The 273,141-nt window shown below is 42.9% G+C and overlaps 9 protein-coding genes across 21 annotated transcripts; 5 read left to right on the top strand and 4 right to left on the bottom strand.

Moving 5' to 3' along the window:
• Nucleotides 1–36,168: 36,168 nt before the first annotated feature.
• Nucleotides 36,169–123,236, top strand: LOC119197408 (RNA-binding motif, single-stranded-interacting protein 3-like). The gene is made up of 14 exons (XM_037453675.2): nucleotides 36,169–37,548; nucleotides 64,580–64,767; nucleotides 74,117–74,175; nucleotides 79,758–79,849; nucleotides 98,396–98,553; nucleotides 99,891–99,970; nucleotides 108,567–108,673; nucleotides 111,174–111,217; nucleotides 114,401–114,497; nucleotides 115,213–115,263; nucleotides 119,556–119,672; nucleotides 119,944–120,030; nucleotides 120,477–120,598; nucleotides 120,871–123,236. Exons 1-14 carry the CDS (start codon nucleotides 37,474–37,476, stop codon nucleotides 120,872–120,874), a joined length of 1,281 nt encoding a protein of 426 aa, XP_037309572.1. The 5' UTR covers nucleotides 36,169–37,473; the 3' UTR covers nucleotides 120,875–123,236.
• On the bottom strand, nucleotides 123,215–134,274 carry entpd3 (ectonucleoside triphosphate diphosphohydrolase 3). 4 transcript variants are annotated; one of them, XM_037453674.2, is made up of 11 exons: nucleotides 132,366–134,272; nucleotides 130,875–130,913; nucleotides 128,863–129,003; nucleotides 128,406–128,523; nucleotides 128,070–128,229; nucleotides 127,548–127,707; nucleotides 127,237–127,464; nucleotides 126,465–126,728; nucleotides 126,280–126,390; nucleotides 125,631–125,768; nucleotides 123,215–124,964 (listed from the first exon to the last, which is right to left on the bottom strand). In XM_037453674.2, exons 3-11 carry the CDS (start codon nucleotides 128,995–128,997, stop codon nucleotides 124,776–124,778), a joined length of 1,503 nt encoding a protein of 500 aa, XP_037309571.2. In that variant the 5' UTR covers nucleotides 128,998–129,003; nucleotides 130,875–130,913; nucleotides 132,366–134,272; the 3' UTR covers nucleotides 123,215–124,775. The 4 variants fall into 4 exon arrangements, with proteins under 4 accessions (XP_037309571.2, XP_062421406.1, XP_037309566.2 ...); XM_062565422.1 differs by having other exon boundaries at nucleotides 128,863–129,000; XM_037453669.2 differs by lacking the exon at nucleotides 130,875–130,913 and having other exon boundaries at nucleotides 132,366–134,274.
• Nucleotides 134,275–143,741: 9,467 nt separating this feature from the next.
• On the bottom strand, nucleotides 143,742–155,991 carry ddc (dopa decarboxylase). The gene is made up of 14 exons (XM_037454849.2): nucleotides 155,874–155,991; nucleotides 154,306–154,513; nucleotides 154,002–154,115; nucleotides 153,798–153,917; nucleotides 152,050–152,184; nucleotides 151,307–151,450; nucleotides 150,747–150,813; nucleotides 150,310–150,404; nucleotides 148,876–148,943; nucleotides 148,087–148,163; nucleotides 146,502–146,521; nucleotides 146,307–146,405; nucleotides 145,026–145,127; nucleotides 143,742–144,918 (listed from the first exon to the last, which is right to left on the bottom strand). Exons 2-14 carry the CDS (start codon nucleotides 154,504–154,506, stop codon nucleotides 144,721–144,723), a joined length of 1,440 nt encoding a protein of 479 aa, XP_037310746.2. The 5' UTR covers nucleotides 154,507–154,513; nucleotides 155,874–155,991; the 3' UTR covers nucleotides 143,742–144,720.
• A 2,580-nt stretch (nucleotides 155,992–158,571) lies between these two features.
• grb10b (growth factor receptor-bound protein 10b) lies at nucleotides 158,572–206,470 on the bottom strand. 3 transcript variants are annotated; one of them, XM_037453908.2, is made up of 17 exons: nucleotides 206,224–206,470; nucleotides 193,208–193,333; nucleotides 188,057–188,153; nucleotides 184,013–184,301; nucleotides 182,507–182,651; nucleotides 169,910–170,066; nucleotides 166,704–166,819; nucleotides 166,421–166,495; nucleotides 164,920–165,057; nucleotides 164,556–164,666; nucleotides 164,170–164,268; nucleotides 163,993–164,070; nucleotides 163,770–163,886; nucleotides 163,493–163,559; nucleotides 163,299–163,386; nucleotides 163,088–163,181; nucleotides 158,572–162,653 (listed from the first exon to the last, which is right to left on the bottom strand). In XM_037453908.2, the coding sequence occupies exons 2-17, from the start codon at nucleotides 193,256–193,258 to the stop codon at nucleotides 162,507–162,509; spliced, it is 1,869 nt and encodes a 622-aa protein (XP_037309805.2). In that variant the 5' UTR covers nucleotides 193,259–193,333; nucleotides 206,224–206,470; the 3' UTR covers nucleotides 158,572–162,506. The 3 variants fall into 3 exon arrangements, with proteins under 3 accessions (XP_037309805.2, XP_037309806.2, XP_037309807.2); XM_037453909.2 differs by having other exon boundaries at nucleotides 163,493–163,556; XM_037453910.2 differs by lacking the exons at nucleotides 182,507–182,651; nucleotides 184,013–184,301; nucleotides 188,057–188,153; nucleotides 193,208–193,333; nucleotides 206,224–206,470 and adding an exon at nucleotides 171,248–171,314.
• Nucleotides 206,471–209,168: 2,698 nt separating this feature from the next.
• cobl (cordon-bleu WH2 repeat protein) lies at nucleotides 209,169–248,819 on the bottom strand. Of its 6 annotated transcripts, none has more exons than XM_037453642.2 (18): nucleotides 248,703–248,819; nucleotides 248,351–248,467; nucleotides 239,232–239,426; nucleotides 237,114–237,324; nucleotides 235,543–235,771; nucleotides 234,663–234,707; nucleotides 233,899–233,987; nucleotides 233,503–233,574; nucleotides 228,490–228,672; nucleotides 221,513–222,074; nucleotides 216,193–216,496; nucleotides 215,057–215,175; nucleotides 214,725–214,904; nucleotides 213,059–214,611; nucleotides 212,748–212,981; nucleotides 212,448–212,564; nucleotides 211,551–211,850; nucleotides 209,169–210,783 (listed from the first exon to the last, which is right to left on the bottom strand). In XM_037453642.2, exons 2-18 carry the CDS (start codon nucleotides 248,377–248,379, stop codon nucleotides 210,688–210,690), a joined length of 4,518 nt encoding a protein of 1,505 aa, XP_037309539.2. In that variant the 5' UTR covers nucleotides 248,380–248,467; nucleotides 248,703–248,819; the 3' UTR covers nucleotides 209,169–210,687. The 6 variants fall into 6 exon arrangements, with proteins under 6 accessions (XP_037309539.2, XP_037309540.2, XP_037309543.2 ...); XM_037453643.2 differs by having other exon boundaries at nucleotides 248,723–248,819; XM_037453646.2 differs by lacking the exon at nucleotides 233,503–233,574 and having other exon boundaries at nucleotides 248,703–248,813.
• Nucleotides 248,820–250,407: 1,588 nt separating this feature from the next.
• Nucleotides 250,408–253,482, top strand: LOC119198064 (C-C chemokine receptor type 1-like). 2 transcript variants are annotated; one of them, XM_062565610.1, is made up of 4 exons: nucleotides 250,408–250,591; nucleotides 251,244–251,423; nucleotides 252,444–252,602; nucleotides 252,698–253,482. In XM_062565610.1, the coding sequence occupies exons 2-4, from the start codon at nucleotides 251,417–251,419 to the stop codon at nucleotides 253,480–253,482; spliced, it is 951 nt and encodes a 316-aa protein (XP_062421594.1). In that variant the 5' UTR covers nucleotides 250,408–250,591; nucleotides 251,244–251,416. The 2 variants fall into 2 exon arrangements, with proteins under 2 accessions (XP_062421594.1, XP_062421593.1); XM_062565609.1 differs by having other exon boundaries at nucleotides 252,429–252,602.
• A 2,505-nt stretch (nucleotides 253,483–255,987) lies between these two features.
• LOC119198065 (C-C chemokine receptor type 1) lies at nucleotides 255,988–262,699 on the top strand. 2 transcript variants are annotated; one of them, XM_062565606.1, is made up of 3 exons: nucleotides 255,988–256,101; nucleotides 260,852–261,007; nucleotides 261,100–262,699. In XM_062565606.1, exons 1-3 carry the CDS (start codon nucleotides 256,095–256,097, stop codon nucleotides 261,990–261,992), a joined length of 1,056 nt encoding a protein of 351 aa, XP_062421590.1. In that variant the 5' UTR covers nucleotides 255,988–256,094; the 3' UTR covers nucleotides 261,993–262,699. The 2 variants fall into 2 exon arrangements, with proteins under 2 accessions (XP_062421590.1, XP_062421592.1); XM_062565608.1 differs by lacking the exons at nucleotides 260,852–261,007; nucleotides 261,100–262,699 and adding exons at nucleotides 256,942–257,097; nucleotides 257,191–258,764 and having other exon boundaries at nucleotides 256,024–256,101.
• A 758-nt stretch (nucleotides 262,700–263,457) lies between these two features.
• Nucleotides 263,458–266,486, top strand: si:cabz01093077.1 (C-C chemokine receptor type 2). Its single transcript, XM_037454378.2, has 4 exons — nucleotides 263,458–263,591; nucleotides 264,726–264,868; nucleotides 265,210–265,382; nucleotides 265,690–266,486. The coding sequence occupies exons 1-4, from the start codon at nucleotides 263,587–263,589 to the stop codon at nucleotides 266,407–266,409; spliced, it is 1,041 nt and encodes a 346-aa protein (XP_037310275.2). The 5' UTR covers nucleotides 263,458–263,586; the 3' UTR covers nucleotides 266,410–266,486.
• A 724-nt stretch (nucleotides 266,487–267,210) lies between these two features.
• cabz01093075.1 lies at nucleotides 267,211–270,820 on the top strand. The gene is made up of 3 exons (XM_037452751.2): nucleotides 267,211–267,358; nucleotides 268,142–268,236; nucleotides 268,785–270,820. Exons 2-3 carry the CDS (start codon nucleotides 268,163–268,165, stop codon nucleotides 269,881–269,883), a joined length of 1,173 nt encoding a protein of 390 aa, XP_037308648.2. The 5' UTR covers nucleotides 267,211–267,358; nucleotides 268,142–268,162; the 3' UTR covers nucleotides 269,884–270,820.
• The last annotated feature ends 2,321 nt before the right edge of the window (nucleotides 270,821–273,141 follow it).

Here is a 273,141-nt window from a genome sequence, read left to right as displayed (position 1 = left end):
TATAATGTTAACATTAGCTTACGCTAATGCTAAAAAAACGTTAACAAACTTCGCCGGTATTTTTGCACATGCTTAGCTAAGATACGGTAAAGTGACTTCAGCTAACACTGCTTAAAATACAAATGTAACATTAATGTTTTTCTTATTGGCTATTCATCATATTTACGTAGTTTATGAGCTCATAGGTATAGCAATGTGACGTTAGCTAGCTAGGGTTAATTGTGAACTGTTATCATCAAACTATTGTTAGTTATGATGAAAAATGTTAAAACTGTTGCTACAACTTTTTAAAATCATGATACCTCTATACAATAATACATGAATAGTTCATGTGCTTTCATAAAATACCACTTTTTGTTTTTATGATTTCTACCGTTGGTCTTGAGGTGTATTCCACCTAGGATAGTCACTCCTTTTAGAATGTGCATTTTGCATTAATCGGCAAATAATTGCTAAATGTGCAATATAAATCTCTTCAGCAGTCCGAGAAAGTGGGAAATACAACCCCAGTGGCTTTGCTTTGGAGGAAGCTGCAAAGATCGGTGACATGACATGTGAAGAGGAGCCTAAGACCTGCATCTTAAAGACCCGCGAATGTAAGTCCACCACTTGCATATGTCACCTCAATAGTTTATGTTTTTTACAGGATTACTAAAAAGGCTTTTCAATCAAGCTTTTATTATTTTCCAGAAGGATAGATTCCAATAAAAGCTGCCCATCCATTTTTGATGTTCTAAATAACCACATGTGTTATATTCAGTCCAACCCTTTGGGAATAAGCCAACAGGCAATACAAGTTGCATTTCACTACAGTTTGAACGGTTATATAACTTTTTGGGACTGAGAGATGTTCTTTACATGCCTGCAGCAAGCTCGGTACGACTTCTGTTTTCTTTCATGTCATTGCAGTGTTGTCTAAGGCTCAGTTGCTGATGGATGACATAGAGGAACTGCTGGACTTGTGTACATCAAGAGGCCCCTCCAACCCGAAACAACACACAATGGTAGTTACGGGGTTGGGGGTGCAAATTCTCAGACAAACCTAATGGAACCATGTGAACATGAACATGACCACAGTGTTTCCCTTTACAAAGTATTATTATTGGTATAAGCTTAAATGATATCTATTGGTCATGTGGCTCCATGAGATCTGTCTTTCTTCTTGTTTTCTGTCTTTGTTCTCTCCCCCCCCCCCCCCCCACTGATACTGCAGCTCTCATGTTTTGGGTCGACCAAAGAGGTCTGTTTTCTTAATTAATCTCATCCTGTCTGTGAAGGACATAATGAAGCAGATAAGGCTATTAGATTCACTCAATACTGGGGTCAGAAGTGGTCAGGCTACATGTGTTGCATACAGTTGCATAGCAACACCGTTAATTTGCAGCCTGAGATTCCAACTAAATTGCCATCAATGTAGTTTTCAGATGACAGGTTTCCATCAAAGTCTGATCAAGGCAAGACAAAGAACTATTCTCCAGCCAGAAAAAAACAGTCATTCCTGAAAGGCGTCCCAACAAAACGTGAGACGTAGGCGCTCATTCAGAAGTCAGGAACCATGCTTGCGAAACACTAATGGTAGTGAGGACTTATTTAAAGAATTTATTCTTTTTAAACACACACATATTCACACATTCTGCATATTCCACGTTACTGCACAAGTCAGTTTTTAACTGCAAAAGGCTTGTCTTGTATGTGCTCTGGCGTGCCGTTCACAGTGTGATCTAGTTTCCATGTTGTTGTTGTGACCGATTCAGCCGGAGTGTCGGGCCAGCATAGAGGAGGACGGAGAGACCTTGATCATCGAGGGCTTCAGGTTTGAGAGTGCGGTCAGCAGGGAGGACCTGATGATGCTGAGATCTCCGGCTGGTAGAAGAGCAGAGCCACAGCTGAGTGATGGCTACCTGAGTGGTTTGATCACACAAAGTCAAGCGGGTCAAAGGACTGGCAGAGGTAACAATGACAAACGGAAGGCTAACAAAACACACCTTTTGAAATGATGGGAGAAAGGCCGTGTGTGTAGCTCTTTACAACGGAGTTTGACACAAAGATGTATTGAGGGTAGAGATAGTTCTGTTGTTGATAAGCTTTCCAATTGTTCCTAAATGTTTGCATAGACACAAGACATACGTTATTTGTTCATTGTTGCATGTTTTCATATAAATAATCTTTGGGAACTTTGACAGTTTTTTGTTGCCGTAACTTAACGTTTGCATGTATTAGTGTTGCACATGTATTGCGGTGCAATATTATATAAGGGAGAATATTTCAAGTTAAAGTTCGAATGGCATTGTAGGATAATGGTGATGCTTTTGCATTATTCATCTCACTACTCTTGTCGGAGCCAGCGTAGTGCATTTTGCAGTTTCAGCAGTGTGATCTGAATAGAACAGTAGCTCACCAGCATCCCATCCTGTGGGACGCTCACACACGCACACACACCTTCCATGTCCCGTATACATCAGCACACTGTGTAGGTTAGATGGAGACACATGTTTCTGTTTGATGACACAGGGCTGTCGGATTATTCAGTGTCCTTGCTGTTTGTACGCTATTGTAAATCATCTCCATGATGTATCAACTCTAAATGGGAACAAACAACATCGTTTTTTTTATTGATTACTCATTTAAACATTCGATCTAAATAATAATAAAAGTATATCTTTCAATTTAATCATTTTATTGCAGTCTGCAGTAGTAATGGCAACTTAGCAAAATGCCATCACATAAACTTGAGCCAGATTGGGTGAAGGGAAGCCAAATGCAGTATTCCTGAACTCATCAGCCCTTCATTACCGTGTAAATCCATCGACTGTGTATAGTAAGGGGGAGAGTCCGTGCGGCTGTAGTCTGCGATTCTGAGTACACAGTCAGCATATTTTTGTGAACCCCCACACAAGAGTAGCATAATCAAATCTCACGAGCATCTCGTCAAATAGATCCCTTCGATGACAAAACCCAGACGCAACAATGAATCTATTTCTCAGAGGAACGACCTGCGTGAAGTGAGAGATTGGGATGTTTGGTTCTGAAGTGAAGAAACGAGACCTGCCGCTAGATTAACAAGTGTCAGAGCAACAATGTAACTAATTAACAGACTCCCAATTAGAATGACTGCTGAACCATTGAACCCAGACGTTTACTGAGCATTAACATACTAAACAGACCGAAATAATGCGATGCACATACGCTCATTATATCACGTGTGCCAGTAATGACTCATTTAAAGTACGTGGATGTGTTTGCAAGCATGAGCTCTATGACAACATATTACAGAAATAATGGTCACTTTAAAAATCGTATTAATTTGTCTTCCAGCTATAGTATATTTAACAAAGAGCTTGAATCATTTTTAGCTACCATCCAAAGCTTTTGCATACAAATCTCCTATTTATAGGAATTCGAAAAGGGCTTGAAAAGATCATAGTTTGTGCTTATATTATGCACCCAAACACTGTCATCATCGAGCAATCAGGCCAAGCGGTAGAAAAAATGGCAGAAAAGCATTCAGCAGATGGTGAATTAATAATGACAGAAGTTTCAGATTGACTGTGTTGATTGTCAAGACTTTTTCCTAAAGTGTTGCATGAATTATTTATGTCCGATCCCTTGTAATTAGATGCTGATGGGAAGAGACTGGACCAGGAAAAAAAGAGCGCTTGCTGTTCTTCGGAGATCATTAATCAGCCGCTTGGGTCTTTATCACTTTTGACAATTTTAGGACTCTGGCACTCTTCAAACCGTCCATGGCCACTTCTGCACGACAGATTGACACTGCCGTATTTGAGTGGCGTTGGTTCATGATCGCCGTTGTGCTTCGTTTGATCATCTCGTGCCTGCTTCTGGTTTTTAACATATGCTGCCCATAAATCTACATCAATTGACCCCAAGGGCAACAGCAGACGCAAGCTCCATTCTCAACCAGCAGAGGGTGCTGTTCCTTTGTTGTTTACTCGGTCCCTGCACCCAGACGTAAGCACTATAATAGATGACTGTGAGACATTCAAAGGCACATTGTAGGAGGCTAAATGTTGGACTATGTCTGTTGTCCTTTGCTACATTGTTAAACGTCGAGGTTACAACCTCATGACCAGTAAGATGTACAGACATGCAGAACATACTCACCTGTGTGGCAAAGTAGAACGTATTCCCCTTTAAACCAATCGCCAGCGGGTCAGGCTTGTGTACCGAGGTCACAGCACACCCTCCATGATCCCTTTCCTCCGCTATATAACACCCCATCAACTACAGCGGCACCGCTGCAGTTAAAGTGAGGATCAGCGATGCCAGCAGCGCGGCCATACATCACGCCGCCGTCAGCGGAGTTGTTTCACACCGCTGAACTAAAGTGCACCGACACAAATTACACCAACAGCCACAGACATAACTCCAGCACTTCTCTCTCTACATTTCAAAACACCGGGGGACGCCTTGACAGCCGTGGATTGCCGCGATGTGGTGAAGTCTCATCAGTCGCTCGTCAAGCCGCACTGGGAGGAATGGTGTCATGGTGTTTTGCTGGAGGAGGGTGTTTTCTTTCTTTCTTTTTTTTTTTCCCCCCGATGCAAACACACGCTCGATGAGAGAGAAATTAGGCCGGAGCCAACGCTCGTTTCAGAACACCACGGGGCGTTTTCCCCTCGCACTCCAAAACGGTTGTGAAGTGAAGTGCCCTCGCCAGCTTACTGATTCTTCACAGAGCCTGGAAAGTGTAATCAGGAACTGGCCTTCTTTGGACAGCGCACAGGTCAGCCATATCCAAGGCCCCCTGTATGTGTGTTGGTACAGCGGAAGGCTTCCCCGGAGACCGAGCGAGCATCCAAGGCCCTCCTTTTGTTTAGGCTGAGCCAATTAGAGAGAGATAGCATCTGCTATGAAAGGCGAACAATGGCTTGTTTGAGTCCATAAGCAGAAGTGTGTGTGTGTGTGTGTGTGTGTCTGTAGGCTAGTTAGTAATTATGCGTGCGTGTTCCTGTAGATACACTACATGAGCATGCGTGTGTTGAACAGTAATAAGAGGGAGGGGAGTATTGAACACAGCAGAGGAGAGGACACAGTCAGCCTGCCGGAAAAGTATGACGGACAGCATATGGCTTCATCTGCTGTGATTCAGTTAAACCACACACACACACACACACACACACACACACACACACACACACACACAGCAAATCACCACAGGGGCAAATATCCATTTGGAAGACTTCTTGCATTTATGCGTTGAAGCACATACAATGCTTGTAATTAAAAAGGCAGCGCTGCTAGTTTGTTTCCTCGCTCCCAACTCCGGTAAAAACTTTTTGACAGGAAGTGTGGTCGTGATTTCACAGTTGGCCATTACACTCCATCTCGCCAAAGGACCTGAAGGTCACCAACCCCTACCTGCACAGTTTGATGACTCTTCTTTTCTAGCTCAGGAGTGAAAAGAGGGAGGTGTGTGTGTGTGTGTGTGTGCGTGTGCGTGCACACGTATGTGTTTAGCAGAGCTAGCTAGCACCCCTGGCTCGGCCAGCCGGCTCCACCATATGGCCTCATTTATCATGTATCTCGCTATTCATTAAGACTGCCCTTGCTGGCTGCAGACACACTGTTGGGGGTCTTCACCTTAGAAATGACTGCAATCCGCTGAAATTCCAGGAGTGGATGCGTCGATACGGGATGGTGTCGACAAACCCTATGAACCACAGCGTTTTTTTTTTCTTCTCCACAGGAGGCCCCGCGTTGCAATAGAGGGGAGCAGTGATTAAAATGGAGTTTGAATTCAATTATACATGATAATACTAATAATAACGGTCTCACGGGTTGTTGCTAAAATATGTGATTAGCGTTTTAAAGCACGAGGAGGCAGAGATCAGTTATCTGTAGAGAGAGTCCCCCAGAGTGTGCAGAGCCTCCCGGTTGGGGAAAATACTGCATCTTCATTACTTTTGCAATGCTGTCGTTGTACAGTAATCTGTCGCTTTTCACCTACTAGGGTTTTCTTTAACCAAAGTCCGTTTCAGTACATATTGATCACAACGGAGTCATAAATCGCACTTTAAGGTAGACACGCCAATGAAAGATTGCATCACATACGTATTTGCGGCTGTAATGGCGACGCCCCTTTGTGGGCATTAAAAGCTTCTCCCGTGTGAAAATGACATTTCTTGTTACATGAAAAGAAAAGAAATTCACACTTTAGACATGATGCATTAATGGATGGTTTCCAGCATCCCATTAACATATTAGTGTTGCTCCCTGAGCTGACTGCCGCTGCAAAAATAATGACCTGAGCGCGGGATCTTTTGATTATTTACACAAACCACACACGGTCTCATCTCTTCTCATCTCGGTTGTTCCCATTGTGTTAGTTTGTAGTTGATTCTGTGGCCCCTGTTTAAAGACAGAGATGTAACTTATGGCTGACAGTGAAACCCACCATCTTTAGCGGGGGGGGGGGGGGACAGGAAACCAATGGCACACTAGCTACTCTGCATCTTACAGGCTGCTACTCATTGCCTTGGTTGAATTGGTGGAAGGTCGGTACTGTCAGTGATGGATATAACAAAAAGAATCAAACATCCTTAGGAGCGTTACATCTTGATGTGGTGTTAAACTCGATGATTACCGCGATGATGATGATGCGGCACCCACCAACACGAGAAGCTTACGCAAATGTATTCAAAACGTTTTTATGTCAAATCAGCAAATGTCAGGCTTGTCAAATTGATGTCCAATCATATAGTTATAATATGCATACATTGTCTGTGACCTTAAGATATTCACGGATGTACAGAGTTTTGTGCTGACTTCATTGTGTAAAAAACGGGTGGGGAGCTCAAACATAGCGCTGGTCTAATGTTTACTTCTCGGGCGTCTATCTGCTGACATCCTCGCTCCAATGGCAACAATTGTAAACTCTCCTGCCAAAGAATTTATTGAAAGTGGTGAAAAAGAAGGCCTCGGTGGACGGTAGCACAACATTTACAGCACATTTCTTTCTGGTTTCACATGATAGCGGGAATTCTGGGGCAGAGCGTTTCAAGCCCTTTCCTCAATGGGACATTTTGAATGAGATACGTTACAACTCCGGAGACAACGCTGTATGGGGGACATCATCATTTATACATATTGTTGTAACACGAGCTGTGCAGGGAGTACCTTCATATCTGCAGCATCGGCGTGCAGACAGTGATGGTAGTGACGCAAGAAGCGTTAAGCCGAAGATCTAGATGGATGTGATCTGCAGCGGGATTTGTGATGAGCTCATTGGACAGCTGGTCTTGGTGAAAACAGGAGGGGGGGGGGGTTGAAAGTGGGTGGTATCAATGACAGCTGAAAGCAGCATAGAGAGGAATGAATTTTAACCGCAACAACATGATCGGCCAATGAGATTGTTAAAAAATCTGACCACTATAATGAACTAGAAGCAGGATATTAACTCTATTTGCCTAATATTTGAGCCCATATCTTCACCCTCCACCATTTCATGTAACGCTCTGAGTGTGAGTTATCTCCCTTTGTCCCCTAAACTACAGAATTCTCCCAATGCTACAAAAACAAGTTGAGTAATTGTAGGTCATGCTGGATCTTGATGTGGCCTCCCCTCCCTTGAGTTGGTGACTGCATCAGCAGGTCGGCCGCACTTACTGCAGCTGCTGCAGAGTCGGTGAGGCGCCTCCGTGAAGCATCGGAAAACATTAAACGCAGAGCCCAACTGCCCTTACAAAATCACAGACTGTTGTTGTGCCTGTCATTGTTATCTCAGGAAGAAGTCTTTGCATTCCACTCCCACTCCGTGTGGCACACTTGATTTTCTCTCATCCTGCCTGTCCGTCTCCCTCTGTCTCTTCTTGACGGTTTGACAGGGCGACAGCGAGGAAGAGACGTCTTCAGTCATGTGGGGGGGGGGAGGGTGTCAGCGGGAGTGAGATGTCTGTCTTGGCACCACTGATTGCTGTGTGTGTGTGAGGGAGGAAGGGGGGGGGGGGGGGGTCCATGCTTGTGGGAATTTCATGCTTTCGTTACTTTTGTCCTGCTGAATATTGGTTGCATACCGTTGTGTCTTGGCACTGTCACTGTTGATTTGGTTCATTTCACCGAACATCGCAAGAACATTCAAACCCTCGAAGCACGAGCTGTATTCTCAGGTTATAATGATGTGAACTACACGCCTTAATGAGGAGCATTTCTATGCAGCTTGTTATTCCTAATGCTATATAATACTAGTACCTCGCTGTGCAGTTACCTCATCTGGTACTTTAACTCTTTTTTGCCAATTATTGAAAAGACAAGGTGTGGTTAGCAGTTTGTAAAATCCCATTGCTATGGATTTTTACATGCATACATCTAAAAAACAGTAGATGCGAGTGTACCCTCAATGCTGTTTGCTCCCACATACAGTCCTACCGCAAATGAGTGGTGGCTTACGACCTTCCTGTAGCCAACAGGCAATGGTTTCTGGAGTCACAGCAGCGGGCGGACTTGTCATTAACACGCCAGCGCGGAGCAGCTCTGGGATCTTTTCTGGAAAGATCTGGGACTCACTTTTGTATTATTCTGGTAAATTGCAGAGTGTGTTGTTTATGCTCAGATATTTCACCACTGGCTTCGGATAAGCCGGGTTTAAAAAAAAAATAACCTCAATCTAATTGAATTGGTTTGGCAACTGGCTTCTGTGCTTAACAGCAAGAGAGTACAACAAAGCAACACTGTTAAGATCAGACTCCTTATTAATATCTGCGACAAAGGGCTTTGGTTTGACCTTACGCTCACGCTGCTTTGATGGTGCAATAAAAAGCAACTGAAATGATATTAAGTGAATATATTTAATGAGAAGAGAGAATTTCTCTACACAAGCGCTGGACTTTATTTTCCAGGAGTGCTGTACTTTCTGCTCGGGGGTAATAGCCCTGGTAATTCAGAGGTCACATGGGCAGGATTGGGGGGGGGGACCAGCCGGCGTGGTTTCCTGTGCAATAAGGCCGCCGGCAGAGCGGCGTGCCGCGGCATACGAAACCAGCGTAATGAGAGGACGTGCAGATAAGGATGAGAGTGAAAACCGTGACCTCGGTATGGTATTAATGACAGACACAATCACATCTAACCTTTGACGGCAAAAAGAGGCTCTCGTTACTGCGGGGAGGGGAAACCCCTCTGAGGGTGGTGTCTGCGCTCTGAAAACGATTAACTCATCACCATTTATGTGTGACGGAGTTTTCAAGCGCGCTGGAATTTCCCAATCCTTCAATTCCTATCAGTGGAATTACCCTTCGGGACACCTGATGCCCCCACTACACGTCTAACACACACACACACACAGAGAGCCAGGTCTTGTCTGAGTGAGAGAATTATTTGTCTGCTCGTGTCTCTTTGGTCGGAGCTTCGATGTTGGGTTCAATGCCCTCAGATGTCATACCGATATGACGCAGCATACGACGTGTTGCACTAATATGAAGCAATATAAAAAGCAGAATCTGCCGTCCGTAGAGGCTCTAAACCGTCTTATTAGAGGTTGTCCGTTCTCTTTGTGTTTTAGATCCTACAGGAGCGGATTTAAAGCTCATTTCCACCTGCAGTTTTTTTTAACTTATTTGAGTGTTAATGAATTCCACAGTTATTCACCCATATAGATGAATTTGATAGTCAATGAGAATCATTATACTGCAGTTAGGAGTTAATAATATATATATATATATATATATATATATATATATATATATATAACTAATTGCAGACTTTGAAATGCATTCATCTCAATTTATCACAATGAATGATGTCGTTGTTACAATGTTGTTTTTACTGAATGTTTGTTTTTCTTCTAAAGATTAAATCGTACAAATAATGAGTAATCACTTTACGAAACGTGTATTTTAGACACTGTTGTTTAATTGTTCATTTTATTCTAAACTACACACATTTGATCATCTTGGAGGCAGAATTCCACAGGCTGGAACATGTTGAACTAGCAACTCTCACTCAATGATAAAATCGCCTGTGAGCAAGCCAAAAGATAAAGACGGTGTAAATTATAGTTATTAAGTGAAAGAAAAGCGTTAAAACAAGTTGTGAGCAATAACTTCCTATGATCTGGGATCATACATCAACATCCTGACACAAGTATTGTTAGTTTCAATATTCTTATCTAACTTTTAAAAGAAAAGGAAATAAGCAAATAAAAAAAAAAGGTATTACGGATATACAGAAGCTGAGGAACAGTCCCATTTCACCACCTAAACCATTTATCCACATTATAGTTTGTAGTTGTAATGTAACCTGTAACGTGATCCTCTAGAACCTCTAGAATCTAAACACTGTATTGAATGCTCACTCATCAAAGTGACAGATTCCTCAGGGACGGGCCTGGGTGACACGTCAGTGTCCCATCAGCCCCGCTGTGGATTACTGGGCCCGTGCGGTGGTGTTCATAACATCTTGGTGTGAACACGCAGGACTACACGAAGGCATTGTTGTGATGCCGATTCGTGGCCACTTAATGCCTCCGGCGCTTCGGTGTTTGAACACGCTTTCTGTACGGGGCCCTGATCAAAGCCAGCTTCAGCCGCCCTGCCGGCACCCGCACACAGAGACTCGAGTATGATGTTGTTTTCCAGGCTGAGCTAAGTGTTTCTGGGCCGCAGTTCTCTCTCTCTCTCTCTCTCTCTCTCTCTCTCTGGACTTTGCTCTGTTGCGCGACACCGCCTCGGGTCCCTTGGAAGGCTCTAATGAAGAGTTATGAGAAGCTGGATGCCTCGTGGCTCGGGATATGGGGCTTGGGGGAGATGGATGGATGGAAGACAGGAGTGACGCAGAGGAGGGCGAGGAGGGAAGATAGGGGAGAAAGGAAGGAAGGAAGGAAGACGGCATGCAGCGAGGCAGAAAGATGGATGGAAGGAAAGGAAGCGTGAGAGGCTTCGGGGAGGCGCTCGCTGCACCCTTGGAAGTCCCTGCAGGCCTCAAGCATTCTGCAGTACACTGCGTGTGTAGGGGGCATGCGTAGTGTACTACATGTGACATGTGCCCTTTCAGTAGAATGTGGTGAAAATGAAGATAATATGAGCCTGGACTTCTACATGGTCATGCAGGGAGACGGTTGGTTTTCTGTAAACACAACATCCCTTTGGGGTTCAAACCTGCTGGCCCGCGTGCTCGGGAATGCTAACATGAATTATCCTCCTATCGCACAAGTTGGCTGTTTATGTGCTTTCTCCCTATTGGCCCGCCTGCAACTACGAGCTTATTCTTTAATATTTATTTTGCCCCCCCCCTATTTCTCTCTCTGTCTGATAAATATCCGCTTGCAGAGTGATAACATTTGTGAATGTGCAGACCTCTGAGCCCTATTGCTGTTGTTCTTTTCCCTGTTTGTGTGTGTGTGAGAGGAACAGTAAGTATCCTGTTTTCACTCTGACCCATTGTGGAGATGCCGAAAAACATCAGCCAGATTTAAAAAGCAAATTTCTGCGTCAATTTTCGAACCGCAGATGAATGCACCACATGTTCATATGTGCATATTATTGGTGTGTTAATGTTTTTTAGCGTCACCTTTTTCTCATTTTGATAAGCAGTTCTTCTAATCAAAATCCAAGTACAGCAAGTCTTTTTTGATCCTTAAAGTAAGGAGGGTTTATGGAAATCAGCCACACATCATTTTTTAGAATTGCAGAAGTCTAAAGTGTTGGCTGTCACAAATATAGAAGATTATTCCAAATGAAATGAAGCCTTGAAACGTTCCCAGCATCTTCCTGAGTTGTTTCCAAAATAGTCTGCTACATTATTCTATATTTGTGGTAGCAACGTGGCTTTTACCATTTGCATAAATCACAGCCAAACAAAAACGTAAGGAGAGAAGTCCGTGGAGGCCACTTTCAGTGTTTCTTGCCTACATAACAAAAAGCTTTCCCTGTGGCTACAGCGGGACCCCCCCTACATGAATGACAGAGCAGCTCCAACCATTCGGATTTGAGATGCGGTTCAGCGGGTCACGCCCTTGGAGGGTCGTGGAAAGTCTCTGCGTTCCTTTCCTTTCTTTGACTTTGCCTCTTCCCTCTCTCTTCACTGCAGCCTAAATGTCAGCCAGCCTGAGAGAGACAGACAGACAGAGAAAGGGAGAGGGGGGGGGGTCCGTGGTCTGCTGGGAGAAAGCCATTGAAAGCGTATACGAGGACCCCCGAATTCAGTCTGATGAGCAATTGAAAAGCAGGATGACATTTTAAAATAAAACATCATATAGCTCCAGAGGTTAGGGGGATGAAACATTATTCATAAATATGTGATGCCTGGCATTTATTGACGCGTCAGTGGCTACATTTGCTTTCAAATCGTCCTTTTATTTGTGAGCAAAAAGCCTCACTTTGACAACGAGACCGACCATAACAGTGAGCTTTGCTGTGCCGATGCCGTGACGCGATTCCTAAGGCGTCTCCTAACGTAAAGTGTGAAAAACGATCCGCTCCGTGTGGCGTTTAGGGGGGAGCACGCGCACGATTCCGTGCCCTAGTTACGGAGTAGATCCTGCCGCGTCGGTCCGCACACCAGGCAGCCACGTCGGTCTCAGGCGAAGGTGAAATGAACAATATTTAGTTGACGTGGTTTCCCAGGAGAAGCGTCTCTGCTGACGGATCAGCATGTGCCCTTTGGAGCTGCGCAGCACTAACAGTCTGCGATTGGGGGGGGGGGTTCAGATCTGCTCGGCAACGTCAGAAAAGCCGTGCTATTGTGCCCGTCCTCTCTTCCCAGCGCGCCTCCCTCTGGCCTTTTACCCCTTTTTCACCTCCCTCTCTGTGTCGCCCTCCTTCACCATTCCTCCCTTTGGTGGCGCCAATTTAGCGCGAGGGGGGGGGGGGGGGGGGGGGTCTAGATTAACGCCATTCTCCTCCAGATCATTTCAGCAGCTGCAGCGATGGTTGGTGCGGCCCGACATCTGAAGCCTCTCGACTCCTGAGAGACTCTGTTGGTTGAATATCTGTCGCTTCAGATCAGCCTAGCTGGAGAAAACACTAAACAGGCACGTTTAATTCACTGCGGCCCCCCCCCCCCCCCCCCCAACCCCCTCCCCCCCGCTCCCGGTGATGTTCTGGCCACACAATGCTTGAGCTGCAGTATCAACAAAGAATTGACTGTTGCATAGGGAGGAAAAGAGATGGTACCGAAGGGGCCTTCAATTCAATTTGAGTTGCTGTCTGAAGAGAGCAAGCCGGCTGTTTGTTTTGGATTATCTAAGTGTGTTTGTGGCTTTATTACCCTGTAGGGTCAACTGGAATGTGTTCTTCTTAGAAGAGCTTCAATAACAAAAATGAAACAAAAGAAGGGAGGTATCCCCCCCCCCCAATTTCATGGTAGGAGAGATACTAATGTATTTTAAATGTATATGTAACGTGAATATGTAGTTGAGTTTGATAGGAAATTGTTTAAGCACCAATTCCCTCTTCTCCCAATTTGGCCTGTTGTTCATTGGGTGTGTGATGTCACTTTTCAAAAGTTTTGGAACGCTGGTTCAATCCATCTCTGGGTAAGCGAGCCAAACTATCCCTCTTTCTTTGGGGAATCTTAGGTGGGACATATCCAGGACCACAACCTTTTTTTCACTTTTTTTTTTTTCTTTGCAAACTTGTTTGGTCTCTGCAGACACAAAAATGATCAAAGACACCATTGTTCTGTTGTCCCAGCCCTGTGAGCACTGCGCTCAGCTGCAGGACGGCAGCCAGCGTCGTTGGCAGTTCTGCCCAATCGCCTGTGTGCCGTGTTTGTGTTGGGTTGGTGTTGGTTTTGGGTTTGTCCTTGTAAATACTGTATTTTGGAAGCCAGTGTCTCACTGAAAGCCGCATCGAGTTGTTGGACGGTATCAGAGGGGAGCGAGGTGTGCGGGGCAACGCAACGATATTTCAGCAAGTCAGAGAGAGAGAGAGAGAGAGAGAGAGAGAAATGTGAGCCATAGAACGAAGGAAGTCTGCAGAATAATAGGAAGTATTGAATGCGCCGAGAGAGGAGAGAGGTGAGACAATGGGTTACAACCTGTGAAAAATGAAGGCAGAGGAATAAAAGGGGGCTTCACCGCACAGTTCACTCTTACTTATATGAACATATGGACACACCAGCTCACCTCGAGCCGACCAGGCAAGGTTCAGGGTCCCCCCGCGCCCCCCCCCCCCCCCCCCCCTCCTTCCCGATGCTGCTCGCACACTAAACTAAACTACGTGGATGATTTGACCTCCAATGAAAACATCAGATCAGCATCTTAAAAACCGGAAGGGGAGGAAAAGAAAAGTTAAGAAAAGAAAGGACCAACATTGTGAAGCCATGTTAAGGGTAATGAACACCAACCGGTTTCCTTTGCTCACTTAAGCCAGACAACACAAAGGAAATCATTAAAGACAAAGGAAAATGAATAAAGACGGATTGGTGCTTCATCTCGCTTGATGACTGTGGTGTGTCGTTTTAGGAAAATGAGACAATGCGAGATAAGTGGTTCTCTTAGTGCTTGTTTTGTCTTTAATTAAGGGAAATTACAGACTTTGGTTCACTTAAACATCCACTGGAGACCCTTCCACATCCAGACTTAGGCTTTGTTACAAATGGCAAATAAACCAGAAACCTGTTATCCACTTGAAAATTTAAAATGTATTTGATTTAATACAAAAACAATTTCTTACAATTTTCTCTCCATTTTTGATGTTAAAATGAGCGCTGTCAGTTAAACGCGTCATTAACAACGTTAATCCAAACCCATTTTAACAACGTTAATTTGAACGGTTCCTGATCATCAAAACAAGTCCCCTACAAAAATGGCAATGGGATGTTAAGTGAGACGAAAGGTCTGTTACAGTTTGAGGCTGCATTAGTGGTCCTGACTAGATAGATGGCACACGGAGCTCATCCTGAAGCACTGCCCGGTCTGCCCCCTCCTCCATTTATTAAATGATGTTGCTGCAGTTACATAGCTGTGTAAATGTCAGCTGACATGTGGGTGAAACTCCATTTAGAGCCTGTCACAGAGATTTATCAGGGTATTAAAAACGTAAAACTATGCTGTTTTTTACAGCTTTCGTGATGTGTCATAGACCTCCAGAGCTGTGTTTTGTTAAAGCAAATTAACACCGTATATTTACCTCCTGCAAAGTGATCCACAGTGTATTCAATTAGTGTGGGCTATGCAAATACAAAAGTTACTACTTCCACTGGTCTTTAAATATGAATTGTATGATGAAGTATTAATTGCTGCTTTATCAGCAGAGTACAGTAGATATCTACAGTAACAACCAAAACGTGACGCGACCCTAACGTTTGAGCGTTGGCCTGCACAGGAGACCGAAGGTAGACCAATGGCTCAGAGACTCGTGTGAAACACATTCGCCGCTGGGCTCCCTTTGGTGACAAATGCGCGTTGACTCAGTCGACTAAGCGCAAATGAGCCACAACAAGGCCATCGCTGAGCCACACTTTCCAGACATACCACGCTCATATGTTCCACGCCCTGCGTCGTGTGTCGGCTGGTGCATAACTATGACAGCAGTGTCATTTTTATGATCCTTATTCCGGAATTAGGGCTGATGCAACAGCTTTCTGTCATGATGGCTGCTGTGGGCATCGTAAAAATTCCCCCTGGTGCCTTTACACAGACTCACACATACACACACACACACACATATTGTGTCCTCTCGTTTACTCCTGCACATGGCCACAGACTGTGGACCATTGGATTTATGATGTGTGAACAGCACAGTTTTTCTTTTTGGAGCCTATTTTACGAGGGGTTTAGACAAACAGTTTTTGGACCCAATGGATCGTTATGCTTTACATAATCCCATTTGCGGGAACACGTTTCTCTTTTGGGCTGAAACTTGGCATAAACTGGAGAGTGGACATGACACACACACAGTCAACAAAACACACAAGTTTCTGCGAATGTTGGTATTTGGAAAAAAAACTCAGTTATTAGTTTGTCATTTGGTTTTGACAATTGACGAAGCAAGAATATGCATTAGTGCAAAAATGCATTAGTGCAACATGCACGTGCAGCCAAGATGCTTATGCCTAGTTGTTATACATGCGTCATGTATGTATGTATGTATGTATGTGCACCTATCCAACAGGTGCACATACATACATACACTGACATGTTCTTTTAATGTGGTGCTGCATCAGACATTGTCCTGCATGAATGAAAGAATCCCATCGCTGACTAAGGGTCTTTGAGCTAGTTTTTCAAATTATTTTTTGCAGATTATAATAATGAAGGTTTTATAGATATTAAAAATGGGGAAGTGCGAAGAAGTGCAATGTAATGTTATTATTTTCAGCCATATTGGTTTGTCTTAAAATAATCCCCAAAATCATGACTCAATATTGTTGGTAATTTGCCAGGAGAGAACATTGTTTTTCCAATTGTTTGTTGTGAGTCAGTTCTGACTTACAAAAGAAATATGAATATTCACATTGCCAGGAATTCTGTGGCTGTTTATATCTTTACGCAGTACACACCAAACCAAATTGAATACGGCACATTTATACAAATTGTTAAATTTCTGTTTAGTACATTGCTGCAAGCACATGCCAGTATACTTACTAACTAGTAGCAGTTGTGTCCTTCTTAGAATCACCTCCTTGATATTTGCCTTTTAAATGCAAGAAAAAGAAAAACATCACTGCACGGGGCAGACTGTCAAATATTCCTGCAGTAAAATGAGCCGCACTTTGCTCTCAGGTTCTGGGAAACACCACCTCTTCTTGTCCTTGGGAACCACCTACATTAACAGTTTCACCACAGTAGCTTTAATTGAGCCCAGTCTGTAAGAACAAGGGCAATGGTTGTGTAGTTTATTTGCACGGCGGCTTTCTGTCCGGTTTAGAAGCTTTTGTTCATTTGCATGAGATGGATGTGGCACAAGAGATTTGCCAATCCTCAAAGTAAAGAAAAGTGAGAAGCAGAAGCCTACACTACGCCCCTCTGCCGCCATTGTGTCTTCAGTCTAGACGAGGAACAAGGGACTTAAATGACTCCTGGTTAATGCATTGGCGGCAACGAGTGGAGGCTTTAGGAAAAAATGAACAAAGTTCAGGCCGGTGTGCTCGGTAAATACAGCGATTCGAGAACAACGGCACTGTTCCACCTGCGCAAACACATCCCATTTCACTGTGCTGCATTAGTAGAGGTCGTCCATCCTTATCGCACAGCTGTACACTCTACCAATGGAGTAGTCACTCTTACACCTGACTGGCTTAGCCTCATTAACTCGGCAACATTTGATGAAATAAAAGTCCGGGCCTGGGAGCTTAATTAAATATAAGGGGTGAGGAAATGCCTATGCGTACGTGTGTGTGTGTGTGTATGTGTGTGAGAGTGTTTTAGTGCCTGCATCTACACATCTGGGTATCTAAGTGTTAGTGCATTTGTGCTAGTCAACAGTATAAGTGGGTGGATGGTGTCTGAGTGTGTATCTGTGTGTTTGCGAGAGTGCAGGTGCACGCATGATTGCGTTTGTGTGTTTAAGTACGGCTGTTTGGGAGTGTGTGTGTGTGTGTGTGTGCGTGTGTGTGTGTTTTCATAGCTGGTTGCTAAGCAAGGGATGAGATAAAGTGTTTAACTGAGACACAGGAGATTTCCAACATGCTCCTCCGTTGAGCTGCTGAACAAACAATAGGAGGGAGTTCAGCAAAGTTCACTTCTGACTGCTCACTGCGCGCTCCATGAATATGGATTTGTGTTAGTTTGTCTGATTATTTTCCCTCATAAAAATGAATTAATTATTCAAAAAAAGCCTTGCAGCCAAAACAAACAGGCAGCAATGTTCATGCACAAGGTAGGACCACTCATGCCCCAAGGACTTTGAACCCCCTACTTGACATTGACGGAGCTCAGGCAGATATTTGAAAATAGTTTACACAGTTACTCAGTGTTTTGACAAAATGGCCTTCTCAAAGGCTAATTTGCATGTGCCCCTTTTGTGCGTGTCTCCTTTGTTAAGACAAATGATATTTATAAAAAAAAAAAAGTATCCGCAGTAAGTCAAGAAACCAAATCAAATCAAGTATTGACAAAGAACTTTTTTCTGTCCCCATTCTGCTCTTTGACGTGGGGCCAGCCTTGTTGCAGCCACAGCGCAAGATGAGATCCATATGTCTATGTAGCCTGCAGGTGGTCACCCCGAAGCCTGGGAGTACACTCGGACATAGTTGCACCGTTGCTTCCCTGCTCATGTTCCACGAACATCCGTGACCAGACGCCCATCATCTTGACCTTCTGGCATCCTCTGTGCTGTGATTAGTTGTTTAGCTTTTGTCTTTTGTCTCGTTTTGGGATTTTTCCGGAGGTGGATTGAGAGAGCAGAGCAGTAGTTTGTACAACATAAACGTGTTTATGTTGTACAAATAATGCATTGTTGAAGTCATAGATGAATGTTCAAGTCTTGGGATAATGTTTTATTGGATTGGGCAGGTTCCACAGGATTTCTCCTTTGACTTGCTGTATGGACATGGACCTATAGGAGCCCATTTGATCCACGCCAAGAACCAATAAAAATGGAAATCATTATATCCCGGACATGTGAGCTCCATATACTAGTTCAAATAGTGCCGGAGAAAACCACCAGCATCTCTCCTAAGGTCATCCAGACGATGTCCCTCTTTCTGTTTTCTGTTCCCTCAGGGACAACGGTAGACACGTGTCTCCACTGCTTGCACGAATGCCCACAATGCTTTACCAACTCGTGCACATGTCGCTGCACTTTGGTAGCTTATATAGCTCACTGCCACCTGCTGCGATGAGATGTTCATCTGCCGTGACAGCTGGCAAGCAGAATATAGAGTACTTTGAAGTGACAGAAGTGGATGGTCACATGGGTGGCTGTCGACCTCCCCCGCCGCCGGTGAGCAGGCTATTTGCTACGCTCTTCATTTTCTTGCGCGGTTAAGTAATTCAAATGTATTGTCCCCTTCAAATGTCACCAGGAAAGAATATCTGCAAGGCATACCAGAGAAATCCAGCAGTTTCCCGGGACAGTGGCTCGGTGCTGCATTGTGCTCAGTACGGGCGCGCAGTATTTCTTCAGAGTGACGGCTGGCCAATAGAGGGACAGGTGACATCCCGTCTTCCTGCGCGTTCTGGCTGTGCTGGGGGCAAGCTAACGATTGCCCCCAGAAGGCGGGTCTAAGAAGCACTGGTTTTGCTGGGCGGGGAACTAAACAGAGACAGAAAGTAAAGTGGCTTTTAAGAATAAAACAGGAAGTTATTCTTTTCAGGCTCTTCCAGGGGTCACGGTTTGTGCTGAGGGTTGGCGCGTGGCGGCTGCCTTTGTTTGATAACGTTGATACGGGTAACACCCTGTTCCTCGTGAGAGCCTCTCCTCTTTCTTCTTCCATCTCTCCCGTTTCTCTGCTCGATCCCCTCTGATCTTTTTCTAGCCCCTCGCTCCGCCCCGCTCCCCTCCTCTCCTCTCCCCTCCATCTTGGACTTTTTCCACCTCCTCTGGGGACAGGGTGATGGATTAAGCCCAAACAAACTCGTTCATCTTTCAATTAGAGCCCGTGTTGAGGAGGTGCCAGCCATTATGAAGCTGTCTAGGTGACTTGGGGCGAGGGAGCGTTGGAGAGAAGGAAGACCAAAAGCGTGAGAGTGAGTTATGGGATTAGAGTGAGAGAGCGAGATGGAGAGGTTTGTGCGAGAGACTGAGCGAGAAAACAGGTGAGAAAGGAATATTGCTCCCTCAACCAATAGCTGTTTTGGCAAAGGCCGCTATTGGTCGAGGGAGCACATAACCAACTATTAAAACATCACTCCTGTGCCGCCGTCAGAACTGAACTCCCATGCCCGGGCCGACCACCCACGGTCCAGCTCCCCACGTCATCACCAGCCCAGCTTGCACTTTTACGCAACATTGCCTTTCACTGATTTGATTTTTTTTTTTTTTTCCCTCCTCCATTGTTGTCGTCGTTCCTTATGAGTGTGATGGATTTGTTCTGAGGGGCTCGCTCGCAGAAACCCGAGGGCGGCGCTGTGTGAGTGCCGATAGGCCTCTGCGTGCACACGCGGCTGCAGATGTAAGCAGAGATGTTAGTCTGCTGACATGTGTGCTTATGCTCGTACATTAGTGTGGGTGCATCCATATTTATTATGGCGTATGGATGCAGTTTGTGTATTCCTTTACAACAGAGTGTGCGTGGGTGCATGGGAGGGAGAGGACCACGTTGTATGAGGAGGCTGTTATGACTTTTTACCCCCGCCTTCTCTCCCAGAAACCAATACTTTTCTCCATTTTCCCTCTTCTTCTTCTTCAAGGGAATATTATGTACTGTAGGCATAGAGGGACAAGTTCTAATGAATTTGAATGAGCGTCTCAATTTATTTTCAATGTTTTATTTATTTTTCCAGGGTTTGGGGAGTAAATTGAATCGACGGCGGTGATGCGTGCGCTAGTCAGGAGCAATATGGGGGACCCGCTGTTCTGATTAAGTTCCTGTTATGGAGCCGTTCATTATTGATTTCATTTCTCCTCACTTCTCCTCCCTCTCACATTCGCATTCGCTCCATATCTCTTTCTTCTCAGCGGGTCTCTCTGTGTCTTTCTGCACCACTTATTATCCCCCTCTTTGCTGACAGCTCTCATTTAAAAGAACCATGTTGTTCTCTACATTTCAATGCTAAAGTATTGTATTGTTTTTACAACATGCTGCGGAGGCCCCCCCCCCTTTTGCCTCATAGGAATCATGTTGTGCGGCGATTTCACTCACTCTGATAAGTTGACTCAGACTGCATCCACGGTTTGTTTACCAACCAGTTAGACACACAGCTCAAGCTCTGAGCTGAGTTCTATTTTGCTGATTTTCTCTCTGTGCTGATAAGTGAGTTGTGTTGGAAGGACGACCACCGGCATTTGGGTTGAGACAAGAATTTGCACAATTTACAGTAAAGAATGGTTAAGAATGGTTCAGTTTACGTGTATTTAAGTGTATTAATCTCATCTTGACGCACGTTAGAACAGAATCCTTCTGCTGCAGTTATTTCGACCACACCAGTAGTATTTCAACAATGGGTTTTAGATTTGATCACTTATGGTTACTTTATTAGCTAAATAAAATTTCTTTCGGTTATTTATTTGTATTTTGTTTTGGTCTGAAATAAGATCTGTGGCTAACACAAGCGTTGAAGATGTTTACTTAGTTTAGTTAGCTGCAGCCATTGTTGTCCCACTTGTGAAAAAAGTGAAAGCAAGCCTTAAAATCCATTCAAGAATCCATTTAGAGTTGTAATTAAAACCAAGTCAACCCAAGCACTGCTTGAGTCCGTTTTCCCTGCATGGATCTTTAGGTTTCCACAAAGATGGTATGACTCCATTGGCTCTGCCGTTAGCTAATCTGATAATAGATCGCAGGTTAGATTGATAGGGCTATCTCTTTAAGAACTAGTAGGCACTCACATAAAACTGCACTCCCTTTAAGGAGTCTGCACTTAAATCTCTTTTGTGGAGGATTAAGAGGGGCAGCTCCAGTAGAGCCAGAGGCCAGCAGCTGTGTGGAGCCCGAGCTGTGGTTAGGAGGCAAACTGAAGGCCCCTGTCTGCTTGTGTTATTATGACTAACTTCCTACAACCCGACCTCTCCATGAGTCAAAAGCCGCCCCTCGGGGAAAAGAACGCAGCGACAGGTTCCATGGAAAAATGAAGAGGAGAACCTGTTGTTTTAGTGTCTGGCCTTTTCCGGCTGTCTGGCTGCTTTGCTGCTTGCCGGCTGTGTGGGAGGCAGGCCGGATCGCACACAGGTCCTCTCATGTCTTTGGTTCTTTGGTTCTTCCTCGCTGGCTCCCTGCTGACAGCGCGGTTGGATCCTGGGTTGCCGGGGATTTTATTTTATTTGAGTAGCCAAATGCGACGCAAGAATTTCTTCCAGTTGATTATCTATTATTTTTGTGCACGTTTGAGCCGCGTGTTGTGCTGCTACTAATAAAACAAAAGCTGTGATTCATCAAACGGGTATCTCTTTTAAAACTAAATTGAATATTTTCCTGACCTATTTAAGGAGGCGTAAGGTGAGGCAGAAAGTCAGTGCTTTGTCATTGAAAAAAGAACAACGGGGCGCCCAGGAAAAAGGTCTGGGGAACCGTGGAGATAATCTTAAAAGCAACGCTTCAATCGTATGTTTCTTTTATTTCCTCCATTCAGGGGGAAATACCATGTCCAATTTCTGGACGGGTCTAAAGTCAGACAAAGAGTCGCAGCCTGCTGAAACATCTGTGGTTCCGGCTGGGAATTAATGACTACGGATAGACGGGGATTAACAATCCTGGACGGGAGCTCTGGGTTGACAGAGAAATTGGCCGCGGCCCGGGGGGGGGGGGGGGGGGGGGTTGAGTGTGTGGAAATGAGGACGCTAGAGGAATGGAGTTGAAAGTATGGGATCGGTTGAGTGCAGGACGAGGGGAATTCGGGGTGAAGAGGGATGGATACGGGAGGGCTGAAGGGAGGCGGGACACTGAGACCAAGCACGTGGAAGCATTATTGAATGTTTTTTAACCCAGTTAGAAAAACTAAATGGACGAAACTAAGACTACATTTTTGTTTTACCTCTTAAAATAAGCAATGCAATAAATGGCCGTGTTATAATTTATTAGGACAAGAACAAATGCGTTGTGTGGTGTGGAGACTGCAGCTGGTTTATGCTCCGCGAATTACATTTTCTTTTAAGGTAGAGTTGAGTGTTTTTTCAGTTGGGCGCTGATTTCATACTGAATAGATAGATGGTTTACAGATACATTGGAATACAAAAAGAATTTAAACTGAGCTGGAACATGTTAGAGTGGAGCTGCTTTCACTTTTGGAGAAGCCGATATTATGGACAATATGGAGAAGATGATGACAATGGTTCCCTGGTACCCTGTGAAGCCCAAAGTGGCTGGTTGGTCACCATAGAGAGAGACAGAGGGAAGTGTGTGTGAGAGAGGAAGATGAAAACCAAGGAGAAGAAAAGAACACATGGATCCACTGGAATGTGCCGGAAGTAATAATTGTGGTTCATGGGGAAAAAAAGCATCATGTTTTCTCCGAACAATTTGTTAATATAAATATCCCCAAAAAGTTAACCAATGAACACAAATAACTCATGTCTGATGTCACTTGGCTTCAGATCTGCGTCGTGTTGACTGACGCAGTAATAATGTATTCCTTGCAACAGAACTGTGCGCCTGGTTTCAGATTAAAAAAGTAAAACGAAAAGGCAGTTGGAACTAAAAGGTCCTTCCACAGATGTTTGGAGGTAAAAGCTCCAAATTCCAAACAAAACATCAGAATCAATGGATATTCCATTACCTATCATGACTAATTGTGAATATTGGGTGCAGCCGCGTCCCATGAATTGAGCTGAGAAGAGTCCCTGCCTGAGGCTTGAGACGTTTCTTCCAAGTGCACCTGGTCTTTTCATTTAAATGTCCCTTGAGTTATTTCTTCATTAGATGAATCAGAATTACAACGTATTTGCAAAATCTGCCCGTAGCCAACTAATAGTCTGCTGGTGGGATTGCAAACAGGAGAATATTGCAACCCCATAGTTGATGGTAAGATATCTAATTGTTGCAGGACTGCACTCGGTGGCATGCTTTGTAGAAAAACAGAGGGTTTGTGGGAAATGGCGTCTTAGGGTTGTGGAACATCTCTACCAAGGTTTCACGGTCAACAACACCCTCTCGAATGTGATGATGTATTATGGGTGAAATATCTAACCCTTTCTCTTGGGCTCTTTGCTGTTATTAGGGCTGTCGTTGCGTCTCTGATACAGTATTCGCTCCGTTGTCCTGCCAAGCGGACGTGAAGGGGTCCAAAAACGAGCCCGGGATCGGCTTGAGGCTGAAGTCCATATGCTGCACCTCCTCTGCTACGAGGCACAACTCAAATGAAGCAAAGGGTCACGCGGGAGGATGTACAGCCTCCAATTTTCATGCATAGCATTGCTGGCTGCTTGCCTGATCAGAAATTGGCTCTGTGAACAATCTTCTATTCCTCCATTTTTCCAGAACTTTAAATGAACACGCCACAAAGTATCTTTGTAGGGATGTTATCTACTGGCCCGTTTTCTTTAAGCACTCCCTCTAACGTATGGTAATACAGTTTTAAGTGCAGTTTTTATTTAAACGAAAAGAAAAATCCTTCTTTTACTAGAAACCTGTCATATCAAAAATTTGATGAGAATCAACAGCACAGCAGAATCATTAAATAGTGAAAAAAGCCACGATACCCACCTGTAGTGACATATAATCAAGGTACCTTGGCCAATGTCTCAGGATTCACACTCACTCCGTTGTCGGTCTGGCCGAAGAGAAGAACAGATGAGCACAAAAGTGCTGACTCTACCCCTGAGCTCCTGGTATCATGTACCTTCCAAACTTTTTCAGTGTAGCAGTGACCTTGAGCGGCGCAGAACACAGCGAGCTAGTGAGTGACTGTGGAGAAACAGGAGAACACCAGAGAGAGAGAGAGAGAGAGAGAGAGAGAGAGAGATTATCTGTCGAGAACCCTCCAACCGGCTTCTCGAAAGATAATCTTTCAACCCCCTCCCCACTGGTCCCCAGACTCATGGTATATACGGCACACACACACACACATGTGCTACCTAGAGCACACACACACCTCTCAGCAGCAGCAGCAGCAGCCCTCGCCCACAGAGAGGTAGTTGGTGGAGAACGTGCAACTGTCCTCTCCTCCTCTCCCCGGAGCTCTTTGCGCCTCCCGTTTATCCCGTTGTTTATTCGGGTACCTCCTGAGGAGGAGGAAAGAAAAAAAAAAAAGGTTAATCAGTGAAGAAGGGCCTCTGTGGAGAACACACACTGGTCTGTCTCGGTACAAGCTGGAAAACTCTTGATTATATCAGCCGCGTGAAGCGCTGTAACGAGCATGTGAAACATGGCCCGGCGTGAATTTCGCGAGTGAAGTTGCGAACTATTGATTAGCTCCCCGATCGTTCAGAAACCGACCGCAGCAGAGGGAGAGGGAGAGGGAATATCACGCTCGCATTCTGCTTGTGTCAGAGGTCTCCTGCAGTCCTTCAGCATTCTCATGTAGGATGGACCACACACACACACACACACACACGGGTACAAACATATGATGGGCATGCATACGGACTACTGGTCCCAGGGGCCCCTCACGCGCTGAAATATATATACTAAGGAAACTCCTACATATAAGTCAGTGAGCCACAGCATCCCACACTCTACTACAGATACTGCAGTTAACTTTGGCGTCATTTTTTTTTTTCTTCATTTTCTTTCTCCTCGAGTAGGTTGGATGCAAAATGGGTCAGTCTAGGTTGACACTAATTGGCAATCCTGCAAAGTGCACAAACGCATCGCAAAGACGCCAGATGAGTCACACCTCGCATCCAAGATGATAATTGCACTCACTGACTCAATTACAATGTTTGGATTTTAATTATTTCCGTGGAGGTTGTTTCACATGAAGTGAACAGACACACCGTGGGCCCAGAGACTATGAGGGAGATAGGAAATGAACGCAATGAGCAAGATGGCGGTCGTGAATGTGTGCGAGGGATGGATTTGGAATACAGAGTAGGGATATCTCCTCCACCGCCCTCAGACCATTACGGCTCGTACTGTTTGTTCTCGACGTCTTCCCCCCTTTCTCGTCCATCTTTTTGCCGACTTAATTTTCCCGACTTAATTTCCCTTCTATGTGACGGTTAGATTTATCGACGCGTTCCCCCCACCAAGCCTCCGCGGGAGGTGGAGCAGCACAGATGTGATGAAGCACTGTCCAGAATCCAAGAACTACAGTCCACTTCCCATTCTGTGCCAAGAGCCACGTGGGTTGATGAGGTGTCGGTGAGAGAGGCTGAAACTTCTAGAGATGCTGTGGCTAAATTCAATTTAACATCTGTGGTGGGAGATGTCCAGTTGGTGATTAGTATCGGGCTGGGAGTGGGCTGTTTATGGGATTTAGTGCTGCTAATGTTGAACGTTAAAGGAATAATTCACCATCAAACCCCCCCGCCCCCCCACATAACTAGCATGATCTTAACACCAGTGAGGTGTGTAATAGAAGAAATGAGATACTCCAAAGAGCTTACAATTTGTACACTGTCTAGATGACATGGCAGATGACATCCAGCTTTTTCTACTAATGTGGCTTAGAGTGCTACAATTAGGGAATATTTTCCATTTCTGGCCTCTCAATGGAATTTCTGTAATATTGTTGCAGTACTTTGAGTGAATGTGTTAAAAGGAAATAATACAATTGCTTATCCATTTGCTTATTCTCTTACTCAGTTTGCTCACATGCCTTTGTATGAATCTGTTTTTTCTTATTATAGATTTCAACTGTATGTTATTTATAGCTCAGTCACTTTTGAAGATAATTGAACTAACGATACAGTGCTGATAGTTAGAGCTATCATTTTATTGTGTGATAATCGACCCATGGAAGATCCTGTTTTTTTTTAAGGATATTTGATAAAGCAACTGTAATTTTTATTTGATGGGAAGTACACTGTCTGCCTGAAATGGATGTCTCTCAGATGCACAGTTTTAGTCACTGAAGCAGCTCAATAATCCCCAACATGGACCAAATAAAATGACAAATCCGGCATTTCACAGTAAGGCAACGTAACAGACAGTAACTTCTGCATTCATCAGATGGCAAAACAGAAGCACTAGCTGATGCTTAATGAAGCAATGAATTTCATTTCTAGCATTGTTTCTCCTCCTCCCTGCGATTTCAATGTAGCTTTTTACTCGATGTATGTGAAGTGCAGCAGAGCAGCGGATCTACACAGTTTCACATAGAGCTCTGAAGCAGGGCCTCAATGTTCAGAGGGGGCTGGTAATGAAAGTCACTGTGTTTTTGCATGCATGCATGTGTGAGTATGCACCCGTGTTCATGCAAAACTATACACACTGTGGTTGTATTTCTCTGCAGGGTTGAAATCTAGAGATTAAAAAAATAAAAATAATTTAGCCTATAGCTACTTCAAAGAAAATAAAATAGTCCATAAAACTATGCCGGAAATGTGTGCAACCTTCCTCCTCCACCTCTTGCTCGCCCCTACGCTGGTGCGGTATAAAGTGCACATAAGATATGGCATGTAGAAAATGAATCGTGGCTGCTTTCACTGTCTTTTCATGTAGTGTAATCTATGTCTATGTACAGTATGTGCATTCATGTAGACATACTCGTGTGTGTGTGTGTGTGTGTGTGTGCGTGCACGTTTGCTGGTGCCGGTATGAGTCTCTTCACATCTTTGTATGAGCGAAGGGCATATTTGTATTGGTGCTAATTAGTGTGTCCATTAGAAACAGGAAGCTATTCCCAGTCTGTATAGATGAAAGGCATTCAAAATGTGTCCAGCATTTCCTCCCCGGTGTGTTACGTTACACTGCAGCTCACAATGAGACCACGACAAAGACGGGGGGGGGGGAAACAGAAGAAGAAGAATGACTGTTGCAGGGTTCCGAGATTTCCATTTCGCTACAGCATCAGAGCGAAAGCCTTCCTGAGATAAGTGAAGGTTATTTGCAGTTAATAATGGCACATGCAATATAGTATTTTAACCTTATTTACCTCAACTTGCAGTGCTGCACAGAATTTGACCTGCTACTAAACTGTGTAGTGTAGGGTGAACGTGAAAGATAAGCTTTAGATCTAAACAAACGGGGAAAATTAAACGGCTAAATTATTAAAAGCACGGGGAATAATCAAAATATCCAAATTGTGTATGTGTGTGTGTGTGTGTGTGTGTGTGTGTGCATGAAACTCTGCTAGGATGTAATGGAGTCGCCCGGCTTGAGCCATGTTTAATTACTTTAAAGGAAAGATTGATGCACTTGTTTGATTACATTTAATTGAGGTAAATGTTGCCATAACATTGTTTTTCAGAAACACATAGGTGTGATGTTAGATGTTAATGTATGAGTGTCATTTTGTAATGCTGCTTTAATAGGAATCTAATTGCTTTCAGTTTCTTTCTTTTGAAATCTCTCCATCCAGCTCAACTGTGGAGAAAAAAGTCAAATTGTATATCAAGTTTTAAAGTTAATACTTATATAAAAGCTGATAATGTAGAATATAAATAACACAGCACATCGGCCTGAAGTCCTTTTATAATTAAATTTGTAAAGGATTGTATTTTTTCATGCTAACGTGACAGAAGTGGCTGAAGGGGACAACTCTCCCAGTCTAATTAAACAAAGAACCTATTCATAATATGAAATATTTATTATGTGTCCCAGACACACACTCTCCAAATTTCCCCTCACAATGTTATTTGAGGCACAGCTAAAGACTCTCAGTTGTACCTACATGCCCTTGCAGCACTATTCTCTCATTCAAGGTTGTCATTTGATTTAAGGGGGAGATTTTTCCTGCAGAGGGCTCCCCAACAACGCGTGCTGTTTGTCAAATATTCCGTCTGGGTCGGGCCTTTCGTCAGACCCAGGGGAACATTACTTAAGCAGATTATTTAGCCACATTCCTCCCCCGCGTGATTAACAATCGCTGACTCAGCGCCGAGTCCTGTGAGATAACGGACAGTGGAGGGACGTCGTTTCATGGTTTCATAAAGCGCGCCGCTTAAACGACACAGCTGGGCGACAGTAAAACATAATGGCTCCTTTTTTACCGCATTCGCAGGGTCCTCGCCGCGGCCCCCAGTGAGCCATAACTTTATATTCAGCAACAAGGACAGCAGAGGAGGTAAAATATTGTTTTCACAGATTTTTCTTTTAAAGTTAACAAGGGCAATGCATGACATATTTTGTGTTAACAAGGGAGATGCTGCCCCCCCCCCCCCCCCCCCCCCCCCCCCCAACACACTCAAATTGCCCCTCTACTGATAAAAGCCAGCAGGGTATGAAGCAGAAGCCGTCGCCGTGAGGAATGAAGGCCATTGAGTTAAGCTTGTTGAGTTTAATGGAGCAGGAAGGCTACCATAGAAGTAATGGCTGAGGGTGAGCTTAGCTGCAGGCCTGTCAGGTACCAAAGGGAGGGAGGAGGAAGGTTATATTCCGCACGCATGTGATGTATTTCATTTCTGAATTGAGTACTTTCATTGTTTCGGTAGCCTTTTTGGCTTTTGTACTATCGCAAAACTGGAAAGACAGCAATGGCATTAGTTAGAGCAACATATCTGAATTTCTGCAATTACTCCAAATTGCAGCTAATTGTTAAGTGTTATTGGTTGCCTTTATGCCTATAGTCCTAAAAAGAGATAAACCATTAACCCTAATCATTACCTCTTGGTATTAAGACCCGAAATGGTTGCCACAACGGCCAATTAAGAGCAGATAAACATCTGGCTGATGTGGTCAAATTAGCTGGATGTTGCTTTTCGTCACCGACGGTTTATGTCTGCGTGATGGTGATATCGGGCAGCTGTTGCGGTCACTAATGTTCAGTTTTATGTCTGATGTAGTTTGTGCCGGCGACGGCCGTGTGTATCTGTGTGGGTTGGGGAAAAGTAGGTGAGGGATGGCGGAGTGCTATTAAAAGTCCGGGCCTCTTGGTGATGCTCTTCTGCACCCTCACTGTCCGAATAAGTGCTGCTCATCGAGGAGGCTCGCACGCAAACACACACACACACACACACACGCGCACAACATGATTGCTCAGCAAATATGTCGAGAATCAGTCATTATCTTAATCTCCCATTCTCATACAGTAAACAAGCCCCTCAGCGCCACTGTAGCTATGGAAACCCTTTCTGCCGCAGGTCACTCACATGGCCGCACTCGTCTGCTCTGCACTAGTTGTCCCTGCCGAGCACCGAGGCAGGCAGAGGGCTGTCATACGTTGCCGCAGAAGCCGTAAAAGGCTCCTGTCTTACAATCCGGCAGATCTATAAGCCCCGGGGCTTGATGTCACACGGTTATATATGTCTAGCTGTGAAAACACTGACTCGGAGGTGAGCCGTGTAACTTGCTTTGGCAGGGCGTACAAAGCACAGCTCTAATAATCTGGCGCCCCGATAGCGTCGGGGGGCAAACAGGGCGGTTTACACAGGACTCGGCTGACCGAGTGCTGAGTGACTGCTGGTCTCTGGGAATGCAGAGAGGCGGCAGAAGGGAAGTTACATGCAGTGGAGTAATAGTAATCCTACACTGAGGGAACTTCGATATGCTCAAAGCAGTGGGTGTTGAGTGATTGTGCTGCAGTATGTGTGTGAAGGAGCATTTAAACAGGTCCTGATGGGCTGCATGGTATAACTATGTGTGTGAATGGGTGAATGTTGACATATAGTGCAAAGACAGGAACATTTAAGGAAAATGTAGGCTATTAACTATGACCTTTACCTACTTGATTAGGTTTAGGAAAAGGTCGACAATTGTTCAGGTTGAGGGCAACACTACTACTTATTTAGGTTCAGCGCTACATGCGTTTGGCCCGAAATATCTGCCGAAGTGCAGTTACTAAAGAACATAAATTAGGGGACAACTGAAGCTCAGTTCATACCAGCCGTAGTGAAGCTGGTCGCGAGGCGCGAGCCAGAAAACGTCTTAATCACGGAAGGTACGTGGCCGCTCGGTTGTGCGCCTTTACATGTTTGTAACGTGGCATGCTTGGTACGTTTTTTTCTTAAACGTCAAGACATTGCCTCTAATAAACGGTGTACAGTGGCTGCCGGGGACAATGCACTGATTATTCCTTACAACATTGGGGTGTATTTGGCAGAACCTAATATATATTTAGAATATCCAATTAAACTCTGAACTTGAATAAAATCATCTGACTAGAGCACCACGACCATGTTTTCGTCCACGGTGCTGCACATAATTAGCAATGACTGTGCTGTCCTTTGATGACGCCCGATGAGATGAAGTGAAATCCTTCATGCATTGTAATATTTTGTGGTGTGCGACAGCGTAGGCGTTGAGAAAATTAACGCCATGAATATGGATGTTGGGAGAGCATCATGAGAGTAAATGTGCTTACTCTATTGATTAAATCTCCCATCAGTCACGTAACAGCACGGTCTCCCGTCCTCTCTCTCTCCCCCTCTCTGTCTCCCACATCTCTCCACTCATCTCTGTCAAGGCGAGCTCAGTGGAGTGGTTAAATTGTCCATAGCGCGTAAGCGCTCGTTTATAAAGGCCGACAGACGTGGCGGTCGTTTGCTGAAATTAATTACCCCTCGGAGCCACAGCAGGCGTGGGCCCTAGTCAGTCAGCCATGGTCCACCACCTCCCAGGCCCTGTACCTGCAGAGAGGGAGAGAGAGACGCAGGGAATAACTTTAGGCTTACGGCAATCAATTTGAAAAAAGACACGGGATTGCCACATCTTGAGCGTCTGGATATACAGGATATGTGTATATGTTCATGTTATTTATTTTTCCAAACTGGAAAGCGTGACGGCAGCAGACAGAACCCAAACCAGCAAACTAGTAAAAAGCTAATGCGTCATTACTCCAGATTGCACATTTTCTATCTGTGAAATATCTAAATTTCTCGAGCTAAAGGTCTGCGGGGAGTTTTGCGCTGACGCAGCCCGGGACGATGATATGATACACAGCATGGTGACATCAAACTAATCAGAATGTATTCATCTTCAACTAGAGCAACTTAATGAACTCCAGCACTATCTGATGCAACACTTCTCTAACATTAATAAAAGCTTCATCTCCTGTCTGATTTGCATAATTGTTGAAATGAATCCTTTAATGCTCTGCTTTTTCTTCTTCTTTTTTATTAAAGTGCTGATTTGTGTTAAAGTGAGCTGCGGCTTGCCGCTGAGAGGAGAGGGGAGGAGGTGGAACAGCGCAGAATGGGAGGAGCGGGATCTGCAAAGGGCCCGAGGTGATTTGTCACCATTTTGATTGGGCCATGTAATTAAGCGTTCTGTGTTGGACAGGGCTTTATTGGATGGCACTTATTCCTCATATGGCGTTATGGCTACCTGGATAGCTTAGGATCCGTTTCTCACATCACGTAACTTGTCTGCATGTCTCATTGAGTGAGATACCTACTAGTTTCCCTTAATCCATTTATTGTTGATGTCCATTGCCAGCCAGGTGCAACCCATTTCCGATCCCTTGGTATTGCTTGTGCCGCAGCCTTTGTCAGCCACACATTCTGAGCGCTCTATGAATGAGTGCCAAATTACTGTCATCAAATGGCATCCTTCGCTTCTTTATTATGAAAGATTTATCTAGTCACTACATGTGTGTATTGCCATTTGTTTAAATATTCTGGTACCCGATCCTTACCAAGACAACTGGTGTTTGTAGGTCTCTGCTCCAGCAACGCAAAGCAAAGCAAAGCAAAGGCCCTTTACTAAGGGAGACTTAAATGCCCTTTGTTCCAGCCCCTCAACACCTTGCTATGCGAATGTTTTCCACGGAGAGCAGGGTTATGTGCTCCTTCTCTGATAACCTTCTTACAGTACAAATAGACAAGCTGGGAAAAACAGCCTACTGGCTGGGTTTGACTGTCTTTGTTGGTTACTTGACCCTCCACTTGAAGTTTGCATTGAGTTTGTAAGAGTTTTTTATGTCACAAGGGGGCATTAGTCCAGTCTCAACAATATGAGCATGTTTCCACCTGTATTGTTGTATTTTCATGTCCCTAATCAAAGAAAACCTACATTTTTCATTCTACGTCTCCAGTCTTTGTGTTTGGATGGCAGTGGACTTGCAAACAGGCAAATTCTCTCATGCTGCGCATGGCAATTGGATGTAATAGTCCATTTACCACTGTGAATCTGTGAGTGTGTGTCTGTGTTTGTTTGTCTGATGATCATAGCCTGGCAGGAGTTTCCTTTAAAAAATGAACCAGAGCAGCTTCCGTAAAATGGGACCGCTGTTATTGAAACGTCTTCTGTTTGACTAGCTGTACGTCAGCTAAGATGTGAGGCTGCCACTGCTGCTTTTGTTCTTTCAGAACGTTTGAAATGCATCTGGTGGTCAGCGGTGAGAAGAACGCATCCCGGAGTCACAGCACGGCCTTTCCTGGCCCGTTTGAAGACTGCTATGGTGAGCGGGGGCATTAAGAACCCTACAAAAACACTCTAGACCTGGTTAATGGTGTCCCGCCTAAGATGAAGGACCTTTTTGCAAATGAATGCAGATGCTGCAGTTCCACATTTAGTCTTCAGAAACAAGTAGGCAATTAGATTATGCATAATCGGAGTCTGTTAAACATTAGAAGGAGAACAATTAACCAGTGTGTATTTACAAGCACCTTGATGGCAGTCTTGTCACTATGCAAGGTAATTAGAAAGCGTTATTCTTGCAGCAGATGTAAAGATTGTGCCTCTCACAATGGGACTTTGCTGTGCAGTTGGAAGAACCAATTCCTTCTCTTTGTTTTTCTAAACTGCGGTCTCAGCAGAATCTTTATTTTTTTGTGTGAAAACTTTGGCAAGCGCGCTACTCTGCCATACCCTAGTGGAAACACAAGCACACACACGCAGTATGCCAGTATCCCTCATCATTTGGCAATGCACACGTTCCTTTAAACTACCTTTCCTCCATCTAACTGCTCTGCTGGGATAATGAAAACCTTCTGACTGCAAAGATTCAGGTGTGCACACTCCGCAACTACAAGTGCATCACAATCAAGAGAGCCGGCTTTTGCTAGCAGCGGCCCTACGGCGCACGTTCACTGTGAAGTCCCGGTTGAAATTACTGCAAAATGAGCTTGCGCAGCTCCTCCTCTGCCATCTACAGTCAAAGAGTGTAGCTTATAGCTAAAGTGTAACTGGTTAGGATATGGGTTTGGTTCATTCTCCCGAAGGAAATGTACAAAATTATATATTACATTCTCATGAATAAAATATTTGCAATGTAATACAATATAGGTAACTATGTTTTAATCAGAGAATAATCACCTGAAACTAATCCTATCGTATTTGTTAGCTTGTAAAAGGTGATTTATATCCACGCAGGTCGTCTTCTGTGGACTTAGCCATCCTCCTTCACCATCTTTCTACATCAGCCCAGAACGGGGACTGGCTCCAGCCTCTGGCTTTATCTGAAGGTAGGGATACTTTCCAAGTCTCAGTATCGAACTGGCCGGTTCCAACTCAACCCATAAGTTCCTTATCGGTTTTGATGTTATTCATCATCAGATTGCAGCGCACAAATGGTGGAGAGCTTCTCCCACTACACACACACACACACACACACACACACACACACACAAACATCTGCGTGATGCGCAAACAGATATGAGGATGTGGTGACGTGAATCCGGGGAAGTGAAGGACACTTGAGTTGACACCAACAGCTTGTTACTGTAGGTGGAATCAAATTCTTTATTAATCTGTGAACATGCAAACAAAAGGGGACGCCAATTGTTTTGTATACTATACAGTTATTTAGTCATGTGGAAAAGCAGAGTATTGTGAGGAGAAGTTCCCAGTAGGGTACAGAAAAGGGTGAAGATAGCGCTCCTGGCCCCTACCTGAAGGCCTCCGTAGGTCTCCGACAAGCTTGGATAGGCAGGTATTTAGTTGCAATTTGCTGCACAAAGCTTTACTACACGTGTGATTTAGTGGCTAGTCTTTGCTAACTGTCCCTAACCATATACATCAATAAATAAATAAATCTTGCACACTGGGCCTTTAACTCTGTTATAACCGATCTAGGCAGAGCAGCAATTCATGACCAACTTCAAGCCTGTCCTCCTTCCAGTGGTGTAAAATGTCTGCTACTCTTGATACATGGTAATTCTGATCATAAAGCGTGCTATCACAAGATCATTCGGATCGCTTTTATAGTTCATGTAAATGGCCTTATATCAACCAGGTTTTAGGGTAAACTGTTGCACAAAACTCTGTCCCAAACAAGGGGAACGATGCATAACTGTGTACAAATTACAGCATATCCTGAAAACAGACATGTGTCAGTCTGTGGAATAAATAGATTCCATTTGCCCCATTGTAATACAGATTTACAGTAAAGAATACAGGGGATTCACAGGCAGAGCCAGGGCTTCCTGAAAGACATTGTTATTTAGGGAGGTGTTTCACACCCTGTTGAAGTAAGGAAGGAGAGCTGGGAACTTGACAGAGCCCACCTCAAACTATAGTGACAGTTGTGAATGGAATGTATCCTGAGTGGTGCACACAATGTTTACCCACCTCTCACACCTGGAGTGGTGTTTCCAGTCAACCCCTCAGAGCGTTTCCTGCATAATTTACACCGATTAGTATGTCGTTAAGGGGGTAGAGTCAGGGTCTTTGTTGTTCTTTCTCCTTATCTGGCGTGGCAGTTCCCAGCTGAATATGACATCACAATATAATTGAAAAAACAAAAAATAGTTGCATATCAAATCCCTTTTTTTTTTTAGATATCAGACTTTTCTTTATGGCCCATTGGAAGTTTCATTGTTAGTACATTTGTCAGGAGAAAGACGCGTTAGAAAAGTGAGCCGATTATGGCGATTCGTTTTTTCCTGCAGCCGGTAAAGTTTGTAAAGTTTAATTGCCCACAAGAAATAAAGCCCTCATCTTACAGCAGGATTTTCGCGTTTGCATTCCATTCTCGTGCCCCTTTTTTCCATTGCAGTGAACTTGCATTGTCTGCCAACCCATGTCTATTTTTTACACACGCACAACTTGAGTCAGAGGGCAGAGCTGTCTTTTCATGCATGGCTCACTATGCTTATGTAAGAGCACTACTTAAACCTGGTTACATCACAGGACAGGCGGCACTGTGTCAGTGGGTCACTGTGCCACACAACCACTGATCTGTATACGCACTCTGTGTTGGGCCCCTCAAAGGGCACGTGTGGATGAGGCATGCGTGCTCTGGCGGGTCATTCGTGCATGTTTGCACGCATGCGTTTATATTTGTCAGCGTGTCGGTTGTGCTGATAAAATACGATCCAATACTGGCCAAAACGAAATGGAAAATTGGAATATGTGGCTTGGTTTACTTTAGTAGACCCCTTCCAAAGATATATCTAAATTATACTTGCGTGTATCCTCTCCTCACCCTTAGCCCCTGCTCCTCATACTCCCTCCCCAGCCAGCAGAACAGCCCATCTCTGTCTTTTTCTCTCAGTTTCTATTTAGTACACACACACACACACACACACGAGGCCAGGACCAACTCCTCCCACTGGTCTATAGTCCCATGAAAAAAACAGAGTGAGAGAGGCCCAGACAGAACAGAACACAGAGAGAGAGAGAGAGCGAGCGAGGGGGAGAGAGAGCGGCAGAGAGGGAGGAGCATAGCTGCACTGAGGCCGAGCCCCTCTATGCTTCAGCACGCAGAGTGGAGCAGACGGCAGCAGCCACACAAACACACTCCACACACCACCACCACCACCACCACCAGCACCAGCGCCGCCACCACCACACACACACACACACACTGTGACGGCTGCAGGCGCAGTGGGGAGCAAGCCGTCAGGGAGAGAGCTTGAGAAGCAAGAGAGGGATCGCAGAGGGAAAAAGAGAAGAAACCAGTTGAAGGAGGCACCTTGTGGATCAGAGGGGATTTTCTGGATAGGACTATCTGCTTCTCCCTGAGCAAAAGGAGTTCCTACCCAGGCTTTTTCTTTCTGCTCATCCTCCAAGCGCCGCGCTCCAGCCATATCTACCTATCTATCCCGGAGCTTACCAAAACAGGGAGGGAGTGTGTGTGAGAGAGAGTAAGAATAAAGGCAGTCACAGCTTCAGCTCAAGACCACCCTTTCCTTGTCGCCCCCCCCCCCCCCCCTCCTCCTCCTCCTCCTTTTCTCTCTCTCTAGCTCCACATCCATGCGTGAGTTCATTGCTGATTTCACTGTCTTTTGAAGATAGAGCAGAGGACAGCTCGCATTCTCCGGGATACAGCCGAGCCCCCCGGTGGGATCGGTGTGTCTGGTCTGGTGTGTGAGAGAGAGAGAGAGAGAGAGAGAGAGAGAGAGAGAGGGGAGCGAGAACCAGACAGGAAAACTGATACACAGGAAGAAGGAAAGAGACGGAGAGAGACAAGAGTCAGGGACGCCGGAGAGAGCACATTGAGGGGCATGTTCAGGGCAGCAGAGAAGAAGAGTCAGTCTGATCTCTAGAGGGAAGAGTGCAAAGAACCGGCAATCGGATCCCATCCATAGCTCCCTCCTCCTCCTCCTCCTCTTCCTCATCGTCCTTTTCTTCTCCCCTCTCCTTGTACCCTCTCTCCGTCCTCCGTCGCTCCTAAATCCCCCCCTTTTGTTTCCGTGGATGCCTCCTACAGACCTTTTTAACATCTTCCTTTCCACACCTCCTGCCCCCCGAAGCTCTTTTTTTTTTTTGTTGCGGCCACTCCGGATTTCCCTCTGTCCCTCTCACCGGACCTGTCTCTCTTTGTGAGCTTCAGTGTCACAAGTAGAGTGACTGAAATCCCAAGTGCTCTCTGTCCTCAGCGTCCCTCCCTTCCTCTGTGCGTTCATCAGATAAACGCACACCTTAATAGAAGGAGAGCGTTCCCCCTCTCTCTCTCCATCCTCCGCTCTTGGAAGCAGTCGTCTGAAGGATCCACGCCGCCTTCCCCTGCCGGCTTCCATCTGCAGCCTCCTGCACCTTCAATTGGATTCCAGCTACATGGGAAAACGTTTGGAGCAGCAGCAAATGTACCCCCACTACACCTACTATTACCCCCACTATCTCCAGACCAAGGTAGGATGGTCGGGCCCGGTTGACCTATTTTAAGAAACTCTGAGGGGAAAAAGAACTGTTTGTGCCTTGAAAGTACACATCTGCTTTTCATCCTGTTCCTGTCTTACAACCATCTCGCAACCCTCCTTTTGATTCACTCTTTCTGCTGTCTCTTTAGTTTTCTTTCCTATATTACTCTCCCCCCAAGAATGTTGGATTTCTTAATCGATGCACCAAGACCCCAAGAGGGATCAGTCTAAAGACCCAAATTTGGTTAAAAAAAGGCCAAGTAGATGCCGAAATTGTCTTGCACGACAGCATGCCAAATGACACCACGACCCTTCGCACCCATCTGTCAGGGTGGCAGTATTGGTGTCACTCAGCTTTTCCACTCCGGCTGAGCACTTGACCCCATCCTCCTCCCTCTAACCCCACCAGCTCCAAGTTCAAGTTCAGGGCAAGAGGCCCACCCTTCCCTCAGCCTCATGTTTTCTCTCCTACTTTGTCCCTCTCCCGCTCTGTCACTCTGACCCCCCCCCCCCAACGGCCCTTCTGCCCCTCCCTTCACTGCCCCCCCCCCCCCCACTCACCCATGATCCCACGCTGCAGACGAACCTAATACACTTATCCGTTTATCTAGAGTACAGAACACAGAGCCTTTTTTCTTTGTTCTTTCCCTACATTCCTACTTAGTGTGCATACACAGATCATCACACACACACACACACACACACACACTAACAATATATTACACTCTTCTACCACCAAGAATGGGAAAATGGATTACTAAGGCTTGATCGATGGCTACTGCATCATATTGCCAGGCCAGCCATTCCCTCTGTTTACTGTGATTCATTTGTTTTTCTTTTGTGTGATAGTAAGTGTGAGGAGTTGGCAGGTTTGTTGGATTTTTTTGTTGTAAATGTGTGTATGTCAGTAGGCAAGAGAGGTGGAGAGAGATACAAAGACAAAAGTGTAGGAGTGGGATGCTGTGAGAGATCGTGGTATCAGGTGGACAAAGTGTGGGAAGAACAGGTACAAAAAGGATTGCTCCACTGTTAACAAAATAGGCCGTGGCAGTATATCTAGTACAACTGTGAAGACCTAAATACCAAAAAAATAACACATTGCGTTAAATGGTCTCCCCAAATCTAATCCACAACAAAAAAAGTTGGAGAGGATGTTTGTCTGCTTTCAATTTTCTAATTTAGGAGACTGATCCTCATCAACCAAACGATGGCTGAACTCAATCCCATCGCTCCATCATCGGGGATGGATTAATTGTAGTTTTGACATGATTATGCGGTTGTTACACATTTTTTAAAATCGAATAAAAGTATTTTGGGATGAAAAGATATTCTCACTTATTGGGCACAGCTAAGTGCTTGCTGGCCCAATTGAAGCAGCTCCATTGTAGCAGCTCTTCAACTTTTGCTCACAAAATAAGATTCATATTTCCAATTAACTACATGGTATTTTTTGCAAGTGACCTTTGCAGCACGTCGACATTACAGACGTATTTGCTGATCACTTACATCTGTGCCCTGTCTGATGTTTTTAAGAAGATGAGCAATAAGATGTTGGTACCGTTTGTCATGACAAGCAAGTCTCTCATTTTCTAATCTGGAAGAGTAAATGTGTTTCTGTGCCTGGATAACACAGAACATTTTCTTGTTTCTTGTTTAAAAATCCACCCTGTCAGTTGATCAAGTGGTATCCACGCACAGTGTGATTGTAGATGTATTACTCAAGCTATTAAGCTGTATCTACACGTACGTTAGATTAACTTCAACATTTGATGCGCGTCCGTTTTATGTGTGCAGATGTCACCGTGTCACACTGCTGCTCTTTGATTTATCGATCAGTTCAAGGTCAAGTCATTTTTCTGAAGTATCTGCAACAGGAATATGGCCCAGACCATCGCTTGATTCCTTGCACTCCATCCATCCATCCCTGCCTCACATCAGCCCTCCCTCTGTCCCTCTGCCTTCAAGGTCAAATCAAATTGGATCCTACCCTCCCTAGTGTTTCCTGTCGATGGTGCCTGGGTTTGTGTGTGCGTGTGTGTCCGCATACCCATCCACGTATTCATTATCTGTGTGTCAGCTCTGTTTACGTGACTGTACATGAGCCGGTCAATGAACGTGTGAGCAAGGACTGATTATATTTGCTCACGGTCACGCGTGTGCAGGTCTGTAAGTTCATGTGTGTGTGTGTGTGTGTGTGTGTGTGTGTGTGTGTGTGTGTGTGTGTGTGTGTGGCCTCTGAACATTGACTCCTTCTGACCCCTCCTCTGTGCAGCTTGTTGTCATTAAAGTCCCAGCGAGTCCCAGAGGATCCGTTCTGTGTGTGTGTGTGTGTGTGTGTGTGTGTGTGTGTGTTTCAGAGGCCCCACAGAATATTCCATTATACGTCTATATGGACCCTGACAACAAGCCAGTATTTGATCTGCCTGTGATGCTCTCTGACTTTAAATATGTGAGGTGTGTGTGTGTGTGTGTGTGTGCAGGTGGTTGTAAGACTCTTTTTGTGCAATGAACAAGAGCAGATAAATACTTGGCCTCTTTTCAGATCAATCCCCCCCCCCCCCCCCCTCTCTGTTTGGCTTAGAGATCTGATTGAAGATGTAAATGGCCTCTTCAATCATTTGTGTGTGTGTGTGTGTGTGTGTGTCTGTGCGTATGTGCCCCCCTTAAATGTCTTAGAATAGTAATCGCAAGCTCACTCAAAAAGTGCACACATGCAGCAACGTCCAACTAAGGCAGTTTTGAAACGACTAGCTACAACTAGCAATGCTTAGCTGGGTGACAACGTGTGGCCATTAAGCAGAGAGGTACAGGTGATGTGCATTAGTAGAAGGTCATGACGCCATGCCCTCTTACGTCCGCCTTAGCAGCGCCTCAAGAAGGGCTCGGACTCAATGCACAGCTGCATCTGTTTGGGGTTTTCTTAGTTTCAGTTTGCGTGTTGTTGATTCCCATTCTTTTTGACACTTGCAGTCTATAAATTCCCTAATTGGACCAAATAAAAGTCGCCGAAACAAATTATTGTAGCTTGTGATTGTTGCTGTGACATTTTGAGCGTGTCCCTGTGGTTTTGGTGGAATGTGTCATAACTGGGAATTACATAATAAATAAAATCTTTTTTTTAACTGTGGAAAATTTACATTCATGACATCAAGCTCTGACAGTTGGAAAGTATATATATATATAAAGGTATAGTTATCTCCCTTAATTCCTCCATTTCTCTTAGCTCAAGCATGGTTGGCTCTACTTTTTAGGGATTTCTTGTTTCTCTCATTATCAATTCATTTATATTTAATTTGCGAACTTGTCTCATGTGCAGGCGTGTGAATATCACACCTACTGGTTAACATTTTGAAATCATTGAACTAAAGCACTTGGTTAGTGTAGGTAAACGGTCATTGTTTAGGTTAAAATGAGTCCTTTACGCATAAATTGACATTCATGTGTTATTCCCACTATGCGTTAATACCCGGATGTTTTCTGTACAGATGATTGAGCCTCTGAACTGTTGAAGCGCTATCACTGTTTTAAATAAGCGCAGCCTCTCTCGATGATGAGTGACTGAGGGCACACATCTTTCATGATAGTCATTAGGAGTAAGATAAGAAAGGGAGAAAAAAAAAGTTGCATTATCAATCAGTGGATCGTTAGTCGTTAGCGTGCTAATATGCTCAGTGGTACACGAGGAGCTTCAATCAGGGTAATGAGCAACAGCATTCGGCTGATATCAAAGCAGTGGCACATGTGGACACGCCTGGATGCCTGAAAAGAATATTTCATCTTTCAAAAAATGAGATTTCCACATTAAATGACTCTCTGTTACAGTACGCGCTCAATAAATGTGGTCAGTTTTAGGGCCGAGCTGTTGCGTAAACACCATGAAGATAGGGGGGAGACAAGGGTACAAACATGGAGATTCTCACGGGGCAAAGTCATTCACTTTACGTCCTTCCTTTATTATCACATCCTTCCTTCCTTCCTTCCTTGTTTACTTCCAAGCTTCTCTTCCTCTTCATGTCAAACAATGAAGTACTTTTCTTTAGCAGAAAAAGCCAGCATAAATTATGCAGCGCGCACACACACACACACACACACACACACACGCGCATACAGAAAGTGAATACTGTGTGTAGTGCAGTGTGCAAAGTAAACCATGGGTATGGGTTTTATAGCGTTGCATGCATTCTGCTCATGCCCTGTTTGCCCTTTTGCATCTGCCCGCCTGCTCCAGTTGAGGTTTTTACAAGCAACACCATTGTCATGTGCTCGTTGTTTAAGACGGAGCTTTTCTGTTTACATCTCAGCGCTGCTCTTGAGAGCATCATATGCCAATGTGGAGAACGTAGAAAAGCCCTGTGTTGCCTTCTTTTAAAGCCGTTCCCAACACTCCTGCTCACTTCTTCCCCTGTTTTTTCTCTACTCTCTCTCTTTTCCTGCCTCTCTCCCACTGTGTTCTGGGCTCTCTCTCTCTGTCTCTCTCTCTCTCTCTCTCTCCTACCATCTGTTCGGTTTGCCAGACCCGGGTAGTTTTTTACTGCTTAAAAGGGACTCTCCACCACCACTAACCACCCATATATGTCCATTTATTATTCTCCGCGGGCTGTTCTATTCTGGTCCCGGTACAGTAGCGGACGCTGACCCGTGCCTTGCTATGTTGAATAGGAGTCAAAGAGCTTAGGAGGGTTGAGAGGGGCTACCGCAGTCTGCAGTGGAACACAGGGAAGAGGGAAAGGTGTACGGAGGAGAAAAAAGGGATGTGAAGGAGAGCGGAGGAAGATGTATCAGAAAGAGAACAGATGGTGGTAGCAAAAGGAATTTGAAATAAGAGATAGAGGTCAGAGGGGAAATGACGAGCGATGCAGTGAAGGAGAAAGAAGTTGTCGGTCGGGTTAGGGAATAATGGTGCTGCTGCATTTTTAATAGTTGGCCACTTTGTAGCGACCCCGGTCTAATGGATTCAGTACCTTAAAAGCGCCTGTCGGGGCCCTCTACCTCACACCAGGGGGGGCGCCAGAGGTTTTGGGGACAAGCCCATATCTTACTCAATCCCCGCACCTCCAGAGCCGTGAGGCTTGCAGCTCTCTTTCAATCCAACGATTACTACACAATCGTTACTGACAAAGAGTTGAGTTGAAAAAAAAAAAATGAAATAATGAATAACTGTGGAGACACACATGTAGTATTCCGTACGCACTTCCTGCCCACCTCGCTTTAGGAGCAGAGCTGGTTCAGTGGTAGGAGGATGAGGACGGAGAGATGGGTTCTCGGGCCTGGCACAACCCAGTAGCCCACTCGTTATTACAGACTACAGATAGTACAAAAACAGTAAATATATAACAATAAAATACAAACAGGGTCACAAGATGAGTACATAGACCTACTAAGGCCTTATGATGCCTTATTGCATTGATTGAATGTCGACTCTTTGAGATGTACTCTTCCGTTGTGCCGTCTTTAAGAAAAAAGGTGCAAAGTGGCTGACCAAGACTTCATCTGCGGATGAAAAGAGAGACAAAGAGCACGACCTAGCTGCTAGCTGTTTTAAGTGTGTGTGTAATGTGTCGAGGGTTCGGCCCATGAGCGCAAAGCTCATCTTCGTTCTGGAGATGGAAAAACATTCAGTCACTCTGTATCAGTGCATTATATGGACTGGCCTTCAACTATACACTGAATGCTCAGACTCCTCGCATCCATTCACTGACTAAATATATTATAAATATTTATAATGTTTATGAAAGTGTGCAGTGAGCTGATACTTTTGTGTATTCAGAATGATTGGAGGTCAGATTGTACGGATGTAAAGATGAGCAGATAATGAGCTGCAATCCTCACTTCTCCGCTCTGTGTTAACATAGCTGGGCCGTGGTGTCACTTTATATATGTTTGACACCAAATTAATGAAGTTTTACTGAAATAAATAACGTATTTTATTTAAATTTGCCAAAATAGTAAGAAAATTAGATGGAGTTTAGTGCTCTAATGAAGGTTTTCTATAGAATTGTTCTTTAAAATGCTTTATCCAGGTTTCAACACACATCCTTGTTCACTTGACGTTATAAACTACAACTCAAGCTTTCTTTTTTTCTTTTTCTTAGAGTAGTCATCGAGTCTTTTTAAATAATAGCAAACAATTAATGACTTCTACGTGTTAAGAATTAAGAAATGTGTTTTGATAAAAAGCGATTGTTATAATTTGGGATTGTGTTGGTTCATAGGGCCCCTACCTATCGTATTAAGGCTCATTAGCTGACCTGTGAACCTTTATACACAAAACCTGTTGACAACCTAAATTGGTCCAGTATAATCCGAAGGCTTGTTTTGTTTCTTCGTAAATATGAATTTTCAAATGAAAGCTGGTCATCAGTACTGCTCTTGTTAAGACTTAACCACATCTATCAGTCTTCTGTAATGAATTGTGCCTTTAGGTAACCCATATCATCCTGGTCCAAATTGTCCACGATAAAAATATGTTGGAAAGAACAATTACCAACGTTCTAGTATTCAGTTCTTGTGTAAACGAGAAACACGATAACATCTTGTGTTCACAGACCGAATATATTCATATAATTGAAACATTCATCCGTTATTTGCATGCAAACTGTGCATAAAATGTCATTATTACCATCAGCGCTAGGATTGCTTATCATTATTGGGTGTGAGGTGGTGATGTGGGTGGGGGGGGGGGGGGGTTGTGCGTTGGTGGGTGAGTGATCCCTACACAGGGGACCAGAAACATAATTGAAAGAATCTCCTGAAGGGATTTCCCCCTCATGTGTTGTTCTTTATCCTCCTTTTATATCCTTCCTCTCTATTTTCCAATCATACTCTCACCCCTCGCTTTCTTTCTCTTCCTGTTTCTATTTTTGTCCCAGAGCCCTGCAGGTCAGACAATGTTTAAGGAATTTTCAACCCCTGAATGCTTTTCATACCGTTAGTATCAATTCAACTTAATGTGCCAGTTATGTTGTGATTCATTCTTCTTCCTTCTGCTACTTCACTCCCTTTTCACCTCGAAGAATGACTTTTAACATCCTCCAATAAAGTGGACCTTTTTGTTTCCATCTATTTGCGGGGTGCGTGGAGTAATTAAGGTAGTGGTAGCTGTAGAGTCTGACTCTTCAGTGGAGAAAAAAAAAGAAGATAAAACTAATTATCTTTTGCCACACATCATGGAAGAAAGCCTCCTCGTCTTGGGGACTTGATGGCATAAGCCTGAACATGTTTTTTCCTCCTCTGCCAGTTGGTTCACTACACCTGGTCCCAGTAAACACGTGCAGGTCACCAATGGATATAAATATATCTGTGTTTTATGCACTTCATTTCACACACATTATTATATTCTGTTGGTTAGCCTTCTCTATTTCTTTTCACATTGCACAAGTATAACTCCAATAAATGTTTTACTACGTACTTACTTTCTAAAAAAATGACAATACAATTTCACTGAAGCTGACACTCAAATATTCAATATTTTATCTAGATGTGGGCATGGACCAGAATGGTTAAACGTGCACATGAAAGGGAAATATCAAATTCAATTTCTAATTCTACATGAAGGGGTTATGCTGTAGCTAACCAAGCAATGCTAAACATGCTAAACATGCATTATGAGAGAAAAAGGCTAAGTTTCCTTTTCAGGAACACAGATCCCAAACCGTTTTCTTTTCAAACATAGCCGCTCACCTCAATCACGGTCTGATATTTATTCTATAAAACATTCCCAGCACGGCTCATATCACAAAGTAGATAGATCTGTGTAGTGTGAGTGCTATCAATGGATGCAATTTGACACTGAACAATAAGTGCAAAGATAACCCTGAGGGATCAGCGTCGGGACTCTGGATAAGCCCTTGTCTTAAGGTTGAGAGTTATAACTCTCACAGTTACATCCTTGTATTTTTACATCATGAGACAATAGTTTAAGGTAAAGCCCACAATAATGTCCTGTAATGCACAGGGATTTCTCACTAAAGTCTTCCCTGGGCCAAATAACTACGGAAGCCCTATGACTGTAACGTGCACCAGTGCATGTGCGTCTGTTGGACTGCTTGTATTCGTGTTTGCTGAACCACTTTTGCCTGCACTGAAAGATATCTGCCCCCCTCCGAGCCCCTTTAAAGGCGTCGACAAGGTAAAAACAAAGACATCCTGAAGGATAAAATGTGCAGCCCGTATGATAGATAAAAAAAAACAAGACCTCCATTTGCCAAGATATCAGGGAGGTATCCAAGCGATGAGTATCAAATTCAAAACAAACCACTTTGATTGCCTGATGCCTTAAACCATTCCTTCATTTCTATCTTTATTTGCTTTCCTACTATGTTGCCATCTGCTCTCACTGATGTTGAAGAATAAGAACAGCAATGAGAGTTGTTTGCACGGAAGGATACGTTCCTCAGATATATTAACCACAAAACAAACTTAACATATTGCAGTTTCTGCCTGCAGGAGGCTGAATTGCTGTGTGTTCGCGCTCCCTCAAACAGGCCCCCCCCCCGCTGTTTAAGTCAAGGTAGTCTCCAACAATAACGGTTCATTGGATAATTTGTTTGCAGATCTGTCTCTCCGTCTGCAGGAGACTGACAGTTGAGGTTAAAAATAACATTTCATGTGTTTTAAAATACTCACGGAAGACGGCGCCTTCCCTTCCGTACACGAGTGTCTCACTTCACTGGCTGGCAAACAACGATCAGGTTTAAATCTGTGTCACTTACCTGAAGCACACAGCACGCTTTTATGTCACTAGCAGCACGGAAGGACAGCTCAAAGTCTCCGAAGCTCAATATCTGTACTTGTACTTGTTTTGTCAGAGTCCGATACGAATACATTGAAAAAACACAGTTATAAACTCTATAAAACTGCCAGCAGTGTACTCGCTTACGGACAGTTTAGCCTGGTTATGGACACGCTCTTGTTCCAAAGCCAAAGGTGGCTGGCAAGGTCAAACATCTCCTATTCCCTGCTAATGAAATCCTGAATCAAATCCTACAACCCCCCCCGCCCCAAAATACCGACAATACAAGTACAAACACAGACACCCACTCTCCAGGGATCTGGTGCACACACACACACACACACACACACACACACACACTCACAGAACCCCTGCAGCCCGAGCCAGAGATTATCCAAGGAAAACACTCCTTTTGTTTGGCCACAGTCAAATTACTTTTCAGAGCTCTGGTGCTTTTATCAGAGCTGCCTACGTAACTGTGTGTGTGTGCACTCACAGGGGTATGCATGTTAAGGCAGTCCAAGCATAAGCTGCTGCTGATTGCAGTGAGCACATCCAAAGCGAATGGTTACTGACTTAGTAAGCGGTTTATATTGCCTTCGTTTGTGTGTGTGTGTGTGTGTGTGTGTGTGTGTGTGTGTGTGTGTGAGTGAAAGAGAAGTAGATTGCGTGTGTGCCAGTGACTTTCTAAAGATAGTACATCACCATATCACCTTGTTGGCACGCCGGTCCGGCGACATTTCAACTTGACATTCACAAATACAGACGCCGATGCCTATAAACACGTTTCAAGCCGCACTTCCTGTCGGCCTGCTGCTCCTCGAGCTCCAACCCTTCTCTGGCGAGAAAACGTTTCGCACGACCACGCTGAAAGCCTCACGAGAAGAACGACAGCATTGATCCACACGATAACCAAGAAGCTCTACTTTGGCTCAAACGTAGCCGAACCCTCACCACAAGGTTGACGGATCAGGTCAGGGAAAGGACAGCGGTGTGTCTGAGGAGCGACCGTCTTTGTTCTTTTGGTGTGAGGACTTCAGGGGGGCGTTCAGGGAGGCCTCTGCAATGACTGCCAGTGTACAGTCATACTTTTGTTCTGCGGATAATTCATTTCTCGGGTACCAACTCTCAGCCTGGGCACTGGCCAACTCGGTCGACTGGGCGCAGATTGTGAAGCTTCTATTCATTCACACTGCCGGCTCCCCTCGGAAGGCCACCCGTCTCTTTCAAAAGTTGTGCGAGAGTTTGTTGTGTGCATGTATGTTTTGGGGCGTGACTGCCAGTCTGTGCGAATGTGCGAGGTGTGGAGCGCGTTGGAGATGTGGAGCGGTGCCGGAGACGCAGAGAGATGCGAGTGCCAACGTGAGAGATAAACAGAGACTCGCAACGTGAGAGGAGAAGTGAAGCGCGTGCCCGTGCCTTCTTGCCCATGTGTACGCGTGTGCCGAGGGGGGGGGGCAGGCAGGCAAACTAGCTTTGTAGCTCTCAGTGAAGTGTTGATTTAAGTGGAAGTGGAGGGAGGGGATGGGATAAAAGGCCTGACTAGATTAGGCTGGCACGCACTACTGAGGCTGGGCTACACGGCCCGGCCTTGCAGCGCACTCTGGACTGAGTGCATGTGTGTGAGAGACTTAAGGACGTTCACGTGCACACACACACACACACGCACACACACTTAAGTTGTGATTTGTGTGTGCAACGGCAACTGTTGGATGCCGTTGCTATAGTGCTGATATTGGTGCAGATTAGCACAGGCACCGCGGGCCCTCTGATAGGCACCGAGGACACCGATGACGTGTCCGTCATCTCAGCAATGTCCCCCGCTGCACATGGTGACTGTTACCAAGCGACATTGATGAGAGGTGGCGTGTGCGTCCCGCATGAACTCTACGGATTCTTTGGAGGGGACATGGGAAGTAGATTACAGAATTTGCAGCTGTAATTCCCCTTCAATCCTTTAATATACATAACATCTTGCAGTTTCTGCCAGCAGGAGGCTGAATTACTGCGTGTTCGAGCTTCCCCCAAACAGACCCCCCACGGTTTAAGTCAAAGTAGTCTCCAACAATAACAGTTCATTGGATGATTTGTAAGCAGAACGGTCTTTCTATGTTAGTCTCTCCATCTGCAGACGGACAGTTGGGGGGAAAAATAACATTTCAAGGGTTTTAAAATGCTCGAGGTGCGCTGGTTTTAACTTAAACAGACAACACAACAGCATCAAAAGAGGTATTCCTAGCGGTTACATTTCAAAAAGGAATCCTTCCTACTGCTTAGTATTTAAAATGTATTCCACTGCTCTTTAGCCAAGGTTTAGAGGCCAGCAGCATCTCCGGTACTGGCAGGGTGTTTGTGCAGTACGGTTTAACAATCACCCAGCTTTTATTATTAACAAAGCAGTGCTTAAAACGCACCTGAAGCAGTAGGAGTCTCTTGGCCGTCACATTTTGGCAGCTGGTGACCGTTAATGGAAACCAATGCTAAAGCACTATTTTCCTTGTTGCTTTGTTCAGTGCTGCTCAAACGCTGACATTTCTGCTGAACGAATTGGACGAGACAGAGACATTAGTCTGCTGCATGTGGTACAGCAGCAATCTGCATATTTCATTGATTTAACTTCCTGTATGAATAATTAAGGCACCGGGGAGGCAATAGCTCTTCATGCTTGTTTGCTCGTATGCACATGCTCAGTTGTCTGGTCTTATATATAGCGCGTCAGTGTTTCCCCTACCATTATATCAGGGGAGGGGGGGGGGCGGAGCGCAAAGGCTACTACCCCCATGCCCCTCCTAGCGCCCCCACCCCCAGCACACCCCACCCCTTGTAAACCTAGGCCAAACACTGTGTGTAGTTCTGCCATTAAGAAGTTGTTCCAAATGCAATGTGCACAAAGAGGCATCGATGCAGAAGTGCCAGAGTACATTAAGAGCAGTTTTTTTTTTTTTTTTATCAAAGATTGATATTGTTTTTAGGCCCGGCAGATCTGTGGGTATGTCTGTGGCTTACTGCTGTCACATTTACAGTCAGCAGGACACTATTGAAAAAGGAATCTCTAAACCTAAACCATCCAAATAGTGGAAACAATGAATTTTAAAATCTTATAGCAATTTACTGCGAGGCTAAATCTTTAATCGCTTCCTCCTGTTCCTTTTTTTGGTTCCTCCACAAATACGTATTTCCAGTGCTTTGAGGTACTCGGCGTTTAGCCTCTGCCAAAATGTATATAACAAATTCATCCCGTTTTTTTAAAAGGAATCCTAAAACAATTCATTCTCTTTAAAATGGGAACAAGTGACCCATTGCCAAAAATCATCTCTAATGCCTAAATCCCATTTGTTTGAGTCAATGCCAGGCACCAGCCGAGGCCTCATCTTCAAATGCATACCATCACATCATTAATACATCGATTAAAATCCTCCTCCTGGACCAGCAGAGGCAGCAGATCCATAACACAAGCATAGTATTTGATATATGGACGTTTCCATTTTTACAGCTTTATTATAATCCCATTATTTTTACAGCAATGATTTGTGAATCCCCATTCTTTAACTTTTCCTCCCATTGTTAAGTGAGTTCAGTTGAGCATGCATTCACGCAAAATGAGACGGACAATGAGTATTTAAATGTATGCATTGATTGCTATTTGTATGTATAAGATGATGTGTGAACACACACACACACACACACACATATACAGCAGCTGCCAACTGCTGGGTTAGATGCAGTGGAGGCACTGAGTACAACAGGAGGAGCGTTCAGTGCACCGCTGTGACAGAAAATACTAACTGTAGCCCTCTTACCAATACCAACCCCCGAATTATCCCCTCAGCAGAGGTCCTCACTGTCTTTCTCTCCAATGGCGTGGAAGACTCAGCCAGACAGACGCGCCAGCATATAAAACCATAACTAAAGAACATGAAGAGATTGCTGATGTAATCTGATGCTGTTGTTTTTTTTTTTTTTTATTTAACATTCTGAAGCCGATGGCTTTGCCGCCAGCTTCTACACCAGTGTCCAATATCTCTTACAATGGTTTTGTGTTGAAGTTGGTCATGTTGATGGCTGAATTTCACACAATACTCTAAAAGGACCTTGATGGATTAAATACTAAGAGGACAAAGTTGAAACCGCAACCAATATTGTTGGCACTAGATTACTCCCAAGGGATTATTTTCAAATAGTCAATGGATTCCATCAATGGATATCCCTCGTTGTGGGATACAGCGGCTGAGTAGTACCCACAGTTAAAGGGCAGGTACGTGAAAAATACGGAGGTAAAGGAACATGCAATAAAATACCACAAAAACATTGATGGGTTGCTCTCACAGACGCAGTGAGCCAGCAGCACTCAATATACCCAAGAAGGCAAGTCCATATCACACGACAATAGAAGGTACACAGAGTGGTTTCACTCTCTGTTATAGCACAGGGTCAGTACGTCCCTAATGTACACTAAACATTTTGATTTCTCAAATCCATATGTCACTTTCCCGTCACCATATATTCTCCACACTATTCACTTAAATTGCTCTCAGTAATTACTCTTTTCACGTTTTGCAGGCGTTAGTTGTACGTGCCCAAGGAACATTATTCACATTTGGAGTTGCCAAAGTGAAAAAAAAATAAAAATAGTGAAATCATACGGCATGGATAATGCAAGAGATTTTGTAGTCAGACAAGACGTTACGTTTGAAAAGCAGAAAGACAGTCCCACAGATTTTGAAACGTTTCAATCTGGACACACAGTGGTCAATCGGAGACAGGAAGGCCATCTGAATTACAGATTGAGTGGCAAACCCAGACAGAAGGGAAATGGGGCTGACAAAAGTGGAGAGGCGAGACGAGACGAAGCATCGGAGGCAGACTCCTGCTTCCTTTAGAAGTACAGCCACAAGCTGTTGGTCTCAGTCTGCCAACCTAGCTCAATTTCCCATCCATAGATAAGATGCATGCGTGTGTGTGTGTGTGTGTGTGTGTTTACATAATTCATAGGCATAGCCAAATCAAGATTTAGAGATTATCGTGACTAGTGGCACAAAAGAGAAGAGAGGGAGGAACTACAGGAACAGAAGAGAGAAGGAAAGAAGGAAAGTGTGTGTGTGTGTGTGTGTGTGTGTGTGTGTGTGTGTGTGTGTGTGTGTGTGTGTGTGTGTGTGTGTGTGTGTGTGTGTGTGTGTGTGTGTGTGTGTGTGTGTGTGTGTGTGTGTGTGTGTGTCGGGGTGGGGGGAGGTAGTTCGGAAGGACACAAATGCAGTTACACATGACACAGAATCAACTAGTTTGTATTCAGCACACACTCACCTGTTCACATACGCATTGCCATAGGCTCATCCTCTCCTCCCCCTGTTACTCTATCTCGGGTCGATAGCTCCCTCCCTCCCTCCCTCCCTCTTCTCCCTCATCTACTTTCAAGGAAGGGTAATCCCTCTTGTAGCTAATGTGCGGTGACATTGCATGGTACAATAGGATTTGGGGGGACGCTATGTATACTCCTGGTTTCGGGGTCTAGCTGATAACCCTGCTGTCCCTGAACTAGTTTTTTTTCATACATTGGAAATTGGAAATGATGTAGATGGGAATGCAGTTCACAATAATGCCGACACACCGCTTATTGTCACTATAACCACATATGGTCATAGAACATTTCAAACATGAAAAGGGATGTTTGTTTAGAACTGATAGGCTTCCAATGAAATGAGACAGATGCATGCGGGGGGGGGGGGGGGGGGACACACAGGTGGAAGCAGGACAACTTGTTTCTTTGGCACATCCCGGGGACTCTTGGATTCCCTCGAGTCTACAGCCCAGAATAATAACAACTCAACTGAAGTATCTTAGTTGAAAGTTCATTTCTTTGACACATCAGTCCCATCTCTCCTGCAGTTCCATTATAATGCAACAAATTGTTCTCTGCACAACACGACCACATCTTCATTTTATTTGGACGCCAAGAGGCGATCTGGCAAGAGCATGATTTCACCTTGATTTCAACGACTCGGACATGTAACACACGCAGTGCGTGTCACCCGGGCCACGGCGTCTTTCTTTTAAATAAAGGTAGGCTATTGGTGCATGTGATATGATTCAGATAGCAGGGTGTCCCATCGGATCGGCCGTGGGATGAAGTGCTTATCTCACCGACAGAGCTGATGTGTGAGGATATGGGGGCGGTAAATGTGCTCATCAACCTTCAGGCACAGAGAGATGCTGCCAGAGTGCCTTCAGCTGGACGCTGTTTAGTGAGGTCGATGCGGTGAGAGATGAATGTTAAATACTCGACATGATATTTGCAGTGAATATTTTCCTTTTAAATCAGTTGTCAGAAACATACCAATAAAGATGAAGAAGGCGATTTTTTTTTTTTTTTTAGCTTTACATTAATTTAGCATCGCGATATGCCAGCCTTTTATTTTACAGAGTTCACCTGTAGAAAAAATGACCACAACTTGTTGACTTCGAGTTGCCTTGTGACGTGACTGATGCCTGTCTGCACATGGAAGCATGTAATGTATATATTCATTTGTATGGTATAAAAAAGCATTGTGTCAAATCTGATGTTATTTGATGCACACAATGCAAGCTTTCTGCTCTCATTTTTGTCAGATTGTTTACATCAGCTTCACTCGTATCGACGCAAAGAGCGCTGTGGTAAATACAAATGCTCTTACTGTATAAGAAATAAGAACAAATGTCTTTATAGACAATAATGACCTCCCCACCCCATTATTTCCTGATAATTCAAACCGTAGCTAAGCCTTGAGTTCTGAAAAGGCTCATTTGATTCACAACAACAGTCTTGTATTGTCTATGCAAAATCAAGCCTTAAATCAATGAATGACTTTAATCCGAGTCACGCAAAAGCCCCCGATGCGGCGTGCGGCGCCTTCCTCGGCTAAACGCAGATTACTACCGCAGTGAGCCAAGTGTTTATCCAGCTAACGGGCGTAGGAGGGGACTAATGTCTCGTCGCTTTGATTCGCCTGTAAGATTTGTTCTGAGAGCGCGGCGGCGAGCGCGAGACGGATGGAAGCTGCGAGGTGTCACGCCCGGATTCATGGAGACGGGGTTTGTCAAAGCGAGCTATTGCCGTTTTGGCTGGCTGTGTTGTACCTGGAGGGAACCCGATGCTGCCGCCACTACAACCGCAGCCAATTTAGCGGGCGCACAGCTGCTCAGAGGCTCCCCGAGGTGTTTGTGTATGTTTGCTTCAGGATTAAGCCAGAGAACCAATTAAAGCTTTAGACTGGTTCTTAAAGGATGAATTATTAACAGCAGAAGTGACCTCTCTGGTGGCCTTTTTCTCCCTCCTCTACTCATCTGTTCTCCTCTCTAACCCTTCCCCAACCTGCTCCGGTTCACTCACCCTCTGCCTTTCGATCGCTGCTGTTTTTTATTCTCTGCAATGTTTTTTTGTGTTGCTATTTACAAGCGTCGGTTACAACCTCTAAAAGACTATTGGTGGAATTATAAAATCCAAACTCCTCTTCTCACGAGCTTAAAGAAAAGAAATGGCACATGGTAGAATCATGTTTCTACAGCATAGCTTATTCTTTTGTCTCGCTTGTAACTTGTTCCTCTTCACTGGGATATTTATCTTTTAAAGATGTGTTTTCCTTCACCAAATACTTTGGTACGCCGATGCCTCCAGGATACAGTTGGGCTTGATTGTCGCTCTATGCAGCTGCGCTTCTCCTTATTCCCCCTTTGTTCAATAGTAAATGCATGTTATCCAGTAATGGATACTTTTAACCTTTTCCAGGTAATTTGATCAGGCTTCTAAATCAAGCCAGGAACACAAACTGTCTCAGCAATGATTGGTGGATACGCCGACTGTTTGTTTTAACGGGCAAATGGAGTCTCCTTGTTGCTTTGAGCAATCGTTCAATACTGTATTCTCAAGTATGAGTGTACAAGTATCATCTCACTATGGACAAAAGACTAAGAACGATTTAAAGACCTAAATGCATTTATTGCCGAGTTTAGTTCACGTTGTCATTTAGAACTCCAGCAAATGGAATTTCCTGTGGAAAATTGTGCAGCGTCCCCTCACTGCTGTTTGTTTTGACAGTTGCACAGAATATAAAGTTTCTTTTATACAGTACAGTGTGGGTGCATTTCTGCATGAAAATGAAAGTGGTGAATTGTGCTCTGATTAGCATTGAATTGTAGGAGGTCACTTGGTCTGCTTTTGTCAACATTTACTAGGTTTAAAGAAGATAATATTAAAAAATAAAATAAATAATGTTATCGTCAAAAACACAGATACATTCAGTCGACTTCATTATGACCACTAAAATTATTGAAATATTTGAGCTGTATTCAATTGTCGCTAGGCAGAGGGGAGCACTTACTACCCTTGGCGTCACTATCGTTGATATTGATATTGGGATTTGTTAACTTGGATGTCTGGACACTGTCTTTGTTAGTGGAGTTATCTTATTCCCATATCTTTTATCTGTTAAAGTATGCAGATAAGCTGCTTTAAAATGTATACAATTGGTCTACTTTGTGCCTGTTATCGTTTGACTAGGTGTTGTTGCAAGGTGTATATATATATATATATATATATATATATATATTTATATATATATATATTTATATATTTACCAAAATAGTCTATTGGATCCAGCTGCAGTGTCACATTTTTGTCCCTCTAGTCTAGCTGTGTTACGTATTTATCTCTGCCTCATTTTTCTTTGACGGTTCTCTCTAATCTTTAATCTGAGAATAAATAACATAATGATTGACTGAGCTTCAGCCTTTTTACGACGCTTTGTTATGGATTTCCCCCCCCTAGGTATCCTCAGTTCATCATCTGATCTCAGTCAGCCGGCTTGGATTCCAGTCAATATGCTCCTCCACCCCGCCTCCACCCCTCTGCTCCTCCCTCTTCCTCTCTGCTTCCCTGAATATTTGCTCCTCTCAAATTTGATGAGGGAATTTAATTAGAGCAGAGAGAGAAACAGGAAGGGAAAGGGACACAGTGGTTGAAGGGAGCGGTGTAATAATGAATTGTCAGTGACCCTGAGAACAGGCGAGGGGAAGATCAGTGTGTTTGAATCCGACCTAGTTGATCCGGAGGAGAGAGGCGTGTTGAACCTTGTTACTACATCAGATCAGACCGTAGTGGTGCATTGAACGCTACAATATTGCTTTGCTAACAAGTGAAATAACCGCTAACCCCGGATGGACCCATGCAGGATCACGAGTTGAATATGTGCAGACGCCCAATACGCCATCACATGTCTCTTTTGGCTTCCATGGCGCAGTGAAATGACTTCAATAAGTAGTTGTAGTCTTGTGTGTTTTCATATGACTTCCATTATTGTATTATGTTGATTTGTTTTTTCAATACAGCTCAGCAGCATCCTGTTTTGTCAACAGACATTCTATGATTGAGATGTGCTGTATTTAAGCAATAAGGTACGAGAGCCTGGACTTTATCGTCAATAATGTTACTTTTTAAGGGTGCTGTTCCCAGGTCCATTCCCAGGTCCATTTGCATGATGTTGCGCCAGCTTATACATTCACATTGCTCATGACGTCCACCTTCTGCTATAAGGTGCTCCCAATCGGTAGTGAAAGTAAGCAAGTGACCAAAACCGGTTATTGGCGGCGTTTCCGGTCTTTTTTCCCAGCCAACGGTCACGCAAAATCAAATTATCTTCAGTGTGCGCTGATATGGAACGCTCAGGTCAATGTCAACAGGTGCACAGTACATTATGTATGAGAATTGAAAGTCTACCAAAAGAATATAAGCTTCTTAGTCACTTCATATAGTTTCCTTGCAACAAGCTAATAAACTGCCTTAGCTGGTAGCCAGGTAGTTCATTAAGAATAGTAGTTTATCTTAGTATATCTTTGTTTTGTTCTTTTCCATACTTTCCATCTCTGCAACACACTTTACCAGCTTAATGGAATCCTCGACACCTGATATTATTTAGTTCCTTGCTTTTAAAGACATTTTAATTCAATGCTAATTGGAGTAGACCCCGTTAACACACAATTGCAAACGGTCCTGCCAGTTGCTATCTTTCCAGTTTGACACAGCTGTTGCAAGAAGAGGAACCCAAGAACAAATGCATGCACCCAACACACACGCGCTAGTTCCTATCTTTCCAGCTTCTCATTGTTGCCGTGGAGAAGCATTATTCTGTCTGCACTCTTATTCTATAGTCTCTTTGACCTACAGCTATATAAGCATTCCGTCTTATGCCCTCTTATTCTGATGGTAATTTGACTGCCTGAAAGCACTGGCAGAGGAAGGCTCTGTTCTCATTGGACAAAGTACGCTAAAAAGTCATTCCTGGGATTTCTAAAAAAGCTCTGCGGTGGATTTTCCAGGGCTCTGTTGTCATCTCTGTAGTCGCCTGTCGGCCCCCTGTTCATATGCAAATCAGTGCCAGAGCTTGATTGTTTCCTCATATTCTAATCTCCTGCACGGTGTTGTAGGAGAGGGGAGGAGAGGGGGATACGAGGAAAATGTGAGACGAGGGGGAAAAAAAACAGATGATGGACCAGAACAAGAAGAGGGGGCAGAGGCTGTCGGCAGCGGAGGGATGGAGGAAGAGCATAAAGTTGAACACAAAAGACGAGGAGATGAAGAGATGTTGGGGGAGGAGGAGCGAAGCAAAATGTTTGACTGGAAGAGTGAAGAGGTGAGGGACATGAGAGGGCAAAAATCTATTATTATCTATATTATTAATCAGCTAGGAGAGTACACGGTACAGCGGGATGTGAACGCTCCTAGATGATAAGCTGCAGGGGGGAATCTGTAGTTCACCTATAAGGAGTTCATTTGCATTGAAAGAGAACTGCTGCTGAAGTTGAATCTCAATGTTTAACGTTTTCTTCGGTTTAAACTTTGAGTACTGAAGAACAATGAAGCCTCCATACTGGTTCTGTCTAAAACCCCGTCTGCATCCGCTCATCCGGCGTACTGCACGGTTGGAGCGCTGACCAGGGGCCAATGAGAGGAGGAGCGAGTGAGACTTTCTTGAATAAACTAATTAATCATTTGCATAAATATACATAATAAAAGAGCTTTGTGCAAAGCTCCGCTTCCATATGCATTCTTCCCCCCTTTTGAATGCTAGAGGTCACTCAATTAAAAAAGAAAAAATGTAACATGATATTTTTTGGGGAACCAAAAAGTTGAAAGAACACTCCTGCCGGTAAGTTTCGCAGTGGAAGGATTTTCATGGGTGTCACTGAGGAGAAATCTATTTTAGCGGTGGCTGTTATCTGTGCTCTTTGTTGGAAGCAGTGTCTTAACAAGGTTCATGAATCCACAGAAGCACACATAGATTATACCTAAATATAGACGCAGTCATTACAAAACCTTATGTTGCTGGGTTTAGTTATTTTCCCACAACACACACACACACACACACAGCCTTGACCCCTTGAAGAACAATAGCCGTTCAGCCTAACACAGATAAAAATCAATCTCAGGCTAAATGCCCGCTAACTCACACATAGCCCGCCCTTCCCATGACTCTGATCTTCTCAACAACACATCCACAGGAATTCTCCGAGAGTTCAGCAGCCCCTCCATCGCCTCCTTAACTCCCACCATGTCAGTCAGCACCAAGCCCAAACTCAATGCACCCTGGGATGTTTGTGCAACCTGTTTATGACAGCACAAGTGTTGTTGATGTTTTTGTTGCTGATGTTAATAGGAGAGAGAGAGAGAGAGAGCGGTAAAGGACTGGAACATGGCGTTCCACAGGGAAGCTACTTAGACAACCTGATCTTCTGGAGAGGCAGGGAAAAAAACGGGGGGGTCGGTCGAGGGGAGTCATTTGGGAAAGATATTGTGGGAGGAGAGGAGAGGATATTAGGATAGAGTTTAAAAATACAAAAGAAGACCAAGGAGACAGAAAGTGGAAACACATCAAATGCAATGGCGGACATCACAGGCCTTCAACAGCAGAATGAGGGATCAGCGTTTGTGACGCGTCTTCATCACATTGCTGGTTCCAAAATGCAGGAACAAAGACTCTATTTTCAGAAGAACTTTGACACTGCACTGTTAGATATTCTGGTTTACATTACTTCAAACATATATTTTAAAATCGGTAGAAATGTTGTGGTTTCCCGCAGCAATGTTCTTCTGATGTCGAAAAAAAAAATAGGCCATGCAGACAATATTCTGATTGGTCCACTTTCTGCCTTCCTAATTAGAGTGATCTTTTTTTCATTCTGATTGACCGTACTTGCATCTGAAATCGAGTCTGATGAAACTCGCAGACACTCTGGTAAAACATGACATCCACTTATTTCCGCCTTGAAAAACGTAGTGTCTGCAAACTTCAGCAGACTTAAATTACAATAATTATGTCTGTATTAGCCGTGGGCTGTAGTTAAATCTAGTATTACTCTTATAAAATAAAGCGGTTGGTGTGGTATGTTGACCTAATATTTGCCATGCATTTTCACTGCAGATTTATTCAGGTGCGTTATTCTAATTGGCATGAAAAGAGCAATTATAAGTCTTTGATTTGCATGAATGAAACATGCAGACTCTGAGTGTGATTGCCCTTAAATGATGGCTACTTGCTCGTCAGTGCTCCTCATGTACGGGCAAACACAACTGCAAATCCTCCCCCCGGCATTCCAAGTTTTTCCAGCAACTGGACTTTGGTAAGACTTTATTAAATAACTCAAGTTTGATTTCCCCACACATATAATTTACTCTCCAGACTAATCACAGGCTCACGCAGCTGTAGCCTACACATTCTTCAACATGACACTTGGAAACCTGCATGTGTCCAGTGTTGGGTATCATTAGGCTTGTCTCCAAGAAGGCCATTTGTACCTGTACACAGTATTAACTTCACTTTCTCCTGACAAAGAGGCACCATGTTTGATTCCTTTCGTTGATTAATGTAAAGTATTTCTTGTCTGCACGGTGATCGCAGCCCGCTGAGGCCGCGTCCTCCATCAAGGCCTGCACACGACGGTTTGGCCATCAAGGTATTTTTGTGAATATCCTGAAAAGATCATTAGTTGCCTTTTCAACATTTCCAACACAAGCAGTAGCCAAGGCCTAATTTAGCTGCTCATCTCTAAACAAGTAAGGTATATCGGGGGGGCATGTTTTTCATTCCAATGTATTCATACGCTCTTCCTTAAACCCTTCCGCTGCTGTGTTCAGAGGCAAAGAGAATAAGAGACAATCTCAGCGCTAGAGCCAAAAATAGCCCGCATTCTTTCCTCTGTGTTTCAGGAAGCATCAGAAGAGGCCGGACCAACCCGGGCTCCCATGTCCCCCTCTTTCCTTTCTCCATTATCCCTTCCCTTAGCCTTTCCCACTCATTTCCCGTATTCAGCCTTCGTCATCTCTTTGCACTTTTTTCTGCCTCTCTCTCATTTCTTTATCCCTTCGTTTACCATGTACCTCTCACCGAGAGGTCACTCCTCTCTGGGACTGTGCAACTTGTTTTCAAATATTCTCCTTCCTTTTTACCACCCCTTAGTGGGTCTTTCCATCCCTTCATCTATAATGGACTCACACTGAATACAGCTCTGTTTCATCCTCGTTAATGACTCTGCACACACTCCCCACATTAGTGAGAAATATTATTTTGCATCATATTAAATGCACATGGAGGAGCACATCGCCAGAGAAAGGCCTTGTTAAATGTGGAGACGAGCTTTATAGTTGTAGCACCAGATGAATGGACTCATTGTTGGCCATTACCGTAATGGTGGGTGTCTTTTATTATCCGCATCTCTGTCTAGCTCAAACCAAGGTAAACATGCACCGATATGACAGCAGCGCACTGCAACACCAGCGCCTCAGTATGCAATGGCACACATTGTTTCTGCTGAAAAGAACAGTAAAAAACCTGACCTCAGCAAGGTCAATGTACTTTTACAGGAACCCTGGACACAACTAAGTGCGTGTGTGTGTGTGTGTGTGTGTGTGTGTCATTGAAACCTGTTTTCAGGGCGCGACAGGATGTGTATCGATGAGTGCATTGATGTGAGTTTAGTTGCAGACCCGGTTGCATCTGGCTTTAAAAACGGACAGACTTGTGTTGCAAGGAAATCCACACAAATTCCTCTTCAATTTTGAGAGCAAATCATTTCGACAGGAAACGTAGATCCGTTACAGTTATTGTAGCTTATTAACTGTGGTGCAATATCACATTATTATTTCAACCTGTTTTGGCTATTATATATTGCTCAATCGAAGAGGAATTTTTATCAGTCAGTTACATGATACGAGTTGATGAACAAATATGTTTTCTTTTCCCATTAGTGACCGATCTAAAAACGTTTTTAACTGAAAGTAAGCAAAATAAGACCTAAAGCAGCAGTTGTTTCAAAGAAATGGAATATATATATATATATATATATATATATATATATATATATATATATATATATATATATATATATATATATATATATATATATATATATACTGTATATTGGATTCAATAATGAGATCTTTTAGAGACCATATCTGGCCATCGAGTGACTTCAATTTCTTTCCTCAGCCCTCTTCGCGTTTCACCATCGTGACAAGTACACGCTAATGAGGTAGTCGTCAGGACGCACATGTATGACGCCGCGCAGAGAACCCTCGCAGTGTGTCGATGTTCACGGGCTCAGCCGTGCATGAAATCGACAAAGACCCGGGGACTGTGTTTGCTCGCCGTGACAGTTGGCGCCCGCTGCCTCTGAGCCTCCCCCCCATCCCCCCCCACGGCACGAGCTGCTCCGCCGTACTAAATGTGTCAACACTACCAGCTGAGAGGCAGCCTTCAGTCCGCACACTCCGACCGCAGAGCATTCCACACAAGAGAGGAACTTGAGAGAAAAGAGGAGGAAGGGAGATATATAGAGCAACTATGTGGGAAGAGGAAGGATAGAGGTGAAAGGAGCAAGAGATTGAGCGATGCTGGAGTGGAACTTGACAGTGAGGAAGAGGGGGAGGAGAGAGGAGAAAGCATGGTGCCAAAGAGAGGGAGAGAGTTTAATGTTTCAAAGGATTTCCCTATCACAGGCTCTGACACATTACAAATAGAGCTCACTATCGGCCTGGCCCTGACAGCTGCACAAATTGGCTAAAAGAGGTTCCCCGGGCAAGGCCTTTGATCAGGTGTGTGTGTGTGTGTGTGTTGTGTCAGCGAGTGAGAAGAAGGAGCGTGATTTTGTACGTCGGCGCATACTTGGACATCTCGGTAAGTGTCGGTGAAAAATGGCTATTCTCCTCCACAAATCACCGTGGAATGAGATGACTGTACGTACAGCAGAAGTGTGTGAGCTTTTGTGTGCGTGCCGGAATCCAACGCGCCGCCACGTTTGGCGTCTTTTCCTGGGCACGTTACAGCTTTTATTCCCGGGGATTTTGTCCCTTTCACACTTCAGCTCGGGGTCGTTTCTGTATCTGACTCTTCACATCAAACATGTATCCACGTTATCTCTCAGAGGCGGTCGGTAGACAAAGCAATTGTTAAAAGGCCCATATCAAAACAGCCACAGACACAGGTCGGGCTTTGAAGTAGCGAGGTTTCCATTATCGTGATCACAGGCACCAGATGCAAAAAAAAGTACTCGCACCTCTTGGTACAAATAACCCACCTCTCGGCTACTCCGGAGGAACTTTTCATTTGGATGTTTCGCTCGGTCTGTACCATCCAAAAAAAACAGGTTCAAGATATCATAGTTGGCCCTTTTCTTATAATTCTTTACAGTAATTAAGACTTTTCAGTTGTATTCGGAGGAGGTGAGAACGTTTGAGAAATGGAGGCAGCGGGGCTCCCTGGAGGTCCGTGTTGGAAATGACTTATGACCCCACAGGATGATCCCTCCTGGCTTAGTTTGGTGTATATTGTTGGCCTCTGGTAAAATATCTAATAAAACTATTGGATGGGTTGAACACCTACCTACATAGCATGCATTCAGTGTCTTTGGTGATCTGCTTGGTGACATGTTTTTTTTTTTAATTTGCCGTTTAATCTGGCCCTTACCTTCATGTTACACTCAGGATGAATTGTATTAACTTTTCTTTGAGCCCCATCACAAGGTCAGATTTTTAATAACCCAAGGTTTTTGTTGTTTAACGACCAAAATGTACTTATAGTCCTATTTTGCTAAATAGAAAAGGAAACAAACCATCCGTATTACATACAAATGGTGATGAATGAGTCACAGCGACAGGCAAGAAGGTGTTTTGGAGTCTTTGTGCCTGGAGGGGGTTTGTCTTTGATTTACCCGCTTAGCTATCCCCTAGCAATGCCATGTGATATAAGAATGTCTTAATAAATGGATGCCAATCATATTCTGGGTGGTTTTAATCAACTGCTATACAGCCCTCCTGTCAGACCTAGTCAGTTTGTATTGTTTGTAGTCAAAATGCTTTCTATTGCTTCCCTGAAAAAGATGACAGGAACTTGGCAGAGGAATTTTGTCTTCTCAAGTTTCCTCAAGAAATACAGCAGAGCTTTTTTCTTCTTCATTTCTTCACATCATCTCCAAATATGCAAATGTGTGATAACCATGGCAGATAACCAGTTAAACATCTGCATGTTAGCACTGTCATTGTCTAAATGTTAGAATGCTAATGTTAGCATCTTGCACCAACATTTATACCCAACTAAATTCATTGATATAGGACAAAGACAGGAAACAAATCATATCCTATGTTTGTAAAACTGGAACCAACTAAATGCTTATCGTTCTGCTTGAAAATGTATTATTAAGCAAAACTTAATAACTTAATAATAACTTATTAATTACAGAATGGAATCTTGAATTATTTCGAGTTGAGTCAATTTGAGCACATTTGATATTCATGGACAAGATGTAGATATTCTAGAAAGAATACCAAACTGCAAGTGTGGTTTTTGTAGTAACTTCCAATAGAAGGTTGTATTTGTCACAGCCATAAAATGAAGCATTACCCAGAGAGGCCCTTTTTTCATCCACGGTACTTTGTCACGTTGTTGTTGAAGTGTACAGGCACATTCTAGGCCGATAGCGTAAGGCGGTGCACAGTAAATGGCTCTGGTCCACGCAGGCGCCTTTTTCCTTGTACTGCTGCGTGACTACTGCACAGTCCATATGTTTGAGTCCTGTTGGTAATGTGGCTCTGAACTGCCGGTGTGCTTGTGTGTTTCAGTGAATGTGTCCCAGTTGAGGGAAGTACAGTTAATAGATTAATATCAGAGCTGGCTTAGACTCCACACTTCTGTGTGGTACCAACCTGTCATTATCCCAAACAGTGGCTCTGTCACACACACACACACACACACACACACACACACACATCTCACCTGTCTCTCCTTTTTACCTGTGTGTCTCTGTGGTCCTTGTGGCACACAGTGCGACGGGCTTGTGATCGCCTCAGAGGGCAGCGGGCTCTCGGAGCTCCATCCGTTTCCCCACAGCGCGGCCAGTGCTGAGAACAGGTGTCTGTGTCGTGACAGTGTGCGCGCGGAGTTGCTCCAAACCTCAAGGCACAGCGTTCTGACTGCTGTGGTGAAATTAGCCATCGGGGTTGTTTATTTCCTCCAAACCTAACCTTACAGTTTGTCTGAAGCAGCGGGCGGGTTGTGCACCCTGAACGCATCATGCAAACACTCATTAATCCTCGCGCTGCCCTTCTTCCCTGCCAGAAATGGACTTCTTATTTAGCTATTTAGTCAACATTCAGCTGTGTAATTGGACAGTGGAGGCGGATAGGAAAAGGTCCCAGGCCGGGATTAAACACTCGCTGTTCTGGTTTGTGCGCCCATAATGGAACCTTTGGCAGAAACTATTTAAAGCGCAGTAATTTGTGGTTTATTTTTTTTTTACAGTACCTTGAGGTACTGTAAAAAGGTGATTCAGCTGCTTGCATGATAAAACAGGTTGAATTATCACCATATAAGTTTCAGTTTAGACTAAAAGAGTCCACTGACACTTGAGTCTCGTCTTGATAATGATCCTGCAGCAGTCAGAATGGGATTGTTTGTTGCAGTGTTAACACAAACTAATGGTGTCGTTATTGATGCATGCACCTGTATTTAAAGTGTTTAGAATGAGAACTACTACTAATTCATGCATCCTTCATTTTATGTGCTTCCTGTTGAATCAAGATATTGGAGTGCAATTTGATGTAGCAAGAGATTATTCAAAAGGACTTATTATGGGGATTATGTCGTGTTGAATGACTGAGGCAGAGAAATATTTTTGCTATTGGTTACTATTGTGATACAGAAAGTGGCTTTTTCTTTTCATCATGTTGTGATCTGAAGTGACCTCACCCCCGTTTGTTCTCTCTTTATCTTTGCAGCAATCCTATGCACCTCCCCCTCCGCCCATGGCTCCGCCCAGCCCTGGCACCACAGGAGGTGGAGGAGGAGGAGGAGGAGGAGGAAGTCATGGAGGAGGGCTAGTGGAGCAGCTTAGTAAAACCAACCTGTACATCAGAGGCCTGCCGCCTGCCACCACCGACCAGGACCTCATCAAACTCTGCCAGCCGTGAGTTGTGCTCTGTTCCTCTCGACTCAGATTCTACATCCCCCACAGCAGCTGACTCGGTCCATTCCTGCTCCGTTCACTTCAGCTTTTGGCAATTAGTTTTGCGTGAGACCAACAGCAGCTTGTGATGAGTATCAACGTTTTGCTCTTGACCTCCCTGCCCAACCCAGTGTGTTTCCGCAGAGGAAAAAACAAAAGCCAGCTTGGCCTAACCCATCCGCTCCCTTCTAACGCACGATCACACACATGCTGCACGGCAACGGACACACACGTCCTTCAGTCAATCAGCAGAAAGCCCCATTATGCCACTATAAATGGTTTGAGACTTTTACTGTTTAAACATGGTATGAAATATCTCACAGCACGGCAGGTCCCTCCGTTCTGCAATAGTAGTAAAATGAGTACTTAATGCTACCATTTGATGGCAGGAGAATTTGAGATGTGATTATTTATTTATTTTATTTTAAATATGCGCCATTTACCGTGGGCGAGGTTGGAGGTGAACCAGCGCAGATTGTTCTTTTAGCGAAGAGATTGGTGGTGTGAGTGCGTGTGAAAACATGCAAAAGCGTGTGTGTCACAGGGAGAAACCGTGAGAGGTGGCAGCCTGTCGCTGTGTGTGTTGGCTTGACAACGACTTTACTAACAGTCAAACATCAGTAAGTGCAACACAGGACAAAGCAAGCAGGAACAAGCTGGTAAAAATATGTTTTAGCCATTACTATCATATATAAATGTTCCATCTTATTTGTGGTATTGTATCGAAAGTACGAAAGCACTATACCAGGAAGCAGCTTCAGCTCAATTGCTAATAATGTTGGAACTGATGTGAAAGCCACCTCCTGGAGTCTCCTCAGACCTCAGTCCAGAATTGTCCCGAAGCCGTTGCCAGATACCAGCGAAGCCTTCAATAACAGGGACACCGTCAAATTGGTACGTGGTGGAGCACAAACTAGGGATCCGCAGTTTTCAAACCTCCGTTGGATGTTGAATGTAGTCCAGACCGCTCTAATTACCTGGCACTGAAATCCAGTGGTATTCACGCTGGTGGAGCCATACCTTCATTATTCTCAAGCAGCCAGGTTCCGTCTGAACGAACTTCTGACCCTGCAGTGCTGATTTCCACACACGGCGCTTTGGCAGCATCTTGTTTGTGTTGGGAACCGAAAACGCTGTAAACATTCAGGTTAAAAGTTCACCCTGGAAACATCCTGAGACAAAAACAGTGTTACCATGAGGTCCACTGAGTAGCTGTTCTGTAGCTTCCAGTCGTTCAGCACATGCAGTGAAAAAAATCTAATTGGAGAGATAGAAGTAAAACAGTTATTTCTATATTTATGCAATATATTTGATGTTTTTCATCAAATTGGATAGACACAGGACATAGATAAAGGTGAGAGATTTTTTTGTGGTCTAATTAACTTTTGTGTAACAAAGTGCAGATTAAATAAATGTAATTTCTTAATCATAATTATTTCTATACTATACTGCATTAAATGACTTGGATTGGTTCAAAGGGCAAAACACCCAATCTTCTAGTAACCTCTCTTACTATCAGTTCAGAAATAATTAGGATTCATTTAAAACATGCTTGTATTACACTAGAAGACAATGTACCCTCCGCAATATAGTCCCAGTATAATAGTTCCTGATAATATGTTGATGAATGATGTGGTTCTCCTGGTGACTCCTTGTCCTCCTGCTCTCTTCCTCTGTGTTATAAACTCAAACTGCAGATTTATTTGTCCATTGTGAGAAAACTCAGTCGACACAGAACGTAATGCAAATAATAAACCAGCTCTGGTTTGGTTGTCTCCAGCTGTTACCGGATTTGTAGAAAAATATATTGTGTATTGAAAAATATATATTACCCTCGCCTGTCCGCAGGTAAGGGCTTTAAATGATCTCATCAACATTTATAATTGTTCTAATTGATTTTGGGTGGATAAAAATGAAATGTAAGGACTAGAGCACACACACAGCATACTTTGCCCTTCTGCGTGTCAGCTGCAGTTCAAGCCTGTTGTATTTCAGCTCAGCCCTGGAGGCGTTCTGGAAAAACAGGGTGAAAAATGGGGCCAATGAAAGTTTCATTAGAGGCCCAGTCAGTGTGCCAAGTGGCTGGTAACATTTAGGAAAGGTCAGTGCGGGGGGCGAGCCTGTGTGTGCTGCTGGGCACCAGTCTTTGCTCTGGGTTTCCAACTCTCTGTGGCTTTCAGGAATAGACTGAATGGCAGTTTCCTGTCACTCACTGACATGACATGCAGACACAGTTACAATGGCCAGCGGAAGGAGAAGCCCTCAACGCTCTCTCTCACACACACACACACACACACACACACACACACACACACACACACACACACACACACACACACACACACACACACACACACTCTTTAAAACTCAATGTCACCCTCCTGCTTATTGTTAACAAGTGTGGCTTTTTTTGTGAGCCAATCCACCCACCAGCAACATCCTCTCCCTTCCCCTTCTGTCATCCTCCTCATTTCCTGCCTCCATCCTTCTGTACTCTTCTCAACTCTTCCCCCATCCCTCACCCCTGTCTCTGTGCCAGTTCTCAGCAGAGTGTCAGTGAAAAGTGCTGTTGTCAGCTGACATTTCCAATCACCCCCTTGGTCGCCAAAACCATGGACACACTTTTAACGTCTGGGGACAGAGCAGAACGTGATCGGAATCTGAAGCGGAGCACAAAGGCAATTTATCTCTACCTCTATACCCACATCTGTTTTTTCTCTCTTACTACTATCTATCTATCTATCTATCTATCTATCTATCTATCTATCTATCTATCTATCTATCTATCTATCTATCTATCTATCTATCTATCTATCTATCTATCTATCTATCTATCTATCTATCTATCTATCTATCTATCTATCTATCTATCTATCTATCTATCTATCTATCTATCTATCTATCTATCTATCTATCTATCTATCTATCTATCTATCTATCTATCTATCTATCTATCTATCTATCTATCTATCTATCTATCTATCTATCTATCTATCTATCTATCTATCTATCTATCTATCTATCTATCTATCTATCTATCTATCTATCTATCTATCTATCTATCTATCTATCTATCTATCTATCTATCTATCTATCTATCTATCTATCTATCTATCTATCTATCTATCTATCTATCTATCTATCTATCTATCTATCTATCTATCTATCTATCTATCTATCTATCTATCTATCTATCTATCTATCTATCTATCTATCTATCTATCTATCTATCTATCTATCTATCTATCTATCTATCTATCTATCTATCTATCTATCTATCTATCTATCTATCTATCTATCTATCTATCTATCTATCTATCTATCTATCTATCTATCTATCTATCTATCTATCTATCTATCTATCTATCTATCTATCTATCTATCTATCTATCTATCTATCTATCTATCTATCTATCTATCTATCTATCTATCTATCTATCTATCTATCTATCTATCTATCTATCTATCTATCTATCTATCTATCTATCTATCTATCTATCTATCTATCTATCTATCTATCTATCTATCTATCTATCTATCTATCTATCTATCTATCTATCTATCTATCTATCTATCTATCTATCTATCTATCTATCTATCTATCTATCTATCTATCTATCTATCTATCTATCTATCTATCTATCTATCTATCTATCTATCTATCTATCTATCTATCTATCTATCTATCTATCTATCTATCTATCTATCTATCTATCTATCTATCTATCTATCTATCTATCTATCTATCTATCTATCTATCTATCTATCTATCTATCTATCTATCTATCTATCTATCTATCTATCTATCTATCTATCTATCTATCTATCTATCTATCTATCTATCTATCTATCTATCTATCTATCTATCTATCTATCTATCTATCTATCTATCTATCTATCTATCTATCTATCTATCTATCTATCTATCTATCTATCTATCTATCTATCTATCTATCTATCTATCTATCTATCTATCTATCTATCTATCTATCTATCTATCTATCTATCTATCTATCTATCTATCTATCTATCTATCTATCTATCTATCTATCTATCTATCTATCTATCTATCTATCTATCTATCTATCTATCTATCTATCTACTTACTATTTAAAAGACAGGATGAGTCTTTGATTATTAAACTGTTTAATGAGCTCAACTCTGTGGACAAGAATACATTTAAGTAATACAACTTAAACCGTTATATAGTAGCAGTAGAATTGTAAGAAGGAGTCAGTTTTTAATATAAGTATCTTTCTGATTGAAGCGCTGGTGCAAAGCGGCTAAATGACATGAAGAGAGCAAACAATGATGAGGAAAGTGCAGAAATGCACTGGGAACAGTGGTTGACTAACGATCCCACGTGAAGGACTATTGATGCCCCGTTGAGGAGGTTGCAAGCAGATCTGAACCAACAGATGAAGTTTGCCCAGTTGTCATGACAATCTACATGTACGCACATTCCCATCTTTTTCAGATCTTTGATATGGATCAAAACAAACAAGTAAACATGTTTTTTTGGAGGGGAGGGGGTGGCAGAAACATAATTTATTTTTCAAATTTAGCATTTTTGATTTAAGTAAATAAAAATGACTTGCACGACCTATTCTGGGAATTACATGTGTTCCTCCAACTCCATGCACCAGTAAGCAGGATGAAAAAGTGTTGTTTGTACCTCCAACAAGGTACCGTCAGTCCAATCACATCCCACCTTTAAAAACTCCTCCCTTCCTACAACACGTATGACAGCAGAATAGTGATCAGATGAAAATATAATAAGGATAAGAAAAATGTAAATGTTTGTAAGTACCCACTCCTGAATGCACCACCTACCCAGAGGAAAGAACAGCCACAGATTTAGTGGAACCCTTTTTGGCAGATAAACACTTTCTAGTGACATTGAGCTACCTTCTGATTTCACTGCACTTTGCCTTTTATTCTTGGAAACGCTCACAACACCACATTTCATTCTAGCACCTGAACATGTTAAACCACGGGGAAGGAATTTGAAGACTTGTGAAGCTTTGCGCTCTCTCGGTCCCTTCTTCTGTGTTTGTCTGCGTCTAACTGGCAGAGTGAGGGGGAAAAATGGGAAGTGCAAGAGACAAGACAGCTGCATTGGATCCCCAATTAGGGAATACCACACACAGAGACGAACCGGCGCGGATGCTCATGCAGGTACACACACACACACACACACACTGAAACAGACACACAGCCTCAGAGGGAACACGCACAACGTCCAGATATGTACACTCGCATACATGCTGGAGAGATAGAAATAGGGAGTGTGTGTGTGTGTGTGTGCGCGCGCGCGTGTGCGTGTGTGTGTGCGTGCGTGTGTGTGTGGGTGGCAACTGTGGTTCAGTAGACATCAAACGGTGAGCATCCACAGGCGGATGATGCTCCGCAAGGAGATGAGAACACAGATCTGACGCTTTGGGGGCCCTCAGAGGACTGTCATTAACACTTTACACACACACACACACACAGCCAGGGTGCACCCGGATTGTGTTGAGACTTCCAGCATTTGGTGTTGTGAGTTTTGCATCAACGTTACCACTCGCATCTTGACATTCAGACAGATACAGAAATACCGAGAGTTTTAGCTCTCTCGCTGTTTTTTGTGTTTCTTTTTGGGAGAAAAAAGGGATTCTTAGGAGTCTCCATGAGTTGAAGAAGAGTCGTAGCTTGTCTTAAGAGGTTCTTCACCTTGCTTGGTACTGTTTGGTGGAACCTTTATAAAGCCAAACGAATTAGATGGCGTTAAGCGAGGAAGCTGCTTTATGATGTAAAAGCAGCTTCTTGACAAAAGATACTTCAGCAAATGTATCAACAGAAGAAAACCTATGAATGTGAATGATTTCTCACCACAGGAGAAGTCTTAAGAATTGGCTTTTTTGTGTCAGCGTGGTGTCATCTGGATGGAACCGACAATGACAAATTTGATGGGAATTGACTGAGCAGATAGGCAATAAAGCTTCGGCGCCATGTGATCTAGTCAAACAATGACGAGCACGCTTCATTTATAAATGAGTGAAATAAAAGTTGGAATGCTGAACTGCAGATAAAACTGTGGTCTGGATCACTTTGTCAAGCATGTTGGAAAATTGCTTCACTGTGTCTTCACACTTAACTGCCATCATGGTCTCTTTAGTCATGATTTACATCTAACGGAAATAAATGCCATATCCAGATCCATTTGATTCACAGTCTCTTTGGCCCGGAATAAAGACGTGCTAACCATCACCATCTGGCTGCGTGTAGCCCTTCCTTGTTATGTTGTAAGTCTTTGAATAGTATTCATTAGTGTCTCGTGTGTGCCGCCGGGTCAAGTGCGGGTCGGACTTATTTCAACTAGCTCCAGCTTCTAATGGAATCAATAAGAGGGATCCAGAGAGGACTTTAACGGGACCTTCTGCACTATTCCCCCCGCTCCCCTCTGCTTCCTTACCACGTCATCTGAACTATTATCAATACTTTCTTCCATTTCATCAGCTCAGCAGGTTGCTGTGGATGTTTGGATAAAATGGAATTTCGCCACTGATTCCAGAAGTCCAGAAGGAGAAAACATTTTGGAAGGCGCAGTGTTGTGGTGATTGGACATCTCCCCAAGGCCAGAGTGGGATTCCTCTCCTCCTATTACTTTGTTTTTCAGTCTGGCTGGATTGTGCAGCTAGACAATAAACAGGTGGATTCATACTTATACGTCACACCCATTGGCATGATGTGAGAACGACACACACACACACACACACACACACAAACAAGCCACATGTTAAACATCCGCACTTGTTTTCCAATTTATGACAACCGGGATCATATTTTCTCAAGATTCCTAATGTGTCAAGCCTCTCTTTGTCTTTCTCACTCTCTTTCACAGACACACACACGCACGCACACACACGCACGCACATGCACAATCATCCGCACAAAAATAGGAACAATCTGGAAATGTTTCACTTTACTGCCGGGAAAAACAAGCTGCCAAAACACCCATGGCGCATGAGATCTTTGTCATGCAGTCATAGTAACTCACCAGGCACATTCGCACACACACACACACATGCACCGTAGGTGTTTACATTCATGCACTGACACACACACACACAGTTTGAATCACACTGAGGCAGACGTCAACAAAGAGTTGTGTATTGCCAGATGGTGTGTGTAATGTGTGTGATTACTTCTTTGGTGTTTTTGATGTGAGTTGTTGCATTGCGTGTGCGTCCACACGTGTGTTTGTCTTTGTGAGTCTATGTGGCCGATTAGTCTTGCCTTGTTTTTTACGTCGGAAACGGTTGGATTGCTCCTCCAACCACAGGCCAAAGACCTTGTTTAACACATTGCCTGGTTTAAAAACCCCCAAAACAAAGCAAATTGAAAACTACATTTGATTTTAACTTAAGACAAACAAGAGCATTTGTAAATACCCAAATAAAACTCTTGATTGACAGGAAAAAAGCGTGGAAAATTGACCATTGTCTAAAAAAAGCAGTGATTGCAGCAATTTAAAGATCATAAGCTGCACAGCTGTCGTGCTATGTGTGATCGAAGCCTTTTAAAGCCTTTTGTCTGACTTTACTTCTAAAGTCTCCTGTCCCAATAGAGTATGATGTGAAGCTGTCAGGCGAGCTAGTCTGTTCTCTTCTTCTCCTGATGCTGACAACTAAATGATCTCTTCTTTATTAAACACCTCTTACTATCTCTCCATCGCACCCCGTCTACCTCGCTTCCTCCTCGCCCTCAGTGTCTCATTTTATCTTTTGACTGACTTCCCTTCCTCTCCTCATCTATTTCTCATTCTTCCTTCTCTCTCACCCCCCCCCCGTTTCTGTTTTGTTCAGCCTCTCAGCTTTTAACCATCTTTGTCTCTATCTTCCCTGTGTTTTCGCTTAAAGGGAAGAGGCACTAGGCCCCTCCATCCCTCACCTGTGGCCAACAGCCAGCTTGTGCACCTGTCAATCTGTCAATCTGTTTGATAGCCAAACAGCCAGCCACTCAGTCATTGTGCAAGACATGAATTAAAAAGTCTCCTCCACGTAGCTCGGCAGTGATCCAGGCTGATCTCGGTTTCCCCCTCATACCTGCTCAGCCTCTTTCTTCGTTTTCTGTTTTCTCACCCCTTCTCCTTCCAGGAGGACTCAAAGACCGCTCTGATAAGAAACATTATTAACTTCTCTCTGAGAACAGTGAGCTGGAGAATACAAGGGAATGGAAGGGGGGGGGGGGGGGGCAAAGAGAGAGGCAGAAGAGAGTAAGGTAGCGAAGCGGGGAGACAGTGAAAGTTGGCAGAGAGCACGTAGGTATGGAGGATGTCTGTCTCTCATTGGCCCTCCAAGCAGGATTTGTGCCATACAGATGCCAAGTGATTACTGTAAGATGATTTATTAGACAATACTGTCTGTGTGCTGAGGCTCCCAGGTAAATCTGGAACCGAAATGAATGAAAGGATGGAAGCAAAGAGAGAAAATATAACTCTAATCCAGTATCTGAAATACATTCTTGAATTAAAACTTTAAAGAATATCTTTGCAATTGCACCAATAAATATTGCCTTGGATGACGATGAAGTCATTTCTTGGATTTAATAAATGTCTTTGTTCTACGGTCATGCTGTGAGCTACATGCTAATGCGAGCACGACATCATATTCACTATGACAATGTAAACATGGTGGTCATCTCATCCTTATAACCGCTTACCCGGGTTCGGGTTGCGGGGCCAACAATTCCAGCAGGGGACCCCAAATTCCCCTTTCCCGGGCCACTACCAGCTCTGACTGGGGGGATCCCGAGGCATTCCCAGGCCAGTGTGAAGAAGTAATCTCTCCACCTGGCCCTGGCTCTTCCCCCCCGGCCTCCTCCCAGCTGGCCGTGCCTGGAACACCTCCCAAGGGAAAGGCCCAGACCAACCCGACTGGCTCCTTTCCACGCAAAGGAGCAGCGGCTCTACTGCGAGCTCCTCACGGCTGGCTGAGCTTCTCATCTCGAAGGGGGATGCCAGCCACCCTCCTGAGGACACCCATTGCACCCGGTTGTAGCCATGCGCCTGTATATGACCTAGTTCTTTCGGTCATCACCCACCCATATGAACATAATGAACATAGGGGAGGGTGGGGACGAAGATTGACCGGTAGATGGAGAGCTTTGTCTGTGCAACAATTCAGGGGCAACTAAGTTGTTGATATCCAAGCCCTGACCAAAGTGGCCCAACTTCTAAAAGCCAACGGCCCCCTTGAACCATGCCGCATGCATAGGACGTAAAGAATTGACTTAAATGTATCTGAATATTTCATTTGTTCTTTTACAGATATGGCAAGATTGTGTCAACAAAGGCCATCTTGGACAAGAATACCAACCAATGCAAAGGTGAGTGAGGATCCAATGACACAGTCTGTAGCCTTGCTAAGGTACAACTTATTTCAGAAACTTTTGTTCTGGATAAAATCAGTATTGACTTGGCAACTTACATGCAGATGAATCACTATTATGTTGTAAAGATACGTTCCTCTCTTTATTTTTTTGGCAAAAACTAAAATGTCGAGACATCAGACTACAAAAAATGTCTCCTACCTGAGCTGTGTGTGCTGCATGCACCATGTGTGGGCCTCGCAAGGCCGTCTCCCGGCATGCATCGCGGCAGTAGTGAGTGAGCGATGATGATGTCACCCTCAAATCTAACCACGCACCGCTAGAGTATCTTTACTCTCTTTAACTTTCCTATTATGATGTTTTCATGGTTTGCCCCCCAATGATACTCAAAGTTAAGCGGCTTTTGAAATTAAGCCGTTTGATTGTTGTTATTGGCCAAATCCAAGCGGAGAACAACCCGCTTCGAGACAATGTGTTTCAAATAGTCTCCGTGCTGAACGGAGCTCGCTCAAGTGTCTTCTGATGAGGGTCTGCTTGATTGTTGGAGTGGTCTGAACAAAGCACCAATCAATAAGATTGTAGTCGTCTGCTTTTGAAGGGGCACAGAAGAGCATGTGCTCAGCATGATTGCTGCTCATCTGCTGGGGGGCTGCACTCCAAGGTAACACTGACGTTTAGGACAACAGCACAAATGCCCTGTAATCAGCGCATCAGCTTCAATGATACGAGTGAAGGAAGAGCCGGGCTCATTGATAACAGTGGCAGAGATGTTAATGCAAATTTTGCTTAATGTAATAATCGAAAAACACCAAACCTTGAATTTTCCCTGACAACTGCTTAACTTTAGGTATTTTGTGCCTTTTTAAATGAGCGGGTTTATAAATACTGCTTGGGGCTCTAAAAGCATGTCGGAAGGCCTTTGCTGACATCCTTACAGCAGCCTGAGGAGCCTATAGACCTAGTGATAATTATCAGTTGTTCTTTCATCTTATCAAATCATATGTTCATTACTGTTGCTTGAACTGGAATTTAACTAATAAGATTTAGTAAACCATCAGTTCTCCGGCTCATGACTATTGTGTGTGCCGATTCATGATTAATATGATTTGCTAATTGAAAATAATATCTGCTTTATTTAGGATCAAATTGCATCTGAAAGGGCCATTTAATTCCAGTGCTTACCAGTAAACCACAACTAATCTTGAAATCTGCTTTAAAGTGGTGATATTTTATATTTTAGTTTTTGTTCACCAATCCCATTAAAGAATATCCCCTTATATTATTTTAAGTCAATCCCACGGATGCTGCGATAAATACTCACTAGAGCACTGAATGTGTTTTATTGCTCTGATGAAAATGGTTAATGTTAACGTTCATTACAACTAAAGGGCCTTTGCTTTTACTAGGAATGAATAAAACGTGGGGCTAAAAGATACACACGTGGTTTTGGTATCTTCTGATGGGATTTTGTTGACTATAACACAAAGACTTAAATGTCACAAATGTTTTTGAAAGAACTTGTGAATATACAATTCATGTTCATGTCTCTTAGATTTATGTCCAAAATTAGATAAGATCCAAGCCTGGTTTTAGCACATTAAATCCATTTAGTTTGAACTTTTTTCTGTTTTAATCAGTGTGTATTTAATTAATGAGCCTGTGTGTTTATGAGTGACAAACTGAGTGTGTGTGTGTCTTCAAGTGAGTAATATTGCCCATTCCTGGCACCGGAAGCGGTAATCTACTCTGGATTTACTCCAGAAAAGCCCTTTATGAATAGAAAACCTTAGAGAGACGGTTTGAAAATTCATAGCGACGCCTCCTTTTGTAAATTCCTGCTTATTATTTAATGCACAGAACACTTGGAAGGAAGCAGCTGCAGCAGCATTGAGAATCCCTTTGTCTTTGGTCCTCATCAGCAATTTCACTGCTTGTGTCGTAGACTTCATACAAGCCTCAGCCAGTTGTTAACTCACAATGAAGGAGTTTCATTATCAGGCGGCCATTAGAATGCCTTACAACCGGATAAGTGTTGGTTTGATTGCAGAGGCATTCAGTGGGGACAAGATAAGTGCTTAGCGTGACTAAGAGAGTACAAATTGGCACAGAGAAAGAGAAAGAGAGGGATGGATGGGAGGAGATGGAGGGGTGGGGGTGAAAATAACCCGGGGCTGACAGAAAAGGAAGGGCAGCCCTTTAAACCAATGATTGAGCAGACAGCCTCCTCTTTTCAGGAAGATTCTGGATAAACTTAAGATGCTTCCATAGTCAGTCATTTACTCACCGTAGAGGTTCAGAGTGTCATGCACACACACACACACACACACACAGGTAAATAAATCTTCCTTCATTGCAGTCTGCAGGGATGATGATGATTTCCGCTCAGTGCTTTACACAACTGTTGTCATGTGACAGCCTCATCTCATCTTCAACCACTTATCCGCAGTCAGGTTGGGGGTGGGGGGGGGGGCAACAGTTTCAGCAAGGGGACCCCAAACCCCCTTTTCCCGGGACACATGTAGGAGCTCTGACTGGGGGAGGCCAAGGCGCTCTCAGGCCAGTGCGGAGATGTAATCTCTCCACCAGCCTTGTGATCCTATCATTTCTCTGATTGGTTCCTCAAGCCCTGCCCGATGTCTTCAAGGCATCTTTGCTTATGCTGTCCCTGAGAGGGACATTATTCTCTCTTGAACCTTATGAATATGTGATTAAATGCTGCATAGATGTATTGAACTAGGAGCCCCAAATCAATGGATTGTCATGTCAGTGAACAAAGAAAGCAAAACTTTAGCTTTGTTGTCTGAAATACCGTGAATTCATTCTTTGTAAAAATGCTCAGCTTGCAGCAGGCTCAATGTTAAATACATTGACATTTTTCTAGTTAGCAGCGTGGGAGCTCTGGGGGAGCGAGAGGGCACAGAGCACAGGATGGAGGAAGGAAGGGAGAGGAAACCACTTTAGATTGTAAAGGATTTCCATTTCCCAAAGACAAGGGCCCTCCCTTATTTCCGTGTCTCCTGCCCGTTCTCTGCCTCCCTCCCTCCTGTTTTTCATCTTATTCTCTCTCTCTCTCTCTCTCTGCCTGCCCCTCTCCCTCCCCCACACTCACTGCCTCCCCCCATGGCTCCTTTCCTCAGTCTCTCTCTCTCTCCTTTTTCCTCTGTTTTCGGTTAGTCTAATGGCCCAAGGCCAGGAACTCTGGGAGCTCATGCGATTAGATGGGTGTGTGTGTGTGTGTGTGTGTGTGTGTGTGTGTGTGTGTGTGTGTGTGTGTGTGTGTGTGTGTGTGTGTGTGTGTGTGTGTGTGTGTGTGTGTGTGTGTGTGTGTGTGTGTGTGTGTGTGTGTGTGTGTGTGTGTGTGAATCCCTATGTTTATCTCTGCATCCATCTGTGTCTATGAGTGTGTATACATGTGGGAACGGGCTCTGTAATAAAACAAGTGGAATATGTGTCAGGCCCGACTGAGCAAGATGCGTTTTCCTCTCGGTGTCATCATGAGGCAACAGTGGGGAGGGACCGCTCGCGATTGAGAGGGATTAAATCATTACTCAGTTCTATATCCTCATCATCGATCCTAGAAGAGCTATCACATGCATCCACATGTGTTGAGAGGTTTTGCCCAAACTAAAGAGGAGAGAGGGGGGGGGGGGTCGTACTGTTTAGGTTATGTGGAAATGAACAAATGATATGTTGCGTTTAGATTTTCATAAACTTGGAAGACAGGCATCTGCTCACAAGCTCAACAGGCCTCAGCACAAGTGTCCTTGAGCAGGACAATGAATCTCTACCAGCTCCTGGCTCACGTTCGGTCACTGATACTTGACCTCTGACCTCCCAGAAAACACAGCTCGCTCCTGTTGAAGTGTGGAGTTCAGTCAAAGCAAATGACACATCTCAAGGCTGAGGTCTTATCACGCCGAAGCTGTCGAACGAGATGAGCACTCAGAGAAGGAAATGTCTCTATTGTCTGTTTTGAACAGTGAAGGGTGGCTGGCATTTTTCTGCCAGAACAGATGTTCCCATCCAGCCACAAGAGGCTTCCTACATATTTCTTTCATGTACGTAAGCGAAACCCCTCAAGCAGACAAACAGATTGGGATGTGTGAGATCGATAGAGTTCTCCTTTAAAACGCCAGCTTGAGCAATACAATCGTCTATTTAGAAACCGCGCGCCACCATTGACGCCGAACTACTGACACCAAACGAGGGGAATGTTTTGATTTAATTATCCACTGTGAATTGTGTTCAGGCTTTCATTTTCCCACTAATTACGCACATAGTCTCTGGTTAAACAAACAGCCATTAGTGAGATACAGAAAATGCTTTCCACAGTTTTTCTGGAATATAATGAAAGCATGCACTTAGCTACTGAGGAATCCTGTGCGTTTGCACATTCTCAATTAGCTCAACTGTGTTGGCGGGGCCCTAATTAGATGAGTACAGATAAATGCATGTCTATGCACTACATGCTTGCATATGTTTATGAATCTGTTTGGAAGAAATCAATTCAAACTCTATATCGCCGTGTGTGTGTGTTTTGGCCTAATTACAGGTTTGTCATTAGCAACCGTATAAATATTTGTGCGTGCAGAACGCGTCTTGCTGCGAAAGCAGCTTGCCGTCTTTGAACAATGAAAAGTCATCTGCTTATCAGCAAAACAGAGCGTGTCTCCAAAAAGGCGAGAACAGATGTTCAGAAGGAGGTGTGTGAGTTGGAGAGGCAGAGAGAAGTGGTGTTGCTTGTTCTTAACATGTTTACATTTAGGATTGTAGCGAGTGAAGCTTTTGAAATGTGGATTTCAAAAGCTTTCTTTGTGTTAACACGCAGCTTCCTCAAAACCTCAGACCAAATCCCAGAGCTGCTCTGCTTTTTGCATTTTTCTCTCTATTTGACATCGCTTTCCAGTCGTCCCACGTGACGGTCAAACCAGGCTTATACCTAAAAGCATGGATCGAGCAAGTTGACACTTACAATGCAGACATACATGCACGCAAAATGATGCAGAGCGCATGGCAATGACATCGGCCGATGCTCAATCTTTGTGTGTCCTTGTTTCTACAAGATAAATTGTGGTAGAGGGATGAAACAAGCTTGCATGCAGTACAGCGGCATATTAAACAGACCAATGGAAGCCAGTAGAGTTTATGTGTCACAATAAAAAGCATTGCGTCTACTGTATTTGTGTACATCTATGGGAGATGGGGAGCAACCATTCGTGCAGCCAACATTAGGGTAGTTACAAAACATCATTCTATTAAAAACACCCGTTTTACACAAAACTTGGGCAGGCATTTGAAGATATTTTGGATCATAAAGAAGATAGCAAGAGTTACTGTTATGACACTAATTCTGTCGATGTTCTGTGCTAAAAACATATTTAAAGGGGCAACTTGTATCTTTCATAAGATTCGTGACCTGACTTGATTTTCATACATTTACAGGATTTATGCTGCACTGAAAATAAAACACAGAACTTTTTGGAACTGGTTTTGCTCAGTGATATTTAGAAAAACCTTAGCTTTATCTATTTGAAATTCTTCTTTTCTTTCTGTGTGTGTGTGTGTGTGTGTGTGTACAGGCTATGGCTTTGTGGACTTCGACAGCCCTGCAGCAGCTCAGAAAGCTGTGGCCTCGCTCAAAGCCAGTGGAGTCCAGGCACAGATGGCAAAGGTAAGCTTGCCCCCCCCCCCCCCCCGCCCTGCTCGCCGCTCTCTCTTTTCCTCGTTGTTATTGAGTCTGTTTGGCTTTCGTGTGGCGTTGTACTCCCGGTAGAGCCAATCACTGTCTGTCAAGCCAGGAGAAAGCTGGCGGTGTTGATAGTGAGGTTAATTGTGGTCACACTCATCATATTAGGGACATGTGACAACATGATGATAATCAAAACAACCACCACTGCGTTCACCGCCTTCCAGAGACCGAGCCATGTGCTCACGCGACACGTGAGGTTGTTGTTTGATTATCGATGAAACATTTTGATAATATGGGAGAGTGGATTAGGCAGAAGACTGCTAGCTTGCTAGTTTTGTGCTTAAGTGCTTAATTTCAGCGACTTCCATTGAACATGACTCGTAGGCTGTTGCTTGCTGCCCTGGTGTGAAGCTGTGTGTGTGTGTGTGTGTGTGTGTGTGTGTGTGTGTGTGTGTGTGTGTGTGTGTGTGTGTGTGTGTGTGTGTGTGTGTGTGTGTGTGTGTGTGTGTGTGTGTGTGTGTGTGTGTGTGTGTGTGTGTGTGTGTGTGTGTGTGTGTGGCTGGCAGAGGTAGCCCACGCAACAAAGCGGTGCCAAAACATGTGGGCCTACCCAGCACAATCGCATTTCCCCTACAATGCGTGTGAAAGAGACAGTGAATGGCAAGCTTTGCTTTCCGATTCATTAAAGCTGCAGACTTCCTTTTATAAATGAGAGAGGAGTGCAATTAAAATAGGGCAGTCTTCAGGCACCAACAGCATCCCATTGAATTAAACAGCAGCAGGCCTCGGAGCCACCTTTGCCTCGCTCTTCCATTAAACCTCTTTTCATTAGAATTCCATCTCTTATTTTGTTCCTAACGGCTTGAGGGGGCATTTGGATGAGCAGTGTTGATGTGTTTAGCTGTTATTAAAGAGAGAAGAACCCTCAACTCCTTGGAGATTGAGTTTCCCTGAGGGATGGAATTGAGGGCAAAGAGTCAATTCCAAGTGAAATTACACCCACCTCTTACTGTTTCATGAACTAATTATGCGCAGAGATGCTGACGCCCCGGCTAACTTTTGGGAATCACGTTGCTAGAGAAAGGTCTCAAAAACAATGCAGTTGGATTTCCAACTGGAGCCTTTTTTATAATAAGCAAAGTCTGGTTTCAACTCATTTAGTACCAATTAGACCGATTTGAGTGAAAACTACCCACATCCTACGTTTTGTTACCTGGGACAGAAAGCTTTGTTCTTAGTTCTCATCTCCAAGATAGTTTAAAGCCTTTCCACCAGCAGTGGCAGTAGCTGATGAGAAAAAGGGTATCAGGTTTGAAAGAGTGATGAGATATCAGAGATATGAGTGTCAATGAATATTGATCGTTTTGTAGAGGCAAAGAAGAGAAGAAGTTTGGAAATAGACCTGGACTGGATCAAAGTCCCAAACTCACATAGCTCTCTCTGACATTCCATCATGTAAGCATCAAAAAAGTTTTTTTTAATAACAAACCAATGTGAATGAGTGTTCTTTTAGTTATTTGATTCTGATTCCTAATGACAAAGCAATGATAATGATCATTTCCACGATCCTCCACTTTTCTTCACTCATGTAAAGTAAATATCATCATTTATCCACAAAGCAGAATTAACATCATTTATCTTCATTTCTCACAAAATTACTTAAATTTAGAGACGCAAAGTATCTCAGCGTGAGCATTAACATTTAATAGATGGGTTCAATTAGAGTTGAAATTATCCTTGAAAGGTGTTAAAAGGTGTTGAAGTAGAAAGTATGTTTAAACATATTCATTAAGTTGCAATTCATCCGAAACAGAAATTACACAAATGACTGATTTATAATAATCAAATCTACCACACAGGATTATCTTACCAAATGACATCATTTGGGCTTCAAAGGAGGAGAAAAGTCCAATAATCATCCTGGGACGTTGCTGGGGAACAACCTGGGATGCAGGGTCACTGCTCCCTGCTGACCTCCTTGATCCTAAACCGAGGCCTGGCACTGATCAATGATCAATGATCAATGATCAGAGCATACGCAGTGTTCCCTGACCAAATGATGCAGTTAAAATCATACCGGCCTAAACTATTTGACTAGAAGAGCTCATTAAGCATGAAGAATTTACTTCAAGTGAACATTAATTGGAAGCAACTGCCCGCCATGCCAGAATGAGTTTTGAAGTGTGAGCGTGTGTGTGTGAGGGTGTGTGGGGGGGGGGCTTTGAACGACATGATACAGTGCTTCACACAGGGTTTTTCTGAGTCTGATTGTGCCTTAGTAACATGTTGTTGAGATCCAAGCTCTGTGGAGCTTTTGTGGAACCGGAGGATTGCTTCCGCAGCGCTTTGTGGTTCTGCAGTATTGGATGGAAAGAAGTTTGAAACTTCCGTCCGGGGCTACAAAGTAGCGTACCGAGGGATGCCTTAGACCTAATCTGTATGATGTAGTCAAAGCCAAGCGGTGCCCCTCAAAGGCTAAACTAAATAATTGCTTGAATCACTAACAGGAATGTGAGAAGTAGTAGATCATTCCACATGTCTGAAACCACTAATGCCAACCACAAAGAAGACAAATGATGACAGAATGAAATATAGCTTTGATGAAGTTAGATTACACTGTTTGCTGTATATATGATCGTGTTCCCAGAGAGAGATACCTTTATCTATTAAATCCTGCGGATCGCTGTGACATTTTTCTCCGTGGCCGTTGTGCCTTTTGATTGGGAAATAAACACAACACGGAAAATGCAGCAACCCTAGATGTGAAGAGAGTAGACACTGTGTGGGCACGCGTCACTTTCTCAGTCTTGCTGGTAATTACTGTTGACCTGAAAGATGATTACTGCTACAGCTGTGCACTCCCCCTCGCTACTGCCTGCTCACTCACAGGTTCTGTCTCCCGGCCTCGTTCTCACTTCATCTCTCTGGAATTGTGAAACCTCCTATAACTAAAAAGTGAAATGTTCGATTCAAAATGTCCTTATGGCGCAGCTACATTCAGACTGCTAATAAGATGCTATGGATAATGTGTCCACAATGTTATTTGCATGAAAAACGATGGGATTTTTTTCTTGACCATCCACACAAGGTTCAGTTCATTTATATTTTAGTAGTCCAGACTTCCTCAAAGAATTTGGGGATACAATCTGAATAATATGCCATAAATGGAATGAAGCAGGCAGTCTGACCAAGGCCATGAACTCCCTTCGAAGGCACATGCTGTTATTACTGTGTCTGTTCTTTTTTTATGTCTTTTTCTATTCCATTTGTAATCATTCTCCTTGTATTGTACTATTGGTCTGGTTTTGTGCTTGTGAAATATTTGTGAAATCTTGCATGTAGCATTATTCAATGGTTGGGTTTTAAAAGTCATATCCGGCACTACTTTTAACATGCAAACTAAAAACAGCTAGGGACACAGCTGTGTGTGTGTGTGTGTGTGTGTACGATAACAGTTACAGACCAAGGTCACTATGCTAATTAGTGAGATGGTACCACCGGCAGTGACACTTCACACCTCCCTTTTTCTCTTCTTTTTTTTTCTTCTCCGCCTTTTTGTCCTTGGCACTTTCCACCTTTCTTTCCCTCTTTTTTGGCCTAGTTTGTTCTCTTCATCTGCCCCCCCCCACCCGCCCCGGCACCACACCCACAACCAGCAGAACCCCACCGTCCTCCTCGTCCCATCCCCTTGTGTTTGTCTGCAGCAGGTGCTGCAAAGCCTCCTCTCCGGAGTCATTAGTTACAGGGTTGAGTGAGGACGCATTGTGTGTGGGGGGGGGGGGGGGGTTGTGTGGTTTGAGAGAGGAGGTCCTGGTGTGATGGGAAAGTGAGCCAGAGGTAACACGCACACACAAAGTAAACTTTGTTGTCATTTATCAGCCCTGATTAAACCCTCTGGTTTGTCCAATGCGCTTCCTTTCTCGCTCTCTGTCTGTCCTCTGTCTTGCGTGCGTGCCTCATGAAAGACAGATGCCTGATGTTCTGTTGAAATGGTTTACTGATGTGTTCAGTGTGTGTGTGTGTGTGTACTAGTTTGCATCTGCCTGTATATTATGTGTGTGTGTGTGTGAATTTGTCTGGCAGCCTAACGAGGAAGACAGCACAGCCAGATGACATGTAAAAAGATGAGAGGAGACAAAACGCATGACGTGTGCATCTCTCTCCTTCTCACCCTGCTTCCAGCTTGTCTTCTCGAAACTGTACACCTCCTATTTTACCTTCAGTTGTTTTGCTTTCCCTCATCCGTCACCCCTTTCGTTGAGATGTTTTTTGTTTTCTTTTGAGTGTTTCATCTCGATCTTATTCCCTCTTTGTGCCTTTCGGTGCCGTGTTGTGGCAGTCGCCTGTCGAAAACAAATTCTGTGAGAGAGAAGTATCATCTGAAAAAATGAAGCCCTGACGTTACTGTAAAAGTGTGGCTGGGTTGTTTGTTTGGATTTGTATTCTTTTATTTCAAAATGATAATAGTCCTATTACTCTATTAACTTACTAAAACATTTCAAGTGTACAGCCTTTGTGTTATGTGGTGACAGGGAAGATGCCAAGATGTACCACTGCCAATGTTGTTCACATTGCACGTCACTGAAAAGTTGAACAATAGTAAAGGTTTACTGGAAAGAAATGTAGTCTCTTTGGAGTTTAGATGGATAACACTCTGAGGAGCACAAACCTCCGGCCTGTATGTCGGAAAAGATCATTGCTCTATTGTGTGATGTCACCTGAATAAAACCAGCGCTGTGAAACGTAATCAAACCACAGTGCTGCAAGTCGTTGTACTTCAGACTTTTTCCAAAACCAAAAGGTGAACTCACCAAGGTGTTCGGTCCATTAGCAGCGGTGGACTGGCGGCACTGGTACGCACTGGTAGTTCTGTTAGCTGTCAGTCGAATGCAATGACACAGTGTGGCCATTGTATGTGGCGGAGGGTCCTGGAGGCACTTTAGCTCCTGCTATCACATTTTGTAAATCGTCTTGTAGCACACTTCTAATAGATAATCTTGGATAAGACATTTGATTAATTAAAATGTTTTTGTTTTTTCCTTCGCCACGGTCTCCATCCTTGCGTCTGGGTCAAGGCAGAGTTGACATTGTGAAAGACGGATAATGAATCACATTCGGTTCAGAGTGGAGGACAGCGCAGTGGCCAAGGACGTGTGCATGCATGTGTTTTCACAGGATGCTCCAAAGTAAAAGCTCAATGCTGCACCGCTCTGCACGACCCTGTGTCTCTTTGTGATGCCGGACCACCTCTGGTCCAACAAAAGCAGGAGGACAATGGGGAGAGGGAAAGGAAGGAGAGGAGTGGGAGGGAGGCTACTAAGTGAAACCCAATCAAATTAAATGTAATCCGGCCTGAATGCGCACAACCATCAGCTGCTCTCCAATCTTATTAACCCTGCATTAGCAGCCTTGCGTGTGCATGTAGCTTTTTCATGTCGTTGTGTGGAGGCGGCATAGAGATGGAGGAGTTAAGTGGATGAGTGAGAAAAGAAAAGGAAGGATTGGATGCGATGGCAGGAAGAGAGTGTCAGAGGCAGGGCGATGGAAAATGAAGATGAATAGGGGTGTTTGGCTGATTAATGTGTCCTCTGTGCCATTCCTAATGACAAAAATAATCTTATAATAACAGCAATCACAATCATTTCTGGTGACACTTAACAGTTTCTTGATTTTGCTGCATTAACTTGCGCATCATGCCATCAAATGGGATGGCACGCAGATTTAATGCTGCAGCCATAACTTAAATCTTTTGCGATTAGCCTAACATACTTAATAGGTTGTGACAAAATGGTGTAAACACAAAGCGAACACACTCAAAGACATTTACGCCTTAAGTATAATTATCATTTTTTGGACTATCGCGGGCCACATGTCTTGTTCGATAACATACACATTTCAGATTCCGAGCCCAAAATTAGAAAGAAGTTCAAATAAAATGTTGCTTCTTTAGATGAAGACAAGAAACTGGCACTGCTTTCATTTTAACAAGTGCTCGTTAAAGTAATAAATATAGTGATGCTGTTATAAGTAACTGTATGTTACCTTGCATACATCAAGATACTTTGCTTGTAGTCTTCAGTCAATTTTAAAGAAATCCAAAAATATCCAGCCAAAAGCAATGCAGCCAAAGGTTCCCAATTGATAAATACTTGCAGTGTGTTCTGTTCAAATAACAATTGTAGTGCTTAGGGGGAGACGTTGTTCCTTTTCTGAGATATAATTTTCTCCAGCTATCAGAAGAAAAAATAACTCCACTTATGATCTGTTTTCTATAGTCGACAGAATCTTTGTTACAAATGTGTGAAATTTTACCACGATCATTTTCATTTTAATTCAATCCTTCTCCCACTGAGAAATGTTCTTTGTGTTTTTAGAAGGCGATAAGTGCAACCTGCTCTTTAGGAAACAAATGCGCTTTCATTGGTTGTCTTGACTTGAATTGAATTGAATTGATCACAGAGATTAGCAAAAATTACATTTTTTCATATGAATGAGTTCCTGGTTATTAATTAAGTCGCTTATTATTTGGGGATTCAGCATATATCATCATGTTCCAATATCTCCGTTGAAAGTAACAATTAACATACTGGCCCAACAGTTAATTTTAAGACAAAATATAATGTTGGTTTCTCAGTTTGGTTAAGTTAAGTTAATTACATTTCCCCAACACAAACCTCTGGACTACAGCATAACTTGAACTTTCATTTTAAAAGAGAATTAGAGCAGCATCATTTTTGTGTTTTTTTTTTTTTTTTTTCAACTGAAGTCCCTTTTTAGGAATGAAACCCTTCAGATCACTTCAACATCACCCTGGAGAGAATGAAAAACAAAGAGGAATAAGGGAAATGTTGCCACAAACAGAAGAGGAATAGAGTAGGCAGCCGGAGAGTGGGGGTGGTGCTCGGTTTGATGGAGCTGGGTAGAGAACAGCTCTATAAGAACGGAGATAACTGGAAACCACTATAAAACGCCTCTCCTCACATTCTTTCCCTCGGTGGAATCAGCCTTTGAGTGGGCTGCTGGAGCGAGGGAGGGTGGATGCAGAGATTGATGTGAGGGAGGGTGTGGGACTGTACTGAGGGAGGAGGTAGTGAATATGGAGTGGGCAGCTTGGACTCTGAGAGGGAGGAATCCAGAGTGATCAAGTAGAAGGACGACGTGCAAGATGGAAATTAAAGGCCGGGAAAAAAAAGAAAAGAGTCTGTTCCTCGCATACTCTTAAGTGCATGCGAATGAAAAACAACATTGTAGCAGGAGTGGCTGACTGAAATGTTGTGAAGTTTTCTGATTGGCTGTCTAGTCCCCCACATCTCATCTCATCTCATTGTTATTAGTGGCCAGGCGTGTTTGTTGTTCATCATTGGGCAGGCAGCAGAGTCGCCTATTCACAATCCGATGGCATAATTCAGACATTGATCGAGAGAGAGAGAGAGAGAGAGAGAGAGAGAGAGAGAGAGAGAGAGAGAGAGAGAGAGAGAGAGAGAGAGAGAGAGAGAGAGAGAGAGAGAGAGAGAGAGAGAGAGAGAGAGAGAGAGAGAGAGAGAGAGAGAGAGAGAGAGAGAGAGAGAGAGAGAGAGAGAGAGAGAGAGAGAGAGAGAGAGAGAGAGAGAGAGAGAGAGAGAGAGAGAGAGAGAGAGATCACAAATCAAACGCTGTAACCTTTTAGTACGTCTGACTCTGCACATGCCCACTGCAAACCAATGAGGCTTTTTCTCCTGCCGTGCGTACCCGCCTGTCTGCTCTACCTATTCGATTGTCTTTCTTTTTTTTCTTTTTTTTTTTTATCTTTGATTTTCATTCAATCACACATTTTCCTTCTTTCTCTGGAAAAGTTTCTCCACAAGTTCCTCGCGGTCAGTTGCCCTGTCGATTATAAACGGCGATGCTCCAGGAATAATGATAATGCCTGAGTGCCCGCTGGTCCTTTTAACATTTACTCAGATGAAAGATTTGCATATGTACGTCTACACATTCATCCCCACATTGGGCCCTCAAATCACAGCTGGTAGATGTGGCCCGGTAAAGGGAGGTTTGGTGTCCCCAGGTGAAGCCTTCCCCCCCCACGATGCAGCGGGTGAAGGTGAATGAATGCATGAAGGTCGGTTGTCCTGACACCTGTGGTCATAATCCTTTGAGACGCTGGTGATGACCCACCTGAAGATCATCACAGGGCCCCTCCTGCAGTAAGCCTACATGGCGGTGCCTAACGGGTCGGTGGATGATGCAGTCAACATGGGACTTGCACCACATGCTCCATCACCTCGGTACCACCACCTGCGTACTTTTTGTCTTACAGCTCAAATTTAAAATAATAGATTATAGCTTGAGCTTAGAAGATCCAATTGCCTGCCACTGGCACTGGATCAGGAACATTCACATTCTGACTCCGGACGGCAGATTGGACATTAGTGGCCATGGTTCAACGGGTGGAAAGAAATTCCCGGCTGCTCTTATGAATGTTAAATGTAGAGGTGCTTGGGTCTGTGCTCGCATGCTGTTATAGTAAATCACATGTCCTTCCTTCTATTCTCTTTGCTCTGTGCGTGTCTGTGTGAGTGAATTGACAGGCTTTTGTGTTGATAGTACCCTCATTATGATATGGTTGACTGGTTATAATGGGGTTCTTGTTTTATGAAATCTTATATCTGTCAATTTGGGGATATTACACTGCTGCGAGCCGAAATACAGCTCAGGCTGGTTTGTGGTGGGTGCCTGCATGACTGGGCTTTATCAAGGGTACGAAAGTTTATCAGTTTAGTTGGTTCAGGGAAACCTCGATAGCTCTGGTGGTCGGGGAAATGTGGTTTGTACAGGTAAAATGAATGTGTGCGCTGTTATGACATGTCCTTGGTGAAGCATTTGATGGTAATTAGGCTGCTGTTTTCTCAGTAGTGTTACTGCAATGGAGCCTACTTAACCTCTTGGCAGTGTGTGTGTGTGTGTGTGTGTGTGTGTGTGGGCTTACTAGGGACTGTCTGTGCATGTGTGTGCGTGTGTCTTTGCACGGGGGTTTAGGAGTGCGCGTGTGTGTGGCTGCCTTTTAGTATTTGCTGACTCAGGCCGGTTTTCCCTTTCTAAAAGTAAATAACCTTGGTCCGCCAAGCCGTCAGCTGGCACCCCGGTGCCCTCGTCCCGACATCTAAAGATGGCGAGAAAATCTCCGCTCTCACATCTGAGCTCCACAGCAACACGCACCATAAGCTACAGAAAGCCTGCGCACTGCAAAGAACTTGTATCTTCAAAAAGCCACCTTCTGATGAAAAATGGCTACGGAGGCTTTGATTCTGTGCCCGCATGTGAAATGAATTCCCCTACATGTTGCTTTGAACGTGACGTCTGTAGCAGAGTGAGTGTTTTTGGGCTTAGGCTCAAACTGACTCACGTTTGATGAAGAAGACCCTTTGCCAGACGTAGAGTGTGATCCGGTGGCCACGTTTTGTTGTTTCTCATAATAAAGCGTAGCAGTAATGGAAAAGCAGCCTTTCAATGGGAGAATCCCAAAGTTGAGTTTTAAAATGAAGGCTAGTGGTTTCTGTATGGCCAAAGCAAGCCGATCCAAACCAAAGCATATTCTAAGCAGGGAACGAAGTTGGCACCTTGGTTGCGATGAATGGAGTCAGTCACAACTGTTTTTCTCTTTGGCTGTTTGTTATATTGCTAAAGCACTGTGGATGTATATTTTTAAATGATTACGTAATGCGACTGTTAACCCGTACCTTTCCATACTTTTAGCCCCTATATTATCTCCGTCACTATATTTATGTCCATCTCTGTATCTCGGCGTATTGTTTGTGTCTCTCCTGTACTGCTCCTCTCGCTCACACTTTTCCTCTCTCCGTCTCCCACTCCTCCAAGCCATCCCCCTGGAGGTTAATCCCTCCGGTTTCGAATAGAGATAACCATGGCAACAGGCCACGGATTTAGAGCTTTGGATCTGCGGGACAAAGGCATCGATCACGCTGAAATTGTGTCAAGTGCAAAAAAAAAAGACAACATGCACGCGTGTATATCCACTAACCCTGACTCTGCTGCTCAGTCATTCATATTACACTGTGTGAAAATCACCCAAGTGCACATGTAGCTGCTGCTGTTAAATCGATACTTGGTTAAGTCTAACAAATCTCTGAACAGGAGGCGTTTGAGACGATGATGGCACGAACAGGGAGAGCATGAGCAACGGTATTGAAGGTAAATAACACTTAAAAGGGTCTCTGTATGACATTCAGTCGATATATGAGGGCCACGTTGAGGCAGTAGAAATGCCCTAAATTCTGAATTTCAGCACTTTTAACAGCCATTTCAGATGAGTGAATAACAAATGAGAGATGCATATTTGAGCAATGAAGTTCTCTCACGGGAAGCCCAATAATATCTAGGGAAATGTGTGCAGGCAGAATAACCTGTTACCTTTTATTTTGATGGCACTCTGGACATCTAACTTATGCCATCTCACACACACACACACACACACACACACACACACACACACACACACACACACACACATATTCACACACAATACATGTGTTTCACCTCAATGGCTGGGTTGCAACATGAGCAATGTAGTGAGAAACACACAGTTGATGAAAAAGGTATTTTATTGACGTGTAAACCAGTATTTCTCTCCTCCCGGACTTTATAGCCGAGGCTGGTAGACGGTGTGGGTGGGACAACCCATAATACGGCGAATGAACCAGCTCGTGTAACTTTTATAAGTGATGCAAGTGTTATACGCCCTTGGATGATACGACGGTCATGTTTTCAGACCTTTACTGCAGTGCAATCATAGTGTGAATGAAGTATGCAACCTTTTCCTTAAACCCCCTCATTTAAACTCTAGCATTGTGTTTCTTTACACCCATGAGGATTATTTTTCTACAAATATTCAAATGCCGGTTACAACAGATGCATGGTGGGATTTCCTCAGCCTCCAACAAGGCGGTGATTACATTAGATTCTGAAAATAGACTCAATGTCTACATAATGTGTAATCTAATGTAATGTAATTAATGACTTAATGTTTTGTAACAAAATGATCCGATACATAAAGGAAATTGAGGCGCAATTGAGTGAAAAGAGAAGGGTGAAGGTAGTTTTTGAGTCATTAAGGTCGTAGAGTAGGACGTGTATCTTCACAGTGTCGCTTGCAGACAGTGCACATAGGATTTTGGGCTTTGAGTGACACTCTTGACCTGTTCACTTCAAATCAGTTTGGTTTGTTCTGAGGTGTTTCCCAGGAATCAATTTTAGGTCTTCTTTTATTTTCTATATATTTCTTTTGCCAGTGGGGCTCATTAAAGACTGAAAGACACCAGATCAATGTGTATTTCTCTGCTCATTATACACTTCTTTGTATGGACCTAGCCATGATCAATTAGTCAATCTAACATACAATAGTTAATCATGCGGATCGACAACAAGAACATTTGACAGATTCTTATTGTTAATTGATGAACCGGTATCTTCACTGACCATCAAATCTTAACAGTTTGGTGGATATTTAAGGCATTAAATGGATGGTCAAGATACTGCAAGACATCTAGACTCTCATGCATCAACCAATCAGTCTATCTTACAACGCATTTAGTAATATAATGATAAACTCCCCTCTGAGCCAAATCCCGATGTACTTTCAAACTATTCTGAAATTTTTTTTCAAATGGCCTCCATCTTTTAACTTTCCAGGTCTCCTCTATGATCATTTCTTTGGTTGTAAAAAGTTGGCTTCTTCTAGTGAATCGTAAAGCTATACACGCTGCAACTGTACATGTTTCAGTTCTGTTCATCATTCCTTTCTCTTCCTCACTTTATTTTCTTATCTTTTTTATTTCCATTTGTTCTCCCTTCGCCTCCTCCTACTTTTCTTCTGCCTTGATTATCTCGACCCAGTGTGACACCCCTGTTTATTGGCGTGTTTATGTTTCTTCTAATGGCTGTTCGTAGGCCTGTGTGTATGCGTAGCTGCCATTGTTAATGACTCCCATTGACCCCCCATGGAACAAGCCTCACAGTAACGATGCGGCTTCAAATGCAGACTGAAGCACACTAACACAGCTCCTTCTCAAAGCGTCATCAGGGTGCGTACCTACAGTCGGAGACAACTGGCCTTCGTGGTTCTGGACCCCATTAATCTTGTAGAATAAGGATTTTTTCCTAAAGTCGGATCCCTTTTCAAGCAGAAAACACAACATCGGGCTGAGAAGGCCTCGGATTACACTGAGACACATTCATCATACACATAAGAGATTTTTTTTCGAAAGTTTTCATGATCTTCTAGTCAGTGTTTTTCCTTTTTTTTTTCCAGATTGTATATGAATATGTGGGATGGAAGGCACTCTTTAATGTTTTATATTCTGTACAGCATTTTAATCAGCCCCATCTTGACTCAAAAATGACAAACTGTGGAACTCAAGGTGATGAGAGCCCTTGGCCTTCTACAAAGTGTTTCCACAAAAATGCTTTTAAACAATATCTTTTAATAAAAGTAATTCAGAACTTTGACTCAAGGTTATTTCTCTAGTGGTTTACGTTTGTGTGATTGTTTTCAAATCAAACCTTAACTTCTTAAGATTTTCGGTCTTTGTCAAATGACAGAATTCGGTTAGAAATAAACATCATGAATGAAAGTGATGGCCCAGGTTAAAGTTAACTAGATTATTGTGAATAAAACTACAGTAAATAAAGACAGGAGAGGTTATGTGTGGATCTGGCAACTTGCTTTTCTCTGTAAGTCCCTTCATCACGGAAACTGACTTGAACAAAAACATCGCACGTGCAAAAAGAAAAACGAATCGTGTGCTTTTATCGACCTTTAACAGCTGCGTGCATTCATGTGCACACATGCTTTAGTATGTGCGCACAGCGTGAGCTTCATGGTCCTCGCGTGTGCGTGTGCATGCCTCCCAGATCATCCGTCTGCATTCCAGGTAATTAGACTGACCAACAGCTGAGTCCCATTAGCTTTGATTACAGCATTCATTACTACAGAAGAGGAGAAAAGAAAGATGGAGGGTGAGTGATGTTTGTGTACTGGACAATCAAAGTCAATGTGTTTAGTTTTGTGTGAATGGAGACCATGCGCATGGCTTTCTTTTTGTGTTACTGCAGTGCCTTGGCATGGTCAAATGCTTTTGGGGGTCCATGTTCATACATTTCATACATCACAGCATTGCTCTTCAAAAAAGTATTTTTCTTAACTGGCTTCCCATCGACGGCCAGTCAACCAACATTGTAATCTCAAACCCCAAGTGATCACAGGCCTGTTTATGGTGGAGCCAAGCAAGATAAGAAAGATCGGCATTTTTCTAAGCGTCAAAATGCCACATTTGGGGATTTTGGCTGACAAAAACTCCACAAAGAAGTTAAAACAACCAAGTAACCACAGGAAAAGAACTCAGCTGTTCGGGATCACACTGATAAGTGATGTTTGTGCGCTCTGTCTAAAGAATGAACTGAAACAGAGATCCACAATCTTTAGTCTATTGTCATTTATCTATGAAGTATTTTCCTTTTAATTAGTCATGTTTATTTTATTGGCCCAGGTTTTTTTTTTTTTTTCTATCTCTCTATATATCCAGCGCCAACCTTTCACCCCCCCCCCCCCCTTTCAATCTCTCACCTCTACTCTATCTCTGTCCAACCCTCTCTGACAGCTTCAGTGTCTCAGGTCCGGGTGATTGATTCGGGCTTTGGACCGCTGGAAGAAGAGTAGCCTACACTGTGGTGTGCAGCACTGATTGCACTGGGCTCTGACTCTGTGACAAATTACACGCAGTAGAGACGGTGGGGGTGAAAAGAAGAGAAAGACGGGAGGAGAAGGGAGAAGCTGTGTTACAAATAAAGAGAGAGAGCAATGCAAACGTGAGACATGTCTGAGGGATGAAGGGAAGGTGAAGCAAACGTGCAAATACTTGAGTAATAACTTTGTGTGTCTGCCTACATAATATGAGAACTGTGTGTGTAGTCGCCTTTATATAGAAAGGCATCTCTTATTGCTTAAAATGAGTCATGCAGAGGGTGTAGACTCAGGCAGCGATGCAACCCAGAGAGGGGAGAAATGTTCTGCCTGTCATAAAATGGAATTAAACGTTGAAACGTAGTCAGTCTATCACTTTGTCAAGTGTAAAGCCATTTTTGTTAATAGTCAGGGTTTATTTTATGCTTCACAGCCACTAGAGAGCCTCAGAATTGAAAATAAAAGCCTTTCTGCTTCTGAATATTTACATGAGAATGTTATCACTTGAAAAACCTCCAACCCCAGTTTTAATGATGCTTGAGCTTTGGCTCAACTGTTAAATTAGCTTTGGTTAATTGTCTCTGTAGCCAATTTAGCTCGGATACAAGTGTTGGTTGAATTCCTTTATCCTCGCAGCAAAAGAAAAGCAGCATGTGAGAAACCAAACCTCTACCTTCTGCACAATGAAAGAAGAGAGACTTCTTTAATGCTACAAACCTACTGCACAGGACCAAAAACATGCACATTAGAAGAAGTCGCCTCCAACAGTAATTCACTGTGAACTGAACAGAGACTAAATGTTGAGGTAATCAGTATCCAGTGTAGATTCCACGGAGCCTGAAGGCATCATGAAGATGGAGAAATGTGTATATCTGCATGGATCGTGAACCCCTGGGGATTTCAGGGTTTAGGGTTCATAAAGTATTTATGGTACGTTCATTAAGTATTGATTAAGCCGTTAGAGAGTGTTTAGACACTCAGACAATCATTATGAAATATAAGATCTTGGCTGGAGGAAGAGAAAGATGCAAAGAGAGAAAGAGGCATGAATGGAAATGAGGACTAAATATATGGAGGAGGGAAAGGAGGTAAAAGGGAAAGGAAAAGAAGCTGATGTTTAAATATTAATTAAGCATTTAGACGGGAAGGCTACCATTATAGGAGATTAGTTATGAATGTGAGGAAGACAAAGGGAGAATAGGGAGAACGGGGGTAAAGGACAAGAGGAGGAGGGCAAATGAGCAGGAGCAATGCATGGATTAAAAGAGGAAATGAGCAGGATTGCGAAAAGACAAGCATGAAATGTAAGAGGAAGCAGTCAACGTGCAATGAATAGAATGTCTCATTTCCATAATCATATACTGCTTCTTTGCGGAAGTGCTCTTGCAAGTTGTTTTTAAAGCATTTCCCGGCCTATGTCTTTCCTTAATTTTTTCCCCTTCCCATCCATCCATATTCAGTACCCGCTCATTCCCGTTCAAGGTTGCGGGGCACCGTGATGTGCCGTGGGTTTCTGTTGTGACGTGTTGCTGTTGGAGATACAAGCGCTATTGCAAAGAAGTGTGACGTTCGGGTACAATCATCCATCTAGTGTACGGACCCAGCCGCTGTTTTGCACAGGCATTTAACCATTGCTTTGCCCTCTGTTTACCCTCTAGCTCTTCGGCAGGTGTTGATGCATTGCGGGGTAACCAGGAAGGTAGCATGATAAGAGGTGCGGACCTGCTATAATATTGCAGCGGGGAGGTTTAATGGGGCTGAAAACACTGGCTGACTGGCTGGCAGACAGGCCACAGAGTCAGCGAGAGGCACAGTTGGTGTGAGGCGGTTTCCAGCACATGACAGATGTTTCGGTGTGAGAGAGAGGGCGAGACAGAGAGGGAAAGGGGGAAGAGAGAGAGAGAGAGAGAGAGAGAGAGAGGTGAGTCATATGCAACATGCAGAGTGAGATATCCCTGAGAAGTAACTTTATTCAAGCGACTTTGAGCAAAGTCAAACAGAGTTCATTCACATGTGGGTGCTCCGAAGTACTTCATTTCATGTCCCAGATGTCCTTGTGCAAATAAATGGTTTCATAGCCAACTGTGTCTGGAGGTGGTGTATAGTGTAATGTGACTTTAATAACCCACCCCTGTTGATTTCTTACCCATCTCACCTTTGATATCTCTGCATGTAAACATGAATAAACATGATGTTTTCTGGCAGGCGGAGAGATGCATATTATCAGCAACTGCAGGAGAGTTTATGGCGTCCCCCTTGTTTTCCGTCAAATCGGTATTTATTCCCCTTGTTAGAGTAACTGAAAAGTGTACGAAAAATGTGTGCAGAAACAAAACGGCTGACCCACTTTTTACTAAAATTGGGAAACCCCCCCCCCCCCCTGTGAGATTTTGTGCAAAACATTGCATGAAACTCGCTTGCAACTCCATTGACCGCAGGGACGTGACATCTTCTGTTTTAACCCCACTCCTTTATATGTGCTGCAGGCACAGAGGTTGCCTCCGTAGACGGCCAGATGAGCAAGTTATTGTTGATAGTGACAGATTCCACAGCCAGAGAGACGTTGAAGCGAAGCGGAGTGGAGTGGAGCTTCAGGTGTGCTCCGAGTCGTTTGAATGACAGTATGACACGCCCATGGATACATATTTGTTTCTTTAGTGATTCCTCCTCTAAATTCCTGTGACTTGGATGTGCAATTTATGAGCTTTGGGCTGATTAGCTTTAGCCGCTGTTTCAATGCTGAATCATCTTTTTGGCAGACACATTTCTTAGAGCCTTTTTCCCCAAAGGGTTATCACACCAAGTGGGTATTTATTTTTCCAGTTTTTCAACCCAGGCCTTATTAAGCCAATATTTCTTATTGTGCATAGCACAATGCTACTGAATCACACCAGTGCAGTGCTCTATGGCTCTAAACCATTGAGGCAACGTTTGCAGAATACGACACTAACTCTTTGAAACACCAGATGCAGTAACGCAGACACCAATTCATGTTTGAATGATCACATGGTCACCGGTCTTTGAAATCGCTGGCTAACTGTAGGTTAGCATGTCTGTGATTCCAGTAAAAGGCCTTCATGGTCTTGGCTGTTTATGACGTAACTCTTTAAGATCGATGACAGGTAGACAGCCGACACGGATGCCTCTATGCCTTTGATGTTGCTGCTTGCATAAATTCACCACACACACACACACAAGCAGAGCCCGTTGCCCTGTGTGGGAAGACAACTGTGCCACTCTGTGTACTTGGACACTTTGCCAAAGGAAAATCCCTGCTGAGGAGGAGAGATATTCAGACTGAGAAGGAAGGCACAATATTTCAGACCTCTTCACTGGAGCTTCTCTGTTAATCTGAGTTACTGATTACGTGGACGCCTTTGGTCACAGTCGGACAGATTTGGAACTCCCACTGTTGAAATCAAACAGCTCTGGTGCATGCGAAAAGAAAGCCTCCATGGATGAAGGAAATGTTTATGCTCATAATGAGCCACATATGGCATCTTTTCACCCAAGTAAACACATACACGCATATATCACTTTAATTCACTTTTCAGACTCTAACTGAACTCTATTTTATTTGAAGAAATTCCTTACTTAGATATGTGTGCAGTACACACTGCACACATATTTTTTATTTTCCATGACAACAGCGCAATCAAATGCACCAACACATTTCGGCACAGAAGTAGATCAGATCGGGCAAACACTAATGTTTAACTTGCTCTTTGGCTTTCTGTATTTGAGACTTCCCATGCACTTGGTGCACTATGCACTTATTGTAATATAATGTGTGGTGAATTGTTGTGTGTGTTGTCACGGAAGCCATCATTTATACATTACGACATGGAGGAGAGATAAAGCCAGAATAGCAATAAAATAACATGATGCATTACCAAGGCATTCTGGGGGGAACTATATCCAAATAGTATTATAAAATATAAGGAGGGTCTTCAAATCAAATGTAGTTTGCGTAGGGTTTATTAAAGACCTGTGTCTCTGTGACTCCTCCTTTCTGGCTGCATCGATATAAAAAATGAAATTCACTCCATCAAACCTTCTCCTGCATCGACCCGTCTGTGATTTAGAAATGCTCTCTGGGAGGATTGTTTCTATGGAGTGCTGCTAAATAGAACAAAAATAAGTTCTACAGTCTTACTAACTGAGAGGCACAGTAGGAGGAAGTTCCCTCATTGCCTTGGAAATTTGTAATGCAACTCGGTTAACACCTATGAATCCTAAGGGGGTTTGCTGATTGCTTGGGGGGGGTTCTGTGTGTGAGAAGCAGCTGTGCTGCCTTTTCAGAACAACATTCATGCCTCTTTTGAGGAGAGTTTGCCGCTGGAGTTAAATTCACAGATACTTTTTGTTGGGGCATATTCAGTCATAAATATGGAAATAGGAAACTTGAATGGCGCTGCCTCAACTTTGCATGCACTTGCTGCTGCAAAGCCGCACTTTAGTGAACTCTTTTATGTCACTTCCTTCGGTTTGAGCATCTTACACAAAGGAAGTGACGACCAGTACAATGACAAATGAGGATACATTCCACATCTGTACTGTTCAACTGCTCATACACATGGAAATGTACTGTATTGGTGATCTTTCAGAAAATTATTTTGTGAAGTTTGATTTCGAGAATAAATAGTGTAAAAGTATCTTTTTTTCTGAGGTCGTAGAAAGCATTAGAGCCAACTGAAATATGCAACTTTTTCTCTCTGTCACCCGTTTAAACCTGTTGTCTATGCAAAATCAAATGTGCTGATAGCTTTGCTGTTAACTGTGTCTCCCAACAGCAACAAGAGCAAGACCCCACCAACCTGTACATCTCAAACCTGCCCCTCTCCATGGATGAGCAGGAGCTGGAGAACATGCTGAAGCCCTTCGGTCATGTCATCTCCACACGGATCCTGAGGGATGCCAACGGCCTGAGCAGAGGAGTTGGCTTTGCTAGGTACGCACAGAGAGACACGGTCACACAAACTGTCATGTCCCCTCGGAAAAGAAGAAGTACCAAGAAGTCATAAGATTGTTTTTCTTACACATCAATTTTTGACCTTCATGCTGGAGGGTGATCGCTTTATCACGTTCTTTATTCATTCCCGTTCATTTTGTTTATTTTGTCTCCATAGCAACGATGAAAGTTTTGGAAAGATTTTGAAATTTTTAAGAGATTATAACCTCTTGAGCACTAATGCTACATTAGAGTGTCAGAAACATTTATCATTAAATCCACTGAATAATGGTGGAGCCTGGCTCCGACGTGGACTCTTTTCACTGTCGTTGTCCGTTTGTTTTACCGTCGCAAGAAATTAAGAAAACTGTTAATACAACAGATCAGATAGTGGAAGAGAAAGATGATCAGACACAAAGCACTTTGTTGTTTTATTGCTAAAAAAAAACGAATCCAACACACCTCTCACGCGTAGATGGATTCAAACGTTAGCTGCTGCTGGGCGAACTAAAACTACTTATCAGGCACCACATAATATGCATTTGTAGTTATCACCCTATCTCCCTTTTTCTCTTCATTTCTTTGGTGTACATTATGCTGAGTTGAGTTCCTGCCATTTACAAACAAAGGAAATCTTGCAGGAATCCTACAACTGTATTCTGTATGCTATTTCCTCTATGCTGAGCTCCTTCACCCTTCTCTCTCTCTCTCTCTCTCTCTGTGTGTGTGTGTGTGTGTGTGTGTGTGTGTGTGTGGTCTTGTCAGTTACACCGTGGCACGTGCCAGTGATTAACTCGCAGTCCTTTCAGGGTCACCGTCTATGTGCAGAAAACCCAACACACACAGACATGCATGCTCACATACTCCAAGCATACACACAGTCTCTCTCCCACGTCAGCAATTTCCTTTCCTAAACACACACATGCGCGCACGCCCACACACACACACACTCACACACACATTGTTTTTTGCTTGCCAAGCAGGCAATTAGTCATTGAGCTGTGATTGGGTGAGCAGAGCTCAATGGGGCTAGACAAAGAGGACATGACACTTGACAGATCACACTGAATGGAGCTTTTAAAGGCAGACAAAGGGGAGGAAACACCATAGAAGACACACAAACACACACGTGAACACGCACATTTCTCAGTCATAGACAAACAAGCACAACAGGCAGGCATTTAATGTGCTCGGCCTTATTGTGGGACGAAGCTGCTTGCACACACATCCACGTACAGTACATTCTTCAAGACGCACCGCGCATTTCGTGGGATGTGTAACGGTGACAAACGGAGCTGATTGTCCTCACGTGACACCTCTTTCTTTCTCTCTGTCAGGATGGAGTCAACAGAGAAGTGTGATGTGGTGATTCAAAATTTCAACGGGAAATTCTTGAAAACCCCTCCGGGCATGACAGGTAGGTGTCAAATCCCTTTTTGTTCTCACTGGTCAAAGCACAGCAGTCTTGTCATATTTCACCCGGGCATTGTTGTGTTATCTGTGCATCGTGACAACCGACCCCTTTTATGGTGGTCGAGTCTGACCTTTTTTATCAAAACAAAAATGATTCATAATTTCAAACTCGGACCTATTAGCCTTGGCTTATTTTCTCTGAAGAACAAATATCAGACCACATTTTTCTACCCCGCCCCCTCCCTACACATTTATATCACACACATGTTCATGTCCACCGGAGCAAATAAGAGGTGGGACATGTAGGTCCTGTGTACCTTCAGTCTTACGAATATACACTGGGAAACCAGATGGAGGAAGTCCTGGTGTAAATCCAGGAATGGGAGTTGTCGTGGCCACGGCTCAGGCACCCAGTACACACAACATCTCATGCAACAGTTGTCTCACATCGTACCAGCGGCAGGAAGCTGACCATGGAGGTATTTGACATAAGACTGTTTGATTGTGTTGAATTACCGGCCCTCAATGTAAGTGCTTATTATGTCTTTTTTTGAATGAATACATCATGATCAGCTATAGTCACTCGAGTGAAATATCCGCCTTTTGGGGTTACAACATCTGCCTGTGTACAAGCACCATCTATGCTGCTCTCTTCCTCTGACCAACTCCAGAGACCAGGTAGAGTTTATTTAGTGAGATGATCTGAGTGATTAGTAAAATATAAGAGAAGAGGCGGACATACTAAGCCAATTATGTCAAGGATGACGGGGGTTTTGACAAAATAAAAAGGGGTTTGCGTGAGAGAAAATGCCAAATACAGAGAGAGAGAGCCATGTGGGAGGGGGGGGGGGACTACATGAGTGAAGTAACAGGGCAAGGTGGGAGAAAAGAGAAAGCTTAGGTGGGAAGAAGCCAACTGCAAGTGACACAGAATGAGAGAGAAGAGAACCATCAAATATAGATGGAGAGACGGGAGCTGCGCCTCACTGAAGGAAATGGAAATGAAGGACGGACAGCGAGAGCCGCGCTCCTCGCCTCGCCATCATGATTTGTGAGGTGGACTCGCTCTCTCACCGCAGCACCTCTATGCACTGTGAGGTAGAGCTGTTTGATTTGGTACCGAGTGAATGACACGTCCTTCCATCCTGCTCTCTGCAGCCCGTGTGTGTGTGTGTGAACAGCACCGAATGCAAAGCACGAAAGTCACGAGCTTCACTGTGGTCCAAATGTAAAGGTCGACATGCTTGATTCTGTGACAAACCCTGGACGGAACGAGCCGACAGTTATTTATTTATTTTTGCAAAATATTGTCCCAGAGAGACAATATTTCTGTCAAGAGAAAAATACTGACAATTTGAAATGAATTAATGAGCTGGTACTTACTGGGCCAGAGCACAATCTACATTCTAAACGCTAATAGACTTCTGCCTAACCTTAAATAACTTTCTAATCAACCTTTTCATATTCATGATGTGAAATGACTAGATTTAATGTGAGAGGGGTCACTTTGAGGGATAAAACCATCCCTAAACTTCAGATCCTTGTTTTATTATGGTTGTGGTCTGCATAGTGAAGCCCTGCAGTCCTCCAGCCATGAAGAAACAAAGACCTCCTTCAGCTTCATCGTGACCACGTCACGAGCCTGATGTGAACAACGTTTTTGTTTGCAAGGATTCAAGCAGTCCGCCCCTAACTAAAGACTGGAAATAAGTTCATGGTGACTTGAAAGATAAAAACATGAAGCGATGATTCTGTATTTCTGTAGAGTTTAGAGTTGATGGACCGGGGTGGGAGGGAAACCCCCCAGGCTTCATTTCCATTCCAGAGAGTTCATTTATATTCTAACAAGATTATTACTTGCCTAGTTTATATTATTATTACTATAAACATCATCATTATCTACTCAAAATTTGATCCGAAGATCAAATCTGCATAAAATTGCTGGAATTTTTCAAACTAGTCCATTTCAAGGACAACATCTTCCTTGTTTTTTCATTTCACGTTGGATATTTTTTTACAATTTACTCCCCAAACTGTCAGCTCACACACATTGTAGAGCCTTCACAAAAGGTTTAGAGTTTCTCAAGAGCTGCTTTTTTGCCCTGAAGTCCTTATTTGATCATATTTTGTCATTTCATCTTTGAATTCATTGATTAAATCCAGAGCTGTGTTCCCTTTGTTCTTTGTTCACAAACACAGCAAATGCACACGTTCTGGACAGATTTGGCTTGACAAAAGTTTATGAAAATGATTAGAAAGTTGCAGGATTTAGGAAAAGAAAGAGAGAAATGTATTTCTCTCTGTTCCTCAGCTAATCTCTAATGCCTTGGTTTCTAATCACTCTTTCTCTTCCTCTATCTGATATAGTTTTGTATTTCTACTTGGTTTTCCTTGTGATGGTAAGAAACAGGAACCCATTATCATCCAGTATGTTTAACGATGAATGTTTCTGGTATGATCATGAGGCATTAATACCTTATTCATTGCAGGAAATTCATTTCATTTAAAGTTTCTGATAATGGAAGAACAGATTTAATGAGACTGTTATGAAAGGATAACATATGCTATTTGGAGTCAATTTGACATTACGCAAACATAGCTAATGCAGCAATGACTGCTGTCGAGTATTGGAAGTCGTTTTGTGCTTTCTCAACATCATTTAGTACGTATATGTCACTGCATTAATACATTTTACTCTTTCCACCCAACTATATTTGAAAAAAGTAGTAGATGCAGTAAACTTCCTCCCTATTTTCAAATCTCAGTTCTGTCTCAGCTTGTAGAGCTTTTTTGTTTATTACAGTAAACATGTGTGTGTTGAATTTTTCATGTCAAACAATGCTCATAGCAAAAAACCCTTTCCAGTAAAAACCTCTTGATTTTTTGTTGAAAATAGCTGCTGTCCTCTAATGTGCGACGCTCAAACAAGTCACCCCCCCCCCCCCCCCCCCCCCCTCCCCCCGAGTGCATGATGTTTTGTCTCAGGGCGTTGAGCTCTTTGATGCTGGGTCTCTCAAAGAAGAAGAAAAAAAAAGACGACATTCATTTCAGCCCAGCTGTGGGATTCCTCTTTTTGTTCCATTTGGGGATCGGATCCCATTTTCCAACTGGATGATTTCCCATGTTGCTTGATAATGGATTGGATTGCATTTTAAATGAAAATGTTCCCATTTAAGGGATTGGGTCCTGCTTACAGTTTATGATTCCTGCCCTTCTTCCAACAGGGAAAACTGAAACAATCATGTCGTTGTAAGCTTTTTACTTACCCACAGATCAGAGTATCAAGAGTATCTCACTTATATCACTTCACCAGGTGCACCTGTGTGTTTTATCCTCCCCCATATTTTTCAACCTATTGATTTCCCTGTGTCCTTCTCACCACAACTCAGATGGATATGTTTGTTTTCTCTGCTGGTTTTTTTTTTTTTAACAGTTTCTACGTTCTCTTACTATGGTTTGCAATATCCCACAGCTCCAATTGGTGGTAACAGCATGGGATCCACTCCTCACAGTTCAAGCCACCCGCCCTGCTACCTACACACATCCTGACAGTCGAACACAAAACGCCACGGATCAAAAAGTCATTGCAAATCAGTAATGCGGTAGTTTCCCCCCGCAGCATTCACATGTGCACGCACAAATTCAGACAAACAACCAGCTCTCTGTCATTTTCTTGACATCTATTGCAGTCTTCACGTCTTTTATTTCATATTTAAATTGCCTGTCTCTGCTGCGACAGAATGTCTCCGTGTTTCTTCAGCATCATTCATTCAAGAGAAAGAGAAGAACTGGAGGGCAACTATTCACTATCTGAACACAAAACTGAAACACTGATGGATGCATTAAACCAGTTAATTAACAACTGCAGGCCTTGGTTAATGAAAAGCAATACATCTTGTTAGCAGTCAATTTTGTACAAACAAACAGATGTAGTGCTTTGCCTGATGACTTGTGTCACTTGCCCTGGTTTGCAGCTCTCGGTAACAGCTCACACGGTTCAGGCTGCATTGGACATGCCACACAGCAGCTCAATATGTCGGGGTCCTTTTGTTGTGGTTGTTTCAGTATTTTACTCAACGCATGCGTCTCCTTTTGCCGCTTTTAAAGCACTGCAAAAGCAAGACATTCTTCAAGAGCTTCGGATGGTTTCGCATCCATGATATTTGATTAGGATCAATATATCGAGGTATTTTATGGTTCCATACTAGAATGTGTGAAACAACAGATCATGGTATGCATACTGAGTCAAGTCACAGATTTATCTGCTTGTTACAAAATTGTCTGTTAGTCACTGAGTCAAAAGAGAAAGATTTCTTTGTTTGTGCCCACGTAGGGTATTAGAATATAAGAAACCCGATCAGCGATTTGCTCGTCAAACTAAGCAAAGTATTTGGATTTTTCGCAACAATTTCCTTTCCTGCCGGGACACCGAATAAATAAACTGTGGACAAAAGTGGATACTGTTGTGCTAAGGGCAACAATTATCAATTCATGCGTAACTGGAGCAATCATTTTTGCTCATTTGATTTGGTCTGAATTGAATTTCTCCGTGTCCATTTCCTAAGAATCAACATACCTGAACTCTTTAGATAGCCATACATTTGGTTCAGACTATGTTAATTAACTTGACATGGCCCAAAAGTGACGCATTGGAGGGGGCAGACACAGCTGTTCCCAAATTCATCATGGATTCATCATTTTGTGTTACAGAGCTGCAAAAGTGTGGGAAGCGAGGGTCAAACAGACAATTAAAAATGTCCTTCTTCCCTTTAAAGCCCTCTTGTGAAATGCAACAGATTGTAGTAATGTAACTGTGAAAGCAAACTGAATAATTAATTCGATGCGCCAGTTTGAGCAGACAGGTAATCTTGTCTCTCGAGGCTTTGCTGCTGTTGTTGTTGCCGCATGATTGTGTAGAATAAGTTTCACTACTAGGAATAAATAACATTCATTATTGTCATCTGTATTTATGGCGCATAGCACTCAGCCTGTGAATAAGTTCAACATTTTCTTCCTCAGAGAAACGCAGAGTATCACATGAATGAAAGGATTATATATGTCTTTACTTTATGATTTATAGCGCATTTGTTTGGAACATAAATTCCAAGAGTCAAATGCTGTAACTCATGTGTGCAGATGTGCAGCCACTGTATTACTAACAAAATATGTCATATAAAGGTGCCGATCAACTAGAGGAATACCAAAAAACGACTTTTACAGCAGTACATTTAGTTATATTGACTCCACTTTGTCTCAAACAGGAGCACCTGCATATATAGTCACACACATAATACATATATATATATATGTGTATATATATATATGTGTGTATAATAACATTTTTATATACATCCCACATGTCTCGAGCTACAGTTGAAACACTTCTCCACCATCTCTGTATTTTATTTTGACCCTATTGTGAGGTGCCAGGTCAGTATAATCTTTAACAGATTTGTCGGTTTAAATAGGATTCAACTCCACTTTCTCCATTTAGGGGCCTGTCCAAATATCCTGCCCAATTAAATATCCCTCTGTTATCATGTTACATGATTTTTTTCACTGGATGTCAATATGAAGGCAATTAAATAAGTGAATTCGATTCAGCAGAAAGTGAAATACGGGAAGTGGGATTTCAAAATGATTTTGCTTTCTTGTGATCTACTTCTTAGTACATAGTACCATACAAAAGTCTATAGTACAGATGGAATGTATAGTCCTTTTACATCACTTATTCTAACATTAAATGCTAACAGTTTTTAGAGCTACTAACAAACACACAACTTCTGCTGTCTCTGTGATATGCGTGGTGCATGTAAATACACATTCAATTCAACGTAAACTTGTCTTGTGAAGGCCAGGCATAAACACTTGCTTTAGATCACCAAGAGCTTTTTTCCTTTTTGATGTGGCCCTTTAGATCAGAGGAATAAGAACGTGTCCGGACTATAAACTTGACAAGTTGTCAGACGTCAACAACGTGGCTTTGTCTGTCACGCCGGTGAAACACAACAGCAACACTGTGTGTTTCCTTGTGACTCATTTATCCCACAAAGGGCATCAATTAACTTCTGACTCGTGAGGGCACGAATGGGAATGCACCTAATCCTGTTCTAAGAATACATGAAATTCTTTTAAATTTGAACTCAAAACTAATATGTATGATTAATAGTTTTCATTAATCCTATTTTTACCAAATATGAATCCAACTTATAACCAACTCATGGAAGCTTTTTGCGTTGTATCACTTGAGGTTGTTCCAAAGAATTAGCATTGATAATCACCAAGGGACCGGCCCAAAAAAGCAATACAGAAACGTTACCTGAGGCATAGTCAGAGTTGTGCTTCTCTTTTCCCAGATGTGGTGAAAGTCCGTCCAGGTGACTGAGAAACTATTGAGGCTCAGATTGCTGCTGCTTTGGAAACGGATGCTCCAGAGTCCGCCGTGCAGTTCTCTCTCCCACACATGCCTTTTGTATTCTTTCATTACAGCTATGACAACAACAAGTGCTGCACAACAAAGAATAACAACATTACTTTTTTGTGTGAAAATCATAGTTTTGACCTGACCCATGGTTTCTAAAGAGGAACGATGCCCATTTATCCAAATGGATGTTCTGAAGCACCATTAATTAATTTAACTTTGAGGCCATAGAAACACGAGCAGCAATGAATTAAAAATACTTTAATTGGGTGAGTTTATGACACTATAGACAGTATTGCTATATTCTTTTAACAACCACTTCAATATCTCCACTCTGCTTAAGACACCAATGCCTCTTTCACCACGTCGCATCTCCTGCTTTTTTTGTGATTAAAAAACATCACATGTAATTCTTCGGCATTTTTACATTTTCTTCAAACACACACCCACACACACACACACGAGTGTTTACCAAACGTATATCAAAGGGTGGCTAAAAGAGAAAGAGAGCCAGAGGGGGACTGAAGACAAAGGTGAATAAGAAAGACGAGGGACTGTATCAGAGGCACAGCCGTGTGGCCTGTTATTCGGAATAAAATCAAGTGGCAGCCGTGTAATGATGACCAAATATCCCTAAATGCTGTATAATCACACAGCTCTGTTGCCCTGCTCACTTACCTTTGGAGCATCCATTCAGGCCCCAGGCGTTCCAGAGAGTCTCAGAGTCTCAACCTTGAGCGCTGAATGTTTTCCTCCGCTGAGAACACCTCTCCTCATTTTTCAGTTCACTGAGACGAAGACCCATTTTTCCACCAAGTAGGTGATGTAATTGCGCAGTTTATATTTTTTTTTGCTTTCATAATGTGTGAATCAGTACCAGCATGATGATATCGTCTCTTCCAGTTCATAGAATTTCACGTCTACTGGGGAGTGATTTATTTCTCAGCTACACACAGTTAACGAGGATTTGACTTTGTCTGCAGTTGGAAATCATTGCAAGTTAAATGAGAGACGAGTGCCAGCTCACATCCTCTTTTAAGACGCAGTCAGTTGCTCAAACATGCCTTGGTGGACATATTTAAGGAGCCAATTGTGAGGCAGTGCAAAGAAGTAGGTGTGTTATTCAATTACAGGGTCAAGGCTTGTCTTTCTACAACTGAGAACACTTGTGGATTTAACAGCAACATCACAGTTTAGTCTTCATTGTTTCCACATCTGGCAGTGGAATTTCCTTTTATTTAAATGTACTGCTATGATCATTTGCTGATGGTTGCTAGGCATCAGTAATTGCCAGTCATGTTATCATCTAATTAATTTGTAGTTCTTTCCTAGGAGTGAAACTCATGGGGGGGGGGGGGGGGCGGTACTTTGATCCATTGTGATTCAATATGTTTGAACATCTGACCACCGTAGTGCCTTCTCTTAGTTTCCTTCTCTCTGTTTGGATTGTACCTTTTAATTGTGTTTGTTAAGTCACGCCGCTGCAGAAGCATTTCCATGAAATGGAGGCAATTATTCACACTTTCTTGCTGTCCAACAAATTCTATGCTTTTAATAATAGATTGATACAGAACAAAGCCCTTTTCTGTCTTTTGCATAATCCTGCAACAATTACGCCACTTCCTGCTTTTTCAGACGCCTGTAGGGTTTTGAGGGAGGAGCTGCAGGTTGAAGGTGAACTTTTAACTAATCCTATTTGTAATCAAGGCTTTCTTCTTTCTCTGGTCCAGAAAAGGAACACGTTGTCTTTGGAGCAATCACAGTTGCGCTCTGTGGCCCGAGGTCAAGCTGTGTGGTGTTATTTAGCGCTTATAAGAATGCTAGTTTGTTAGTTTTAACTCTCACCATGCTTTGATGATTAGCCCGAGGCTTTGTTTCCACGCCAAAGTGTGGTTATAGGGATTGTGGAGATGGTGCGATAACTGCTGTTGTTTCGATGTAACGGATTGGGTGGGGGAGGAGGTAAATGTAAGAGCAAAGGGACTGTTTTAAGGTCCAGTTGATTTATGAGATGTTTTTTTTGTTGAAGCCGCAGCATAACGCACCGTATTTAAAATCTGACCTTTGAAATGTAACTCTGCACGTAGGAAAGTTCACCTTTTCCTGCTATTAATACGACGAATCCTCCCCTGTGGGGTTTGTCCTTGCCTCCCTCTCTGACTCTGACTCCCCCTGTTAGCCCCCGCAGAGCCTCTGCTGTGCAAGTTTGCCGATGGAGGCCAGAAGAAGAGGCAAACCCAGGTGAAGTTCCCCCAGAACGGGCGACCGTGGCCACGGGAAGGAGAGGTGAGTGTGTTCAGCCACCGAGCAGAAAATCAGCAGCACCCATTGTAAATGATCCACTTCAACAGCTACAGCAGCGTTTTGTGAAAGCGTGAGTAGAAAAGTCATTTCTAGCCCTGTGGCACGTTCAAAAGGTTTGTCCTCAGGTTGAAATAGCTGATATTTTCTAATTCTGCAGTAGCCTCTCGTTCCCTACAGTCGGAATAAGTACAGTAGTTACTTTAAGTGTTGTTTTAACACAGTCACAGGTGTAAGTACAGCGTATCCACAAACCTCTTTAAACTTCTTCTCGGCTTTTTGCACGAGTGAACGTATCATAATATTTAAAGAAATGACGGAGAAATCACACTCTACCAAAGATTGTAGAGATTAAAGTTCGTCTTCAAAGGCTTTGAATGTCTGGTTGGTGTTCCCTTTGACATCGGTTTTTATTCATATTTTGGAACTACATTTAAATAACGTGACGGGCCCCCGACTGGGTCATTATCAGCTTTCATTTCCAATAACAAGCCGTAGGCCAAAATAGAGACGCCGCTGACAGCATGAAAGCCGGCGTGTATCGCGGTTGTTCAATTTAAATTACGGTTCTGCAAAATCCAAACGGCAAGTGTTTTTTCCTTTTGTTGAAACTCCCACCTCCAGTCTGTCATCGTCACACAGAAGGGGACCTTGTGCAGTGGATTGAAAGCAGATTGATTATTGCACAATGTGGGGAGTTCAGAAGCTGTTAGTGTCAATACCAAAGCTTTAATTTGCAGAACAAGGGAAGTTGAATAATAAGGTCGCCACCTACACAAGTGCAGTTTTGAGCAGTTTCCCAAAATGTGCATTCCAATGGAAGTTGGGAAACAGCAGGGGGGGTGAAATGAAACAAAATGGAAGCAGGCTGAAACATGTGTGTGCGCACGGAGAGAAAAGCCGCCGCAACACAAACTGGATGCAACAGTGTGCGCAGCGAGCACAGATTGCAGTTGTTGTTTTTATCAAATCAAAGAATGCTGTATAACATCAGGATTTAGTTAACATTAAAGGCTCCAGTGGGGCTTTTTTTTGTGGTCCTGATGGCTGTTTTCAACATTTGCGAATTGTCGAACTGGTTTTAAAAATAAATGCTCAGTTCCTTTGATTGTTTGATTGGGATTCATTTGTCACTTCTGAAAAGTCCTGAAAAGCCCCACTTGGCCCTGCTGAGGAAACGCATCTCTTTTATGGGGGTTTATGGATTTGTCCATTTGACTAACACAGGCATCTGGAGGTACTTTGTACTTTGTCAGCTGACCCTAATCCCCCAGAACCTCTCACTCCTCAATGGGTCTGACCTCGGGACTGTGACATGAGCATGTACTACACACACACACACACTCACTGACACATACAACATTTTGGCAGAGAAACACACACATGGGCTAACAATCGGCCCAGGGGAACATGTAAAAGCCCCCCCAACATATTAATAAGACACTCATGGTCGTTTGTTGTCTCTTTTCAACAATTTTGTGGGCATTTTAGTTCTATCTGTAGTCATCTTTGTGATCCATTATTGGTTTGGGCTCCTGGGCCTGTTCCCGGTAGGTCCATTCAATAATCCATCAGCGGAGGACACACAGAGAGTTAGATGAGTGCTACATGTCATGCACGAATGCTGACACCACGCAGCCCTGAGAAATATCTGCTCATTCTCTGCTGTTGGATGAAGGGAACTTAGAGGGTGGTGAATTGTAAATTCAGCTGACGGTGATCCCCAGGATTCCTGTGTACATGGAATGCAGAGCGGATCCGATGTTTGTGTTTGAGCGGCTATGAAAACAAGTCCATGGCTTTGGACTGATGCATATTTGCAATTTTAAGTCATCAATCTTTGGCAGTGTTATTTGCTTGGGCAGATTTTATCCCCCGATCCCGGCCAGAAGCCTTCGGCAGCGTGTAAAAAAAACAAAAAAAAAAACACATGGCAGTAGAGTTCAGCATCAGGGCAAACTTTGATCCCATGTGCCAACTTGGAGAAAAGAGACTTTTGTGGAGTATAAAACAAATCCCAATGAAGAACAGGGTGAGTGGAGCCGCTGATACAGTGAAAGATGAGAGGACTAAAACCACTACTGATGCTCACAGTTTGACGTAATAAGACGTGTTTCAAAGTTCCTCCTGCAGCAAAGTCTCAGTTTGCCCGTGATGAAGGGAGTGAGAAACACAGTTTTATGTGGTCCACAAACTCTTACTAATTCATGCAAATTTAATTTAATTATACAGGTGCGTTTAACCATCTCATTTGAGAGTTGTATTGTACTGCAGTTATTGTCACATTTTTGTTAGTCAGCAGGTCTTGTTTTCAAATTGGTGAACATAGGTTTTCAGTTTATTTTAAATTGACTGAAAATATCCTCCTTCTCAATTCCATTCCTTCCATCACAATCAAATAACTATAATAAGTAATGAGAAAGAAATCATTCAAAATAATTATTTAACCTTTTATCCTATATTTACTCTTTATCTCTTTCTCCAGAGTGGTATGGCATTGACGTATGATCCCTCCGCGATGCAGAATGGGTAAGTGGATAATTACTGTCTCAGAATTACAATATTTGTTCTGTTCAATGTACTTTTGATGCACGTTCCGTGCCAAACAATCGTGAAGCCCCTGTTTATTAGCCCTCGACTTTTCCACCAAAGCGCAGATGCAAAGAATAAAACACAACGGTCCAACGGTAAGAACTGATATGCACGAGAGAACATGCATCCATGTTCGGATACAGCAACACGCCAAACACACACACACTTTGTCTTACCATGTTGCGCACATTTGCCCTCCTTCTCACATCTTGAGTGGTGCAGATGGGGGGACTTATTTATGCACCTATGCATACAAGCTGTCATACTTGTAGGTTTTGATTGCAGACAGGGAAGTGGTTACAGTGCCGTTGTAAGACTTTCGTCAGCCGAGGCGATGTGCGGTTCTGCAGGCTGGATGCAGGCAGCAGTGTTTGCCTGTTTCAGAGGGGATCGGAGATCCGTCCTCTCTGCTAGGAACGCTGCTGGTGATTCTCCATTGTCGAGCCGCTGATTTGCCTTAACTCCTCTATGGTGTCTTTGTTAATTGGTGCATGCTCGTGCCTGTGGAAATGCATGCTCACACGTGAGCATCCGTGCACCGTGCAGTGCTTGAACCCCCCCCCCCACCCCCCATTTGGACCAGTCTTTCGAGGTCACCGGCGATCCTTCCGGCGAATCGCTGAATGACTGTGAAATGCTAATGCGGCTAATTAGAGAGGCACAAAAGCGAGGAGGGAAGAGGCTTGAATGAAACGGAGGGGCCGGGCGGGGTCGACGCGGGGGCAAAGGCTAAAACAATGTCAGCCCAAGGAAAGGGGAAGGGTAGGAACGACAAAATAATTAGAGGTTTGCAAGTCTTTCCAAGCTTAGGGGACGGATGGTTTCTAGGGTCTGATGCCAATCTGCTGTCATTGGAAACGTGTGTCCTCACCAACCAGAAGGCTTCGGCGTATAGCCGCCCCTCTCTTTCATCAGGCTCTTCTTCTCCTATCTGCATGTTCTGCCCTGTCTCTTCATCCTCTCCCTGCTTTCCCATTCCTCTGTTCTCACCTCTCTAGCTCTGCCGCACTGTCTCTCTCCTCCATCCTCTGTTTTTTTTTCTGCCCACACACACACGTGTCGTGCACGTATATGTTTTAGCGCGCTCCTCCGCATTTCTCGGCCCTAAAGAAACCGAGGTCGGCACTAAATCATTTAGTTAATTTTTCCGGCCAAGCTCCCACTTGGCAGTGCAGAGAGGACACGGTGCATTGCCAAGTTTGAAATTCAATCTCGTGGTAATTCGCCGTTTGCAATTACATGTTTTTTATTGTATTGTTTAAACTGCCGCGCTGGAGTCGCTATTGACGGCGTACTGCTCAGGACTAATAGCCTCCATCAATAACCTTGTAGCTGTCCTCCACCTACTGTTTCTCTCTCTCCCAATGCACATCACCCTAATGAAAAATACGATGAACACAATCAGAGAAGCATATTGAATAACATGGCTGCGTTGTTTCATTTCTAATCATTAGTGACAGTAATGCAGTATCTCCAATGCAAGCCATGCACTAATTGTACAGTCAGGAAGAAGCATCCACACTACAATATCTACAAGTGTTGTTTTTTTTTCTTGTCGCTGACACCATGTTTCAGTCCTTTCTCCATCCACCACTACAGTACATCTACAGATGGAGAAATATGAAACTGCACTTTGGACCCATTTCCCTCTCAAATCTGCATACTGGTCTTTGTATTCAAACTGCTCTTAAAAACCATCTTTTTAAACGCATTGACTCACTGAACTGCATCTTACTTCATATTGTATTGTATCATTCGGTTTGCTCTCCTGTTTTTTTTTACGTTGCCATCTCGTGTGATGTGAGACGATGAAAAACCTGCCGTTTGAAAAAAATGTAATGCATTATGATAAAGATTATTAATATCATGGAGCTGAGCCTCGTCAAGACAAAAATGTACACTGCCATATTTAATGAGATGTGTCTCTCCAGAGCAAAGGTCAATGACGTGGGTGTGTGTGGTGTAACCATTGAAGCTATACTCTACTGTTCTAGTTTGTATGCTTCAAAGCACCAAGTAGAACATAATAATCCAACAGGGAGGCCGCATGCACAAGGCCAGGACAGGAAACCTCAGGGTTTGCATCCCCCAGCAGAGTTTAGAACTGCTTGTATTATTCACTGACTAAACAAATGGTATGTGAAACAGAAAGTGCAATGATAAAGCGGTCGACCAACCTATTTCACCTTTTGAAATGAAATATGTTCTGGTGTCAAAGTGGAGAATACCAGTTAATCTATAATGTCCCAAACACTGATAATGAACTGATGGTGGAGTGGATATTGTATATTCTGTTATGCGCGGTGCAGAGCCTTATGAATACAATGACAGAACATGTTAAACAATATAATATTTGCCAGAATTAGTTTGGTATACCATTGAAAATAAAACAAAAGTGTCTTCATTCTTCTAAAATGTTACGTATAAAAAGAAAATCGCATAAAGTGTGGTAAGTCGGCTTCTTATACCTTTTGTATGTGAGAGATGGATAGAAGAGGGCCTTGTTGTTTTCTCTCCTCCCTTCCTCCATTATTCAGTCAACAACTTTGGGATCGATTGTGCAAAGCAACACGGCCGGCTGGATGAAACATGTCCTCTCTAGGTACACAATGATAAATAAAGCACTGCGAGCCACAGCGCTCAACCGCTGCATCGCTAAGGAGGTGAAGGGGATAGAAAGGGAGAGGGCTAAATCAGAAGGGCAGACAATGGCAGAGCCGCAAACAGAGTACAAAATGCAGATGCAAAATCCCCCTGCACTTAGTGCAGCATGCGGAGGTTTGGAACACCATGCATCATGCATAGCAGACTGCTGAGTGTCGAGTCTCATTCAAAGACGATTTTGATGGTGACGCGCAGAAAGAAGATGCAAAATGTCATTGTTTCCATGACAGCCCCGATGAAGTCTGATCCATTTAGTCAGCGATGCCTTGTGATTGGTGGTTGAAAACAAAGAGGTACCGAAGGCTCATTTTCACCTTTGCGTGTGGCTACATGTGAAGCGCTAAAAAGAGCTGAATGGGCGGATTGACACCACATTTCCGTCCTGTTGACATGCTCTTGGTTCAGCTTTATCCAGCAATCTTTCAAAATGTAACATCTTTCTTTTTCGCTGCGTAGGTTTTACTCGTCACCTTACAGCATCTCCACCAACCGGATGATTGCACAGACTTCCATCACACCCTTCATCGCTGCTTCCCCCGTCTCTACATATCAGGTATGTGGACCCCTCCCACTACAGACTCTAAATAAGCTAAATAAGGGAAAATGGAGTTGTGATGGTTTCATTGTGTTGCTTTCTTTCCATATTCCAGGTACTTGGTTAAACTCTTCTGTCTTCTTCTAGTCACTACTACAAAAGTTCTATTTCCAGCCATACATTTAGCCTTTGCTAAACCTCTCTTGCCAGGCCACAGATTTAACAGAGCATTCTATGATCAAAGAGGACTTTGATGATGAAACCTTGGCTGCGAAGCAGTAATTATTAGACTGTATTGCTCGCTGTGGCCTTTAAATCCTCTTATAATTACAGCATAACATGCTGTATAGTGGACCCTCGGTTAGGGATGTAATATTCTTTAGGAAACGCTGCTGCAGGGACTGAGGCTCTGAAATAGGCTTGTAAAGACCTGGGCTAATGATTCATTTTTGTCTCCTCTACTCGTTGGTTTTCATCATTTTGACTTTGTTCCTGTCATTCTGTTTTCCAAATGTCATTCTTTATGTTTTCTCTTTTTCAATTCTTTAACCACTTATAACTATATTTATAATTTCCTCTTGTCTCACCATGACCTCCCTTCTGAATCCGCCTCTTATTTATTCATATTTCAACATTTCCCTTCAATTTCCTTTATCGTTTCTGATTTAATTGTCATCACTGGTCACCTTTGCTGCATCTTGTCATTTCCCGTCTTTGCCTCTCATCACCGCAGGTCCAGAGTACATCGTGGATGCCACATCAACAGTATGTAATGCAACCTACAGTAAGTTTTTAAAACAGCTCTTTTTTTTGTTCATATGTTATATCTCCACAGTGATATAGTGATGAAACATAAAACCAGAAAGTCATCCATATTAGGAAGCATGGGCCTTGTCGGTGCAATTATGCTCATCATTTATATGTGACAGTAGACAGATTTAGCTTTTTTTAAATTTGTATATCAATGCAAATGATGAAGCAAGTAACCGAAAATTGCAAAATAAGCCAAATAACCAAACAGAAATCACAGACAGTTCCCCACAAGTGCAGCACGTGACAGTTAAACTGGTATCAGAGTGTCCGACCCTGCACGACCTGCCTCAACAACTCGCAGAGCTCAGCGGAGCAGAGTCTGAAATCCACAATAGAAGGTTGCTCCCTGCTGGTTGGAAATGAGACTGCAGATAGAGATTTAATTCCAAAGATGTGGTTGAAAATGTTATACTGATATTAAAGTATTTATTATTATTTATAATTATTAGTATTTATTATTATTTATGTGAACACTGACTCACTTACTGTGATGTACTTACATATTTCACATAATTGTCGGAAAAGAAGAGCAGCACATTGCCTTCCATGCGCAAGACCTTGTTTTTTCAAGGAGCGTTCAAGGTTTAATGAATAAGGAAATCACAAATTCATACTGGAACCACACAATTACCCTGAAAAGACTTCAGATGAACAGTAAACCTTAATCGCCTTTATTCATCAGCAGTTTACAGTTTCTCTGGCTCTGCTCGTCTACCGTGTTCATTTCAATGAACAGGTTTTTTTAACTAGCCTGTAAAATATGCATTACATTTTTATACTGATGTTATTTAACTAGACACCTGCCCTGAACATTGGAGTGAATAGATTGATTGTCCCTGTGCAATGAGGACATCAGTGTAAATAGCTGGGACGACAGCCATGACATCCCATGATCATGATGATGATGATTTCCAGTAGATATCTTTCTAAAAAGAATGATCTGTCGTCCAGATTTCTATCTTACCACAAGTGTTTTGGAAACATATGGTCATTATATTCCTGCAAAATTCAGCAATGCTCCTCGTTGTCAGTGGTGTGCGGACGTGGTTAGAAGCCAGGCAGGAACCAACTATTGTCATACATTGTTGAATGAGTTCCAAATTCTGTTGTCCTCCTCTCTGCAGTTCTCGTTTCCTTCCTCTTTGTGCGTATCCTTCAACTCCTAAAAATATTCTGTCGTCGATGTCTGATTAAAAATATGTCCGTGAGAGGAAATAATACCCTTCTGTAAATGTGTTTTCAAACAAGTGTCCCTTCTAATTATTTGGCAAGCCGCTTGATGAGACTGCGAACGACTTGGGGGGGGGGGAAAAGACGGAATGAGGGTCAGGAGGAAGAAAAGAATGAGGGAGAGAGAACTCTGAGCGTTTGCCAGAGAGAGGACAAGAGGTAGAAGCAGGCACAGGGGAAACGAGAGGAAAGGGGAGATCTCAAAGAACACATAGAGAACAAAGAGACAAAAACAAGTGGTGCACAGGCAGGTGTGGGCTGTGCACGCCTGCTCCCCGGTATTGTCTCGGCGTAGTCAGAACCCCTGTTAGACAACAAAGGCCACGGCTAGTCATTGTGTTTCTTAGAGCCACGTCGGGGGGAGACGGACTCGGCGGCTTAATTCTTGGTGAGGCTTCCTCACCGCCGGGCCCCAGTCAATGGCTGCTAACTTGGATTAACGGGGGGAGTCGGTGGAGTCGTTGCACGCGATTAACTGCTCCGGCTAATCGCCCAGCCACGCCACCTTCCTGACTTGCAGTCAATTTCGGGTTGTTTACAGAAAAAAAACGATAGGAAAAGAAGCAGAGGAGAAGAAGAAAAAAGAGGAGGGGTCGGGGGAGCAAGGTCAAAGTTTAAGAAGATTGTGCACTGTTCCCTCTGCTGTCCTCTGGGGAAAATATAACTATCAACCTTGTGTTCTCATGTATTGCCTACCCCTGATAAACAATGTTTGATCCTTAAACACACACACTCTGAAGCATATCATTACACACTCATCTTGCACTAACTACTTTCCCTGCATGCAGTTTAACACCTCAGCAGCTGTAAACCACAGCAGACAATTAGGTTTCCTTTTTGCTTAATGCAGCTTTCTTTCTGCGCGGAAGCTTGTTTTCGAGATTGGATGAACAGAGAGAAAAGAGCGAGGGAGGATGAGAAATCATCAAACCAGGGAATGTATTATGTAGATGGATGAAAAGCTTGGATAAGAGCTGGATTCTGGCCGCTATCTACCTGCTGGAGCCAAAGCGCTGTGTGGGTCCGTGGGTAGATCGTGTGTGTGTGTGTGTGTGTGTGTGTGTGTGTGTGTGTGTGTGTGTGTGTGTGTGTGTGTGTGTGTGTGTGTGTGTGTGTGTGTGTGTGTGTGTGTGTGTGTGTGTGTGTGTGTGTGTGTGTGTGTGTGTGTGTGTGTGTGCGTGCCACTCATTCACCGGTGAGGTGGGTGAGGACAGTGTTGACAGAGTGTTTCTGATGGCTGGGCAGCTGTGTTCTTCAAACAGATTTCCCTTTGAACACGGCAGTCAGCACGGGTAACTGATGCCACGATTGTTGCCTGTGTGTGTGTGTGTGTGTGTGTGTGTGTGTGTGTGTGTGTGTGTGTTCCTCCCCGTGAAGCCTTCAGACATACGGATCTTCCCTTACAGAGGTTTGCATCTATGAGCCACTGTGACAGGCTGAATGGGCCCTCCAGAGGAACGCTTCACGATGCTAGAACTCTCATTGCTGTTTGTGTTTTTACTTTGTCAGTTGTGTGCTCGTGTTGTTCAAGCCTTTGAGAACGGCGTGTTTCATATAACGGGGCCGGTGCCTAAAACACCTCCATTTAACACCTGTGTTCTTCTGACATCCTGCCTCAACATGCAGCCACAGAAGTGCACACGGCTCTCTATAGCGGTGCTGATGCTGTCTGGGCTCACGGGGAGTTCAGTTAAACAGCTCTCAGGAATGAGCAGACCTCTGCAGGGCCGATGGCAGGCCTCTCAGCGCACGGCGTGAGGAGTCTCCTAATAAACACAGGGCTGTTGAAGCTGTAGCTGAGCTGCACTGGAAAAGAAGGTGTTAGCAGGCGTCAAAGCGCTTCACGTTGAAGAGACTTGCAGTAAAAAGCCTTTCTGCTCCGCTCAGACGCCGGTTCTGTGGAGCATTGCTGTCAAACTGTTTTTAGTCACCTGACTTAACTTGGTTGAAAGTCTTTCTATTATAAACCATTTCCTTTTGAGACTAGCTGTCTCAAAAAGCTCCGGGTGAAAACACCCCGTTCCCTTTGCAGCACACATGCATATCAAGTGTCGCGTTTGACTCTTATAATTCAAGTTATCTAGTCTACGTTCTGGTTGGACCACAGCTTTTGAACTATTTTAAAGGAATAGACCGTCATCTCTGACGTCGTAAGCCAAGAACAACACGCAGGCTCACAGACCTTCCAGTGCCAGTGGCTCCTGTTGTATGATCATACAACATCTAAAGGTCCTCCTCCTGCTGCTCATAATCAGATATTATACCAACACACTTTTTCAAGCCGTTAATAAATGTTTTGATGTCTTCCGGTCGGAGCGAGATGCGTCCAGCCGCCATTGCATGCGCACCAGCAGCACTCTGTAACGTCTTCTTGGTGCCTAAGGAAGCTTTCCTGTGGATTTAGACGGATGCGATAGGATCCGGCCAACCAGACTCATAACTAAACCCTAAACCAACATTCTCACTGGTGGAGTTGGTCTGCCGTGAGGCCTGCACTTTAGCCTCCTCTAGAGTAGTGTTCCGTACTCTATCAGTGTGAAACCTTGATGGTTACTGTCCACACACGACGTACATGTGGTTTTGTCCTGGTGTCCCCGGGTTGTGTAGGACTCAAAGGGTTGTTATTGATTTTGTTTCAGGCGAAAATTCAAAGGTTTGGTAAGTTAAGTTGATTTATTTGTTCACCAGAACCCTCACAGGGTTTATCCTGACAGATAGACAAAGTAGTTACACAGTAATTACATCTTTGCCGTGGGGGCGCCTTTTTCGGGGCAGAGGCCAAAAACGGCCTGAGTAAGAAAAGGTTAAACCGTCCCGACCCCTCAGGTTCTCTGGGACGGGTCTACTCTCCGTACCAAGACTCAGAACCAAACATGGAGAAGCAGCTCCACTCCCAGAAAGCTGCAGGTCTGCAGAGACCTGTCTACTTCAATACTATATTCCAGCAAAACTTGATAACTCCTGCATTAGTTGCTTACATAATACTCCTTGACGATGCAGTAAATGAGTGTGTTCACCTCGTTCCTTCCTCAGGGGGCTGTGATCACCCCAGCAGCAGCTCTAGAGCCCAGTTTGTCTCTCCACCCCTCCAGTGTGATGGCTCCTCTCACCCAGCAGATGAACCACATGTCTCTGGGCACCACAGGCACTGTGAGTCTCACCTTGCACCCCCTCCAAACCACCTTGCTCTGCATTCCTGTGTGTGTGTGTGTGTGTGTGTGGTTATCTTTGGATAGAAACTATATTTCGATACCACTATTCAGAGAGACTTATAGGATCGGATGCAATTACAACGTTCTCACAGCAGAACCCACGTATCACGTATCCACATTAAAACGCCAGAGAGATATTACAGCGTGCATGTCAGAAGGTTTTGTAAGTTCTAATACTGTCTGTGCCCCCCCCCCCCCTCTCTCTGTAGTACATGCCTGCTGCAGCAGCTGCTCCTATGCAAGGAACCTACATTCCCCAGTACACTGCAGTGCCTGCCTCTGCCATCACAATGGAAGTAAGGAGCTATGGGTCTTATTCTGGTTACTACCCGTACAAACGTAATACAACAGGTTATGTGGGGTTTTACAGGATTACTTTACTGCATTGAGTTATATGCATAATTATTTTGTATTATGCCTCTGATAAATTAGATGGCAGTAAATTGAGCTGTGATTTAGATGGGTTATAAATGGTAAATGTAGCAAGCCCTTATTGCCACTGAGGAAACTTGATTAAGTCAAAATCAGTTTGCATTTTGTAATTAAGGGTGTGATTGCTACTAATTATACCAAAGAAATGGGAAGTTTAGGGGAACTGTTTTTTACCTCTAAATGAGCACCAGGAGTTACGTTTGCTGTAACAAGTCGAACCTTTCCCTTCTAATCAATACAAAGTGGAAGTGTTTTTGTACATTTTCTGCACCGTACTTCGTCTCATTTGTGAAAGGGTTTGTGTTGTCAGGGTGTGGTGACAGACCCGTCTTCACAGACTGCTGCCTCCTCCCAGGACGGCAGCGGGCAGCAGCCTTTATCAGTGGAGAACACAGGAGATCATTCGACAGCCTACTCCTACCAGCAGTCTAAGTGAGTGCTCAGAATGTAAATACTGACTTGTTACGCCTCAGGGTCGGCAACGTGCTTCTGCTTGTCCTTCTGGCTCAATTCTCGTCATTGAATTAAATTGATTTCACATATGTGCAAAGGGAACAGTGCTGTTAAAACAAACAAAAAAATAGTGATATTTTAAGTGTTTGCACTTAAAATATCAGGTAAACCAGGTCCAGACACTTGCAGTGTCTGGACCTGGTTTACCTCCCTCCTGGTGTTTATTCTTCTTGTTTTTCTGTGTCCTGTAGATAACGTGAACGTCGATCATTGCTGCTTCGCCTGGACTGAGGCGCTGGAGACAAAGAAAGGATCCAAATGAAATGGGGACAAAAAAAAAGTGTTGTGTGAAACATTGGGGTGTGAATGCTTCCACTGTGCACAGGCACAACGTAAAAGACAAAATGAAAAAAATATATATATTTCTTATCTGGTTGAGCCAAGAGAAATGATGGTTTGCTGAACTCGAGGACGTGGAAATGCAACACAGTGTGCGTCGTTGAGTCTGTCATTACTCACTGTGAGGCTGGACTCGGCCACCGAAGGGAAAAAGAAGACAGACTGAAATCTAAACTCAACAACCAAGCTGTACAGAAAAAAAGAACATTTGAATGTGCAGGTAGATTTTCAGACTTTTTTTTATCAAAAATGTAAGGAAGCAAAGTCTAGAAAAAAAACAGGTTGTCTTCCTTTGATATTAAGCTACATTATTTTCATTATTTTTATTGTTTTTTTTGTTTTTTTATTGTAGTTTTCTAGAATATCAATGTTTTCGTATATCTTTATTGCCTTAATTTTTTCAAACTTTGGAAATAAAAGTTTCCATAGTGTTGAATTATTTTAAAATAATGGTTGAATGATTTGAGAAGTTCTTAAAGAGTTAGAGAACCACCGAGAATAAATCTAAAAAGCTATTTGTACAGGAAAAAAAAAGGTTGTAATTGTATGAAGATGATTTTAAATTATGTGGTGCAGCTGATGTTGGTTGGTGGGAAAAACGTCTTTAATGCAACTTGTGGGAAGGATCAATCCATTGCTTCCTGGAAAACACAGTTAAGTTTAATCATGGGATAAAAGTTCTGTTTCTTCATCACATTTGTATTTTTAGTTTTTTTGTTTGCATTCCTATAACCTGTGAACAATGGGTTTGCTTTGCCTGCTTTGCTTGTCTCACTGCAAAATGAAAAGTAAAAAAAGGAACATTTCTGACATTGACATGAAGCAGAAATAAACGCTAGGTTTTCTAAATGTGCAAAAAGCAATAGTTTTAGTAAAACTGCTGACAGTTTCTTGAGTCTTTCTAAAGCGTTGAACAAAAGCAGCCATCATGTGGCATATTTTATACCAAAGATGAAGAAACTAGTTAGTGAAGAGGTATTCCTCATGTTGCTTTTTTGTTGTTTTCTTCACCTCTGAAATTGGATAGTTAGATTTGTATTGATTGTCATGCTGTTGAAGGAGCACATCCAGTCGGTCTTTAACTAAATTGCCTCAACCAGAATGTTTTCTCTGTCATGTTCTCATACGTGGTGATGATCTAAATCGAGAAGGTAGGGATGTTATTGTGTGTAAAGGGGTTGAAAAGACAGTTTATATAATCTGGAACGGTGTGTACATCTCCTCCTTCAAGCTGCATCAACAAATTGCAACACTGCGGCGCTGTGGCTCGTTGTGAGGACCAGCCCGAAACCGTTTAGAAATGCATCTCAGTCCATAAGACAAAATGTTTTACGCCGCAATCTCGCCAAACAAAAGCCATTTGGAATGGGAGCTGGGCGAGGATCTCTCTCAGAGGAAAGGCCATTTCCTTTTGAAGAAAACCCATTTCAACTTCAACTATTCTAAAAGGTTGAGGACAGATGGTGTGTTTCTCTTTTTGTGTTGCCTTTTTTTGTGTCTTTCTCGAGAGTTGATTAAGACGTGTGAGCTGCTAGATACTTTTCATGAATCAGGCTTGAGGCAGTCTCGTGTTCGGTAGGTGTGGGACGGGTACAGAATGACAGCAATTGACTATTTGAAGCCAAGATACCGTAAAGACAAGTTTAAATGTCACCACAGCTGAAAAAGCAGAATGGGCCTCTCGTCAGGTGTTAGGCTGGAAGTTCCTGCCTGAAGCCCACGAGAAGATGTGAGAATAATCATCTATTTTCTGTTATCTGTTAATACGAATCTGCATTATTTCTACTAAGCAACAGGGAGCACCTGACTGACGAAGGTTCTGGCGTCAGACCCCCGAAGCCCCACCCACCTGACACTCGGCCAATGAAAAGAGGTTAATGGATACAGAGGAACAGACATACACATTTCAACCAAAATTAAGCAAATACAAACCTCTACGGGAAAATAAATTATTGAAAGGAGAGGGAAAGCAGAGAAAGCCAGAACAAAAGTACTATTTATGAGATCTTTTTTGTACAGGTGTGTAAAAGAAGATGCAACAGAAATAACTTTGATGCTATTTTTTTATTTGCTTGTTCACACGCCTCCCATATCTTTCAAATTGTGTTTCTAAGAGTGTCTGTAGAACCAGTGGGTATTTCTGTAGTTTCAAATGTCTCTTTTCCTTTTTTTTTCTTTTTAGACAGGTCTTTCAATAATAAAATGTTTTAAACAGTCACTACTCATCTAGTATACTCTGCAGGTGCGATGCTGTACCACTAGAGGGCGCTGGAGGACACAGGATCAGATTGGAGGAGATGTTTCGTCTGTTTGTGACTAACAAAGTCACCAGGGAAGCTGGAGATGCTCAATGGACACAAAAGAAATCAGAGGTATTCAGATTTAAACAAGAATATTTGTTTTGTCTCTTTTGATTATTACATTTAATTTAGGGAAGTAGTCAACAGTGTTTAGTATTAAATTAAATCAACTCGTCAGTCGTTCAGCTCAGTTAAAATCAATAAGGTCACCAATGAATGGTGCAACAGTGGAACCCAATTCCATAATGACAAAGGGTACAGTAGGTGTAATATACTATAGAGAGGGAATTGTGGTCAAAATAAGTGCAATAGTCAGGTCATACCCCCAAAACTCTAGTTTCTATTGATTGACATAACTCAAAGAACTAACATTATAGATTGTATTTATCTTGATTATTATACGTATGGTAATATATAGCAAAAGCAGGACGATACAATGGCACAGAGCACATTCATGATTTCATGTTTATTAATGAGGGTTTCATTCAGTAATAATAGTGATGTGTACTTCTGGTTTTACACTGTTTTATATACACAAGGGATCCTCAGCTTTTTAGATATGGTCTGTTATTTTTTAAATGTTTTGTTCATTAGTGTGTCTTATCAACGTTGAGGTTAACATTAAGTTTACATTTTGACACAACAGAACATACATGTCCCACGAATATGCCGTTTAATTTCATCCAATGTGCATAGCGACATAAAAAACCTCTCAGTCAGGACTTTGTTATTATATATCGGGGGATGTTGCATGCAGGCTCCATTCCGCTTTAGCCTCTCGTCCTCCAATCTTGTTCATCGCCTATTATCCTGACAATTTCTATACAAAGGTAATAAGTACGAGCCAATCAGAGAGAGGGTGGGAAGGGTCACGTCCATGTACCGTAAATATCACGCTCTGCACTTGACAACGACGGGCGAAAGAGGCCATTTTTCATGCAGATGAGAGGTCACACAAACTAGTTACCGAGCCACTGGTAATGCTACCACTTAAGAATAGAGGTACTTGTGCCAAATAATATCTTTCCCTGACTACACACTATGCAGTGTGTAAAATAAAGTGGCCAAGGCAAAGTGCCATCCTGCTGTTATGTATAAACCAGAATCCATTCAGTGCAAATGACAACATATAATACAAAATGAATCAGTGAATAGCCTGAAGGTCCATGTGCATGAGCACATCAATGCAAATGCAATTTCATTTTAAATGACACAATGTGTGACAAGATCAAGCATTTATGAGTTCCATTACCTGTCAGTCATTCAAGCTCTTGTGTGTTGCCTGCTTTTATCTGACAAAACGCCTCCAGAGATGCTAGCTTAAAGACGCAAAGTTACTAGTAGGATTTCTAGTTCTTTTTTTCATTTTCTACGAACTGTCATAACTAAAATTGACATCCTTAAATGTTTGCACTACTTACAACACTTACAATGACATTTCCTTCTCTTGGTGACTCTCAGAAACAAGTGCGAATGAGGATTATGAAAACTGAGACCACCGTAATGATTGTCAGGGCTGAAAACAGAAAGACGAGGCCGGCAAAGACCGGGTCTGTCAGGGGGGGGATTTTTTCCACTTCAGATGGGATCATGTTTGACATACTCAGCATGTAGCCCAAACTCCAACCGATGCTCGTGTCCTGCACCTGCACAGAGGAGACAAGCAGTCAGCAGTGCGTGCAGCTTCTTCATCGCTGCCACTGCCTGACACGTCGAGGGAAGATCAGAATCTTCTTGTAAGGAAATCGAACAATTGCAGCTCTGAGCAACGATGTATGTGTCTGTTTTATGATTTCCTCCAAAAAAGGGATCTATCCAACCAACAGACTCCCAAATACCCTGAAGGCACAAGTGAGCAGACACAGCACACTACTGTTTGGTTGGAGAGACTGGAATGTGGGTGCAGCGCCAGCTGCGATTAGGTCCAAAGGGTAACCGCCATTACAACCTTTTAATGTGTGGCTTTTCGATATACTGTCTCTCTTTATGGCTGATGAATTGCGTGTCACAGAACAGGAATCCCCTTCTGTCAAGGGACTTCCATTGTGGAAGACCCTCCATGACTCACGGGCATCCCCCCCCGACTTTTACCCTGTCCTCAGCCTTTTGGAAGCCAGGCCACCATCGCTAATGGGTCTCCATGGGGGGGCTCATTCCTACTCGTCAAATACTGTTAAACCCCTGTTCCTCAACATGACGAGATGTTGGCGGTCTCATTGCATGAGCATTATTTTTTGAGAGTCTATATGGACACTGAAAATAAAGAGTGGATGTGTTTTGGTCACGATGAAGTTCTCTCTTTTTCCACCAACCTGTTTTTGGAAGTCAATGTTTTTCCAGGTCTCAGTGTCGAACTTGTATCCATCTGCCAGCATTGAGTATATGTAGTGACCAGCATAACAGTAAGTCCTCAGGTAATCAGGTTTGATCCAAGTCTTTTCTGCCCTCAGCTAAAAGAAGGAGAAGCAGAGACGTGTCGGATTAGAAAGAAGAAACATAGAAATGAATGAAGCCAAACTTTAAAACTAAAAGAATATAAATGTTAAGGGATGTCGGAATATTTTATAATGTACACTGCAACAAACTAATGTATACTGAGAATGAGATATTATGTCATCCCTCCAGAGGGATAAAAAAAGTAGACATTGTTTAAGTTCTGATTACATGCTGTTTAAGATCTGTAGAATAAAATATATTTTTCCTGATTATTGTAAAACACCAGTCCTAGAGATAACTTGGTATTGTACGTGCAAATTAAATGCACATATTGTTCATGTTGAGCACCAACACTAAATCAGCGAAATCTGAAAACAATTATTTTGTGAAAATACTGAAGTATAGGGTATATGATGGTTTCCTGTCCTTTCACATTCCTGCTCTACACACTTCCAAAGTTGATTTTGCTTCATAAATTGTCTTTCCTCTCTTTCCCTCGACCTTTTTACTGTCACAGTAACTTACCGCTGTCCAATTTGTGTGGCACAGTTGCTTAACTGATGCGTGGAATTGAGCGAGATCCGACCTTCCGATCAGCCCCAGCGCCCTAGCAGTAAAGAAGAAGCCTGCGTACGCCTGGGAGCCACAGTAAAGATACATGGTCAGTTTTGGGCATCTTCATCTGTTCTATTTTCACGCGTTCACGTTACCATAAAATCTCCAGTGACGGGTGGCTGGCTGACCCCGTCGAAGGAACACTGGGCCGAGGAACACGTTTTGAAATCAAAGATGGATTTCACGATGCTGCGGCACTTGTCTGAGTCGGCGGTTCCCACCATGAAGAGTTCTTGATCCGGGTTGTACTTGATCGGTTTCTTTGTGCACTCCGTGTCATAAATGGATGAGGCCTTCCTGGTGACGTTGTAGCCTGTCGGGTAGCATGGGTTAATAATGTAGGATGGGTCGGAGGATTCCTGGGATGTTCAGAAAAAGGAGACAACGTCAGAAAAAAAGGAAATAAAAGGCATGAGGATGAGATGAAGGCATATTACTTATTATACATTCAGAGACACTCATTTTAGTACAGATCCTCAATTAAATCGAACCTTTAAGCTAACATGTCTCCTGGGCCGTGCTGCCGTATCCATAACATGTTCTTTCTGCATTTTTCTACAGTAGCCAGAAGAACTGCCTTTTCTTGCTGATTAGCTGGACAACATGTTCTGGTCAATCAATATCCTTGATGACATAATGCATTCTTCACTTGTCTCCCTTTGTCTTTTAGTAACTCGGGGAGAGCGGGGTTCACTAATCAATTCTTAATGGGGGCATTAATGGATTTTTGCCTGCACATGCATGCATAACAACATACACTCCCACTGCCACTTAAACAAGCTCCCCAAAGGAGGCTCCGAGAGAACAACCATGACCCTTATAGCATGTGAAATACACGTCTGAGCGAGGGACAGAAAAGATTATTACTTGAACTATTTTGTCCAGAATCCTCTTCCCAGCCTCGTTTTTGCCATAGCAGAGGAAACTGTGTGTGTAGACATTGTACGGGTAACCGTACAGTTTGACATGCAAGAAGTCGGGTCCCCTCAAATCATCCTGGACTGCAAAGGCGATCTGTGTCGATGCTCCACCAAGGTCCATGGACCCCACGGTCTTTTCCCCTTCTGGGTGTGCATATTTGTTCCAAAGGTTTTTCTACGAACATAATGGGAAAGGTTAATAAAAAGCTGCGATCCAAAGGAGAAGCAGGACTACATTGATTTAGGACAGCATCTTACTTGTAGAAATTTTCCCATGAGGTAGTTGACAGTGATCCACCCATACAGCCCTTCTTCCTGACCAGTGATGATGGAAGCATTTTGGAAGTTGAAAGGCAACGTTTTCAGGTATTCTCTGAGACTTGCAAGGATTTCATTGGACTTCTCTTCATCTTTCTCACTTGAAGTGAAGCAGAAAAGGGAAGAGAATTAGGGAACCTGCTCCAAAGAGATGTGGTCACCAGCAGTGACATAGGCTGTGTCATGTCATGACAGAAATGGTTCCATATTTGTTTTAATACACTTTTTCATCACTCTCTTGCTGAGAATCTGAGAAATAAACAGATTGATGCTGCTACGCTGTAACGAGTGAGCCAGGAGAAAGTTAGCCCTGATATGAAGACTGAAATAAAGAAGAAAGAGGAATAGAGCAAATAAAGAGGGCTGTGATATTAGGGTCATAGGGTTTAAATTGGTCTCATCGTTCCGGTCACTCTGCAACACCTCTTCAGTAATAGTGAAGTTATTTCAACACTTTCTTACTGTAGCAGTCTCATCCCAGCAGTAGCTCCCAGAAAGAGAAGTGTGGTTTTGTGTTTTTCAGCAGGAATGGCTTGTGTGACGTTGGCCATGCACTTAATGAATCCATTCCACGATATTTTATCTTTCTCTCGGTCAACTTTCATCTCTGAGATACCAGCACCTGTGGGCACAAGGCAAAGCTAAAATTCACTTCTTAAGCACTGAAAACAAGTATTAAACAAAGCTTGATGGGATATTTCCTGTGGTCAGTATGGTTAAGATTTAGTGTTTCTTCCCATTACTTAATTTAAGAACTTAAAATCCACTGTTCCAGTTACTGCAGATACAATGACTCACCAGACACTCCGCAGTTCAATATCTCTTCCACAACTCCCGTTTCATTCTCCTTGTCTCCAGGCCACCGGTACAGGTACACATTGGAACGCGACGAACCCGAGTCTATCACTATGCCGTACTGCAGAGAAGAGTAAAGAAAAGAAAATGGCTACGTCGCCTTTGTCTCCTTGATTGCACTTTTTACATGGATTAGTAAAATAGAATCCTTATGCTGCTAATGAGGCGTCTAGCAGGTCATATGACGATTGAATTAAGCTAAAGAGAGTCCACTGCCACCCTAACTGACCCTTTAAAATATGCATCTCCAAACTGACTGATGAGAAAACCTTCTAACCCTGACATCTGGATAACATTGAGTGTAGGAGGGCTGAAGAATGTGTAATCCTGCCTCTCCCTTTGCTTTGTTAAAGTGAGAAAGATGTACCGCTAAATAGTGCCTCCACACGCATGTGTTCACCTCAAAGCTGTACTTTTTGGATGCCCAGGTGTCCTGGATGACGACAACGGCAACAAGGGCGGCGATGCTGGCCAAAAGGAGAAGCAGCACTCCTGCTATGCGAGACTTGTAGCCCATTTGCCGCTTAGAAGCCATTTCCTGCTGCCAAGAAATAGGTTTGGAAAAAGGAAACATTTCACTAAAAGCATTTTAGCTCTCAAAGCGATGACATGTGAAGAGGTCTGAAAAGTGATGATGAGCAATAACGGTACACATTATTCATTTTTTTAAATGGAAAAATCATTGGCAGGCATTAATATGGATTAAGCTGAATCATTAACAAACACATTAAATGCAAAGAAAACATAATCTGGAGGGAAATGGTGGATCGTATTGCCATTTCAGACAATAATAACCACCTTTATTTAAACGTTATATAGAACTCAATCATAACATTGGACATGAGATTTAACATTGAACAAACCTGCTGGGCACAGAAACCTTACAAAGAAGATCGATGGACTTGTTTAATGCCTAACTCTTCCAGAAAGTTTAAGAAACAGACATTCAGTGCAAACTCTGATATTTAGAAGAAACCCACATGGTGACCAACATGGTGTTCTCTGATGGAGAAACGCTATACAAACACTAGGTCAACATTTCTCATAACGTGTCTTTCCAAGCTGAATTATACCTGCATTTCCCCTGTAGTCCTATAGAATCGCAATGTGACTGCATTGGGGGGGTCACGCGCTACCTCTGCAACATGCAACGCAGCTCTTTTACTGAAGGAAGCACACAGTCTTCCTTGAACTCACTACATTTTTTTTTTTCTATTGAAGCCTTAGTTGTTACATGTTCGTGCTCCAGAACAAGATCGATGTTTACTTCAAAAATATCATGTCATATATTAAAATATAATAAATATGAATGACAATGCGTTCGATTTTTTTCAACCTTAACTTGTGGTCTTTTCAGCAGTGGGAAGTAATACATGGAAGCAACAAAGTTAGATAGTTTTGTCTCAGACTTGTCAAACTGGAAAACCAGTTTTAAGCTTGTAGGAGCTCAGAAGCAGTGAAACGTTCCAGAGAACATTCAGGTAAAAACATGTCGGTAAAAGTTTCCAGACAAGTTAAGAATGCTTGTTGAAATGTCCTCAGGTTGTGATCTTATTACATATTAAAATGAATCTGGCTTAACTCTTCGCTGCCATGTCTTTGACACATTTCTCTTGTCTCTGTCATTTGTTTGTGTAAACAGTTTATTGTATGAGAAACATAAGAAAAAACAGGTTTTCTACGCCTGCTTTTCTGCTATTTATTCTTAACGTTGTTTTTAATTTGTATTTAACCTGATGTGACTTTCATCAGTAATGAAATCGTGCAAGTTAATGGCTGCTTTGTGTGTTTTATAATTAGGCACCCAGCAATACTATTACTATCCTGTGTATCAGGTTTTTGTGATGATATTTGAGGTGCTTAGTGTAGTATTTAACAACAGCAACTTGCCAAGTTTCTTCAGTGATCGTCCATAGTGATGCAATACTAATACTAATACTTCAATACTAACGAAACACTCAACAAAACTAAGTGGAAACGGAATCTCGTTTTCGAAAATTGGGATATTTGATGTAATTTTATAAGCTTTGTACTCAATCGTACAAATATAAAGCTTAAAAGACCTACACTATTTTTAATTGTTTGAAAACCTTCAACCCCAAACCACCTGAAAAAGTATATTATATATATATATATATATATTATTACTTATAAATATCATATTACACTGCAGCAGTTGCATGTTTACCTGATTCCCAATGCAACAAAAGCAGTTATTTAGCTTAAAGTTAACTATATGTTATCCAAACGCATGCAGCAAGTCTATGTGTTTAAGGATTTAAAACTGACATCACCTACATTCAACCTACAATTTGTGTTGTTTGCTTGAACAGACAGGTCCACATGGGTAAAGGAGTGAAATGTGGTTGAACTCTAACACTGCGTGTGAGAGAAGAGGTGGGTTTTTCTTACCTTGAAGAGCTGCTTTTTTTTATCCTAGGTGAGATGACTCTGAAGAAGGGATGAGGAAACAAAGCAGGAAACAGCGTAGCAGCAAAGGAAAGTAGTGGGAGAGAGCAAGGGCATGTGCTGGGTTTCCCCTCAGGAGCAGGAGATGTTGTACCCCGACATAACAGGGAGTAAAAGGGAGAGAGGGAACATGGGAGGGGCGACGTATACGAACGCTCTTCACCACTCCCACCACACCCGTGAAACAGAGCAAGCAGCCCATCAGCAGAGGCAGTGAGTGGTGCAAGACTCGGTCCGTGCTCACTGTCTGCGTGTAATGATTTAGACAGATTTATGAAACAATGTGAGAAGAGAGAGGGGAAGCTGTGCTAAAGTTAATTGATGTAATCAATAAGATAAAGTGCATTGTGGCTGAGTATCTACTTCACTTATTACAAAGTCAGCTCTTATTTGATAGGCTGTATTTACAGTATGAGGTTTGATAAAAAGCTAAGGATCAAGAACTGAACCAAAAATTAAGAATGTGTTGGTGCCTGCAAGCTCAGACTTTACGTTCAGGTTGTCAGAGACAACTATGAACCCAACAAAAGTATAAAAAAAGGAAAATGCTGTTTCTCGGTTTGCTTACAGAGACTGTAAAGAGCTTAAATGCTTAGCTTATATTATGTGGGTGTATTTGGATTTTATGGCATTTTGAATATTTTTGCATTTTTCAAAAGATTTGTTGTTTTTATTATTCAGCAACTCATTACGTCTGTCGCGTGCTATACTAGTTTTTGTGAGCGAGATCCTGAGTAAAGACTTGTAAAATCCTGTGCAGTTTTGGTACATTTAGCATTATCATATGAAAAAAAAGCAGGACAATATTCATGTCACTTTTTTAAACATTTAGAAACAAAATCATGTAAATACTTTTCCAAGTACAATGTTTGGCAGCAACACAAAGTATAAATATTAAATGTAAATGTTATATATAAATGTTAAATCTAAATTTAAATGTAACATTTATATTATTATTATTATAGAAGTATTTTGCATACAGTTATCATACAGAATTTGATCTGTGGAGGGTGAGAGATTTTACACATAAGTGGGGTCTGCCCCCACATCACCATGCTGTTTGGTTACGCTTTAATTTGCAGTAATTCCAAATGTTGTGCAGTTCTCATCATTTTACCAAAACATTGTTCATCTGACTTAAAAAAGCCGGATGCTATTTTCTTGAAAATGTCATCGTGTGGCCGGTATTCTAGTATCCTGCTACCAAGAAAACGGTGATGGGGCAAGTCAAAGTGAATTACAAGTCTGATCCAATACACGGTGGATAAAGATAACGTATTTTAAAGCTGCCTAACGTGAGACCTGAAACCCCCGGGTCTGAATGAACTGCACAGACAGGGCGCTGAATATTAGATTAGCAGCGAGAGAGGAAATAGAAGAAAGGCAGAGAGCTCCTCTATACAGATTATATAACAGACCCAATTCTTTACCAACCTTTTCAACACGGAGATGTGTCCATCCCAGTATTGTTTGAAGAGATTCATGTATATGGGTATGCTGCCCCATTTAAACGTGTGGGTACCTGTAAGGCTGAAAGCGGTTGGAGATAAACAATCATAATATGGTTTAGACACGCTAACGTGACCACACTCCTGCATCAAATGACTGTGGCCTATAGAGTTGTTGTTTTTTCCAGGAGTAATTTGCTAGGTCTGCAGGGCTCTGAGTCTCTGAGTCTCTGGAAATGAACCTATGCAACACGACAATGACATCACTGTGAGTACATGTAAACACTGTTAGAACATTTTACTTACCTTACTTATCATTCTACAACAGGTTTTCTATTTTCCAAATCCCTCAGGGCCCACGGCCCCCTACTACCGCCTGCACTTAGGATTCCTATAAAGAAAATTGTAGCAATAATAACAATTCCATATTACAATGGAAGTGATTCATTTAAGTCAGATAACTGTATTCATTTTAAATGAGCTATTTTTCAACATGTAACACGTTTTGGATTATCTCTCATAGTGCCGGATGGTTTTGCCGCTGCTTAATATTTTCTCACTACGTGTACTGGCAGATTGTCAAGCATAATAGTTTTCCCTACTCACTGTAAGGAAATAACAACAACAAAAAATACTATTCTTCCAGACTTTCCGGTGCTGAAATGAACTGGTGAAAATTACTCTTCTTAACAAACAAGTGCATTTCCATCAGCCTAATAACAATGCATTAGGACTGTTTCTACTCCACTGAGAATTAGAGACGTTTGCGGGAATTGTCTGTTTCTTATGTGGTGCTTTCAAGATGCTGAAGACCACCCCTGATTCTCTGTGGCTGGCCAAGGAGGAAACGTTGTGGACGGGTCCCTGTTAGATCAATGAGAAGACAAAGGCACTTCAAATCAGCAGAAAGACTTGGAAATCAAATAGCTCAAGTTGATCCATTTTTTTGGTTCTTATATTTTCATTTAGAGCCTACCTCTCAGTCAAGATAGAAATGAAAAATAATTGGTTAGATGTATTCTACAATACAAATTGTAATCAGAGTCTAATGAGGGTTTCTTAGCTTTGAGGTTTCATCTGAAAACGAGATAGACATACAGACTGAAACAGTCTGCAATACGGGTAGAAAAAGCATCCAGCAAAGCCAATGTGTGGGTTTCTAATGTGTGGGTGAGAGCACTTTAAAATCAAATGCCTCCATTTTGTCCCCCCCTTCCTTCCCTTAAGCCCAACCCAATACTGTACAACACTGTCTTTATGGTAATGACGTAGCTATTATACATAATAAGACCAACAGTCTCTTCGCCCGCTGATATAACGCAGAGACATCCCCAGGAAAGATGAAACACGACGCCATATCTCTTGCATATTAAAGTTGTGAAATAACACTTATCACACTACTATTGAATTATCAAAAAGGAAACACTTTACTTAATAGAATTGTAAGTATTAGTGTTAACAGAAATCAGTGCACAGTTCAACACAAGGCATTCAATGCTCGCCATGTAATTGGATCTCTGAGGTCTCAAGTGTAATCGGGACTTTAGATTCAGTAATGTCCTGATGGGGGGTGGATTGTTATGTTTTCCCATGCCTTCCAAGTGAAAACACGTCTGGGGCAAGCATTCAACCAATAACCGCAAATGATGGCTGTTTGAAAGCTGCTGGATAGTGTGCAAAGAGTTGAGCTGATGTAATGGGTTGGACGGGAATATAACACTGGCATTCCAATACCGTCGTCATGCATCATCCGGGCCCAATGGTACCTTTCAGCAGCTGGTACCATCACGTCAGTACCATTTTCTTGGACCTGACTTTGACCGTGTCTTTGTCAAAGAAGATGCTTCTCAGCAGATGCACAGCACTGAAGGTTTAGCTTTCCTTGGCGAAGGCACTGCACGCATTACACACAAATATAGCAACAGTGTCTTTACATAGCACAAGAGCTTTAGACTCTCAAAGGGGAGGCCATGTATTGGTGTTCCTCCGCCGGTGTCATATTCAGTGATGTGTGTTGTTGTCCAGCTACAACTGCTCGTCTGCCGGTTGATGATGAAGTGGCGACCTCTTGTGGGTGAACTAAGCAACTCTTTTGACATAAATGTTCCCTGCAAACAGGTCTGAGTTGCAGAAGCATTGCTTTGCAAATAGTCTAGTAGAGTGATGGAGAGAAACACTAAGGCCAGGATAAAGGACTACGAATGTGTTTCAGTTACATTACTTTACACAAAATGTGTCAGTAAAGAAGATGATTAGTGGAATCATGAGGAAATTATTTTATTCCTCCATGTTCATGACAAGCATGCGGGATTCTGAGTTTGTAATAGTGTAGTTTCTCAATAACAATAACATAAGCTAGCGATATAACTGCTAACGTTAGCTTGAGCAACACGGAGGAAGAATGACGCCGTTTGGTTTGACGGAGTTTGTTTAAGAATGACGGAGGTTTTTCTAAGACCTGACACCGTTTCGCCTGAGTCTGATACTTGAGTCTGAGATCTGAGGATGTCCTAAAATGGACACCGTACACGGGCTTCACGATCACTGACAGTAAAGCTGCTTTACATTAACAAGGGAAATGACTGAGTGTAAAGAGAAAAGATTTGCTATTGGGGTGTCAAACAATTGGCCCGCCGGGGGGTCCAGTGCGGCGCACCGGATGAGTGTGAAAATGAATATAATACTAGAAAATGCATTTCCTGCTGAAAATGCGTTGGAATGCAGAAAGCTGAAATTAATTTCAAAAAGTTGCTTAAAGTACAGAAATGAAACCAGCTTAAATTATTCTAAACATCGCTGAAAGAATAGAAAAAGCTGAAATTATTCTAAACATCGCTGAAAGAATAGAAAAAGCTGAAATACATTTAAAAATGGCTGAAAATACAGAAATGAGAAAAGCTGAAATGAACTTAAAAACACAGAAATAATAAAAGCTGAAATGAATTTAAACGTTGCTGAAAGAATAGAAACAGGAAAAGCTGAGAATTAAAAAATACATTTCTGTAGTAATATAAGGTTTAGTACTAGTTATAAATCTGAACTCTGTCCTCAAACAGACGTAACCGGTGAACAACATCAGTCTCTGACACCACATTAAACGTATGAAGACTCGTTATAGTACAGTTATGTAGCAGGTCGAACCAACCAATAAAGAAAGTTAGATTCAATGTAGGATTTAATTGGAGTTAAGAACAATTACTTCACGTTGAAACATCTCCCCTTGTTTATGACCATGCTTTAACAGGGAAACACCAGTCTTACTCAAGGGGGCTCAGTAACCAGAACAAATCAAATAAATTCCCCGTAACAACGTACATTCATTCCACTGCGTGCTAATGTCATAAGCAACATACAGCCATAGATGCAGTAAACGACAGGTCAAGCTTAACACTGTACTGTAACACTGAATGCAGCAAAACATGTAATCACGTCATTCAAAACTACCCATAACGTAGAGGTCCTTGTGTACAATAAAGTCTAATGTTATTATTCACACTGCTCCCTCAGTATTATGTCCACTTGCAGTTCACGGTTTTACCCGTTCAGTTAAAAAAAGGAGCCACGATGCTGTTCGTGGACAAGATGGATTCACGTGTGGCAGGATGTTACTCACGTCGGGTAGTGGCGTGGGAAAGGGAGAGGGAGTGATGACAAAGTGAAGCTTTCTGAACCAGTGAAGCTTTCCAGCCAATTGTATCGGAAAAAGGGTTATTCATTCAATGCATCGCAAACTCTATGATGACCTCTGCTGTGTTGAAAACTTGTAGTGCATGTTTCAAATAGCCCACCAGTATATTTTATGTCTCTGTCGGTTGAACATAATTATGAAAAATTAAACCAATAAATCATCTAATACATGGATTGCTATATGAATAAAACTATTGTTTTTCAGGTTTTAATTGTGTCCTTGTTTGTGTATTTTAATTCTCTGTACATTGGGAAGGAGTGGAACAAACACTTATCTATGTGTCTTTCTGCACCTTTGTGCATGTATGTTTGTGATCATAGTAGCAGAATGAATTAATAGAAGATATGAGTTATATGTAAGCAATATAATTTAAAATAGCCTCAACAGCTTCCTACTGCATGTGCAGTTCATGGAAGTCATAGGAACTTTTGTGGATTGTTTCATAATTTATAATTATTTAATAATTACACAATACAAATGACAGACTAGGCCTGCCTAATGCCAACCTTGTTAGAGGAAATCAAATTGAAGTGCTCCCACATCTCGGAGCAACCTCTTTGCCACAGATTCCATTGTAAATTTGCTCTTTGCTACTCTCAACAACACGTGATCAGCAGTCACGGGCTGTAGAGGCTGTCGTGGTTCGCTGGCGCTGTGAAGCCTTCGGCGTTGGTGACGAGCTAATAAAGTTCCTAAAGTTAGCTAAACACTTCACTAGCTAGCGAGGAGACCCCGCCTAGCACCCCACGAGCTATACTTTGCTAACCGCGGCGACGGACAATCTTCAACGCCGGAGGTTTAGACGCTCGTCCATCACACGGCCACTCCGACGGTCACGGACCCTGAACTTAACGCTAAACTTGCAATTAGCTGACATCCTACCGTCTCGCTTCCTCAATCACAGGTGTCCTTCCCGGGCTCCGCCAGCAGCTTAATGACGTCACGCCCCCGGTTTAAGTCCAGCATACGGGGAGTAGCCTCGTTAGCAGTTTAGCTAGCTAGCACTTATCGCTCTCCCATGTCCCAAATATCTAACCGTCCTGCCTCCACATTACTTACGGTCTGCTCATCCCGGGTCTCCGTCCCAACTCACGACACGCACGTCCATGTACGGTTAGCTAAACACGGTTAAACCTGCACGTCCCTGCGCAGTGGATGACTCCTGAGCTACGTCTTCATGGCCATCGATCACCAGCTGGTCGCTAATGAGCTCACAGCGAAGAGAGTGAAGAGATTTAGACAAAATCCACACCTCAAACAAATGCTTCCTGGAGCAAAACTAAAAATAATTAAAATAAATAACAATGAGATTCCAAACTTATACGAGTCCAACCAGCACAAGCACGGCATCTGTTTTTTTTAGAAATGAAGGCTGAAAAGTTAATATATTGTGGACGTGAAAGCAAAAGTTCCTTCTTTTTTTACTGAATACTGACACGGATTCACTCTGCCCCGCTTTAAGAAAACCCAATACACACTCATGTAAAACTCAGAAACGGACCCCAAAACCAATGAAACATAATTAGTGATTATGAAAAAAGTATAATAGATATTCACAAGCTGTTTTTTTAAATAAAATTGTTAAGACTTGTGTCAACATTTTAAAGTTTAAATGGTGTCTCTAGCTGAAAGATTGGAAAAGCTGAAAAAGTAAAGTTTTGAGAGGATTTGAAAATGGAATTCAAAACAGTTTTGAGGTTTAGTAAACATTCCCAAGGTCTAATATGAGAAACGGAAACAATGAGGCATGTGCTTGAATAGCACAAGGGAACAACTGAAGGGCTGCAGGCTCCAACCTGCTGTCTGAGGTTGTGGGTTCATGCCCCTTCATGCAGACATCACTTCTGCTTTGAAAGAGTTTTGAGGTTTGAGTAGCAATCTCAAGGTTAAATACAACAAACAAAGGGTTGGTTAGTGTGTGGTGAATTAGCACAGCGGAAGAGCTGCTGCCACAAGTCTGCACTGCACTTGAAGATTGTGGGTTCAAGCCCAGTCTTGGGTTTGAACCTTTGGCTTTACTTCAGGTTTGAGTAGCAAGCTCAAGGTTAAATACAACAAACAAAGGGTTGGTTAGTGTGTGGTGAATTAGCACAGCGGAAGAGCTGCTGCCACAAGTCTGCACTGCACTTGAAGATTGTGGGTTCAAGCCCAGTCTTGGGTTTGAACCTTTGGCTTTACTTCAGGTTTGAGTAGCAAGCTCAAGGTTAAATACAACAAACAAAGGGTTGGTTAGTGTGTGGTGAATTAGCACACCGGAAGAGCTCCTGCCACAAGCCTGCACTGCACTTGAAGATTGTGGGTTCAAGCCCAGTCTTGGGTTTGAGCCTTTGGCTTTACTTCAGGTTTGAGTAGCAAGCTCAAGGTTAAATACAACAAACAAAGGGTTGATTAGTGTGTGGTGAAGTAGCACAGTGGAAGAGCTGCTGACATAAGCACCTGCACTGCACTTGAAGGTTGTGGGTTCAAGCCCAGATGTGCAAATAGCATTTAAAAGAGTTTTAAAGTTTAACTCACATGCTCAAGGTTAAATAGGAGAATCAAAGTTGCCAAAATGTGACCAGGACTGGTAGTGTAGGGGTGCCAGCTAGAGCCCAGAAGCCTCTGTACGCGCCGCCAGTGGGTTCAAATCCCGCTCGTGCCAAGTCTTGAGCACACTACCGCGGAGGTAGTAGTGGGGGCATTGTCCCCACTGGTTGTTTCAGAGAAGTGTACCCTGGGGGTTATGCAGAAACACAAGGCGCGTTCACTTGAGTTATGAAGGCATTGTCAAGAATGATGAAGAATCTTTTGAATGATGAATTGAATTTGATGTTAATTGCTTTAGCTTTTAGCACTTATTAGCCATGCTACGTAGCCTATAGGGTTCCACCTTTTTGACGGGAGAGAAGGCCGGATGAGTCAGTAAAGATGAGCAGATGTGTCTCATTCAGTGGTCACACTGACATGAAACTTATTACAGCCTCTGAGGGCATTTTTCAAGACAATCACATGTTTGTCTACTTCAGGGCATCCTGTGGACAACCTTAAACTGACAGTCTGGCAGAGGGTGTATATTTGTTTACCCTTTTTAGTGCATCCACCCTCCAATTCTCTGTTACCCAGTGGACATTTTTTGGTTGAAAAGACGTTGAAAAAACGTCTATGGCCCGACGTTGAAAAGAGTTGGCAAAATGGTTTAAAAGTGAAAGTTGTTTCAACGCCTATTCGTAGACGTTGAAAAGACGTCTATATTTAGACCACATAACGTGATTTTTAATACGGTAAAATGTCGTCCTCTACTTTGTGCTATAGCATTATTTTATAGGTGTAAAAAGAACCGATATTAAAAATCACGTTGAAAACTGGTCTAAACATAGACGTCATTTCAACGTCTACAAATAGGCGTTGAAACAACTTTCACTGCAACGTCTTTTCAACGTCAGGCCATAGACTTCTATTCAACGTCTTTTCAACGGATAAATTGCTCGCTGGAAAAGTACAAGTTACAGTCAGTTGTCATGTCAACAGCCCATAACATGGACAACACAATTTGATTAATTTGTATTTATTCATATCATTATAACAACACTTTTCCTATACATAACAGAATACAAAATACAATTTGTGAAAATAAACTATGAAATTATAAGTGCAGCAACAACACGAACCAGTCAGTTTAGAATTTTGTGTTTATAAACCATTTTTCTGAATCATTGGCCCTTCATTTAGCTCCGAGTCACTTGAATCCGGATCGTATACCTGAAATCAGCTCCGTCTCCCTCATCGTCACTCAATGATTCAGAATGCGCAGAACACCCCTCAGTTGCAGATGCCTCTAGTCAACATGTTCGTTCAATTCAATTAATTTTATTTTGTTCAACCCAAAATGAAAAATAAGCCTGAGGGAGCTTTACAGTCTGTAAACTTTCCAGCTTCCTCTCCCAAAACCATCACATCGGCACACGGAAAACTCCTTTCAACTGGACAAAACCTAAGGGAGAACAGCGGAGGAGTAGCTGTGTACAGAGAGGACAACTTAAAGATGTACAGTACGTTCAATTCCTACCACAGAAATTATTCTCCATGTGTAAGGCAGGACAACTGCAGGGACAAACTCCATCAGATGTAACCTCCATCCACAGGAACCTGTGAGGAGGGAAAAACAAAGACTTGAGGGGAAAAGTGTGTAATTTGGGTTTACAATGACAGTAATAAAAAGTTTAATAATGTGTTTGAGAACCCTTATTTATAGATTGTTTACTTATGACATTATAAACAATTCATCTGCAAATTATGGCATTTCTGGAGTAACATTTCCAGGTATATTACGCAGTACCATACTTTACAATGTTGCTTTAAGCATGCAGTAACTTACGATGTGTTGGCTAGCTTGTTTACAGGCCACAACTTGTTGAATTCAGCTGCGAACTGTGTTTAGGCCGCGTTGTTTAAAAAACGTGTATTTTCTACATGACATGGGAACGGCAATAATATGATATAGGTACAGCAACAACCTAACGCATCAGCAACACGAAACACACGGAAAATACTCTATGATGTTTACTTTTGATCCAGTTCACGTTGAACGCGAAGCATGCTCCAAGCTAGCATGCTAACTAGCAAACTATCTGCGCTAACGCTAACTAGCTTACCAAAATAACAGTCTGTCCGACTGTCACTAAGTCTTTCCCGTATCGAGTGGGCAGCACAAGTAAAATAACTGGTTATAGTTCCCGGTGCGCTTCATTCAAACACTCACGTACTTACAGAGTATTGGGGCCGGTAGCCGTGGTTGTATCAGCCCGCTCACGTCGCTCTGCTCCCGGTGGAAGCTCTGCAAGCGTCAAAGAACTTGCGCATGCGCGTTACAGATGTGATCAGAGTTACGTGTTTTCAACTAACGTTCAGACCTCATTTCAACCCAATTTCAACCATATGTCAACGTTGAAATAACGTCTTGTGCTCACTGGGTACATTCAAATTCAACTCACTTGTGCCTTTACCAATGCAGGAAGGATGAATAGCATGGTTGATCCTCCAAGATGCACCAATCCGTCTCTGGGGCAATATCCCATTATGATTTTTTATAAATGTCTGTTACCCAAAACTAAAAAAGGATTTAGAAAGAGCCACCATGTCCCTTGAGGGTTGAACCCAGATAAGGTTTAAAGTACAGAAATTTGGGGCATTTGGCATTAGTGACAGGGACGTGTAGGTTGCGCCATCTAAGATCATTCCAGTCATGTCATTGGAAAAAAAAATTGTGAAAAAAGTCAAAATATGTAGGGTCAAGAAAAAAAAAGATTTTTTTAAATAATAGGTAAAAAATTATTATAAAAAATATATATGTACGGTAAATATATATAATATAATATATATATATATATTATATATATATATATATTAAATATATATAATATAATATAATATATATATATTATATATATATATATATATATATATATATATAATATAATATAATATATATATATTATATATATATATATATATATAATATATATATATATATATATTAGGGCCGGGACTCGATTAAAAAAATAATATAATTAATTAGAGGCTTTGTAATTAATTAATTAAAATGAATCACATTTTAATTGCATAAATATTTGACCTGAGAACAGTGAGAAGTAATTTTTTTCACATGGATTTTTATTTTTGTTCAACCAATTAAATAGGTAAAAAATTATTATTAAAAAATATATGTAAGGACAGATCCCAACTTCAATATCTTTATTACAATACATCAAGTCATAATATCAAACAGTAACATTCCCTAAGGTAAACATATTTCAGACATATTTGTTAATGTCAGTTTAACATGTCAATAAAGTTTTCTACACTTAAGTGTTCATCTTCAAAACTTACATCCTCAAAATACTGTCTTAACAGAAATAAATGTCCCTTTCTTAAAGTGCAATAATAAATGCAATAATATCACAAGGATAAGTCATTCTTAAAGCTATATAGTTATCTATATTTAGTTATTTGTTTTCTGTTAAACTTCAGAAATGCATAGTCTCTCTAAGGCAATTATGTGATTCAAACACTTTAGGAATATTTAAATGACTACAGTCACAACATAAATAATACACATAGGGAAACTGTTCTTCTGTAACCTTAATATTATCTATTCTACGTTTTAACATCTCTCTTTTCTCAACATTTACAACAGATTCACGACATGTCAGGATATTCACAAACTCTAAATAAGTCACCGCTGGGGGGTGAGGACACCAATGCACCGACCCAAACACTCAGAGTATCGATACGCTCATGCTGAGCAACCGCGCGCGCCATAGTGGACACACGCCCTCTCCACCCACCAAACACCCAACTACCAACCCGCCACAGCTACAACACACCTCATACACCCCGGGAGGAAACAGTTCTTGTTCTTTTTCACTGAGAACGAACCTGGAAAACAGAAGCACGTTGTCAGCGAGAGAACGAGCGAACCGCCATCTTTAGATCCCAACTTCAATATGAGACAAAAGAAAGGCGTCCGTCCCTCTAGGCGGCGCAATGCAACCCCACTCGCACTTTGGTTCCGCTTTACCTGGTTTCCCCCCCCCCCAATCAATGCTGTACAACACAATAAAAGCTGCGATTCTTAGGAATGCTCTCAACTATTATAATATATTGGCTATATAAAATCCCAATTGTGTTACCACATAAAGGTGCCTCACACAGACAAGTGTATAAATAGCATATTTAGAAATATAGTACTTTCAGAAATTCAGGTAGCCTATAGGTAAGTAGACCTTCTGTAAATGTTTTTTTAAGTAGACCAATACTTTCAAGTACATTCAGAACATTGGTTATTTTTTCAGACGTGGTCTTAGTTACCCTGGTCCTTAAAGCAGTCATCTGGTGCAGTGTGGGTTGGGTGTGGGTCCTTGTACGTCCACGCTAGCTGCTAATTGTGTTGCGTTGAGGTGATACTTGAGGCTCGATGTGAATTCCTTGTTGCACAGCTTACACACAACCACGCTCTTATCGACGCTTCCATCCGTGTGTTTGTTATAATAAGATTTCCCATTCACGGGGCCACCCGACACGGTCTCGTCAGCTTCTTCGTTCATGTTCACTGTAGTTTGTTGTTGTCTGAAGTCATGGACGCTAGTTGGTGCTCCAGTATAATCGGTCCTCCGAAACTCATCCAGTGAGAAACGTTCCGCGGTGCAAAAAATAAGTGTAAAAATGCGTAAAAATTGTGTTATTTTTTGTGTAATTAATTCATCTTAATTTACATTGTAATTAATCGTAATTAACGTGCTAAATTACCGGCCCTAGTTAAATTATATATATTATTATATTAGTTCTTCGATATTATGTTATATAATATTAGAAATAATAAGTGTGATGCCATGTCTGCTATATTAGTTGTCAGCTATATTGTTATGTTATATGAAATTAGAACTATGATACTATGTTTGTTATATTAGTCCTATATTATGTTACATGATATTAGTCCTATATTATGCTATATGATATTAGTCCTATATTATGTTATATATAATTTCTCCTATGTTTGAGCCATTGCTGTGCAGAGGTTTCAACAGTCCAGATAGACGTATTTCATACTGTCATCACTGCTCTTGAAACTTTGAAGCCGTCTATTAATCTTTTGTTGGGAGCCTGATGAATTCTAATTTATAGATGATGAACCATGACCACTGAAGACTTTATTCAAATAAACCCTCACCGTTGCAAGTCACAGGCAACTCAACGAGAAAACACCTTGCTCAGCAACATGAGCACAATTTGATACAATCATATGAATTCACAACAAGGTTTGACATCTGTCATGATGGACAAATAGTGGTGCATCTTGGGGCTTTAATTTGTTATACACCGGACATATCAAATATATGCACTACTTACTCAACTACTTGATCATTTGTTTCTATCTGAATGAAGCACAATATAACTATGCCAAACATATGGCACTTAAATCAATAAAACACTAAATGTATTGATAGAAAATCAGTATACAAATATATAGTCGGCCGCTGCCTGCCATTTTAACCACAACTAATTTAGCTAATCGGGTCAGATATGAAAGCATTTGTGAAAAGGGGTTTTCCTGATTCTTAGGAGCAATGTTTGAATTCCTTACTTTCAAAAACTCATGAAGCCATAGCCTAGGAACAATTATATTGTCATAAAGTAACCTTTGTAAATCTATAACAACTCCCTCATTTCTAAGGCTTCATTTAAAGCTTGATGATAAATCATGAACATTTAAAAGCTAATTCTGTGACAGCACCTGTTGACTTATAAATCCATTTAGACAATCAATGTACAACGCATTTACAATAAACCAACCCATGTTGGACGTGAAGACACGGAAGCGGCATAGACAGAGGCTCACGGCGGAATGATGCAAGCACAAAGACAGTGAAAGATAAAAGCGGTCAATAGTGGAGAAGTTGCAAATAGAAAATGTAAAATAATTTTCTTTCCTTACGTACACATTTGCTTTGTTGATTTTTGTAAGGCGTTATTTTCACATGTATCAACAGGATAGTGATCACTGCTCACTGGACTAGATAGCATGGCAGCAGACAGAAATATGCAACAGGAAATCTTTCGTCCTCACGTTGGGCGGTCTTTTGACATGCTGGTGGACAGCCCCTTTCCAGCCTTTTGGTCAATGATCACTTTGCAAAAGCTCACTGGACAGCTGTGTGATTTGCCGCCATGCGTGTTGGATGTGGCCCGAGTCAGTGGTGCGTGAGCAGATGGCAAAGCGTAGGACAAAGAGGCCGGAGAGCTGACAAGGCACCAGGTGGATGGCTCTGCTCTCGGTGATCCTTTTTAGCAAGAGCTCGTTCAATTCATTGGAGCCCTGAGAGAAAAGAATTGTTCAGATTTACAATAGCTAGGATTTTGGTGTAGGCCTTGAGTTTAACAAAAAGCATCACATCTCCGTGGTCAGTTGTTGGACATTGTTACCTTGAGCCTGAAGCACACCAGCCCCATGACCACCTCGGCACAGATCTCAAACCTCTTGTCTGCTCGAACAAGACTCTCAAATTCTTTGGCCAGGACCACTTGCTGCAAAGTGAAAACATGAGATAATGTGTGCTTGGATGAGAGAACGTTATGAGTCTTGAGACCTGAGATTGGTGCTCATTCAGGTTAATGAAACTGCTTTGTAAATTTCACAGCAAGTGAAAGGGCGAGGGGGTATATATTCAATTAATTGGTTGGATACAGCATTACAAAACATTTCTTGTAAGTAAGCCATCACAAAAAACAGTTAGTATCAGGGGCTCTCACTAGATGGCAGCGCTGTACTGTCCACATGGGCAAGTGCAACAAGCTGATTCAGTCTGCACCTCTCTAGAGTGTGTGATGTGACCATCTCCAACTGCTCATAACAGAAGACTTCATATCAATATGTTGAGGTTTATAACACATCAAAATAAAGAATTCCTAGTTCAGTTCTGAAAATGGGATCACTGTGCTTCACAATCTGTTCCAGGGATGTGTAAGTCATTTTCAAACGTCAACATGAGATCCAACAAACTTATACCAACACATTTATCTATTATGATTAAATTGCCCGCCCTTATATTCAATGCATTGCAAACACTAAATGTGCATCACTACATATGATCACAATAAAACTAAATTTCTTCTTGGGAAGATGGAACTATCGGTACGTCACACAGGGTGCATTTCCATTCAGACAAGTTTTAGCAGCATAAAACAGCAGAATGGCGGAAACTGTTTAATCTAATCTTGGGGGCGGATGTACAGTGTAAAACTCAATGGTTTTGTGTCATTGGTTATGGCTTCAGGGATCACTGCTGTTCTGCTGCTGCTTAAATCGGAGAGTAAACACAAAACAGACTCATTTGATTGACAGAGCAGACTGGAGGGAGGAAGAGGAATATGAGGATGAGAGACGGGCATGAAGGGGTAAGATGGCCATTGGAGAAGAAATGTTGAGAAATGTTGACGCATACCAGACATATATGACTGACAGGAAATGCTGATGGGGCAGCGATAAGGCCAGTAGTGCTGAGAAGGATTAGGTGGGTCGGGACGTGGAAGGGAGGGGGGAGGGGGGGGGGGGATGGGAATTAACCATAAGAACCAAATATGTGACTTCCATTGCTAATGTAGCAATTTTATTGTTAGGACTTTAGGATGGTTCGAGACGTACAATATTACCATAGTTTTGCAGTCATGTTACCATAGATGGAGAGGGTTCACTTGGTCTCCTACCTTGCGTATATGAGTCTGCAGGCCTTGGAGTCCATACAAACGGAAGACAAACCACATCTTCAGTGAGCGAAATCTTCTTCCCAGTGGAATCTGCCAATGCTTTTAGGAAAGAGGAGAGTGTTAGCAGTTTTGCTAAACTAGGATTATTAAAAAAATAAATAATAAAAAATAAATTGAAACATTGATTCATCTTACCCTATAATCTGTGACCAGCCCTATTGAAAGAAGAAAAAGTTCCCAAAATTGATTGACATCAGAAACTTTGCTTCTGCTTATTTTTCAAGTTATTCTAGGTTCAGTCTGCATTCTCCTCATTGCATTATCATACACCAATTTCTCCTGATAACACAAGGCTCTGACATTGAAAATGATTTACGTCATAACATGTCATGTGCATTTTTAAAGCTATTTTGTATTTGGGATTTCCGTCCACGGTGCAGGTGTTTTGCTGTCATTACGCCCACCACCTGTACAGCATCTCCCTGCTCTCACTGCAGATATCTCATCTATGCAGAATGGGGCCTGGGTTAGCTGCTGCTAACAACCACTAATTAGACTGAATAGCCCACAATGTTTGAGCTTTTGCAAGGTGCCTCAGTGCGGTGGGAGGTAGCGGTTTGTCTTCCTCTCTCTGTCCGCGTGTCTGTCAGACAAATTAGAGTGCAGCTCTGAGCCCAGCTGCACACATGCACCAGCATACACAGTTACAGGAGACATGGATGCATTTACATACAGGCACAGAGACATATTTTCTAAGCTCAATTAAGCATCATCTTCATTCTGATGATTGATCTTTAGGATTTTCATGATGTTGATGGGCTGTGCCAGTACAGAATCTGTCCCCAGTTGCCAAATCTGTTCATGTAGAAGAGCATCTATCCAGTCTGCCTTGCAGGAAGACCCGTCTCTGTTCTGCCTCTGCTTGACAACAGGCTGCTAAATGCCAATTTCCAGGTAGCTATAATGCTAACGGACACTAACAACTGGCTAGAGAGCAGCAACTCGGCATTTAAAATAAAAATAAAAATGAAAATGTATATAATTTAAAAGATTCTTATTATGTTAAATAAACATAATGGCTATTATTTTCTTTATTATTATTTATTGTTATTATTATATATTGATGATAATTATTTTGTTAGTAAAAATAAGGGCGCTTTATCGCGGCTGAAGAGGCAAAGAGAGCCAGAGCTCCAAGAGCAGGTCGAAGGCTGCAAACCCAGAGGTGGGTGGACGTTGGAGGACAGCTGTCTTCTAATGTATGAACCTCAACATAGTGACAATGTTCTGAAGCATCATGTCAGCATCTGCAAACGCTAACATTAGTTTTCAACAGCCAGCAGCTAATCAGTGGCAAATACCTGAAATGAGCTCTTCTACATACAGAAATGACTGAAACACACAAACTTACACTTTTCAGTAACTGCAAACCATGTTGACAGATTGCATTCCCAAAATGTTGTTTGAACATTTGAAAATCTCCTGCCTTCCGAGCTCTTAACTCACGTTGCTTGTCCCAAACACTGACAACACCTGTCTAGTTTAGTTTAGTTTTTTCCTGTGTTCATCAGGTTTAGGCTGCACTGCATTTAGGCACCTCCAGTGATCATTGTTGAATCTGATGTGTGTGAATGTGGCTCAAATGAACTGAACACCATCCTCACATTGGGAAAAATAAACATGGTCACAACTTTTCCTTTTTGAAATTATGCAATGCAGTAGACCACAGATTCAACCAACACAGAACCATGGATTTAAGTTCTTTCATTTAAATAACTACCTGACTCCTGGTTCTCGTGTTTCAGGTAGAGGGGTTCCACCTTGAAGGCTCCAATGATGTCCTGCCTCTTCTTCACCCTGTTGATTACTTCAGATTCAACTTTGCACATATGCTCATTGCACAGAATGCAAATACTGTGACAACAATAATTATAACACCATATTTAACCACTTACAAATTCAAAAGAAAATTCAAAAAATTGAGTTTTGATGATTATGTTTGCGTAAAAATGGAATTGCAATAAACTGAGCGAGGGGGAGGTGATTTTCCCTTGAGCACATGTTGAGGTTTGAAACACGTCCTTTTGCAAAGCATCTCTGGTTTTGTTTGCTGCTGACGAAAGGGGCATCTGGGAGGCGTAGCTCTGTTTACTGAGCTAATGAATGTAGTGTAGATTGATGTCAGGTTTAAATGGACCACTCATTGTTACTTTATGGGACCATGGAAACCTCTGAGGTCAATTTATTAAATGACAAAACTGTAAATATAATAGATTTTTTAAATGAATGAATTTGTAATTCATCATATCCATACGAGTCTTGTGAACAGAAAGTTTGTTGTTCCTATCAGAAGATAAATAGTACCCTAAGTGCTGTTACCCATTAGCAATGAAAGATGTACCATATCAAGAATGTTGCTTAAACCTTTTAAAGAATATTTTGAGCAGCCACACACTTTAGTTAGTGTGTATAATTCTTTCGAGCAGTATATTTTGATTTTTTTTTCGTAAGTCAACTTATTTGCACTGAAACCTCTGCTTTGCACAGAGTATAACCATACACAACTTACCACATTGTAGAGCAGTCAAAGTTGATTAAAAGCCACTTGTGGGGGTTGAAGTTAAAAGAGTCAGCAAACTTTAAAAGAAACAACAAAGAAACATTGTGTATTAGTCTCTCTGGAAGGAAAGGCCTCATACAACAAAATGATCAGAAAACATCAGTCAGTCAAGTATCCATATCCTGCTTTATATTTTTGGCAAAATCCGATGTGTTATAATAAATGTTTTAAATGGTAAAATTATTACATCAGCACAAAATGCATTTTGGCCAATACCTACGGAATAATATATGTTAATTTACCTTTACTGACTCAGAGACAACCTTTTCACCAAGACCATTATCTAGATTAAGGCCGGCACAATTTATTTGAAATGCAAAAGAGGGATATCCAGCCAACAGCTCAAAGAGCACAAGGAAAATAACCCTTACTGGCAGGGTTATTTCAAAGGGAAACCTCTTCCAATCCGTTTTTCATCTGTTTGTGAGCTATCTCTTGTAATATCCTTTTTCTCTATCTCATAAATGCAATAACAAAGCATGGAGAGACAATGGGAGACAGACTCCTGGCTGACAGTTGCCATGCTGACTGATTTAAAGGGGGGGCTGGTTGCCTGCTTGCCCATCACCCGTATCCTAGCAACCAAGTCCTTAGCAGGGCTGTGCTGCCGTCCCAAAGTAGTGGGAACCTTCTTGTAATGCATGTCCTATTCTTTTTATATTTTCTAAATTTTAATTTAATAATCCACTTTCTGGATGAATGATCCTAAAAGTCAGATTTCCATTGCATTAAAAGACACTTCAAATTGGAAAAACTGCAAAATTATGGGAGCAAAATGTTTATCTACCCGAGTTTAGATGAAACAACTGTTGGTCATTTTACAGTCAAGTCTGCTTCCTCTGTCTTTGCACCAACATTGTGTGTCTAATGAACAGTGATATATATATATATATATATATATATATATATATATAAAGGTCCTACGCTGCCTCAGGAAATGACTCTGTCCTTATCTCTGCGTCTGTGCACAGCTCCGGGAGCAACAGCTGCTTCGCCAGCCTCAAAAGGCAGATTGATGCTGCTGCGCTTCTGGCAATCGTTTGGGATATTACTCGCTCTTGCATGCTTCCTCCTTGACATTAACGTTATGCCATTTTCAAATAGAAATAAAGCAACTGGATATCATCAGTATGCAGTTAGCGTTTACTGTCATAGATGCTATTAGAGATATTTCACGCCCAATTAAACAGAAAAAGGTTTGCTCGTCATTCAGAAGCATCAATGCGTCTTTGGAGGTGGATGCAAACTTTTTGACGCCACTTAAATTACGTTAAATCTGTCCTACACATGTTGGAATGGTCAAGGTTCAAATCCGACGCTGTCAATACTCTGTCAGATGTTATAGTGTCCACAAACTATACGAACATGAATGTTTTTACACACCTCAATGCCATTCAGCAAAGGCCTAAATTCAGGACAGATGAATGCACTCCCTGCATATGCTGCATCGATGTGCATCCACAAATTTTCCTCATTACCTGAAATAGACACAAAACAGGGAGGTTTTTAACATGCATTTCTAAAAACACATATTGTCATAACACAAAAACACATTAGGAATTATTGGATATTGTTAATACTGAGGTAAGTAAATAGGGTGCTAAATATTAGAGCTCCAGAAACACATATTTGTTTCAGAATGTACACACACATTATGCCATATTATTGGTTAGAGGACACCCTCTTGATTTGGATTTCTCTCCCAAACATCCAGGCTCCTCTCACATCAAAGTGTCTGTTGTAAAGCTAAAACAGCCTAATAGGGTGTGACAATACTTTTCCTGTTGCAAAACCAAAAAGATCAAGTGTGTGTGACTCACATATGGGCCCCAGCTCGGTGATGTGATCAAAAGCACAGGATGAGGTGGTACCAAGAGTCGCACAGAACTGAAAGACACCAACATACAAATCATTCACACCTTTAAGGGTTTAAAAAAAATGAAATACAAATTCACATCATGCACCTAGTTTGTCTCATAAACAGAGATATACTTTGTTCATTCAAACGTAGACCTGAGAGTCACATTCAATACACACAGATGATTCAAATCCGCTGCACCATTGCAGCCTCCTGGATATCGTTCACTGATAGTGACATATGGGTCCACCTGAGACGGGGGTTATTGTCCTTAACCAGATAGACATCACAAACAACGTTATCCTTCAGCAGAAGCCATGGGATGTTTGAGCGGTGTGAAACAAATTGCATCATTGTATTTGTGCAAAAGGTGGTAATATTTACATCTGAAGCAAGAGTATCAAACGGTTGATGCTGGTAACACAATTAAGAAATTAATCCTATATAATGTTATAGATGCAGTAGATTTTTGTGGTACGTTCATCAGCTTTATGATATGATGCTTGTTTCTGCTTTTCTTACGTAGAAAGGGATTCGTCCTGCCGCTTTGTCCTCCTCCAGCATCTTTTTAAGCATGCCTCCTCCAACGGCATAGGTGTTATCTGTGGGAACCTTCCTCATCATCACTCCTCCAATCAGGGCCGCACGCTCCACTGAAGAATGAGCCTTGGGAAACATGTGTAACATTTTAGAAAACCGCCATGTGAGCAAGTGGTTTTATCACCGGGTGGGTGGTCTTCATTTTGCTAAACAGGTAGACATCTACAGAATGTGATCAATGGATAGTGAACATTTTTATATGGCGACTTTATTTGTAGGGATAATCCTGCACCTGCTCAACATCAGAGCTTCCATGCGATTCCCCTGATCATGTCCAACAGATCACCAAGCAGAAACAACAGACATGTGCACTGGGTGCACAACACACCGCTTGCCCGGTGAAGGTCTTTGAGGCCCTCGGGCAACTTCCTAACCCAATCACAGAGTCAGCCTGGTATTAGACCTGAGCAGAGCTAGCTCCTGTCTGACTGACTCTCTATCACACTAAATCACTGCACAACTGTTCCACGTTACTGAGGAACCTTTTCCTGATCTTAGCTCACCTGGACAACTTGTTCGGAGAAATCAACACGACGGGTTGAATGAATTATGCATAACTTTCCAAAAAAATGACTGACAAATATAATCATCTGCTGTCTCTATTAAACAATCATGAATTAAGTCAGAAATGTGTGTCAAATGATGAAATCAATTGGATTGCTTACTTGCTCAGAGGCGTACGCCACCAGTTTGGAGAGGACTTCGGCCTCTGGTATTTCGGGGTTTGTCTCCTGAACCCGTCTCACTGCTTTACAGCGGGCAGCGAGCAAAGACATCAGGGTCGCCTCGCTGGCTGTGCTCTGTTGGAGGATCACATCTTCACCGATTTAAATGTTACCCCTATTTACATTTCCGTCAAATATAAAGTACTATGTGTTTACTTGTGGATCAGCAAATCAGATCCAGGCAAAGGGCTGAGAAGGAATGGAAGAAAAGAATATTGCAAAATAACACAAAAGTTAATTGCATGAACATCTTACCATGTGACTTCCTATTGGTGAGCATGGTGTATATATTTGGTTGTGCTTTCTACTTTTAAAAATGTCTGATATCCAATCCGTTGCTGTTGATTCACACATTTAAACCCAAACCTTTTGCAATCACACAGAGCTGATATTCCCTCTGATGAGAAGTCGTGGCACCCACAGCCGCACATCCTCATTACAGAAGAAATCTATCATCACCCAGCCAGCGGTGAAAATGGTTTGAGGCAAAATAATGAAGTGAAGCATGACTTCTTAGGCATCCGGGGGTATTACCACAAACAAGTCAATAAAATGCTCGGATCTTTAAATTAGTTTGCACAAATGTATCAAGAGACAGAATACACATGCAGTATAACATCAGAGAGGGGTTAGGGCCAGACATAATTGATCCATCAATCAATCCATCCATCAGATTTCTGTGATTAACAAGGCCGTGGCTCAGAGTCATCACAGGAACTGAACCAGATAAAAGGATAGTTTCAAAGTGTACTTCCTGTACATCTTTCTTCTTTTCTTAATGTAATACATGTGTCTGCCTAATCATAGACTCTGAATATGGAAGCCTTGATTTACAGTCCAACAGCTTCAATAGATTACCGACCAATTACCGGAAATGCAAGGAAGCAGAATCTTTACCTTGGGAACCTGTTGCAAATCTTCATAGTTAAAACGGTGACTCACGGATATGCAGGGACATCTAAGGTCACTAGAAAGTTCTTTTTGAAAACATTCAATTTCCACTTTGTGTTGTTTTAACGTTTAAAATAATAGTCTTGCAATTCGCTGTCACAACACTCATTACCCCCGCTGCAGAGAGAAGACCCCCCTTCGTTGCCATAGTGAGCTGGAAAGCTGCACTTAAAAAAGGAGAGTGGCAAGACAAAACAAAAACACAATGAGCCAGATGAGCACACACACACACTCTCACACTCGGGTGGTCACAATAAAAGAGGCATGAAACAATCTGTCATCAGAGTGCAATCTCATGCTCCTCCGTCCTGTGAACACGCACAAATATATATAGATATATAAATATAGGTAGCATCCTCTTCTGCTGCTTCTGTGTTTCAGTCAGTGAAACACTCAACAAATGCCACTTTTGCCACACAAAACCATCCCTGCAAAGCCATCTCTGTCTGCCTGCGGATGACATATTGGAAAGGCAATTTGCTGCCAATTTTCAGCTGGTGTGAACAAGGGAGAGAAAAATACCACAAATTGAATACAAGATAATTGCTATTGGACATTGTTTCGGGGGGGCCCTCAATGTTAGGTCATGGTTCCTGTTAGCCTGTAAAATGTGAGCTTTTGACTTCACACCTGTTGAAAACCACAGAAGAGTGGAAATGTTAGAGTTGGTCCAACCCAAATATACTGCCAGACAACATTTCTACAGAGAAGCATACAATCCCACATCAGAAATGTACCTGGATGACACCTCCTCCGTGGCCATGAGTCCCGGCTATGAAATGCTCTGGCAGCTTCAGCATCTTCCCCAGCCAATCTAACATCACCGTCTCCAACTCTGTGCAGGCCGGGCTGGCAGCCTGAGAACACGAGCCCGTGCAGAAAGATGAACTACATAAGGTGAATACAGTATCATGTGCAGAGACACAGCAATAGTTTGTTACCCAGGAGAATCCAATGCAGCCAATGGCTCCACATAGCATGTCGGCCAACAGGGCCGGGTAAGAGCTAGCAGCTGGAAAGTAGGCAAAAAAGTGAGGACTTTGCCAGTGGGTTACCTGGACAGAAAGACAAAACATGCCAATAGGGTGTCAACACTAATTCATTTGACTTGGTTCGTCAATAATGAATGTGAGTTGTTGCCTTCAGCAAAAAATGGAAAGCCTACAATTCTGAATTCAGAAAAAGAGTTGTTGCAGCATAATGTCAATCTTTACATCAACAAATCAACAAGCAGTGTGACCCTACCCCTGGCATTATGACCCTTTCCACATCTTTCATGATGTCATCATAGTTATCAGGCTCCAGTGGGGCCTCCGTGGGAATCAAGGAACGAAGATACCCTGGTTCCACATCTGGGTAAACCGGACGCTGTTCAATGTTCTCCAGGTAGTCGGCGACGTAGTCCACCATCTCCCTCCCTCTCCGCCGGAACTCTGCAGCATCCATGGTACCACTGCAGTACAGCAGAGTGGTTCACAATCAGTGCAACCTTTGATTTCTGCTTGTAATGACGGATGAATAATTAACCACCTTCACGATGAGGTCCTGCTTTTTTGTTAATGTATACTAGGTGAAGCTGAGCTGATGGTTTAGATGGATTTTCTTGTTCTTTTTCAGCTATTGTTACTCCTCAAAAGTCTGTTTAGGTATGTCAAAATACAGAATCTGCAAAAAAGTAGAATTATTTTGTGTTCTTCTTTTGATCTTTAAACTCGAGAATACCAGTTAACATTTATACTTTTTCACCACAGTTATAGTGAAAATTACTATTGATAACATGAAGTTTAATTTTTTGGCATGCATTGATTGTGAAAAACACAATCTCAAGGTTTAAATTACGAGAAAACATTAGTATGGATTTCATTTAACTAAATCAATGTAAAGAAAAGGAATATTGTCCGACAATCATAGAGATGTTTTCCAAATGAATTGATATGTTTTCAACAACTGACCGCCCCTATCTAGGCCTCAATATTATATTATTACTCATATTATTGCTTGCTTCAGTTTCAGCTACCTAGAGTGGTTCTCTCTTTTCACGGAGCGACAACGCCCATGGAACCCCCCCCCCCCCCCCCCCCCCAGGAGAGTATGGGGAACACGTTTCGACTTCTTTAATTTTCTTATGTGTGTGTTCATTCCTGGTGTTCTATATTGGATGTTTTACAGTTGCTTGCTAAACAACGCGAGACTTGGTCTCAACGTTTAGACAAACGCACACATCCTAAGCCATGCTCCTTGACACAGTTTGTTTTAAGCTCGCACAATTTAGATGTATGTAAAAATCCTTGACCCTCTTAACAACACATTAAGCCAGTCTGATCATAGCTTAGTTTCCCTTCATGTTAAAGACTGACATGAACACAAAGGCTTGCAGGAAAAGTCAAATTTGTACAGATTGTGATAAACTCATTCTTTCACACTACAATAGAGATAATTACTGATTAATAGCCTTTTCGGGGTATCCTTGATTACACCAAAATATATAACATGAAGGACCATTTAAGCCTGTTTAGAATATGTGCAAACGAAGAACATGCCATGCATCTAAGAATAAAAATGTTGTGGTCATGCAATAAATCATTAACACACTGTGTTCAAATGTGCTTTTACAATGTTCTGACATGGGTCCAATCTAAATGGAACAGCACGCCAGCATTGACCCTTGTTCTGCGCCAACACCTTGTCATTCATTCAACAAGTGTAACCCTGCGTCTCCCTGGTTGAGAAGCAGAGCCCTTTATCCTCAGCCTTATCTCAAATAGGATTAAACACGGTTGCATGTATGTGCATGTAGGTGTGCGCATACTTACATTTGAAAGTGAGAGCTTCAGATAGTGGATCTTTCCCTCTTGCTCAGCGCCCACAAACGAACGGACAGACGGGCACGTGTTGAGTGTGTGTGTGTGTGTGTGTGCGTAAGCTGGACAAGAGACATTTGCTCCTTTTATCTTGCGACTAACCGCCCCCATCTCACCCACCCCCATTAGGTCAGCCAATGGGAACGAGGCTCATGGCCAATGCAAGATTTGATTGACTCACAAGTAGCTTGTGAAGCTGGGCTTACACACACACACACACACACACACACACACACACGGGTGAATTCATAACACACCTGCAGTATGTAACACACAATCACAGATGGAATTGAAATAATGGGGATGTATCGGGAAAGGATCCATGAATAATATTCAAAGAGAACTATGAGGTGAACGTGCACGCATACACATGGTGATAGCTTCCCTCTCTTCCCCCTTCAGATTATCCTATCAACAATTTATATTATAAAAATAAAAACATGCTTGACAGCAGGAGGCAGGCAGCAGAAAAAAGTTCAGAAAGACATTATTAACTTAGTAATAGTAGTATAGGAGGTAGCAGGAATGTAAATAGTAGTTGCAGTAATAATATAATTTACAGTAATAGTATTGGTATCAGTAGTAGTAGTTGTATTACAAGTAGTACTTTGATATCTAGCATACCTGGCACCAGTGTGCATACAGAGGTAACGGATCCACAGTCAGATGGAAACACCTGTACGTTAACATGATGTGGCTTCAGTGAGTTCAAAGTACAAGAACTTCAGTAAAACTAAGGAGCTGATTTAAAGAAAAAACAGGCACACATCTCTGTCTACGCCACTGGAGCTGAGGTGGAGAAAGCGAACAGTTTTAAGTCAGCTTCATACAACCTGACTTGATGATGTCATCACGCATCAGTACAGCTCATTCCCAAAAGGCATAAACTTTGTGTAGCCACACCATGAAAGGGCACTGCACCACCAGGTACATTCAGCACCACCAGGTACATTCAGCACCACCAGGTACATTCAGCACCACTACAGACTGAGTGACACGTAGACAAGACAGTGCAAGCAATATAAAGAAAGATGATCAGGGCCTGAGCCGACTGAAAGTCGGGCGAAGCCCTATTGTTTTTCCAAGAATTATTTTTTTGCCACTTCAATCGCACTTATGAGGACTTTATCATATTTAAAACCTCTTGACTTGTTGCATGCGCTTCAGAAGTGCGAAAATTTAGATATTCATGGAGTCCTGCAATTAGGGGATAAAAAAAGTGCTCTCTAGCGCCCCCGTAAGTGGCAACTTTTACCGATTTACTTGAATCTTTGCACACAGGTGCTCTTGGATGTGCTCTACAAAAAAGTCAATCATAGTATGCAAATGCACCTTCCGATTTTTTCCGCCATTTTGAATTTTGTGAAAAACACGTTTTTGCAAACTCCTTAGTCGCTTGGTCCAATTCTTACAAAATCTTCAGCAGTGTTCAGCAAAATGTTCATTGGCTCAATGTAATCAAAAGTTATTGGACGAATGTATCTCATTTTTCATTAAAGTTATGGACCAATGTCGTTTGTAAAGGGTGTGGCTTAGAAAGGAAAGACTGCTCGCAGCTTTAATTAATTTTTATAGTTAAAAAAACTTGTTAACTAGAAAAGTTTCTCTCAATATACATTAACAATTTTTGACACACTCTCATTGAATTGAAAGAGAAAACATGTTATAACCTTTACTGTATCTTACTATGACATGTATTTCTTCAATTAAGGTAAATAAATGATCACAATAGTTTCATTTTTGTTGCACAACCAGAAACTTCACAGATGCTTATCTTTGTTTTTGTCTTTAAGTCTTGGAACCCTATTATCTTTGCATGACTTATAATCCTAAGGGTGTGACACACCACTCGAACGTTAAATTCTTAGGAGGATCAATGCGGTTTTATTGGACCTCACATTAAACTGCTTTCCTCGTATATAATTAATAATTTCTTGGATTATGTAATGGCAAAAATATATGTAACTCTTCTAAATGCTTCATTTGTATAACCAGTTTATTAATTGCAAGTGCTGAGATGGAAAGGCCATGGTATGAGCCGAAGTGTTCCACACTGATAAATGTCCTCAGCGTCCGAGCTCTAGAGACTAAACAAAGTAGGTCGTATGTATTTGTTTTCAAGTGTTAGGAGGGCGAGTCCATGGTCAAAGAACTGATGTGTCTTACATGGATTAGATGTCCTGAGTATCCTGGCTGTAGAGACTCAACAAGGTGGTCAAGAAGTTGGTTCATGACAGTCTGCAGAGCACGTAGCTGTTGTGACCTTTCTTCCCTTGCAAGGAAATAAACGGAGAAAGACATATTTGACTCGGAGCCTTTGTTTCTTACTTTACGATTGTCTGTGCAAAATCTTCCACCACAATTAACTGGTTCGATATGGCGTTTCATTGATTGCCATTATACCGATTTTAATCAGCCCTTAAATTAATTGTGGTATTGCACCATCTAGTGGAAGAAAAGAGTACAGTGTTAGTAAAGTGAAAAATGGACAGAAGCACTTCGTTTTTTAGATTCTGGAGATGCCTGAATCTACAAAACTATAGTTATAACAACCAATATACACACAGTGCGGTTTGAATCTATTTCATACATTTTAAACATATATATATATATATATATGTTTCCCCCAAAAAGAAAACACTTTTTAATATCAATGTATTAATGTTTTAATCTAATTACAATAAACATAATATATCAGTCCCTTATTTGTACAAAAATACCTGAAAAGGTTACAATTAAGCCATTCAAATATTTACAGATTGAAGCAAAGCACATTTTTTAATACCAGAACTCTCTCTTGAACAAAAAGAAATTAGTTACTGTTTACTTTTTTGTATTCCCTGAAATACATAATAGCTTAATTTTTTATACATAGATATATTTTTTCACTTTACTCATTTGTACAGCCTGTTATCTTGCATGGTGACTTTATGAAAATACATGAGTCCAGATGATAATAACTCAATCAATCGTTGCAGGATTGGGGCAACTTCACTTTTAAGTAAACTGAAAGTGTGATGGGATTTATTATCACTGTAAAAATTGATAATTAAGTAATTGATGATTGCTGACCTTTAGGGTGTCGTTTTCTGTTTTTGTAGTGGAGTGTGACCGTGCCCCTGTGACGGGCAGCTTTGTCTGGCTTGTGCGGAAAATGAGAAGTAATCCGAGGCACCACCTGTGGTTATACATTACATGGTACCATAACGGACACTGTGCTCTACTGTCACTTATTTTATTGACATGTTTGAACGTCTAAAGAACAGAACGAGCGCGATTGTTAACTGGGTTCGATCCATTCCTGCTGCAAAGTTGAGCAAACCCATTCACATTCATTTCTGTTAGGGGTAAAAAGGTTCATATCCAAATCCCCAGCATTGTCTTCAGCATTTTAATTTCAGCCTCTGTCTTCTGCACTCACAGTGAGTGGATATGACAAGTACACATCCCGCCCCCTGAAAGCTACTTGTTGACATCTGCTACCATTCACGTCAATCCACAAAGCACAATAACACGGGACAGCCAGATTGGATTTAAGAGACAGCTAGTGTCAGAACTCCAGTGAGGTCTCAATAGCCGAAGGTTACTTGACTGCAACTACAAAATCATCTATGTATTGTCAAAGTCCTGATTCCCCCTAACATTCACGTATCAAATATCAGTGACAGAATCTCTACACAATACAATCAAAGTCCACATTCATGCAACTGACAACAGCCTAAGTTATGTTTCCCTATTCTGCTGAATGGAGGTGAAGCAATGCTGCTCTGGGATGGTTTCTGTCACATATGTCCCTGTTTATTGCAGTTTTAAAAGGTTTGAATGATTAAGACATAAGTGTGTGTGTGTGTGTGTGTGTGTGAGAGAATGGGGGCAGGGGGGATTCATTTCTTCAATAACATAATCTCATAAAATATGAACCTCAAAAGTGAGGAGGGCTTTTTTTCTATATCTAATGTCATTCATCAAGCCAGGATGTTTGAACAATGAATTATGAGAGAGTTGAGAATTACTCGACCCGGTTTCGTGACACATTTGTGAGTCTTTTACTTTAATATTAATATTATTTTTTCCTATTTTAGGTCAACACAAAAGGGTGACGAAATAAACACTCAGAAACACTAAAGATGGGAGGTTGGAATTCTGAATTCCAATTCCTTAAAAATGTCTATTGATCTGTGAGAAATAATAACATTGATTAAAGGGGGGGCTTTCAGCTGTCACATTTGGAATGACAATGGTCAAACTTTGGATGCCAGTGTGCTTCAAAACATCACCCCATGACACGTATCTGTGGAGACAAAAACTATTTGTGACTAAATCCAAAAAAGAAAAACCAAAATAAAACAATAGATGCAAAGACAATGGAAAACAGAACCGCGCTGAGAAAAAGACATGTAACATTTTCAAGTAATCAGTCACATCCAGATAAATAAATACATTTTGCTGCAACAATACGTAAAGAAATGATTGAGTGATTGCATCTTGGATAAAGAATCGGGCTCCTCTGCACCTGCAGGTCATTGAATCGCGGCTGGTGACGTTGCGTCACAGAGACGTGCAGGTAACAGATTTAGAACCAGGTGTCTGCTGGCTTGTGACCTGAGCTGCCGGCAAAGCCTGGACTAAATAAAAGGCATTTTTTTTATTTCCTCTTTGAGAGGGAGTGTTTTAGAAAATGTTTTGGATTGTTTTGGAGTCACAAATTTGAAGAAGAAAACACACGCATTCGTTGTGTGACCTTTTAAAGATTTGGATTGCTGGACTGTGAGTATGAACATCACGGGTAGAACTTTCATTAACTTTGGATATTTACCTACTGTATGTCTTCCCTGAATTTGAGATTGATGGGTTTTGCCCTTCATGTGTTATTCATTGAGTTCCATTCGGTCAGACATGATCAACAGGTGTCAAAAAGGTTTAAAATAATCAAAATAGGCCCCGTAGCACTTTTAGCAATGAGTACAATCGCAGTCAGAAGTCTAGATTTCCAGTTTTTTCTGCCTCCCTACTGACATTTTCACTTTTTTCAACAGCAGGAAAAAAAAAAAGGAAAGGAGAGGCAGCTGTCATTCTAACACATTTTTCCAACGCTATAGCAGTAGGTTATTTCTGTAGACGGGTTAAATTCATTAAGACGTGACGTGCAGTTTTAGAAGTACTTCCAGGCAGAAAAAGGCAGCATTAAGAGGAATGCAATGCACAGAGTCTACTATCACTGAGTCAGAGCACACTTAATCATGCTCCTAACACGTCTGACAGCATCTCCCTGACTTCCAACAGGTATAAGTAGTAGGCAATTTGTAGACATGTGACACCTAGGTAAAAAGAGGCTCCAGACCCAGGACAGATGTTTCCCACCAAATCAACGAGCATGACCCATGTTTTGCAACGGGTGCCGTAATGCCTCCGCCTGACGTATACTACTGCATTTTGGTGCATTTAATAATTTCCCCAAAATAGTTTATTTATTTCACTTTACAATCACCAGAACTGTCTTTCTGGTTACAAACGTACTCTACATTAATGACTAGTTACTTCGCCCTGAATGACACCATGGTTTTTGATAAATGGCTTATTAATTACTGTAGAAGCTACATGGGACATACTTTAAGGTTATGAAGCATGCCATATAATAACAAGTACAGAATGACCTATTATAGCATAGGTGAATAATAAAGACTTGCAAATATCCAGAATGCAAAATATTGAAAAATATATATTATTAAAGAGTCTTTTGACAGCAATAGATAACTGCAATGAAAGTATCATTGACAAAGGAGCATTTATGGTGAGGGGAGCAAATGCATGTATGTGAGGGTGGACAGAACAGATGATTACTTAAGACTTTGTTTCGATGGATTCATGTTTTCCCTTTGTTGTTTTTCATCCAGGCTAACTTTGACTCGACAACCTTCTGACGTTTGCAAACCAAAAGCACCGCTGTCTCTGCGTGTGAACCATGACACGTCCTTACATGCCCATGACACTAGAGGGCGGTAGCACAATCTCCCAGTTCAGACCGCTGAGAAGTCACGCACCGCCAAAGGCCGCTCCCAGTTAGATGAGAGCAAAACTCCGAGACAATCAGTTCTTAATCTACAGTGACTCTACGCTTTGAAGACGCGTGATGAGTTTTGAAAGAGACTCCAGTTGGATCTCGTAGAGAACTACAAGACTGGTCGGAACAAAAGTGCTGCTGATGGCCCAGTTGAAGGGAAAGTCCACTCTAGAAAACCCAGTGAGTAAAACCTTGAGGGTCACCGTGTTACCAAGCTTATTGATGACTGTGGTTAGCAAGATTGTGTGAGACTACGCGTTGACACAGACGGCAGTGTTCATTTCCTCAATCTCTCTTGACCAAGGAACCTTGTCCATCCGACTCAAACATCCATGCAAAAGGGTTCCAACAAGTCAGCAGTGACTGACGGACTGACGGCAATGTGAAATGACAACAAAGCATCATTCAATTCCCCAGCTGGTTGTAAAGATGGAAACAAATCAAACAGGAGTCTTGCTGTTTTGTTTGTTTTAGGCAGTCAGGTCAAGTCATAGGGGTCGTGGGGGTCAGATGATCCGAAGATGTCATAAGGCCACAAAGGTGCACGGATGTTTGAGTTTACAAGGCAGTACTCCTCTGTTGAGCTGGTAGAACTCCACCAGCTGAATCAGGTCGGTGAACTTCGTGGCGCCGTCATCAAGGCTGAAGAAGACTTGGCCGTCCTCTTCGCACTGCCGTGGTCAAAGGGTTGAGGCGAGAGGGAGCAGCCAAACGCAGAGAGAGAAAACCAAGGAGAGAACATCAGGCCCATTTTTAAAATAACCAAAGAATAAACAACAAAGAGCATTTATGGGCCTTGTCAGCAATAAATCTCATAACCAATTATTACTCTCTTCTTCTTAGATAAACTTTCTTTTTTCAAGAACAAAATGTATATGTATATGGTTTGTTCTCTGGGACTGACAAAGATATTAAAAACAATGCCTTTCTGTGATTGGGCTAACAGATGCAACAATGAGGTCTGTAAATGAGAACAGCAGGAATCATTTTATCTACACACACGTCAAGGTTAAAGACAACCCACTACTACTTTATAAACCTCTTCAACACAAAGAGTCTAATCAAATAAACAACAGAATCTAATTAAACATTAAGAAATTCATACCGGTAGTATCTGGAAATTTTTGATTTTCTGGTGGTGGCACAGCGTGAGCACAAATGCCTTGGGGTTACTCTGACTGACTCTCAGCAGAAACAACCTGTGCAACCAGACAAGTCAGCTCATCAGATCGTGTGAACACATCAAGAAATAAGGCAACAAATAGGAATCATTTAACTGGTTCATTAATGCTTTATTCATGCTTCTGCCTCCTCACCCGTCTACTTGTCCCTGCTGGTGGATGATGCGATGAGACTCTTCTCTGGTTATCCTACCGTGGAACCACAGCTGAGCTATGTGGATGACTGCAGGGGAGAAAAAAAACCCCCCGAAAAGTTTAAGTATATACTTTCAAAATGGCAACAAATTTTTTTCAAAGATCAACATTTTTGTAAATGATTTAGCGTTTACCCGAGCTGAGTGAAGAGTGGTGTAGAGGACTGTGGGAGCCTAATACGTTCATTCGTTGACTCCTCTTCTGAGAGAGAAGCAGCAGACAGACATAACAACAGGGATCAGTTCATGGTGTCGTTGATTATTCTCCATACTTACATTTATTCTCAATGGATGGGGGCAGGAATCATTTGCTGTATCGTAAAATGATTTCCTAACCTCAAATAAGACCAAAATCTACAATGTATTATAATCGCTCAAATATAATGGGAAAGAATTTGAAAAACATTCTCACCCTCCACGCATGCCCCTCCTCCATGGCAGCGCTCTGAGCTTCCACAGGGTTCTCAATCACCCTCCCTATCCGCCCTGAGAAGTCCATCGCCACCAGGGAGTTCTCTGACACGCTCCGCTGTGGGAGGGGGGGGGGGGGGGGCAGACAAACACAACAGTCAAAACGAGGATGCAAAAACAAAGTAGAATTAGTGGTTTCATTATAAATGAAGTATTAAACTTACCACAGGGGCTGAGAAGTGTGAAAGTAGTGTTTTTCTTTGTAGGGGAATCTTATAATTCTGGTACAACACAATCCCATACTGCAACAAATAAGGGTAAAGCACCACTGTTAAAACTCTTAGTGAGTGTGTTTAACAATTGTCAACAACTACGTCTGATATTTTTTGCAATGACGTTACCTTGAAGAGCCGGAAGGCGGTCATCCAACAGGTCCTGCCTTGTTCGTCCTCCGCACACAGCATCCTCAACTCCTTCAACTCCCCTCGACATTTATTGGGCTTCGAATGGACAGAAATAATCATTACATTACATGTCATTTAATGTAATGATTATTACCATCACCTATTACAACCTGCACAGACCACCACCATGTCAACTGATGGAAGCAGCTCAGGTGAAAAGCATACAACACGTTACATGTTTGCTTTTCTAGGTCATATAAAAGAAAAATATCCAATAATTACAGCAACGAACCAGAACACATTGCTATTAGGGTTCTGCATAGCTGCCGTCAATCATTTTTTCAACAAAAAAAAAAATCTCACTTCTGTCATCTGAGACTCACCTTGATGCAGAACTCATAGTCTGTCGGTGCCCCGTGCTGTTTTTTGCCAGTGATGACAGTGAAGATGGAGCTGTCTTCAAGGTCTGCCAGAAACTGAAGATGTCTGGGCTCCTAGACACAGAAATAATTAATAATTCAGAACATCCCAGTGGGATAGAGCCGCAGTACTGACAAACATATGCAGAGAGGCATATCTAATAAAGGTATTAGCCAACAATAAAAGCATGATTCTTTAAATGACACTATGTTTGATTTGGAATCTTATTACTATGAAGATTCATAATAATAAATGATGCATTCAAATGATTTCATGATAAACGATCCCTAAAGATCCCCAACGATGAGAAGATGAAGTTGCTGTTACCTTTGAGGTTCCTTTAGCAGAGCAGTAGAGACCTGAGCGCCGCAGGAACATGTACACCTTCTTCCACGACTTTCTACCCACGTCCTTCATGTACAGATACCCCTGGATCTCTGGACAGCTACTGGTTGCTAGGAAGTTCTGAGAGAAAGACATGGAGCAGGGGATCAGAGAACAAAAGTTTGGGCGTATTGGCTCCACGAGGTCCTTTGCTCTCTTTTGGTCGTATCTGTAGCTTGTAGCAAACCGCTATAGAGGCGTCACACACAGGTGGAAAATTTATTTATTTATTTGTCAAAGTACACAGTGTACTGGAGCCTCGCAAAGGGCTGCACAAGTTGTCTATCTTTTCTGCAAACTTATAACACAAAAGGGAAAAAACACATGTCACAAAGAAGTGCTGTTGTATGCAACATGTTTGAAGAGAATACGGTACATAGATTAACATGGTGCATTTCTATTGGATACGCTTAAAGACTCATATGTCTTGTGGGTGACTGGAATATTTGGAGTTTGTGGTTTCCGTGTTTCACAAAAATATCACACCATGAAGTGGCAGGTTAAGTTATTAAAGCCCATCTGAAGTCAGCGGCTTGCGGTTGGACAGAAAACTGTTCCAGAGGGCCCTTCAATATCTAAAGCACATGTTTCCCAGTGTTTTGGAAACATTCCACAATGGGCCTCATGCATGAGCATTTTCCGACATTCAAGGATTGAGCGCTCACACGCAACGTTCATTCAAAGAGGCTTCTTTTTGAGGCACTCCGTCTCGCTGCCTTGTTTTGACTTATGCGTCTTGCATAAATACTGCAAACAACTGGGTGAGGTCGAGGTAAAAAAGCAACTGGGTTTGGACACAACTCTTGCCGTGCGCAAAGAACCCGGCGTCTAGAATAAGTCAAACGCTGGGGATCCCTGACACAAGCCACCCACTTATTGACTCCTCCGGCACAACGTCTACGTGATCGGCAGGGGAGTTAAAAGCTTTCTGTGAGTGGGATGGATTCCACTTGTGGTTCCATCCCTGACGGCTCCATTACCTAAGACAGGAGAGAGCCAGACTGCATGTAAACCCTGGGCCCATTAAGACCAAAGCTCTTCAGAATCCCAGGAATCTTTTCCTTTCTGCTTTTCCTCACGTCTTTTGTGAAAGCAGAACGTGGAGAGAACCGAGAGAAGTGGCATGACACGAATGTGTGAATTTGTTCTGAGCAAACATAGGGGGGGGGGGTTCATGAGGAGCTGTATGCTCTGTTCCTGACTGCTTAGTCCCATCCATCGTAAGAGCGGGGCATGTGGTTCTTATGACGAGACAGTCATGTGTCAACAGGGGATCAACGGTAGTTATTACCGACGAGACAGTCTGTCTGAGGGTCAGAGGTGAGGTATGTCACCTTTATTACACCTGTACAGTATGTAGTGCGTGCTGACTCTGAGCTGTGTGCGTCAGGAGAGAGAGAGAGAGAGAGAGAGAAATGTGTTTGAGTGTGCGTGCTGCATGTACCTGAAGGAGCTGAGATGGTGGAATCGTGCGATTGGTTTCCTGGCACCATGCAACCATGTGCTCTGGGAAAAATGCCTGATGGAAGAAGAAGAAGAAGAAGAAGGTGGAGTGAGACAGAGTCAGACTATATGGTCACTAACAAACCACGTTAGTATATTTAACCACTTCAAATCATCTCAAAATCTAAACAAAATCCATGGGGAGCTGCTTTCTACACACATATTTTAACAAGAGAGTAGTGAAACAGTATAGAAGAAAAAAAAGTGCAATAAAAAGCAATTACATGGGTGTTTCTGAAGAATTCATATTTGGCATAGTTCTTCCTGAAGAGGAATCTACTGTCGCTGCTCATGGAGGCCTGGACCTGAACCACCAGCTCGTGGTCCTCCAGACAGCGCTCTGATGTGAGAGAGCAAACGACAATAATCAATCAGGTGAGTATTTGATAGATTTTCTTACAGCCACATTTATTTATTCCGAGCTCATCATACTGTAGTTCAAAGATTATGACCTTAATCAACCATAACTCTCTTATGACCTGTGTGGTTATTAAATGATTAAATGAGTCTTAATCAAAAAAAGAAAGTGTAGAAATAATTACAAATCAAATATTAAAATAGTACACACACTTGAATTTTGTCTTATTAAACACCAATAGTTGTATCTTCTTAGACAACAAAAACAGTTCCAAGTCTAGCTCCCTTTTTATATCATGCATAAAGCTCTAATCTGATTTTTGCTAATAACATCTTGGTTGCAGTTACACGTTCCCAAATAGAAACAGCAGGATTTATATATTATCAGAAGACCGCAGGCTTAGTTTCACCGTGAATATTTGTGGGTAATACATTTAAAGAAGTGGTAAAAGTAATATTTTGGTCTCTAATATAATGTTACCAATGCTCACTAGTTCAAAAGGCTTATTGAACAAGCTGTGACTGATGCTCTGATTCACTGTTTAATGAGGTTAAAAGTGTCTGTGATTGAGCTGAAAGTGTGTATGGATGCATCCAGAGGTCCTGGAGATACATATTCTGTGATTGCAATGTTAAATGCAGCCTTAGAGGTTCTCTGCCATGACTTTATTATAACACATCCTTCCATTTCCTCAGTATATCTAATTAAAATACTTTTGATGAACTAACTTTTGCATTACCATTATTCTTCACGTGAAATGAAGAACTGGGAGAAAGACTGCGACGCTTCATCTCACATAATCATCATTAGCATGTGTCCCCTCCTTCTATCTCAATCTCTTTTTTCGTTTTTTCCCTTTCTGTTTCATCTCGTCGCCCGTCTGATGAGTCACTCGCGTTGGTGACAGTGACTCACGCTGGCAACACTACCTCACTGTACCAGGGCGGTTAACCTCTTCAGGGTGACATGCAGAGGTCAGCGTCACCGGTCTCAAAGGGCCGTTTCATCCCATTCAGCAGCGCCCCGGCGAGTGGGCAGTGATGTACGGGAACACGCTCCTCTATTCAAACACACTGTTGTTTTGCATCTTTGGGAAAAGGCTATTCTCGTCTACCACCCGGCAGCAGCATGCACACACACACACACACACACACACACACACACACACACACACACACACATACACACATGAGAAGTATGACGGCACATGCACGCACTGCAACAAGCCCTTCATATATTCCTGTGAACTCCCGGGACAGCTTTCTATTAACTAAAGCTGTTGCTTGCACGCAACATTTGTTTAAATATTAATACCAACTCTGGAAAGACTGTTTAGAAAGATATCAGCATATTCAGCCACGTCAACCGACTCGTTCTGGCTCTAATGTGACACCATCAACATAAACTATACCCACAAATAAAAAAGACTGGTACTTAATCAAAGATATGTTTAAACCTTCATTTACCACCTTTTTAACAGCAATAGTGATACATTGTGGTAAATGAACATTTTTGGGTAATTATTCATGTGCATTACGTCATCTTTTTGCATCCACAGGTTGACACAGACCCACCAATGCGCAGACACACCCGAATAAATGACCCTGCTCCATGACATCTCCCAAACATTAACTGTAACAAGTAGATATCCCAGGCCTGAAAAGAATACGGTTGCAGTACAGGTGCGCCGCAGTAGAAGAAAGGCTGTAATAGAATAGTTACTCCGGGCCAAAAGTGATGTCATTTACAACAAGCCAACCTAACTGCATTTGGCAGCATCATGAGAAAGGTAATCAGATCATGATGGATGGTGAAATATTAAGTTAGAACTTCTACCTACACTTTGAATAATTATTTATATTTTTGAAAAGTTTCCTAACGTGACAGCAAAACAGCCCAAACTATATTGACACAAGATGTCAGCTGTAACAGCAGAAATGAAGTGTAATTACGTCTGTTTTTCACCATGTCTCCTCCTGCAGTGCGTTTCACTACCAGGCCCACTGCTCCATATAAAACTACACCCCCTCTTCTCCCACATCTGTTAAACTGTAAAGACATGAGCACAGAGCACAGGCTGAACTTGTCTTCCATAAGTGCTTTATAATGGGCTTCTCCTCAGGGGGAGGTGTGAGGAGTGTTTCTAACGTTCAGCTGACCACAGCTTTGCAAACTTACTGTTATAACGCCAAGTCACATCTACTCTATAACCTTATTACATTATAACCTACTCTCCCTTAAGCTTCTCATATGCTGGTTTTCACTCTGAAACCATCATTCCCCTAAAAAAAAAAACCAACAAGGAATCTTCTGACCTTAAATGAGCGTACCACAATTAAAATATCACAAAAGGGTGTTCTGCACATTTCTCAAAGAAGATGTAGGCTTTAGGACTGGAGCGTTAATCATTCGGTAAGTGTGTTTAATTTATGAGAGGGAACCAACGAGAGGTCTTACAATATAGTATTAGTAAGATTTAATAAGGGCCCCTCAGAAAATACTGTCTCTACATACAGCAATTCTGCTGTTTACTTGAATGCATTGACTTTAGGAAACCATGAGCCCAATCACATCACTCTCCTCAAGCGTACTATAAACTGAAGCTGGAATGTTTATCAGCCCTACGTGGCTCCTTTTAATGACAACTTAACGACATTCCTGCAATTAGCATGAGACCTTATTGCGACCAAGTCCAGGTTCACGTTTAACCTACATTTTTTTTTCCAATGACAAGCATCCCGAGCACTTTCGCTCACAGTTTGTCATGAAACAACACAAAGTGTTGCACTTGACGGTTGCTCGGTGCGTGCAGTCGCTGTTTAGAAGCTGCATGAACGCATCGTCGAAGACATTCCTCCGTGAGAATGTGCATGCGGGCAAGCATGCACACACACGTGCACATGTGTCAATGCACCTGTGTGTGCGCCAGTGACTGTATTGCATATCTCGGCCCTGCCAGAAAACCCCTGAGTTTGTGTGTAGGTATGCAAGTGTGTGTGTGAGTGTGTGTTTTTGTGTGTGTGGAGTGTGTGTGTGGAGTGTGTTTGAAGCCTGCGGGGCTCTGCCTCCTACCTAGCCCCAGCAGCGGGTGGTGTTCAACAAGTACCCAACTGTTGTCGTCCACACAATGGCTTTTGTACACCAGGAGCTGGCACAGGTCCCTGGCCGTCATGTCGGCTGGGATCTCCACAACTTTACCCATGCCGTCTTCACTGAAGATCTTCACAATCTATGGAAATAAAAAAAAAACATATTAGGAATTACTTCGCGGTAAGCTTGGCAAACAAGAGCTGGAGTGTTTCAGTGAAGAGGGACACAAAGCTTATGCGGGTCTCCTTGATGTGATCCAAAGAACCATTGATAGAGCGTTCAAAATATACATTAAGAATAAGATGCCGGCTGAAAATACATTTCATGGTAACCCCTCAGGAAACACCTAGTTGTGATAAAGTCATTTAACACAAACCATTTTTGAAAATTCAGCCTAATAGATGGGTGAAGCCAGCAATTATTCTTCAAACACTATGATAGTATTCATCATATAGCGCCCCATACACTATGACATGCACAGGCCTGTAATTACAGCACACAATAGAAAGAACATAACTTCTAAACTATGTAGCAGTTGTGGTGAACAAAATCACAGACAAGCGTTTCTTAAAGCCGCTTGTTGGTGTGAAATAAAATTTAATACTGTAGTGTGTGTGTAACAAGTAAAATGGATATATGGTGTGCCGCAAATGTATGCAGTATCTAATAATCTAATATGCTGAAATTGGACCAGTAATAATTAAATATTGTGGCTAACCCCCAATTTAACTTCACTCCTGACTCAAACACATACACACATGTCGAGCCACTACTTCTCTGTCCAGTATAATGTATATACTGTATCCTCCCAGGTTATAATGGTAAATAGCCCTAAATGTATGTCAATAGGTTCGACAGGGTGGCTTTCTGAAAGGAAGCCATGCAGTCACATCCACACCACACACATCTAATGGCCCACAGAAGCCCAACCTGCAGAAGATACCAGTTCTTGTTTTTAGTCAACACGGGAATCTAGTCTACTAAGCCTACACGTTATGTCATGTACGCACACTTCCCACATAATATATCATCACAAACAAAGACGTAGCTCATAGCATCACAGCTTGTAAAAATCAAGGCGCTCTGTCCATCCACAATGTTGAAGGCGAATGGAAAACAAACCACCACCACCACCTTTTTTTTTTTTTTTTTTAACCCACCTCTCAAAAAAGACAAATTGTCTTGAGCCGTTTTAAAGTATTTACGCATTCCACGTCTCGCCCCGTTAATCACAGCAGTACTTCAAAGGGAAACTCACTTCACATTCAGAAAGGGAAGGAGGCGACGAGAGGCTGAGACGCAGTGAGAGAGCGGTCTTACCTCCACGGCCCGCAGCAAGCAGCAGTCCGCCGAACACGAAGGCATTTTTGGTGTCAGCGTGGCTTCCCCCCCCCCCCCCCCCGCCCACACACACACACACTCACACAAACTCTCACACAGTCACTAAGGCAGAAAAAACCTTGCTGTTATGTTGCCCTTCCGCCTCCAAAAACACAAACTTGGATGCCTACAGCTGACAGTTGCAGTTGGGCTACCTGTCACATGGCCTGCACACCAGTCCTTCAGTCTATCTAGTCGCCCAGCTGGGTCTTTCAGAAGAAGAATTGTGCTGTGTGACCTGACGCCGCTGTGTGTACAGCTCTCGGGAGCGAGATCGGACGGCAGCAGGTAACCACAGTGCTTCCAGTGCCAGTGTGAGTCTGACAACTATCTTTCTTTCTCTTTCCCTCCCTCTCTCCCTCACAAAGGGCTACAGCCTCAGCCACAGGCTCCGAGGCACACTGAATCAAACCACACGCTCACCGACCAATCACGAGGGCTGCAGCGGGCTGACGTAATCATTCCCACACAGACCGAGCCGCACGCACACACGCACACACACACACACACACACCACACACTTCAGTAGAAACACAGACGCACAGTCATGCACAGACGCAGCCAACTTTTTTTCAGAGCTCCTGCGAGCTTTCTGCTTTAGTTTCTTTTCAGAGGCTGTGCGAGGGTTCACTTGAGAAGGGTGTGGGGCAGCGAGGAGGAGGTGCAGAAGCAGGAGAAAAAAGAAAAGAAAAAAAAAAAGAAGAAAACTGTCTTTGTCAATTTTGTGTTCAAGTGAGGGCTTCTTGGTTTGTACGGTTTTCTTTCTTTCTCCCCCCCCCCCCCCCCTTCCCATACTCCCTCCCTGTGGCTTAACTTTGAACTCTCCAGTCAGATCCCTGTGCCTCTCACAGCACCAACAAGACCCATTACAGAGCGAATGAAATGAAACAAACCTGGAGCAGCACTTGAGCACTTCGACCCGACTCCTCCTCCCCCTGGGGACGTGCTTCGTGCCGACATTCTTTCTCCCCAGAGAACAAAAAAAACTGGGAGACTTTAACACCCACAACTGCCCCCCCAAGTGTCTTCTTAACTCTTGATATTTAATATGCCATCAGACAGACAAAGGCTTGACACACCCCGCCTGGGAGAGGCTCCGTCTGCTCTACGTCGTCCTCGAGGCAACTTCCTCCTGCGTCTCGTATTCGTTGTCAGGGGAAAGGAGGGTGTGCGCTTGTACACGTGGGCTTAAGGGTGAAATCCAGGAATAAGCACCGTTCCGCAGAAGGAAAGGAGGAAATGGTTGTAAAGAGGCAAAAGTGGTGCCAGTCAAAGTAAAAAGTTAATTCGCTGTAGCGGAAAATCTCTGGGTAGGGATGGAGGGAAGGAGCGTCTAGTGGCCGGGGGAGGGGACACAGAGGAAGAGAAAAGTGTGCGTATGTGTGTGTGTAAATGATTGCACATGCACGCAGACACGTACGTGGGGGGGTGTGCATACAGACTGAGGAGACGAGTACAGGGGAAACAAGTGGGAAGCACACACAGCCACAGAGAGAGAGAGAGAGAGAAACGCTGTCTGGTGACACACTGTAGCGGCATGTGCAGGATGAATGCTTCCTACTGTTAACCTCACATCCAGCCTGCACAGCTGTCTCTCCCAACCACACACGCTGTGCCAATACACACTCACGCAGAAACACACCCTCGCCTACGTCACGGTTAGTCACCAGAGGGGGGAAGCCCCCGGGAAGGCTGCACACATCACGCGTTCTGCAATACAGGGTTTTTTTTTTTTTTGGCGTGCGGAGCTGTAATCACAAGAGCTGCTCCGTCCGTCCATTGAGATCAACCCTTTGGACAAACATTGAAACAATAGGACAGGTGATGCAACGCTGTTAATGTCACAGTTGTTTCTGACGAGGAACATCAAGTCAACACACTTTGTGTGACCTGGCCTCACTTTGACACGACAGGTTCAACGCGGGCTTCTATTTAACAAAGAACAACAGGGTTTTCGTATCACAGAGGCTGGGATCAAGTGTTCTGTTTTTCCACAGTCCTGTCTTGTCAGTCAAAAGTCCAAAGTCAAGTTCCAAGCCCAAAGGTTTGCTCACCTCATAAAAAGACGTGTGTTCTTAACCAAATGTAATACCAGTATACAGGTAGTAAACTCGTAGCTGGTTATAGTAAAGTATGGTAGAAACCTTTGACATTATCGAGACCATCTCATCAATGTCTTTAACTGTAATTGCTGGTTTTAACAGCCAGGTGTTACCCAACAACTGAGTGTTACTCATCTGAGTGGGAGCTGATCCTTCATTAGGTGTGGAAATCTCACCTTGCAGTGTGGCAATGCTATATCAGACTGCCCCGGGAGTGGAAGGAATGAGGAAGCAGACTGAGATAAGAGAGTGACACATTTCAACTGACCTACTCCAGTTATTGGTCTTCTTCTTAAAAGGCAAGATTGATAAAAGCCAAAAGTGAAAGAAACAGATGTTAAAAATAAAAAAAGAAAGAAGATCTACGCCCAGAAGGGTCTCAGGAAGTGACGTGTTGATTACAGTTAGTTGTTTCCAAAAGTATTCATACCCTGTTCACACACAGTACACATATTGAGTATGCAGTGCGGTAAGCACTTTCGGATGCAGCCTTTATATTCCAATGCTTTTAACTGTATCCTAATTCAGATGGAGCGGAGCAGGCCTCTCAACCTCTGCGATGACTCAGCTCTGATAACTGCCCCATTATGTAATCTCCCAGGGATAGACTAAGCGCTTTAAGCAACACACACACACACACACACACGCATGTGCTCGCTAACATACATCATGAGATACATAGATGCACGTCCATAGCAAATCCATATGATCCATTTTGTGTGTTGAGTGTATGGACACACCATAAAAACCTTGAAGACAAAGCTGCAGCACAGACAGGGAGTTAACTGCAATGTATGAGGATGTGCTTAAGTAAACTTAAGTATGTACACTAGTGTGCATGGGAGTGTGTGTGTGTGTGTGTGTGTGTGTGTGTGTGTGGGAACGCCCAGCAGCTCTCACGCATCCATCCCTCTGAGAATTGGCTGATGGCCTATAAATAGTTCCACTGGTATTACGTACACATTACAAGGCCTTACATCAGATTGGAGTTACTATGGCAGATTACAGTTCATTAGATACCAGCCTGCGCACACATTAGGATCCCTTACATGTGAGCAGTGAAGCAGTAGAAAAGGGTCGACCCCCCTGGATGACGGGAGGGCCGACAATTGTTCAAATAACAACCATATAACAGTATATTCTTACCAATTAACACGCAGGGGCCTTTCTTTACCCTACACTATTTTTACACTACCCTTTGATGAATGTCCACCATCTTCCACCTGATTGAAAAAGCTTGTTGATTGCAGCATGCACAATATTTGAAGGAAAGAAAGATTCACTCTGTCCTCTGACAGCTGAGACTATTCCAACACTCTAAAATAAATAAAATAATGACTTGAATTGATTGACTATAGGTAAAATAATTGTAAATATAAATATACATGTCACATCCCATTAAAATAAACTGTCCTTAGGTAGAAACTTAATTGCATGTGCAGTTCATTTCACAAGCACCTACTTGTCTTTTATATAGAGCGATGACTTTCAGCAGGTCATCAGACTTGCCATAACAAACCCTTCTGCTGTGTGGCCATGTCTTCTCCCTCTGTGTCTTATAAAAAACCCGTTTGGTGTTACCATAAAAGGAAGGTTCTATCAGTTTGGCTCACACGACCCACCCAGCTTCATCTCCTCATTAGCAGGTCAAAGCCCGTCGGACTGTAATGTGGTGCCGTGTGGGGCCCGGGCCGCCCTCGGAAACAATCGATCCGGATGATGAGTTGGACGTACGGGGGACCCGAATGGGCCTCGGACCACCGTCCGCCCCCCCCGCTCACAGCGCCTCGAGTCAGCAGTCGTGGGCGGGACTGGGCCAAAATAAACCCTCTGCTGACTCATGAGGGGACGGTGAACCGTCCCTTGTCATCCAATTACCGCGTCAAATTAAGACCTAAGACACAGAGGCCTATCTGGACCCGGTGGAGCAAAAGAAGGCAGAATGGGATTTACTGTAGTGGGCAGGGGGCGGAGGGAGGGAGGGAGCAGGGGGGGGGGGGGGGGGGGGTGGCATGGGGAGAGAACACTGACAATACGCTGCACGGTGGCAGACTGCCATTCCCTCCACCGTGCAGCCATGAATCAAACCAAACACTGCATATTGGTTGTCTAGTTATCCTACAGAGCCTACTCTGTATCTAAATAATTAAGACTTAACACCTACACAGGGTATTAGGACGCCTCAAGTTGACGGTTGGAAGATTTGTTCCTGAGCTGGGTCAAATGGAATTAGCAACGCGGGTCAGGCACCACCAAATGACATCACGCTTTTGTACAAGCTATACAGAATGTTGCAAGTGCATGTAGAGGTCGATTTATCACAACTGAAGGTGTATGTACCCAACGACAAAGTCTATTAAGTCTAAAAGGAGAAAAGAAACCACAATTACCAGAAATGTCCTATCACTTCCAACGTTAAGAAGTCTTAAACAGAAACATCTCTATGCAGCTACAGGGATGCTTCATTTAAATTCCATATCATCACCAGCTGGTTGGAAGGTTAAACCTGTGTTTATCTTAACTAGATCTGCACATGCACAGTGTTGGCTATCACACGTCTGAAAGGCCGTCTGGAGAGCAATCCTTCCCCTAGTTACCACGACTACCCGCTGATAATGGCCCCGCGGGGGGGGCCCAATGTTTTACCAACAGGAGTAATTGAGTGGGCGGATGTTTGAATGTGCACCAGGGTCGACTGGTAAGTGTCCTTCAGACCAACGCTGATTTGGAGCCACTGTCCAATTACAGCAATGGGGGGGGGGGGGGGGGGGGGGAGATTGGGATTGGGTTAACAAAGGATGTTCCAATAGTAGCAGAAAATCCCTGTTCCCACAAGTATGAACTCATAGTAATTCTGGCATTGAATGATCATAAAACTATTAACGCTGTAAATAATACCAGTGCAAAACAGGTCTACAGGTCCTTGTGTGCACTTAGTTTAAAAAGAGGACCAGCAGCGTTTCAAGCAACTACTATTCAGAGGAATCACAGTACGAGTCCCACACGAGCTGTGCCCGATAGGGGCAGACTTCTCTCACCGTGCCACAGTTCTGTCTGTTGTTAATATTACTATATTTTTTCCCAATTGGCTTGTAAAATATTTATTTTGTATCATAAGCGCTCTACTTGATTTGATGTCCAATAATAGTTGATTCATGTGGTAATCTAATACACTTGTATAAATAAAAGAGAAGTACTCTCAAACTTTCACAAATAATAAATATATTAAACGTTCTGCTGTGGTACATGTCAGAGGAGCAGAACATTTTTTCTTGACACTCATCCAAGTACCACTGTTTTAGCACCTTTTCACCCCCCCCCCACCTTTCTACCCCTTTTATATTATAGATATGTGTGTATATATGTCATACACATGCTCCACTTCACAACGGCAGCTTCAAAAATCTCAGGTGTCCCACATTCCCTAAGAAGGAGAGGGAGGGAGAGATGCCGTCTGCATGACCTACATGGGTCCAACAGCTCTGTTCAGCTTTGGCCAGACAAAATACCTACATTCTGACACACATACGACATACGACACATGCGTGTACACCTGAATCCAGGGACATGTGCAAACATATGTGCCACAGAGGACACAAAAACACAATCTAATGAATAATATGGTTTTTGGATCAATATGTTTTTGAATAGGTTAATTGCAGAAATGCTCACATTTGTAAATCTAGATATAGAGGCAGACAGAGGGGAGCGGTAACAACATCCCATTAGCTACAAGAGAGGGATCTCGCCCTATTAGCAGGGTGAAAGGCTTCTAATCTTACACTGCCTGCCTTCTGGGACTCAGTGACGGAAATAGCATTTAAGGTGCATCGTCCCCACAGCCTTGGTGGTCATGGTGCTATCATGGTACGAAAGACATCATTTAGCAGTTCAACACCGAAACAAATAAGTAGCTACGCAATTATTAACCATTTTCTAATAGACAAGGCTTGATTGTTTTTAAAGTACAACATTTGGCAGCTGATTCATATTTTTCTTTCTAGTGGACTAATGTCTGTGTTCCATCGCAGTTATTGCTTAGCACCCTGACAACGTATGTATGGTTTTAATGCAGAATCTCCACAGCAGTACACATTTCTTCTTCTTCTTCTTCTATTGTCACGCCTGTGTTTTACATATGCATGTGTGTGTGTGTGTGTGTGTGTGTGGCAGTAGCAGGTTGAGGCATGTTTCCATTTAGCCGTGGGGGATAAATATGGACCTGACACATGAGATGTTCCAGCCTCAACCATAACCTCCCTGTCTCTTCTCCAGGTAGCGTTTGTCCAACAGCAGCCCGAATCATTTGTATTTCACTGAACCGAATGCTACAAATCCACTCAGTTACTCAAAAATCAATTGGTACGCTGAAATTCAAAGTGTCTGGTTGAGAAATCCAGCAAGGACACGCATGCTGACAAAAGGTTACTGTATTCCCGCCATGTTCTCTTTACCTCGCGGCAAACAGCATCAAATAGCAAGCAAGTGTGTTAGTGTGTGTGTGTGTGTTGGCATGTGGGGGCTTCTTGGGCTCAGAGTCTAGATGTAATGTTAGAAATAATGAGGCCAGCAGGCATTGGATATACACACATCGATGCACGCACGCACGGGCTCAATAAAGCATCCAGTTTGAGCGCATTATTTATATTCACATCCGTTATAAATAATTACGGAGACGTAAACAATCCGAGAGGCATAAACAGCGCAATCCAGCACACACCCCCACACACCACAAACATATAAACGTGGCTAGCTGGTCATAACGCAACACAAGTGTTTGTATGTGTGTGTCCCGTACTTCACTTTAAGACCCTGTTAAAAGCCGGCTGGCTGCTGAAAGAGTGAAGCAGCAGATTTCTGGCTCTGCGTCATCTTTGATCTCCGGGCAGCGCGGCCTGCGGAACAAATCACTGCTACAATGAGAAGCAGATCACAGACACACACATAAACACACTGCCTAAAGCTCTCACAGATGCAGACCCGTACCTATCCCTGCTCGTAAAGACAAAACACACACAATATACAGAAGTGAACCTCCTCCCCATCACACCCGTACTTCTAAATGCGCACACGCGCCCACAGACGTTCCCACACACTGAAGCCAACAGTTTGGGCATTGACAACATTCCATTCTGCTTTCCTTTTACAGTGGAAAAATCTGCCCTTTGACCCAGAGTACTTCCAACATTGAGGAAGGAGGCGGCAGCTGAGGAACGCCATGCTTCAGCGCTAAAGGAGCGAAAGGAGGGACGGATCAGTGGCCATCGCTTTCTTCTTGAAGTCCTATTGCTTCAAACATTGATTATGTAAAACAGTTTTCCTGAATTTGTAATCTATAGTCTAGGCGGTATACTTTACAGGCTTAACCAAGTTAAATGTCTGTTTTAACATCTTGTGTTAAAAAAATCCCACAAAAGTCGTTCCCACATTTTGTATTAAAATGTGGATACATATGACTATTCTTAACTACATTAATACTGTATATGAGTGATATTAAGTATGCTTCCACGATGCTGTGATGCAAAGAGAGGTAGTGTGCTGTCTAATTACTGCACCACACATTCCTTTAAACGTCCTCCTTCAAAGTACTACTCAATTTACTACAGGTTTACTGTCGCATGATTTTAACACGCTGCCAACATCATGAACTCATCCTTTCAAATTCCACTTTTACAGTGTACAGTACACTGATACTGTCATGCTTTTTTGATAAATTGGGGTCAGAGCTTTGAAGCCTCGCAAACTCTGCTGCAGAGAGAGAGAGAGAGAGAGAGAGAGAGAGAGAGAGAGAGAGAGAGAGAGAGAGAGAGAGAGAGAGAGAGAGAGAGAAAGAGGGAGAGGGAGAGAGGGAGAGAGAAGGGGGGGAGAGAGAGAGAAGTGAGGAAAGGTGAGATGAGGGGGAAAGGTGATCAGTATCACCATAATTAGACAAAATGTTAATGATTCCTTCGGGGAGGCTGTGGCTCAGCAGATTTCAAGAATAAAACAGAGTAATCTCACGTGAAGAGGCAATGAAAATACAGAAAGCAAAGTGATTACATTCAGTGTGTATTACAATTAAATGATAACGAAACCATTAGTAGAATCCACATTCAACATATGGTCTCACTTCCATCTCTAAATCGTGTTACTATACATAGATCTAAAATGTTCTCCAGCCTAAACAGTTTGCTTACTTTACTTAAACTTCTGCTAAAGGAACGATATTTTAATAATGCTGGACAGATGGGAGCAGATTTGCTTGAACCTGCGTCATATGGAAAGCCGTAGCATTATATTTTCATCGGACTTGTGCCACCAGACATTACTTCATGCTTCCGCTTTTTTGCTTGAGGACACGATGCACCATAATAGCTTGTTCCTAAAAATCAACAGGAATGTTGGCTGAACTCAAAGTTAAAAAGGTCAAAGGGATGACAGAGGAAAACAGAGTTAAACACCAAGACACACAGGAGCAGACAGTCCAATAGAAGGATTATGACTCCACAGTCACCACACAGCGCAGTGAGCTACAGGACATCCAGTCCAAGGACAGTAAATCCAGCAGTGATCAAATCAAGTGTTCCCACACTAGAAGCTGCTGTGGCAGCGATGGGAACACAGTGAGCACATAACAGCCTTCTTTACTGCAATACCATGAGTAACAAAATGAACGGATGTACTCAATGCCTCACATTTAATGTCCGCTGCGCCACATGGATTACCCAAGGTAAGCTCTGACTAGTGTTGTTCCACAGAAGTGTGGCGCGCTTATTTCACCTGCTTTTTTCCCCCTCTTCACTTCCAAATGGAATGTACAGAGTTTTAACATTCAACCAAGCCCACATTTAGTAATCTTTAGCAGGCACAGGAAGTCCGCTTTCCAAGGACCCATCTGTGCACACGTTCTACACGCACACCGCTCTTAGGTGGCTGCTTCCTTGTTTGAGGTTCTTAATCATCCTCCAGCTCCAGCATTAACCAAATGTCTTTTGTTCTTATTTGGTATTAGAACAATAGCTTTACAATTCTGGCACACACACACACACACACACACACGGAGTAAACCTCCTGCAGCATCGACTGCAGCCGAGGCCACCGCTTCACTTCAAATCACTGAACATGCCGAGCCTCCTCGTATAGCAACGAAGAGAAGCTGAGAGTGGGAACACGGAGAAGGAAAGGAGCGGGATGAGAGGGCAATTCAAGAAAGTGAGGTAATTGGGAGTCCTGCATGTCAAACAGCTTCCTGACAGCCACGCTCTGCGGCCTCGTGCCTCCTGCTCTGAGGCAAGGAGGAACGCGGCGACTCGAGCGTGACGCCCTGTCAGAGCGTGCCCTGGGGTTGGAAAAATGTCACACCAGGCGGACTGGACTCCGGGTGTGGAGGGCCGGGAGGGCAACCGACAACCAGAGATAAAGATGGATGCAGTTGAGATGAGATGAAAAAGTGGTGTAGCCGTTGTTCCACGTGCCTGGAACTCGTCCGCGATTATGCGACTCTGTGGGAGGTTTCTTTTTCCGACAGAAAGGTGCTGAAACTTCCAACCCCAGTGAGACATACTTTCCATTGCCACCAAGAATAGACACTGTAAATATTTTACAGAAGACAAACCAATAAAAAACATAAAAATGCGCAGGACACTCGCAGGAGTTCACACAAGCGTGATCGCAGTGGAGCGCGATAAACACACAAGGATTCAATTTTCCACATCTTCATCATGAAAGCTGGGTGATTCTCTCAAAACGAAACGATTCTCAGCTTATGTTAAAAACAGTTCACAAGCAATTGTCCGACTATGAATGGAGCTCATTGCATATACGATAGGACACAAGAACGAATCGGGGGTTTTAATTGAACACCTCCGTGTGACCAAAAGGAAACGGGGAACGCTGCATTTTAAACGTTACATGAGAATAGCTGGTGAGGTTTAAGTGTGCAGACGTGTTTTATTTTGCAACAAAAATAAAACAAAAATAATTTAGCTGTGCCACTAATCGCCAACTCCCTTACGCTGCCTTTAATCCCCCCCCCGATCCACTTCATGGTTTATACTGCACTCCTAACAGGCCGCGTGGGAACTAAAAGACCAACAACATCCCGTCCCCAGTGGGTCTACCAGTCTAATAAATGGTTTTCTGAATATATACCAGATACGCCCTTTTATATTTATATTGAGCCAAAGAAATGTCACATAATAATTCAATGCAAACCACTTAGTAAGACATTCAACTTTGACTTCTTCAACATATGAACTTGGATTTAGCATGCGGTGTTGAATTAGTGCTACGGCTAGTAGTTGAACATTCTTACAACTTCCCCACGTGAAGCCCAGAATGAAATCTAATATTCCACAATTTATGGCAGCATTAGCCACTTAGAGACCTGCTTATGTGACAAAGCTGCAACCTTAAAACTGTCGAGGCTGTTTAGCAGATGCCACTGGTTTATCAAGTGATTTATGAGCCGACGCTTAAGAAAGCAAAGCACGTCTTATTAAACCAACAGGAAAGGACGGCAGTCTAGTATTTTGTACCAGAACAGACGAGCATCCCAGCAGGGGAGAGTATTTATGGGAAGTAGTCCGCCCCCACCTTACTGTAAGCTGGTATGTTATTGTAACGGCCGGCCACATGTGAAGATCGTTAACGACGACGACGATGTGGTGACTCGCGCTTCCAGGAATAGAACAACTCGTTTCTTAAGGGTTGTCAACAAATGAACACACGATGCAGACAGACTCCGAGAGAAGCTGCCATGTGTTTGTTCTCCGCTCTTCACCCAATTCTTTATTTTCTCAAATCAAACCAAACCGCGCACACGTCATCTGTTTGGTGCTGTCAGGTGCAAGCAATCATCGCGCCTCAGATCGGCAAAACATGGGGGCGGGTTAAAATTCCAAAATGCTTGTCTTCAACACACTTGACCACCAAATCCAGCTGATTTACGATCTTAGTCAAACCAAATCCTGTCCTGACACGGTCTCGCATGTCGTGTGAAGACAATCGTTTTGTCTCCAACGCAAGCACAGCTAATTATAATTGCGTGGTCAAATCAGCTGAATGTTCTCAACCCCTGAGAGGTTCCTCGGGTGTGTCCCTCTGGAGGTGGACTCACGTATATGCCGGTGGAGGGTTCTCCAGGAGGTAGAGACCCAGGACTGAGCACTGGGGAGTTGGCCAGACTGCAGAGCTCGGGGAAGGGGTTGGGTATGGCCGGCAGGGATGACGTCCTCAGCTGCTGCTCCACCTCCTGCAACCTCCTGGACAGCGGACACAAGCGAAAACGCTAAGTGAAGTCTAAGCTGTGACCTGGTACAGACCCTTGAGAAGGGAGATGGGAAAACTTTGAAAAGGGAGCTGCTGACACATGTAAACCATGGTCAGAAAAGAGAGAGAGTTGGAATGAATAAAGCCTTGATGTGCGGTATCCAGGCTCATGTCTGTTTCCATCTGATCTTCCCATAATATAAAGTCTCCCAGCAAATGGGAACCACAGACCCCTGCAGGGGGCCGGCTCATTTTCTAAAATATTTATCACACATCAATATTAAAATCAAGACATCACTTTAAAGTCATTTTCAAATTAGGCGAACACAGTGGTGTGAGCTTGTAGCGTGAGATAGAAATGATGATTTGACATAAACTTTTCAGGATTTAATTTCTTTTTTAATAGGCATGCCACTGTTTGAAATCCTAGCTCAATAACTGGCTGCCACAGAGGATCACTGTGGAAGACTCTTGCTCTTGGTCTCTTTCGCTCTTTTTCTTTTTCAAACTGTCTCTCTGTAGAACCCAGTGAGTTCAAAAGGGAACGGGCCTTTTGATGTTGTCTCATCCGAGCTTGAGAGCGGGGTTATCCAGAGGTTAGCCCTGAATAATAAGAGCTACAGAGTATACGAGCTTAAAAGAGAGAGAGAGAGAGCTCACAAGACACCACACTCCATTACCTGATCGTCCCCCTTTTCTGTTTCTGTCACAGACTCCAAAGGCGAATAATAGGAGCCGACACCGGCTCGGCTGAGAATGCCTTTGTGTCTGTGTGCGCTGTGCGCATGCAGCCATACTTCTGTTGCCCCGGTGTGTACGTGTGAGTGAGCGTACCCACCTTTGAACGAATACAATAACAGCCCTGGGGAGAACATGGGGTTACAATTCCGTGCCAATTGAGTGAGACGTTTTCACTTGGCACTAAAATAAATGAGTTTTTTTACTTTTTTTCTCCCGGCTGCCGCAGTTTGAGACAAAGGGGGGGTGACAAGCAGAAACGGGTCATTCAAAGGCTACGGATACGGCGCGGGGAGGAAACGTTATGCCTAATTATTCAGAGAGGAATACTCGTCTTCTTTTCCGATGTAGAGGGAAAAAAAGAGCTCCGCGTGCTCCGTTTGTGTGTGTGTGAAGGAGCTGGTTGATGTGTACTGTTACCTTTTAGCATTTTGATTGATGTCCCATTAAAACAACTGATGAAAGAGACACATTTGACAGACAGTCTGAATGTTGTCGTTTGGTCAAAGACTTCCCGTTTAGGGATGAAAACTATATGTCAATGTACTGTTTAGGAAAACTTCCATATCCTCATCAATATTGTGTGGATGCTTTGGGGGGGGGGGGGCACACCAACCTGACAGCGAGAATGTGCATGGGTTGTGACCGTCGGAGGCTCCTTTGGGACGAGTCTGCAGACGAGGAGGACGAGGGCGGCTCCGGGGGGACGTGGCCTTGCGCGTGTGAGGGCAGGCGCTGCCGAGGCTGCATGGGATGCGGGTGGTGGTGGTGGTGGTGTGAGGCAGCGATCTGCCCATTGTGCAGTAGTGGGGTCGACTCTGTCTGCTGGCCACTGCAGGTGGAGTACATGCTCTCCAGCGAGGAGTTCATGTCATTCACCAGGGCCTCCAGGTCAACGTCATCCTCTGGAGGAGGCAGACAGAAAGGGAGCACATTGCTGACTGGAAGTAAAGAGAAACGGGGAATGACATCCCACAAAAAATGAGAGGTTTGAGGACAATTCAACAACTAACAGTGTGGAGCAGAAAACACATCACTAAAGTGGAATGAAAATCAAACCGAAAATGCAACAAAGAAAAGAAAAGAAAAATGAAAGTCCCGAAAAACCGGCTGTTTTGGTTTCGAATAGTTGAGGTCCACGCAAGAGGAAGTTAAATCACATTTTTACTGTTGGGACTTTCCCTTCTGTTTCAGTTTCTCTGTCCAGTCATCGTGGCCTGGATTTGAACCCTTAACCACACTTTGCACCACCTTAATTGTAAGCAGTTCCCCCCCCAAATAAAAAGGAATAGACCAGCAGGCTGCAAACACGGGAAGCACACGGGCATCCAGTTTTGCCAGTGTGCCCAATAAGCAGGACTATATTTAAGTACATTGTGCTGCTCGCGGGGGGGGGGGGGGGTAACCAAGCACAAACCCGTCTGTTCAACTTTTACCACTAAGGTTCACAGCGAAGGCAGCGGCTCCAACTTCATCGCGTGGATCAAACATTCGGCTTTTTAAAAGGTCTTTTAAAGCAGGATGTGGAATTCCTTTCAGAGGGGGAATCTGTCCTCAAAGTCCCTGTGAAAACCTCTAGGCCAATTTTAATTTATGAAGGGAATCTTTCAACTGACTACCGGAGCATGTATTGAGGTTTGAAGTGAGCTCAATTGAAAGGAAGTTCTCGCTGTCTGACTGCTTGATGCCAAGAAGGTTTTATCATCTGGGTAAACTGGGTGCATGACTTTGTTCTTTGTAAATAACAATCTCCTGCGGTGACTGAAAAAAAGATATGTATCTCAGAAATCTTTGAAGTCAGATGCTTCCAAATGTGCTGTAGGAAATGACTAAACCACCAGGGGGAGACAAGCTCTAGTTGTACAGGGCCGGTGCTCCAAAATGTATGGGGTTCATAGGAAGGAAGCCCATTTGGTTAGAAGGGCAGACATCTCAGATTTAAACAGCATTCATGGAGTCACATTGTCATCTACACGAAAGGACAAGGAACCTTCATGTAAATGTAGCTTTGTAAGTGGATGAAAAGCATATTATGTGCCATATTTCAACTTGTATATATTTATGTGCCCTGAACTGTGCGACTCGTGTAACTTGCCCACAGCTCAGGGGGCAGGACGGCTGACAGCTGGACCACGCGAGGTTCACGCCACCCCCGAGCGGCTGAAAGTCCCACTGCTCGGCTGAAAGCTACATTTGCAATTTATTTGATGTGAAGTTTGAAAAGCAGCAGCCTCAAAGTGAGCCCCTGAGCCTGCCAAAGAAAGACATTTCAGACTTTTTTTGTTTTTGTTCCAGATGCAACCTCAACAGGAGCCACAGGTTAGAAGGAGAGGGAACATCCCCATCTCCTCATGCAGCAGCAAAGCTCTGGCTCCAGCACCGATGCTAAAATCTACCTGCTGTAAAAAAAAAAAAAAAAAAAGCTTTTGAGAAGCTTTTTCTAAAAACGTATTGAGGTAGCTGTGTCACAGGCGCCGGTGAATCGAAGGTGGTTAATCTGTGGCTATCAATAGTGAACAGGTAAGCTGGAGCAGCTACTTATAGATATCCTACAGAGCTAAAGAGCTATATAAGGTTTTACACAAGGCAAAGGACAGGGTAAGACACCTGTGTTACCTGCAGCACCAACGTTAAGTCAGAAAGAATACATCCAAATGCTTGGAGGGTAAACCAAAAAGTACATCAAAAGTGAGCAAAACTCCAAGGTGAGCACATCATCTGCTCATCATGTAGCATGTACCCTCAAGCTAGGGAGAGAAAACGAGTTCCCTCATAAACCCTCACCTAAGAAGGTGTGACAAACCATCACCTCATGCACGGATGATTGTTGCGTAATTAGAAATCCTGCGACTGTGCGTGTCACAATCGGGATAACAACGGTACGCACAAAGCTGACAGATTGATGACACGCACACACACACTGCATGCAGGCAGGCACGCACACACAGGATTAAACTCATGACGGTTCGGAGCAGGTAGAAAACTGTAGTTTCTTTCTTTTGATATGGAGTCCAGAAAACTACGAGTTCTGCCAGACACTTAGAGACATAAACACCTCTATGTCAAACATGACAGCATCAATTAGGTCCTCTCAAAGTAGCTCACACAGCTACAGATTTAGACAAAGCTGCCAAATGTGAGAATTTGCAGGCGCCCGACTTGGGCGGCTAAAAAAACAATGACGAGACGCAGAGGTATTTTATTGCAGATTTTATTGCAGACTTTGTGATCACCTCACCAGCCAATGACATCTTGTCAGGTAGACCACGACCAATCACTTGCTCACCAGCACACTGTCTACTTAACAAATAGGTCATTTGGGGTTCAACATTAGTGATCATCTAGGTTTCACCTACTTCATACAACCTTTGGGGGCAGATGTGCAGGACCTTATGGCACCACGTTCACACCTACAAGCACACAACTAAACGCAAGTGGTTCCGCTACAGCGTGAAACAGGACGCCAATCGCCTCCCCTTGGATACCGTAATGACAATATTACACAACATTCTGACATACTGGCCAATGAATGAGTAGATAACCTTCACACAGTCAATTACAGTTAAAATGAGAAGACCACATCCGAGCACCCACACACGTAAATTATTGCACAGCACAATTTGTAAATAATATATTCGGAATAGGATGTGGGGCGACTTCTATTTCAAATATTGGCTTGCAATTGGCACAAAAGCATCTCATTCCAAGCATGTGAAATAATGTCATTTAATGTTTCAACAAAGCCAAAACGTCTATTTCAGCCCTGTAAGAGTCATAGATTGATAGCAATACAAGATTTCTAATTTCAGAAAGGATTATAATCTCACAAAAAACGCTAGGGGTACTGGGTATGAATTCAAAATCTCTGTTTAAATTACTTTAAAGGAGACAGAAATGTTCATGAATCAGGCTTCCAACACATATTGATATGTTACACATGTGTGTAAAATATCAATATTCATATAAGAAAGAGTGTTGCTGGGTGAAAGTCATCTCCATTCTTCTGCCTCTCCTGCATTCCCTCCATCCTGAAAGATGACAATGTCATTTCTGCTCCATTTATTTCCCATGCCTAGGCCCAGCGTTCTAATTCGCTCGTTGGGTCCGCGCAGACCCCCCCCCCCGCCATTATCTCCCATGCTGGGCCAATATTGTGCTTAAATCTCATGCTCCGATTGTCTTGGATGAACCCTGTATGGCACAATTAGATAGACCACGTAATTATAATGGCACCCTGTGTCCCTGCAGATCGCCCTTTGAACCGCTGAATGTTTACAGCGGAAGAGACCCAAATATATATTACCCCCCTCGACCCGGACCCATTGGAGGACAATGAGCAGCAAGCCGCTCTCCACACTGCGTTAAGACAAGCAACACAAACCCTTGGGGGTGGCACCAGGTTCCCAGGTCATTTCTACGACCTTTTTGTATTCTCTTACGGATGATGATACAAAGCGAGCTTATGTTACACCGAGTCCATGCACACTAGGTCCCAGTAGTACGCAATAGTCACACTGCTATGTAACGTCATATGTCATTTGACGTCAGCGTTCAACTAGGTATCATTTTCTGCGTCATCAATATTTGATTGAATGCAACAGCGCCAGCACGAACACACAAGTGCACACAAGCACATTTCTGCTGGAGGGGGTGAACCAACCTTGATGGTTTGGGGAACTTCGATTGCCTGATTGCTGGAAATTCGGACCAATGAGGTCAGCCTTTATGTGATTGGAGGACCGGTCTAGAGTGTCTTGCTGTAGGGGAGAGAGAAGCACAAAAAATATAGTGAACGCTTTTGCCGCTTGTTTTGATCATGTTTGTTAAATCTCATTTTTCTACGTGACTATGTGAACAATTAGGACTTTGAAACAAAGTCTCACAGGTTTGATTCCAAAATCCTGCGCGGGCCGAGAGCTTGACGTTTATCATCACATAATCTGGTTTATCTTATATCATTTTAACCTATTTGGAACGCCACAATGACTTTTAAATATGCTTCATAATTATAACAAATGGAATCAAAAAGTAGAACCTCTCCTTTAACTCAACACTGCCTCAGAGAGAAAACACAGCAAACGGTGTGTGAACACAGCAGGTGTCTGTGAAGCAGGTGGAGACCATTTAGAGACAATATCCATCATATTTCCTGTGTCTGCAAAGTTGTTCAAAAAGAAAAAACATCAACAAAACTGCTTAGATTTTTAACACATTTAATTGAGGAATGGGAGCAGCAAAGTTGCTGGGAAGTGGTCACCAAACTGGGGGGAACGCCCCCTACGGGGCTACAGTGGAACTACAGGAGGAGGGTGCAACTTCATAACCAACCACACGCACACACACACACACACAATTCAATTATAGTAATACAATTGCAAACTATCTTGAAGTTTCAATGTTCCTATTTTATCAAATGCTGACAGACAATGTTGTATAGTTTGGGAACTAATGTGTACTTCTGATGCTGTGATGAAAGTGCTTTCTTGTCAGGCCATAATCCCAGTTGTGGACTAGATCATTTTACACAGCTGTTAGGATTGTTATGCTTTATCAGTTTGTGTGATCGCTGTTGAATCCACAGCCTCTGATTCAGACGGATTAGATGATAATTGTTCCGCTTTGTCCAGTTGGATGCACTTTAACTAGGGCTGCATGACACAATATTATTTTGCTGACTATTTGTGATATTATGAAAATGTAGCCAACGCGATTAGATTTAATGGGAACAATCAGAAAATTACATCAATTTAATATAATGCAGCCTTTACAAATAACATCTCGGGAAATAGCTCGTCCTACATCATAATATTGAAACTATATTGATTTATTGCCCAGAACTTAATCAACAATTGTTATCTAAAAAAATGAAACTAGCCTAAATCATTTTAGATAGCAGTAACTTTCAAGGTTTAAGAAGTTTTAAGTTTGATTTGTGCTTTTTTACAACAAACTGAGCCCTTTGTTCAAATTAAAATGTAACATCTTTTAAAAGTCGTTCATCACCCGTCACATTCAAAATAACTTTACTTACAGGTCTCAATGAGCCGTTCAAGGAGAAGTGACCACTGTGAGAATAAAGCTTGAGGTAGAATTTCACCCCTCAAAAAAACGTCACAGCTGGATAGTTTGGAAATAAATACAAGCCACAACTTGCTTGTAGATGTTTGAGCTCTTATATTCAATGAAGAAGAAGTTATTAGTGTCCGTCTCTGGTGTCTACACTGGTGCCTACGTTCAGACTGAACTGGATCTGATGGGAGGTTGAGCAGCAGCATGTGCTTCTGTGCACCACCACCCCCCCCAACCGCTGCTCCATAGCAACCGACCCGAACGCATCCGGTCATCTCGCCGGATCGTTCCGTCTTAGCCGGAACGCAAAGGAGATTTCTGAGCTCACTGGCTCCAATCTGCTGTTATAATTAAAACACTAATAAAGTAACGGCCGCACCCCCCCCATTTGTTCCGGCGACGTGGAAAACGCCGTCTCCAACACAGACCGTGTGGGGGTCCAGCTACCAGACTGTGACTGATCCCTACCCACTCACCCACCCACATAGCACGGGGACGCTGTTTTGTTGGCGAGATGGTAGAGCACAGCGTTAGCGTGTGTGTGTGAATGTTAGTATGTATTCAGGACAGTATGGTCATGGTTCAGTTCCACTGAGCAAAAGCATAGGGACTCTTTCACCTCATGTACTGGTCTTGAACGCTGTTTTGCATGGCTGTCTGGGGGTAAATGAGTTAACACACACACACACACAAAAGGACTGAAGTGCTTTTACAGCACACTTTGAAATCTATTGTCAATCATAATCTCAGCCTTTTATGCCCTAATGGACAATTGACAGAATGTTAAATTAGGGGATTAATCCAATAAATTGTTTTGTAAAGTCCATGAGGTTGAGTCTGCAGAGAGAGAAGGAAATTAGGAAAATAAAAGCATACATGACTTGTTTGTTTTTTTGGTGTGCTGATTAAAACAGACTCTCTCACACTGTCACATTTTTTTATCCTGTTTGGCAGGGTTTGTCTCACACACACACACACACACACACACACACACACACACACACACACACACACACACACACACACACACACACACACACACACACACACACACACACACACACACACACACACACACACACACACACACACACACACACACACACACACACACACACACACACACACACACACTTGCTTAAGTTCTTAGGGTCAAAACAGCACTTGGAGTTGGCCAATTAGCATATATGGGGCCCTTCTACATTGATGTAGTTGAAAGGAAATCGAGTCAGTGGGCCCAGGACTTAGCTTTTTAAAAGGGGTCAGCTGAAGGCTGGAGACAAGGTTACAGTACTTAAAGCAGGACGGGCACAAAGGTCTGGAAAGCTATGCCTTTGGAAGAGGTCAGTTGGAGGTTAAATGTTATGACCAGGCCCTGGATATGAATTGATAATTAGCCTACTGAGAGGCTTTTGTCTCAGAGAGAACATGGGGGCCTGTCCTAATTATACTACACCACTGCAGCCGAGAATAGACTGGATCAATCAAGGTTGCCATTAGGTTTTGATTTACAGTCAAACGTTTGGCCACACCGTGTCATTGGATGGGATGAGAAAACGTTTGACTGGTCCTGCAGAACTTAATACTCCCAGAAAGCTCTAGAGATGGGCAACTGTTACTCGGGGGTCGGATACTTGTTTTGAATGGAGGAACATTCGTGCTGACGGCAAAATCCACAGCTGTAGCCAGTCCTGTTACAACATACATGAACACTAGACAATAAGTGCAAATCCCTTTTTACATAATTAACCAGATTGAGATTAGGAGGTTGTTCTTAAACCTGCTCTAATGCTTTGTTTATCTATTTGTTTATTGTGATGGAACTCAGCTGACCCATGGATAAGAACATATATAAACCATAATACGAGTTATGTCATTATGTCTGACAATTTGATCGGTCTAAGTGAGTTACGTGGAATTAGGTCAGTTTTTACATCTGCGTGGTAGCCCTACCTGCTGTTAACCATCACAAACCCACAACATATGGCACAGAGAGCAAAGAAATGTATTATGACATTCCGTATTTAGATAAGCGTGCAGTATGAATCCTATTCTGGTTATCTGTCCGACCCTGCAGGTTGTTAATATGTTGGGACTTATTAACAGCTCCATGATGCATGCTGGTAGGATATCCAGCCCATCCATGACCTCAAAGAGTCAAAAATGAGAAACACTTTGATATTGTACATTTAATTGGACTCCAATGTACAAAAAGCAATGATCCGGATCGGCCACATCTTCACATTGCAAAAGCCCCCGAAAAATGACTGCAATCATCTGATATCCAGGATTACCTGTAGACTATCTGTAATGTGTGTTTATTCCCAGCCTGTCTTCACAGTAAACATTATTCTAGACCCTGCTTGTATGTATGATGATCTTAGTTTTGGGGAAGCTCAACACAGTGGAAGGAAAACTTTTACACGTGACAAAATAATGTTTATGGTAATGTCACCTTATGTAAATGACAGAGATTCCTTGAGCCGTAGTTACACAGCGTTTCAGTCTGTAATCAAGTTACTATGCCTGATGGTGTGGATTTGTTCCAATATAACCTTATCAAAGGTTTTATCGGTTCATTGGTTTCTGGAGTAAGGCTCCCTCAGCTATCATCATGCCACTAACAATTCCTGCTTTGCAGGTCACAATCATGCAACAGAAACAAGATTAAAATGCCGATATAATCTCTTGAGTTCAGTATGAATGCAATCTTAACTTGAAATCTGTTTTGAATTGCTGCTCCAGCTTTGTCAGGGGGAACTTTCCATAACCCCGGACTTTCATAGTGAATGGATTTTCTCATCCGGCAAGTCAAGCAGCAGTTAAGGTACACCCACCAACAGCTGAGTGTGTGTGTGTGTGTGTGTGTGTGTGTGTATATGTAAACTGAAGTGTTTATATTAAGGTAAAATGTGGTAAGCAGAGAAGATTTGTCTACACACTATATGTGATGATTTAAAGTTGCGTCACTGAAGACCTATTCCCTGTAATTTTAGTTTTGCTGGGCTGGCTCGTTAAACTAATCCGTTTCTAAATAAGTGCCCCATTACAAAGCTACGCCCTTTCGACAATGGATTCATCTTTGCAGCAGAAGCATTAACACTAACAGGCTGAACTCTCTGTCATTTAGCTCAGAGGAGTTCAAAGGTCATGGATAAAAGCATTGCCCAGATGACAGGGGGCCACAGAACTGCTTCTGCTCAGGCCAAAATTGCCACTAACCCAGTGCAAATGTTTGGAAGTCCTTTGCTCTCCGGAGGCCAGTGTGAACTAAACCTAAAGCTGATGTCAGAAGTCAAGTCTGCCTTTTCCCACTCAGTAACACATCTGCACTGGAGCACAGCATACAAGCTGGTGATTAGAGGTCTGCATTTCTGATAAGTGACAAATCAAGTTTGTCCCTTTCTAAACCTCGCTTGGACACTGATAAGCTAAACTAAACCAACTCAAACAACAATTCTCTTTTAGATTAAAAGACAAAACATGTCTTCAACTCTGCTCGTTAAAATAAAATGCAGAGACAGAATGTAGGCACATGCAGGTCAAAGAAATGCAAAGAATTGCACAAGCCAGGACAATGGCTCCATAAATATTTTTTCTCATATTGTTCATAAGGGAATAATCTCTCTAGTTTAAAACGGCAAAAAAAAAATATCCGTAGAAATACTCGCTAAAATATCATGTGGTATGACGTAACTTTAAGACAAATGTGTAACTTAACAAAAGACATTTGCCCATTTACCTGATAATTTGGATGATGCAGGAAATAATCCGGACATCCAGCCACAGCCATGTTTTGTGTGTCTCAGCGGTCTTGAACAAATTGCCTCGTTGGATCAGTTTCAATACAAGATGGGCCGAGCAGAACCTGCAGAGGAAAAAGAGCAGACAAATTGTGGTTAGTGGAAAACTGCAACGGGCGTGAAGGTCCAAAGAAGAAGGAAAAGGGAGGATGACACCTACTGTTGTCCATTTAACTTTGCACAACTATTGCAGCACAGTTGTAGAGTAAGTACAAGTGTGCTATAATGAAGTCCTACATTTTACCATTATGGAGCATTCAGACTATATGCCTCCAATCGGCAAGTCTTATCATCTTCTTTTTAAACTATTTTACTGTTCTGACAGCACCCAAACTGTCAATATCACCATATTCCAACATTCAGCGACGTTCTTTCCCCCCATTGTACCTCCCTGCTGGACATCATTGGCTCGAAATAACCACACCCTCAACAACATGGACGTCCGTCTGTTGGACCTTGTTGAAGTGGGCCTGCCATTGGCCTCTTGGCAGTGCTGCTACTGAATAAACACCTGTAAACACTGACCCAAATATAGCATGCAGGCACCTCCCCAGTTCTTAAGTTAGTGGCCTCAGTGTATTTGGAGCCGAGCAGCTCGGGCTCACAGACTATGATGGTCTTATATGCAGCAGTTCATGACCCCATGTTGGAATTTCAAAAATAGGGCTTTCTATTTTAAAGACAACTAACATTATCTCATGATTGAATTAGCAGTTTGGGAGTGGTAAGTCCTTGTGGCCGCAGAGTGTGTGTATATACGTGTGTGTACATTTTTGCATGTACATGGGCCTCTGCATGTGTACTGTAGTTTCCGGGATCTGTTTGTGTTCACAGAGTTGTGTATGTAGCCGCCTCGGATTGGCATGTCAGTGGTCAATAATAGAACCACTGCGCCCCCCCAAGTAGAGTCTACTGACGCACTGCATACTGGACATGCAGTTAAAAGGTAGAGTTATGCATAAACAGAAGTAGCCCATCAATCACCACATTATTGTGCTACAATCAAGATAATTGTCTCTTAACAATCTAGATGTCATACTGAAAATGGTGTCAGCCTATGAGATGAATAAAACTGACACCAGTCCTTCCCCTTTCTTATGTTTTTAATGACAGGTTTTTTTGTACTTCACAAATATGCCTCGCAAATAATGACCCAACTATGAATGCATTTTGAAACAAAGAGGCTGGCACCCCGACCACTAGGGCTGCTGAAAGGGCTTGCTTGTAATGAGTGTGTGTGTGTGTGTATAGGGCCTGGAAGCCTGGCATGCACGGACTGCTCGCCATTGACACATTATTTACAGGAATACAGTTTACAACAAAAACAAAACTAATTAACATCAGCCTAAACCGTCCGAGCCGTCCCTCATTAGGCTCCACACACTGACTGCAGCAGCTGAGGCTGAACTGTGTGTTGATTTGATTTCAGGAGTCAGGAGTTGTGTAAGAAGGACAGCAGCAACTAAAAGAAACATTGCAACAGTAAAACATCACCAGTAGAAGTTCTGCTTCATCAGTGGGAAACACGGATAAAAGTTTAGGCGTTCTACGTAGCGTTAAGACACCTCGAAACCCAAGTTTCAAAGTGCTCATACGGGCCAGAGTGGCTCGCAGTGACTGAAATATGGACCAAACACACACGCAACTATGCTTAACAGGTCCCTGACACAATCAAAGCCATTCCAGTGCAGGGATTAGACCCTCACAGAGCCCTTTGATTTGATCCCTTCCACTCCAAAAGTGTCCTGAGACCTAAGCACCTCTGACCTTGACAGTGCAATTACACGGACAATGTCTCCACAGTAGAAAGACAGGGTTTGCAGGCTGTACCCAGCGGTGAGGTCACTCCATCTGGATTAATTAATTCGATTTTTGCTCAAACTTGCATGAGGGAGAATGTTTGCTGATGATTTCTTTCCAGCATTCTCCTGGGTAAAACATCACAGCCAACACACAACCCTCGACTGACAGTGTTCTGCTCAGAGCTTTTTGGGAGATAATTATTCTCCAATGCCAACGCTGCAAGTGTCACCTGAGGCCAGCCTCTGACTTCTTAACCTCATGATGAATACGTACATTCAAATAAATTCACAAAAAACAGGATGATAACGTGTGCCGTGATGTCCTCCCTGATGCCACGGTAACATTCGCTCACTCCACAAAGAAAGGCTTCATGAAATGGGCGGCAGGAGGACGTATCGCACTCAAAAAGGAGGGTTTCATTCAACTGCGATAGAGTGAGTGCATAAATGAAACTATACGATACATCGGTAGGTGAAAGAAGACACTATTGTGGTAAAATGATACTACTGCAGTTAGGAAAACTAAACACTGCAAAGGGATCTGAACAAAGCTTACAGTGTGCATGTGTTCTGTGTGCACTGCTCTAACAGCGACACAGAGACTAGTACATTTAGGTTCAAACATTTACCCACAGCCTGTGACTTAAGCCACTATTTCTCTTTCCAGATGTGTTGTTTTCTGTGCTGTGCATTGTTCATGGGATTGCCATAATGGGGTTTTATCATTTCACTTGGCAGCAGTATGCTTGATGCTTGGCTACAAATTGAAAAATGTAAACAGGGTGTCTGCCGTGGCAGCGATAAACATTCGTAGATGGCGGATTGAACCTGCTCATAAAAGTTATTGTTTGTTTTGCAACAGAAAAGAAGTTTGGGCTCCATGATGCATCTGAACTTCATATATTTAATGATACTGACACAGAGGTGGAGGAAGACATTCTTCTTGAACTCATGGAGTCCAATCCAGACATGTGCCTGACAGCACGTGGCAGCATTTCTTCTGTGTGGCCTTTTATGGCCCCGACTGATGAACAAAGAATCAATATCATAGCAAAGAATACAGATCAGTTTCCAATTGACAAAAAGAGTTTTGTACCAGGCTGGTGTTAAACAATGTCAATGTTTACCATGTTAAAAATGGTGACTTATAGTAATTTTATCACCTCGTTAATCTCTAATAGTGTCTGTGCCATTTTTCTCCATTCAACACCATCTTCTGTCACGATCACCATGTCACTTTCTTCAAGTGGCAATGAGCTGTCTCACAATGCCTCAGCAGCTTGATGGAGATGCCTGTAGTGAAGCTATATCATTTATTGTTCACTCTCCTGATGAAACAAGTGTTTCAGAAGATGAAGATGTGACCTTGCACCATCGGCAGGATCTAGTGCATAACCCGCAGACAAACACAGATGTTTTTCAGACGTCAAAGACTAGTCCTTAATTTGGTTGGATGTAAATAATTATTGAATTGCTGCTGTTTGGTGCTGAGACCTCTTCCGAGACGCTTGAGAAGTGAGACACAGCTTTTAAAAGAGGCCAAACAACTGAGCGATGCAGACTTCTGTCAGCTGCTGAGAAGCTCGCAGAGAACAATCACACCAGTAAGCTACACGATATCCTTGGTCCATTTTCCAAATGTGTATTCCAAGTACCTACTAACGACTCGTTTTGCCTCATTTCCTCCTGGTAGACTGGGACAGTGACACGGCTGGACGGAAGAGGATCAAAATAAGTCCCAGACATGCAGTGGGGACATGTACAAGGTATTTATGTCTGATTAAGTCCTACAAGCCAGTTTTTCAGTATTGTTAATTTAATTAAAGAGATTTAAGTTAGCAAAAATGAAACGACTAGCAAACTTTACAACAATTACACCACAGTGAGGGTTATTAATAGCAGAGGTATCCAGAAACGTACTGAAGCATAAACCTGTGCAGTGTACAAAGTAAGCCAAAAAACCAAAGAGCGATGTGGCTGATGGGGACACTGGTGTCATGCGTCTCTAGTCAAGGCCTTTTAGCAAAGATCTCATGGCTCAGACTGATGAGGCATTCAATGCCAAAACAAACAAGTCAAGGGGCATCCGTGGTTACCGCAAGCCAAACACACAGCTCAGTGTCAGCAGCTGTACAGTTCAGCTGTATCAACCAACGTTGCCTGTGTGTGTTACTGTAACATCTGTTCCTCCCAATCAACTGAATCAACAGTCCCAATCAACAGTTTAACACATGACTGTTTAGCGCCGCTCATCCAGGGAGCACAAAAAACAAGCCATATAGTGAACCCGGAACTCACGGCATGGAATGATTTGTGGGCAAGATAGGAATAGTGTGGATGGTGTATTAATATAATGCAGAGTGTGTGTGTGTAAATTAACACAACACACCAATTGTAAGCTTTGTAGTTTATGAGCATGTCAAAAGGTCAATTCTTCACGCTTGCACAGGTCAGCTTGTGTCACCGAAAAAAAGCGTTTCATCTCCTGCACCCTGGGGTAGAGGTCTGCCAGAGGTTTTTCTAGCTCACATCCAAACTCCTCCTGCAGGATTTCCCATCCATTATTAAAATCCGTCTGCCCAATCTCATAAGGAACATTTGTGCAATCCTTAGCAGACTTCCTTTATGAGAAAAGCAAGCAGGTGCTCAAAGTTTAATGAGCAATGTTTATGGGTCCTGATCATTAAAAGTAAAAAATGTCTAGCTTCTACGGTGGTAACTGTAATTTTCTTGATGCACACGATTTCCTGGAAGGCTTGTTATGGTTCAGTGGAAGGCAGTGTACTTACATCCGAGGTTAGGCCTAATAAAAAACAGGCTCTCATTTCTTACATATGACATTTCATCCTGCAATAACAACGGTGACTACATGAGAATAGCTTGGTTCTAGGCTGTGGTCGAGGCATCAATGAGGCGGACAGCCCAGCTGAAACAAGCTTGACATCACTTCAGGTCACATGAAAGTGTCAAAGGTCACTCAGTTGGAGATGAGGAGGTGAGGAGGTGAGCGTACAAGGGTGTGCGTTCTAACTTCTAATGTGCATCACTGTTTCGACAAAACCTTAAACCTTGTTCGGGCGTAAGCCATTAAAAAAGTACAATTGTCTTTCCACACAGCCCTCTTTTATCAGACTGTACCGAACCCTTTTTGAAATGTTTTAAACCATTAGGCAAAGGTTTCTACACATACTGCTGTGACTAAATCAAAAGCAATTCCATCCGCATTTAATTCAATACAGTCTCGATATAACAGAGCTGCTAATTGTAGCCCTTCCTAGATGGATTATATGGGCACTATACTCTATTGCCTCTGTTAAGAAGATAACAAAACACGGAGGTTAACTCCATGGTATAACTGTTAAATCCATAAATTAATTAAGACATCAAGAATCACGGTGAGTCTAGTGAGACAGCGGGGGGGCGAAAGCAGCGGATTACTCACCATTTATAGAGAAAAATAAGAACGACCCCTGGTTTCTCTTCGCTACCTCAGCCAGGCTGAAGAGGATAAAAGAGACTGAACAAATAATCTCCTGCGCTCGACTGGCACCAATCTATCCGCAAGTACATTGACCTCGGAAAAAGCTGTACTACCTGTTTGGTTATCCCTGTTTTATTTTGTGTTTTCGTGCCTCTCGTGTCCCCAGCTCAGCTTCCCTTCGTCCCCTGGTGTGTTTTCCCTCCCTTGTGACAGCCTGCCTGGTCCCTGGTTGTTTCCTCCTGTGTCCAATCACCTGCACCGTCTCAATGTATTTAAACCATGTGGGTCCTGTTTCTTTAAACCATATGGGTCCTGTTTCTTGTCGTCGGTTTGTTTGTCATTTTGGGTTGGGCTGATGGGCCCTGTGATTGTGTCCCTGTGATCGGGTCCCTGTGATCGGGTCCCTGCGTCCCCGCTTGCTTGTAGGCATTTTGTATATTAAAATATTAAAAGTAATTTCTTCTGGGTTTTCCGATTAGTCCGCTTGTTGCCTCCCTGACATGTATATATTTAGACTGCTTTTCCCCCATCGACTAAAACCAGTGGACTTCAACAATTTCTATGTCTAAGCCATCTGACAGTCTCTTGGACCCAATCCTGAATAGGCTGCTTAAAAAGGTTTTACCTTAAGCACATCTTTAATAGGTACGATCATCCATCTTTACTAACAGACTATCACAGTCCCTCAAGGTAGCTGCATTAGACCAGAGAAGCCCAATCTTGATCCAGGTGTTGGTTACCTACAGACTGTAAATCAGTTGTGGGAATTTATACTTATTTATACTCTCATCGTATGAATAATGTATATTTTATCCATGAAATGCTGTTTTATGTTATTCATTCTGTACACATGAATTCCAGCCCGGGAGAGGAAGCCCCTCTGCTGCTCTCCCCAGGGTTTCTACCTTTTTTTATTCCCTCCATTTGAAGTCATTATGGGGGAGTTCTTTTTGTTGCAATACAAAGGTCAAAATTAATTTAGTTTATTTAAGAAAGGAAATTATATATATATATATATACCTAAAGCAGATGTTTAGCTAGAAGTTGGTGCTAGTATGACCCCATGCAACTAAAGCTATGAATTTGAGGAATGTTTAGTCACACTGCCAGCTGAGAGAAGCCTGCCTTGTGACCTCAACACGCAGGTGAAATGAGATGTGAGAGGTGATACAGGCACAGCCAGAGATTTAAACAAACCAAAACATGTCACGGTCCCTCGTCTTATACGATGTTTAATTTTTCAAAACAGATGTCATAATTAAGGCGGCTCAGGTCAACATTGTTATGCGCACAATTCACCCGGGACTCTGACACCTCTCAAGTACCACTCCCGTAAAACAAGGCATCAAATGCCCCTGATCTGTAAACCCATGCTGCACAGTAACTCATAAGTTGCCTCCCTCTCCTTCAACCCCCCCGCCCCCTCCCATTCAACCCCTACCCTCATGCTGCACCGCTCCAGTCCATAACATAAACAGGGTCCTAATTCACACGGTCTTGGTGTCTGGGGACTTGTTGAGAGCCCATCGAAGTGAGTGTGCTCACCGTAACGTCCAGAGAGGGGAGCTGAATTGTTCTTCTGTGTATGTTTTAACTCGCCAGACGCCTTACGTGAGAATGTTTAGCCTGTTATAATTTATAAAAACGTCCTATGCAACTTATAGAGCCGTGGTGTCGTGAGGCTGGGGGAGAAAGACTCGCTGCTCTGCTCTGTTGTTCTGCTGTGAGACAGATATTCGCTCCAGGCTTCCACTCTGCAGGCAGCACTTGAAATGTTTTTATTTTGTCAAATAAAAATGGTCTATTCAAGTTGTTAGATTACACCAAAGAATGATATTTGAAACTCACTATGTGTGTTAAATAGTGTTGCACTAGGAAACAATACTGACCATTCATTGAAACTTTTGGCATTTCAACCCTTTGAATGACAAATAATTGTAACTAGAAAATGCATTTCCTGCTGAAAATGCGTTGGAATGCAGAAAGCTGAAATTAATTTCAAAAAGTTGCTTAAAGTACAGAAATGAAACAAGCTGAAATTATTCTAAACATCGCTGAAAGAATGGAAAAAGCTGAAATACATTTAAAAATGGCTGAAAATACAGAAATGAGAAAAGCTGAAATGAACTTGAAATCACAGAAATAATAAAAGCTGAAATGAATTTAAACGTTGCTGAAAGAATAGAAACAGGAAAAGCTGAGAATTAAAAAATACATTTCTGTAGTAATATAAGGTTTAGTACTAGTTATAAATCTGAACTCGGTCCTCAAACAGACGTAACCGGTGAACAGCATCAGTCTCTGACACCACATTAAACGTATGAAGACTCGTTATAGTACAGTTATGTAGCAGGTCGAACCAACCATAAAGAAAGTTAGATTCAATGTAGGATTTAATTGGAGTTAAGAACAATTATTTCACGCTGAAACATCTCCCCTGGTTTATGACCATGCTTTAACAGGGAAACACCAGTCTTACTCAAGGGGGAGTTATTCTAACTGAAGGGGGCTCAGTAACCAGAACTAAACAAATAAATTCCCCGTAACAACGTGCATTCATTCCACTGCGTGGTAATGTCATAAGCAACATACAGCCATAGATGCAGTAAACGACAGGCCAAGCTTAACACTGTACTGTAACACTGAATGCAGCAAAACATGTAATCACATCATTCAAAACTACCCATAACGTAGAGGTCCTTGTGTACAATAAAGTCTAATGTTATTATTCACACTGCTCCCTCAGTGTTATGTCCACTTGCAGTTCACGGTTATACCCTTTCAGTAAAAAAAAGGAGCCACGATCAGCTGGCCACGTTGCTGTTCGTGGACAAGGTGGATTCACGTGTGTCAGGATGTTACTCACGTCGGGTAGTGGCGTGGGAGGGAGAGGGGGAGAAAGCAGGCGTGCTGCACGTCACGGGCTGTAGAGGCTGTCGTTGTTCGCTGGTGCGGTGAAGCCTTCGGCGTTGGTGACGAGCTAATAACGTTCCTAAAGTTAGCTAAACACTTCACTAGCTAGCGAGGAGACCCCGCCTAGCACCCCACGAGCTATACTTTGCTAACCGCGGCGACGGACAATCTCCATCGCCGGAGGTTTAGACGCTCGTCCATCACACGGCCACTCCGACGGTCACGGACCCTGAACTTAACGCTAAACTTGCAATTAGCTGACATCCTACCGTCTCGCTTCCTCAATCACAGGTGTCCTTCCCGGGCTCCGCCAGCAGCTTAATGACGTCACGCCCCCGGTTTAAGTCCAGCATACGGGGAGTAGCCTCGTTAGCAGTTTAGCTAGCTAGCACGTATCGCTCTCCCATGTCCCAAATACCTAATTGTCCTGCCTCCACATTACTTACGGTCTGCTCGTCCCGGGTCTCCGTCCCAACTCACGACACGCACGTCCATGTACGGTTAGCTAAACACAGTTAAACCTACACGTCCCTGCGCAGTGGATGACTCCTGAGCTGCGTCTTCATGGCCATCGATCACCAGCTGGTCGCTAATGAGCTCACAGCCCAGAGAGTGAAGAGATTTAGACAAAATCCACACCTCAAACAAATGCTTCCTGGAGCAAAACTAATTGGAGTAGCCAAAAGATAATAGCATTTTAAGAGACACAAGACTCTACCGAACACATGAGTGTAGTTTTTATGTCTCTATGTGTTTTAAAACTGCTCTACCAACAGTTTAAACTAATGAAACATAATTAGTGATTATGAAAAAACTATAATAGATATCAACAAGCTTTTATGAACTTGTTAAGACTTGTGTCAACATTTTAAAGTTTAAATGGGGGCTCTAACTGAAAGATTGGAAAAGCTGAAAAAGTTGAAAGTTGAAGAAGTTTTGAGAGGATTTGAAAATTTAATCCATTGGAAACCATATTAAAAAGGTTGATTTTAATTTATATTAATTCAATTATAAGAGCTAAAAAGCTGAAAAGTCATAGCACACCTCTCCTGATGAGCTGAACATTTAAATATTTGAATGGTCTTAATAGCTGAAAGTGTGAAGGAGTTGAAACGTGCGGCAGAAGAAATAGAATAAGTTGATTAAAGAAAAGAAGAACAATACTTGGAATGCTTAATGCATTCCAACTAATTATTAGATTGTCAGAGTATGAGTGTGTGTGTGTGTGTGTGTGGTTCTGCGTATGTGTGTGTGCTGTTGTTTCTGCAGCAATGCCACACTGAAGACGGGAGAAAGAGTGGAACAGAGCATCTCTGTCTCCTGTTTTAATCAGCAGATTAGATGTAGTCACTCCTCACTGGATGTGCTTGTTGTTTTTGATTAGTCATTAATTGGCAGCTTTCATTATTTGAGAGCAGCAGCGTAAAGTGGGGCTGTACGAGAGGGCCTGAGGTCATACCGGTGGAGTTTGAATAGCACCAGTCTATGAGAGAAAAGGCCTTTTGGAAACGTGGGCCGTGCCTAATTGGATGAGGATTTCATTGGGCTGCTTGGGAGCACTGGTCTTACGCAATGGCGTTGATGAATGGACGGAGCTTGGGAGCAATTTTGCATGTGCACAAGTTGGCTGTAACGGTCGCCAGGGGATTTGCCTTCTCATGACACCATCTATACGGCACCTGTTGGTAGCACATAACATCTTTCAAAGAGGGATGCTGTAAAAAAAAAGAACCATTTCAAGATTGTACGTAAAGCTGTAAAGCTGTGTTATCCTCTAGGAAAAAGGGAAACATCTAAGCCAAATGGTACACAATGGTAACGGTAGAAATGGTGGCTTTGTTGTGGGGTCCCACGTTTAATAATCATAACCCATGGCGACCCAATCACCAACAGGCTTTATGCTTTCTAGAGAGAGAATCTGTTCAATAAGGAATGCTTTTTAAAATATGATCTTGAAAATACAAACCAGATAAGATGAACAAGAGACATACAGTTGATACAAATGCACAACAATGATGCCCTAGAAATGGGACCAAAGGATGCATTTTCCATCTCTTCAGTTGCTCTAATTGGTCAAACAAACCCTCGCCTTTGACATTTCAGGCTTCCTCTTGTCGTTAAAAAGTGGACTGCAAATAAATAAATGTGTAAAGAAAGAAAAGAAATGATGAGAATTAATTTGGCTGAACTGAACACAATCTCTTGCATCTGGCCCCTCCCCCCCCCGTAGCCCTCGCACCACGTTACCTGCAGCCACCCGAGCATGTGGTCCCTCGGGTGTTCAGTTACCTGCGGAACAAAGGCAGCATTCTTCCTCTCATGCAGACTTGGGTTTCAGCCCCATTTGGACAAACACCAAAAAGGGATGAACCCAATCCACTGTACACTTTGCGGTTTTGACAAGCAAGCGTTGCATCACCTTCGGTGATCGTGTCTGAAAAGATTCATGTTTAAAGTATGAAGGGGGGGGGAGGATGAATTATAATACCACAAAGGTTTCAGTTCCTAGAAATGACTACTTATGAGACAGGACACGATTACTCAGCAGTTACACTTTAGATACCAAGAAAGTAAAACATTAGTCGGCCTGTAACATCAACAATAAGTGGTCACACGAGTCTTAAAGACCGTGTTATCTTGTGGGAAAGAATCCATCAATCTAATAAGCAAACATTTGGTAGAGTGTATGCGTTAGAGTGAGGAGAATGTCTAGGATTAAAACTGTTTATTATGCAACAACACAAACCTTAACCTTTATCCGAAATGCAAATAGCAGTCCCTCACTTTGGTGGTTTACTCTTTGACCCCTGCCTGCCAGCTGAGCGTTTTGGTACGGGCGGTGTCGTGGCTTTGCGGTCCCCGAGCCGGTTTGGGTCGATGGTGTCATGACATCAGGGAGGGGGTATTAACAGTGTACAAGCCTACGAACTGCTGCTGAATGACTGCCGGCTGACGCAAGACCCAAAGGAATGCTGCCTGGAGCACGACCACAAGCTATGACACCAGCTATAAGGATATCCCTGCCACTTCAAGCCAGAGTGAGCAGCTAAAACCAGACAAAACAAGCAAAGTAAAAAAATGTGCATCGAGGAAAAAAGTGCTTACATGTAAAATGAGGCTCGGGTTTCAGTTATGCAACAAACCTCTGGAGTGATCATTGTCAGGCACACAGCGTTTCAACGAGGAACCGCTGGAGTGTGAGCTGCAAAAACAGCCTTTCTTGAAAGACAAAACGCACAGGTCTGAATCCTCGAGCGAGTTGAGTACAGCCTTTAGTGCAAGTACAAGGAACTGCGTTCAGCAGCCTGGAGTGTTGCAGAGTTCATGCCCCGTCATGCCCGTGCTTACTGAGCACCGACCTGAAATAGCAGGACTGCCGCTCGGAGGGAGGTGAGAGAAGCCGCGGCATGAGCGGTTGCCGTGTGCACAAAGATGTGACCGCAAACGGAATCAAAAGAAATAAAAACCGGAAACAACGGAAAGTAAACGCCGGATCCTCTTTGGACAGAAACGGGGAGGGAGTCCAAAAAAAAATGACACGCTTAAAAAGGCATGTTTTAGACGTCATGAAGCAGCAGCTACACGTCTCAAACTGCTTCGTATCCGAGCAACGCGCAGATGTCAGCTGTAAAGTGCTCCAGTGGACTTACCTAGTTAAGAAGCATATCAGTGGTTGGGCAGATGGCTTCGAGGACTCGAGTGAGGTTCATTATGACACATATGTTGCGGTTATATTTAGGACATACTTATGCACTTAAGCATGTGGGGTTTGAATATCGAGACACAATTACATATTGGTCTCGTCCGTATGCCACAGAGGTCCCACCGCGTCCCTTGGAAGACCAAGAGCAGGTAGGCCTGCTGAGGTGATGAACTCCAATTTAAAGTACTCCAAAACTCAACAAGTTTTCCCCTGGGAAAATGTGGACTGACGAAACGGAGTCGGGATGCATTATCTGTACAGCCTTCCGATCTGACTCCCCACTCCCAGTGAGAGCCCTGATCTGCATTGGGAACACACAGGGCGACATCAATAGTTCCCAGAATAAGAAATTGTGATGGTTATACAACTTTCTGCAGAGACCACTTTCAGGCAATTGATTTGGAAGGCAGACCTGCATTACAGGGTGGATTAGACACATCCATGAGTTTCTCTGTCAAAACCTTTACACATAAACATTAGATGGTGATCACAATCTCTTCAACCCATGTACACGTTCAATTTAGTAACAAACGGGTAAATTGAAAGGTTTTGACAAATAAAATCTCTCTCTCTCAACCCAAAGTGCTGCCAAAAAGATAAGGGAATAAATGGAGACTTGCGAAACTCTGAATCAAGTCGTTGGACGGGAGAGTGTGTGTGTGTGTGTGGGGGGGGGGGGGGCTACGGAGGGGCTATGGGCCAGCGTGGAGAGCTGTTACGCAATCGTCAACAAGGCAGGCTGTTGGTGTCAGATTACTGCTGCCCGAGTGTAGTTAAATGCAACAGACCGATCGTGGGAATAAACTTGTCTTCGAAGTTCAATCGCAGCACGTTTTCAAGGGGGGGGGGGGGGGGGGGGGGGGCGCATACCGGGGTCCCGCTAGGCGGGTCGCGCGCAGTGCCAGTGCCGCACATGCGTTCCTGCACCCGCAAAGCAGTGCGTGTCATCACAAAAGCGAGTCCAACTTTTACTACACGCGCTGAGTGCCCCCCCCCCCCACACACTTCGCCCACCGTCCTCACAAGCGTCATCATAGGGGCACATCGTGCACTCACCTTGCAGCCGGGTCAGCCGAGGCAGGCTCCGACCCCCCGAGACCTCCGAGACGGGACACGCAGGCGCGCCCAGGGAGACGTGGGTTCAGTCGGGGCGTAGTTCGATCACAGCGCGGTGGTCAACACTCCCGGAGACGCGGAGGAAGAGGAGGAGGCGAGAACTGTGGCCGCTAAGAGTACAGGGAGCTCATCTCATGCTGCCGGGGAGGACCCTCACACACTTACACAGACACAAACACACGCGCGCGCGCACACGCTGGCAAACACCAACGCCTCCCCTTTGGAGGAGACCACGCCCACACGCGGCTGGGCGAGTAATGCGGCGTTCACGTCTTCTGGGAGAAGTGGCGCTATACAATTCAACGTGTTCATGTTTATTCAAGTTCTCCTCCTTCAATATTTTAGGTGTTCAAAAATCAAATAAATGCATTGGACCGATTATTCCCGTCTTTCCGTGTTCCTTGACAACCTATAAAAAGTTAAACTTTTTAGGGCTTTAATACCTTTCCTTTAACATGTATATTAGTGCATTGAATAGCTCAGTATTCCATTGTTAACCGGTGTGCGCTGATATTGGGGACCCTACAAAACATGAGCTTAACATTAGTCCGTTAGGGTTTAAATGACCCTGTTACAAAGAAATGTAACGTGAATTTCACGGTAACATTACATGGAGGAGGACGTGCGACATATGAGCACGTAAGATGATGAATAAAAAGCGTATTGTTTAAAATGAGAGCCTTCGATGTTCGGTCGGTTTGCCCTCTACCAAGGATTCTGCCTCATGTCTTCAACAGCAATTAATGTACAGATAATGTTTTCATAAACAGGTTAAATGTATGTTAACTGGGCGAAGCAAGGCGAAAATGCTCCTATTTGTATGTCAGTGTTACAGACTATTACCTGGAAAAAATACCTTTAAAGAGTAAAGGTAATGGCCAAAGTAGTAGCAACATGTCCATAATGAAGTATGCAACACCAAGAGGACAAAGGGAAGCACTCTCCTTCTGATTAAAAGTCCTGCTCTGACAAGCACAATTACATATTGAAACACGATTAACTGCGAGCTGTATATTGCACAACTGGAGGTTGAATCTCATTGCACTAGAGTTACCTTCCTGACACTGTTGTGTTTTTATCCATCTCAGCCTTCTAAGTATATTGCATAAGACCTTCTGATGTTTATATGACAAGGCAACAGCAACAGGTGTATATTCAGCTCATGTGTTATTGCAATTTAGACCGGGAACTATAGCTGAAAACATAGAGATTAATAAAACATGAAGGAGACGTGACGTGCACCAAAGCTCACATCAGCCACAACCAGGCCTTCCCCTTCATTTTCATGCATGTGATAGTTCAGACGGATTAGTTTAAGCGATGGGAACACACCATGGGAGTCAATGCCAAAGGTCATCTTTTCTGACGTGTGTGTGAGCCTGGATCGGGACAACTGGTGGGGGGGGGGGGGGGCTCAAACAGTGTTCCCTCAATGTGTAAACACACACTCAGAGAGCCGACATGAGTAGCTATTGCATCACATACACACACACACACACACACACACACACATACAAACACACATTATTATAACACTTATAGACAGGGTGCCACCATGCGACAAAGCATTTTTCTTGCATTTCTTACATTCAGCATCAAACAGGCCTTTAGCTGAAATTGATTCATCCGATACATACTCGAGACAACACAACATCATAAAACAAAGTCAACGCAAACCCCTGTTGATAGTCAGTGTCACTGTGTCCATCACTCATAGATTGCCCAGGCAGGACTAACAAAGCTGTGTAACATAAGCAAAGGCAGTGGGGGAATAGCTTTCACTAAAGTGGCCTGCCTTAGAGCCCAAATGTGAAACTGTTATGGCAACAAACTAACCAAAATAGTTGGTAAAGGCGTAACCAAAGCCAGTCCTAAATTGAATCATTTCTGTTGTACAATGTGGTGGGATCTTCTGGTAATCCTTGATCCAGATGTTGTTTACGTTGCCGGCATGGTTAAAATGGTTTGGAACTGTAACACAAGTACAAGCTGAGGCACACGCACATACGCCGCAACTAAAAAAAAATCCCTCCCCCCCACACACAGACAGCGGCGCCCACCGACTCATACGCGCCCTTCTAGAGATTCCTAGCGCAGTCTGGGGTGACTGTAGAGTGAGCATGGATTTTGAAACCACAAAAGGTCGTCCTGCAGGAATTCACAGCGCTCTCTCCGGCCAGCGAGCTCAGGATCCCCCGAGACCCTCCGAGACCCCCCCGAGACCCGAGCCAGGCATTTCATTCCAGCAATTTTATTGTGTGACATCTTCAAGAGTCAAGAGAAAAAGAGTTATCTAAAGATCCAGTACCCAAATGTTTCTTTCACTTCAGTTTCTCCCAGACCTCACACACGTCAGCCCATCAGATGATTTCAAAATGATGATGCTTAACCACATACAAATAACAAGAGGGCTGAGATTTCCCCACCAGTGTGTAGCTGCACTTTGATTATTTGAGTCGTGTCCCAACTTTTCCGGACATTTGCATCGTTTGTTTGATTCAGAGAGCCACTATGACTAGTTTTTTCGGGGAATCAATCAGGAACGCAGGTTCGTTTGAAGTTCTGTGATCGGTCATTTTGTGTGAAGACACAGTGATGCGTCAGGGTCATAAACTGCTGCCTGGAATAGAAGCTCTTCTGTGGTGTGGCAGAGAGAGAGAGAGAGAGAGAGAGAGAAAGAGAGAGGTTGCACTATAATTCATGAAGGACGGCGAGATGACCACAGTCTGCCTCCGCGGTGCCAGGGACGGCCCAGACGCATCAGGATGAAGCTTTCCACAGCATGGGTCATGCTACCATCTGTCCAGTCTGACATGTGTCCAACTGCTAATTGGGAGAAAAATAAAATGCCCATTCTTCCTAGACACAGCTAAAATACAGGAATGTCAGTTTTCACTTGATTGCAAAATTGTTTATTGAATCAAAAAATTAGGGTAGAAAAAAAATGTGCAACCTTCAGAAAAACAATGTGCACATAAAAACTGAAAAAGCAACAGCTTATAAAAGGTTCAGCCCGTCAGTTAAATGGCTCTCCATCAAGGTTTTTAATCAAATCTTTCACGGCAACAAGCTTTTTTTCGTGCACAAAATGTACAACGTGCTGCAGGCTATTGTGTTAAGATGAAACCATCTAGCAGAAATTAAATTTCCCCTGCATACAGGAGAGCTCATTATTTGTTTACTCTCACGTTTTAAACCAAAAAAAGCAAAACTATTTTTGAGCTTTGAAACTGAGAACGACTTAAGATTCATCTCTATAAAACTATGACTTCAACTCCCTTTTCTCAGATTTCTCCTGCACTCCGCAGCAGCAAGCATTTGCACCTGAATATGGATGCTCCAGGTATTTTTTTTTCATTCTACAGATGATTTGGGATGGATATCCTACTTTATCCACAGAAATAGCATTTAGCGTTTGTCTGTCACCCGTAGCCAACATTCCTACATACTGTAAACCTTGCCTACAGCGAAGTGCAATGGAGTACAACATTTGCCCAAATCAAAGCCATGGAGAACCTAAACTACTGCTTTCCCAGCTGGTGGTTTGTATTACGAACCATTACATACTAGTAGAGACTTGTTGATTAGTGAAACTGGTGCCTTTGCTCACATCCATCATTGACAATAGCTTTGAAAATGCTCAAATGTCAATCAAAGTTTATCTTCATTTCTTTAACACACCAAGTTAGATCATAGGGCACGGCCAGTCCTACTGCTACTGTGCAAGGAGACATTTTATGACCACGTATGAGCATTTCTTTAGATTTTCAACAGCAGCAAAAAGGTTAGAATCTAGAATGGGAGTCGAATAAGCTCAACGACACAAGTCAGTCACCACCGTCGTACTCCTCCTCAGGGCCAAGAACTGAGAGGTTGGCATCATGGACCAGATCGGGATCAAATACACTTTTACACAAGGAAATCAAAAACATCGATTTAAGTGTTAATATCTTTAACAAGTATAAATTAGTTCAAATCTGGAAAAATCATCAGATCCAACTTATTGCACCCCCTATATAATTATTTACAGCAAACATAATATACATAACACTGACTGAGCAACAGTTAAGGCGTCCACAACTTTTCTATGGTAGGTCAGATCGGAACAAAAAAAGAAAAGCAAAGTGAGGTAAGTAGTATAAACCATTTAAATGTGCTTTCATTGGCACACGGTTTGTGTAATGTTCAGTAAAAACGACTTCCAATACAGATGGCACAATTTAGAAACAGTGTTTCCCAAGCTATTGTTTTTGTCATTTTTGAATAATCTAGTTTACCTGGACCATATCTAAAAATTATATTTTTATTTTCATAATATCTATCACAATTTGTGTCATTCCGCATTTAATATAAACCTCCCCAAAACGTTGAAATACAGGAGCTGTAAATCGATTGATCGTCATCCTAAATGTTCTCCTTCCATGAGGGCGGCGTAGAGGAGGCTGCTTGGATTCTTCCCAGCCTGCCGTTCACTTGGAGTGTCTTCTTGGGTGCAGCCACCTAGAAGAGAAACAACACGTCATGTTTCTAACTCCGCACTTTGGTGACGGTGAAGGGCAAAAAATACGATGGTAAGCGTGAAAGAATCCACAGGGTTATGTGTTTTGGATATAGAAAAAAATGGTCTACCTGGTTATAACTGAGGGATATGGTCTGAATGACTTCCCTTTCTCCTCCTAACAGTATTAATTATTTACTATTGTTACTGTCTGATTTATAGGACGGATGAAAATGTTTCTGTCAACTCAAATCTGACACAAACACTGAGCTAAACTTTGTCTTATAAGATAGTATAATATTGACTTATATAAAGCATTCATACAGGCTGTGAGAAAGAAGACCAAAGCTACGGACTGGGTTGCACTTCATCAGCACTTATACTTATAGCACTTTGTAGTTTGGCTTTGTTGAAGAAATTGTAATTCCTTGAATTATTGCTGCACTGATTCTGTACCCTCTTGGTTGAATGCACTTATTGTATGTTTCTTTGGATAAAAGCGTTAGCTAAATGTAAAGATTTGAGAAGAATGGAAACACTGGTTAAAATCTGATGTTCATCTTATCTTTGTTCTCCCCCTTCTGGACAAATCACAGGATAGAGAATTTGGACTCAAATGTAAATTAACATTGAGGTATAACTCCAAAACTCCTTTAATGGAGCAGCTATAGAATGAACAGTACTTGTGCAGCATAGATAAAGGATGCTGGAAGGTTTGGCAATAACTGTTAATCATTAGTGCAAATGCCGTATTTTTCTGTATTTGCACCTTTTTTAGCCTCTCGGCGGCAGATCCAGAGCGAATGGCTTCCAGCATAGCATCCCTGGCCAAGGCAGGGTCCGTGGGGCTGGAAGCACCTCGGCGTCCCACAGTGCTAGACTTCGCCTGGGGCGAGACAGGGGGAGGAGGTGGAGGTGGAATGATGGGTACTGGTGGCGCCGGTGGGAGGGGAACAACGGATCCGGTAAGAGAAGGAGGACAGGGAAGAGGAGGAGGGACTGCTTCTCTCTCCATCTCAGAGGCCACCTCCTTGAACTTTAGAAGCTCATTAGCCACCACAGATTTGGTCTGTAGGACACAAAGAAGGGAGACAATGGAGACACATACGAGACACTCATGGCTTAATACATCACAGCATCTTACGTCAACCTCTGACACAAGATAATTCTTTTCTGCATTTGATGCCTTTAAAACTCACAGATTGAGTTTGTTGAGGATCATTTTTGTTTAACTCCATTGCACTTTATTTGGATGTATTTTGGATCTATTTTTTTATGCAGCATTGCAGAGATTCCACCCCTGGCAAGGAAACACCAGAATAGAACTGCAGATGTTTCAGCTCAAGCGGCACACGTATCGCCCCTTTCAATCCACAGTGATTCTTAGATGACTGCAAGCCACAGTCCACACAGAAGGATATAAAGAGACATCTTATACGTATACTTCCTATCCCCAATATATTCATATATTTCATTCTTCTATTGCACCAATGCACCTAGTCAAATTCCTCTATGTGTAAAATACGTGGTAATAAATGGCTTCTGATTCTGATAATTATAATAAGCACACACGTTTGCCCTCTTTTAAGCACAGCAAGACTGTCCACACCAGCTAGTCCAAAGCCCCTAAAGCTGCACTTATGCAACAATGTAAGTAGGATATTACCTTCCTCAGCCTTCCGGAGCTGCTCTGGGCTCTAATGGCAGCCAGAAGAGCAGATCTCTCATTCTCCTCCTCCACGTAAGAGGTTTTCTTCATGCTGCTGAGACCTTCAGTGGTTATCTGATAATCAAATAAACAGAGGACAATCAATACACCGATGCTGCTCTTTTCTTTTTAAGAATATAGTGTTTCCATTACTGGGGAAATGATACCCAATAGTTTTCTTCCAGTTGGCATTATAATTGCACTTTTGTTATCATCAATACATCCATCCCTCCCTACACTAAGCTAAGCTTATCTCACCGTCTTGAGCCTGTCTCTGGCTCCGCCCGTCTGGATCGCCTCCATCAGGCTGCTGTGGAGCGTTGTGTCTTTGTCAGCACATCTGGAAATCACTGGTCGGAACTTTTGAACCGGTCCGAACAAGGTACCCGGCAGAGGCCCAGGGGTCACCCCTTTTTCTGACGCTGTGACGGAAGGCTGTGTTTTAGCATCAGGGGTCAGATGGGCGGCTGCCGTGGTCACGGCGTTCTTGTTCTGAAGATGGAAATGCGGAGTGTTAAGTACATTGTACTCTTTGTACATTAAATATTTGTACTACAGGTTTTACTTACACTTGTCAGGCCTTGGGGGACAGTCTCGGGTACTGTGGGGGGTTTGGCAGATGTGTGTAGAGGACTGCTTTGTGCAGGGCTGGAGCTTCTGAGCCGAACGTGTTTAAAACTATTGCTGTCATTACTGGCAATCAGGTTTCTTTGGGCGGGGCCACCGGACTGAACGTGCTTATTCAAAGCGGTTCCTGTTTCCAGCGTATTAGAGCTTCCTTTGGTGGATCCTGCAGCACTTCCAAACCTCCCCGTGTCCAATCTCACTTCTCCTAAATCCCTCCGGCTATCTGACCCATACTTTGGGTAGCTCATGGACCTCTTAGGATCCGGCGGGTGGGATTTAGAAGCCAAGTCGTTATCTGACAAAGATGACTGGGAGGATTGGTGTGGATTTACTTTAATGGACGGGCCTGATCTGTGGAAATCAAAGGTCTGTGATTTCAGAGACGCGGAGGAGGCTTGAACATTAGGGACATGGCCGGGTTTAGCTGAGGGGTGCATGTGGTGCTTTGGGGTGGACTTGGTGATGGCAGAGGCCATGTATTGGCTGGAGGTTTGCCTGGATGGTTTGAGAAAGGACGGGTCTTTTTTCGGGTGTGGAAGGACAGTAGGGGGAAGGGCAGGTTTACTACTTGGCTCTTGTACACTTTTGGACACTGTGATCTTGCTTTCCACCTCTACGCGTTCTCCTTTTGTAACTTTGACGGCTCTGCTGGGCTCTTCAGCTTCCTCTTTGACCATCCCTTTGGGCTGGGTTTTCTCTGCCTGTTTAGAGAATGAATTCTGCGTCATTTTCAGATCCTGGGCCGTGCTTCTTCTCAAAGCGGGTGAAGTCCCTTTCAGGCCATCCGAGCTGTTGCAGTGGGGCAAATGGCTTTCTTGTCTCTCACTTGAACTCCAGAAAGCTTTGGCTTTTCCAAGAAGAGGAGACCCCTCACTGGATTGAATGGAAGACTCCGATGAACCGCCGCCGGCTTTGTTCCGCGAGACAGCCCCTTTCACCATGTTTCCTTGATCGTCGATCTTAATGGCGCCGATGGTTAGTTTGTCGGCCGGCTCCCCCGCGGCAGCGTGCACGACGGCAGGTTTCAGCGGCACCACAGTGAAAGTTTTCATGCCGAAGCGCGACGGGACGTTGCGAGTGATTTTACCCGTCGGGCCGGAGTTATCCGGGTGAACTCTGTGCGCCTCTTCGTCCGCCCCCGGGGGAAGTGGTCTCTGACCGGTTGGTGGAAGAGCAGATCTCTTCTCTTGAAAAGATTGAGCGTTGCCTTTCACAAGATCACGTCTGACCTGGTCGTCCCTGCGGAGTTTCCGTGGGTCAGCTGCCGATGTGGCCCTTTGGTCTTTGCTGCTATCGGCGGTGCTCATCTCCTGCGTTTTTGTCCCCAGCATCTTTTTTTCCTTTTTGTCAGCTGTAGGCTTGTTCTCCAGTGGCGCCCTGTGCTGCTTAGGTTGAGACGGCTTTGGATGATGTGCACTGCTACTTTTATTACGGTCAGCAGCTGTGCAAGCGTTGTTGTTTTGGTTCTGTGTCTTCACGCTGGACTGGCCTGGACCTGTCATTGGATGAGGTAAGAAAAGGTTCAATCGAAATGAATTCAATACAGGACTGATATGTTACTCTATTCAAATAATGTCTCAGTCGACGTGGGCCTATTTTTCATCGTACCATTCCTGCGAGTTGGCTCAATCCGGGTTAGCGACGTTGTCTCGTGGCGTTCATAGTCCTCCAATACTTCATCTATGGCTGTGACTGGCACATCCATGTCCACCACAGACACTGGCACCTCATTACTATCGGTTGACAAGGTATAGGGGGTATTCTTCGATGATACGATATCTATGTGATCTGGAAAATGCAGAAACAGGAGTTAATACATAATATTATTGTCCTTTGGACAAAAGAAGATCAACATGGCTGATCAAATTTGAACTAGTCACTTGTCGACATTGTCGACTACAGTCAAACTTTGCACTATGCACGGTGCCATTTAGACTCACCTGCAAGGTCAGCTTCAAAATCTGCTAAAGTCTGATGAAGCTGGGCTGTGAGCTCCGGATCATCTTCATAGCAGTCTTTCAACCTGCCCGACTTCGCCTGTGGGCTAATGTCATTGTGTCTGAGGTCACATAAAAACATGTGTCACAAACACATCTATACACACACACACACACACACACACACACACACACACACACACACACACACACACACACACACACACACACACACACACACACACACACACACACACACACACACACACACACACACACACACACACACACACACACACACACACACACAATCCAGGGGCATAGAAGCATTTGTGTTACAGCACTCCTCATGACTCCATAATTCACTCATTCAACATTAAACAGCTGTTATGAACTGCTTCTTAGATGTAGTTCAATAGTAGAAAGAAGAACATTAATTGTTTAATTGTTGAGTTTTAAATAGTTTTTGGTTGTTCAAAGTTGAATTTCATTTCATTTGACCCTGTTGGCATAGCAACATGTAGCTGGAAATATAAAACAGTTTGAACTTCCTTTACTCTCTTCAAGGGTTCAACAGCCTGATGACTTACTGGCATATAAGCTATAACACATTGCAACAAGGCCAAACCAAATAGAAAAGACTTGGATTGGTCCTCTTTTCCTTAACGATTCTGAGAAAACAGGGTTATAGTGCTTTCCTGGAATAGTGGAGAGCCAGCAGCATTAGACCAGGATGGACAAAGTTTCTTTGAGCCATGAATTCAGGACTCCTAGTCTGGGCATGTTTTGTACACATTTCATTTCACGGCAACTAGAAGGTGAAATCTAGGACAGCATCCATTTTCCACAATCGCCTTTGAATAAGGGCCTATAATCATAACTATGAACGGCTGAGGGGTTCCAACTTTGACTACAACTATAATACATGACGGGGTTTATGTCTACTGGCACATGATGCAGCAATGCGAAGGCATTCTAAACATGCATCACCAATTTAAATGAGACCTTCCATCATCTGGACGGCCAAATGTCTTAAATTAGATAAATAAAGGGTTACATTGTGTGCTCGTCCTCCTACTTTTTCCTCCCTCGCCCTACTTCCACGCCTCCTTCTGTAAGCTTCATGACTTCCTCTCTACCTGTGCCTTGATCCCCAGGTGGCACATCCCTCATCGCTGTCACTGGAATTGTCGCGCACTGGGCCCGACACTCTGCCTCCTCCGCTCCTCCCATCCCGAGACAAGCTCCCATCTGGCCACGTGTGCTGGGTATCAGATGGACAGCTGACAATGCCCGAGTCCTCCCCCTCCACGGCTCCCTCAGAGGCAGCATAACCCTGGTCGGGGAGGCTGCTGCTGCTGCCGCCCGAAGACATGGTCTCTTCCTCGGGTGTTTCGGGTTTCCGGCACCTGGCTGTGGAGCCTTGCTTGGAGTGCAGCCAAGCTGGGAGGGGGGGGGGGGTGGATAGAAATGGGCTGTTATCACTGTCCCTGCTAGAAACTTCAACATCCAAATCAAAGGGGTTTCAAGGGTGTGTGCGGGTTTTCGCTGGGGTAGAAAAAACGACAATTTATCCAATAAGATTACTAACGTTAGGGCCTCATTCACAGGTTGGTGGTCGTTTAGAAACCTTGAAAACCTTTCATACATAGGGAAACAATAAGAAAAGAAGCAGGATGCAGAGCGGGCAAGACGTGCAGGAGATGGAAGAAAACAGGGGAGGTGTTTACGTCAGTTTCATTCCTTCTCACACCAAGCACACACACACACACACACACACACACACACACACACACATATACAAACACAAGCCCACCTGTGGCTTGATAAAACTACTTGTGGGTGGACTTACTGTAAACAACAGTGCCCTCTTAATTAGATTATTACAGCACTGCTTTAGGTTCCAATGAAAGACGGTATTGCTTCCACACCTCCTCACCTCTTCAGTACAGTCATGCTGGGGTCTGCCCTGCGGAATTTGTGGAATTTGGTGTTGTACGGATATCATTAAACTTCTAAACCGAGAAAATACAAATCAAGGTTTTCGGAAGGTTTTCAGCAGTCCAGCTGCCATGCACAGCACTGTGCACGAGTTTAACAGTTTCCACCCGCGTTTGTCATACCGGGTGTCTGTGGGTGTGTCCATGCATTTAGCGCACGCATTGCGCCGCCATACGTCTGCCTATGTGTGTACGTGTAGGCCTGTCCGTTCTGGGCCGGGTCCTAATGGTGTGGAGGGAACAGTCAGTTCCAGGAGATGTGGCGGTGACTCACAGAGCTGTCCTCCCAGCTCCTTCCCAGCAACAGCTTAGTCATGCCAGCTACAGCCACAATCAGCACACACACACACACACACACAAGTGCACGGGTAAACACTCATACTTTACACTTTCATGCTTTCATATATTACAAACACACTTTAAAAGGGCGCAAAAAGTACTCAAACTTCCAAATCACTGTGACCTCATGCAGACTCTCCAGTTATGGCCAAACAGTGCATCAAGCAAATCATTACGGTGACGCGTTACTTGTCAAAAGCAAACTATTGCAATCCATGCACAGTCCCAAACCAAAGTCCTTCAATCTTGAGCCAGTCTTCAACTGTTTAATTGAAAAATCTCAAACATATAATCTGTTTTTCAATCACAACAGCGATTGCCTTTACAGATAAATGCGTATGCATTATCACAATTGCCCTTAAGAGGCTGAACATTTGAATCAGAACTCATCGGCTTTGAACTTGCAGAGGACAAATCCTATTTTACATACACAAACAGAAGTGGATCTGTGACAGCATAATAGTTACATTCGGATGGTAACAGAACAAAGTAACGTGATAAAAACAGGCTTCCTTCCCACAACAAAATTACCACATAAAAAGAGCATTTTGCATGTTTTAAAGACTATGTAATAATCTCAAGCCACAAATTGAACACATACTGTCAGGGCGATGCATTTTTCCCAATTAATCTGTATTTTCCACAAAGGATGTCATGGAGCGAAAGGAATTTTTGGATCCCTGACAATCACTTTAGAAACAAACCGTGGAGCATTCTCGTAACCCAAAGCCCCCAAAGTACAACTCACAAATGACTACAACAAATCAGTGTGCAGTGCCATTCTCTACGTAGAGTGATGTGGGTTCTCCTTGTAAAAACCTTTCAGAATTATCTTTAAAATGCATGAGGCACCACTACCTGAAGGCAACACGTCATTGATAGATCAGCCTCTCCATAATGTTGCCAAAGGCAGCGTACGGTTTCTAAAACAAGCCACAACACACAGAAAGAGAGAAACATACGCTGTCCAATTATTGATCCGCAGATATCGCATTACCAAAGTATTGGCTGATAGATATCGCATGGCCTTGCCTCATAGCCTCATTTGAGCACGTCACTCATCAATCAAAACTGTAATTGATCCACGGTTGAGCTCATCTGCCATCTGCCTTCCGACCACATTCTGTGTGTCCACTTTAAACTCCGCTCTGATCTCCTGCATAATGAATAAAAACCTTGGCAATCAAGTTGAAATACAAAAGCACCAATGGTATATACAAACATATATTTGGGTAAAAAAAAGAGTGAAATTGGAGAGCACTACTTGTTTCTAATAGCAGCTTTGGTTACTGCAAAGTCACTTCTGTGAGGCATTGTGACACCAAGTGAAAGCAGGTAAAGGAAATGAGGAGCATTCAAACTAAGCAAGTGAACCAGGACATATAGAAGGGTGGACACAGAGGACACAGTAAAGTAGGAAGTTGGTGAACATCAGAGGGAGGTCCAGCAGAAGTTGGAAAGGGGCCGAGAGCAAGCGAAGGGTTGTCAGGTGACGAGAGTCAAGCCAGAGGGAGACTTCAGGAGTGTTTGGAGCGCAGACGTACAGGCCCACAGCAGTACACTGTAAAGCAGGGTGCGGGGGAGGGGGGGGTAAAGAAAAGAACAGGTGAGGTTTGAGACGGAAAGAACTGTAACATTGCATTTGGTGAGAATCCAGATCCAGACTAACTATGAAGAAATATGGCAAAATAACAATAGTTTTTGTCAATTTAGCCTTGAAATGCAAAGACAAGCGCATACAGAATTATAAGGTGGTTTAGCATAACTTAACAACGTCTTCCATTATGCATCCAATATACTGTACAAATACAACAAAAGAGGCACTCAGGCTGATTGTTCTTGACCCCAGCCCTGACCTTTTGGACCCAGAAGAAATAACGAGGCATGGACAGGTTGACATTTATAGGTATGAAGCACATTGACCTCTCACGGACCCAGCATCACTCAAACAACTCAGCTGCCCGGGCTGCGCCTGGAGAGATGAAACGCCTTCAAGGACAACCAACCATATTCACAATCATACAAATGCAAAACAAGCAGAGGAGCGGCTTCTGGGGAAAGAAAAGAAAGGCCAAGGCCAAGGCAAAGGCGAAGGGAGAGGCCTCCAATCTGCACCTACACTGGGGAGCTGCTTCCCCTGCCTGCATGGGACTGCGCGGGGCGTAGCTTCCTGTGGGCTCAGTGGGTGGGGAGGGGAGAGAAGGGGGTGGGACAAGCTGCGGCGGATCTTGCGCCGTGGTGCGACGAGGTTTGGGTGGCGCCGGTTGATCAGCGGCTCCTGTGGGAGGAACTGATGGTCATTGTTGGCAATAAGAAAAAAAGGACGGGGCACAACCGTCTTACATGCAAACCACAGTCAAACTAAAAGTAGCATTGAAAACATGATGTACTTGTAAATCATACATTGGTTTCTTGGTGAGTTTCTTCTTTTGTCTGCGGAGCCACAGAGGTGAACAGTGTTAAAAAGGAAGCTCCTCTCGTGTTAAATTCAGTTTAGACAACTCCTGTGAAAACTTGTTTCATTCATATGTTGCATGCACAAGCCTTTGAGTGTAAAGACAATTCAAATGTCTTCATTTTAAAATCTGGCTGATCTGGTTTTATGTAACTGGTACCTGCCGGTTTACCACTTTGAAACTGGAAGCCTCGGTTTGCAGAGAAGCAACAGACAAAATGATCCATCCAAGTGATGGATGACAGGAAGTAGCACCGTGTGGGTATGCATATGATGCATGCGATTATTACATATATATGAGATCAATGAGTATACGAGTTTTAGCATTCAATATAATTCCCAATATTTCCCCCCTCCTCGTGCCAAAAGTAGACACTAATCAGCTTGATTAAAAAAGCGATGTTCCTGCTAAGACGAGCTCGTGAAAAAGGAAATTAAGACGAGTAAATACGGATGTCGAATAAATGCAGACTACGATATCCAAAGCTGAGTCAAACAGAAGTGTGGAGTGATGAATGGGACAGTGTCAATCTAGATAACATATTGGGTTGTAGTGGGAATGGCACAATTACTATAAAACGGCATTGTTGAAATGTTTCTGCTTTAATGTCCTTATAAGACGAGTGATGCATCAGCGCTCTGTGTCTTAGTCAGCAGCTGCTGCCGCTCCGCTGCTTCATCCGTTTACTCTGCTGTCAACGGTCGAAAGGAGCCCAAACAGTCTGCCCCACACCACCCCCCCCCACGTGTTGTTGCTATGATTCTTATAAAGAAAGACAAGATCCAAAGAGGAGCACACGTTCACATTCACCTGTAGTGAAAAGTACACTGCAAGAGGTAGATGAAATGAACTAATATCTAGCGGCTAAGAATGAGCAATAGTATGATACCCCAAATATGTACTGATTATGTATAACAAACTGCAGTCGGCAGACTGTATCAAAGAATGTGTAGTTTATAGTCAGTGCATTGGAAAAGTTGATGATGAGGTTGTGTGCTGGACAAAAATACCCAGTTAAACTCTGTGTGAGTGCTTTCTCTCACGGGTTATATACGGGTTACAGGGAGGGTTAGAGAGAAGAGAAAAGAGGAGGTGTTGCACTGTCCGCTGTGCCAGGAGAAGAGAAAAAAGAAGAAGAAGAATGAATGATGTCTGTTCTTTCTTGAAAAATACAACAACCTCCTCATACCTCATCCCTTATCTCTCTTGTATCTGCCTGTCCATCATCTCCTCTCCTTAAACCCCTCTGGTCCCCTTGTTTCTTCCTTGCCTCACCAGGCTTCTTCTTCTTCCTCTGAACTCCATTCTGGTGCCCTCGCCATCCTTACGCCTGTTTATGAGGTCTACCACTCTCTCATCTTTACCCTGAGGGAAAGATCTATGTTTTAGTAAGATCGATACACGGTCGGCTATAGTTCAAGTAGATCTTGTTCTAATCTATGACAGATCCATCTGTCTGCGCCTCTGCCAGCTTTAAAGGTTTGTCCGTGTGGCTGCGTGCACGCGAGAGAGAGACGAAGAAGAAGAACACACAATAGACAAAGAGTGGATGATGTAAACGAGCTCCACTAGTCCCGTTACATCAACCATGACTGACACACACACACACGGTTCACTTGCATTGCTTCTAAACTCTGGGTCAGGTGACACGCTGAGACAGTTACCCATTGCGCTGTGCCGGTGGTTCTCGACGTCGTCCCGTCTCAGACTCAGGGCCGACTCGCTCTGCGACCTGGAGCTGCTCGCCGAGGTCGCTTCTCGGCCCAACCTGGCCTTCTCCGATGCCTCCGGCTCCGCCCTTTTGGCGGAGCTTTTCACAGGCGCGCCGCCGGCGCTGCTGGAGAGGCTGCTGCAGGACGAAGCAGCCCGCTCCGAGTCGGCGTCCGAGTCGTCGAGGCTGCGGCTGAGTTCGGAGCTGGAGTCCTGGACAGCCAGGCTGTCGGCGGTGCTGCTGCTCGGCGTCGGGGAACCGGGGGTCGAGCTGGCAGAGCCCCCGGGTGAAGGGTCTGCTGGTGGCGCCGTTTTCACGGGGGTCGCCGCGGGCGCGGCGCGCGATGGAGCCGCCTCGTTACAGAAGGCCGGGCTGGCTCTCCCGGCGGCGGCGCTGTCAGGGGAGGAAGCGGCAGAGGTCGAAGTGCCGTCAGGGCCCGGGGAGGTCGAGGCTGGGGTGGGAGGAGGGGCGGGGGCCTTTCTCTTCCTCTGCTGGCTTTCTGAGCCCAGGCCCATCTGATGGAAAAGAGATGCGAGAAAAGTTAATTTGTCTAAGCACCTCGTCTGCGAGGGGTCTGATCATTAATCAGCCTGTCTAGACCGGAGCAGAAGTTGAGGTTACTACTGAGTAATTAAATCAAGTGGCGTTCTGGCAGGACCCTGAGACTGAAAATTGGGTGCCAAAATTCCTTTTAAATTATCTCACAAGATATAAAACATCTGGCAGTGACCCAGTTCATTCGATCCAGAGCTGTTGGGATAGTACATTTTAAAACTGCATATTACTGTGATGTGTCTCAAAATATTTCAAGGGAACATCCACCATTTTTCCTCGTTAAACTGGTGTCACTGATCACTTGAGGGGTTCAGCTATAGGCAAAATGAGGTGATTTTATCTGCAAGACAAAATATATTGTTTCGCCCGTTCTCCAACACTCGATCCATTCCGTGCAAACACGATTACTGCCGTGTTTCAACTTGAATCAATTACGTAATTAGTCAAATTTAGGGAAAAAATATAATGACACGCAGTGACGTTCGGCTTAGTGGAAACAGGTTCGATGGAAATTGGGCAACGGGTATTTCGAAACGTGAAAACCGCTTTCCGTTTTTCAAAATAATTGCAGTGAAACAAAAACATTGGTCTTGGAGGATTAAGGAAGGGAGGAGGAAAATGAGAGAGAGAGAGAGAGAGAGAAAGAAAAGTATAAACTGAAAAGCGTGAAATGATCTGTTTTATTTATTCCTGCGCCAGGTGATCTCACCCTGTGTGAAGTCACATGTCTAACCACCGATACTAAAGTGCTACGGACAGGTTTGAACAGTAAAGACGTCTCACGTTTACTTGCCGCTGACTTTAACTTTTCGTCACTCTAAAACTCGACAGAGAACATGCCTGGAGCCGCGTGAGGGGCTGCGTTATGCTGCAGGACAAGAGGAAGATCAGGCCACCTTTCTGCAAGCAGATGGGTTCAAACATGTGAACTCAACGGACTCACTACATGCCAACTGGTTTGTCTTTCACTTCCATGTGTCTTCTGCTTCTCTCCCTCTCTGGCATACTCACATGCACCAATACAGACATACCAGTGGATGTGGGCCAGAGTTGACTGACTCGCCTGTGAAGATGACACGTGTGTGTGTGTGTGTGTGTGTGTGTGTGTGAGAATGCGTATGTGTGTGTGTGTGTGTGTTCCCTGCGATGAGAGGGGGCAGAGCTTTAGAGCACAGCCACACTTTTTCCTATATGACTTTTCTCATGTGTGTGCACACAACAGAACATCTCCTACCTCAGCTGCTGGGTAGTTTGGGGTCACATGGTTAAGCGTGTGCTGCTCTCGTGGTCCTTGTTGGCGCCATGCCTGGGAACGCAGCATGTTTTTAAGACTGAAGTCTGAAGCCAAGTCTCAAGAATGAACTAGAGCACATTCAAGGTCACACTATACATTACGTAAAGCTGATTATGTAATATCAGTACGTGTACACTATGTTTACTTGTGTTGTTTTTTACTTTTTAAGTTAAGAGAATGGCTGTATCTCAACAGTCAAATCTTTTAACAGCATGTATTTATTGGAAGCTAAACACAGCATCTGGTCCATTCTGCTTGTGTCTCAAGTCAACTTGTGGTATGGCATCACAGGCGAAGTCACAACAGGGCAAAGGGCAGCCCAAGAGTCAAGTGGCTCTCAGTCGAGTCCAATCATGTTGCACCAAATCCAATATCAAATTAAATCAATGCAAATCTTTGGAAGTGAGGGCGGTATTATCCATGGTGTTTTTTCACATAATACTGTGAAAGACAGTCTTATAATTAAAAGACAGTGGAGCTAGAAAATCCATTGTGTAAAGACGCAGAAAAGCTCAACACCTCTTTCCATTCCCATTCATTCATAAGTCAGCTTATTATGGAGGACGTCATCAGCCACCATCTGATTATCTTTGTGTCCATGCCTATTTTTTTGTCCAAACCGCGCTTGGAAGAAAAGGCTGCTTAGGTCTATTACAGTGTGGTGGTAAGAACAATATAAATACGGACATTGCGCATATCGCTGGCTGCACCTTCGGATTACCAAAGAGTCCCTCCCAGCAGGCACAAGAGGAGACAGAGCACCAGCACTCAATGTGCACATCATGAACAAACAGTTATCTACCAACATGCTTCAACTCTTCTGGTTTGGTTTGTGTGCAGGCCCCAATTTAAGAACCATTAAGAAGCATCGCCCCACTTTTGCACATGGGACATTTTGAGGTGATTTTGAGCGCATAGGGTGCCATGCAAGGGAAGTCTGGCGCGTCCATCGAATCTTCCACCCCATGTCGGAGCATGTTGGTCGGATAGGGCCACCCGCGGAGGCCTCAACTTGGTGGCGTGACCATTCATCAGTTGTTTTGAAGGGCTTTTGATGGGCACGCAGCTTTGTAATAGGGCAACATTCATGTGGAATGTGGAGGGGAGTGTGTGCATGCATGCATGTGTGTGTGTGTGTGTGTGTGTCAGGGATAATAATAGCGGCTCAACTGTCTCACCACTGAGGGCACGGGGGTCAGAAACATCCTAACAGCAGACGGGAAGACGGCGTGTTAGGGTTATTGTGTGTGTTTGTGTGTTATAATGAACATGTGTGGGATGTATGATGAGGGAAGTTTGATGTTAAATGTCTCAACAATGTGTCTGTGTGTGTAAGGACGGGGGGGGGGTTGCGGGGAGTAGACGAGGCAATGATAAGGAGACACATGGCTGACCCAGTTCCATTGTGGTCTACTTTGCCCCATTAACCCACATGGACTCAATGTTTAGAAGTTAGAAGATTCAGAGCAGAGTAACACATTGGCAGTACAAAATTCTTACATTTGAATTTGATGTTTTCTAACATTAATGTACATTATTGTCACAGATATCTGTTGTCCATGTAAAAAATCGGATCATGACGTACACGTTACACGTGATGTAATAATATCTGTGTTATGTACATCTTTTGACGGTTGACTGTATGTAAAATGTACTTTGCCCTATGAGAACCAGAACACCTGTTTGCATCCACGGCACAAATAAACAAAGAAAGCTGTTGGATAGAAATGGTCGGATGATGGATGAGGAGAGGAAGGGCTGCAGAACACTGAGCCATGCGACAAAAGGACAAACGTCCTTCACCACATCTTCGAAACCTCGAGTGGTGGCCGAGGAGCACGCTCTTTTTCTTCTTTCGGGCTTTACTGTCCTTTTTATTCAAAACAAGTCCTAAACTTATCCAACCACAATTGAAACAGGGACAAGCCACGATAGCCTCTTTATTGATGATGCTCAGCAGGGGGGCGGGGGGGGGGGTTGGGCGTGAATTAATTGGGTGAAGATGTGACAGAAGAAAAGCTCACACTGAATAGTAACAAAAAGAAGAAGAAAAAGACACCGGTAAAAAGGACAACCTTTTAAAGGAACACCTCTTAATAAAAGTTGTGTGTTTTGTCCGGCAGATTAAAGCGGAGCTGTGCATTAGAGCAGATTAAAGTCAGCTACCGCTGTAGTCAATTACATGACTGATGGATGGCTCAAGAAAAACAAGCCTCCCTCTGCTGCCAACTCTCTACTTTCACCCCGTGACGGATCATCAGGAAGGAAAAGCTCGCCAGCTCGATCAATCCAGGAGCCACACGGACTAAGGCCGGAATGCAGCACGTACTAAAAAACTACTTTATGCAACGTGGGAAAACCATGCGATCATTTAACCCACATGATCGCATCTAAACACATACAATGTATGACACAAACTCACACACACACACACGGGAGACAATTTAGACCAATCAGAAAGCTTTTGATTGAAATTGAAACACTCCAACTGTACTGCTGTCTCCCGCAGTCGGACCTCACGTCGTTGAGGTCTGATCAGCAGTCACATGGTGTCACAGCGGCTTTGGGCAAACATCTGTCAAAACTGACAAGTCAACGTGCCCTGAGATATTTAATGAACAGTTGCAGCAGGGACAATGGATTAAACACACACTTTAAAGAGCAGCTGTTACCTTACTCTGACTCTCTGTGACCCTTTAAGTCCCTCAGTTCTCTCTCCTTTGGTCTTTATCCTCTCTCTCATTCTCTGTTGCTTCAGTTTTCTGTCTTTTTTTGTGTTAAATTTAAGTTTTTGTGTTCTGTATCACACAACACACATGTGCATTCAGAAAGCACCTCCTGTTACAGAGCATCGAAGCACAAAGCTCGACGCTTTAAATTTCACTGAACTCCTTTATCACAAGAGGAAACTTTCTTTCCAAACCACAATATCAGATTGGCTATCACCGCTGGAAACAACAACCACCCCAACAACAAGGTTTTGTTTCTGTGCACTCAATGTTCCAAAACACCATTTAAATCAGTGCAGCTTCCACAAAGACACACACAGATTGTTGTTCACTAAGCTGGGGAAAGAAAACTCGAAAGCTCTCGGTCTTCTTCATGAGCAGCATGAGAAAACGTATTATGTATTACCCTGCTACAGTCAAAGCGAGGAGAATCTTTCCTGGAACACTGCGTCATCTGTTTTTAGTGCTGATGCTGTTCACATTCTCACAGCGACCATCTAGCAGGTCAAAGATCTACTTTCATACAGTGAAGGAAACAGGAGTGTGAATAGAAGTGTTCAAGATTAACAGTTTAACAGCCTGAAATCAATCGATGTTTTGCAAGAAATTGGTCAACGACCACGTCGAAAAGATATAATACAATGCAGAGTATGTATAAACTGTATATACACAATTACAAACATAACATACCAGGATGTTAACCTCATCCAATCTAGAGTATTTCAGTCAATTAATGTTAAGCCCACTGAAATGAGACAAAGAGTAAAGGAGAACAACCAAGAGCCAAATCTTCAGCAAACAACATCAAATTGATCAGTTGTAATCCACAGCCAACCATAAAGACATTTTCTGACAAGGGTTTAAATAACTGGCCCCACTATTCTCTATATACCCAAAGTCCATTATTAAGTTCATTATAACAATGTCATCTCCCTCGTGGCGTATAATATAATATCATATCATGTCTATTACTTGTCTGGTTGGTGCCATAATGACGAGCTGTCCTCTGCTATGACGTTTCCAATCGGCTTACATCCCCAAAAACACCGTTTCACAGAGTGAATGTAAATAACACGCCTTTTCCGGTATTCCCACGAATACAGCTCAACCCACTCTGCTCCCAACCCTTTTCTTTTTCTCTTCCCTCCCTCCCTCTTGTTCCACCTTTTCCGCAGGGCCCTGAAGGGGTTCGCCGTGCGCCCGCCGACGTGGCGCCCCGCAACCCGGTCCGACCGACGACTCCAACTTCGGTCAACAACACATTCACCCACGTTGGACGCGTCAGCGGACGCCGTGGTCCCTGCTCCGGGAAATGGATGAGTGGCGATACGGCACTGCGACCCATGAGGCAGTCTGGGGAGATGGAGCAATCTATTATTATACCAGTCATACCAAGTCCTTAAATGACCTCCCCAACTGTGAAGCCACTCTTGTGACTCCCAGTGGGGCTTCTGCTGGACAGATAGATGATCTGCACAGTTACAGTCTGCACTAATGAAACAATGCCAGCAGCTATAATGAACAGAGTCCCGGTGCACTGCAAAAAGAAAAGACCGGACATATCTAATTCAGTTGATAGGAGTACCATAAGGAAAGACACATTCAGAATTCCATGTGACAATCTAAACTCACATACTTAAACTTACTCTACCACCATCAAGTGGTACTGGAACACGTAGATTTGGATTAAAAATAGCGTCTTTAGGAACTTATGATCTGTGTGTTTTTGTGGTATTATTTAATTTCTGTCTACTTATTGGGGACCAAAGAGGTTGTGGATGATACCATCCACACTTTCATAGATGTACTATTCTCATCACAAGTTCCACGACGTGTTCTCTGCTCCTCCACCCAGTTTAGTTAATTGAGCTAAAGAGAACAATAGCGTGCCGTCGTGAGAACAAAACCTCCTCTCCATAACATTGAGCAACAACACTCGCTTCTCAAAGAAAACAAAAGCGTATTATCGGATGGAGGGAGGAAGGATGTTGCTTGCTAAAAACATTTCCCAGCATGCAGCCTAACGCTGTAATGAGACTGCAGGGAGCTGCTCCCTTAATGCAGACTAAACAGGTCAGTTCGACCTTCAACCCCACGAGGAGAGGAAAAGCAACGTCAAACAACTGCAGCTTTTCTAGATTTACTACTTTCAGAGATTTCTTACATGATTACCTAAAATATCACGTCTCAATCCATCCCAATGAAACATTGCTTGGGTTTATGTGTGTGTAAAGTAGGCTTTATGGCACGATGTAAAGCGCTGAAATAATCCACAAAGGCCCCGTGGGTAGCATGCATCATTCGATCAGCGAGTCTAACGCTTGCTGACACGCGGCCCTTAAATCTCCTCACCTCGTAGCCCTCAAAGCTACCGGGTCCCGTGGTGGGTGTTGTGGCTCCGGGGAGTGCCGGCGCCCTCCTCTTCTTGGTTTCAGCCTTGGGAGACATCCTCGGTATGTTCATGACGGACTGAGATTGGCCCAAGGTGCTCGGCCGATCTTCTACGTTGACGGCCCCTGACGCGGTGGACAGACCCTGTGGGGGCAGATGCAGGTGCACACGTGAATAAGCGTGTATATCAATAGATTTAGAACTGAAATGCATTGAAAGATTCCCCTTAGTAATCTCTACCTGTCCAAAGGCTATTATTATAGCGTATATTATGACAGAAATCATATTATATATATATCTTACTGTGTCTTGTAATCAAAATAATCTAAAAATATAAAGTATGAGAAGCAGAATAAAAGGTAAAACTGAAAACTGTTACAAAACAATCATTGACAGGACTCAACTTCCTGGTTATGTTGATTTCAAGGGTTGATGTAATGGTTGAAAGAGACATCATTAGCATTTATTTCATATCTAACTTTTAAACGGATCTCAGAGGGAGATCCTCCTCAACTTATTCAAGAGTGTATTCAAGTTGAAATAAAAAGAAAAGACATGCATACATGCAATCCACCTTTCTGAAGGTGGAGTCCATTCTTCAGTCACAACAATTATTACAACCGTCATTTCAAGTTTAAAGTGCAACCGCATTTTTAAGGGTGACTGCTTTTGACCAAAGCATTGGAACAAAAAAAAAAAAAAAAAGAAAGTTTTTCAATAACTGATCAAAGAGAGCCCAAAGTGCTGTTGAAAATGTGAAACTCCCGTTGGCTCAGCTTGGTACAGAGCCTTGGCACAACGGGGGGGAAACATGACTCACGCCCCCATGATCTAAGAAAAGAACTCGGTTTAAAAGCAGATTAATTGATGCGTTCAGACAATGCCTGGATACGGCATAAAAAGCACAGCCAAAAACGAACATAGAGTTCAGGTCATTAGAATTAATTAGAGGTTAGAACATCTTGCAGTTAGGAGGGACGGGGAAAGAACAGAAAAAAAGGCCGACGACTGAAGCACCGGCAATGAATGGCAGCTTTTGTTTTATACATTGGCAACATTTCCCATATGTAATAATAGGTTTGTATTATTTTGATTGTTGCAGCATGGAACAAATATTCCAGTGTAATGTTAGCTGCTTGCACAGAACTTAAAGAGATTGTTAGGAGATACGTATATATGCTTACAGTGAAAATGCAAAATATCCAAACACTATGTCCATTGTGTTAAAGAAAACGTACAGTGACTACAACTCTGAGTATGTCGATTGATAAAAACTTAAAAAATAGATCAAAGCACATTAACACAGCACAACTTAAACTTGAAAAAGTGAAATATAAAATGAAAGTATGTACTGTCGGTATTTTGCTATTCCGTGTGACTGGCAGAGCAAAGGAGGAGGAGGAGAGGTAGATGGCAGACGGGACCAAAAAAAAAGGATTCATGTTATTTGAGGAGCTTGCTCTCAGCCTTCTAAAATATCATTTTCAAAGCAGAGCATTCACATGAACTCTGTCTGACTCCTTCACCTGCTCTCTTCTACTCCTTCCCTCTGGTAAACATTATCAAGTGTGTCAAAACAGTGCGAGAGGAAAAGGGAGCTCCAACACAAAAGCGCTTATGTTCAAATGAGTATAACAAACTTATGCTTTTTAGCGCTTATATGAGTCGTCCCACTACAAACCACACATGCAAATGCAAAAATATGTCAGAATCACTCCCTCCTAATCACATTTGAGTTGATTAAACTTCAACAGAGAGGAGAAATCCTCCCCTAAAGTATATAAATGGAAACTCACAGTTGCTTTGTTTAGCAACTTGCTTTGTTTAAGAAGACTTCCAGGTTGTTTGAGGAACAACTCCAGACTGAAAAGCAATACTTCACCGCCTTTTATGTTTTAAAGTTGAAAGTCGGAACCTCTGATGGGTGTGGTGAGAAGTGGGAACTTTTATACTCGTTACCACACCCAACAGGGATGGCATGGTGTAAGAGGTCCACTGGAAGTCATGGAGATGTTCAGGTTTTAACCCAGGCAGATAAACACAGTAAAGTGAGTGACTAAAAATCAAATATGGGACCTGCCCCCTTGTTTAGTGTCTGTCACTGAACATCAAGATAGACCTGTGTAATACTTTAATATATATATATTAGGGCTGTCAAATGATTAAAAATTTTAATCAAATTAATTAGAATTTTTAGTGGATTAATCATGATTAATCACACCTGAATCCTAACCATTTTTTCTTTCTGAAATGCATACTAAAGATAAATAACAGGACACAGATACATCATTATTATTTTTTACATAAATACATGTTATTGATATTTGATTTTTTTATTCATTTTAGAAAATAATCAAAGCAATGTTATTTGATAAGTTACAGACTGATTTCCCTGCATGGCTCTAGAAGGGTCTCGAGCCTCTGCAGTTTATCCCACTCTGCTGTGAGTTTGTGCTCCTGATGGTCCAGGGCTGCGATGACCAGACATGACCAGACATGTCAACCCTCCCGATGTTTCAAAGCCCCTCCCGAAAATCTCCCGGACCGACCTTTCTCCCGATTTCCACCCGAACAACAATATTGCTGCACCACCCGTCACTGGGCGCTCCGTTTCAGACCGAACAATAATAAAGGTTACACCTTGAAGTCGAGCGCGGCGATTAGAACGACTGGCGCTGCAAAGAAATCCGCTACCACCCCCCATTTCAGTGTGAAATATTCCCATACCTGGGAGGATTTAGATCGCATTGGCTTCTCTTCCTCCGCATGTTTCAGAATAGTATTACACTGGCGCAAACGACTTGCTGAACCTGACGGCCTGACACATGCCTGCAGGTGGCAGTAATGTGTTGTATAGGATGAAGTGCATTCCCTAGAGGAAGAGGCACTTTACTGACCTGAATAATTTGTCGCACTGCGCATGCGTGAAATGCGTCAAAAAAATTGACGTAATTAACAACAAACAGCTAATTAACGCCGTTAACGCGCTATTTTTGACAGCCCTAATATATATATACATATTTCTATATAAAACATTGAGTTTGCTTCAGAATCAGCACTGCTCCGTAACATGATGCTATCTAAACATATTAGCTGTTTAAGACGCATGTTCACACACACACACACACGCACACACGCACAGCAGTTTGGCCCCTAATGAACAATTATAGATAAGAGGCTGGGCTTTTAGTGCTAATGTAGCCAAGGTAGGGTAATCTGATACCTTTAGGCTGATAACACAGGGTCTATATATACACGTGTGTGTGTGTGTGTGTGTGTGTGTGTGACTGTGCCCAAATGCATGTGTGTGGTCTGATAACAGTCCCTGGCTGAAGAACAATTAAATCAGAGAAAAACAGTGGCTGAAAAACATAAATATCAATAAACATCAATTAGTTGCTATTGTCTTCTATGCATCACAGTCCAATCCGTGCTCCACTGTGGTATTTATCTTTTGTTGTCTTCTTTGTTATTGGTTTCGAAAGGAAAACGTGTCAATGTAGGAATTAATAAGAGAATAAGGGAGACCCAAAAGGAAGCTTAGATCTCACAGAACAGGACGAAGACGGTAACGACAAAAACAAGCCAACGTCGACGTGACGTGTGCTCGATGGTGATGGAGACGCTGAGAACAAAGAGGTGGAAGGGTGGAGCAGGCCAGAGAAGAGGCTGTTCTTCAAGCTAATGCAATCAAACGCCATATTGATCTGAGGTGAGCCACAGATGGCTGCTGCTGACCTGAAGTTCATTGCTTCCAAATCGAATGAACGTGATTAAGTTCTAACAGATCCACGGATGCTGGACGCGGTGTCTAAAATGGGCCTTTGGTTTAACATGGATTTAAACTGGAGTGATCATAGGGAGAATCTTTTGGGGTTCTATTTCTCTTCAAAGCTGTTCAAGTCATTAATGGACCACTGTGTACAATGGGTCCTTCTTGGTCCTTGAGCACAGCATGTTCTCCCTCATAAATACCCAAACCTAACTTTTTCCTTTTATTGTTTTGTACTTATTTTTCTTTGGAAAGAACATTAAGAGGGATATAAAACTTCAGGCCGCCCTGTTTCTACTGCTCTTTGGACCTGAGAGTGCTAACACACTGCTGACTCATTTCCAGGAGATACCTGCTGCCCTCTGCAGGACATCAGTGCACCTGCAGCCGAAACCCCATAAACGTTACACAGGGGCAATCAGCAGAAGACTCTGCAGGGCGTATCTGTCCAGATTGCCCTGGGTTTAAAGCAATATTTCAAATTGACATGTTTCCCATAAAAGTTGTTATTATGACTCACACGAACTTTGCAGCTGCCATCTCTGCTGAAAATAAAAATAAAAGCAAAAGGTTGTTCCTACCACATGTGGCTGGTAAACAACAACAAGTTATTGATAACAGAGAGAAAAAGCACAGCCCAGAGGCTCGTTCCCTTTTCTGTGTCTGAAAGTAATTAACTGACCAGCAAGGAAACTGTAATCGAAATACATTTTTCACAAAAATAATATGTTTTCATATGGGCATGTCAACTAACCCTAGTGCCCCCTCACCCAATCAATATTTCTCAAACAGTTCCGTGAACACAGATCTAATTGTGCCGCTTCTTTTGTTTCGTTTTGTTTCATTACAATCTGCCATCAGGTTGAACATATGACAGGCTTGTGGTATATTATTGTAAAACAAATCAACATTATTTACCTAGAGAAGGCTTTTATATTTAGTATCAGCAGCGGTGAGAGAAATGAACATAACAGGAACCTCCACACCAAGCCAAAAACGCCCAATACTATTGACATGCATGGCTAAGCACTACTAGTCCAATATAGATTCAGAGAAAGGTTGATTCACCCCTGTTTTAATGTTTGAGGTATCATTTTGTGCAGGCAGTCCTGTTATTTTGTCCCAAATACACGATCGGAATGAGATCACAATAAAAAAAACTAATCCCACAGGGACGCTGTCAGTTGTGTTACAGTACTTACATTAGATGGAGGGGCTGTTACTTGGACAGCTTTATCATCACAGTCATCCGTGTCCATAGACGTTGTGTCAGTCTGTAAAACGCAAGGCACAGCTAACAGCTAGCAGCATTCAAGTGTTCAGCAGTGCATTAGGCCTGGCATGCACCACTCCAAGTAACTGTTATTCCATTACACAACAGACAATTTGTCTCACGAGTCCTATGCAAATGAGTCGTGCCAACCTTAGTGGACAGTTATGGTGACACTCCAGGTGCTGTTAGTTCTATGAATCAAATGAATCATTGTGTATGTATGACCAGTCAACTGATAATACAACATAACTGCGTGTTCTGTTAAAGGGGAAATTCCTTAAAGAGGGAGAAGAACACTAAAACTTCTGAAGATCTGGAGTCTTACCTTAGTTTTTCTTCTGCTGAATTGGAAGATACCCAAAAGGCCTTTCTTCTCTGCTCTGTTCAAACTGGTAGTACTGGAGCTAATGGAGTCTATAAAAAGTAAAAGAGGAAGAAGAGAGGCTTGAGGAGAGGAGTTGCACAGGAATCATACGAGTGACTCATAAAGCAAAGCAACATGTCAAGTTGAGTCTGAGAAAAGCTCTGTGAGAGGTTTAGTAGAAATGAGCCCAATGCTCACAGCATGCTTTGGTTAATTACATAACAGCACATTTTAGAGGGGCAATGCCAAGACAGTAGCATACTATGACAATATAATAATCAATACATTAGTTTTACTTTGTGTACTTAACTTGTGTGTTTTATAATCAGATGTTTTAAAACTTGTTGGAATGCTCTACATACTGAGCAGAATATTCCTGTATTTCCTCAGCAGGAGGCGCTAAAGCTCTATTTCTGTCCATCTAACCTTTGCAGTCCACAAAGCGGTCTGTGAGAATGTGCCACGATGACACGCAGTGTAAACTATCACAGAGCCATACGACTGGATACTGAAATAAGTCGACTAACCTGATAGATAAATCATTTCATTTGATTGAACGGCATAGATTATATCGACATTACCACAACATTTAACCCAAAATGATTTATTTGAGGCTAAGAAGCAAATATGCATGTCCAACGCGTAAAAAGCAGGGTTAATAAGCGAGCAGCTGCACATTGGGTTATACGTTGGGTTAGGCAGACGTGACTTATTATGACTAATACCTGAGTAGTTAAGAGTTGGAGCGGAAGCCCTTTTAGGCTGGAAAACTGGAAAACATAACAGGCTTTAAAAACACTTTCTTTGGATAACTGACCTGCATGGAAATAAAAAAACAATCTGTAACATTTACACTTTTGTAGCCCCACAACCACTTAGTGGATTTAAACAAATCATGACGCACAGTGATAAACAGGTTCCACATCCTTCATGGTGATAATAAAAGGCTAAATACCAGATTATAACCATTGTGTAATAGCATTTGACCATAAACATTTCATAATGTTCAGAATGTTCTTGCTCACATCCATCATGACCATAAACCACAAGCTTTTCCTCTGTGATCACTCTCTGTGACAAGGACGAAGTATGGAAATCAGTGGGTGTGGATCGTCGCCATGGTAACGAGGCCTAGCAGATCCAAATTCAAATGATAAAATAATGTAATTTTGTAATTGTACCCCCGGGGACACGCACAAAGGTTCATTTACATACTAAATACTAATACTATAAGTCCAAGCTTAAAAAGAAGCTTATATGTGGGTCTTTGCGTTGGTGTACCTGCTGCTTAGTGCTGCAGTGTTGACTCTGGCTGCCTAGAACCCTGTAAAATAATATTGACTTGCTATTCATGGCGTACGTCTGACGACGATGTGATTCTGGTTGTGTGGGTCATTGCATAGGAATCCCTTTAAGTAGCTGACAATGTATGACATCCATAGTTTGTTGTACTAAGGAACAGCAAGAATTGTTATTCCCATGACCAAATGTGACCTTGTAAAATCTTAAATCGTAAAATTTTAAGGTGGCCACGGTTGACATGATAAAATATAATTTCCCTTGAGAAAAAATTGGGTTTTTGGTAGGGAACTGAGGGGGTCTTACCTAGACTCTGGTTGTGCACGTAGAGCTCCTTGATCCCCAGCTCGGTCAGAGATCTGTCCAGCGGCAACTCGCGGCGGCTGATGCCGTCCTTCAGGAGGAGCACATGTGCAGGCTCAAACTCGCACTTGTCACAGATGACCGGTACCAGAGCCTGTAGTGGTGCAAACGGGTTGACTCGTACCACTGCCTTCTGGCTGCCGTGGTAGTTCACCATCAAACGCACAGTTTTCTGATATGCAGAGGGGTAAAGGAGGGGGGGGGGGGGGCAAAATGGCAGACATTAATGGATGCAATAAAGGGCACATACAAGATCACTGTTGAAGACATTTTCCGATTCTGAAGTCAAAGGAAAGAAGGTTAAAAGATAAACAAAGAGAAGAAGAGGTCCTCTGTATCTCTACCAAGGGTAAAAGGAAATGGGTCAGCTTTGATGGAAGAAATAAGACCGTGTAATGACAACATACATCATACAACAAATACTTATTGAACAGAATAACCAAAGAGCAGACAGCAGAGATAAACTGCTGTCTCAAGATATTATAGAGTCGGATTAAACATGCAAAATATAAAACAAGTGGGAAGGAGAGAAAGAACGCAGGAGAAGGACTTTCAACAATGAGTAACTCCAGGTTAGACTTTGGTTGCTGACAGAAAAAAAAGACTATTAAACAGAGTGCGTGTGTTCAGGTAGTCGAGTCTACACATTACATAGTGATCCATTATAGAGTCGCGATGCGGATGTTCCACTCTACGTGGTGGTCTCCATCACTAAGTGGTTCACGTCAGCATCCATAGAAACTAAATATCTTATTAGACTGCAGTTATTTGGGATGGTCGGATAAAAGTGTCTGAAATAGTCTCTGGCCTGATACCGGGTCGGGTCAAAGGGAGAGAGAGCAGCCACGGGGCCCTGAGTAGAGCAGAGAAATAATGCATGGTAACTAAAGGTAAGGCACTCATCAAATATTCAAACTGTAGGAGGAGAGCAGAGGAGAGACAGAAAAATAAAGGAGGAACGAAGACACTAATGCTCAGGAGACATAAGTTACAGATGAAAAGTGAGTCGTGAGAAACGATGACACCGAGACAGGTGATCAAGACAAAAAAAAAAAAGAAACGGCACACTTGAAAGACCAATACAGAGGGAACTGAGTCCATTGTCATGCTTGGCCAGTGAATCCCAACCGGCTTCCTACCTTCGCATGCGCCCTTACGGGTTTCACTGGCCTTGCTTTCTGCCAGGCGTCAGAGGTAAGAGGTGGAGAGAGGACGGACATTACAGAGGGCCATGTTCATGTTCTGCTCCTCACTGCCACGCTACAATGAGCTACATTACAAAAAGACAGCTTTGTCTATGGGGTCGTTTTCCTATTTCTTGGTGTCATGTACACTCTTTTTGTACAATTTGTACTCATTTGTCACCATGTTAGACTGTGCCAAACCCCCCCCCCCCCCCTGGAATCCATGCCATCGTAGCCAATGCTAATTTCAACCGTTTAAAAAAAAATCTGTGACATATATAAAATCCCAACATCATGCATGTAACACCATCGAGCTCCACTGTTACTCACCTCTGGCACTTTGGGCGCGGGTCTGCGCACCACTCTGTCCTCCCAGACTTTCTCCTTAATGAGGACACAGGCCACGTCGAGGGAGCCCAGCAGAGCGTTGGGCTTGAAGCCCAAAGAGTGGCCCTCGGGCGACAGCAGCTCCAGGGTGTGCAGGGCCGGAGTCAGGTGGTGGCGGCTGCACAACTCGACCAGCAGGTCCATCAGCGCCTTGCTGAGAGAGGGAGGGAGGGACAGAAATTAGAAGAGGGTGTGTGTGTGTGTGTGTGTGTGTGTGTGTGTGTGTGTCCAAAGGAGGAGATGGGGAGCGAGGGAGAATGAGAGCGGGGCAGGAGGAAAGGAGGGGGGGTTACAAAGCTTGACTTAGCAAAGGGAAGAGTAATTACCTCATACATCAAAAGCAGGGACACAATCACAACTAATGACCTCAGCAAGTTGGTAGACAAAATACAAAGGACAAAGATTAAATGGCCATTACTTAAAATGTACATTGTGAAAACCCATCGAATTCAAAGATAACAAAGGGGACGTTTTACGGCTTAGAAGAGATTAATTTAGCATTTCTTTAAAACAAATTGTCTGGTGAGGTAATAAGAGCTGAACAAAAGTCTAAACCCATATTTTGAAAAACTGCTCATTGAAATGCACGTACAAATGTAGTAATATGGTTCTCTTAAAAAAAAGAAGCTCCAGAACAACAACAAAAGGCGGTTGATTTAATCTGTGTGGTCTATCTAGACATAAGCTCTAAAAAGGGCCTGAAAACAATAAAATGGCAGTGATGACTACTTATGTCCATTTAGCCACGAGAAGCTCTGCAGTCTGCTTGGATGCTCTGTGTGTGCATTTGTGTGTCTGTACCACCTGTCAATCCCCAGATAAAGAAACCTAGACACAGTCTCTAGTTTTCCGGTAGCAGTCGGATCAGATTACAGAACTGAGTGAGCTGCCGCTACAAAGGACGCCATTGACATCACTAAAGGGACAATCCGCAATCGACAGGCCCAGTGTCACTATGTGCTCCTAGGGACAATTTTATACAAATAAAAGTCACAAGGCATTGGTCAAATGTAGTTCGTAATATGGTAACAGTTTAACCCGTTAACCCTCATGCTTGAACTGTACTCTGCATTATTTTATTCTACAATCCAAGTTGGGTTGTGATACACAGATGGTTGAAGCATTAAGAGTTCAGATGGTCCCCTGATTACAATGTATTAATAAACAATAAATCAATAATTATAATTCTTGGTTGTTACTGCAGGTGTACTAGATACAACATCAGTGTAAAACTATAATCAGATCTGCACTTGTTTTTGCATTAGCATCAACCCCACATTTCTCCCACAACAGTAGCTAAACAATATGCAAATTTGAACTATAAATAATTTTACATTATATTGGACGTAGATACTGGTCACTGTTTTTACAGTAAATATTGAAAGTAGATATTGTTCTCTTAAATTGTTTAATTGCCAAGCTGATGCAAAAATTGATTACAGCAATATTTGAGGGTTGTGCTGCTCAGTATCAGAGATGTATGACTCAGCTACTGTATGTGTTTATGACACCTCTCCCCTTTATCTTACCACCACCTGACCTATCACAGCATCAGGCATCGGTGTTGTTAAAAAGAGGATGTCATGATACATTGTGCATTCCATTCCCTAAAAGGATCTAGAATAAGGATGTGATATTAATACAACTACACTAATTAGTTACTTTTACTTCTAGTCAGAGGTAGCACATGGACGTACATAGGTTCCTTTAAAAGAGAACCGTGTTGTTCTGAACCAAAGAGGCCTCCTTGATTTCATGCCCCAAATGAGAGAAGCTCATTAGGGGCAGAGGGCACTAACAGGGCAGCCTTCCTCTGGCACCCCTCTGGCACAAAGCTTGTGCTGGGCCTGGGAATAGGACCCTTACACAAGGCCCCCGCTGGCACGGCAACCAAAACCAGACCGCGACATGTCTCAGGCCGCTTGTCCGCTCGGCATGCACTAAACTCCACTGTCCAGCCTCCTTGTATCTAGAGATGTACAGAATCCTCGGTGGATGCACATGTAGAGAAATCCCACCAATGACAACAGAGATCACATCAGTGCTTGTGTGGCCTCTCACCTGCCGTCCTCAGTTACTGAAGTCTGGTTTCCCCCTGGGAGGGTCAACTGTAAATCCATAGTGGCCCTCAGCATGTTCTCCTTGGTGTCCACGCCAGATGTCCCTCCCCTATCAGGGCCAACGGTTCTAAATACGTGGCGTGGGGCGGGCAGAGGGGCCTGCGGCGGAGCCGGGGCACGTGCCTTCATTCTCCTCCTGGGACACACACAGAATAATGTTATAAACTCTGCCGTGATTGTGGCAGTGTCCTAGATTCTACTATGTTTTTTTTTCTTCACGTGGGACTTTTAGTACTTAAATAAAAGGATATTTATTGAATGTGTTGTACAACCATCATGCCGTGATCACAAATGAATCATTGCTTTATTGATCTGATTTAATATTTCCACGCTCTGAGTCATTTTATATTCATTCTTATTCAAACCAATGAATTGGTGTAGATGGTTTTTGTCGGTCTTGGGGCGAGTTTCTGTTGCTAAGCACAACAGGTTCACGAGTCCAACCCCCTGCTGCCTGCTCAGCAGAGGCCTCAACCAGGACTTTGTTCTGTCGTTCTGTTTCCGTTTGCGACACAACTTTTCAATTCACTCCGTTTACTGGACAGTTTACAGATATGCTGAGCTGATGCTTTTGGTTGTCAAGGTGATCCACCATTGAGCAGCTGCTTTTTTTCCCCATCTGTTCCTAACATCACACTAAGCACCCGTACTCTAAGAAAATACTTAAGGGTCAGTCTGCTTTTAAAAGAGCGTTCACAGGATCTCCCCATCAACGCGTATTACACTCAACAAGTCATAACAAAATGTAGACAACAGGGGGGCTGTCATTGACTGAAGTCACCTGATCATATTAGAATAAAATCTTTTGAATTAGGGGTGTTCAGAGGGTATCTGGTTGTCTCAGGTGCATAGCAGGATTAATGGGCTGTGGACTCACTCTGGACTCTCTGTGAAAACCCTGAAAAAAGGGATAAAAACCACACTCCAAAGTTACAAGCTCAACTCCCCCGGGGGGAAGTGTGGCATATGTCAATGACGTGCTGGCGTCAAGATGCTGCTATCTCGACTCAATGTAAACTGCACTCGGCCTGACAGACGCAGCTGATTACACAGAAATCAAGCACTTCGTTCTGCTAACAATGACCAAGAGCTTTAACAGCACACATTTCAGTATATACACAGGCCCAAGATAACAAAAGAAAACACATCCCACCTCACGCGTGTTCCAAAAGTGCCGTTTATAAATCCAGCTCCGAGGATGAGGCACGGTCTAAGACTGATGTGCTTGTTAAATCCAGTGCTGTATTATCCAGTATCCTTCATGGTACTCCTGCCCAGTGCGAAGGCCAGGAGAGCACAGCGAGCGGACTCTAACCTGGCCAGAGTTAACCATTGACAGCTACGTCGGCTGTCGTCTAACTCTCACCCACACTCCCACGGTGTCATTGACTCATTGCGCAATGTGGGATGCGAGTGACAGCTCCCCTTTGCGGTCTGACAGCGTTAATCACAATGGAGTCAGGGGACTATAAACAGAATGCAGATCAGTTTTCATCACTAACTGCAAGCTGCTCCGTCTAAAAAAAAAAAAAAAAAGCACTTTGGAATAAACAGAGATTCAAGTGAGCAGCTGGGAGACCTGTACATGTGAGAAATGAATTCTGAAAGGTAAACAGAACTGGGCTCTGTGCCCGGGCCAAGCTGAACACAGTCAGCTAGTATCCTTCTCTCCCTTTAGCCTGCAGTCTCTCTCTCTCTCTCTCTCTCTCTAACATGCACAAAGGCTCCTTTAGGAGAAGCCACGTCTCCCACAGAGTAAGGATGAGCGGGCGCAAACAGAGAGGAAGGAAACCCTGCTCCGGCACAGGGGGGCAGTAAGTGCTGAGCTGCTCCAGGGACTGAGTTACAAATGAGCACGCACACACACACACACACACACACACACACACACACACACACACACACACACACACACACACACACACACACACACACACACACACACACACACACACACACACACACACACACGCACACACGCACACACGCACACACGCACGCACACACGCACACACGCACACACGCACACACACACAATGATATATTTGAACTTATACATATAATTTTACTTTACTCATGTGGGCCAAAATGAACAACGCGGGACAACAGTTGAGCTGCTATTGAACAGTCAACAGAGAACACCTGGAATTTAGAGGCAGATAACTCGGGATATTTTACCTGCCACGGCCAACATGTACCTTTTGGACGGCGCCGTTCCTGGTCATGATGACGGCGGCGATATTAAGCGTAAGAAAAAACTTTACAGCTTAAAATCAGACGGGGGCAGTATCTGATCAAATACAGAGTAAACAAGATGTGTACTCAGGTAAGTTTAACTTTTGCTATTTGTCAACATGGCATAATCAATTATAACCTTACCATCTAAAGTTAGACTAAAGCATGCCTACAAGTCATCCAAGTCTGTCTGGTTACCAGATGTGTGTGTGTGTGTGTGTGTGTGTGTCTCCTTCCTGACCCAAATACAACCATTCTCTCTCCTGATCAAGTCACTTGGGATGAATCCATCCTGGACGTGAGAGAAGGACAGTGTCTGTCCAGGGATTCAGATCAATGTGATTCGAGGACAAAATAAAAACAGGACAATAACTGTCCCGGTTAGATGGGAAATGGGTCAGATGATTGCAGGGCGTATGCAACAATTAAATGCCCCTCAGATTACTGTAAACACAGCGCCAACGGGAGTACAAGTACAACCCAAGAACAGTCAGTCAGGTGACTGTTTGTTGACAAGCTTAATTAAATACCACTGGTCACTGGAGGCGACATGGTTTGTGGTGATACCTACGATGCAATGGTACAGAACCCCACCAATGAGACTGCCTGAGAACAACAGACACTTAGGCAGGACCACTCCTTGTTTGGTGTGAGACAATCGGGTCTCTACAACAATGAGCCACTATTCATCTAATGAAGACAACCAAATGGGAACGGAGTAGACTGGTCAAAAACACAGCGCAGACTGACCTACTTTCCTCATCACATTTATGAATTCTGGTATTCTGAGAATACGATATGAAACCAAAGCTCTGAGGCATTTAATAAATGAGTGTAAGATGTACACATATGTGTGATGTTTGATTAATACAAACACTGCATAAGAAATGTTTTCCACTGTACTGACATCAGGGTCAAAGGCCGGCTGTCTTCAACGCACACAAACGCAGGTTACAAATCAATACGCCTCAACATATCGTAGCATGTGTTGTGCCTATGTTACTCTATACCTTTCAATTCCTGAAACTGACTTTAACTATACCCTGAGCGGTAACTAAGCAGTAGATGGGCGGCTATCAATAGAAAGATTGATGGGTTGATGGCAGTAATGCAGGTTTGATCCCTGACCTCAGACACAGAAGTCTACCAGTCCTTCAGCAAGACAAACTAGAGGTTCAATAATACTAATGCATATCATTCATCTCAAAGAAATATGTGTTTGAAGCCATACAGAAAAATCAACACGATTTCAAAAGGCTCCATTTTCTAACAAAAATCTCCTCAGTTCATGATTGTACCTTCAAACATAGAATATTCGGCAGACACATCAGTAGAATCAGGAACAAAGTAGGAATGTTGTATCCCTGAGGGCCACTTTAAGGCCACACCCACTACTGGAGTGTTAACCTCCCACGATGCATTGGGAACAGTGTGAATGATACACATCATGGTCCCAGGAGTCACTCCCCTGACACTCACAGTCCTGATACCTCGCCAGCATTCCCCTCTGGTGTCATGGTGTTCCCATGGCAACCTATATTTATGCTATTTGACTGCGAGTGCAGACCTCAGTTTAGTAGCAGCTGACGGTTCGGACACAGAGATCCAGAGAAAGAAAAGCAGAAATGAGCGGGGATAAAACCCTGGGGAAGTACCGAAAGGGAGTGGGAAGACTGCTTAGTGTGGACTTTACTGTGAGTATTGGAGACATGTGAGCCCACTAAAACATGTGTTTACAGTTGCTAGGCACTCTTAATTCAGCAAATGCCTTGTTGCTCATATTACCAACCATGTGGTTTATAAAAGTGCCTCAGTGACAATGATAGTCTGACCCTCTACCTCCACCCTTCAGCAATAATCATTTTAATGTTAGCCAACTTTTCAGCAGTGGGCTAAATTTTTGGAATTTATGATGATTTAATTACAATATGATTCCATTGAAAGATAATCAAATCATCTTTTTGAATTAATACACAGTGATGCCGCCATGTTTCAATAGTAGTATAAGAATACCCTTCTCTGGGAATGGTTTAAGCAGGTTACACGGTACCTGGTTTACCGGATTACGAAGTGAGGACTTCTCTACAACTACTTGAACCACCAGGTTAGAGCTCAGCACAATGCGCTCAACAGGACTCCTGAGTCAGTAACAGTAACATAATGACCCAGGGGAGATTAAAAAAAAGACAACACCACACCTCAGGTGCTTAATGGATGGTTACGCTTAGGGATCAATTAGGTTGCTCACACTCCTTCCAGTTATTGGAAGGGTTTAAGTCACCGGTGATCCAAGAGTATCCGTTTCACACCCACTAAGCAGAGAAATCCACTTAATGTACTTCATCAACTCCTCTTCTCCTCACACATGTAGTCATCTTGTCCTCTTGTGACCGGTGACACAGAGCCACGTTGCAGCAGTTTATTGCAAGTCAAAATTCAAAGACAACAATAATTCTACCAAAATAGGAGGAGGAGCAGAGGCGTGTCTCCTCTGTCTGACAGCTGGAAAAAAAAACACGCTCAATGTTTCCTCTGGAAACCCTGGTTGACCGGAAAGTATTCCTATTCTCGTCTTAGCACTTCAGCCATTTCAAGACATTTAGCTTATCGCATCTTCCCCAGCTATTATTAAAGAACTGTAGTGGATCAAGGGAGAGCTGTGTTTACCTGGACATTCATAAAAACAAGTGTTTTTAATATTCATTACATGTACTTGAGTGCGAAAATAAGGCCACTCTCCACGGAAGCAATGACCCGATTCAGCGCATGTTGATCGACTTCAGTCACCCTCATTGTCAAAGCAACATCCAGGTGCTTTCCTAATGGATACGTGTATTCCAAATCAATCTAAAGAAATGACTGAGCATTTAAAGTATACGTACGGTGTGCGTTGAGCACAACAAGAAATGCACCAGCTGAGACAGCTGAGGAGGAACAGAGGGAAAAAGGAAAGAGCGGTGAGGACGGTTGGTTGGTTGGTGAGAGGTACGACAGAGAGAATCTCAGGTGGCACGAAGCCCCCCGAGAGCAACAAGAAGGGGGACTAGAAGAGGGAAGACGGGCGGAGTCCAACCTCAAAGGACCACGGACGGAGGGTCGGAATGTAGAGGCAGAACGGCAGGAAATAATCATTATTTTGTTCACTATTCCCTAAGCTGCATGTTCAATTAGGGAGAGCTCCTGCTAGGGAAAGAAAGAATAAATGTGTTCATGTTACAGATAAACCGCTTTAAAAACGACCCATTATGCCTTGATTTGAAGAAAAACATATATAGTCTACAACAAGTATCTTTAATGCGGTCTTAACTACTTAATCTGTTTGTTTTTTGCAGAAAAGAGCTACAAACACGTTTTTTTCTAGGTAATGGAAAGAGCGCTCATTGATGCCCTTTTCATAGAAAGACGCATAAAGACAGCCAGCACACCACCACACTGCGCCTTCACGCTGTCTCTAACCACGAGCAAAAACCCATGGCAACTTGTGCAATAGAAAGAGAGCACTGCTCCCCCTCGGCCTTATCAGGCCAGGCTGCTGCTTATGGCCAGTCAGCTGGCGTTGGAGGAGTCCCTCCAGTCTGGGCGCACACACGCAGACACACAAACACACGCGCCTGCCTTCCTGACAAACCCGCATACCACGATGACTAACATATGACAGCAGGCGTCCTGAAATAAATCCCATAACAGCTGCTTGACAGCACGCGGAGATGCACTCTGGAACAGGAGACACTCGAGACGGACACACAGGCATACTTGACCAGAGGGGGGGGGGGGGGGGGGGGGTCGGCCTATGTTTTCCTCCAGTGTGGAGGGAGGTTGGCAGATAGCAGAGGAAAAACCCTGTATAGTGGGGAATAATAAGGTAGACAACAACCTATCAGTAGAGCACAGTCGAGAGGCCTCCTATGTCAAGCCCCTACTTAACCACACTGGGCCTCCAATATGGTTAATCACATACATTCTCGTAAAAAGGTGAGAGATTGAGAGTCTTTAAGTGGGTCATTTAAAAGAAGTGAACTACTTCACTGATGTGTTAGGAGGAATAAATCATTCACGCAACAAGGTACAACAATCATACACTTCAGTGTGCACTTTGGCAAAGCTTCTATCTGCACAGAACAAGCTTGTGGAAGCCATGCACCCTCACCCTCTCTATTTATAGCAAGGGTGATAGGTACAGCAGATATTACCAGATACATATTGCACCGCCTCCAAAAAACCCGTAGCCTCAAGTGGTGTCTCCCTTGCCAGATGAATTGAACCAAAAAACAAGAATAACCCTTTACGCCCAGATGTGACCCCCTTTTCCAAAAGCCTTCATTTGAGAGAGGAAAAAGCAGAGGGAGCTCCCGTAGTCAGCAGGGCTGAGCTCGTGGGCTGACCACAGCAACCATAACCGTCTAATTGGGATTTCTTTGCAAAAAGGAAGGGGTGAGGATCCCGTTTCTGCATCGGACTCTAAATCTCCCAACAGTCCCCGGCAGGAGAATGTCATCTTCCAGTACATCGTCTCTCCCTGGTAATGTTGCAGGAAACGGTTTGGATTGACAGACACACATGGCACTTCAAATACTTGAGGGCGAGTTTGACATTTGACAGTCCAGTGGGCACAGCGCCACATCAGTGAGCGCGTACGCTGCAGCTAGCAACTGGTGTGCAAACAGTACAGTTGGTAGGCAGCAATTACCTCTGGGTGTGTGCCGAGCTGAGGACAGTTATTTGTAATCCCGTACTGTATTTACCTGTAAAGATATGACAGCCTGGTCTTTCTGTGGCTACGTTTCAAAACTAAACACAAGCGAGAAGTGACGCCAACACAAAAACGGCAGACGCCTTTCACGTCAAATGTGCGACCTACCGGCAGTGACGCAGGTGTCAGCACAGGATTGGGATGTTTTTAATTCTTTCTTACGGCAGCAAGTGTGTGTGTCTCTACAAAAGGCTGAACCATGTGACCAAACTAGACTCACATCAAACCCGAGGTTGAGACGTCACATAAGCGTGTGTGTGTGTGTGTCGGGAAAACAAACGGACACAAAAAGACAAATACTTCATAGTAAAATTCTTTGGAAAGTCAAAAGAAAGCTCCTGTGGGATAGGGTGCAAAAATCAAGAGGTCGAGGTAAAGTCATTTGATGACGATATTTGGAGGCAAGCTGCCAGGCATTGGGCCAGATCTGTGCTCACTGTGAGCAATACACTCATTTGGAGTTGAGGAAGTTGCCTTTTGTTTCCCATGCTCAATGACAGGCTCATAACACTCACAGCAAAGGCTTAATTAAAGCTTCTTTTCCACCAGCTCACACTCGGGCTTTACAAAACCGACACACACAACTCAGACTTCAACATCTATGTACAAACGAATTTCACTGTCCTCCAAAGAGCACGTCTCTCAGGTGAATGACCATGATCTGTGTGTGGTTCACGAGTGTGCGCGTATGTGTGTGTGTGTGTGTGTGTGTGTGTGTGTGTGTGTGTGTGTGTGTGTGTGTGTGTGTTTTTGAGCTTTTTGAGCTGAGATACGTTCTACTTTGTTATGAGCTGTGTTTCATTGAGACTGGGCTGTGTAGTAAAGCAGCTACTGACGACAGCGCGTCCTCAACACAAAGGCAGTTGTCGTGGTAATTTATATGGACAGAAATGTCACACACTGACTGGACAAAGGGGCATTTTGGGTCCACTGCCAGCTGACTGTGACCGGTTTACTTTGCTGTTTGACCTAAAAGCTCTTGAGTGTCTGAAATCACAGTATTTAAGAGTATCTGTTTTCAGGGGACCTTTACTCGAAATGATCAGAGGAGAAACGGAGCGAACCTTCATTTACCTCATCAACACTCTGTGGAAGTGCTTCACACACTGCTCCTGTTGCCACTGAAGAACGCCCATGTTTACCGGGTACTGTTTAGCATTCACCTCACACCTTCAGTACAGATGGAGTAGTTCAAAGTGTCCCGAAGAGCAAGTGCACGGTAGCTAAGAAGGTGTGAGTCAAAAGGACAGAAAGCCAAACTTGAAACAATAATTAGAAGGGAAACTTCAAGATTAATGGGGTCAGCAACTTGTGGCTCTAAAGCTTTTATGAAGCTTTTATTTGTTTAGCAATAACAAATACATTTTAAAAATCTATTGATCTAATGATTTTCTATCAATGAAAACAAGAAAAATTATAAATTAACTGAAACTTTATTCAAATTTACTGAAAAGTTGCACAAACCAAACACTGACCTCAGCCACTCCATTTACTAATGAAAACCCCTCACGTAAAAGCTGCAATGAACGAGTGGCATATATTCATCCATCTGTATGAACACTGCTCCGATGCAACCAGACCCATGTTCCCCAAAGACATGGACCGCGCGGAGCCTAAAGGGGCTGTGGTGGTTGTGGTGGATGATGCTTCCTTCGGGCAGAAGGCCATGCGTGAGTGCGCAGTACAGTCCGTGCGTGCAGGGGACCCGCAGCATGCAAACAGGGAGCGCGGACCTGCTGGAAGGATCCAGTTTGGTGGAGTGTTTGTCACGGGGGGGGGGGGGGGGGGGGCCTGAAAATAGCCTAATTCCTCTGTGGATTTATTATTTATTGTGCTGAAATGACTGCTGTCAAGAAAACTCCACATGGTTGGATATAAACTTGGATGGATATAAAACACAAAATAAAAACAAAGAGCGTAAAGTCGGGAATGGTGGAAAATATTGTTTCTATTAATCTAATATTATATTTTATTTTCACCAAGGCCAACTAAGATGAAGTATCGAGGAAGTGATGACCGCCAGAGGAGGGTCTCGGTCCTCTGAATGTGTGTCAGGTGTTGTTCCGAGGACTCACCCTGAGGGCGGTTTGGAGGACTCGGTCATCGCAGTGATTCCGATCCGAAGAGATGAAGCGAAACCGGGCTCCGTGGTTCCGCTGCTGCTCCTAGACTCGCTGGGTGTCCATTATCACCTGCGACGGGAAACACAACAAACTGACATTTAATCCGTTGCCTTGGAGAGTTTCTAATGAAAATGTACCGACAGAACAACATTTTGTCAAGGACAAAACAACTTTGTATTTTCTATCGCAGGTCCAACAAGTGGACAGTGCGCAGAGATGACAGTCCACACAAAACACAGCGCAATGGAGGGCTAACTAGGTCACACCACTCGAGAAAATGTTCAGTGACTTAGGTCCAACTCACTCAAGTCAAAACTGTCTTACTGAATCGTTATCTTTCTCTGGGGTACTTATCAAATCCACTTGTTATAATCTTCGCGGTCCCTACGGCTGAGTTTCCCTCCAGCATTGTCAAGACAACTTAACCACTGGATTAAACCTCTAAACCTTTCACAATAAGAGCTCCTAAAAGGTCACTCCAACAGGGACATTTTACCTCTTGTAAAACTAGCCTGAACCCGCATCTTATGAGGGACGCACAAACAACTGAGATGTACACCAACGACACCGATTTGGGTCTTACGTAACAGAGCTGTGAGACAAATAATTAAAGAATATGTATAGTATTATGCGACGTGGGCTGTCTAAACACTTTATAACTACAAGGGGAGTTTCTTCTTTTATTTTGAAGGCACGCCTCCGTCATTTCCTGTATTCTGCTGCTTTGTCTGTCTAACTTTGCGCAGCTCCCCGTTCAGTAAGTCTCACGTCAGTCATCCTCGTCGGGGACTCACTGAGCGCCAGCTGGAGAGCGGTGGCCCGGATGGAGATCATACAGTCTATGATTAAGAGACAAAAAAGCAAGTCGCTCCAACTACGTTTCAGGGCAGAAACGAACGAAGAGAACTGGCGGTCGTTTTTTTCTAGAAATACACATCAAATACACCATCATCAACTTTGTGGTTCGGTTACACAGGGTTTTGAAATAACAGCACATCTTAGTCATGATGTAAGCATTCATTTACATCTCATGTAAATTCTATGATGAGAAATACATTATTTTCTCCCAGGATGCTTTGCGCGTTCGTGCTCATGCAAAGCTGATGCATGGATGTACGGTTCTCCACCACAAGAGGTCACCCATTGACCACTCCAACTCTTTCCTGCGTCCATCCTTCATCCTTCTGCGAATCCTTCTGGTTCCACATGGGGTTTGTTCATGGAGTGTCATTATAAGGTAAGATAAGAATAGCAATATGAAGGAATATCTGTATCAATATCACAACACAGACACCTGAACGTAGTGCCTGTGTCTTTGCTCCAATACGGAAATTAAAACCAAAATACATTGAACTTCTCAAGCAGTAAATTTAGCAAAATTATTTACTTAAATCAAAACCGTATTGAGAGTCGGATGTTGTTATGAATACTGAACATGTCTAAATCTACGTAATCATTGCTCCAATTCAATTACACATTTGTCTACATTTACAAAAGGAGTCCAAAATAGCTATTAGTCTAATAATCAGTTTGTAACCGTGTCCTGCTTCACTAAACAGCCCCACAGCTGATCTGAGCCTTGCGGTTTGGCTTAAGTTAGTACTAAAGTACTAAAGCCAACGTTACTACTATACAGCTTTATATCTGGTTGGTTTGTGTTAAGTAACCTCAGGTTCCTCCAGTTTATTATAATTATTATAAGTGTTCTGAACTTATAGTAGGCCTACCCGAGTGGATGTGACTATCAAATGCAATATTAGCAATACAAGTACTACTACTACTGTTAACTCAAGCATATAAGTAGGTCTGAATAATAATGTTAAGTTTGACGAGCTAACACTTCCTATCGCGAGGTAACAAACACATTATCCATTAGTTGCGTATACTTATTTTTTGAGTATACATTTGAAGTATTCTCAACTGAATTTACTTTTTAGAGTGTACTCTGAGACTGCAGTAATGTTCCACCTTAGTAAGACCGAGAGTCTGCTCTTTAACTTAGAGCCTCATGGTCCTGGGTCATCAAGATGTTTGTGCGTGGATGTTGTTGAGATGACCGACACTACTTGCCACCGCCAAAAGGGGGGGTCTCGCTGTCTCTCCTGAATGTTGGACTCACGCAACTCACGCAAGAGTTTTGAACGCGACGAGCAGTTAATCAACTTCGTGGCAGCCTTTGTTTGGTGACTGCTGGTAAGCTGCTTTTCTTTCCTCATAGGTTTAAATCCGTGATTTTAAGCACGTTGTATTCTTATTGCAAAAAAAATCGAGGAGGGGCGGTGTCAGAGATACAACATTCCTTTTTCCTCATAATGTGTGTTTTAAACACTGGAGGAGCGGGTTTCCCAGTGCTTTTTTGAAGGAGTGTGTCTTCTTTCTTGTGGGCATTGAGTCGCATGCAGATCTATTTGTGGTGTTTGAGGGACCTTTAGTTACTTCCAGATGTCATTCTTTAAGCTACACTGTAAAAAAAAAAATCTGTTGAAAAAAAAAATGACAGCATCAACGTATTAGACATTACGGTATGTTTTGTGGCAGTTGTAAATCTCTTATTTATCCCTCGAGGCAACGGCAGCGCGTCAACTAAAGTTTCCGGTCAAAAACGCCCCAGTAGCTTAAAGCAGTGGTTCTCAACTAGTGGGTCGCGGGCCGTTGCATGGGGAAAAAAAAATCATGTGATTTTATTTTGAAGGGACTTTTTACTTCAGTAATCAGTAATCCGTAAGTAATCAGTACTTTCAGAATTGTTACTTTTTCTTGTCTTTTGTGTGTATTTATTTATGATATATTTGAGTAATTGTGAGTGTGATTACTGTTCTTTTATGTATTTTTTTTGGACCCCCAGGAAGACTAGCTGTCGTCTCAGCATCAGCTAAAGGGAATCCTTTTAAATAAACAGAGAAATAAAACCGCACAGACACTGAGAGGGTTGGTTCTTACATATTCACACATTTGAGGACGTCGAGTCCATAAAGATCCAGACCAAGAACTAAGGAGCCCAGAGGTGCAGATACCACCATGGAAGGTGATTACATTTTGACTACTGTAACGTTACTTGTATTGCATATATGTAGATCATTGTAATATTGTTGGAGAAATATTTGTTTATGATCATTTATAATACTGGCATCCTCCGGTCAAGTGTACTTAAAACTGTTTACATTTGTGATGTTTCCATTTACTTGACACAATTTTAGAAATGTACAAAAGAATGATTGCTGAATACAATATGTATTTGTACAACAAATAGCAATTAACTACGTCGCTGGCTGAATTATGGTCTTCAGTTCGAGTCTTTTAATGAACACACGGTAAGAGGCAAAATAAATATGAACACTGAACAGAAAAAAATATCCAATCTAATACTGCATGCAGATCTTTTACTACGGAAAACAAAAATATATTCACAATTAAAGTAACTTAAATTTGAATGTTCAAAACCAGGTCTAAAATAAATGTATATATCTTTGATGATGGAAGGTGCCTATTCATGTTTTAATTGTTTTGTCTACCTTTTCTGTATGCAGTATGCAAACAACCTATGAAGACCAATAGTGGGCATAATATCCTTCATTATAATTGACTAGAATTCACCCAAATTCCATTTCTCTCTTAGTGACAATATACAAATTAGTGTTGATTTTTACTGCACATAGATTTGGTTCATTTTATTTTATTTTATTCATTCAGTTTTGGATTTTAAATCGGTGCTGCTCACGTCATCAACAAATGTCTTTTACTGTAACCAAGTTCAATGAACAACCAAAGAAATCACTGTGAGCTGCCTTATTGGACATTCTATCTACCTAAATAAAAGAGAATGAATAAAAAAATAGTCTCTTTTGTTGATGTGATAAGCGTTGGTGAATGTTGTTTAAATGCTGTAAACACCAAACCTAAATTCCATCCTTTACCTCCACTAACAGCAAGTGTTTCGCTACAACCTGTCGATTTAATGGAGGCTTTATAGTTCATCCTAATGTGAAAGGATTCTATCTAAAAGAAGTTAAAATGTTGTGATTTTGTGGAGTTTTTTTGTCTGTAGGTGATGAAGAAGACTACACCATGGACACTAATTATTCAACCTATTATGACCAAAACGAAGACATGCATTACATGCCTTGCAGCAACATCGGTTTGAGGGATTTTGGCGAGGTCTTCCTGCCCACCTTCTACAGTTTGGTTTTCATCCTTGGCGTCATAGGTATGCATGTGTTTCTGAGCAAGACCCTTTCTTCTTCTGATGTTAAACAATACTCTGGAACATTAAACCATGTTCTCTGCTCTCTCTCTCTCAAGGCAATGGTTTAGTGGTGTGCGTTGTGGTGATGTACCAGAACAAATTGCAAGACATGTGGCTCATCAACCTGGCTGTCTCAGACCTCGTCTTTGTCTTCACGTTGCCTTTCTACGCTCACTACTCCCTGGTGGGTGAATGGCCTTTTGGAGACATCTTCTGCCGCTTCGCCTCCGGCTCACATACCACCGGATTTTTAAGCAGCATCTTCTTTATGGTTGTCATGACGCTGGACCGCTACATCAAGGTCTTCTTGGACGTTAACACGGTTGCACGATATCGCACTTTTAGGGCAGGCATCGCTTTGACCGTCTTTGTTTGGACTCTGAGCTTGTGCTTCTCCCTGCCGGCCATCATCTTCACGAAGGTGAAGAACGACTCTTCCGAGGTCACTTGCAGCTACGAACCGGAAAACAAAGCCTGGAGGCTCTATGACATCATCTTGAAGAATGTCTTTGGCCTCGGGATTCCACTGTTGGCGATCATAGTTTGCTTCTCCAGGATCATCCCCAAATTGCTGAAGATGAGGAGCGGCAAGAAGCACCGTGTAGTCAAGCTGATCATCTCCATCGTGATTGCCTTTTTCGTATTCTGGGCACCATATAACATTTCCATTCTCTTACAGTTTCTGAATATGTTGACTGATTGCAACTCTCTCCAAAGGCTTAAGCTGTCGATAATAGTGACCGAGACCATTGCTTACTCTCACTGCTGCCTGAATCCCATCATCTACGCCTTTGTGGGACAGAAGTTCAGGAGACAAGTATTTCAGCTATTGAGGAAATAGTGGTCTCAGTTTCTCCACTGCACAAGAGATTTTTAAGATAACTCCTCCAGGGAAGCAGTTAGGTTCATTGTTGCCAACTACAATAATATCTTCATGTAGTAGGGGGATGCCAGATTATTTTTTATGGACATGGCTTGTAGGGTTGACTTATTTTGCGCTGCGCAGTGTTATTACTACTATATTAGCGTTGTTCCTGCTGCAAGATTTGTTCTGTGTTTTCCATTTTCCACCCTCACAGTTTTAGTCAACAGCATTATCTTAGCTTAAAACACTGCATATATGTGTGTATTTTATCTTCATCTTTAAACGGTTGGATTTTTACTTTTTTTTTTACTTCGATGTGTAGTGCCATCAAGTGTAATCCAATGACTATCAAAATGTCTTGATGTCAGGTCATTTATTTTTAAAGGTAAACAATGCCCCTCCTGTTTCTGCTTAAACTATGAACCTTTTGTGTACTGCAGCCTGTAACCACCAACTTTGTTCATGCTTGGCTGATGGTTTAATAAGCTACTGCGCCTTTAAATGGAAGAGAAACGTTCATGCCAAGTTGGATGCTTAGCAAGGCAGGATACACATTCCGGAGCAGTGATTATGGCAGACAATGCAGTGAGCACAACAACATTTCCACTTTTAAACGTTTAGCTGTTTTGAAATATCAAATGCACATTGTGTACGGTATGTAGAGGGTATTAATAACGGCCGGGGGTTTAGTGGGGGCTGTAGGATGGAGTTCAGTGGTGGATCTGCAACGCAGTGATTGGTGAGCAATGGTGCCACCTAGACCACGAGTCAACTTACAAGTATTTTCTGGCAGCTGGGATGGTTACATTAACCAGCCTATTCAACTCGCACCCCCCCCCACCATCAGGGGAGGAGAGGTCAAGGCCGCTGTGCCCATTTGGGAGGGTTCTTTGCCCTAGTTCCTCTGCCTGAGTAATAAGAGGTGGGTACTTGTAATCCTTGTGACTCTGTTGATATAAGACATCCAGTGTGAAGCACGGCTTCCAGCAGTCATCCAGGCTGACCAATTACAAAGAAGGTATAGAAAAATGTCCTCAGTTCATGATTGTACCTTCAAAACATAGAATATTTGGCAGACACATCAGTAGAATCAGGAACAAAGTAGGAATGGTGTATCCCTGAGGGCCACTTTAAAGCCACACCCACTACTGGAGTGTTAACCTCCCACGATGCATTGGGAACAGTGTGAATGATACACATCATGGTCCCAGGAGTGTTGTGGAATATTTCAATTAAAGTTTGGGAGCAAATAATTATTTGTTTCTGGCTTCATCTAATCAAACAGTCTTGATGAGTGATCAAAGTTGCAAAAAGTCCATTTATTGCTTGCAAGCAGGAGGTCAAATACACAAGCACGTATTACGATGCTCTGTGGAGATGGCGTCTTCGAGAAGTGAAAATACTGAGCTTTTATACACACACGTGAAGGCCATCCTCAGTGGCAGGTATGAAATGTTGCAAACCAAGTTGAGATAAGAACCAAGGTTGAGATGGAAGTAACAGAGTTCCTTTGTTCAAGCATTTGTGAGAAAGCGTCCTCCTTTACACGGCCGCAAAAGACAACTTTTGAATCTCCCTTTTCTTCTCACATTACTTCAATAGAGATAATAATCATTCTTTCAGCATAAAACTATGTTATTACATAGTTTACCATTACAGGAGTCACTCCCCTGACACTCACAGTCCTGATACCTTTCCAGCATTCACATCTGGTGTGATGGTGTTCCCATGGCAACTTATATTTATACTATTCGACTGCGAGTGGAGACCTCAGTTTAGTAGCAGCTGATGACGGAGAAAGAAAAGCAGAAGTGAGAGGGCACAAAATCCTGGGGAAGTACCGAAAGGGAGTGGGAAGACTGCTTAGTGTGGACTTTACTGTGAGTATTGGAGACATGTGAGCCCACTAAAACATGTGTTTACAGTTGCTAGGCACTCTTAATTCAGCAAATGCCTTGTTGCTCATATTACCAACCATGTGGTTTATAAAAGTGCCTCAGTGACAATGATCGTCTGACCCTCTATTCACACTACAGAGGTGGCCCAGCACAGCCTCTCGCATTAGATGACATGCTGAGCACCACACCTCAGGTGCTTAATGGATGGTTACTCTTAGGGATCAATTAGGTTGCTCACACTCCTTCCAGTTATTGGAAGGGTTTAAGTCACCGGTGATCCAAGAGTATCTGTTTCACACCTACTAAGCAGAGAAATCCACTTAATGTACTTCATCAGCTCCTCACACATGTAGTCATCTTCTGCTGCATGTGATTGTCCGTTTCTGTGTCTCTGTAAGGAGGACACTGGATTTGGTGTTCCTTTCTGTGAGATGGCGTTTCTCTGGTCAGTGTAGTGCTTGAAAGGAAGTTATTTGATTACAGACCATTTCCATGAAAGTGACTTCTCTTGAGGTTTGGAAACTCCTTTGTGGGCGAAAAATACTTCTGCATTTCTGATTCATTGCTGCTTATTAATAGGGGAGCACAGACACTGAGAGGGTTGGTTCTTACATATTCACACATTTGAGGACGTCGAGTCCATAAAGATCCAGACCAAGAACTAAGGAGCCCAGAGGTGCAGATACCACCATGGAAGGTGATTACATTTTGACTACTGTAACGTTACTTGTATTGCATATATGTAGATCATTGTAATATTGTTGGAGAAATATTTGTTTATGATCATTTATAATACTGGCATCCTCCGGTCAAGTGTACTCAAAACTGTTTTGGATGTTTCCATTTACTTTAAATTTGAATATTCAAAACCAGGCCTAAAATAATTGTATATATCTTTGATGATGGAAGGTGCCTATTCATGTTTTAATTGTTTTGTCTACCTTTTCTGTATGCAGTATGCAAACAACCTATGAAGACCAATAAGGGGCCTAATATCCTTCATTATAATTGACTGGAATTCACCCAAATTACATTTCTTTCTCAAATTAGTGACAATCTGTGGATTTAGTTTTGGTTTTGACTGCACATAGATTTGGTTCATTTTATTTTATTCATTCAGTTTTGTTTGTTTGTTTGTTTGTGATATCCAACTCTGATATTTCTGCCTTCACACTCATGCGGGGAGTTGGATTTTATCGGTGCTGCTCACGTCATCAACAAATGTCTTTTACTGTAACCAAGTTCAATGAACAACCAAAGAAATCACTGTGAGCGGCCTTCATTGGACATTCTATCTACCTAAATAAAAGAGAATGAATAAAAAAATATTCTCTTTTGTTGATGTGATGAGCGTTGGTGAATGTTGTTTAAATGCTGTAAACACCAAACCTAAATTCCATCCTTTACCTCCACTAACAGCAAGTGTTTCGCTACAACCTGTCGATTTAATCGATCCTTTATAGTTCATCCTAATGTGAAAGGATTCTATCTAAAAGAAGTTAAAATGTTGTGATTTTGTGGGGGGGTTTGTCTGTAGGTGATGCAGAACACTACACCCTGGACTATAATTATTCATCCTATTATGACCAAGACCAAGACGAATACATGCCTTGCAGCAACATCGGTTTGAGGGTTTTTGGCGAGGTCTTCCTGCCCACCATCTACAGTTTGGTTTTCATCCTTGGCGTCATAGGTATGCATGTGTTTCTGAGCCTTCAGACCCTTTCTTCACTGATGTTAAACAATACTCTGGAACATTAAACCATGTTCTCTGCTCTCTCTCAAGGCAATGGTTTAGTGGTGTGCGTCCTAGTGAAGCACCGCCACCAGACCAACTTGACAGACATGTGGCTCATCAACCTGGCTGTCTCAGACCTCGTCTTTGTCTTCACGTTGCCTTTCTACGCTCACTACTCCCTGGTGGGTGAATGGCCTTTTGGAGACATCTTCTGCCGTTTCGCCTCCGGCTCACATACCACCGGGTTTTTAAGCAGCATCTTCTTTATGGTTGTCATGACGCTGGACCGCTACATCAGGGTCTTCCTGGACGTTACCACGTTGGCACGATATCGCACTTTTAGGGCAGGCATCGCTTTGACCGTCTTTGTTTGGACTCTGAGCTTGTGCTTCTCCCTGCCGGCCATCATCTTCACGAAGGTGAAGAACGACTCTACCGAGGTCACCTGCAGCTACGAACCGGAAAACAAAGCCTGGAGGCTCTATGACATCATCTTGAAGAATGTCTTTGGCCTCGGCATTCCACTGTTGGTGATGATGGTTTGCTACTCCAGGATCATCCCCATACTGCTGAACATGAGGAGCGCCAAGAAGCACCGTGTAGTCAAGCTGATCATCTCCATCGTGATCGCCTTTTTCGTATTCTGGGCCCCATATAACATTTCCATTCTCTTACAGTTTCTGAATATGTTGACCGATTGCAACTCACTCCAAAGGCTTAAGCTGTCGATAATAGTGACCGAGACCATTGCTTACTCTCACTGCTGCCTGAATCCCATCATCTACGCCTTTGTGGGACAGAAGTTCATGAGACGAGTTTTGCTGATGTTGGGGAAATGGGGGTCTGGGTTTCTTCACTCCACAAGAGATTTTTCAGATAGCTCATACAGGAAAAGCTCAGTTATGTCCAGGTCCTCTGATGTCACCTCCAATTTCATGTAGCAGGTGGATGCCAGATTACTTATTACTACTATATTAGCATTGTTCAAGCTGCTGCAAGATTTGTTCTGTGTTTTCCATTTTCCACCCTCACAGTTTTAGTCAACAGCATTATCTTAGCTTAAAACCATTTTTTGTGTACTGCAGCCTGTAACCACAAACGTTGTTCATGCTTGGCTGACGGGATTAAAATGTTCACACGGTAGCTTCTGCACCTCTAAATGTACAATAATGTGTGTTTGATACCCTGTTTAAAATACTAGGATGTTTACTGAAACCAATTGGCTGGCCCTACCAAAAAAAATATCCACCAGCCACCACTGGTGATATAAATTGCAAAAATCATAGTCATCACCTTTGTGGTTTGGTTACACAGGCTTTTGAGGTAACATCACACCTTAGTCATGATGTAAGCATTCATGTCTTTTCTCCCAGCAGTCTGTGCGCTTTCGTGCTCATGCAACATTTCAGTGCTACAGAGCTGATGTGTGTACTCTGACTCTGATGACATCATGACGGCAGAGAGCCTTCACATCTTTCGCCGCAAACTAGAGACACACCTCTTCAGACTATGCCTTGACTAGAAAGACTAACAGATTGTAGCACTTAGATTGTACTCATAATGGCTCTTATCTATAACAAGTTGTAAATCGGCCTTTTTAATTAAATTGCTTGTTCCTTGTTTTTTTGAGTTTGTATTCTCATGGTTGAAATGCACTTATTGTACGTCGCTTTGGATAAAAGCGTCAGCTAAATGACATGTAAATGTAATGTAATGTAGGGTTCTCCACCACAAGAGGTCACCCGTAGACCACTCTAACCCCAGCATACCATCCTTCTACGGATCCTTCTGGTCTAGTGCTCCACATGGGGTGTCATAATAAGGTAAGATATGATATACGAATAATAACAATAAGAAGAATGCCTGTATAACAACATGTGCAATATGTAGCACGAAACAATGTCTGTATCAAAATCACAACACAGAGACCTGAAAGTAGTGCATGATGCAAATACTGTGTTTTTGCTCCAATACAGAAACTAAAACAACATTGAACAAATGTTTCAAACGGTACATTTAGCAAAAGTATTCACTGGAACATATCACTTCCTGATTAATAGCTGGATGGTGTCATGAATGCTGAACATGTCTAAATCTACATAATCATTGCTCTGATTGAATCACATATTTGTCTACATTACAAAGGAGTCTAAAATAGCTGTTAGCCTAACTATAATGAGTTTGTAACAGTGTTCTAAAATAATTTGATGTAAGTGTTAAAGCAGGGGTTCCAAACTCAATTTTAGTTTGGGCCAGATACTGCCCACTTTGATCTCAAGTGGGCCAGACTATTAAAAATCATAGGGGGCAATTAATGTCTTTCTGTAATTTTCACACTGAGCAAAGTCATCCGCCCCTCCGGATTCAGTTTGCAGGCCTTGAGTTTGAAGTCTGAAATGCTTGTTGCAACAACAGTGACTGCATAGTGATCTGTGGAGTCCTGATAAGGATCTTGCAGTCACACTTGGGGACGCACAACAAATTACTTCTGCATTTCTGATTCATTGCTGCTCATTAACAGGGGAGCACAGACGCTGAGCGGGTTGGTTCTTACATGTTCCTACATTTGAGGACGTCGTGTCCGATTAAAATCCAGACTGAGAAAAAAAGGAGCCCAGAGGTGAAGCCACTGACTATACCTGATAAGACAAGGCATCACTGAGATACCACCATGGCAGGTGATTACAATTTGACTACTGTACTTGTATTGCATGATGTAGCCTATGTGTAGATCATTGTAATGTTGTTGAAGAAATATTTGTTTATGATCATTTAATACTGGTCTCTTAATACACTGGTCAGTTGTACGTGTATTTTCCACTTAAACGCAAACATTGTATGCAGTGTACTTCCTTTTTTCATGTATGTCTTAACATTTGTGATGTTTCCATTTAGAGGTGTGCCTCAGTTTTAAGGTTATAATTTGATAGTTTTACAAATGTAGTCCATAGAAATGACTGTTGATAATGTATGAATATAAATATGTATTTGAACAACAAATAACATAAAAATGAACTAATGTAAACAAAAAGGTATTCACCACTGAAGTAGCTTCATTTCAATAACACTAACACATTTTTGATGATGGAATGTTTCATGTTTTAATTTCTTTGTCTACCTTTTCTATAGCCAGTTTGCAAATGACCTAGAACGACCAACAGGGGGCATAATATCGTTCATTATAATTGACTAGAATTCACCCAAATTGCATTTCTCTCTCAAATTAGTGACAATCTGTGGATTAAGTTTTGGTTTTGACTGCATATAGAATTGGTCCATTTTTTTTTTACATTTAGTTTTGTTTCTGTTTTGTGATATCCAACTCTGATATTTCTGCCTTCACACTCACGCGGGGAGTTGGATTTTATCGGTGCTGATCACGTCATCAACAAATGTCTTTTACTGTAACCAAGTTCAATGAACAACCAAAGAAATGACTGAGCGGCCTTCATTGGACATTCTATCTACCTAAATAAAAGAGAATGAATAAAAAATAGTCTCTTTTGTTGATGATGTGGTGAGCGTTGGTGAATGTTGTTTAAATGCTGTAAACACCAAACCTAAATTCCATCCTTTACCTCCACTAACAGCAAGTGTTTCGCTACAACCTGTCGATTTAATGGAGGCTTTATAGTTCATCCTAATGTGAAAGGATTCTATCTAGAATAAGTTAAAATGTTGTGATTTTGTGGGGGTTTTTTGTCTGTAGGTTATGAAGGATACTACACCTCGGACTATAATTATACATCCTATTATGAGCAAGACGAAGACGAATACATGCCTTGCAGCAACGTCGGTTTGAGGGATTTTGGCGAGGTCTTCCTGCCCACCATCTACAGTTTGGTTTTCATCCTTGGCGTCATAGGTATGCATGTGTTTCTGAGCAAGATCCTTTCTTCACTGATGTTAAACAATACTCTGGAACATTAAACCATGTTCTCTGCTCTCTCTCTCAAGGCAATGGTTTAGTGGTGTGCGTCCTAGTGAAGCACCGCCACCAGACCAACTTGACAGACATGTGCCTCATCAACCTGGCTGTCTCAGACCTCGTCTTTGTCTTCACGCTGCCTTTCTACGCTCACTACTCCCTGGTGGGTGAATGGCCTTTTGGAGACTTCCTCTGCCGCTTCGCCTCCGGCTCACATACCACCGGGTTTTTAAGCAGCATCTTCTTTATGGTTGTCATGACGCTGGACCGCTATGTTGTCATCATGCACGCGCACAAGGTTGCACGATATCGCACTTTTAGGGCAGGCATCGCTTTGACCGTCTTTGTTTGGACTCTGAGCTTGTGCTTCTCCCTGCCGGCCATCTTCTTCACGAAGGTGAAGAACGACTCTACCGAGGTCACCTGCAGCTACGAACCGGAAAACAAAGCCTGGAGGCTCTATGACATCATCTTGAAGAATGTCTTTGGCCTCGGCATTCCACTGTTGGTGATGATGGTTTGCTACTCCAGGATCATCCCCATACTGCTGAACATGAGGAGCGCCAAGAAGCACCGTGTAGTCAAGCTGATCATCTCCATCGTGATCGCCTTTTTCGTATTCTGGGCCCCATATAACATTTCCATTCTCTTACAGTTTCTGAATTTGTTGACCGATTGCAACTCACTCCAAAGGCTTAAGCTGTCGATAATAGTGACCGAGACCATTGCTTACTCTCACTGCTGCCTGAATCCCATCATCTACGCCTTTGTGGGACAGAAGTTCAGGAGACGAGTATTGCTGATGTTGAGGAAATGGGGGTCTGGGTTTCTTCATTCCACAAGAGATTTTTCAGATAGCTCATACAGGAAAGGCTCAGTTATGTCCAGGTCCTCTGATGTCACCTCCAATTTCATCATGTAGCAGGTGGATGCCAGATTACTTATTACTACTATATTAGCATTGTTCAAGCTGCTGCAAGATTTGTTCTGTGTTTTCCATTTTCCACCCTCAGTTTTAGTCAACAGCATTATCTTAGCACATGTATGTGTGTATTTTATCTTCATCTTTTTTTTTTATCTTTAATCGGTTGGATTTCTACTTTCATTTTAAGTCAACACTGGAATATGTTGTGTGCACTATAACTAGATGTGTAGTGCCATCAGGTGCGATCCAATTAGTGCCAAAATGTCTTGATGTCAGGTCATTTCTTTTTAAAGGTAAACAATGTCCCTCCGTTTCCTGCTTAACGTTTGACTAAACTAAGGACCTTTTGTGTACTGCAGCCTGTAACCACAACCTTTGTTCATGCTTGGCTGACGGGTTTAAAATGTTCACACGGTAGCTTCTGCACCTCTAAATGGAAGAGGAACATTTAGGCCATGTGGAATTAAACAATATTGTTTGTTTTTACTGTATTCCTGTGGTATATTCATTTCACTTAATGGTTCATGACTATCACAGGGTTATGTAACACCTTTTGCAAAATGATGACGTTTGCACAAATGTCCTTGATTTTAATTTGTTCATGTGGAACAAAGTTTGCCTCATTGCACACAAGCCTGTAAATGTTTATATATTTTCTCAATTTTGCTTCATGCCTATCATTTTTACCATTTATTAAATTGCTTTTATTATTTCTTGTGTCTTTATTCCAGGAACTTATTAGTCCCAATTACATTAATTTAATTTCAGGGTTATTTGCAAAAAATCTAAATTTAACTCAAACATTTCAGCTTTCAGCATGCTTAATCTATCCTTGTCAATGTGCATGTTACGCTTTTTTGGTATAGTAGTCAGAAAGTGAAGATTACAAAGAGTTCCATCCCTTTTTCTCTAAGAATAATTATGATTTATTTTCAGGGCAACAAATCTAAAGTACAACACAACTTATAAATGACAAAAAAAACAATGAATTGAGTGTTCTCACATACTTACACCATACTTTTCATTGATTGTGTAGTAAGTAGTAGTAACGTTTTCTTAGTGTAGATGAAATGAGACATCTATGGGACAGTAGGATAGTCAATTTAAGAAAATGTATATTTAACTGAGAATATCTTTAAAAGAGAATTTGAAAGTCACAAATTAAACACTGTATTTTAACAAATGCAGATTGTTGCTAAAGGACTAAGTAAACTTTTCATAATAAAGTGAGCATTTAAAAAAATAGTTAAATTAAACTGAACCTTTTGTGTATCCCGATGAGCTGAATGCCTTTCATAAATGTTTATATCACTCGTGATGTTGTTTTTGCAAGAAAAAGACAAAGCTCCTAACTAGAATACGTGTTACCCTTTTCATGCTGCATGTTAACACAAGGGAAGAGTTCTCAGAAACGCACGCTGACACCTTTGTACAGAGGAAGCAACACAACCAAGAGTTCATCGTAGCAAAAATGAGCTCTGCAACAGGATTTGACCAAAAAAAGTTAGCAGCGCAAGTCGACAGGATGACACGTAAGTTTGATCCTTGGCAGGGCAGCACACACCTTCAGGAGCAGTGATTGTGGCAGACAATGTGGTAAGCACTACAACATTTCCACTTTTAAACATTTAGCTACTTTTTACTAGACTTCCTTCACCTCTCTCACCTCCTACACCCATTACCATTGTGTGTAGTAGATGATTACGCGTGCAGGGGTCTGTGTGTGTGTGCGTGTGTGTGTGTGTGTGTGTGTGTGTGTGTGTGTTGGTGAACACACAGGAAATGAGGGTCGGCATGGTTGTCAAAGCAAGTGGTTCTTCTTTGTCGATGGGGAGATGTGGTTGAAAGAGATCACATGAATGTGATTATGGTCTGAGAAGGAGAAGTGTGTGGTATTCATAGACACAGTAAACAGAAGATGCTGCTTGTACCTCTGACGTGAATATGAACTCGGAGCTACGGCCAAGTCTAAAATCCAAAACATTTCTGTGGCTTCAGTTTACATTTGGAAAAATGATTAGTTTTGAAATATCAGGGTTTGAACGTTGTTACAAGCACCTTTCAGACACGAGTCACAACTTTAAAGGGCAGGAAAGTCCAGGTACACCTCTGAATTTCCTTTTTTTAATGTTTCATAAGAACAATATCTTCAGTGAGGCACATACACAGTTTAGTCATCATGAAGGAAACCTGTTACTTCTGTTTCTTGAAAATCTGTGAGTGGAGGCAAAACTTCAGAGGAAATGAAGTGAAGAAACTAGAAGAGTCAATCAATCACTGGAAATTGTAAGTAAAAGTCTGTTTATTTTTTACATTTAAATAAAAGCCATTTGGGCTGATAAGATTACGGTGAACTCATCTGACTTTTGATATTTAGCCGAACCCTACGTTAGTTTTTATTATTTCGGGCAGACAAGCCCAAAGAAAAGTGAGCAACTGGATTTGTCTCTTGTTGGTAGATATTTCATTTTGTGTTGTTTTCCCTTTGTTGGTGGACTGAAGGTGGTGGGGAACAAACCAGGGCTGTGTGAGGCTTAAACTCCATCACGTGTTGAATCACAGGCAGTTTATAAATTCTTTTTGCCGATTCTATGATGACACCATGTCACGCTGACCAGTGCCTTTTCTCGTCTCTTTACATCAAGACCATCTTCTCGACTCCATCTCTCTGGATATTTTCTCTGATATTAGCTTAATCTGTGCGTGTTCTTTCCCCCCCCCCTCACGCAGCATTATGAACATATCGGAGAACGAGTTCTATGTGGATTATGATTACAACGACACCTGCGATGCGGTTCAAGGTTCAGGATTGCCTGACGGATCCACGGCCTTGCTGGTTCTTTACTACCTGCTGTTCTGCCTGAGTCTGCTGGGTATGTTAAAAAAAGAGAATTTGACAGAGAAGAAGAGAACATGTATCACCCTCTTTCCATATTTGAATGCACGTTTTTATTTGAGGTGTTCAGGAGTGCTCAAAGAAGACTTTGAGAAACCTAAAGTAACAACCAGGGGCAGAAAAAAAAGGTTACTGTCAGACGGGTCTACTCGATACACGGCGCAATGGTATTCTTTGTTTTATAAAGAACCTTGAAGAACCTGGCCTCTTTATCAGATGTGACTAATGGCCCACCCACTTACTCAAAGCATTGTGCGTATCGTCATACAGTGGCAGGACCTCCCTGGTAAGAACTAATGATTTAAAATACTTTCACAGGCAACATCACGGTGCTCTGGGTTCTCCTCCGGTACATAAAGCTGAAGACCATGACGGACGTGTGCCTCCTCAACCTGGCCCTGTCCGACCTGATCCAGGCTGCGACCCTCCCCCTCTGGGGCCGCAACGACACAAACCTCGCGTCATGCAAATTGATGACTGGAGGCTACCAGGTGGGGTCTTTATCTATTTTCTTTAAAAGATACATATATCTGCATTTCTATATGATAATAAATCAGTCATAATTAAAAAATAAACCGACTTAAAGAGGCGCAAATTCATTTTTATATTACTTTTTTAATAATAGGGGAGATATTCTGTCAGAACCAAAGGTGGTCTGTGTGGTCTGAGCAGCTTTCCTTATGCAACGTGTGAAACCACGACTACGTAATGGGTCTCTCAGCCAACTGAGACAAACGTCATTGATGCTGTTGATGCATTGAAAGCCTGTTTCTGACTCCACTCTGCTCCTCTGAACAGTTGGGCTTCTACAGTGGCACTTTGTTTGTGACCCTAATGAGTGTGGACCGCTACCTGGCCATCGTCCACGCTGTTGCAGCCATGCGAGCCCGGACTCTTCGCTGTGGAATCATTGCCAGCACCGCAATCTGGGTTACTTCTGTCATTATGGCACTACCCGGGGTGATATTTGCTTCTTTAGAAATAGACGAAAATGACAACAGCTCCCAGTGCCATCCCCTGTACCCCGAGGACAGCCAGCGCTTTTGGAAGTTACTGCGGAACTTCAGCGAGAACACAGTGGGCCTGTTTGTTTGCCTCCCAATCATGATTTTCTGCTACGTGAAAATCCTCATCGTGCTGTCCAGGTCCAGGAACTCCAAAAAGAACAAAGCTGTGAAGCTGATATTCACCATAGTGGGTGTGTTTGTGGCGTGCTGGGTCCCCTATAATGTCATAGTTTTCCTACAGACTCTGCAGCTGTTCCTGGAGAACCTGGGCACCTGCGAGGCTTCAATAAGCATCAACTCTGCCATGCACTTCGCTGAGATGATTGCACTGTTTCACTGCTGGGTAAACCCAGTCATATATGCATTTATCGGAGAGAAGTTTAGGAAATCGCTGAGAAATGTGCTGACTAGGTTCTTCTGCTGGGGCCACCAGAGAAGGGCTTTCAGCCACAGAGAGACTACAGAGAGAGAGACTTCCAACACACCCGTAAAGTCAGATTATCAAGAGTGATAAACCCACATTGCCAGAAAGACGCCGCATTCGCTGTCAAGAGCTGAAAAACAGCACTCAGACGATTCCAAGTAAGAACGAGGGAATCTTTTAAGTATATGTGTAAAACAAAATTGTTCTTTTTTTAAATAAAAAAATAAAATAAAAAATGGTTGCTTCTTTCTTTTTATAGCTCAACTCTATTGATTTGTGAGTTTAAACGGTTGTTCTGCGTGAGTGTGTGTGTGTGTGTGTGTGTGTGAAGGTGGGACTTTTTGACAGCGTTGCATCACGATGCAGCCATTTCAGGCCGTAACTCTTCACAGCTTGACAAGAAGTGTGCAGAGTGGAATTGCCGTGTCACGGAACACACCTGACTATCAAGCCAGTGTCTAGTCATCCGGACCTACAGTTCACTACTGACTAAATAAAAAGAAGGGACAAACCTTTTTAATATCTATGATATGTTTTAGGATCTTCTCAATTTGAGCTTTGAATATTCAACCCTAACAGAACAAGTAACAAACTGTACAGTTTAGAAAAAACAGTCTAGACTGCATTGAAGGCTGTATCTTTAGTAACACTTCCACCACTCATGACAGCACAACCATGTGGAGCTCTTCAAGCCTCCAGCTGCTTGTGGCTGCAGGTCCACAACCGGTTGCATTGCATCTTAATTAAAGCTTGCACATGTGGACTTGTGGTTATGCTCATCCGCAGACACTGTGGGCTTTTACACAAACTTTTGAAAGCATTTGCAGGAAGTTATGAACCATATGCATTTCTAAAGCCTGCAAGCCCACCGAAGGGTGGGTAGGGGTATGGGAGTGTTTTTATACGAAAGAGATTTGCACACCACAATCTGAGGAGGTGTCTCTGAACAGTATATAATGAGGTCTTTTTTTTTATCTGGCATCTTGTGATCCAAAATTAACACCATCATCAACTGTCTCGTTAAGAACATCTGCAGGTAATTCATTTTTATTATATTCTAAATGTACATGCATAAACCATATATGTGAAATTCTTATTGGATGATAAACTCATCAAGTTTAGAAATGAATTGATTAACACTGACCAACCCTTAACTCGCCATTATTAATTCAGCTATTACAAGAGCTTCAGTTGGGGTATGAGGTTTAATAAACAAAACAATTCAAGTATTTAATTCAGAAAAAGAGTGCTATTTACTATCCTACAAGCTTTCCAACAGAAAAACAGAAATAAGAACAACTTTCTGTTATGTAATGCAAGATGTATATAAGTTTGTGTATTTGGGTTTTTGAAAGTGATATCAAGCGGTTAGTCCACTGGAAAAATACATTTGTGTTTTATTCTCACTTTATAACAGTTTTACTTGCACTCATCTTTTAAAAATATCATCTATGAAGTATTGTATCTATTTTTATGTTCTCAAAATTAAAAAGTAAATTGGAAAAAGTCAAACTGGCTTAACTGTTGACATTTTCGTTGTAAAATCAATTGTTTTTTGTACTGTGCTATGTATGAATTTTCAGACACCATTCAGACCCAATCATTTTCTAAATGTGCGGAAAGATTTGGGGTTTTTGGTTTGTGTTGGCCAAACAAAACAACTTTAATAATACTAACAATACTTGAATTATTCATGATACTACAAGACAACTGTAATTTTAGCACAAACTGGACAATGCGATTGCAAAACACATGTATCACATGTATCAGCTGACATCCACGCCCCTAGTAGGTCATCCTTTTTTTCTCCCTTTTTCAGGAAGTCCTGAAAAGGCTCAACATGAAAATAACGGTGGCTGATCTTGTTGTTTCCAGTGGCGTAAGTGAGAGTCCAGCTATCGAAGACTTAACAAGGTAACCTCTACATATGACACCATGTTGTGTTCCGTCTGTCCTGGACCACCAGGCTGCATTGTTCTCAGGGTCAGATTTACCCAATCAGGGGCAGAATAGGACGAGAATTCGGATGGGATTATCTGCATTGAAGGCAACTCGTAAAATGCGGGACAAATCCCGTCTGTATTGATTCAAAACGGGACGATTCTGTGATTTAAGGGACGGGTGGCAACCCTAGCCCTGCTAGCCCCCACCGTTGCACTTAACTACATGCTTGGTAAAGGAATGCTAACTCACAGCTAGCAGCTGAGCAGGTCATATCTATCTAGTATTTCTGTACATTTATTAACTGTATTCTTCTGAATTGTGCTGCAAAAACATAATTTCTTTTGTTGCTTGTGTTGACAGTGTTTTTTAGTGTAAATATTGTTTGTTAAACTCCACAGTGTTATGTAGAATATGCATATTGTACTGTATGTACAGAAAGATCATTTTAGATCCAATACACTGAGCTGAAATAAAGACAACATACTAATTCTTCTTTTTTCCTCTGTGTTTATCGACAGGTCAACTACACTGTCCTACACCTACACTATCAGCGTAAACTCCACAGACTATGATTACGGTGACGACCCAGAGGAGGACTTTGGGAGGTGTGTGTACGAGCGCCACGGGGCCAACTTTCTGCCAACCCTTTACGCCATTTTCTTTCTCCTGGGCTTTCTGGGTAACTCCCTGGTCATCTGGGTCATTGCTTGTGGCGTGCGACTCCGCAGCATGACCGACGTGTGCCTCCTAAACTTGGCGGCGTCCGACCTTCTCTTGGTGTGTACGCTGCCCTTCCTGGCCCACCAGGCCAGGGACCAGTGGATTTTTGGGGATGCTATGTGCAAAGTGGTCCTGGGTATGTATCACATTGTCTTTTACTGTGGGATCTTTTTCATCAGCCTAATGAGCATCGACCGCTACTTGGCTATAGTACACGCCGTTTACGCCATCAGAGCGCGGACGAGGTCCTTTGGGATGATCGCGGCTGCCGTTACTTGGGTGGCAGGATTTTTGGCTTCCTTCCCTGACCTGATCTATCTCAAAGAGCAGCAAAGTCATCAGGTTGGCTTTGCCAACATGTCTCAGTTCTGCTACCCAGTGTATCCAAAAGCTAACCCTCCATCCGACGCTCACTTCTGGACCATCTTCCGCCTTTTCAAAATGAACATTTTAGGTCTATTTGTCCCAGTTGTCATCATGGGTTTCTGCTACTCACAGATTGTGTGGAGGCTTCTGCACAGCCATTCGTCCAAGAAACAAGCCATCCGTTTAGTTCTTACAGTGGTTGCCGTTTTCTTCTGCTGCTGGGTCCCCTACAACGTTGCATCTTTCTTCAAAGCGCTGGAGCTATTGCACATCTACACAGAATGCGAAAGCAGCAAGGCCATCAGGTTGGCTTTGCAAGTCACCGAGGTGATTGGCTACTCGCACAGCTGCCTCAACCCCATCCTGTATGTGTTTGTCGGGCAGAAGTTCAGGCGGCACCTGTTGAGGTTGATAAACAGGACGCCCTGCAGGCTGTGTCAGTTGGTCAAGGTCTGCATGCCTCAGGACAGAAACAGCGCATCAATGTACTCACAGACCATCAGCCTGGACGAGAGGAGCACTGCTGTCTGAGCGGTTTGTTCCTCTTATTTCTACGAAGCCAAGGACAGAGACACAAGCATGGTCTTATGGTACCATGATGTTGCAATATTTGCTTTACATGGAAGCAGACGTATGAAATTTCACTGCACATCTATACAGCTTCATACATTTGCTAGTAATGTAAGCTAAAAATCGTATGTATTTTGGAATTGTTCATTCAGTTTTGGATATGCATGGTAAACACGCTGCTGGCTGAAGCTCAGTAAGAAAGTGTGTTGACTAAAACTCTAAAACGTCAGCATCAGAAGCCAGCCTCATTTAGTCATCGGACGGGGAAATAAACCGCCAGCAAGGCAAAGCATAAACTTTTCATACTTATAAGTGAGATGAATCAAATATGATATTACCTCAGTCAGAACTGAATCTGTTTTGTGTACCAAACTGTGCAGAGTAAAAAGTGCAGCAGGAAAGGTTAATGTGGAAAGTTTCAGAGCATGTAACAGCAGATTTGCCCCCTTAAACACGAGAAACCACAACCTGACGACAGGAAGAAGTACACAACCACGCTGTCGGCTTAACCTTTGCAGGCTCAGTGCAAAAAGTTGAAGTGCTTTTATATGAAGTGATCTCTTCAATATTTCTGCAGATATTCAGCTTACAAAACCAGGTCATTTTTAAAATCAATATCTTCTATATGCTATTAGTCATCCTGTTCAATCGATTTGCATTATCGCAAATAAACAAGTATTAGGCTACTTCCCCATCAAATCCATAGAGATGGAGTTAGAAAGTTACTGAACCAAAGTCAGTTTCTTTTTTGCGTCACATTGTGAGCATGTGTTGTCTTTGAATTGATCAAAGCAACAGTGTGGTTCAGAATGAGCCAACAAACACAGGCAGATGTTGTGTAAAGTCAGTATTGTTTATGTTCAATGTATGATATGTACTTTTCAATAAAATTGTTCTATGGAAATACCACACGTGTTTGATATGCTTTCTCTTTCTTATAAACTGACATTTTGCATGAAACCCCTATTGACATTTAATTTTCAGCATTATTTCACCTTTTTATGAGAACTGGTTCTAATGTGACGTCCTGTGGAGTCTGAACTCATCGATGAGGATGTGCTTCTCATTATTAGAAATCAAACAATTAGGTGGAGATGGAATAAATAAAATCAAATGAATAGACCGGTGAGCAGCAGCTACAGGCCGACAACAATGAACAGCTATCTGCAAACTATGCACACACACAAACACAGGAGTCACGCTTCACAGGAATTACTATCTGCAACCGCATGCAAACAACACCTCGTTGCTCAGCTTTGTCGCCGCCCCCCCCCCTCTCTACAGATGACAGCGGCTTTGTTTCACTCACCTCTCTGAACGCCAGGAGCACCGGCAACAATCAGCCTCACGTTCAACTTCTCTGAAGTCTGAAGGAGGGCCCAGTGGTCCCCATGAGGTTGGAAGCAGCACGAGGGAAGGACCGCCATCTGTCAGCACGTTAACCGCACCCTGCCGGCAGCATCTAGTGTTCAACGTGTATATTTCCATACTGACAGAGCTGTGTCTTCTGGCTTTTTACACTCATTGTAATACAGCTAAAGAGGAGGATTCCACAGAGGGTCTGTTTCAGATGAAAGGAGAAACGTCAGGAGAGAGCAGTGAATGTTGGCTAGAACTGTCACGTAGTGGGGGTGCAGGTTGAAGGCAGGCAGGACTCAAGCGCAGGAGTTTCCAGAAGGTGCTATTTATTCACCACAAACTCAAACAGAAGCCAAAGGAGATGACTGACAAAGACAATGACGCGACGAGGGACAACAGGCACACGGGGCTTAAATACACAAGAGAGGTGCAGGTGATTGGACACAGGTGGGAACACTCAGGCAATCACAGGACAGGAAGTGAAGCTCACCCAGAGACACGAGAGACATGAAAGCTACAACAAAAGACAGGAAGCAGAACCAAACCGTGACAATAACATCTCTATAATCCTGTTTTAAAGTTTGTAAGATGCTAAATTTGATTAATTTTATTCTAAAAGGCGTGTACAGATCTAAAACTCTCCCTAATTAACGAATAACAGGGGTTTAGGGCTAAAGGGAATATATTTAAGCTAGGATTCAAGATTTAACTGAAATTTGATCCTGGCCATGATGATGCCAAATGTACTAAAGATACTATAGTATTCATGTGAACTTTTAGTAAAACTCCCATTGGAAATGGGTTGGTTTCTTTTGTTTTTCACAATGTGAGAGGCTCTGTCCTCACTGCGATTATACTGTTCACTACTGTCTTCATGGCTGATACGTCAATTAACCACATTACTTAATGTTTATTAAACCAGTTCTTTAGTGCCATCTAGTGTTCCTGCAGAAGTTGGCTATACTGTACATTGTTCACTAATCTATGACTGTGCGGGTAGGCAACGATCACGTTATCTTCCCTGCATAGAGACTCTAATTTAAGTTTTTCAAGTAGTCTTAAACTCATTTTCACTCACTTGTTTGTATCCTTATGCTCGAAATGCACTTATTGTAAATTTCTTTACATTAAAGTGTCAGCTAAATGACATGTAATGTAATGTACATTGCTCAGATGTCTTGATAAATAGGTGATTTCAAGTTTATTAAGGTTTAACTTAATAAAACTATGTTTTATATATAAGTAGGCAAATTTATGAACCATAACATAGTACACGCTATGAAAGGATGCAGCACCTTCGCACCCAGCAGATCAGGAGATTGCGACAAATATATTCTCTGTGGTTTCATGCAAAGTATTGGCTGCCTGCTGCTAAGAAAAACAAGAAGAATGTTACTGATAAGATGTTTTCCACACATCTGTGTACAAACCTGCAATGACAGGCCCTCTAGGTTAGTAACGATTTAGTGTACACACTAGAGCTCCAGTTTTGTACATTCATTCAGTTAAAATTCATTGACTACAAGACTACAATTGTACCAAAAAATGCTTCCAAGTGATACTTTTTTCTGTGGTTTCTTCAAAGAACATTTATATGAGGTGGAAAATCCTTCTATGTGCGCAATAGAATGCAATTGTCCCTCTGTAAACTTCCAGCTCTCTTCATGTTTTTACTAACACAAGTATCTAACATAAGAAGTGGGCTGAGGGGGGAAATTGTACGGTCTGCTGGTTCTTGCAGCATCTGCAGATGACAGATAAGATCAGCATTGTCGTCGCATCAGTTCATCTTTATGGGTTATTGGGGATGCAGATCTTCATGAAAAAATGAAAACAGCTTGCCATTACGTTGCATATGTC

This window comes from Pungitius pungitius, chromosome 11 (genome assembly GCF_949316345.1).
Source record: "Pungitius pungitius chromosome 11, fPunPun2.1, whole genome shotgun sequence".
In the NCBI taxonomy this organism is placed as follows: domain Eukaryota; kingdom Metazoa; phylum Chordata; class Actinopteri; order Perciformes; family Gasterosteidae; genus Pungitius; species Pungitius pungitius.
The sequence above is the reverse complement of the archived record's forward strand: the minus strand, read 5'-3'. Positions and strand labels throughout refer to the sequence as shown.

Coding starts and splice junctions, on each gene's coding strand:
- si:cabz01093077.1 (XM_037454378.2), top strand. Junction 264,869..265,209: donor GTTCTGCCTGAGTCTGCTGG/GTATGTTAAAAA, acceptor ATACTTTCACAG/GCAACATCACGGTGCTCTGG. Junction 265,383..265,689: donor TGATGACTGGAGGCTACCAG/GTGGGGTCTTTA, acceptor TCCTCTGAACAG/TTGGGCTTCTACAGTGGCAC.
- LOC119197408 (XM_037453675.2), top strand. CDS start 37,474: ATGGGAAAACGTTTGGAGCAGCAGCAAATGTACCCCCACTACACCTAC. Junction 37,549..64,579: donor CCCACTATCTCCAGACCAAG/GTAGGATGGTCG, acceptor TTATCTTTGCAG/CAATCCTATGCACCTCCCCC. Junction 120,031..120,476: donor CCTCTGCCATCACAATGGAA/GTAAGGAGCTAT, acceptor TTGTGTTGTCAG/GGTGTGGTGACAGACCCGTC.
- cabz01093075.1 (XM_037452751.2), top strand. CDS start 268,163: ATGAAAATAACGGTGGCTGATCTTGTTGTTTCCAGTGGCGTAAGTGAG. Junction 268,237..268,784: donor GCTATCGAAGACTTAACAAG/GTAACCTCTACA, acceptor GTTTATCGACAG/GTCAACTACACTGTCCTACA.
- grb10b (XM_037453908.2), bottom strand. CDS start 193,258: ATGGCTGTGGCTGGATGTCCGGATTATTTCCTGCATCATCCAAATTAT. Junction 188,154..193,207: donor TGCATCATCCAAATTATCAG/GTAAATGGGCAA, acceptor TCTCCCCTACAG/CAAGACACTCTAGACCGGTC. Junction 165,058..166,420: donor CACCATCTCAGCTCCTTCAG/GTACATGCAGCA, acceptor TCTTTCTCTCAG/AACTTCCTAGCAACCAGTAG.
- LOC119198064 (XM_062565609.1), top strand. Junction 252,603..252,697: donor TTTCATCCTTGGCGTCATAG/GTATGCATGTGT, acceptor CTCTCTCTCAAG/GCAATGGTTTAGTGGTGTGC.
- ddc (XM_037454849.2), bottom strand. CDS start 154,506: ATGGATGCTGCAGAGTTCCGGCGGAGAGGGAGGGAGATGGTGGACTAC. Junction 148,164..148,875: donor TTTGACTGCTCTACAATGTG/GTAAGTTGTGTA, acceptor AGTAATCAACAG/GGTGAAGAAGAGGCAGGACA. Junction 145,128..146,306: donor TGCAGACTCATATACGCAAG/GTAGGAGACCAA, acceptor TTCACTTTGCAG/CAAGTGGTCCTGGCCAAAGA.
- LOC119198065 (XM_062565606.1), top strand. Junction 261,008..261,099: donor TTTCATCCTTGGCGTCATAG/GTATGCATGTGT, acceptor CTCTCTCTCAAG/GCAATGGTTTAGTGGTGTGC.
- cobl (XM_037453642.2), bottom strand. CDS start 248,379: ATGACCGAGTCCTCCAAACCGCCCTCAGG. Junction 237,325..239,231: donor TCAGTAACTGAGGACGGCAG/GTGAGAGGCCAC, acceptor TCCCTCTCTCAG/CAAGGCGCTGATGGACCTGC. Junction 233,988..234,662: donor TCCAACTCTTAACTACTCAG/GTATTAGTCATA, acceptor TACTTTTTATAG/ACTCCATTAGCTCCAGTACT.
- entpd3 (XM_037453669.2), bottom strand. CDS start 132,437: ATGGGGCAGCATACCCATATACATGAATCTCTTCAAACAATACTGGGA. Junction 129,004..132,365: donor CACATCTCCGTGTTGAAAAG/GTTGGTAAAGAA, acceptor ATTTCTTGGCAG/CAGGAAATGGCTTCTAAGCG. Junction 126,729..127,236: donor TTCTGGACAAAATAGTTCAA/GTAATAATCTTT, acceptor TGAACATCCCAG/GAATCCTCCGACCCATCCTA.